Source organism: Polypterus senegalus, chromosome 7 (assembly GCF_016835505.1).
Source record: "Polypterus senegalus isolate Bchr_013 chromosome 7, ASM1683550v1, whole genome shotgun sequence".
NCBI classification, from domain to species: Eukaryota; Metazoa; Chordata; class Cladistia; order Polypteriformes; family Polypteridae; genus Polypterus; species Polypterus senegalus.
Window position 1 is genome coordinate 134,847,344 of NC_053160.1, and position 288,358 is coordinate 135,135,701.

The following is a 288,358-nucleotide window of genomic DNA, read 5'->3' on the forward strand; positions in this document are numbered from 1 at the left end:
TTACAAATTTTGGTCCAGAATGATGTTAATTTGGTGCAGTGCCAAAACATGTGACCCAATGAGGCTGGGGCTCATGCCCTGGAAACATTTTGGAGAGATTTGTTGAGACAGATGTGCTCGATATATAATTTTAAGTTGTATAATTGTATGCTTTGCGCATATGGAGCTCGAGTGAACTCTCTGCATTGCTACTTTCCACTCCTTTTCTGATATATTAATTGAGAGATCTTTTCCCAGTGTCCTCTTGGATCTTTGAAAGGAGGGATTGTAAAATGATTTTATATATTGTAGAGATGGAATCTAAGTCCTTGAGATTGAGCAATATTTTTTCCAGTATGGATGAGGGTGCAAGATGAGGAAAATCTGGAAGGTTCTGTTTAAGAAAGTTCCTGATTTGAAGATAGTGAAAGAAATGTGTAGCAGGAATGTTAAATTTGGAATGTAATTGTTCATAGGATGCAAAGACGTTGTCTATATAAAGATCTCTAAGCAAGTTAATTCCAAATTTTTCCAGATATTAAAACTGCATATGTTTGTGAAGGTTGAAAGAGGTGGTTCTCTTGCAGAGGTGCCACAGATAGAAGCTTCTCCGTCTTAAAATGCTTTCTACATTGGTTCCAGATTCTAAGTGAGTGGAGCACAATTGGGTTATTTGTATATTGTCGATAACGTGTATTTATTGGAGCACAGAGCAAGGAATACAAAGAAGTACTGCAGGATTTTACTTCTATTGCAGTCCAAGCCTGTGTATGTTCTTCTATTTGTGTCCAGGTTCTTATCGCCTGTATATTTGCTGCCCAGTAATAAAACTGGAAGTTAGGTAGAGCCATGCCGCCTTCTGCCTTTTGTCTTTGTAGGGTCGCTCTTTTGATGCGTGGATGTTTTGAATTCCAAATAAATGAGGTTATTGTTGAATCTAATTGCTTAAAGAATGATTTATTAATGTATATTGGATGTTTTGAAATAAAAAGGAGCTTAGGAAGAATATTCATCTTAACAGTGTTAATTCTTCCAGCTAGTGTGAGATGAAGGGTTGACCATCTATGCAAGTCTTGTTTAATTTTTTCCATGCAGACGTGAAATTTTGTTGATAAAGAGCTTTATGTTTACTTGTGATGTTTACCTAGGTATTTAAACTGTTCTGCAATGATAAAAGGTAGGGTGTCTAATCTAATATTATATGCTTGAGAATTCACTGGAAAGAGTACACTTTTATTCAGATTAATTCTGAGACCAGAGATCTTTTGAAATTCTGTGAGTGCTGCTAAGACTGCAGGCACAGAATTTTCTGGGTCCGATATATACAGTACCATATCATCTGCATATAATGAGATTTTCTGTTCCAGTCCTTCTCTGCTAATCCCCTTTATCTGATCAGTATTTCGACAATGTATTGCCAGTGGTTCAATGGCAATGCAAACAGCAGCGTGACAAGGGCATCCTTGTCTAGTGCCACGTTCTAGTTTAAAGTAGTCTGAGCAAATGTTGTTGATGCAAACTGAAGCTTCTGGGTTAGTATACAGTAATTTAATCCATGCACAAATGTTGGGCCAAACCCAAACTTCTCCAATGTAGTAAAAGGTATTTCCATTCAATCATGTCGAATGCTTTTTCTGCATCCAATGATAATAATATTTCTGGGGTGTTTGATTTAGTTGGTGAGTATATTACATTAAACAGGCGTGAAGATTTGAAGATAAGTGTCGGCCCCTAATAAATCCAGTTTGGTCTTGTGATATTACGAGGGAGCACTTTCTCCATCCTTCTAGCTATGATTTTAGAGAGTATTTTAACGTCGTTATTCAGAAGTGAAATTGGTCTGTATGATGCACATTGTAATAAGTCCTTATTTTGTTTTGGAAAACAGTGATTAGTGCTTGGCGAAAGGTTTGTGGAAGAGATTGGTTATCTCTGGCTTCTGTAAATGTTGCTAATAGGAGGGAGCTAGCTGAGCGGAGAATTTCTTGTAAAATTCTGCAGGGTAGCCATCAGGGCCTGCTGCTTTCCACCTTGGAGTGACTTTATAGCATCTAGTAATTCTGATAATGCCAGAGGTTTATCAAGTTCCTCCACACTAAAAGCGTCTATTTGTGGTATCTGTAATGTATCCAGAAATGCATTAGATTGTGTATTGTCTTCTTTAAACTCAGTAGTATATAGGGATTTATAGTAGTCTCTGAAAGTGTGCATTATATTTTTGTGTTCGATGATTTTATCTCCGTTGTGTTAGTGATTACGAGATTGCGCTTGCACTTCTTGCTTGTGAATTTGTTGAGCTAAAAGCTTATTAGCTTTCTCTCCATGTTCATAATAATGATGTCTGGATTTGTAAATTAGTTGTTCAGTTTCTTTAGTTGTCAAGAGGTTTAATTCTGAATGTAGAGCCTGCCTCCTCCTATGTAGAGTCTCGCTTGGTAGTCTGGCATGTTCTTCATCTATTTTAGTAATTTCGCTTTTTATCTCTGCTACTTTCTTGGCTTCGGATTTATTTCTGTGGGAAAGATATGAGATAATCTGTCCTCTTAAGAAGGCCTTAAGAGTTTCCCAGAGTATTCCTGCAGAGATCTGGGGATGTATTTGTCTCTAGAAAGAATTTGATTTGTTTGGATATAAATTCAGTACAATTCTCGTCAGCTAATAGAAGCGGGTTGAGGCCATCTGGGGTGAGTGTATGGGGCTTAGTAATTTTAGCTCCAAGATCATAGGTGCATGGTCAGAAATAACAATAGCATCGTATTTGCAAGATTTAATCTTAGGCAAGAAGTTATTGTCTATAAAGAAGTAATCAATCCTTGAGTAGCAATGATGTACTGGTGAGTAGAAAGAATATGTTCTTGAATTTGGGTTTAAAAACCTCCAGGGATCTGATAAGTTGTGATCAGTTATAAACTTTGTAATTATCTTTGGGTGTTAGATGCGTTCCCCTGTGGAGGAAGTCCTATCTAAAAGTGGATTTAGAACACAATTAAAGTCCCCAGCCATTATAACTTTATGAGTGTTCAGATTGGGAATGGATGCAAATAAATTTTGTATAAATTCCTTATCATCAACATTAGGTGCATAAACATTTATCAAAATCATTTTACAGTTAGATAAGTCTCCCATGACCATTACATATCTCCCTTCAGGATCCAATACTACATCTGATGCTACAAATGGTACTGTTCTATGTATGAGAATTCCCACACCTCTAGTTTTCTTCGTAAAACTAGAATGGAATATTTGACCAGTCCAGTCTTTTGCAGCCGGAACTGATCCTTGCTTAGTAAATGGGTTTCCTGTAAAAATACTATTTTAGCATTTAGACCTGTTAGGTGAGAGAGTACTTTCTTTCTCTTTAATTCGTGATTCAGGCCTTTAACATTCCAGCTTACGAAGTTAACTGTCCCATCATGGAGACACTGATTCTGAGTTTTTGATGTCATTTTATAGTCTTAACTGGAAGTGAGACAGTTTGGTCTTAATTTCCTATTTCCCCTAGAGTTGTTGCCATGCAGCTTATTATTACGTTGGTAGTTATAATTATAAAGATTAATAGGATAGATTAGGTATAGATCAAGCCAGCTCTCTTTCTCTTCCCCCCTTAACCCCCCAAGTGAGGCTAAAACCCACTTCACACAGTCCCAGTCCTCTGACATACCCAGAGACAGAGCACATCCAAAGCAAAACAAGCCCCAATGCAGTGGCGCTTTAGGGTTAAAAGATAGAGATATCTGTTACCAATATAGTCTTTAAAAAGAAAAAAAAGAATTTTGCACTTAAAATATATATATTCTTCAGCAATTTTAGTGCATTAAGATGATACCCCCAGATAATAAACCCGGTGATGGTGTTAAAATGTGTCCAGAATAAGCATAACAAGTCTTAATGCAGTAATAGCAATAACAATAAACCAAGGGTATGATATTGAACAGTCTCTTTAGGGTAGAGATGAAATAATTAGAAAAAAAAAAAAAAGAAAGAAAAAGAAAAAAGAAAAACTAAACACAATAAAACAAACAGATAGCGCCCTAGTAATACTAAGTAATAATGAGAATATATGCTGATAAAACCCGTATTTTAAAAAATAGATCAGACAGTAGATTATTAATCCTTGCTTTATCATTAACCGCCATGACTCACTATTATGTATCAGAATAGTCCGGATCAGCTTTCTTAATTCCTTTTCTGCTTCTTCCTTGCTAGCGAAGACATAAAATTGACCCTGCCATTCCACTTTAAGTTTTGCTGGATACAAGAGGCTGTATTTGACGCTGGCTTGCCGTAACCGCTGTTTAATGTTGTAGAAGGCTGCGCTTAGTAGCTGTTGCTGGAGAGAAGTCAGGAAGATACGAATGTGGTTATTTTCATATATAATATCTTCCTTGTTTCTGAGGAGTGCCATCACCTCTAGCTTAAATGATAATCGTTCAAAACGAACTATAAAAGATCTGGGTCTGGGTCTAACGGTGTTTGATCCACGTACAGCGGTAAGCCGCTGCTATCTCAGATTCTGCTTTAAAGTCGTCCCCGATTATTTTAGAAAAAAGTTCAGCTGCGAATTTCACAGGATTTGAACTTTCTCGATTCTCAGGCAGACCTTCCATTCTGACCTTTTACCTTCTACTTCCATCTTCCAAAGCAGCCAGTCTGTCTCTGAGTTTTTGCATTCGAGCTGACATTTTCTGCTTTTTCTTCAGCACTGGTAGCTAAATGTTCGGCTAATTCAATCCTAGTCGTGAATGTCTCCTTGAGATCCTCCAATTGATCAGTAAGCGTTTCAATTTTACCCAGCACCTCTCGCATCTCCACTTGCATTTCTTGTTGCAGCCTTTCCATTGCCTGTTGCAGCATCAGCCGTTGTGTTTCGTTTGCTTGTTGCAACTCCTGCCACTGCATTTCATTTGCTTGTTGCCATTCCTGTTTCAATTCCTGTTTCAGTCTCGCATGTGCCTTTGCCCTTGCTTTCTCATTTGCCTTCTCGGTTTTCTTTATATCTTATATGAGCTCAGCAAGCATCACCTCCAGTTTAGACATTTCAATTGTGCTTTCTTGTACCGTAGGTGAAGCGTCAGGCTCTACTGTAGCCGGTGTCCCGCTATTCCCGGCTCGCGTGGAGTAATTGAGATCGCAGACTGTAAGGCCTTTTCCAGTTTCAGGTGTTCTTCTCTGATCAGCGAGCTATCGAGATCTGCACTCACGATTGTACATTCGCTCCCCTTTTCACTCTCAGCCGGCGACGATGTAGCGGACCTTGGTCCCGAAGAGTCTGTACTTTCACCCAGCTGATCCTGGTCACTCTCTGAAAGGCAGTATCTTGAGCTAGGGCTTGCTGATCTTAGCTTGGGTGCAGCTTTAGTTTTCGATTCTTTCGGACCCCCTTTCTTGCTGGCCATGTTTATATATGCTTACATATATACTGTAGCAGTCTCCATGGGTTGAATAGATACAGGATATCTCAGGATAATAAGCAAATAATATGAAAAATAACACCGCTGCTAGTGGAGCTCCACTTCAGACGTCCATCTCTCGCATCGGACGAGACCAAACCCATCCTTTTGTTTTTAATTTGCTTCTCCTCTAACATGATCTAACAGAATATATGGCCGGAAACTTTATACATTCTGTATCACCACTTGCAAAGCATTTGTCAGTTCCAGAGGAGAAAACACGTCAAAAGCAGTGAAACAAAATAAAAGTTAGGTTTGTAATCAATGATTGCATTTGATTCACCCATTTTGAAATCAAGAGTAATATGACAGCAAAATAAAAAAGAAGAAAAAAGTGTTTATTCCAGATCCCTGTCCTGGCACACCTTTAGATACATTATTCAAAAAGTCACCGATTTTTCTGCAGAGTTAATCTCATTGCTCTTTTTTCAGTGAAGACTAATGCTGTAATTAAGAATGAATCCACAATTGTGCTCTCAAACACTCAACTCCATGTTCAAGAGTCAGCTAGAGACTACTGTAAAACAAAAAAGGCAAACATAAACGAAACATTTGAGGTCTTAACCAGGCATTACCTGTTTGCTGGGTGCTGTAAAGCTTCTCTAAACTGTAAAAAAAAAGTTACATTTACAGTAACAACCAGCAGCTGTGGTTGCTAGAATTTTACTGTATAAAAGAAAGTGACAATATTTTTAGGTCTATGGTATAACTTTATAGTAAATAACTGTTTTTTCTTTAAAACACATTACAATAGAAGTCAAAGTTTAGCCATAACCTGAAATCCAAGCACTGTAATAAATATGGCAATCATTAAACCATTTGAAATTTTTGGCAGGATCAAATATCAGTACACAGTTTGCATCAGTAAAGTAAGAACAACCAATAGCAAACATGTTGTATTATTTAATTACATGCATTGAAAAGAACTCAGTGTATAAAGAAGTGGAGAACTAAATTTTGCCTTTGTGGTGTTTGGTGTCCTACACGTGTGCCAGCTTATCGAACACAACCCACTATAAATCAGCTTGTATACTGTAACCTCTAAAAATCTTAAGCATGCTGGGAAAAATAAGTCTGCTAACTTTGTTTAAGTTTTTTCTCCCTACTGTGCAAAGGTATGCGGTTCACCAGGAACAATCTGGTAAAAGGGGCGTGTCCTTATGCAAATATCGTAACTTCGATTTTACTGAAGCAGCACTTTACCGCTTTACATTTTACAGCTGTTTACCTTAACTATTTACTAGTTTTACACTGTAACATTAACAGCCATAATGTAGTGTAACCGTAATGTATCAGATAACAGTATGTAGCATATTTCGAAGGTAGGAAAATATTGATTTTATAGAACTTGGCTGTAAAAAAGAATGAAATGTATTGTTTAAGATATACGGGTACTTACAGTAGAATATAAAGTAACTTTCCTTTTTTTTCAGAAAAGGTGTTTTACTTTCACCATTCACAGTATTTTAACAGTTATATTTACTGATATGTTTTACAGTGTAGAAAAATGAAAGGGACAACAGGATATCGTCAGTATCCACTAAAGAGCTACTTAAGAGTTCCAAAGAAAGTGAAAGCTTGGTATTTTTCTGCTTTCTCTTCCTTCTTCTTGCATCTGTCCCAATACCACCCAGATCATTAGAATGACATCTTTAAAGCCTCTTTTCTAAATCAAAGCAATAACGTGCAGAGTGTGGAACTGGAAGGGAAAGGCAGTGGTTCAACTCCAGCTTTTTTTAGTTGCAATGTAACTCTTGGTAATATTTCTTTGTTTAAATATCTTCCTTTCACCACCTGTTCTTATATTAGCCATTTTCTACTTATCCTTTAAATGTATTGTAACATTCTTTTCACTAATTCTCTGATTTCTTGTCTATCCAAATGACTAACCATGACACAAGTATCACAACTACAGGTCTACATTTTAATGTAGTTAACAAATATTACTCAGAAACAAAGGAATTCAAGAATTTTAACCATTATGCCATGGACCCTATGCACAACTGTAGTTACATGTTAGACCTAACTATCTTGAGGAGTCTGAATATTTACATGACACACATTCTTAAAGTGTCTTGGATTGTTATTGTGTTTACTTTAATACGGCCACTCAATACACATGGCTAAAAATCAGGAGAATCAAGAGATTATTATTGTGTATCAATGTTTTCAGATATCTATTTTACAATCAAATAGAATTCATTAGTCCTGGTGATACTGCCAGCAATGCAACGAGATACCCAATTACAAGGTTAAGCTGAAGACTGCTGCTGATGCTGTAGCTCAAGTAAAAAGAGAGATCAACAAATACTTTTGTGATATGAGAAAGTTAAAATATATGTAATATTTTAAAGACCCTACCACAAAGCTAAATGTAAATGGCAAAAAACATACTTACAGTAAAGTTCTTTGGCATTCATAAAGATAATCTGAAAGACAATCCTACTTCAGAGTCATGCCAATGCAGGAAATCTCAGAATACTATATGCTTTAATTGATTTTCTCAGGTCTGTTTACATAGTAGATTGGAAAATTGGACATGTTTGAAGCATTTGCAATGTTTCTATACATAAAGTTGTTATTATATGATCTAAGGTGTAGTAGCTGAGTCTCCTTTTATTATGTATCATACTGATAGATAGATAGATAGATAGATAGATAGATAGATAGATAGATAGATAGATAGATAGATAGATAGATAGATAGATAGATAGATAGATAGATAGATAGATAGATACTTTATTAATCTCAAGGGGAAATTCACATAATCCAGCAGCAGTATACTGATACAAAGAAAATTAAATTAAAGAGTAATAAAAATGCATGTAAAAGCAGACAATAACTTTGAATAATGTTAGCATTTACTCCCCCGGGTGGAATTGAAGAGTCGCATAGTGTGGGAGAGGAACAATCTCCTCAGTCTGTCAGTGGAGCAGGACAGTGACAAAAGTCTGTCACTGAAGCTACTCCTCTGCCTGGAGATGACACTGTTAAGAGGATGGATTCTTCATGATTGACAGGAGTTTGCTTAGTGCCCGTCGCTCTGCAACAGATGTTAAACTGTCCAGCTTTATTCCTACAATAGAGCCTGTCTTCTTAACAAGTTTGTCCAGGCATGAGACGTCCTTCTTCTTTATGCTGCCTCCCCAGCACACCACCGCGTAGAAGAGGGCACTCGCCACAACCGTCTGGTAGAAGAACATCTGCAGCATCTTGTTGCAGATGTTGAAGGATGCCAACCTTCTAAGAAAGCATAGTCGGCTCTGACCTTTTTTACACAGAGCATCAGTATTGGCAGTCCAGTCCAATTTGTCATCCAGCTGCACTCCCAGGTATTTCTAGGTCTGTACACTCTGCACACAGTCTCCTCTGATGATCACGGGGTCCATGAGGGGTCTGGGCCTCCTAAAATCCATCACCAGTTCCTTGGTCTTGGTGGTGTTCAGGTGTAAGTGGTTTGAGTCACATCAGTTAACAAAGTCTTTGATTAGCTTCCTGTACTCTTCCTCCTGCCCACTCCTGATGCAGCCCACAATAGCAGTGTCATCAGCGAACTTTTGCACGTGGCAGGACTGCAAATCATATTGGAAGTCTGATGTATATAGGCTGAACATGACCGGAGAAAGTACAGTTCCCTGCGGTGCTCCTGTGTTGCTGACCACAATGTCAGACCTGCAGTTCCCAAGACGCACATACTGAGGTCTGTCTGTAAGATAGTCCACGATCCATTCCACCAGGTATGAGTTTACTCCCATCTCAGTCACCTTGTCCCTAAGGAGCAGAGGTTGGATGGTGTTGAAGGCGCTAGAGAAGTCCAAAAACATAATTCTTACAGCACCAGTGCCTCTGTCCAGGTGGGAGAGGGAACGGTGTAGCATATAGATGATGGCATCCTCCGCTCCCACCTTCTCCTGGTATGTGAACTGCAGAGTTATAGAGTTATTGACTTCATCAAAAATATAAATGAACTTGAACTTTGTAAAATAATTGCTTAAATAAAACTGTTCACCAGAACTCTTGATTCAGTTCTAATGAACTTTCTCATAATTTAACTGAATAATGCAAGATATAGTTAACTGTTCAGAAGAATGATTTGAAAACTACAGACGTTAAACCTTTTCTTAAGAAAAACAATTTTAGATGTGTTTCTAATCTAGCATTTTTTGGAAAAATTTGTTTTTAAACAGTTAAATGATGAAACTAGTCCATCAAAAATATATATTGGATATAATGAGCAGTAAAAATAAAATCATCAATGAACATTTGCTGAATTTCCAATAAAATTGGCTGTCAAAGTTTTCAGTAGTGGTCTCTCAACCCCATGACTAAATGTCTGTTTAGTATTACAGAGTGGATGAGCAGTAATTTTCTTAAACTTAACAAACATACATTTTACTGCATTTATGTTGTATAGTGAGACATGAAGATTCAAATAATTAAATAGTTGATATTAATTCATAGTGTTCTTGACATAGTAAGTTCATCATTAGTTATGGGGGTCTTCCCAGACTGTCTTAAGACTGCTGTTATTAAACCCCTGCTCAAGAAAAATAATATTGACTCCTGTATTTTTGAAAATTTTAGACCTATTTCTAGCCTGCCTTTCTTAAGTAAAATCCAAGAAAAAGCAGGTTCGAATGATCACTTGAATAAACATTCTGTTGTTGACAAGTTAAAGTCAGGTTTTACAACAAATCACAGTACAGAAGCTGCACTCATTAAAGTAGAAAATGACTTGTGGGTAAATGCAGACAGAGGCCATTTACCTGTTCTCATCCTCCTAGATCTGAGTGCGGCATTTGACGCTATTGATCACAATATTCTTATAAATCGCATTAGTCAGTGGGTGGGCCTCTCTGGTAATGTCTTAAATTGGTTTTAGTCTTACTTAACAGGTAGAAAATTGTTTGTTAGTTGTTGTAATTATACTTCAAAGACACATAATATTCTATATAGTGTTCCATGAGGATCTATCCTGGGTCTACTGCTCTTTTCGATCTACATGATTCCATTAGATCAGATTATCTCAAGGCATAATGTGAGCTACCCCAGCTATGCCGATGACACACAACTGTATTTATCAATAGCACCTGATGACCCTGACTCTCTTTCTGAATGGATGAATAGTAATTTTCACCAACTAAATAAGGAGAAAACAGAAATCTTAGTGATTGGCAAAAATGGATATAGTAAGGGTATTAGAAATAAACTTGATCAATTAAGCTTAAAAGTCAATACAAAGGTAAAGAATTTAGGGGTAACTAGTGACTCTGACCTAAATTTTAAATCATATATTAATCAGATTACTATGACAGAATTTTTCACCTAAGAAATATAGCAAAAATTAGACCCCTTATAAATTTGCAAGATGCTGTAAAATTAGTTCACATTTTTGTTTTCAGTCGGCTAGATTACTGTAACGCACTCATCTTAGGACTACCTAAAAAAGACTTCAATCAATTGTAACTAGTGCAGAATGCAGCTGCCAGAATCTTAACTAGGAAAAGAAAATCCAAGCACTACTCTCCAGTTTTGATGTCATTAAATTGGTAACCTGTGCCATTTAGAATTGACTGCTTATGGTTTACAAAGCCTTAAATAATCGCTCCAGCCTATATCTCGGAATGCCTTTCACCTTACACCCCAAATTGTAACCTTAGATCTTCAAATGAGTGTTTGCTTATAATTCCAAGAGCTAAACTTAAAAGAAGTGTTGAGGTGGCCTGTTATGCACCTAAAATATGGAATGGCTTACCAATAGAAATTCACCAGGCTAATATGGTAGAGCACTTTAAAAAAACGCTAAAACCCCATTATTTTAACATGATTTTCTCATAGCTTCATTTTAGTATAAACCTGATATTCTGCAATATGCATTTAATTATTGTTTTTATCATGGCTCCACAATCTGTACTAACCCCTACTTCCTCTGATGTTCTTTTTCTGGTTTTCTGTGGTGGCGATCTGTGCCACCACCACCTAATCAAGGCACCATGCAGTCCATACAGTGATGGATTGAAGACCACATGTCCACATGACCATCATCATCAAGTTCTTCCACATGAAGCCTGAAAACTATGTTAGGTAGAATGCCCAGTGGGGGCTGGGTGGTCTCGTGACCTCGGAACCCCTGCAGATTTTTTTTTTTTTCTCCAGCCTTATCGAGTTTTTTTTGTTTGTTTTTCTGTCCTTCTGGTCATTGGACCTTACTTATTCTTTGCTGCTTAGTATTGCCTAATCTTATTTTTATATTTTTTCTTCATCTTGTACAGCACTTTGAGCTACAACATTTGCATGGAAATGTGCTGTTTAAATAAATGTTGTTGTTGTTTGATATAATTGCTCCCACAATTATTGTGAGGAAATATCTCAAATCCCTTGTTACTTAGGTAATAAAGGCAGTGTTTTCTAAACACAAAGTACATTTCAGTGTATATAACACCTGTTTTAGTGTCATGTCCCTGGATATTAGAATATTTCAGCATTGATTTTAAATACTCCTAATTTCACACAATTTTCTTTAAAAATTTGTACCATCATACAGTATATTTTACAATGCTTTTTTATCAATATGCTCCATAATTATTGTCTCTAATTGTCAAGTGCTGGCCTTTTCAACATATTGTGTCTAGAATTAGTAAAAAAAAAATGGACAGGTTGCTTTTTAATGTTTTACCTTTAGAGATACTTACGCACTGCTGAATATTTCAGACAGCTGCTAAACGCTTCAGTTTTAGTCATGTTCATAAGTGTTATTACCTCTTCCTTAAATTCTGAACTCCAAAACATACTAAATTTATTTAAGCTTTAAGTTTGCTTAACATAGGTGATTTGGCTTTTTAAGATGTGCAATTTTGAGATAACTATTTAGATGTAATAAAAGCTGTGGCAGTTGGTATGGTTATCAATTATCAGTTACTAACCCCTTTTTAATTTTCTTTTCCTTTCTTGGTATCCTGCTGTAGCACCTTGCACGGCTGTACCATCGTCCAGATATTCCAGCAGTCTTACAGAATGGTCAATAGTTTAACAGTGACTCTGGCATAATTAGGCCTCCTAGATTTTATGACATAGTGACTTTGATAATATGCCATATCATAGAATACCTAGTGTGGTGGACGGTCAGGACCCTTATGAAAGGACCAGTTTCTCCCTCAGACTGACAGAGGGAAGCCCCTTGGCTTGGGCCATGGGTCACGAACATAGAAGCTCAACCATGTTGGGACATGTGGTCACTGTCGGTGGCCACACAAACATTTGTGAGGCCCTGTTTGCCAGCACTTCCGTCACACCTGGAAGTTCTGCCGGAAGAAGCTTGTTGGGCACCTGGAGTCTTTCCGGGTGCCCTATAAAAAGGGGCCAGTTACCAGCATCCAACGACCAGATTCGGGATGAAGAGGTGGCAAAGAGACTGTGCTGGTGCTTTGCTGTACTGTGTTGTGCTGTGGGGAGTAGAGAAAAGCGCTGTCCAACTATAAATAAACTGTGTGTTGTGTGGACTAAACCTGTGCCCTGCCTGTCTGTGTTGGGGATAGGGCGGCTGTACATGACGGTGCATCACACTAGATTCCTCTATATAGCCATGGCCCTTTTTCCATTGCATTAGAATGCATATTTACTAGGTTTAAGATTAGCCTTGTCTCATACTGTTTAAGGCCAACATTTCCTACAGTTACATTGTTATTTTTTTATTTTTCTACTGAGTCACTGCTTGTTACTGTAATACACAAGAACTAATTAGTGAGGAATGTGCACAGTCTTACAAAAACTAGTATTTGACAGCACTCTTTCATTACGATAACAGCAGGCTTCTTTAAATATATCTAAATTTCTGTTGTAAAAACATTTTCTTAACATTTTCTCCCTTTAGCTGTCTACTGCATTATAGTTTTTATAAATTTGTTTGCATGATTTGAGTCTTAGTCTGTATTTGTGGATGAGAAATTAAATTTTGTTTTTTTTTGACTGTCCTACAATTGGAATAAGAACCTAGAGATTTAGGAATATGTTTATTATGTCTCAGAGGCACATTAGAGTAACAGTTGTCTATAGTTTCCTTCATTATTTTTGTGTCTACTGTTTGTAGCATAGTAAAACCTTTTTTAATAAAACCTCACTTCCATCTCAAATAGGCAAACATAATGACTTCATGTGAAAGTATTGACATGAGAGTTCATTAGAAAATGTCTGAAAATGATGGCATGATAAAGTCAGGGAAAAAAATAATAATCATGCAAAATACACATGTAAATGAACCAAATATTGACTGAATCTGTAATCTATTGAAACTGAAACTTGACTGAAAGTAAATCTTGGGACAATAAAACCATGATTCATAACAGTATGGGTGAAGTTTAAATAGCCATTAGAACAAGAAAGTAAATTGTCTTGGCAAGGTCTGTATTTAATTATATCAGAATCATTAGGAAATTCAGAAAATGAAAAGGTCATATAAATGAAAGGCAACGAGATAGATTAAAGTGTAAAAGGACAAGGCAGAAACAATAAAAAAGAAGGAAACCAATTAATCAAACATCAATGTCAATGTGCAAACCAGGAACAGACAAAATAAAGTCACTAAAACTCCTTTTTCTTACTTGATTTTCTAGCCCCTAACTAAAGTGGAAAAATCAATTGATATATTGTATGTGATTGTTCATAGGTTGAAACCAGGACACTGTTAGCTGGGTTCCTCCATCTTACTAAACAAAAGAAGGTTTGACATCATGATATATCATTGGATCATGTGACTGGCAGCAGTCATAGCAACAGTAAAAAAATATCTGTGCCCGTGACCGATGATATTGTCAGCAAATAAGCAAAATGGATGACATGCTGACATTACTGTCACAACAATAAAAAAAATTCAAAACCATAAATAAGTACCTGATATGTTCAGTTTTACAGGGGGAAAAAAGTGAAAACTGAGATTCATAACAAATAATAAAGATTTTGAATGCAGGAAAAACAACATTTAAAAGTTATTAGTGCTTACACAAAAACAAGGGCACATCTCTTCCTTTGAATATAAGCAACGAATCAAATGAGGTGTTCCTCCAAAACAAGGTGAAACCCAGTAGCCTCACCACAGGGCATTGAAAAGTAATGACCAGTAAAAGAATTAATTAAGAACTAATTAAGTAGTGTAGATCCTCCCTGATTACTAGAATAGATCCAGTTCATGCATCTTGCACAGTAAAGATGGTCATTCAGCAGAAGGAAGCTTAAAAGTGGAACGTAGACATACTGATTCCCATATTATGTCAGCACTCTGGCTATTCTGCATGATCTCTCCTCCAAAGGAAACTACTGCTGTACCAGTCATGCATTGTGCTCAGTTAAACAAAATCACTTAACACAAAACAGAGTTGGTTATAGTTTAGGAATCAGCATAATCACACATGGACACAATATGCACAGTATGTTATCTATCATACTTAAGCATGTCCTGAAAACTGAATAACAACCAATTACAACATGTAGAACAAATGCTGACTCAACCTTGGATTAGATAGATAGATAGATATTTCAATGGGTGTGCTTAAATCTAACAACATAATAACTGTAGTGTTTTTTTCACCAAAAACCATCACAATCAGAATCAAATCTCTTTATTCATCAAATGTACCTATGGTACACAGAAATTTAACGTGACAGATCAGTGGAAGACTATACAAATACAGACCAACAAATTTGCAAAAGTACTGGTGGGACCTTGGATATTTTTAACATGGTCTTCTGTTGGTCTTTCTTTTTCCCTCCAGCTAAACGTTGAATTGACCAAGGTATAACTGGCTATATAACAACCTTCCTATAATCATACCCCAGCCATCTTAGGTGGTGCCTGGCAATTGTGGCCTCAATCCATCTGCAGATCATTCTATATACTAGTATTTCAGACAGAATGAGTCATATTCTGGATTTTCAGGATGCACTGATGGCAGCATATATGAAAGTGCTCCAGAAACCTGATGTGGAGGTTGTAGGTCACTCAGGCTTAGCAGCTGTAGAGGAGAGTATTGATATAGACTGCCTGGTAAATATTAAGCATAGTATGAAGATGGAGGTTTTTGTTTTAGAAGACCCGGTGACAGAGCCTTCCAAAGACAGCTGATGCTTGGATCTAATGGTCTATACTGTTGTCTTCAGATAAGATACTCTCTAGATACTTAAAAGATGGGACTATTGATATTTGTTTGCCAGCAACAGTGAAGGCAGGTGGTGGTGTAGGTGAGATATTGGTACTACAATAACAGACAGCTTCAGTTTTAATGGTGTTGCCAGTCAATTCCATCCTGATGTATGCCCTCACTGACACTGCAAGGACAGCCTGGAGGTCTTGTGGAATGGCGAGCCACTACAGCAGAGTAATCTGAATATTGTAGCTCCAGAACCCGCTGTCTATGTAGTTTAGTGGTTGCTTAGAACCTCCCAATGTTGGAAAGATTGCCATCCAACCTAAAGACTATTTTCACACCACTACTGTCCTGAATCTCCTTATGGAGAAGACGGGTGAAACATAGGAAGAAGATAAAGAGCACTGGTGCTAGCACACACCCTTGCCTTATATCTATCTGTACAGGACAAGAGGCAGACTCTTGTACACTTATGGCCACATGAACAGTCATTCTAGCATGGAACTGGAAGAAAGTGATTACAGAACTGTTGAGACAGCCAAACCTAAGGAGGACACCCACAAGAGTTGTCTCTGATCATTAAGAAAGGCTTAGAAGAGGTCAACCAAAGCTTTAAACAGGTCCTGATTTTGTTTCTGAAAAATTTCCAGATGCTACTGGGCTGTGAATATCATTTCAACCATGCTTCTATCCTTTCTAAACCTGCACTGTGATTCAGGCATCATAACCTAAGTGATGTTTTTGACTAGCCTCTGAAACATCACCTTTCCAGCAACTGCATGTTGAGATATACGTCTTCTGTTGCCACAGATGGCTTTCTCATGCTTATTCATATATATGGTCACAAATTTGGCATCTCTCCACCATTGTGAGACAGTTTCTTTATTCCAGGCCTTGGTGATGTACTGGTGCAGAGTTTTCATATAGTGGTACCCTTCTTCTGTGGGGATCTGGTCCAGGCCAGGGGACCTGCTATTTTCAGGAAATGGATAGCTGGTAAAACCTTCAAGAAGGTTGATGGCTGGTTGAGGTTATGAAACAGAGGAAGTCTGTATCAGAGTGTTGATTAAGTATGGCATCAGAATGTTCAACCCATCTCAGCAGAATTTTATTCTGGTTATTCAGGAATGTTGCACCACCTGCCGCTTTCAAGGGAGTGATCCAATGATTAGTTGGACTGTAGATAGTTTTGATAGCATCTATATGCTGCAGCCTGGTCTTTAAATAGGCAGAGGCTGAGTTTAACCAAATAGTTATTGGGGACTAAAGAATGTTCTCAGTTTTAGATATGTAGAAATGGGTCAGAACCAATATGGAAAGATTGTGTTTCCATAGCTTTCTTAAAAAGAACACTCTCTGTTGTGATGTTCCCTTTTGAGATCTTTAAAGATAATAAATATTGCAATGTAATTGACACAACAAATGTAAATACTGTTTCTATACCATGTCTGGTTTGAAACCCAGCCTGGAACTTCTCAAACAAATTATAATGAGTAAGACCGAAGCTTTGTGGGACGTACTTTTTCAAGAAAATGCTGCTACTACAAACAATGTATGTCATTTAAGAGTTAATAATTTTAGGACTATTGATTAAGTGCTGCTATTGTTTAGTTAACACTTCTTTTAAACATTGGGGTCTAAATTTTATACACACATTGTCAGGGATTTGCTGTTTAGGGAGACAAATATAATTATAAATATTAATAGCATATTAATCTTTTTGAATAAATACTTCATTATGTTACTTTGTACATTAATGGTTTGGAAGGTTCAGAAACATATCTTTCTTAATGAGAAAACTTGCACATTTCATGACTGATAATATTAATCACAGTTTCAAAAATGTAACCTGCTTTAATTAAACTGTGTATTTAGGAGTGTCTTCTAAGAGAGTAACACTGGCAATTTAAAAATATTAAGTATTAATAGTAAAAGCATTTCAAGATTATACAATTTTGGACATCTACATCTCTGTAGCCATAAAGAAGTCATTTTAATACATCTTTAAAAACTTTGCAAATATAATAATTAGTCATATAATACACTCCTAACAGGACTACAAAGAAAGACATGAATTGGTTGCATTTCGTGCAGAATACAGCAGCAAGAATTTTAACTGGAACAAGAAAATCTGTGTATATCTCATCAGTTTTACCATAATTACATTGGTTCATTTAAAATTGACTTTAAGATACTATTACTGGTATATAAAGCCTTAAATAATCGTGCCCCTTCCTATATTTTGGAGTGCATGTCCTCCTACACTCCCAAGTTGTAACCTTAGATCTACTAACGATGATTCTAACATTCTGAAATGCATTACCAAATAGATATATACCTTTCTCATGTTATGTGTAGGAAGCACAGGGAATGGACAGGCATCCCAGCAAGAAGTCAGGAAGATCCCTTACCTGGACAAGAGGCCCTGAGTAAACAGAAAGGCATCCCAGCCAATAGAGGGAAGAATATTGCAACCGGAAAAGGCTCCTCTATTGGATGGATGGACATCCCATCCAGAGGAGATGGTTACTTACCCGGATGGGAAGCCCCAAAAAAATGGACAGGCGTCCTGACCAAATATGTGCTTGATACCTTCCCTGGTCAGGATAAATGAGGACAGGAAAGGACTGTCTCTGAGGGGTGTTTATTCCTTCCAGGTGATAGATGGCAGCAGCCCTTCATATTGGCGTCCATTCGGGAACCAGCAGGGGATGCTGGTAGTTGTAGTCCAGAAGCCCAGCCCTGCTGCGGTTCGTGGGTGCCGCAATAGGGTGCTGCAGGGAAATGCACTACCTGCTATACTGGACCTCCATATGACCCAGAAGTACTTCCAACATGCAGCAGCCGTGGCATCAGAAGTACTCCTGGGTCCTTAATAAAATGGACTGTACTCCCTTGTTCAGACAAGTTGGAGCTGGGAGGACATACAGCAACACTTGCCTGGAGAAGGGCATTCCAGTGATGAGAGGGAAGGTGGTTGGAAGAGAGAGATCACTTGTGCTTGTTACTTTTAATGTATTTTGGATAATAAACATCCTGCATTTGTGTGATCATGTTTGTGGTTAGGGGCTCTCTGGTGCCTGGGTCCATCACATGTGGAACATTTTGAAAAACTGCTAAAAACCCACTTTTTAATGTGAATTTTTTTGTAGCTACATTTTAGTTGCATATTTATATACTGTAGGCATAGAATTATTATACTGTGCTTTTAGGGATTTACAATCTTTACTAATTTCTACCCTTCTCTGCTTTCTTTTCAGGTTCTTCTGTGGTATTGTTTTGTACTACCGCCACCTGACCAAGGCAACCACCTGTGATACTGGAATGAAGATGAGTACCCCAGCTGTCCATGAGACTAACTGCGTTACAGTCAAGTGCTCAAGTGCGTGCAGAAGGAACTCCGAGTCCAGCTCAGGGTGGCGAAGGAACAGTACAGGAGAAAGCTGGAGCTGAAGTTGCAGAATAACAGCATAAAGGAAGTGTGGGATGGGATGAAAATATATCACTGGCTGCAGCTCGAAGTGGGCTGCCACCATCGAGACAGATGTGGAGAGAGTAAACCAAATGAACAACTTCTTTAATAGGTTTGATCACAGTAACCCACTCTCACCCCGGAGTACTGCATCCTCCAACCATCCTTCTGCTGATACCAGCATAGTAGAGATATCCCCACCCACAATTACAGCAGCCCATGTGAGCAGAGAGCTGAGAAGACTTCATGCCACCAAAGCAGCGGGTCCAGATGGAGTATCACCACGACTGCTGAAGGCCTGTGCGTTGGAACTGGGGAGTCCTCTACAGCGCATCTTCAACCTGAGCCTGGAACAGGGAAGAGTCCCAAGGCTTTGGAAAACATCTTGTATCACCCCAGTCTTAAAGATATCACGTCATAGTGAGATGAATGAGTTCCGGCCTGTTGCTCTGACGTCACATCTGATGAAGACCATGGAGCGGCTGCTGCTTCACCACCTGAGGTCACGGGTCTACCACACCCTCGACTCTCTGCAGTTCGCATACCAGGAGAAGGTGGGAGCGGAGGATGCCATCATCTATATGCTACACCAATCCCTCTCCCACCTGGACAGAGGCAGTGGTGCTGTAAGAATTATGTTTTTGGACTTCTCTAGCGCCTTCAACACCATCCAACCTCTGCTCCTGACTGAGATGGGAGTAGACTCACACCTGGTGGCATGGATTGTGGACTATCTTACAGACAGACCTCAATATGTGCGTCTTGGGAACTGCATGTCTGATATTGTGGTCAGCCACACAGGGGCGCCGCAGGGGACTGTACTTTCTCCGGTCCTGTTCAGTCTATATGCATCAGACTTCCAATATGACTCGGAGTCCTGCCACGTGCAAAAGTTCGCTGATGACACTGCTATTGTGGGCTGCATCAGGAGTGGGCAGGAGGAGGAGTATAGGAAGCTAATCAAAGACTTTGTTAAATGGTGCGACTCAAACCACTTACACCTTAACACCAGCAAGACCAAGGAGCTGGTGGTGGATTTTAGGAGGCCCAGGCCCCTCATGGACCCTGTGATCATCAGAGGTGACTGTGTGCAGAGGGTGCAGACCTATAAATATCTGGGAGTGCAGCTAGATGACAAATTGGACTGGACTGCCAATACTGATGCTCTATGTAAGAAAGGTCAGAGCCGACTATACTTTCTTAGAAGGTTGGTGTCCTTCAACATCTGCAATAAGATGCTGCAGATGTTCTACCAGGCAGTTGTTGCAAGTGCCCTCTTCTACGCGATGGTGTGCTGGGGAGGCAGCATAAAGATGAAAGACGCCTCACGCCTGGACAAACTTGTTAAGAAGGCAGGCTCTATTGTAGGAGTAAAGTTGGACAGTTTAACATTTGTGGCAGAGCAACGGGCACTAAGCAAACTCCTGTCAATCATGAAGAATCCACTGCATCCACTGAACAATGTCATCTCCAGGCAGAGGAGTAGCTTCAGTGACAGACTTGTGTCACTGTCTTGCTCCACTGATAGACTGAGGAGGTCATTCCTCCCCCACACTATGCAACTCTTCAATTCCATCCGGGGGAGTAAATGCTAACATTACTCAAAGTTATTATCTGCTTTTACACGCATTTTTATTACTCTTTAATTTAATATTGTTTTTTGTATCAGTATACTGCTGCTGGATTATGTGAATTTCCCCTTGGGATTAATAAAGTATCTATCTATCTATCTATCTATCTATCTATCTATCTATCTATCTATCTATCTATCTATCTATCTATCTCTCAAGCGAAGCCTGGAAACAATGAGGAATAACTGGGCAGTCATTTGGCCTTGGAAAACCTTGCAGATTTTTTTTCTCCAGCTTAAATTGAGATGTTTTTTGTTTTAGGTTTTTGTTTTTTTCTGTCCTCCCAGCCATCTAACATTATCACCAGACTCATCTTTAGTGACTTACAATATAATATTGTACAGTATATGAGGACATTACCCTTCTCCTAATTATATATCTGTTTAATTTGATCATAAAGATGTATTCATTTTTATTTTTTTCTTAGTTACTAATTCATTATTATTCTTACCCAATCTTATTTTTTTTATTTTCTTCTAACTGTGCAAGAACAAAGTAGTTTGTACTATTGTATTGTGTTTATGAGGTGGCAATGATAGGTTGGCCTTCTGGCTCTGTGAAGAGGATTATGTTTGTTATGTTTTGTGCATTGTTTTTACTCCATTTTTTCACACCCTTTGCATTCCCAATCTGCATGGAAGGGGTTCTCTCTCTCTGTATTGCCTTTCCCAAGGTTTCTTCAATTTTTCTACCTATACGTTTTTTTTTTCTTGTTAGAGAGTCAAGGCTGGGGGCTGTCAAGCAACATTTCCCATTGAGGCATCCCTTGTGTGGGCCTATACAAGAAATAAATTGTATTTTTCTCTGTGACACCTTGTAAAGCACTTTGAGCTACATTCTTTGTATGAAAATGTGCTATATAAATAAATATTGATGCTGTTATCCTACAGGTTTTTCAGAGAAGAAACTTTGTAAGTAAACTTTCTTAATTCAGTGTTTAATGCTCTTTGACATAGTTTTTCGAAGTGTTTGAAACTGTACTGGAGTGATGTGATACCAAACTGTGAGAAATTTCCTTGATTTTATGTGGTGGTGACAGAAAATGCTATTTCCGATACAGTTTTAGAATCACCCTTAAATAATGAGATCTGATAACTGTGGTGGTCTTGCAACTGTGTGGATTGTTATGCTGTTCAAACCATTCATTGAATGCTTGTGCATTTAGATGAGGGAAATGCCATTTTGGAGGACTGTGTTGCCATCAAGATAAAAATACTACACTACTGGAACATACTTTAGGAGAATTATCAGTTTTCCCTAAACCATAACCGAGCCATCCAAACTCATTTTAAGAAATAATTATTCATCAAATAAATTTCTATTTATGTGCACCACTGTATGTTGACTAACAGACTTTCTCCACTGCTCAGAGGGGGACATCTTACATTCTTTGCATGAGAATAAAATTGCATTTAGGTGTAATTTAGAGTTTATACCCTGCTACTTTCACCCATAACATCTCACTGTACGAAGGTCTAGCTAGACTATTATTGCTTGAAGTTTCTCATCTTCATTTTTCTTTTATCTAAAATCAGTGAGCTGACATTATGGCCAAAAAGTCACCCTTAGCTAAAAATTTGTTTCCCACTGACTTCCTTATTTGTCAGTGCATTCTTTGCACTGGATTGAATGGGTATCTGTCCATGGAAATAACTGATTTTGTCCATATTTCTTTTCATATTACCATAGGGATTCACTTGAATAAGCTTTTTAGTCTGAGGAATCAAAAATCTTAACTGTTCAATCTGTTTATGCAAATTATGAAATGAATTATATATATAGATAAATAATACAATTATACTGCACTTATGATGCTCTCTTAGAATATATCAGGTATATGGAATGTTTTCTGTAGCTTGTTTCCCTGGTATATTATTGGTCTCGAAGTTTGTAGTACCCACTATTCTATGCCCCCTGATGTTCCCAATCAATTTGTATTATCAGCTATATGCCCCAGCACCTAGCTTAGCTTTGTACTTGATTGCACTTTTGTACTTGATTTGTACTGAGCTACGTCATTTGTATGAAAATATGCTATATAAATAAATGTTGTTGTTGTTATTGTTGATGCTGCCAGGATAGGCTCCAGTCACTATAACCTGAATTAAGTGAATTGAAAACAGAATGGATGGATGAATGAATATTCCATTTCCCTTCAGTTCAGGTGGTATGATTTTTTTGTGTTATTGTTTATTCTAACAATCAGGCAAAAACATTTTTTGGTTATACTCAATGATCCTTTAAAGTATTTGCCAGTCACAGTTGCTAATCATTTGTGTGTACTGATATATAAATATATGAACGTTTTTTCCAGAAAATAAAAGGGCACAGTACAGTAGGTCTGTATTAGAACTGTTGGCCACATTATAGCAAGAATACAAGAATATGAGTGCTCACTGCAAAAAGGAGAAACTGCTGACTTCTGACTTTTTAAAAATTCTGAAATATCCTTCCTTCATTAAGTGTGGCAATTCTGTGCTAAAATATGGAGAGTGAACGAGAGAAACACAATCTTCCATTCCCTTGCTTGAACTTTTGCAGCATCTCTACAAGAGAGAGCGGCTTGAGATGTGCATGTGGGTGTTTTGAGGAAGTGCTTTGTTGTGTCAGTTAAGTCTGTGGCATGAAAGTAAGAATCGGTAGCTTCAGGAAAGAGAACTTTCAGTTTAATGATAGTGAGGGCCTCTGGTAATTGCTGCCTAGCCTGGAAATACGATCTCCCTGTATGCCACAATTCTTTGATAGCGGGGTTGACAGGCAGATGTAATGAATGCTGTGTCTGTTCAAATCCTTCAGTTGGTGGTAAGGAAGCTTGACAAAACCATGACTCCATCCCTCATTGGTTGACTTCAAAATGAAGAGGGAAGGGGAGACAAGAGGGAGAACAAGGGGTCAGAGAAAATGATGAGTTTTGTCTTCACTAAGAAATAGTGTAATATCTGAACTATGTACAGATTGAATTCACAACACTCTGGAGAATGTTAGCCATGAAATTCGATTGGGAAACTCTGCCAGTTTTTCACAGGGGCAAAAGAAACAGTGTGCTTTTGAGCACAAGTGCAAATTGGAAGACAGTCCATTGACTTTAAAGAGCATGTTGCTCTATCAATCACTGGCAATGTCAAGTTTGTAGATAATTTAAAAAAAACACTCGCAACTTGTGTTCACGGAACAGGTTAGCAGACCTGCCGCACTTACATGGCATTCAGACACACACAAACATGTACAGCTTCTCCATTCATTTTATTTTTCATTGCTTACTATATCCCACAATAAATCAATTTGGGGCAAACAAATGAAAACAGGCAACACATGTTGTCAAATTCACTACGGCTGCCTGACTTTTATTTTACATAACATTCTCAAACCTGCTTTATCCAATTCAGGTTTATGGGAGACAATAGTTTAGTCAAAAGAACTGCTGTTGTACTCAGGAACTTACAAAACACAGTGTTGTTTTTTAATTCACAATTTGTAACAATAAAAGAATTACACACTACAGTGGATTCATAAAGTATTCAGACCCCTTCACCTTGAGGTTGGGAGCATACGCTGATTACAGTGCTTTGCTGCACCCACCACACAGCAAACCACCTGGATTGAGATCAGAGTGCAGCTATGCAACGGGTGACACCTCAGCACCACATTGAACAGTGTGAGGTTTTTAGCAGTGGATGGAGTGCCAATCCTGCCACCAACCCCCAGGTTTTCCCTGCAAGTTGGAGGACCTGCATGCAGGGCTGGATGCAGATTAACGTCATACCCAGGACAGAGCAATTGCAGGTTAAGGGCCTTCCTCAGGGGCCCAATGGAGTGGAATCACCTTCGGCATGCTTTATTGTGCTGTAGATTTAATTTTAAATGGTTTAACTGCTATTTATGCCCATCATTCTGACTCAATAACCCATAATAACAAAGTGAAAACGATGTTTTCAGAAAGGTTTGCAAGTTTATTAAAAATTAAAACTGACATCTCTCATTTATATAAGTAAACGGCTCAAAAAAGTAAAGGAACATTTTGAAAGTACATCAGATCTCAATGGGGAAAAAATTCCTGCTGGATATCTATACTGACATGGAAATGAAACGATTCGAAATGAACGAAAGGATGCCACATCGTTTGCTGGAAATGAAAATTATCGACATACAGAGGGGTGAATTCAAAGACACCGCAAAATCAAAGTGAAAAAATGATGCAGCAGACTAGTCAATTTTGCCGAAATTTCATTGCAGTAACTCAAAATCTTACTCAGTAGTTTGTATGGCCCCCATGTGCTTGTATGCATGCCTGACAATGTCGGAGCATGCTCCTAATGAGACAACGGATGGTGTCCTGGGGGGATCTCTTCCCAGACCTGGACCAGGGCATCACTGAGCTCTGGAACAGTCTGAGGTGCAACCTGGTGGCATCAGATGGACCGAAACATAATGTCCCAGAGGTGTTTTATTGGATTAAGGTCAGGCGAATGTGGGGGCCAGTCATTGGTATCAATTCCTTTATCCTCCAGGAACTGCCTACATACTCTCACCACATGAGGCCGGGCATTGTCGTGCACCAGGAGGAACCCAGGACTCACTGCACCAGCATAGGGTCTGACAAGGGGTCCAAGGATTTCACCTCAATACCTAATGGCAGTCAAGGTGCCATTGTCTAGCCTGCAGAGGTCTGTGTATCCCTCCCCAGATCATCTCTGACCCACCACCAAGCCGGTCATGCTGAACGATGTTACAGGCAGCATAACGTTCTCCACGGCTTCTCCAGGCCCTTTCATGTCTCTCATATGTGCTCAAGGTGAACCTACTCTCATCTGTGAAAAGCACAGGGTGCCAGTGGTGGCCCTGCCAATTCTGGTATTCTATGGCAAATGCCAATTGAGCTCCACGGTGCCAGGCAGTGAGCACAGGGGCCCACTAGAGGACACCCTCATGAAGTCTGTTTCTGATTGTTTGGTTAGAAACATTCACACCAGAGGCCTACTGGAGATCACTTTGTAGGGCTCTGGCAGTGCTCATCCTGTTCCTCCTTGCCCAAAGGAGCAGATGCCAATCCTGCTGATGGGTTAAGGACCTTCTACGGCCCTGTCCAGCTCTCTTAGAGTAACTGCCTGTCTCCTGGAATCTCCTCCATGTCTTTGAGACTGCAAACCGTCTGGCAATGGCATGTATTGATGTGCCATCCTGGAGAAGTTGGACTACCTGTGCAACCTCTGTAGGGTCCAGGTATCATCATCTCATGCTACCAGTAGTAACACTGACTGTAGCCAAATGCAAAACTAGTGAAAAAACAGTCAGAAAAGATGAGGAGGGAAAAATGTCAGTAACAGAGCTTCAGAAGTCCGCTCCTGAGATTAGGATAACCTATCACACTGCACTGATCAGGTGTTTATGGTAGAGTGAATAGCCCACTTTGAGCTTGCCAAGCAGCATTTAAAGGACTCTGAGAACATGATGAAAAAGATTTCCTGGTCTGATGAGGCAACAATTGAAGTACTTGGGCAGAACTTTAAACACTAGGTCTGGCGCGGCCAGGCACTTCTATCCACCTGTTTAATAACATCCCTACTGTGACATATGGTGGTGCCAGCATCATGCTATGAGGGCATTTCTCAACAGCAGGGGAAGGGAGACTGGTCAGAATGGAGGAAAGGACAAATGCAGTCAAATAAAGAGAAGTCTTTAAAGAAAACCTTCTCTAGAGTGCACACAACCTCAGACTGGGGCAATGTTTCACCTTTCAGCTCAACACGGACCCAAAACAGCCAAAACAACACTGGAGTATTGTAGATACACTATAGTAGTTGTTTCCAATTATTATTCTCCCTTTACACCTCAAAATGATCAACTGAGTAGTGAAAAGAATAAAAGTAAAATCAATATTTGTACGGGGTGACTAAATGATCTCCACACTTTCTACAGCCTTGTCTTATATTGGCAGATAACAACCTGATGGCATTAGATTCTTATGATCAAGAAAGTGTACAGACAGAAGTTGTGGAAAATCTCCAGATTTATGACTTAATTTTAATTGGATAAACTGCAACCTAATTCCATACCCGAAAAAAAATTTTAATAATAGGGCATTGAGACATAATAGGTTCAGGTATTTCGGGGATGAAATTGGACATATTAATATCTTCATTAAAAAAGTTTTTCCTAGAGCCACTTTCTGTTTTGCACAAATGCCTTTCACAGCAGAGTTTAATATAAATCAAGCTATAGTCTATTATCATGAAAGCATGCCAAAGAAGAGAAATGTATCTGTTTTATTGGCCCCAAGGTTTTTATTACAACAGATGAGAAATCATTGTCGTTATTTGACCCAGGATTCTGCCTCAGACTTGCTAGATAATTGGATGAAAACAATTTCATTATGACCGATCCCCTTCCCAAACCCTTATCTTAAGGTCAGTAAACAGGGACCTAATCTTAAAATTGCAGACAGGGCCTTGAAATCCATTTATATGTTTTTAACTCTGATTTTAATGAGGTTTTATATGTTCTTGCACAACCCCTAATCCTAATCTTAAAGTCAGTATTAACCAGCCCTAAACTTTAAAAGTTTACTTGGGCCCTGATGTTAAAAATTTGTTTTTAGGGCCATAAAATTTTAACCCATATAGTGTGTTTACCAGTTTTTAAATATTTTAAAGTACCTTATTTAATGACCTTATTTAATGATTTTTTTATGAACTTCTTACTCTACTTTTTACTCATTATAAGTCTTATTTTAGTGTTAATTAATATTGTGTATTTATTTGTATTTTAATGCAATTTTAAGTTTGGCCAGTAGGGGGTTCATTTGAATCCCTTGCTGTATCAGTATATTTCATTGCATAGATAACAAAGTAATTTTATACAACTTTTTTAGACATTATTTAAGGGCAGTGTAAAAGAAAAAAGATGGAGTTTTAGAAGTTTTGTTAGATATAATTATACAGGGGACATATGACTTTAAATAAGAGTTAATTTCCCCTACTCATAAACCGAACCCTACCCCTAACCATAACCCTAACCATTTTTAGAATAACAGTCATTGTTAATCTTTGAAAAATGACCTTTGGGACAATCTAAGTCCAAAAGGGCCTACTCCTGTCTGACAATGAGCACTTGACCAAGCTAGCATCTAAGAGTACAGTAGATTCAGAGTGGATTTTCCAGTTGCTCTCTCTGATCTATACTGGGTTTTGCTTGAATCCTTTGTCTCCGGGAGTCACATTCACACCTGTCAATCTCTTGTTAACATGACAACCCACCACATCATGCATATGTTTCTGGTATCTTTTAAAACTCAAGATATAAAAATACATTAATTTTTGCAATATATAGTATTTTGTGAACTTAATAAAATGCACAAGTTTCCTCCCGATCAGTTCACCACACTTCTATATATGGAGTCATCTTGAAAGCACACCAAATTAATTTGTACTTGGGTAACTGCTTTTGACTTAATAACTGACAGCTAAAACCACAAAATAGGTTAGTGGGATCACCTACTATCAAACATTCTTTGCACAGTTGCAAATAAAAAAAACTGATAAATACATTGTTTAGAAAGGTGCTGGAAGTTTTCCTTCTGTGCCATTTACAGTTTTGTCAATAACTGCTAACACCCATTCAATTCATTTGTGTATGGTGCTTATCACTGAGTGCAGTCTCAGAGCACTATGACATTTTCACAGGTAAAATAAAATTACAAACATTACAAATGAACATCTTACATAGTGCTGCTGTGTGGGTGATGATATGACCATCCCAAAGGACAGAAGATTTACTGGACCAGTAAATGAAAGGCACAAAAAGGGGTAAGGCAAATGAATAGTTGGAAGATATGGAAATGGTCTAAACCAGGAAAGTCAAAATATCAGTGTTACGGAAGTGGCAAAAAAATGGAAAAAAGCAATTGTTGTGTATACCAAAGACAAACAATTAACATCTGGCTAAAGATCATTTTCCTATTTAAAACAACCTAAAATGTTTATTTTGAAGTTTTTATCCATATACACTACTTGGACATTGCAAGATCCATGTGTTAATTCTCAGGTTTTATACATTTTCCTCTTAGCTTAAATTTTTTTTGTCTATAGTTTTAAATTACTACATCTTTTTTTTACCTGTTTTAATTTTTTAGTCTTGTTAATTTTATTATTCATTACATTATGATTTATACCTGTGTGTGCCACCATTGTGGTGAAGCATTGTCATAATGAAATATCTTGTTGCAAGCGGCTGTGTCCTTGAAGTTGTGTCACTTGACGGCACCAGCAAAACAATATAAAACCAAGTGGTTTAAGTAGCTAATTTTCTAAGTTTGTAGTGTGGGATAAGAACTGGCATCCTGGCCAGTTGGGAGGCCTGAGAGGAACGATGGCCAGCTGGGTGGAACGATAACTCTGTGGATGGATCAGCGGAAGCCAGAACTTGGGAGTGGTTCCATCTCCCATTTGCTAGGTGACAGTGATCGTTGTATGATAACCCAGTCAGGACACCTGCAGGGATGCTAGGGAAATGAAGTCTGGAAATGTAGCCCTGTAGGGGTCCCTTGGGATCAGTAGAGGGTGCTGTCAGGGAAGGGCTACCCTACTTTGTCTATGGCACCGCAAGTATTCCAGATTCCAGCATTACAGGAAGCCCATTGCCACACATGGACGAGTCAGAGTCTGGAGGTGGAGAAGGAGGAATGAAAAGAATTGTTGGTTTATCATGCTTTTTTATATTAGTTTGGCTTATTATTGAGTAAGGTCTGTGAAGAGGTGCCTGAAGAGAATAAAAATCATTTATTTTATTCAAATAGTGTGTGCTTATTACTGTGTTTTTGGATTGGGGCTCCCTGGTGCCCCCTTATGGTCACATTAGATACTCTTTGAAAGTCCTCTGCAAAGCATAGTGTAGGCCAGGGCTGTCAAACTCAGATCCAGGAGGACCACAGTAGTTGTGAGTATTTATTCAAGGCATTTTCTTAACTAATAATCAGGCATTGTTACTAATTTAACATTATTCTTTTGCCTTAATTTTATTTGACTTGTATAATTGTTTTTTTTTCCTGACCAAAAGCCAAATAATAATGAGATGCAAAGTGAGGCAACAGATGAGCAACTAACTCACAGGTCTCAAACAGTTCTCTAGGGCCAACCAGTCTCCTATCTAGCTGTTAATAAAGCTCAGTATTTAATTTTATTGCAAATTAGAGCTTTCATTCTACCACAACAGTCATTTCCAAAACTTATTTAATTTTATCTAAGATCACCATGCAAATGTTTTGTATATCAGAGCAAATCAAAATTTCACAAACCTTTGCTTGTTTTTTTTAAATTTTTTTTGAGACAGATATTGTGTGAAAGACACATGTGCAAATGAGAGCTAGGTTATTCTGGTCATCTTTTGGTTCAATGTGCATTTCATGACTGCTAGTTAAAGAAAAAAAAAAAAACAAGAAAAATGCAAGGCAATTACTATCAAGTTAACACATTATGTTTCATTCCAAAAAATGGGCTCAGACCCTAGTTTTCTGACATAAAAGTTTTCTTTAATGTTCTGGCATTGGTAAAAGATTGGCTGAGTTTTCTTATTTTGACCTCTGCTTTGTTTATGGGTTGTTTCATTTCCAGTTTCTTTTATTTTCCCTGCCTTTCTCCATGTTGCGGCAACAGACCGTGCAACACGTGGCCAGCAACAGCATTGTAACTATCAACAGTGCAGTTATAAACGCAGAATATGCCAAAATGGCACCAAGATGACCTCATCAAAAACACTCAAAATATCAACTACTAGCTGTATAAGCCTGTGCTGTAAAAAGCCCGGGGTCCTAGAAACTACTGAAATCGTCAGAAAAAAAATTGAAACGTAGAGATGTGAGGTAATTGAAAGGAACTCCTCTGGGCGTCTTTCTCCTAGGAGGTTTTGTTTTGCAGATGTGCTTTTCTCACTTGTGTATTAGCGGCTAAGCAAGTTTCTCTCTTTTCTTTGAGGTTTTACTTTGTTGACAGAGTCACTTTCTTCTTCTGACTCATTAACCTGGTAGCCTTGCTGTAGAGCCTCACAGACAGACACATACACACCGTGTAGACGTTTATATATAAGATATAAGAAAGCATTATTTTTTGAAATGAAATAACTATGTGAATATAACCCTTAAGGAATAAGTTTGGTATTTTTCAAATCAAAGTTATTTCTTCACAATCAACATTTAGGAGATGCCTATGTTTTGAATTATGTCAGCCTTTAAGAATAAATTCAAACTGCTGATCATTTATTTTACTTTTCCATGTTTGTGTTTCCTGTACTTTGTCAGCTAGATGAATATTATTCATTCATTTCCCTACCCAGTTCATCCAGTACAGGGTCACAGGGTAGCGATAATCTGTCCCAGCAATCATTGGGAGCAAGGTAGGCGCAATCCCTGGAGAGAGCATCAGCCCATTGCAGGGCAAATACACATCCATATCCACACACAGACTAGGGCCAAATTAGCAACACCAATTCATCTAACCTGCATGTCTTTGGACTGTGGGAGAAAACCAGAGCACCCAAGGGAGAACATGAAAACTTCATGCAGGGATGTGCATCTGGGATATGAGCTCTAATCTCCTTACTACAAGGCAGCAACCTTACCACTGCGGCACCCAGGATTGTTAGGGTTGTTGTAGTTGTGGTTGTTGTTGTCTCGCCAGTATTTAGGATGGGTCAGCACCCATGCACATCACATATCACATTGTATATATACTAATCATGCCAGTTTGGAAAATCTTGTTAATTTCTGGAATTTGTTTAAGGTGTCAGTCACGATATCTGTTAAAAACCTCTTAAGTTTGTACTCCACAAGTTTAGTTAAAAAGACAGCTTTAACTTGCAAGAGTTCGACATGGCCAAGGTATTTAGAGAAGCCTGCAGAGTGAGTGATACAATCAAGTTTAATTTTACATTTAGTTTTATTATATACATTTGTATTGTTCTTATGATTATTTTGTTTGTTTTCTTTTTCATGTAATCTTGTTTACTGTTACCAATTTTTTCCAGGAAACAATTATTTATTCACATTTTTATTCCGATGTGTAGAGAATGCACTACATTGTGAAGCCTGTATAGTAATATATATTGAATATAAATTAAGTGCATCATCTCATGCCTAGTAAGGATTATATAGTGGGGGTTCAGGGGGTAGGCATCAATAATGAACCTTGCCTCAGGCTGCATTATTAAATACATCGGCCATGATAGTGTACTACCCAGAGGGAAGGACACATAAAGAAAGACAAAAGAGAGTGTGAGAGAGAGGGGTTAAAGATGTAGGAGTCCTGATTAAGAGATTAAGACACAGATTAAGAGTGCTGTTACTAACTAGTTGATTCCATGCCTCTATCTCACTGAGTGACTACAGGCAAACCACTAAATTGTGGTCCAGCAATAAAAATATCTGTAAACAGCAGGAAAGTATTCTGACCAAGATATATAATATGTATTAAAACTACAGAAAATACACATTTTTAACTAGCTACCTTCAACAGAATAAGCAGAAAGTTGGGTGGAAGTACTATGCAAGGAAAAGTGAAGTCAGGCCTAACACAAAACATATATTTCACCTGCTTTTTTCTTATTGTGGGATCTACCATTCTATCAGAGCTGTCTGCTTGTATATTACTGGTAGAGAAAATTCCTGAACTTCCAATAATATTTTTTTGCAAACAGTAAAACAGACAATTAGTAAAATGTGGAAATGAATTGTATAACCTATGCAAGTGTATAATTTTAACATTTACTCTAAGATGTTTTTATTTTTATTGAGATATATATTTCAGCTAATTATATTTATTTTAGGTTAACTTAATTTTAACATTTATTGTGAGATGGTTTTATTTTTATTGAGATATATATTTCAGCAAATTGTATTTATTTTTGGTGTACCTTAAATGAAAACTCTCATTCCCATTGCTGAGTTGTTCATCCTTCGGCAAAAGAGCAAAATGCTTCCAAATGACAACCAGCCAATCATAAAGTTCCATTTATTTTCCCTCATCTGTTACTATGGCACACCTGCCTGTTTCTCGATTTGCATAAACATGAGTAATTTAGGAATTATAAATGGGACAAGCTGGTATTCACTGAGTGATATTAATTTGCATATCACCATGGCACAGCTGAATTATTTCCTGCTTGTGGTCTGCTATCATCAACAGCCTTGTCTCTCCCAGAGAAATGCAGAAAAACTAAAACCTCAGGTTAGTGCCTGTTTTTAAGATTTTCTGAAAATAAATCAATTTACAATAATAATTTCTTTCAACAAATCTGATTCTTCTCCTGTTAAGAGAGTACAAGGTATTGCCTTGTACTCAGTTCTGCTTTACTTCATATTTACATGCAACGATTAAGAACTGATTTATTAATTTATTCATTTTTCTGTGGATACTGGTCTTCATCATTATTATGTACTGGTAGATTTTATATTAAAAAAGCATACAAATATTTCATAATTTCTAAAAACAAATGAAAATGTCCAAAATTATTAAGCCATGTAAAGATTATTGCAAAATAACTTAATTGAGAGCTGGCAAAAATATTTCTACAATTCTGATATGTAGCAATTTACTTTAAAAAAATAATCAAGAGTATTTTTGATAATAGATGCAGTATGAATTATGTTTAGGAAGTTTCATCATTAAAAGCAAAAAACCTTTCTTAACAAACATTTAACACAATGAGTTTTGTGGTCCTCAGTAATTTGAAATTCACTTTTAGCAGCATCTGTTCATTTATTATTATATGTTTTTGAAAAGCACAGTACAAAACTCAATTATTTTACCTATTTTTCTAGGAAAATTGCTTGTAATTTTTTAATGTGTTTCCCCATTAAAATCATGCATGCTTTACTGTCATAAAATATGGTACTAATAATCATTTATAGTATACAAGATAATTAAATTTTCACTTGTTTTTGATTACGCTTTTAACTATATATAATAAATTGAGAAAATAAGCAAGCTATTCCAATTTTATAAGAAGAGAATATGCTATCTATCTATCTATCTATCTATCTATCTATCTATCTATCTATCTATCTATCTATCTATCTATCTATCTATCTATCTATCTATCTATCTATCTATCTACAAAATTAAGTTTATTTACATGCATTTATATTACAATGAAATGCTTAGAATATCAATTGTGATACAGTACCACCAAAAAGACACACATACACACATAAAAATAGCATACAGTGCAAAATATATACAATTAAACATAAAACATACTATATAAATAATAATATATGCATTATTATATATGCTGTGTTTGTGTTTGTTTATGTGTATATACAGTATACATATGTACATATGCACATACACAAGAACATACCATTTTTTATTATGGTTGGCTTCTCAGTAACCTTATGACCTGTGGGCTAAAACTGTCCCTGAATCTACTGGTGCAAGTGTGAATGGTCTAGTACCATTTGCCAGAAGGGAGGAGTGAGAAAAGGGACCATGTGGCTGAGGTCTTCAATAAAATTGTTTGCCTTTCTAAGGCAGTAAATGTTGTATATGTACTAAACTGAAGGCAGCTGAGTGTTAGCAATATCTATCTATCTATCTATCTATCTATCTATCTATCTATCTATCTATCTATCTAAATGCTTGCATATATAGGTATGTACATTTTAATGAAGGATTTAAATAATATAATTTTGTTTGTAAAATATGACAGTACAAATTAATAATTTCTTGAAATTATTAAAATAAATTTGGAATCTGAGTTTGTCAGAGTTAAACATTGTCAAATAATTGTACTACTTTATCTTTCTCCCAAAGTTTTGAGTGAGTGCTTTTGGGCTATGTTTTCCTAAGTGTTTTTTTATACAGTTCGCACATTCCCAGTCTGTGGTCTGTTGTGGGGTTTTTTTTGAAGGCAACACAAGAATCACAGTAAACTCATTTGGCAGTGTAAAATGATGACTTCGACAGATAATTACATTGTAACTAAAGTAGGAAAGCATTCTATAAAATTAAGCTGAACATACTTGATTGTGTGTGTGATGTTTAGGATACTTCTTCCATTTCTAAAATGCGATTTAATTAAATAATTCATAAAAGAAAATCACCCATACTTCTTTTTTATTTAACAGACATTCACATTCAGCTTCATCATGTATTTTTTTATTATAATGGTAAACTTTGATCAATGTAAGTTTTTCTTTTTACTATTCTGTCAGTACTTTTACATTATTTCATACATGAAAAAGTTTGCTGGTTATATTGATGTCTGTATTTATTTAATGATATGTAATGTTTAATGCTCTAATATTGCTACTGCTGGTAATATAGTGAATATAATGAATTTAGAAATTCCTATGTAATTTTTTTTTTACTGTGTATGTCATGTTTCCAATATGTTTATAACTTTATCCTTCACAGTAACACCTGGATTTTAATTTTCTGTATTTTGTTTAATCAAATTGCAGTTTGGCTGCTATTTGTGGTGGGCTGACATGTTAGTAGTTCACAGTAGACACTACAACACAAGCAGAGATGGTAGGAAGCAGAGGTAGGAAAGGTTTGAAGTCCCAGTGAGCTGAATGATTAAGAATGATGTCTTTGCATCCTGACAGAATGTATATTCGAAGGGATCAAGCACTTGAAAGACTAATGCCACCACACTGGCAGCAAAAACATAGATCTTATTTGCGACTCCCTAATCGAGTTACTTCTCTTTATTCAAGTTTTCCCCCCCTTCAATCTATACATTCACTGTGCTGAATTAGCATACCGGTGTCACAAGAGAGATGGCTTGACTTGATTTCTGTTTGATGTGTAATAAAACATTAGAAAGAGTACTGCAAAAAGACAGGCGGTCTGCTGTTTATGAACCAAATAAGACTTTTTTGTCTTATAAATTACCGCTTGCTTTGATTGTATCACAAACAGGGGGTCGCACTTTTTAAAAATGGACAGATCCTAAAAACAACGGTGTTCATTTTGCCTAGCAAAGAGACTTGTAGCAAATGGAAATTCTCTAGTAATCACTCATGCTTTATTAATTCCTTCGGGAAAAGAAACATATTAATATTGCATAAAAGTGATTACATTTATTCTAAATATTCTGAACATTCTCTCAAATCTGCTTTGGCAATCTGACATCTAGGTGAGGCAAAAGTAAAAAATGACAATCTTCACAAAGAGCAGAACAGACAGCGCTTCAAACAGGCCAGTAACTAAAAGATTGTGGCTTTGACAAGCTTAATGAGGGAAACTTTGCCAGTTACATCAATAAGTATATCAGCAGACCCTTGCCATTATTAGACAGTACGATGATACTAAAATAGAGAGATCATATTATCATCACATTGCTGATTTTTTTCTCTGTCATTCTTATGACATATTTTTCTGATGTGATCATAAACTCGTTGTCTGTATTTCCATCTGCAGGACAATCCACAACAACCCAGAGTGATTTTTCCCATATTGCTAAATTAGGCAAAAAGTACCGTAATAAAAAGCACTGTCACCAACTTGCTGAGTGCCTGACAGAACCAACCTTTCATAGTAGCTTTTTCAGAATGCTTTGTCCTCAGTTCTGTGCCGTACACAATTTGTTTGTTCATAACCAAGGAAAACTGGGGGAATCTATACGCATGCAACCTGATTATCTGTCGTTTTTCTGTCACCCTCTTTATAATTTAAATCTATGCATTATATTTTATTCAAGAAGGGCAGGCATATTCTTATTTGAAAATCTGCTGATGACAGACTCCTTTGATGTCAGGCAATGCGTGACAATATTTATTCATATATGTGATATCATAAAATATATTGCCTTCTGCGTTTTATCACACTAAATGAGGCCTCGTTAGAATTGTTTAAGGACATCTACAGAACGTTATACATTCAAAACATTAAATAAAACAAATAATAGTATTAGAGTCACTGGTTCATAAAGTAATGGCAACTAGTGAAACTTTACTGCAGTTTTAAAAATTTTGTACAAAAACAAAGAAACAATGCATCCAATGAAAAATGAAATACTGCTGTAATGTTACATGGTTTACAAAGGTCAATTATAAAATTAATTTTCAGAATAACTCCACGCAAGTCTTCCAAAGTGTAATAGTTAGGGTAAGATCTGGTCTTATCTAAAAATATAGCATCTTCATTTAGCAAATACTTCCCAATAGTATAAAGAGAAACAATGTCCAGATTTTTTTCTCAATTGGAAAATTTGTCAATATTCTGAACCTACTTATTCTGGAATAGTGGGGATCTGAAGCCTTTCACAGCACCATTTAAGTGCAAGCCATTAACCAACCCTTGATGGCCACACTCACTATCACACATGCAACGGCCCAATTTAGAGTTATTAATAATCTTAATCTGTATGTCTTTGTGATGTGTATGTGCAAACTGCATGTGGAAAATGATCAGGCTGAGAACCCCGAGCCCTGGAACTGTGAGAAGCACTTCCATACTCTTCATTAATTAATAGACATTCACACGTTATACTGTACAATACAATACTTAATACACTCATTTTACTCCAAATATAGCTATATATATTTACATAACTCATAAGTGTAAGAGATCTGTCAATTGGATAACACTTTAAAATAAATATTATTATGGAGGTGTACATAAAGTATAATGAAAAATAGAATAGAAATGTAAAATTCTTTTATTTTTGAAATACATTTTATAAATGTATTTATTGTATATAAATGTGTTAGCTTACTGACATTCAGACAGAGGCAGCTCGTTGATGTTCCAGAGTTCCAGAAAAGCGGAAATTTTAACTTTGTGGGAGATTGAAATTCTGATAAAAAATGCCCAGTCTGACAAAAAGTATATGTCCTTGAGATCACCAACACAAATAACAGAACATATTTGGGAGTGATTATGCAGTCACCAGGGCCTGCTTGTTTTACACAGTTGGATAACAGACATTATATCTGAATTTACAGTAGTTAATTATACCCTTCTCTTGATGAAGTTTTCTCTGTGATTAATGGTGTTATAGGATACTCATTTAGCTTTAGGGAGATGCTTGACCTGAAACTGCTAAAGTAATAATAATAATAATAGCCATCTGTAGGGTGTGTTAAAAGTATATGTTTTCTTGCCTTCTTACCAATATTACAAAGTGAAAATTTCATTTCCTTGCTTTAAGGAGATTTTTTTTTTCTTAATTACATAACATAACATTTTGAAACCAAATATGTCCACCTGAAGGGGCATCAAGCACAAGGCAGGAACCATCACTGGATTGGGTCAGAATCCTGCATAAAACCCCACTCACACTGAGAAAGGGACTGTTTAGATGAGGGGTGTCGAGCTCTGGACCTGGAGGGCCACAGTGGCTGCAGGTTTTCATTCTGACCCTTTTCCTGATCAGTGACAGGTTTCACTGCTAATTAACTCCTTTTCCCTTCAGTTAACAGCCCTGTTTTTAAGGATTCAGTCCTCTGAAAGTATTCCTTTCTTCATTAAATGACAGCCAAACAGAAATGAGATGTGAAATGAGCTGACAGATGACCAGCTAAATAGGGATTTCAAAACTCCAACCAATTTCACTCCAACCAATCTCTTAATGAGAAGCCGATTTGTTGCTGTTAATTAAACCTGTTATTTAATTCCACAGCTTTTTGCTGCTCTCATTCTGCTACAAAAGGCATTTCCAAAGCTGTTGATTTTTCTGTTTTTTCTAAGAACACCGTCAAGATGTTTTGGTGAGCTGAGAGATCCGACCTTACTGACAACCATTATTGTCTCATTATTGTTTGGCTGCCAATTAAGGTAAAAGAGACAACTAAGAATCAAGTTAATTAAAACTAAAGAAAAAGAAATTAATTAGCAACACACACTGGTCCCTAATGAAGAAGATGGTTAGAATGAAAACCTGCAGCCATGCAGCCCTCCAGGACCGGAGTTTGACACCTATGATTTAGAGGTTCTATTTAAACTAATGGTGTTTTTTATCCTTTGAAAGTAAAAATCCAGAATCCACTTGGTTTGAGTTTAGATGTCTAAATTATATCAAGTTTTATTGTTGGAATTTTCCAGCCACAAATGGAAGAGTTGTTTAAAAAAGTAGAAAACTCACAACATAAAGAGATAGCCACATACCGTGTATTTATCTTTCTAGATGAGACTTGCAATCCTTTTGTTTATTTTCAAGAACCTTGCATATCCAACATGTAACAAACTTTAAATGAACACTCTTAAAATTATAGAGACTCACTAGATTGATAAAAAGCAAATCCTTATTTTTGTAGAAGTGGGTCAGCTGCCAATGAAATTAGTTATATCCATGGAAAGCTATCATTTCTGTGGGACTATGGGACAGTAAGACATTTGCTCCATGTCCTTGTTATTCATTAGGTGATGTTAGGCACATGTTCCTCTGGTTCAGTTCTCAGTTTTAGTCATTAAAAAGGAAACCTTTGTTGCAACGAGCACTGCCTTCTTGCAGCTGTCTTGCTCCCGATCTTTAAAAGTCACTCAAGGGATACTGAACAAGCACTTCACAGAAGAGAAAAAAAATCAACAATCAGGAAAAAGATTCTGCTAACCGTACTGGCTAATTGTGATGTTAAAGTTATAAAATGCTATCATAAATCTGCTAGCTGTGGGTGAACTGCTATAAAAGATGTGCAGAGTGCAATAATGACATGAATTGTTGCTGTAGTTAAAAAATATATAAAAAGGAAAAAAAAAGCATGAAATGTTCATCCCTTGTGGCTGAATATGGATCCAAACAGTAGCAGTTCACAGAGGACTGTATTTTATTTCAGACTTCAGTAACAACCTCATCACTTCTTTGAGTCAGATCATGTCTCCCTAGTGTGCTTGCATGTCGTCAGAGACAGAGAACAAACAAAAATGTCCACACAGCTACTCATTCAGATCACAAAGCTTATGGCAGTCTACCCTTGTTTTAACCTACTTAATAAGCTTGAAATGACACAAGTAAGAGTTTGCTGCTGTTCACAAAAATAGCTGGACATACTTGTTTCAGATATATATATATGTATATATATACAGTATATGTATCGGGTTCTACTAAAAGTATTTGATATTGTTGTGCCTGGAGCAAGTCTTCCAACTTGTCATGATTCATTAATAAAGCAAAGGACCATGAAATCTACAAGCCAGAGGGTCTTTTTGACATGTAGGTTCGATCTGAGACTGTTTCCCCCAATAATATTCTATGCATAACCCTATTCCTTTTGGGTTCATGCAAGTTTATGTTCTATTTTAACAATCTGGCATCTGCCTGTTTCGGATGATTGCCCGACAAGCAATGCCTAATTAACAACACACAGGAATTTCAGAAATAATAAATACAGTATAATATAGACATTGTATGATGAGTCAGCATGGATAGCCAGAGCAGAATGAAGTCCAAAATGGCAAAAGGCAGGAATGTTTTTGGTGTTTGATGTAAAAAAATGTTCTCAATAGGAAAAGAATACTTGTTTTGAAAGCATGGAAAAGTACAGTCAGGAGGTGGTAAAGTAAGTTTCTGTAAGAGGTGCCCTACAAGAAAGTCCTACTGGCATCTAATAGAAGAGGTTATTCCATTTACAGTGATATAGTAGTGTCAGGTTTAAATAATTAAGCTGTTGAGGAAAATATCATACAACCTACAAATGTCCCAGAAGATAAACAGTATATTTCTGTCTGTTAAACTGTGTCATAAATATTGTACTGAAATTAACATTTCTGGAACCCTCAGAAATAATTGGTGCTTTTTCAAAGATGTAAAGAAGACAGCGGCCAATTTCAGACATTACTGGCAGGGGATAGAGTGAACCATATAGACAGACATTGGAGCAGATTCAGTATATATCATGAGAACCTACTGGATGTGTATAGGCAGGACAATTGGGTGGAGGACTTCTACTTCCCAGTAACACATCAAAAACTAGTATCAAATGAGGAGAGTGTTCTTCAATGTTTGCCATATTTGCTTTTTCAAGAGAGTGAGGATGAGAATGGTAAAGGTCTTCATATGACCCATTTAGCTGATTATGTCTCTCTCTCTGCTGTATTTTCAGTAGAAAACAATAGAGTAGAATATTGCAGATCATGGAATGTGAAGAGACATACTGTATAGTAACCTGCTTGTTGCTCTATTCCCAGAACCATATGACTCCCAGTTTGACCCAAGCCCTATAAAAAAAAAAAAAAAAGTTTAGTCTGAATCTGGCAAGGATGTCCATCAAACAGTTCTACACACCAAGTAAAGTGGTAAATTGGCAAACAATAATGACAGATTTTGAGGTTTTCTTGTCCAATAAATGTAATCAAGCTGCTGCTGTTGTGAAAAGGTGAGCTTTTTCAGTCCTCCACACCAAACTCTAATTCATTTGGATGAGGTTGAATGGCCTTGTTTATCTTGGACCTGGGAGAACTTCTTGCTAGGGCATAGCCCGGTGGAAGTAGTTCTGTGTCAATCTATAATCTCATAAAATAGGGAGCCTAACTTCCTGTAGCCCCCCCATGGCAGCACCCATGGAACCCAACAAGGCTGCCCTATGGGACTACAATACACAGTTTGCCGTGTGGATGTTTGAACAAGTAGCATCGACCAGAGAGTCTGCCACCTAGTGTACTGCGGGAGCATGTTGCCCTGACAGGTTGTCTCTCCCTGTCCTTGCGTCACACTGGCCATGTAAGGAACTGGTACCTATACCGAGTAAATGTGCGCCTTTCATCATAATAAACAGTAAAGCAACATAAAAATAAGGCAGAAAGGGAAAAAGGCAGCCCAAAGCTAAAATCAAAATCCCAAGAACAGAAGCAAAAATATCCAGCAAACCATAAAATTAGAATAACACTCACTAAAAAAAATGCAATCCACAAACTCCATCTCCAAGGCAGAGGGTGGTCCCTTTAAAGTGGCATCATTGTTGCCCCACTTCTTGGGCTTCCACTCACAGAACAAAAAGAACATATTCAAACAACGTAAGTACAAAATACCTGCATGATAAATCTCTCTCTATTAAAAATCCAGCAGCTGTATGTCTGTCTGTATGTCTTTTCATGATAGAGCTACTTAATGGATTTAGATCGGGTTTTTCTATAATTTGCTTGAACATTACGGTTAATGTTGCGACTTCTCTCATTGTGCTAAGAATTATAGTTCGCTTGCAGGAGTGATATATTCACATTAATCTGAGACAGAGGCTGTGGGCCGAGAGAAGGGGGAAGCGTGACATCAGGAGTGGAGAGCTGGGCAGGGCCCTCCTCACTGTTCTGTTTCACTACTACATGGGCAGAGCCATGGAGGACAGCTAGTAGTAAATAAACATAACAATACAGTGATCCCTCGCTATATCACTCTTCGACTTTTGCGGCTTCACTCCATTGCGGATTTTAAATGTAAGCATATCTAAATATATATCACGGATTTCTGCGGACAATGGGTCTTTTAATTTATGGTACATGCTTCCTCAGTTTGTTTGACCAGTTGATTTCATACAAGGGATGCTATTGGCGGATGGCTTAGAAGCTACCCAATCAGAGCATGTATTAAGTATTAAATAAAACTCCTCAATGATATATGATATGCTTCCCGCACGGTGTTTGATTGTTTGCTTTTCTCTGTCTCTCTCACTCTCTCTGCCTGACGGAGGGGGTGTGAGCAGAGGGGCTGTTTGCCTAGAGGATACGGACGCTCCTCTAAAAAATGCTGCTTTATCGCGGTTCTTCGGCATACTTAAAAGCCCAAAAGCACATATTGATTTTTTGATTGTTTGCTTTTCTCTCTTTCTCTCTCTCTCTGACGTCCTGTGCTCCTGACACACATTCTTTGAAGAGGAAGATATGTTTGCATTCTTTTAATTGTGAGAAAGAACTGTCATCTCTGTCTTGTCATGGAGCACAGTTTAAACTTTTGACTAAAGGGTGTTATTTAATATCTAGAGGGTTCTAATAATGTTAACAGTGTGGGAGAGTTTATAAGGGCTTAAAATATAGAAAAATAACCATACAAACATATGGTTTCTACTTTGCGGATTTTCATCTATCACGGGGGGTTCTGAAACGTAACCCCCCCCCGATCGAGAAGGGATTACTGTAGTACCAAAAATTACATAGAAACAAAAAACAAATTAAAATAATAATGTAAAAGCAACAAAATAACAAAAAGGAGAAAAATTAACATAAGCCAGAGAAAAACCCTAGTTGTAATGTTAAAACTTGATGCCCACCTGTTTCTGGACTACATATAAAGGTTATACTTGAGGGGCCCACATTAATGACAGGTTGGACTGGTCTTGGAACACAGAGGAACTATATAAGAAAGGGAAGAGTAGGCTCTTCTTGCTTAGGAGACTATATTCCTTTAATGTGGGAAGTGACATCCTACAAATCTTCTACAATAATATGATGGCCAGCCACTTTGGTGTCCTGGGTTGATAACATCACTTCAAGTGAGGCCCACTGAATCATAATGCTTATTAAAAGGGCATGTTTAGTAATGTGGCACACTCTGGATCCCCTCCTCTAGAGCTGGGGCTCCTTTATACCAACAGTAATACACCTACATAATGCCTCACTGTGACTGTGACTGGCAAGTCAGAATTTTTATTTCTTTATTTTTTAAACATTTCTTTCTTTTAAGTCATTCTGGTGTGTTCAGACTATAGTGTGTGTGTGTATATTTTGTCTATTCATTTATGGATTATTTATTTAAAGAACTTCTGCAAAAGTCCAAATTTGCCTTGAGGGACAAATAAATTTCTCTCAATCTAGCTTTGACATTGAATATTCTTTTTCTGTTGGTCAGTGTAAAAAAGTCAAATTAAATTCCACTGGTATTCAGTGTTGTTGAGCATATGGAAAGAGTTCTTTGAAAGGCTGATGAATGAAGAGAATGAGAGAGAAAGAAGGTCGGATGATGTGATGATAGTAACTCAGGAAGCACAACAGATTAGCAAGGAGGAAGTAAGGACAGCTATGAAGAAGATGAAGCATGGAAAGGATGTTGGTCAAGATGACATACCTGTGGAAGGTGTTTAGGAGAGATGGCTGTGGAGTTTTTAACCAGATTGTTTAATGAAATATTGGAAAGTGAGAGGATGCCTGAGGAATGGGGAAGAAGTGTACTGGTGCCGATATTTAAGAATAAGGGGGATGTGCAGAGCTGTAGGGGAAAAATTGATGAGTCACAACATGAAGTTATGGGAAAGAGTAGTAGAAGCTAAAGAGGTGCAGTGTTTGCTCTGTGGGTATTGATGGAGAAGTATAGAGAAAGTCAGAAGGAGTTGCACTGCATTTTAGTGGACCTGGAGAAAGCATATGACAGGGTGCCTCGAGAGGAGTTTTGGTATTGTATGAGGAAGTCGGGAGTGGCAGAGAAGTATGTAAGAGTTGTACAGGATATGCATGAGGGAAGTGTAACAGTAGTGAGGTAGGAGTGACAGTTGCATTGAATACGGAGGTTGGATTACATCAGGGATTGGCACTTAGCCCTTTCTTATTTGCAATGGTGATGGACAGGCTGACAGATGAGATTAAACAGGAGTCCCCATGGACTATGATGTTTGCTGATAACATTGTGATATGTAGCGATAGTAGGGAGCTGGTCATGGAGACTCTGGAAAGGTGGAGATATACTGTAGAGAGGAGAGGAATGAAGGTCAGTAGGAACAAGACAGAATACATGTGTGTAATTAGAGGAAGGTCAGTGGAATGTTGAGGATGCAGGGAGTAGAGTGGGTAAAGGTGAATGAGTTTAAATACTTGGGATCAACAGTACAGAGTAACGGGGATTGTAGAAGAGAGGTGAAAAAGAGAGTGCAGGCAGGATAGAATGGGTGGGGAAGAGTGTTAGGAGTAATTTGTGAGAGATTGGTATCAGCAAGAGTAAAAGGGAAAGTCTACAGGACAGTAGTAAAACCAGCTATCTTATATAGGTTGGAAGATTGTGGCACTGACCAAAAAACAGGAGAAAGAGCTACAGGTGGCATGGTTAAAGATGCTAAGATTTGCAATGGGTGTGATGAGGATGGACAGAATTAGGAACGAGTACATCAGAGGATTGGCCGAAGTTGGACAGTGGGGAGATATTGTGAAAGGGGTGAGATAGCATTGGTTTGGACATGTGCTGAAGAGTGATGCTGGATATATTGGGAAAAGGATACTAAGGATGTACCTGCTACGCTGGAGGAAAAGAGGAAGGCCTAAGAGAACGTTTATGGATGTAGTGAGAGAGGACATGCAGGGGTCAAGATTCAAGGTTTCTTTATTTAGTCATGTTTACACAAGAAAACATGAAATTTGCCATCTCAGTTGCATCTAATGACAAGACAGAAAGAAATGAAATAAAATAAATACAGACAAGACAGGTTAAGGTAAGGCAGTTTGATAATGCATATTTACACAAAAATGGTTACAGGATACATATCAAACCTTAACCATTTTCTCCGATATTCCTTATAAAAACTCATATGGCACAAGGAAGAAAGGAGTTTCTGGATCGAGTTGGGTGGGTTTTCAAATCGACTACACTTAATGATTTACTGGAATTGAGCTCTACATGTAATGGATGTCTGTCATCAGTTGAGATGATTTCCAGTTTCTTTAGCATTGTCCTCAGACACTCTCTTGTCACATCATCTACATCAGCCCCAATAACTTTAGCTGCATGCATAGTAATCTGCTTAAGCTTTTTAAAATTTTGGTTTGTTAGACCACTAAACCAGGCAATGAAACTGAAAGTGATAACAGACTGGATCATACTGTAATAAAAGGACAGCATGAGGTCCTTGTCTACAAGTTTATGGAGGAGAAATAAACGCTGATTGCATTTGGAGAAGATTTTTATTTGGATTTGCATTCCAGTTAAGATTGTTATGTAAGTTAGTTCCTAAGTATTTATATTCATTTATTATTTCTACCTCCTCCCCCAAAACCAACAATGGGTTAACATACATATTTCTGTCTCTTGAAATCAAATATCATTTCTGTGGTCTTTTTAACATTCAAAGTGTTTTTATTGCACCAGTTTACCATACAGTCCACTTGGAGAGTGGCTTTCATCCTTCCCAGATATGTATCCTATGAGCATGGTGTCATCCGCATATTTGATAATGGAACAGTGGTCATTGTTCTGTCTCAGCTCACTTGTGTACAGAGTAAATAGTAATGGAGATGACTTTTGAAAAAGTGTCCTGTACTTTGACTCTCTGTGAAAGATTTAAAAGAAAGTCCCGAATCCATAATGTGATAAATGGGTTTACATTTATACTAATCCATAAATAGTAACAGGCTGATCAAGAAAAGTATAGATTTAATGTAAGATAACAAGCAGAGCATCTTCAACACTTCTGGCCGCACAGGAAGCAAATTGGTGGTTATATTGAAAGACTTTGTCTCTGTCGTTAAAATGTTTTTCACCAAATGTTCGAAGCATTTCATTGGAATACAAAACCTTCTTTTGGTGTAACAGAGCAAGATGCACAGAACAGGAAGATATGGAAAAAAGATGCTCCGCTGTGGCAACCCCTAATGGTAGCAGCTGAAAGAAGATGAAGTAGATAACAATAAAATTTGAAAAATTCCAAGGGGTGAATAGCTTTTGTAAACACTGTATTTAGAATTAATGAATAACCCAACTTATATGTCTTTGATGCTGTGGGAGGACCACTAGGGTACTCAATGGAAAATACACACAGATGCATTTGGATTTGTGAGGTAGCAATGCTAACCACTGTCCCATGGTGCTGTCATATTCTTTTTTTGTTTACATTTTATTGAATTTATTAAAATCAAATAATATTCCATACAAGCAAGATAAGTTTTACAAAACTAGGTTTTAAATAAATCAACCCCCACCCATGAACTACATATATTCTACAGTGGGACCAAACAAAACAGCATGGTTTTCAGTTTCATGGTATAAACTTTAGTAATAGGTTTGAAGTATGGAACTGTAATCTGTGGAGTTTATCCCAAAGTTGAAACTAAACACACCCACTGACAGAGTGAAACTGTTCAGGAAGATGTACAGAAACATATGAAAGACAACACAGGACAGGCTATTTTAAAATACTGATGTTTGCTAATTCAATATATGGCCAGAGTGGCCAAAAGTTATTGTCTATTGAAGCCATGAGAACAGGGAAAGGTGTTATTAGGGCATAGTCCACAAATAACATAGACGGCTCTGTTGTAAGTTGCCCATACTTAGCAAATATTTAAATACAGGTAAATTTCCGTTACAACGAATAGCTTTAAAATGACATTTTCATTACAACAAAGTATTTTTATTGTCCCGACAGTTTTTCCCATATGACAGAGTCTATAGAAATCTTGTTACTACGAAATACATTCAGCAGCTACTTTCATTACAATGAAGTGCCCAAAAGACCTTGAAATGCCTGAATGAATCATTTACAGAGCAGCTAGTTCTGTGGTCACAGCTCAGTTGTGCACAATGATCTACAAACAGAAAAACTACATTTTTTTTCTTTCTTTGAACTTTCCTCCTACTGTTTTTTTGCTGTTTGATTTCTGTGGTTTTCAGTGATACATTTTGCTTATTGCTTGTCAACATTTGAAAAACATCCATTGGAATTTAACTCATTGTCACCATCCTATAGAAATAGCAGACATGAAAAAAATGACAACAGTTCACATTAGAAAAAAAAACTTGAAATTTTTGTTGCGCTCGATTCCAGCAAAAAGAAAAAAGACAATGCCAGTGAATTTGGAATTTTGCCATCGACAATGTCAACTTTCTTGAAAGACCGAGCAAAAAAAGAAAAATCTCGGGTTGCAAACCTTGGGTCTCAGCGCAAATGTATGCGAAGTGCTGCATTTGAAGATGTTGAAAAAGCAGTTTTTATGTGGTTCAGTGTGCTCATTCAAGAAACATTCCTATTAGTGTGCCACTCATTAAAGAAAAAACAAAGTCACTGTTGTGAGGTTTCTAAATTCTTTTGGGACCTCCCACAATGGGATGACACGCCAAAGAGCGTCCTAAAGTGCAATTACCACATCTGTGGAAGACTGTTTATCCGTTGCCGGGGCAACAGCAGGCTCACAGCGCTGCTGCATCTCGCTGCCGAAGCAAACAGAAAAGATCACAATGGGTGATGCAAGGAACATTGTAAATGCCGTTAGCAGTATTACTTAGCCACTAATCTACAATAAATAACAGTGCTGTTCCTGTTTCAAGCTGAATAAAGCTGGTTTTGCTAAAGTACTGAGACTCAGCCTTGTGTTTTTGGGTGCAAGACAAGGACTTATAGCGTGACCACGATCTTTTCAGATTTGCTTCCATGGTGCTCCGCTGCAGCGCTGTGAGCCTGCAGTTGCCCGCCAACAGACACGGCAATCGTGCTTCTGGATGCACTTCGGCGTGTCATCCCGTTGGGTGGGGGTGGGGTCCCAAAAGAGTTCAGAAACCTTACAATATGAAGAAGAAGAAAAGAATGATTCGAATTGTGATTGATAACTGTGCTGCACACAACATGCTTCCACATTGGATAATGTTTGTATTGAATTCCTCCCACTCAATTGCACAGCAGTGCTTCAGCCATTGGATTTGGGTATCATTCGCACCCTGAAAGTGTATTATCGCAAGGAAATGCTGAGAAAAATACTAGTCAGCATAATTTGTAGACAGGAGGAGATGAAAATTAACGTGAAAGAAGCTATTGAAATGATTGCAAATGCCTGAATGCAAGTTAAATAAAGCACTATAGCAACAAATACAGAATCTCATTACTACGAAATTTTCATTACAACAAAATATTTTTTAGGTCCCTGGCACCTGTAGTGGAATTTTACCTGCATGTGCATTTTTATAATGAAGAGGATCCATTACAAAGCCAGAAGCTGACCAAATACTGCTCCCCACCTTGCCGTACTAGTTTATATAGCTGTCATCATCCCCCATTGAAGACTGAATGGTGACTGTACATTACATTGGCTTCTATCTGGCCTGGATACATATGTATAAATGAATTATACATTGTTTTGGGACAGAAATTACATTGTAAAGCATGTTAAATACATATATCTCTTTTTGTACCATCTTTCTCTTTTATGATTATTTCTACCATAGCCACAAAACGGATTGGTATGGCTCCAATCTGTTCTGCATCAAGAAAGAACAGTGAGCAAGCTCACCCTGCTGTATACATAAACCCTTAAACAAGACAGTAAAAATTAGAATGTATTTTCTGTGATCATTTAAAAAAAAATAAAACTAAATGGTCCAAATATTTTTGAGTTGTTTCTAATGATTTGGAACTATGATGTTTGCTAAAATTAAATGGAACATTTCAAATTAAATTAGATGTTATAACCTCATGGTGTCATAATTAATTTCTTATAAATCAACATAAAAAAAGATAACAAAAGGTCTTCTTTATAATTTCTGGAAAGAGATAAAGGAGATGGTAAGGTGTGACAATGGGAGCTTGATCAACAAGATGGGGTAGGGGTTACAAAAGTGATCATATAAAGGTCCACATCCTGCATTAAATCTACTATGTTAGAATTTACATGCATTTTGATTGTCCATGACAGTACTGAATTGGCTGTTGCCGCCATGTCTTTCTGGGAATAACTATTTTATTTTTAATGCTATAAATCGAGTATTTTGTACAATGCCAGTTGCATCCATTTTTCTCTTACTATTTGAAATAAGCAGATTCTAAAAATGAATGCAGGTCAAGGTAAAAGGCTGAGATGCTAGTGTATCATTCAGGTTAAACTCCTGACTTGAACCCATATTTACTTCCATAGACTTCTGTGACTCTGAACTGCATTTGGGAAATTACGAAAAGGATAGTTGGAATACACAATATATTACATGAAAGACTCCTCTTGTTCATTCAACATGTTTGCTTTTCTGTTAATGTAATTGATTTCAAATAGGTAGTTGTAATGCCACAGATCAGCAGTAATGAGCATTGCCCTCAGTTCTGGGACATGAATAGTTAAGAAGAATGAGCGATGAGTGAACCATGTGGAGTTCACTTTGCTGTGAAATGCATTGAACTCACATGGGGAAGGAGGAGCTGAACTAGTTTTGAGTGGCTTATAATGGTGCACTAGGAAAGCATCTCCCAACTATGTTGGACTGATTATTATGGCCAAAAATGTGATCTGAGCTGTGAGGCAGCAATACCAACTGCTGCACCTCGGATAATAAAAGAGAGAGGGTTCAGATGGAATGAAACCAATGTGAGGTTTTTTTAATGGTGGCTGGAGTGCCAATTCTGCCACCAACTCCCTGGTTTTTCCATGCAGGCTGGAGGGCCTACTTGCAGGGCTGGATGCAGACTAACATCATACCCAGGAGGAAGCAATTGCAGATTAAGGGCCTTGCTCAGGGGCCCTATGGAGTAGAGTCACTTCGGGTGTTTACAGGATTCGAACTGGCAACCTTCCGATTACCAGTGCAGATCCCTACCTCAGAGCCACCACTGTGCCCATAATAATAAATAATAAAAGATGGAAACAAAATACAACAAACGGCAAAAAAACTAGCAATATGTAAAAAAGTACAGTATATATCAAGGTGCTCACAGACTTCAGATCTTGAAGAGCACATTAGCCATATAACAAGTGGAGGCTCGTTTCATTTTTTTGATGTCCCTCTACCGGGTGTCTCTCAATTGACTTTTTTGTTTCTGATCTCTTTACAAATGCTTTGCTCTTATAGAAATGCATTGCAAACAGTACTAAATCTGTCATTAATATTATTATTTCAACAGGGTTGCGTGTGTTTTCTTTTTAAGAGAGGGAAATGGCTCCTTTAAGGCTTGTTTTGAGATTGTAGCTGGGCACATGGCTAATTATTTATGCAAATTAGCCATGTGGCACTGGCCAGCACACAGGGATCAGTGTTAAACGGTCAGTGGCAGTACTCATAATATTCTCATTATGGTCAGCTAATGTACCCTTCAAAAAAAAATATGCAGATTTTATTTTTTTAAATGTATGCAGGGTGGAAGGCTGGAGTACTGATCAGGTGGAGACACCATCCATGCCTGAAGCAGTTCTGCAATGATCTTACAGTGTTCATGCTTGAAAGTTATGTGCATGGATGCTAAAGCTATGAGATGTCATACTCTCCTCACAAAGCATCATGGAAATGCAGGGGAAAAAGTTCAGCCCTAAGCTGGTTGCAGGGTAAATTTCCAGGAAAATACTCAGTGAAAAAGGTCACTGGTGAATACAGCATAATTACTGCAAAAACACTTTTGCAAATTTTGCTGATCAACACTAGTCATGAATTGAGAAAGGATCAGGGCAAGTGAGAAGACAGGCAGGGCTTTAAAATCAAAAGAATGGCAGTTTATTTAAAAAAGGAAAACAAAAAATGTAAAACAGTGCTGTAAATAAATCAGTCAATAAAACTGTGTCATAAAACCAACAGTGTCTTTGGGGCACAAATAAATAATCCAATAAATAAGTTCAAATTCCAAAGCGGGTTGGTACAACCGTTAGGTCGTTCCATGTTTTCCTTCTGTCCTCGTCAGGACAACTGGAAACTTCACTATTGCAGCCCAGATCCACCACACAAATCTGAACCATTACCACTAATGGTTGCCACAGTTTCCACAAATGCTAACACAACTTGGGCCTTCCTCACCTAGCCAGTTCCCAGCTCTCTCACTCCCCCTTGTCAGTTCCACAGCTTAGCTGACAAGAGTACAGCCACAGCATGATGTCTTCACATCATCATTATAAGATGGTCAAGGAACTGATGCTATCTGATGCTACCCATTTCTTTATCCTGCTACCTTTCACACAAGTGATTACCCTCCCACTCAGTTTCTTCTCTCAAAAAAACAAACACAACTTCTTTTAAGATAAACTGTTCCTTTTTTATATTCCATTTATTCTGCAGCCAATGCCTAATTACTATGCAGCAGCTCAACCAGCAATTATCTAATTAAACCAGTGTTTGCTTTCATGTACATGCATTGTACAAGCTAGAAACAATGAATTGCTCAAAATCAGTTATGATCATTAAATATTTTAACACAATAAAAACACTCCTGTACTTGGACCATGGTAGTTTTTTATATACAGTATTAAAATAGTTTTAAGCTGTATGGTGATAATTAACAGGAAATTGTATGAGATTCTTTCCTTCTTGAGAACTTTGTTTTTTCCTCACACACACTAAAACTAACATATGTTATCGGGTGACTTCGAATTTGTAAGTGTAAAAGACAGGGCCTAGTAATGATGCCTGTTAATTCTTTATGCTTACTAAATGTAGCCACATCTCTAAACTTCATTATCTTCTCTTTTGAAAGGCGTTTTTGTGTGTTTTAGTTTGTTCAAAACATTTAAAGTATACTTTTCAAGTTTAAAAGCCTGCTGTTGCGTTTGGAGTCAGGTTGCCTGGAGAAAGGCCTATCTTTAGGCAGACCAGTAAAGATCCTGGTCTGGTTATTGGGTCTTCTTGAAGATTTTTAACTTTTTTCGCCATGTATGGTTTTCATTGTTTGCCTGCACACTTTGTTATAAATTTGTGTTTTAAACAACTACTTCTGTATGAGTTTCATGTACGGGGTTACTGATAAATCATGACATTAGAGAGGAGGGACATCTGGTTCAGTCCAGTATGCCTTTAAACCATTCCTTTCTGGTGTTCCTGTCATTTTCCATCTTCATCACAGCTTTATCTGGGTCTTATAATTGACTGTGTTTGAACAGATGAAAAGGAAACCTGGTCAGGCTGAAGTAAAAGGATTCACAAAATTCAGGACTTTTACTGGCTTATTCAATACTTAGCCATCCTTCTCTGCCATTTTCTGCATGCAGTTATTTCACATGGAACAATTCAAACTTTCAATGGCACTTGCTTTGATATTCAAATTATACCTGTTATAATTGTGTATTGTTTTAATTGTGTCACATATTATTGAATAGTTTAGGTGTGGGCATGATTGGGGGGTATGCTGCAGACAGGTACTTTATAAATATTATTGTAAATTCATTTTTTTTGTACACTATATAATATATACATTATATCAACTTAAGTAGAGCTTAACTGTTGGATTTGTTCATGTGTGGGTTATAGTAGGAGAAGTGGTCAGTGGGGCCAAAATGTACAGTAAATAAGTGCCTGACTTATTGAGTTCAGTACATAAACTGTGGTGGGTCCTATAATTCTATAAAGAACCATTGTTTCTTGTTATAACTCTTGTGACACTCAGGGCACGTACAACCTCATCCACTGTAGGGGTAGCAGCTACTTGGCATCCTGTACTGATCATTACCAGAGCCGTTTCACTCTGCACCCCACTTTCTTGTGCGGTATGGGAGTCACTCTCCTGTACCACCAAGTCAAGTTGGCTGGAGAGTCCCGCACTGTGATGGCTTAGCCACTCATGCACTATCTTCAATGACACCTCGGAGGTCCTCTTCATCCTCTCGACCACCTGCCTCAGCAGGCCGATTGCCTGTAAAAAAGACTGTACGGGCTGGAGGATGAACTCCAAATTCCATACAACTGAAAGCAGGCAATCCACCTCAGCTGGCAGTGAACTCGAGCTTCCCTCACCTTGATCCGCTGGCTGGGAGCGATTGAGTGTGTGTGGCTTCTGCTCTGGCTGCCTTGGGAGTTCGCTGGAATGGATGTTCATCGACCCCACTTGCAGGCATGCATCTGTGGAGATCCGATACAAGTCGTCCATTCCCTTACCTGCTTTGTGGAGGGTGGTCCAGCCCTCCAACACCCCCTCCTCCCTCTGAGTAGTACCGATGGGGACGGGAAAGTCCAGGTGGTCGTCTGATGGTTGCCTCCCGGAGAACAGAGGGCTTGGGTTGTCATTGATCGACTCCTCCAAGGTTCCCCTGCCGTTGCTCCACAGATAAGCATGTTTCGGACATAGGAGGGGATCTACCTGTTCGCCTTCTATGAGGTAGGTATATAGGACCAACAAACAACCTTCCCAAGGCAATCCTTCACCAACAGGGTTGAGTGTCAATGCTCATGACCCATGGCCCTGCTGGAAACCAAGGGTACTGCCCTCTGTCAGTCCAGGGAAGAAATGGTCTTAGAAATACCCTCTCCCCCGGTCCTTCCATAATCAGGGCGTCCCAGCCAGGTAAGAGTCCTAGCCGTCCGCCAGATTAAAAGAAATATTGAATGATTTTTATATTTTCCTTGTATATTAAACATTATCACCTCCACCATCTTCTATGTCATGACCAAATTATACAATCAATTACTTTTGAAGCAGATACTGGGACATTAGCACCCATTGTCACTCTGTATATATACTCTCCTATAAACTTCTCAACCAGAGTACTGATAAATCTGAGCTAGAAGGAGGTAAACTGCATAAGACAACTCCCATCCTAGAATATTATTCTTCCTTTGATGATTCAGTTTAGTCTTAATATGCAGGTCTACATATTTTGGAGGTTTTCAATTTCTTTTTGAATTTTTGTTATTGCGGGAAGTGCCTCTAGCATATGTTCATGCTGCTTTCCTGTCTCATTCAATTTCAAGGTTCCATGCCACAGCTTCTGATACACTAGGGTCCCATGCAACATCTTGATGAAACTACATCAAGGTCTCTAACTTCTGGAATGAATGTGGATATGCACTATGGAGTATTCTGTGATGAGATCTTCAACTGTCTGCTGGTTAACCTGTCATGACAACATTATACTAGACAGCAAATAACCCATGCATCTTTCATAAACAAGGTCCTTACTAGTGCTAATTTAAAAGGAATCCAGATCTCTCTTCAAAACAATTGTTCTTTGAGCCCAGTTCACTCCACTTCTAAGCTATTTGTTTAGGAATGAAACATCTGTCTTCAACCTGAGAGCCTGTCACTTTGCTTGAAGTGCCTCAGATAGTCTGTTCAAGCTTCAGCCAATCTAGATGATTTTGGAACTCGTGAACTTTATAAGTAAACAATTGAGAGAAGCAATAATGATCACATGTGGTGTTGTTTTCTATTGTAGCAGAAATGTATCCAGCTATTATCTAAAATTAAGTCAAGTGTCATACAGTATGTGCATAGTACATACTGTAGTCTCTGGAGTCTTTCAAGGTGTGCTACAGAGCCTGCTCCTGCTTATCAGCCAGACTATATATAGCCACATAAGTAAAATATGCTGTGTAGTCCTGAAGATGTGAATTGTAGATTTATCTAATACTGTATCACCATAACTGAAAGAATCATTTACATTTTGTAAACATTTCCTTTAGTTGCTTGATCATATCAGTGAGAGAACTAGTCTATTTGATGGCCACCTTTGAACATTTCAAATGCACAGTCATGCCTGCTAGCGTCTCCCCTTTATCTGGACCAACAATGTCTATATGGACATACTGCCAATCCTGACATGGCTAATTCCATGAATATAATGCGAGAACTGTATAGTATTCCAGGCAGCTTTACAAGCTACACATACAGTATCTAAGCTTTCTCCTCTATTTCTTTCTTCAGCTCAACCACTAACAACAGTTAATTCAGGTACATGTTGCTAAAACAGACCCCCAGTGACTTTTACACTTTTGGGAGATAAAAGAACACTGTAAACTGTCCTCTTCATATATATAACAATAGCTCTAGAGGCTCTTGAGGTACATAAACAGAATTTAAGAACTTTGACTAGCTTATCCTTGTTTAAAACCATAGACAAGTACTGCATTAACTAAGGTTTCATTTTTGTGAAATTGTAATCAAATTCTTTATTTAAAAAAAGACCTGTAGAGTTTCATGTTTGTGTGTTTCCAAGAAACGTTCACAATACAGTTTTTTTCATTGTTAGTAGTTCATTATAAAATTGTTGAACATGCTTATAGGTTAACTAGATGCATTTGTTTCATTCCCCACGTTTCTACATAATCTCATTCAACTTTAATGGCCTTATGTTAGTGTGTATCCCCTTCTTGTATTAGACTGAATACTTCACTTGGATTGATTTCTTCCATTCATCAGTAACATGAACACACATTGAATACCCCAAGACATCAGTGATAATGTTCACATTTCCCTGGATACTAAGAGCCAGTCATGTAACTATAAACAGTGTGGGCATAGCAGTTGCATCAGAACTTATGGAGCAGGTGAGCCCACAATGACTGCATGGTTGTTGGTTTGCAAGGCTTTATTTATTATTAACATGCATGACTGCTTGACATTGGAGTGAAAAGATTAATGGTGTTATCATTCTCACAACTCAATAAAATTAATTATGATTATTGGTGTTTCATGTAACTTATGTGCTTGGCATATCCCAGTTAGAGTAGGTCTGCACCAGGGATCTTTATCCTTATCTAATTGATCTGGTTATGGATGTGTTGAGTCATGGTATAAAAGACCAATCCTCCTGGTGCACAAGAAAAGAAGACATGGAGAGTAAGCTGGGTAAAGAAGAAGTAACTTAATGAACAATCAGCCAGACAATGGGAACTTATTGGTTGTCCTAGTTTGTTGATTGATGCAATATTTTGTAGTGGTCCATTGCCACACAGATTCACATGGTTGATAGGACGGTGATTTATTTATTTTTTCAGTGGGGATTCCAGTAATACACCCAGCTTTGGCCCGACTTGCACACAGATACAGACAGAGACATGAAACAAACAAATGCATAAATAATATATTAAATGGAAAATCAAATACAAACAACAAAATTCAGACAGCCCTCCCCTTTCCCTTTGGCAATATAATTTTAACACAACAATCAACCACAACAATAAACACGACAATGTCCTTATACATTTCCAATGTGGCAGAAGCGGATGAAATGGTATGATGTATAGATTATGATGACAATCCTGGAAACAGCTTCTGTAATAAATTAATTAAACAGTCCTACCGGTAGTCTTGAGTGGCGAGGGGTGAGATTTGCTGGAGCGCTCCCTTTGAAGACACATGACTAATCCACCATGATTCACCCAACAGGCAAGTATGAGACAGTCCATTCATCCTAGTGGGAAATGATCCAGGGTACAAATGTCTTTACAGTGGTTACTTCAAACAGGACACACGGGTTACACAGAAACACAGATCTGCATTGCTGCTTCGCTGGTGCCCGTTTAAAACATCCAATGAGGGCAATCTCCTTTGGGGTGGCTGGGAAATGGAGTCCTTCCAGCGGTAGCACTGCTACAGTCTTTATATATAACTAGCCAACCCGCTGATTTTTAAGCACAGAGGAAAAAATAAACATTTGAAAAATCCGTAATTTAATAAACCACCAAGAAAAGTAACATTGCAACAATGCACGCTACGAACCAACATACAATTGTCCGTGACTGAAAACCGGAGGAGCACCGTCGCGCTTTCTCCTTCAAAAGCGAAGGACGGGGTTGAACGGCACTCGTTCAGTACGCACTGCCCGCTTATTTGCCCTGGTGGTGCCCTTCCGTCAATTCCTTTAAGTTTCAGCTTTGTAACCATACTCCCCCCTGAACCCAAAGACTTTGGTTACCTGGTTGGCTGCCTGGCCAGTTGCGAGGCCTGCATTGGTGAAGCAGGTGAGACGTTTTTAACCAATGCTCGGAACGAACCAACACACAATTGTCCGTGCGGCGCTCAGGGTGGAACGGGAGGAGAGGAGAAGGACATCCACTCCGCTCCCTTCGTCATGCTAGTCTGCTGATTTCTCGTTCAGTATACACTACCTGCTCATGTGCCCACCTCCAACTCGTCACTCGAGTCGTTGTCGTCTTTGTACAGTCCTGATGCACCTGTGACTCATGTAGACTTTTCATTGCTCTGTGAGGTTTTGGCTGCCTTTCTATATATAATCCACCAAGACACCCGACCACGGTGGGAGGGGGGTGTGTACAAAGTGCAGGAGTATCTAAGAAGACGTATGTTTGTCGTGGATGCGAATTGCTGTATGTAACGTGTAAAACAGTTTGCTATAGTGCACGTGGTCGTGCGTCGTAACCGAAAACTCGTTTTTTAGAGACTGCTCACTTCATTGTGTTTTAACTTCAGTTGTAAAGGAACGTTTTAAGGATCCCATGGGATACCCCTTGCAAACAGTTTTACACGCCGGATATGGCGATTCACCTCCGCGAGAAACATGCCTCTATTAACAGTCAACGTGGGTCGGAGCTGTATGTAACCTCTACGACAGACGAATATAAATGACGCCGGTTTTTCTGTGTTGTCGCGTCCGAGTTGGTGGGCGTGGCTCTGTGAGTTGTCGTCGTATCCAATGGTCTTGGAGTTGGTAGGCGTGGCTCCTTCCTGCGTGCGCCATAGGTGTCTCACTTGTCAGCGGCTTAGTGAATCCACACCCCTTCCGGCGTGCTTTCCATGGTTGTCTTCCCTTAGTGAATTATATATATATAGATACGCTACCATGGCTGTCCGTTTGTCTGTCCAGGATTTTAAATCATCTGTAGCTCGCAAACCGTTTGACCTATTGACCTGAAATTTGGTACACATATGCTATGTGATATCTACTATCCACTTTCAGGGTGATGATTGACCTCCAAGGTTATTCCTATTTTTATTTTTATTTTATTTTATTGTAGAATCAACTCTCGGCAGCAGGGTGGATGTGCATCCCATGCATACGGGCACTGTTCTCATCCACACCACCTCCACAGTCACTTCCCCTACTTCTTCATATCTTAAATCATTCTTGAGGTAGATTGAAGATTTAAGTGCCAGCTTAAGTGAAAAATTAAAGGAAAAATACTAAGTAATCGCAACACAAACACTGACTTAATCAGTTTTAACGTGAAAAAAGGACAACGAAAGAAGAGAAGAAGTGGGCCGCTGGGGTGGAGAAAAGAAGAGCTGCTCAGGAAGCAGCAAATGCCTCAACCTCTGAGCAAATGAATGCTAACATACCAAGCAAGAGTATCAATGCTCAAGTCAAGTGTATTCACTGCATGTTATCATGCAGTGCGCCATTACTGGTCATATAATGCAGTTGGCAAGACACAATACATTTATTGGATTTTTAAAAAAGAATTAGGAGATAGAGAGAAACAACTGCCAGGAAGAAGACAACTTGGTTAGATTTTGCTCTACAGACCAACGCTCCACTGCCAAGCATTTTACTTGGGTGAACAAAGCAAAAACTGCAACATCCGAAATTACAGTCACCTGATACAAAGCTTGCTGTGTGACCCTGATTAGAATTGTTAAGGATGCATGTTTTCATATCTAACATTTGCACTTGGTTTTTCCTTCAAATAAACATAAACAATGATATATAATTTGACTATTGTTTTGCAGAAGTTGTCCTGATGCTTACTGGTATTTAGCATGACCGTTGATTGTTTAAGAAACAAACTATGCCCATTTACGTTACATTGTTTTAGGGGTAGCAATTAGTTCTTACGTTCTGTTGGCCCTTTCAAAGGTAGCCATCAGGATACAAAACCCATCAGGAGTAGCTGTAGTGGTCCCTGGCTTTTGATTGGGTATTCTAAAGTGTAGTCTTTTAGGAGATGTGCCCAAGGGTATGTTTGCTTGGTCTGCTTCCCACCTTGGTCATATCACCCGATTTGGGTGTTTGAGATATGAGTGATGAGTAGATTTCATATATGTAAATAATGTGGGGTGTCCATGTAAATCAAGGCTTATAATTTAGTTATTTCCAGTTTTAACTTGTCAACTAATATAAAATAAACCTTAGAAATTAGAGAGCCTTTTGTGGACTCACTAAATATCATGAAACGTGATTTCCCAGAGAAAAGAAAAATGGACAGAAAGAGAATGTGTGTTCTCCTGGGGCCTCATGCATAAACGGTGCGTACACATAGAAATGTTGCGTAAGAACGTTTCCACGTTCAAATCGCGATGTATAAAACCTAAACTTGCCGTACGCAAGTTCTGCCCTTGGTTTTGCAGACTGGTGGCACCCAGTGTCAAAGCAGTGCTACTGTTCCTGTGTGGTTACCCTTTATTTCTTAGATCCACATTCCTGACGCAGCTTTATAAATACACTGAAATGAACCGCATATTGTTTATTAGTGTAAGGCATCTGATTGTAATTAACCTGTAACAATATAATGGTCCAAGGAATAACCATAGTTTTCCAAATACCATAACCTGTTACTTTCACTGCACCATCTTCTTCTTCTTCTTTTTCTTCTTTCAGCCGCTCCCTTTAAGGGTTGCCACAGCAGATCATCTTTTTCCATATTGCTCTCACTGCACCACTCGGAGTATTTATATTACTGTATCTGAGTCGGGAATCACAGCAGCAGCTGATCAGAAGGAAAAAGAATTCTTGGTATACAGTCTCAAGCACACGCTGCCTCAGCCACGGCAAAACATTTCAAAGCCTTTCCTGTACGAACCTCGCGGTTCAGAAACAGTTTCATCCCAAGAACTATAAACGCACTCAATCAATTGCTCCTTGTAGAACTGTTTGTACTTATAAGTACAATCACCTCACTGTAAACTTGCACTACAGTTATAATATTGCACAACCTGCGCCACTTTATAAATCGCGTATTTACATATGATGCTGATATCATTTTTAAGATGAAATGCAGCAAAATATGTTGATTATATTATACAGATAAAACTTTAACTTAATTTAAATAATCTTGTTAATAATTAAACATGTGAGTACATGGTGCCGCAGTGCTAGCAATTTCATGTATTGTTTCTGCCTCATGCTGTATATTTGCTGAGGCTGGCGCAACACTAGAAGGATAGAATAATTAAACACGTACTATGAAGATATTTCAGTGTTCCTTAAAAGTTTTGAAGAATCGTCGTTGTAAGCTTACAGATGGCTTAATGTCTGTTACAGAGCTGATTGTGTGGTGATTGGGTATTTGGGGAAAGAAAAGTAAGGACAGGAATTGGAGGTTAGTATGTTTGAAAGAGACAGTACTGCTACAGTAAATTATTTCATCAAAGGTAGCACACGGCGCAGCAGCATCATGTGTGAGACATGAACAATCACTGCATCATTGTGTTCCCATGTTTAATAACATGCTTTCATTCCAATCATCATGAAAATGATATCACATATACATCTCAGTATTTTAATTATTCAGAGAGCTGTAATATCACAAATGTAATGGATTATGTGTCCTGTCGGAGAAAGAGAAAGAACGGAAGCACGTAGTGATTCACACACATAGAGCACATAGAAGATCAAATACAAAACAAAGCATTTAACATGCTACTTTAGTTATGATGGGATTTGAGAAACTAGTAAATTAAATGATTTTAAGATGAAGTTTATGATGTTCTACTTTAATGACAAAATAAACTACGTGATTAAAGTAGAAATTTCGAGATTAAAGTTGACATTTCATGGTTTTTTCCTACTGTGTGCCTGTTTCTTTTTGTCTGTACCCTAATAAGCTTTCATACACTCAGATGGTGGCCTACAACTCGCCTTTCCACGGCGACTTTGATATGGGACTACTTTTTTATTTTGGCACTGTGCGACTTTGTGAAATTGAGCTTTCAAGTTTCTCCGACAACTACGTCACTCAATCATCTTCCTTTTGTTGATTATACCACTGTTTAAATCAACAAATAGTATATTTTTACTTTGCCTTCACTTGGTATTCACTGAAATTCTTATTTTATCCCCCTGTGCTTTTCCCTTTGTCTTTTTACAGAACGCTGAGCTTAAGGGCTATTTATATTGATTTGCATATTCAAAGAGGCATAATTCTGGGAGGAATTGGGCCAGAACAGCAGGCGCATGCATGTGCGTTACTTTTCATGCTGACCGGGATTTATGTAGCGGAATAATGTGGAAGTTGAAGTATGCTCAGATTCCTGCATCTGGATTTTTCAGTGCGCAAGCACATTTCGGCTTTTGTGCTTACGTCATATTATAGTGCGAATTCTACACACAGCGAGGAACCTCATCAGAACTGGCCGATGTTAAGAGTGGTGTTCCACAGGGGTCAGTGCTAGGGCCGCTGCTATATTTAATATATATAAATGATTTGGATAGGAATATAAGTAACAAGCTGGTTAAGTTTGCAGATGATACCAAGATAGGTGGATTAGCAGATAATTTGGAATCCGTTATATCATTACAGAAGGACATGGATAGCATCCAGGCTTGGGCAGATTTGTGGCAAATGAAATTTAATGTCAGTAAATGTAAAGTATTACACATAGGAAGTAAAAATATTAGGTTTGAATACACAATGGGCGGTCGGAAAATCGAGAGTACACCTTATGAGAAGGATTTAGGAGTCATAGTGAACTCCAAGCTATCAACTTCCCAACAGTGTTCAGAAGCCATTAAGAAGGCTAACAGAATGTTAGGTTATATAGCACGATCAGTGGAGTACAAGTCCAAGGAGGTTATGCTCAACCTTTATAACACACTGGTGAGGTCTCATCTTGAGTACTGTGTGCAGTTTTGGTCTCCAGGCTACAAAAAGGACATAGCAGCACTAGAAAAGGTCCAGAGAAGAGCGACTAGGCTGATTCTAGGTCTATAGGGGTTGAATTATGAGGAAAGATTAAAAGAGCTGAGCCTTTACAGTTTAAGCAAAAGAAGATTAAGAGGTGACATGATTGAAGTGTTTAAAATTATGAAGGGAATTAGTACAGTGGATCGAGACTTGTATTTTAAAATGAGTTCATCAAGAACACGGGGACACAGTTGGAAACTTGTTAAGGGTAAATTTCGCACAAACATTAGGAAGTTTTTCTTTACACAAAGAACGATAGACACTTGGAATAAGCTACCAAGTAGTGTGGTAGACAGTAAGACGTTAGGGACTTTCAAAACTCGACTTGATGTTTTCTTGGAGGATACAAGTGGATAGGACTGGCGAGCTTTGTTGGGCTGAATGGCCTGTTCTCGTCTAGATTGTTCTAATGTTCTAATGTTATGCATGAGGCCCCTGGCTGGGATTGTATTCCTGACTGCTAGATCTTTGAGGCAGCGGTGTCAACCACTGCACTACCATAATACCACCCTCCTCCAGCTGACACATTAATCATGAAAAATAAATGTAAAAATGTAGACTGTGTTCTTTATTTTTGTGTAGCCCTAGTGTCACAAGTCGTTATCAGTTTTATTAATTTTATGCAGATAAAAAATGAGTCCCCTTGCTGGTGGCAAACTCCTTTTGACCTGTTGTTGGACTTAATTCTTATTTTGTTTTCATTGAGAAGTTTTCAGTGTGCCAGAGGTGAAATACCGGAATGCAATGGTTAGCATTGCTGTCTCATGGATCCAGCAGTTTATGTTCTCTGGCACTAGCACACTGTATCTGTGGAGTTAGCATAGTCTTCCCATTTCTGTATTTTATATTTTTCCTCTCATATCCTGTAATACTAGAGTGTTATACCATGTTAGCCATTATGGATGTAATGAGAAGTTAAGCAAAGTGACACCTTATATTGGTTAACTAGAAAGATTACAATATGCAAGCTTTTGAGGCAACTCAGGCCCCTTCTTCAGGCAAGATGTAATCATCATCTTGCCTGAAGAAGGGGCCTGAGTTGCCTCGAAAGCTTGCATATTGTGATCTTTCTAGTTAACCAATAAAAGGTTTCATTTTGCTTAACTTCTCACTACATCGTCTCACATCCCAAAGACATGTCTGTTATGATAATCGGTGACTCTAAATTGGTCCTGTGTGGGTAGGTGTATTAGTAGGCCCATTGAAATAGTGCCAAAGGTGGGTTCCTGCCTTGGGCTTATAGTACGTATAATAGGACCCCTACAACCCTAAACTGAATTAGGTGGGTTTGAGACATTTATATGTTGCTAAGTATTAGGCTTCTATATCTAAACAAATTTTATAATTGAAGCAACATTCTTTGTTTTCATTTAAAAATCAGTTTTAGCACTATGAGCCAACACATCTAATAACATTAACCATTTTCCTACAATCAGTTACAAATCTTTTCAATTTTTTTTTAAATTACTGACAAAGAATTCTAAAAATAGCTTGTATAAACACTTCAGTGAAACTCTGACAGGGAACATTCAGGAGTTGCTTAGATGTCACTTATACCAGGCCCTTGGTTTCAGTGACAATTAAAGCACAGAACATACAATAAAGAGGCATTGTGAAATGGCAAACAGTGCAACCTGTACTAATGATACCACAAATCAACGAGAGACGAATTACAAAAGAATGCCTTTTTATCTGCATGTTTCAACTTAACAGGCTCCTGTTGCAATATATAAAGCCTTCCGCTAAGTCTCTCTGTAACAATCTTTAGGTGCCTTTTTGAGGACTGTTTTATAAGATGAGAGAAAGAAATTGCATTTGAGGATGCTGCTGGATGTTTTACACATAAAACAAGACAACAGCAAAGCAATCAAGACACAAAAATGGCTATAAATATCTCCCCCATTTGTAAATGTACCAGGATACGCTGATGCCACATTTAAACCTTTGACAGAACATCCAGCAAGTGTTATTTTGCTCATTTTCAAGTGTCAGCATAGGCTAATTTGTGACAAGAAATTGACGGCAGTTACCTTTCTGTATAATCATGCAAATTCCCCCCATGCCTACTAGTTGCCATGGTAACCTTTCCAAACCCTAGCTATGATGTTGAAAGCAAAATCAAGGAGAAGAGTAGTGGATTCAGTTTCTAGGCAAGAAACTGTGAGGACAAATACACAGTCTCTGGAGAATGGCATGGGAGATGGGGAAAGACAGCAGTCAAGCTCTTACAATGAGTGTTCCTGTTCCCCACCAGCATTGATTTTACAAACCTGAAAACCTTGGTGCTCTATATTGATGGTATCCAGCTTGCCTAAGTCTCTCCATCTGGTCACTTTTCGGCTATTGATTACAATTTACAATACAAGGGAAAACTGAGTAAGTGAAATAATATTGAGAGTGGAGAGGTGCCACATTCCACCCAGCTACTGGAAATGATAACTTGTGCAGCTCAGATTCATTTTTTCTTTATCTTTTTTCAGTGTTCGAAAAATTACAAAGCTCTAGAGATCCAATTACTCAAATATTCTAACATGTCTGTGAAGCATCTTTTTGATCCAGTTTGGTTTGCCAACTGAAATGACAGGTAGATATTTCCGTCAGAACTAATGGTTTTAACTTTTTCCGTTATTCTTTCAGAGATTTCTTCTTTCTTTCTTAATTGGTCAGATAGTTTACGTCTGTAACACTGCATGTGAGAATAATAAGGCTGCACATAAGGTACATGTGGTTAGTTAAAGGGGCACTGAAGTGACACATAGTTCTTTCTCCTCAGCTCTCCCTTCCTTTGCCAAGAGACAAATTGTGAGATGAGATTCAGTCAGTCCTGAATGAATTAAACAGTCATACACATGCAATCAAAGGATCCTTTGCAGTATACAGAAAATTAAAGTAAAAACAAGAATCCATTTTATGAGATAGGCTTAATGTACATGACAGCTTCACAGATGAAATGGATTTTACATTCTCTAACAAAAAGTAGTAAGGAGAAAGCAGAAAGAGTTTTTACTTTTCTTGTTTTATCATACCTCAGGGAATGTTCATTTGTGGAAAGATACCACTCCATTTACCACAAGAGAAATCCAAATCTATGTGCTCTGTTTTTATCATGCAGTTGATTGACCTTTTCAGTCCCTTGGTGGTCTTCATAACTTCTGGTTACTGAAATTTAATGGAAAATTACTTTTTCCTACAATCTCCAAAAATAAGATGTATTTTTTTCCAGTTTAATATCACTGTAGCTAAAGCAGTTAGTGTTGCTGCTTCACATCATTAAGGAATGGGATTTGATTTCCAGCCTGATCACTGTCTGTGGACAGTTTAAATAATATGGTTTTCTTGGGGTACTTTTATTTTTTCACACATCTCAGTAGTATGTTTTTTAAGTTAAATTCTGAAAAAATGGCTACTATATGGTGCTGTGAGTGTTGGTGAGTGTGCCCAGGGGTGGACTGGTGTCCCTTTCAGGTTTCGGTTACCACCTGCCACATGTGATTCATTCATGAAAAATGTTTGAATAAAATGGATGCTTATTTTTCCTTTAGTGATCTTCTTCTAAAAATTCTTCTTTGCAAACTTAAGTTTCAATTGAATTTTTAATTTATTTATATAAAATCCATTGCCATTTACAAGCCCCCAGCATGATACACACTATTGCAAACATAACATAAGTAAATAAAATGATACAGCAAATTGCATGCAAAAAAAAATAAATAAAACCAACTTAATATAATGTGCTACAGTTGAACAAAACTTCAAGTAAACAGCTTGCATAATTATGCTGAAAATTATTGCACAACTTGCTTTTTTGGTCTCATTGAAAGGAAGATATAAATTGAAAATCTCTCAGTCATCTAGCCATTATCAGAATCCTCTCAGACCCAATCAGGGGACAAGCCTGCCTAAGCCTATCCCAGCACTGCTCAGTTCAAACCAAGAGAGAGTGTTAATCCATTAACAGGGCACAATCATCACAATCACACCCACCCACACTCACTCATACCTGGGGTCAGACGTATGAAATTGCAAAGGTACAAATAGAGGACTTCACATGCAAAACCTGGGATTCATAAAAGAAAATTTGGCAGAAAAACTTGCTTATATATTTATGGCTACTTTGACCCATCCACACACAACATTTTGGAGAAAACAGGAAATGATGACACCCTTGATGAAGTAGGGAAATGTAGCCAAACCAGCTAAATGACAGCTCACATGTATAATAATTCATATCACTGAGCCATTATTATAATGTGCGTTGACGTGACAAACATCATGAACATAATGTAGAGGCTGCATTTTAATTCCCTTTCAAGAGGGCTCGTGCTGTAATTTTGCACTGAAGAATGTTTTTTGCCTGTTGTGACTTCTCAGGATTAGAAGCCAATGCAATCTCTTGTTGTCTATAATTGCATTAAGTAAAAACATAGGTGTGATTCACTCTCTGTGTACACAAAGCTATAAATCTCATGCCCTAGAGCCCATACTTGGCATGACCCAACATGGTTTGTTTGGCATTACTTGAAGACTATGTAAATGGTCAAATATGAACAGAAGGAATATTTTTTTGCCCATGATGGTGACTGGCTTATGAGGTATTGTGGGCTCTCAAGAGCCATTCTCTTGGAACTACGAGTTGGGACTGACATTAGAAAGACAGACTGCCAAAAACAGGGCTATACTTGTTCATATATAGGTTTTAAGAACAGTTGGCTTTCTGGCAAAAGGCACCTCCCAGAGAGAACTGGCGGACAGGCAAGGAATTTCTCAGCCAAGCTTCAACCCCATTATGTTTGCTGTGCTGGAAGCCAAAAATGACTGATGAGGCATTCACTTTTCACATGGTGTTGGTGTACAGTCAACATAAAAAGGCCATTTGCAGCAGAGTTCAGTTTTCCTAATATAACTGGGGCAATTGACTGCACTGATATTGCAATAAGGGTGAGAACGAAGCTTCCATTAACTCCTTACGTAAAGTAAGCTCCTTATGTAAGCAGTTATATTCCATTAGTGCACAAGTCATCTGTGATACCACAATAAGACTGACAAACTTTACGGTTCGGTGGCCTCAGTCAACTCATGATTTATTTATTTTGAAACATAATAGCTGGAAGATTATGGTGCTGATGGTGCTGTATATGGTGGCTGGCTTGTTCATAAGATAACTGGGTGAACCCTCAGTGTTTCATATGGCCTATACTATTCATTGTAATAGCAGTCATGTCACTACAAGTGCCAGGTGATACTGACTACCCACCCATGGTGCCTTATGCCATTTCCTAACACCCAGAACACAGAAAAGAAACTACAAAGCTGTGCATGATCTATAAATGAGAATAATGATCACTTTTGGGGTTGTCATTTAAACTATCTTTGAGATATAGGAATAAAAACGGATTGCTTGTGGAAACAAATACCACCCAGATACAGGAAGGACATGAATCTAGCCTCTATGAAATGTGAAGCAGAGGTGCTAACTACTGTCCCACCATATCACCTATTTATTAAACAGTCCTACAAAAGTATATTTCAACATTTCCTATGAGATATTATTATTTCTAACATTCTGAGGTTTTTACAAAAGCAATTAGCCAAATTATACATTTAAAAATAATTCCAAAGTTGCTAATAGATGAATACAAAAAGTAATTTTTAAAATGTATATCTTAATAAAAAAAATTGTTATCAAATAAGTATAAATAATTTCATTCAGCAAACCTACTTAATCCAACTGTTAGACTATTGAGACCATATTCCGGGAGCATCAAGTAAAAGGCATGGCATATGGTGCCATAACATTATAGGCTAGTTAGGAGGGTGGCTAGCTATTCCCACCACAAGGAGAAAATCCCTACACAGGCATGGACACATTTTATTAATGCCACATACTGTAAATAATGACAGGGCTGGGAAACTCTGGAGCTGTGATGCAGCAGTGGCAACCACTGTGTCACCTGTCAGTTTGTCCAACAATATTTATTAACCTAGTAGAACTATTAAAAGACTATCAGTGTTATTTGCTTTACATGTATACATATAAAAATATTTTTAATTAATTTGGGCTATCATTTTTTAAATAGCACAAAATGGAAGGTCAGTACTAATAATCATCATCAAATCACAAATGGTGGCAGTCTAGTAGTTACCAATTCAAGTCAAGTCAAGTTGGGGAGCATGCACTGGTACAGTGTGTTGCCGCACCTACTACACGATCAAACAACTCAAGATCCTGGTTGGCAAACCATAAATATAAATATAAATATATATAAATATACCATTATATTTAAAAAAATGTTTATTGGGCTGTTAAACATTTGGCAGCAGTGGTCCACTCCTAGCATCAGTCTAATGAAATCTGACAATCATAAGTGTTTCCTGCACAAAATATGTATTATCAAAGAGAGCAAAGACTTGGAAAAAAGTCTTGTACATTGTACATGTGCCAGTATTGAACATATGAAACTATGAGCCCATTTTCTTTTCTTCTTAATTAAGAGAAAGTGTAATAAGAGAAGCAGAAATTGTAAATAAATAAATAAATAAAATTACTGTGTATGTCTCCAGTGAGACAATTGTTTATCATGTGAAAAAAAGACACGTTGTTTTGGACCTCATTTTGTTACAATATCGAAGGATGTGCATAGTAATGCATTATTGACATCCTACATAATAAAAAGCATTATAAATGAACCTCCACTTAGCTTTAAATGGCTTTTACAATGAATAAACAATAGACAGATATTCAAAAACAGACCCTTTCTTACCATCACAGCCTAGGCACAATTGCTTTATAATGGATGCAGCAGAATACTTAACATCCAGTTAGTCGGAGAACATATGAATGTGAATAAATATTTCAGAAAATATTTCCTATGCAATTCCCAGTTGGATTAACCAACGTGTTAATTTGTTGCTTTGAAACTCTGCCTAGACTTCTAATTCCCTCTTTGTGTGTTTGGAAGTATATGCTATAAATCTATAGTTTTGTTTCCTCACCTGTCTTAAGAAGAATAGATGAAGAAAACATGACTCTTATTATCTTTGAATCTCGGCTCATAAAAGCCGTCTCTCCAACTTTGATGTGTTACACACTGGAGTGTGTGAGGAAGAAACACCTTGGGATAAGACTGTAAACAGTGCACTCCAATGGGAAACTGGTGTTTATAAAGATAACAAAATTTGTGGAAAATGACATGTGCTAAAGACATCATCTGGTGTCAGAGAGAATGGGACTGTTGACTTGTTTGTCTAGTTTAATTAAATCATACCTGCACAGCATAGCTAAAGGAAATCTAAATCGGATCAATACTTCATTATGGAGGGAGGAAAGGCAACATCTGTAAGACTTCTTATTTTAATGTTTAACTCTCACAATATATTTGCCTCTGTTTCTATCTATCTATCTATCTATCTATCTATCTATCTATCTATCTATCTATCTATCTATCTATCTAATTGTAGGAAAGGATGCATTTTTATTACATTATGCAGAAATGGCTGTTTATAGTACAATCAAATAGAATATGTAATACTAGATATAAAAATGGAGACCATGTCTCTAGATTCATATCTGTTTTATTTATTCGCTCCACTTAAATACAGAGTATTGATTGAACATATTTTACTTGTGTTTATTTAATGGATCAATTGTCTTTAAATATTTAATACTTACATTTAATACTCACTATGTACAGTAATGTAACTCAATCAGTTTGTTTTAGGCTTTTATCAGTACTATCAGTCACACACAGACAAGACAAAAAGGGAGGGAAATGATGAGCAAAGTAGAGGCTCTCACCTCCAGCTCTGCAGTTTGGTTTCCAGTCTGACATATACAGTATATCCACACAGCCACTCAGACTGTAGATTGGTATCATAAAACTAACGTCAGTCAGTCATTTTCTTACCTGCTTAGTCCTGAACAGGATCACAGGGGGTGTACACACACGTACACCCACACACACACACACACCCTAGGCCCAATGTAGTATTGCCAATCCACCTAACTGCATGTATTTGGACTGTGTGAGGAAACCGAAGCACCCAAAGAAAACCCATTCAGACATGAGGAGAACATACAAACTCTATGCAGGGAGGACCCAGGATGCAAATCCAAGTCTCCTTACTGTGAGGCAGCAGCAACAACAAAAATAACCTTTATTTATATAGCACATTTTCAAACAAATAATGTAGCTCAAAATGCTATACATGATGACGAAAGAGAAAAATACTGAATAAATAATTAAAATTAGGAAACACTAATTAACATAGAATAAAAGTAAGGTCCAATGGCCAGGGAGGACAGAAAAAACAAAAAGAAAAAAGAAAATCTGCAGGGGTTCCTAGGCCATGAGACCACCCAGCCCCCTCTGAGCATTCTACCTAACATAAATGATCAGTCCTCATTGCATTCAGGGTTCTCATGGAAGGACTTCATTATGACAGTCACATGGACTTCTGGCCTTTAATCCATCAATGTAGGGACATCATGGTGCTTTGATTAGGTGGTGGTGGCGCAGATCGGCACCACAGAAAACTGGAAAAAGAAACAGAAGAGAGAGTAGGGTTAGTACGGATTTTGGAGCCACCATGAATAGTAATGATAATTAATTGAATATACAGAGCATCAGGATTAAACTAAAATGAAGTTATGAGAAAGTCATGTTAAATGTGTTTTTAGCAGCTTTTTAAAGTGCTCCACTGTATCAGCCTGGCGAATTCCTATTAGCAGGCTATTCCAGATTTTAGGTTGTCACACACGTGCAAGTAGGGGGACGTTGTGTGGACCAAGTAAAGGTAATTCCACTCCAGGCCAGGGGAGGGCGGGGTGCACTAAACTTTCTCCTGTTATTTCTACAGATCAGCTGTGGGAAAACCTATCTGAATCAAGAATGTTGCTTCCAGTTCCGGCACCCAGAAGAACATCACTTCCAGTTCCGGCACCCAGGGAAACATCACTTCCAGTTCTGGCGCCCAGGCTGATGCCAGAAAAACATCACTTCTGGTCACCCAACATCCCTTCCGGCGACCCTACATCACTTCCTGTCTGACCACTTAAAACCGCCATCTTTTCCAACCTTCATCAGTTCTGTCTTGGACTCTATGCAATCAACAACTCTGTTGAAATTCAAAGAAATCTTTGCAGCTAGGAATATTATACGGGTAGCTGCCCCAAACCTTTTTTACGTGTGTCAAGTCTGTTCCTTTTATAAGGTGCATAACAGCAGAAGGCCGCCTCACCACTTCTGTTAAGTTTAGCTCTACCACTGCAACTCCATGCCACCCATGTTAAAGAGAATGAATGACTCTCATTTAGTTGCCATGAAAAAGAATGGCTCTCATTTAGTAGACTTAGTACAGGATTAGATAGATAGATAGATAGATAGATAGATAGATAGATAGATAGATAGATAGATAGATAGATAGATAGACAGATAGATACTTTATTAATCCCAAGGGGAAATTAACATAATCCAGCAGCAGTATACTGATACAAAGAAACAATATTAAATTAAATAGTAATAAAAATGAAAAGAAGTAAAATAAAATTAATGTTCGCATTTACTCCCCCGGGTGGAATTGAAGAGTTGCATAGTGTGGGGGAGGAACGATCTCCTCAGTCTGTCAGTGGAGCAGGACAGTGACAAAAGTCTGTCACTGAAGCTACTCCTCTGCCTGGAGATGACCCTGTTAAGTGGATGCAGTGGATTATTTATGATTGACAGGAGTTTGCTTAGTGCCCGTCGCTCTGCCACAGATGTTAAACTGTCCAACTTTAATCCTACAATGGAGCCTGCCTTCTTAACAAGTTTGTCCAGGCGTGAGGCGTCTTTCATCTTTATGCTGCCACCCCAGCACACCACCGCGTAGAAGAGGGCACTCGCCACAACCATCTGGTAGAACATCTGCAGCATCTTACTGCAGATGTTGAAGGATGCCAACCTTCTCAGAAAGTATAGTCTGCTCTGACCTTTCTTACATAGAGCATCAGTATTGGCAGTCCAGTCCAATTTGTCATCCAGCTGCACTCCCAGATATTTAAAGGTCTGCACCCTCTGCACACAGTCACCTCTGATGATCACAGGGTCCATGAGGGGCCTAGGCCTCCTAAAATCCACCACCAGCTCCTTGGTCTTGTTGGTGTTAAGGTGTAAGTGGTTTGAGTCGCACCATTTAACAAAGTCTTTGATTAAATTTCTGTACTCCTCCTCCTGCGCACTCCTGATGCAGCCCACAATAGCAGTGTCATCAGCGAACTTTTGCACGTGGCAGGACTCCGAGTCATATTGGAAGTGTGATGTATATAGACTGAACAGGACCGGAGAAAGTACAGTCCCCTGCGGCGCCCCTGTATTGCTGCACACAATGTCAGACCTGCAGTTCCCAAGACGCACATATTGAGGTCTGTCTGTAAGATAGTCCACAATCCATGCCACAAGGTGTGAATCTACTCCCATCTCAGTCAGCTTATCCCTAAGGAGCAGAGGTTGGATGGCGTTGAAGGCGCTTGAGAAGTCCAAAAACATAATTCTTACAGCACCCCTGCCTCTGTTCAGGTGGGAGAGGGATCGATGAAGCATATAGATGATGGCATCCTCCGCTCCCACCTTCTCCTGGTATGCGAACTGCAGAGGGTCGAGGGCGTGACGGACCTGTGGCCTCAGGTGGTGAAGCAGCAGCCGCTCCATGGTCTTCATCAGATGTGACGTCAGAGCAACAGGCCGGAAGTCATTCAGCTCACTAGGACGTGATAGTGATACCTTTGGGACAGGAGTGATACAAGATGTTTTCCAAAGCCTTGGGATTAAAAAAATTTACATATTTTAAAAGGCAGCGCAGAATCATAATGTGTAGTACCATATGAATTGTTCACATTCTTCCCATATTTGTTTGGGTTTTCCTCCAGGTATACCAGATTTCCTTCCATAACCTAAGGACAGGCAAATTAACTTATGACTCAAAACTATAAATATATATATTATTATATATATTGCATTTATAGGTTCCTGTCTTGCACACATTACTGCTAGGATTAGTTCTGTCTTCTGTGATCCATGATCTGAATTGAATGAGTTGCAACATGGACAGTTTTTAATAACTCAATTGACTTTGCTGTTTTTTTTATAAGACTGTATGTTACCACAAAAACATTTGACTCCAAGGACCTGGACCTCAGTATGATACCTGCTTAGCACGCTTTCTGTATTTTGCACTTCAAAGGATGGGCAAGTAAATATGCACTGTCTTTGAATATTTTATATTGGATTATACCTTAGACCTTATTGGATAGGGTCCAATTACATTACACTCTACTACGGGGGTTGGGGTCAGATCCTGGTGGGCCACAATGACTATAGGTTTTTATTCCAGCCACTTTATAAACTAGTAACGAATTGCTGCTGCTAATTGAATATACTGTATGTCTTCTCCCTTGATTTTAACTGCTTTGCTTTTATGATTCTCTAACCAACAGGCAAACAATAATGAGACACAAAGCAGGCCAACAGATGATTACTTAACATAACTCTATTCGTACCTATGCCCTACATATAATATCTATTTCAATAAAATATTTGAAAAGAAAAACAGAAAATCTGACAAATATTCATCAGCTCTCACCAATAAAACATTTGGATGATGCACACAGAAAAAAGGAAAATCATCAGTTTTGAAAGCTGTGACAGAATAAATAAGTATATAGCAGGTTGGATAATGGATGGATGAATGGATGGATAAGGAACTCTAGAGCTAAATATCATATTTAATTAGTAATGAAGATTGCAAACTGCTTGCCCTCCAGGTACACTAAGGCCCCTGAGTTAGCGTGTTATCTTGTGGCCCCCTTTGCATGTCATTAATGTTGGGTTCCTGGTAAAGAAAAAAGAAACAATTATGGGTTGTGAATAAGTAAGAAGGTTACAATTAGGCAAAAAAATAACTGCTATTAGCAGTAGGCATTGATTACTGATTAACCACAATGCAGCTACTGTGGCCTTACTGGATCTGAGTTTGACACTGCTCTACTAGGATAGTTCAGTAACAATACGGATGGATTTTCTGTCATGCTAAATTATATATATTAATACATGCTGCATACGTCCCTTACATAGTTTCCTAGCTCTTTGGCAGTGGGTGACATTTGTGTTTTAAGTTTGTATCTAAGAATAAAGATATTATAGCTACAAAGTGCCAAAAGAATAACTATGAAAGGCTATAATTTTGCAGTCTGAAATGTATATTGGCGTGGCACGGTGGCGCAGTAGTAGCGCTGCTGCCTCGCAGTTAGGAGACCCGGGTTCGCTTCCCGGGTCCTCCCTGCGTGGAGTTTGCATGTTCTCCCCATGTCTGCGTGGGTTTCCTCCGGGCGCTCCGGTTTCCTCCCACAGTCCAAAGACATGCCGGTTAGGTGGATTGACAGTTCTAAATTGGCCCTAGTGTGTGGGTGTGTTTGTGTGTGTCTTGCGGTGGGTTGGCACCCTGCCCAGGATTGGTTCCTGCCTTGAGCCCTGTGTTGGCTGGGATTGGCTCCAGCAGACCCCCGTGACCCTGTATTCGGATTCAGCGGGTTAGAAAATGGATGGATGGATGGATGAAATGTATATTTCTGAGAAAAGAATTAATAACACAATATGATTCTCTCATCAGATTAGACGGGTATACAGACTTCACTATAGGAAACCCAGCACTGGGTACGCGGCCAGTTGGCAGAGTTCTGCAGGACTGTGACTTTAGTTTTGACTTTCTCTTTTATAATATTAATCCCCACTATTGTCAAATGGCCATAGTTCATCAAGTAATTAATGGACATGGTTTCTATTTATGTTTTATTAGTGTTTACCTTGTTCTCTTTATGCTTTAACAAATCTGCATTTCTATGTATATCAGTTCTGTGTTTAGTAATTAGTATAATCTATAATTGTATTTAAACTGAAAACTGTTTGTTCTGTTCCAGCACTCAGTTAAGAGCGAACAAAGAGAAAACAATTTGCAAATTGTATATGATATTTGCATAATTCAAGGTATAAAACCTTTCTTAATGTATCAAAGGGTGGGAAGGTAAAGAAATGTGTTATGATAGTACATGCTAAATAAAATATGTAGTGATTGCATGTTTTTATCTACAATGTACAAAGAATAATTTGGATAGAGTATGTGGCAGATGGCCAGGGCCCTTACCCGGCTGGGATGCCTCCATAGTGAAAGGACCACGGAAGAGGATATACACAGAGCATTATCTTCCCTTGAGAACTAGATGGCAGCCCCCCTGAATTGTCACGGTGCCTTGAATTCCCAAAGGCCTTCATGGGAGTGAAAGCTCAGCATAGCCCTGTTAGGTTCCATAAGTGCTACTGGGGGGGCTACAGTATCTGCGGAGCCCTATTTTGTCTGGTTTCCTCCTCACTGAGAAGACCTCCTGGCCCATGCTAATGGGCCACTAAAAGTACTGTCAGATGCAGGATAAAAGTAGTCTGCTGCCACTGCTCCAGAGCCAGAGTCAGGAGACAGAGGGATTAAGCTTATTGAATAAAGCCTGTGTTGTGCTTAAGAACTTATGTCTGCGCCTATCTGTGTTGGGTTTGGGGAGATGGTGTGCCCCCTGCAGGCCACAAGTGGCAATTATATTCTTGTGGTAAGCCTGAAACAGCAGCATGAGCACACACATATGATCAGCAGAGCAGCACACACAGAAGAAGACAACATGAGCCCAAAGGCAGTGGGCGGCCTGATGCATGCTGTTGTGGCTGGAGAGCAGATTGGCATGCAGGGAAGACAGAACAGACAGAAGGAAGGAGCTTCAGGAGACAGGGTTTGCAAAGAGGTAGGTGCAGGGCCCAGAGACGATTTGGTCTGGGAATTTTTACTGTCCTGTGTGCCTAACTCCTAAATGGAGAATGCCTGGATCCGCATCTGTGGCTGAAGCATGTCGATCCATGGGACTATGGTGGGGCAAGCTTGTCAAAGACAAGCAAAGATGAGCCTGGGTCCACTGCTCACTGAAAGACAAAGGCTGGAGGATGTTTGCCTAAAGCCTTGTCAAGGTCACACAAATGGACAAGAGGGCAGTGGAGCACTGAGTTGCCCTCCCCAAAGCAGGTAAGGGGTTAGAAGGTGTGTGCTGGAATCCCACTGGTAAAGTAGTGGAGACAGGGCTGGCGAATGACCACCCCATCCCAAAGAACACCTGACTGAGCCGGCACAGGAGAAGCGCAAACGTAACTCCAACTGCATTGTCCCCAGATGTGATGTCTGAAGGGAGATGAGTAACCGAAAGTTCGACAGTGGAAGTGGGAGTGATGACTGACAACTCAGTGGTGAGGGGGAAAGACAGAGAACTGGATGAAACAGAGTAGCTTATTAGTGACAGTGTACGGGCTCCCCAACCCCCTGCCAAGCCAGCTTCAGTTGCACACGAGTCTGAAGGGGTGCAGGTAGCACATGGTACCTCTTAATGCCATAGAGAGACACAGACTGTCACTGCACCCTAGTGAAGGTAGAAGGCACGTACAAAAAAGATTGCATCTCGAAACATTCCTGCACATGAGGCCTTGCATTCATGTGCGTTGGAGGGCGTTTCTTCGTAGGCATGGACAGATGAGCCAACCTTGTCTGGGAGTGAGGTGAAGCAGCAGTTCCTGTCCTTCTTCCAGTCCCACAAGTTGCAGGCACGAGTGTGGAGCTGTGCTATGAATGACGCTGGCAAGGTCATAGCTGGAGACATTGCCCGAGTGGAGTAAAGGTAGATGCCAGAAATTAGCATCGGCACAGTGTCTTCCTGTCACTCACTTGTTTGTGTATTACACACATTAATGGCTTCTCCTGGAGAAAGACAACCCTTTTAGGGAGGGGCAGTGTGATTGATGACAAGGACCCTTACCTGGCCAGGATGCCTCCATAGTGGAAGCCCTACTTTGTCGGGCTTCTGCCTCACCTGGAAGTGCTTCCAGACCTGCTAACAGACCACCGTAACTACTCCTGGGTGTAGGATAAAAGGAGCCCACTGCCACTGCTCCATAGCCAGAGTCCGGAGGAAGAGGAACGAAGCTTGCAGGAAGAGTAGTGGAAGGAGAAAGACAGAGAAAAGAGAAGAAAACAAAGTGCTGTTGTTATGTACTGCTTTATCATTGTGCTTGGCTGTACTGTGCACTTGCAGGTGGAACATGAGTTCAGGCGTCTCCCACAGCTGAATAAAGCTTGTGTTGTGTTTATTAACTTCTGTCTGCGTCAGTCTTTCTCAGGTTTGGGGAATTGGTGTGCACCTTGCAGGCCACAAGTGACACTTGGTCTGTGTTGTAAGACTTTTTCCGCTTGAAGAAAACTTGGGTGCTTTTTTGCATTCCTGCTCCAAAATTATATTTTCATGGAAGGTATTTCCAGACAACAAAATAATGAATAAAATAATTTCTTGATTAATTTCAGTCAGTCTTTGCAAAATGTTTTAATTGAACATCCATTGTGTATCCATCCATCCATTATCCAACCCGCTATATCCTAACGACAGGGTCATGGGAGCCAATCCCAGCCAACACAGGGCGCAAGGCAGAAAACAAACCCCGGGCAGGGCGCCAGCCCACCACAGGGCACACACACCCACACACCAAGCACACACTAGGGACAATTTAGAATCGCCAATGCACCTAACCTGAATGTCTTTGGACTGTGTGAGGAAACCGGAGTACCCAGAAGAAACCCACGCAGACATGGGGAGAACATGCAAACTCCACGTAGGGAGGACCTGGGAAGCAAACCGGGTCTCCTTACTGCAAGGCAGCAGAGCTACCACTGCACCACCGTGCCACCCTCTACTGTGTATATAACCACAAATTCATATTTATGTGTGTAGTTTATGAATCCCTAAGGCGTAAGTATAAAAATCTATGATGATTTCTAAAATGACATCCACTGAAATTTTTGTCCACATAGAAAGCAAAAATGTCTAATAGATCATGCATCTTGAGCAAACATGAATAATTATATTACATAATTAAAACATGCACAAAACCGTTGCAATGCTCACTAATAGTATGGTATTTGCTGTGGTGTATGACTGAGTTGTAATCTGTTATATTGCTTAGTTTCAAAATAAAAGGAATTAATTTAAAAATATGCACAACGCAAAACAGAGAAGTCATTTTAATTATTTTCAGTGCTCTTATATAAATATAATCTGAGCAATACTTTTGTGATCTATTATGGATTTATCCTAAAGAAGATTAAGTATGCTTTAAAAAAACGCTTACACAACCTTATGTTACTGCTAGGGGGTGCTCTGAAACCAAGACGGAAGTCTATTACATTTATTTTTAAATCTAAGCATACTGCTGTTTTATCAAAGTGGCTCTTACATGTACAATGTTCCTGAAGTGCAGGAAGCAGAAAATTAAAAGAGATGGCGTGTTCAAAACACAAGGAGTTGTAGCATTAAGAGACGATGTGTGTAAAATCTGAGGTTTTCTTTTATTAAGTTACAACAAAAGTATCAGAGTTGAAACCAGATTTTGAAATGGTAGTTTCCTACATTAACACATGCTGAAATAAAAATCAAAACAATTTATTTAAAATATAATAATCTGTTTATGTTTGCCACATACATTTTCAAATATAGTAGCATAAATTATCACATAATTATAAATGTATCCACTCATATATAATCAATAATATTCGTCACATTAACTTTTTCAGTCTTTGGATGTGACTACCATCAACAGACAGGAAGGTTTGACAGTTCTAAACACCAGTTTTAGACACTTCCAGAACACCATTAGGCTTAAACTTGTATCCAGAGCTTTCAAAACAGATAGTGATACTGATTGAAGTGGATGGAAGAATGCGGACAACACATTGTATTTACAATACTCTACAGTGTAGTTCTTGGGTTGGTGGCATCTAATTAAATGACCTCTATATGCTTTTTTGAAAAAGTTTCCCAGACAACAGACCTAGCATTTAGAAAATGATGACAAGATTTTACAGAAATTATTAGAGTGCTATTATCTTGAATTTTATGAATGTACTAGAAATGATGTGAAAAAAAGAATGAGCATTCAGAACCAATAGGGTCCTTTCTTCCTTGGTACAATGGGGTCACAAAAAACTCACAAAAATCTTTAAAACAAACATTACACCTCCAAAAGATGTGTGCTATCTGTCAAGATCAGACTAAATTCAGATTTTTTATAAAATCTACTTGACCTCTAATAAATTATTTAGGCCCTATTTTAGGAGGCCAGGGAATCTCATGGTGACGTCTATTTTGGTGTTTGATTAATTTTTAATGATGATAAAAATAAGTGACATGCCATTTGTTTTGTCATGGTTGCCACCATTTTGAGGAGTATTTCTGGATGGTTGCTATGTCATAGCTAGACACAATCAAATGGTGTGGCACTAGTTATTTCAGGGTCAAGAGTATAAAGGTTACATTGTGTGCTTTCTTATTGTCCTTAGTTGATTCAACCCAAACTTTAAACTGTAATTCTTTTGTTGTTTTCTTATTGAAGAACTGTGACATAACTGCTGGCATCTGCTCTGCAGTCTGTTATTGCACTTATCAAAAATTTTAGATGTTCTTTATAGATTTCTGGGTGCTGAATCCAAACCTCACAACAGTATTGATTGATCACATCCAGTTTTTAAGCAATGAAAGTTTACTAGATTAGAAAAAAAATGTAATATACAGTGGTACCTCAGTATACGTCCACTTTGGAATAAGTCCAACTTGGTATACGTCCTGTTTGGACAGAAAAAACTTTGCTTGGTATACGACCTTTGTTTGGAATATGACTCACGTGCTAGAACACCACACGCTACCCTTGTCTACCTCTCTCGAGACAAAGCCATGACTGCCCACGAGTGTCAGTAAGCCAGTACCTAGCGTTCAGTGAACAACCTGCACTAAGACTCTATGTAAATTTTCCCGTGATTTCGTGTTTTTTCGCATAAATTTGAATTGATTATTGAAAAGTATGACGGTGGCATGCATATCTGGGACATGGCTGTACAACTGTATCTATAATTGTGAAAAACAAAGATGTTATTAAAAAGTAAAGTGAGGTTAAATTTTCATTTATTCCATCTAATTGCATTTGTAATTATGTATGTATCTATGTATTTTACATTTTACTTATGTATTTTAGTGTTAAGCAGGGTTTAAATTATTTTTTACAACCCCAACAATGTATAATATGCCAATAACAATTCAAACAGCACATTGAAAACCTAATTCATTAAAAAAGTGATTGATTCAGCCATTTTTTTGACAACTAGAAATGCAACATTTGATTTCAAGGAGTCAGAGACATGTTGTTGTTCAGCTTTGTGAATTTATAAGTATATGTAGAGCTGTTGGCTTATTAATGAAAGTGTCTATAGAAAAATCTGATTAAATAATACAGATTAAAAATAAGTGATGGAAGCAAGCTGTCACGCACGAGTGTTTGAGGAACAGCGGATCGACCCGGTTTGCTTCGGAACTCGTCCCGCGAGGGGTCGACGGCAGTGTATTAACCTGTCTTTCCTTCCTTCCTTAGAAAGACCGAAATGCCGCAGCCGTAAACAACTCCCAGACGGCAATAGGAAGCACACACTTCTGGGTCTATTCTATCCCTCTGTTGACCTTTGATGACGTCACACTCCCAGAATCCATCACGACTATCCCAGCATTCCTCACATCAATGTCCGGTCCGCCTCCATAAAATGTCTGTCTTTTCTCCCTTCAGTGTCTTTGAGTTTTTGTATGAAACGCTTGACGAACCTTTTTGTTGCAGTATATGGGGCTAAAACCCCAAACCTTGATCGATATTTGTGTCTTTATTACAGTGGCGTAGTCGGCAGGATTGACAAGGGTTCGAATAATGACGGACGGACCTGAATGCAATCCTCAACACGTTGGTTGCGGAGCTCCAGGCCATCAAGGCAGAACAGGCCTCCTCCAAGGCGGAGCTCGCGGAGACTGCGGAAACGGTAAGGCCGTAGCCCCCTAAGCCGTTACCCCCTCCGATGCTAGCTCTCACTGGGGAGGATGACATAGAGTCGTACCTCTCCATATTTGAGAGAACGGCAACCCGACACCAGTGGCCGCGGGCGGAGTGGGCGTCCATTTTGGCCCCGTACCTAAAGGGGCCTGTGCAACGGGCGTATCATGACCTCCCTGAGGAGGAATCCGCCCAATACAACCTCCTGAAGACTGAGATCTATCAGCGATATGGGGTGACCTCCAGTCAACAGTCACGCGTCTGGCGTCACTGGCACTAGAGCCCAGGCCTTTGAGTACTGGGGCAAGCTCGGGCGCAGGTTACGGCCAGATAAAAACCAGGCTCGCCAGGTGGTGGAGCAAGTGGTGTGCGAGGGTTTGATTCACGCGATGCCAGACTATCTCGTCCAACAGGTCCGGAGGCACCCGTTTACTGATATGAACGGCCTTCTGGAGGTTCTGGAGAGACAACCAACTCGGGGGGGCTGAGGGCTCGGCATGCGGGTCTTTGCAGGGTTGGGTCATTGTCTCCGAGCCCACTTGCCGTGCCGCGGAGGCTCAGGTCAAGCCGAAAGAAAGGAGGCTCGTGTTGGGACATCTGCTGCCAGCCTGCCCTCTCAACCAGGAGCCTATGGACAGCAGCTGGGTTACGGAGGAAAGGTACTGTACACCGCCTAGTCCCCTCACGCTCACCAATACGGGAGTGGTATTGTTAAACGGACACTCCGTGGTGGCAATGTTTGATTCCGGGAGTAACATAACCATTGTTGCTCGCCGTTACGTCCTACCACGACAGTGGCTCGTTCAATATATGGGCGTGAGATGTGTGCACGGGAAGACCAGATCTTACAGGTTTGCGAGGCGCTTTATCGCTTGAGAAGGGGCTCTGAAACAGCTGGTGGTCGCTGTGATGCTGGAACCCCCCTTCCCAGTCATCTTGGGATGAGACTGGTCAGACAGTAAAAGCGGTGGGACTGTCGCCACTCCTGTTCCCAGGCTAGGTCTGGTGGTAAAGGGTTAGGGGCCCCTCCCCGCTGTTCCCACGCCGTGCACATCAGCAATTGTTGATAACGTAAGGGGGTCGGGGGAGCCCTCAGCAGTGCCAGACTTCGACCCGGAAGCCCTGCCGGCCGCGGCTCCAGAGCTGGCGGGCGCTCACGCGGCCGCACTTGCGGATGTACTCGCCAGGTTGGACAAACAGTACCAATCCACGCCGGCATCCTTTAAGCGTGAACAGTGGAACGATGATTCCCTGAAGTTTGCCAGGAATGCTATCGTCTCCAGTGACGACATATCGTCTATGGCTTCCACACCATACGGGCCCTACTTTGTGTTTGAAAATGATCTACTTTATCGGGTTGCTGAGCACGAAGGTGTGGTGCGGAAGTTGTTGTTAGTGCCGCGAACCTACCGGCGGGAGCTCATGGCCATCTCCTAGGTGCCCATTTGGGAACCGAAAAAACGTTACAGAGAATAAAGCTCCGGTTTTATTGGCTCGGGATCAACGAGGAGGTCCGCCATTTCTGTCAGTCCTGCCCGGTCTGTCAGCTATGTCAGATTCCCCGGAGGGACCATGCTCCTCTGATCCCGATTCCCCTGATAGATGTCCCTATTGAGCGGATTGGTGTTGATCTGGTTGGCCCCCTAGAGCCTTCCGTGCGTGGCCACTAATATATTTTGGTGATGGTTGACTACGCAACCCGATACCCTGAAGCAATTCCCCTGCGAACTGCTAATACTAAAAACATTGCACGGGAATTAGTAGCCCTATTTTCCCGAGTGGGCATACCCAAAGAAGTCCTTACAGACCAGGGTACGCCCCTTACCTCAGATACGTTCAGGGAAGTTGCCAAACTACTCTTGATTAGCATCTCAAGGCATCCGTCTATCATCCCCAGACGGATGGACTAGTTGAACGCTTCAACCAAACACTGAAGCAGATGCTCCGCAAGGTGGTCAGCGCGGACGGTAGGAACTGGGACCAGCTTTTACCCCTCGTGCTTTTCGCTTATAGGGAAGTGCCACAAGCCTCCACAGGATTCTCCCCTTTTGAGTTGTTATATGGACGACAACCCCGGGGCTTAATGGATGTGCTCAAAGAAGGATGGGAAGGGGAGACACTTCTCTCCACCAACCTCCTAGAATATATCACGCACTTACACGATAGATTGGCTAAAATCCGACCCCTACTTAAGGATCAATGTCCAAGGCTCAAGCAGCGCAGGTCCGGAATTACAACAGAAACATCTCTCTGCGCGAGTTCCACCCTGGGGACCGTGTGATGGTGCTCGTGCCCACCTCCCACTCGAAACTTGGCTCATTGGCTAGGCCCATATAAAGTGAAAGAAAGAAAAGGACTCGTCGACTCTTTGGTGAGTCAACCAAATTGTCGACCGAGTGAGAGAGTATACCACATTAACCTCCTGAAGCCGTGGAGAGACAGGGAGAATGCTCCGCCTCCCGGCCCCACTCTCTCCCTTTACTCAGAAAAAACCCAGCTTAACTTCGGTCCTGATTTGTCACCCCACCAGCGATAGGAGCTCGAAAGATCAATCCTGTCTGTCCCGGAGGTGGTCAGCGAAGCACCCGGCTGGACCTCGCTGATTAAGCATGACATTGTGACCGACCCGGGGGTGGTTGTCCGGGGACGACCCTATCGCCTCCCTGAGGTGAAACACACTGAGGTGGAGCTAGAGGTCCAAAGGATGCTCGACTTAGGCATCATTGAGGAGAGCCATAGCCCTTGGTCTAGTCCTGTCGTCCTTGTATCCAAACCAGATGGGTTGTGGAGGTTCTGCAATGACTTCAGATGTCTTAATCATGTCTCGAAGTTCGACGCATACCCCATGCCCCGGGTGGATGAGCTCTTAAAGAGACTAGGGACGGCCCGCTACCTGACCACTCTTGACATGACAAAGGGGTATTGGCAAATTCCCCTAACGGCATCCGCCAGAGAAAAAACTGCCTTTAGCACCCCTAGTGGTCACTGGCACTACAAGGTACTCCCATTCGGGCTGCACGGGGCACCGGCAACCTTCCAACGTCTGGTAGATAAAATGCTACGGCCCCATCAGTTCTACTGTGCTGCCTACCTGGATGACGTTGTCATCTATTCCAGCATTTGGGAGGAACATGTCGTGCAGGTTTATATGGTTCTCCTGACACTAGCGAAGGCCGGACTTCGCAACAATCCCCATAAGTGTTACTTTGGGATGAGCGAAACCCGTTATTTAGGCTACCTAGTGGATGGAGGGCTGGTAAGGCCACCGTGTACCAAAGTAAAAGACATCCTTGAATGGCCCCGTCCGATGGTCAAGAAGCAGGTGCAAGCCTTTCTGGGGTTAGCAGGCTACTACCGCCGGTATGTGCCTCGCTTCTCCGAGAGAGTAGCACCCTTGACGAACTTGACAAAGCAAAGGGCCCCTTTACATGTGGTGTGGACCGATGACACGGAGCGGGCATTCAGTGACTTGAAACGGGCCCTTACTTCGGCACCGGTGTTAAGGACGCCTAATTTCTCACTTCCTTTTATTCTCCAGACCGATGCTTTGGACACAGGTCTGGATGTCGTGCTGAGCCAAAGCATTGATGGTGTTGAACATCCCGTGATATACCTGAGCCAAAAACTGCTGGACTGGGAGATAAGGTATGCAGCGGTGGAGCGGGAGGCCCTGGCCATCAAGTAAGCGGTGACACACCTGTGGTACTACCTGCTGGGCCAGGAATTTACCCTGGTGACGGACCACGCCACCCTCCAGTGGATGGCTCTTCATCGGGATTCGAATCCTCGGGTCACCAGGTGGTTTTTGGACCTGCAGCCATTCAAGTTCACCGTCATTTATCGCCGGGGCACCCTGCAGGCCAACGCTGATGCACTCTCTCGCGTGCACGACCTCTAGGTTCGGGTAGCCCGACCCGATGGGTCTGGGCTAACGGGGGGGTCCTGTCAGGCACGAGTGTTTGGGGAACAGCGGATCGACCCGGTTTGCTTCGGAACACATCCCGTGAGGGGTCGACGGCGGTGTACTAACCTGTCTTTCCTTCCTTCCTTAGAAAGACCGAAACACCGCAGCCGTAAACAACTCCCAGACGGCAATAGGAAGCACACACTTCTGGGTCCTTTTTGTTGAAGTATATGAGGCTAAAACCCCAAACCTTGATCGATATTTGTGTCTTTATTACAAAGCAAAAAAGGCAATGAAGACTTGCAAGTTAAAGTCTGAAAACCTGGGCAATGCTGAATAAAGGAAACTATAAAATAACTATGCAGTTTTTTACTTAAGTGTAGGCTCTCAAGGTCATTTTGAATCTCGTTATTCAGAGTTTCGTCCCAGTTCCTCTGCTTTAAATTACTTTATAAAATTCTGAAGGCTATTCTTGTCGTGTACAGATAAATCCTTTATCTGAATTATTTTATGTCATATTACTTTATTTAAAAAAGTCATCCTTCCATTCATATGGCCCACTTCCTGTGTAAAATGTCTTAAATTAGACCAAAAGCCTACAGCTTGATGTAATTGAGTATCACAGCCTGAAACTACAGACGGATCTTCAAAGTGCTTCTGAATGTGAAACCTGCTCATTTCTGCCATTGTCTATTGTATCCTGACCATATCTGGGACATATAGAACAGCATACATCTAAGCTCTCATTTTTTGGCCTCCTTCTTCTCCTCCTGATATCATGTATTCCCATTTTATCCCATAATTAGGCTAAGTAACCATCACATTATTAATCCACATAAAAAATGATGGTCTGCAAATTCAAATTAAATATACAATTTGTCCACTTAGCCAACTCTGTGGATCTATAATGTTAAACTGACAAGTATACAGTGCATCCAGGAAGTATTCACGGCGCATCACTTTTTCCACATTTTGTTATGTTACAGCCTTATTCCAAAATGGATTACAATCATTTTTTTCCTCAGAATTCTACACACAACACCCCATAATGACAATGTGAAAAAAGTTTACTTGAGGTTTTTGCAAATTTATTAAAAATAGAAAAATCACATGTACATAAATAAGTATTCACAGCCTTTGCTCAATACTTTGTCGATGCACCTTTGGCAGCAATTACAGCCTCAAGTCTTTTTGAATATGATGTCACAAGCTTGGCACACCTATCATTGGCCAGTTTCACCCATTCTTCTTTGCAGCACCTCTAAAGCTCCATCAAGTTGGATAGGAAGCGTCAGTGCACAGCCATTTTAAGATCTCTCCAGAGATGTTCAATCGGATGTAATTCTGGGCTCTGGCTGAGCCACTCAAGGACATTCACAAAGTTGTCCTGAAGCCACTCCTTTGATATCTTGGCTGTGTGCTTAGGGTCGTTGTCCTACTGAAAGATGAACCGTCGCCCCAGTCTGAGGTCAAGAGCGCTCTGGAGCAGGTTTTCATCCAGGATGTCTCTGTACATTGCTGCAGTCATCTTTCCATTCATCCTGACTAGTCTCCCAGTTCCTGCTGCTGAAAAACATCCCAACAGCATGATGCTGCCACCATCATGCTTCACTGTAGGGATGGTATTGGCCTGGTGACTCCTGGCATTCACACCAAAGAGTTCAATCTTTGTCTCATCAGACCAGAGAATTGTGTTTCTCATGGTCTGAGAGTCCTTCAGGTGCCTTTTGGCAAACTCCTGTCGGGCTGCCATGTGCCTTTTACTTAGGAGTGGCTTTTATCTGGCCACTCTACCATACAGGCCTGATTGGTGGATTGCTGCAGAGATGGTTGTCCTTCTGGAAGGTTCTCCTCTTTCCACAGAGGAGATCTGGAGCTCTGACAGAGTGACCATCGGGTTCTTGGTCACCTCTCTGACTATGGCCCTTCTCCCCCGATTGCTCAGTTTAGATGGCCGGCCAGCTCTAGGAAGAGTCCTGGGGCCTCATGTATAAACTGTGCGTACGCACAGAAATGTTGCGTAAGAACTTTTCCACGTTCAAATCGCGATTTATAAAACCTGCACTTGGCGTAAAGCCATGCGTACCTCATACCTTGTCGTATGCAAGTTCTCCGCTCGGTTTTGCAGACTGGCGGCACCCAGCGTCAAAGCAATGTTACTGTTCCTGTGTGGTTACATCTTATTTTCCTAACGCGGCTTTATAAATACACTGAAACTAACCGCATATTGTTTATTAGTGTAACGCATCTGATTGTAATTAACTTGTAACAATATAATGGTCCAGGGAATAGCCATAGTATTCCAAATAACATAACTGCTTTAGCGTTGTTACTCTCACTGCACCTTCTTCTTCTTCTTCTTCTTTCAGCTCCTCCCGTTAGGAGTTGCCACAGAGGATAATCTTTTTCCATATTACTCACACTGCACCACTCGGAGTATTTATATCACTGTATCTGAGTGTGAATCACAGCAGCTGATCGGAAAGAGAATTATCGGGATACAGCTTCAAGCACACGCTGCCTCAGCCATGGTAAAACGTTTCAAAGCCTTTCCTGTACGGATGAGTATTTACATATGATGATGATATCATTTTTAAGGTGAAATGCAGCAAAATATGTTTATAATATTATACAGATAAAACTTTAACTTCATTTAAATAATCTATATTCTTCACTGGGAGTGTCGTGAAGGATAGAATAATTAAACATGTACTACGAAGATATTTCAATGTTCCTTAAACGTTTTGATGACTCGGTGCTCTAAGCTTACAGATGGCTTAACTTCTATTACAGAGCTGATTGTGTGGTGATTGGGTATTTGGGGAAAGAAAAGCAAGGACTGCAGTGTCGGCTACGCCAATATATATTGAATATAAAACAGAAAGAGAAAATAACAACACAGCTAAAAACGCAGAGACAAATTTCGGCAAAAGTTAAATGCTTGTGTCATGAGCACGAGGCGGCTATGCAATGTCTGCAACGGACGTGGCCATCCACTGTGCATAAGCTACCTTACTGACATTGGTGGGCGAAGGAGCCACCGATTCTTCCTCTGCCCAGGGCCACCACAAGCCTAGAGCTGCCCCTGAGTACTGCTGCAGTAAATTATTTCATCGAAGGTCGCACGCAATCACTGCGCCGTGAAAGCCATGTTTAATAACGTGCTTTAACTCCTATCATCATAAAAATGATATCACGTATACATCTCAGTACTGTATTTTAGTTATTCAGATAGCTGTAATATCACGAATGTAATGGATTCTGTGTCCTTTTGGAGGAAGAGAGCCGGTTTAAGAAGCAAGTAGTAATTCACACACATAGAGCACATAGAAGATCAAATACAAAAAGCATTTAACGTGCTACTTTAACTACGATGTGATTTGAGAAACTGGTTAATTGAATGATTTTAAGATGAAGTTGATGATGTTCTACTTTAATGACAAAATAAACTACGTGATTAAAGTGGAAATGTCGAGAGTGAAGTTGACATTTTGTGCTTTTTCCCCACTGTGTGCCTTTTTTTCTCTGTACCCTAATAAGCTTTCATATGACACTCAGACAGTGGGCTACAACTCGCCTTTTCATGGCGACTTTGATATGTGACTTCTTTTTTATTTCTGGCACTGTGCGATTTTGTGAACATGAGCTTGCAAGTTTCTCCAACACGCTATGTCACTCAATCAACTTCCTTTTGTTGATTATACCACGGTTTATTTGAACAAATAGTATGTTTTTCCTTTGCCTCCACTTGGTATTCGCTGAAATTCTTATATTTTCCCCTGTGCTTTTCCCATTGTCTTTTCACAGAAGGCTGAGCTTAAGGGAGATTTATATTGATTTGCATATTCAAAGAGGCGTAATTCTGGGAGGAGTTGGGGCGTTACATAAAGCGCGTGCACGAGCATTACTTTTCACGCTGATCGGGATTTATGTAGCGGAAGAACGTGGAAGTTAGATGCGCACAGATTCCTGCATCTGGATTTTTCTGTGTGTAAGCACATTTCGGCTTTTGTGCTTACACCATGTTATAGAGCGAGTTCTATGCACGGCGTTATACATGAGGCCCCTGGTGGTTTCGAACTTCTTCCACTTACGGATGATGGAGACCACTGTGCTCATTGGGACCTTCATGGCAGCAGAAATTTTTCTGTAACCTTCCCCAGATTTGTGCCTCGAGACAATCCTGTCTCGGAGGTCTACAGACAATTCCTTTGACGTCATGCTTGGTTTGTGCTCTGACAAGAACTGTCAACTGTGGGACCTTATACAGACAGGTGTGTGCCTTTCCAAATCATGTCCAATCAACTGAATTTACCACAGGTGGACTCCAATTAAGCTGCAGAATCATCTCAAGGATGATCAGGGGAAACAGGATTTACCTGAGCTCAATTTTGAGCTTCATTGCAAAGGCTGTGAATACTTATGTACATGTGCTTTCTCAATTTTTTTATTTTTAATAAATTTGCAAAAACCTCAAGTAAACTTTTTTCACGTTTTCATTATGGGGTGTTGTGTGTAGAATTCTGAGGAAAAAAATGAATTTAATCCATTTTGGAATAAGGCTGTAACATAACAAAATGTGGAAAAAGTGATGCGTTGTGAATACTTTCCGGATGCACTGTATTTGAATTTATAGATATATCACATTATTAATGTTGTAATGTTTATGATCCTACTGCTTTTTTTACCACCCACTTAAGTATTCGATATATTTATGTATTTAAAGTTCATCAATCAGGAAGCAGAGAACTAAGTGCTCCTTGCTTTAGTTGTTGAAAATGACTCCCAGATTGGGTGATGAGGTGATTGGTGACATCTGTGTTGGGTGACCTGGAAGACAAATTTAGCTTTAATGTAATGACCTTGTACCTTGTACCTTGTGACTTGTACTGAAGTTGCTGGAATAACCTCCAGTCCCCTTGGCCCTGAAATAGAGTATGCAAGGATGATAACTGATAAGTGGATGGCAATGATGTGGTAATAGCTTAGCATATTGCTGGTATTCAGTTTTTGTATTATACATACACCAATAACCAGTTGTGCAGCATGCATGGATGTCAGTAGCTAACAGAATGTTATTTGTTCAGTTTCTGTTAATGGTTGTTTGAAACATCAGGAATAAAAATATTTGTAATCTCTACCTTGACTCTCAATGTACCATGCATATATCTTTCCTCTACATTATTTGATAACTGCTTTAAAAACTTAATATCCATCTGTAAAACATGGAGTTAAATATTTTTGATTCAATTCCTTTTCCATCATGTAGATGCAACTGCTATTATCTATCAATAATCTTCTAAAAATCGTCAAACCAAGGGCAGTCTTAGCTGTTTGGTTTCATTTTCTCAAAAAGAACTAGTTACCCTCCTAATTAAGGAAACATTTTTCAGAGTATACCAAAAAAGTTGATACTACTAATTGTTCTGAAATCAAACATAAAAGCACGTTAGTTAACTCTGCTTATCTGTTATACTGTAATCATGAAATTGCACCCATAATCTCCAGACAGTGGAGTTTTAAATCATCATTTCAATTATCTCAATGGAAATCTGATATATAAAGTTCATAGAAGTGCAAACACATTTTAAGACAAATTCTTTTTTTTGAGGCTCTTTTGATATCATTTTTAAGTCTTCTGTATACATTCACAAAGGTATAATAGGAAAAGAATGGTGAGCGCCACTCAAGCAAAATGGGTTAAAATTATTCTCATCAGAGAGGATATAAGGTTACTTTCATCAGAAATTTAGTAATCTCCACAGCCGTGGCTTAGTTTGTGCCACAATGGTACATTGGTTAGTCATATTGCCCCATTGCTGCACTGTGTCAAAGTCCTGGTATGCTACAGTATCATAGAGAAAAGGCAGTTTAATTTGAGAGGGATTAGAAGATGAGACACAATCTTCGGCAACACTAAGCTTCTATACCAAGAATCAATCCTGTCCTTCATCAAAACCAAAAACTGAAACCAGAGCAGGCAACATTTCAAAGGAGAACCAAAAAAGAAAATACACTTCCTGGTTATCCAAGTATTTCTGTGTTAGCTTCCTAGCAAAGGTTTATTGTTCTTTCTCCTTTACACAAGTTTAGTGCTTTGGCTTAGTTATTTGGAGCATTTGAGTTTTTGGTTTTTAGTCTTTAGTCTGGTATCAGTATAAATCCAACCTGCCTTGTGGACAGTGAATCCAGCATACCTATAATGTCATGAGTTCAGAAAAGAAATGAGAGGATGAATGGGTTTGGGTGGCTAAAACTCCCTTTTACTACTGGAAAATGTCATATTTATTATACTTGATGTTTCAGAATGCTGACTCTAACCAATCTTATTGGATTCTCCATATGCTATAAATTGTAAAGACAAGCCAAATTTTTAAGGCATGTCAACCCCTTTACTGGAATAATTAATATGTTTTTTTTCAAACATCCTCTGAAAATCTTCGGTCTTCTACACATCTTTACCACAACACACAAATTTCATTCTTTTCTACTTCTCCTTATAAGCAATACAGCTGAAAAGCCTACATTAATGTAAGTTAAGTATTCGAAAATGAAAAGTTGTTCTAGGTTATAGTTTCTTCTCAAGGTGGTTACATTTGAATTCATCAGTTTTATCATGAACCTAAAACGTCAGGCATATGCTCTATACATTTTCTCTTAGTGTCAATATCCCTATACATCTACCCTATATACTGTATATATAAAATCCTAAGCCTAAAAGTGCAACAATTTTATGTGATGTTTTTATGCCACGTTTTTTGTTATGCTTTAAATCAAGCTTATTTTAAAACCTACATATATATGTTTGGTATCATCCTTTTCAAAATTTATCGAAATTTAATGTGATGTTGTTAGATTTTCAGATTCTTATTCTGTTTTTAAATTATAAACTAAAAAATATCGAGAACTCACATCCTGCGAGATGAGACTTTGTGTCAAGAGATTTAACCATGCCTGGGGCCAGAAATAAAAGACAAAGAGTAGGACAGCTGCTGTACAGGCTTTTAAATGATCGAAGCATTGCGTGAGATGCAGATCATGCGGCACGGCAGCAGCAGCAAGCCAGCAGATGATCAAGCAATTTCCCATTGTATCACCATTTAAGAGGGGGTTTTGGAGGAGTGACAGTGTCTCCTTGGGGTGTGTTCAGCCCCCCTCTTCACAACGCGAGCGGCAGAGACATGAAGTTAGTGGTGCATAGCGCAGGCCAGGGGCGTTGGTGAGTGAAGCAAGCAGGGTGCGAACCCCCAATAAATAATAATTTTTCTTTTGAACATTTACAGATTTTAATAATATTCTGGCCACAACTGGGGGTTGGGTGCCGAAGGCGGCAGGGGGGCTTGCCCCCCAGTTCTATAATTAAAAATAAAATGTTCATATATAAATGAATCACATATGCTGACGTTTATAAAAACAGGTAGGAGCTTTACAATTAGTAGTAGTGAAATGTCTTTATCTGTGTCAATGTCAATATCTGTATCTGTGAAGACATTTCTGCAATTTCAGTTATATGGGGTTACCAGGGTGGTACCCCAAATCTTTATCATGGTCTTGTCTTTCTCTTACAATAAGCAGTTTGAATTTATCATTTCTAATATTAAAATCTATGTTTAAAGCAAAATAGTTGGTTCATATGTGTGGACCTGTGCATCTAAGTAGGTCAGCAGTCAGGGCATACAAAATTCTTGTTTTCTCTGCTTTTGGAAAGGCAGAGTCACAAATTTACATTGGCTTTAGAAGGAATGGCCAGCTGGAAAAAGCTACAGCTTGGTACCAAAAACATCTACAAACCTACAAAAAGCTTGGAGGATAAAGCGCTGCTACAACTGTTTCATTTTAAGCTTGGTTTAATGAAGCAGTTTGCCAAAGCACTATGAAAAGAACGAAAAGAATGAGCCTGTCTTAGGTACTTGTGCTGAACGTTTCCGGGTTTGTCTGAGGCTAAATGGAAACAGGGCATGATGACTGGTACTGATATAATAAAACTGATTTCTAATACAGAATTTGATGAGGTGATGAATGACCTAGAACAAAATGCTTAGGTATTATTCAGAGAAGTAATTTCTTATTTTTAGGTAATACTCTCTCTCTCTCTCTCTCTCTCTCTCTCTCTCTCTCTATATATATATATATATATATATATATATATATGTATTTTATATATACTGCTCAAAAGAATTAAAGGAACACTTTTTAATCAGAGTATAGCATAAAGTCAATGAAACTTATGGGATATTAATCTGGTCAGTTAAGTAGCAGAGGGGTTGTTAATCAGTTTCAGCTGCTGTGGTGTTAATGAAATTAACAACAGATGCACTAGAGGGGCAACAATGAGATGACCCCCAAAACAGGAATGGTTTAAAAGGTGGAGGCCACTGACATTTTTCCCTCCTCATCTTTTCTGACTGTTTCTTTGGCTACAGTCAGTGTCACTACTGGTAGCACGAGGTGATACCTGGACCCTACAGAGGTTGCACAGGTAGTCCAGCTTCTCCAGGATGGCACATCAATACGTGTCATTGCCAGAAGGTTTGCTGTGTCTCCCTGCACAGTCTCAAGGGCATGGAGGAGATTCTAGGAGACAAGCAGTTACTCTAGGAGAGCTGGAGAGGGCCATAGAAGGTCCATAACCCATCAGCAGGACCAGTATCTGCTCCTTTGGGCAAGGAGGAACAGGATGAGCACTGCCAGAGCCTTACAAAATGACCTCCAGCAGGCCACTGGTGTGAATGTCTCTGACCAAACAATCAGAAACAGACTTCATGAGGGTTGCCTGAGGGCCCAAATGTCTACTGAACCTTGTGCTCACTGCCCAGCACCGGGGAGCTCAATTGGCATTTGCCATAGAATACCAGAATTGGCAGGTCCACCACTGGCGTCCTGTGCTTTTTACAGATGAGAGCAGGTTCACCCTTAGTATATGTGAAAGACATGAAAGGGTCAGGAGAAGCCGTGGAGAATATTATGCTGCCTGTAACATCGTTTAGCATGACTGGTTTGGTGGTGGGTCAGTGATGATCTTGGAGGCATATCCATGGAGCGACTCACAGACCTCTACAGGCTAGACAATGACATCTTGACTGCCATTAGGTATCAGGATGAAATCCTTGAACCCATTGTCAGACCCTACGCTGATGCAGTAGGTCCTGGTTTCCTCCTAATGCACGACAATGCCCGGCCTCATGTGGCAAGAGTATGCAGGCAGTACCTGGAGGATGAAGGAATTGAAACAATTGAATGGCCTTCACGATTTCCTGACTTAAACCCAATAGAACATCTGTGGGACATTATGTTTCGGTCCATTAGGCGCCGCCAGGTTGCTCCTCAGACTGTACAACAGCTCAGGGATGCCCACATACAGATTTGGCAGGAAATGCCACAAGACACCATCCGTTGTCTCATTAGGAGCATGCCCCGACGTTGTCAAGCATGCATACAAGCTCTTGGGGGCCACAAAAGATACTGAAAAGCATTTTGAGTAGCAGAAATTAAGTTTTTGAAAAAATGGACTAGCCTGCCACATCTTCATTTCACTCTGATTTTAGGGTGTCTACACAATTGAGCCCTCTGTAGGCAGAAAACTTTTATTTCCATTAAAAGACTTGGCATCCTTTTGTTCCTAAGACATTGCCCTGTCGTTATTTGTATAGATATCCAACTTCATATTGAGATCTGATGTATCTAATGTGTTTCTTTAAAGTGTTCCTTTAATTTTTGTGAGCAGTGTATATATATATGTAGATGGCACTACCGAGCCCCAATCCCTGGACACGACCAAACAAATAGCCTCTAGTTCAAAATACAGTTTTTTTATTATAAAAAATACCTCACAAAGGTTTCTTCGGCAATAGCACAATTAAATTACAATTTTTTCTTCCTTCCTTTTCTTCTCTCTTTGTCCACCTCCCTCTAGTGAGTGTTGCTTTCCTTCGGGGAGTCAAAGACAGTAAGTCTGGATGACTTCTTTTTATGTCAGATGCAGGAGTACGTCCAGTGCCAGGGCAGAGCTCGATGGAAACACTTCTGGGTCAAGTGGAGATCCCAAAAAACAGGGATAATGAATCCCCCTGGAGACACTCTCTGGAGGCAACCATGTGACCCAGCAGGGCTAATTCATGGCTCTACAACTCCCATCATGCCCTGTAGGTGTCCACATGGTTGCCAAAGGCCTGGGATGCTGCCATCTAACAGATTGGAGATAAGCATTTACCGAAAAAGGAGTCTTCCCCCATTGTTCCTTTTATTTCTACTCCCATCCGGGTAAGTGTCCTGTACCCATCCCAGATGGGATGCTAGTCCATCACTGTCCTTTCATATCAGTAGGATGCCAGATAATTCTGCCTGGCACTAACAACATATGCACCTTAATAAAAGGACAAGAGTCTGTGTCCATGTACCAATCAGGTTGCTATGTCTCTTGTGAAAGCCAGTCTTAGAAAGTTATTGTTAATTTTAAATTTAGCTGTCTGCTAATTTCAATAGAATACCAATTTCATATACTTACTTAGATTATGGTGTCATTTTTACTGTAAGTTAGTATGTAATAGCACTTTCTTAGCCATTCCTATAAAAAACAGAGTATTAATTAAGCCAGTTAGGAAATTGTTTCTCTACATGGACTATTAGATTAGCTTACAAATAGAATATTGTCATACAGTGTTCTGATCATTATATAAATGTTATATGGACAAAAGAAACTATGACTGTATGACCAAATATAGAGAAAAATGAAACAAGATAAGTAAGCTTTAAACAGAACTTTCTTTAAACAAGACATTTTCTTTTCTTTGAAATATTAATTTTTCTCTATTTTTGTTTGCACTGTTTTGTTTTGAATTTTACTAAAAGTTTTAAAATGCAGATACTTGGACTGTGCAATTATTTGAACACATGTCACACTATTGCCTGAATTGTTCTATGAAGTAAGCTAAAGCTGCAGAAATTGGGAAATTTTGGACAAACACAGCTACACCTCTGTTAAATGCCATTTGGTATGGGATTTGTAAAAGCAGTGCTACTTTGTGATGCGCCATCTGTTGGAAGGATAATGCAATGTAATTACAAAGCATCTGTTGGAACGACAAGTTCAATGCATTTCATTACTACATGTGTTACAAAATATATTCCAATAAATGGTGCACTGCAGACGTTAACACTGAGGTCAACATTGATTACTTAGATTTCAACCCATCTTAACACAGTTAGCAAAGCTAGCACAGTACCACATATATGCACTACTGACTTGATTTCTTATTTAATTACTTTTTGGTGATTTACAAAAAATTTAGATTTTCTGTCTTCTATTGCAAAATGTAATAAAGTAAAATGGACAGGCCATAGAAAATCCATTTATCCATTCATTCATTTTCTACCTTGTTTACCCAGTTTAAGATTGTGGTGTTTGGAGCGAGCAATCTTTCCACTTGTCTCTGTGCGTTTTTCTCTGGGTACTCAATTACATTACAAAAAGATGTGCATGTTAGGTTTTTCGGCAGGCCTAAAATGGCATGGTGGAAGTTCATGTTTCTTAATTTTAAGAATTTATTCGTGAAATATATAACAATACAATAGCATACTACTACTTAAAACAAATAATGGATATAACCATTTACTTTGAATGAAAAACAATAAAAGCAAACAAAAGTCAGAAAACTCAAAAAAAAGAACAAAGCAAAGTGAGATTGATCCCTACCTAAGGTGTATGTCCGTGTTAATGTTTGCAAGAGTGCAGCATGCAATGGACAGGCTCACTGCCAAGGCTGGTTGTCACCCAGCACCCACTGCTGCTGCCCGAAAAAAAATATTTTACTATCACTTATGTTAAAGTACTTTGTTCTGAAATGTCTTTTGAAAACACTTGCGGTTTAGAAATGATTACTCTTATTAAAATAATTATTCTTGATTGTTTTGCCTAATTTTAAAATATTTTCACAAACAAAACAGTTAAGTCTTTACACTATGGAAGAATCACAGAAGTATATTCTGTTTGTCCTGGTCTTACTTTTTGACTGACAAGAACTTTTCCTGAAAATGTATAGACTGATGTCTAAATTGCATGTTGTTGTTTTGCATTGCTTTTATTCATGATGTTAAAAAAAAGTCAGCTTTTATTCTCTTTTCAGACAAAGAAATCCTAGGGTTGTGAAATGAGACTGTTGTCAGCTAATTGTCAGAAGCTGCAGATGTTCTTTGGCTCAGCCTGCTGAGATGATGCTGCCTTTGGTCCTACAAATTGACAGTTTCAGCCTTGGTGGTGACAATAGGCAGGGAAGCAAAACATCTTAGATAGTGAGGGAGAAATTAATTTGGGGGGGGGGTGCTAGAAGCAAGCAAAGGACCAGTCTTAAATAAAAATCAGTTTCTTATTTTTTTCTAGTTAGAAGACTGAGTATACTAAATTATGTTTGTATACTTTAGGTCAAACAGTACATAGAAACTGTTTCTTTTAAATTATTTGTGAACCAAATGAATTCAGTATAAGATAAATCAAACCAGATGTAGAAGATTCTCTGAAAATTACAGTACAAGGAATTGATATTTATACCAAAGTTATATTTATAAGCCGATTGCAGCTAATAACTATTCTGCATTCACTGATGTATGACACAAAAAAATGTTGAAACTTCAATGACTGGCAGAGGGTTGTATGGTTGGATGAATCCTTCCACTGTGTTTCAGATGGATGTGTCTTTATGGGAAGAAACGCCCGCAAAGCTTTCCAATCTGGATTGTCTGCATCCAGCTGTCAAGTTTATATTGACTTTGCAATAAAGTATTAACCGACATTTGAGGTCCACATATTAATTGCAAAGTGCTTCAGAATGCATTGTCTGCCAGAGTCAAATTAAATCTAGAAAATAATGCTTTCAAAAAAGAGGATTGCCACATGAGGAAATCTCACCTTATGGAATTAAATTCAACATCGAGTGACTCATTTTGTGGCTGCAGAATATACTCCTTAATCCTGGTAAAAGAAGTGAAGTGGATCAAAATCTTCCAGGAATAGGTTATGGACCATTTACTCTAAAAAAAGTTAATAGATAAACCTTCTAATGCTGGTGCTATTATCTGAGAATTTTAAGAGAGGACTGAGGCAAGAGACATGGGGATGGTGTAGGCTGGTGCTAATACCACATTTAGATGAAATACCTGCAATACAAATGATGGGACTGTAGCATGAATTCAAGGTACAGATTATTTAGACCAGTGAACATCATGGCTCAGAAAGAATACACATTTTCCTCGTTAAATTGATATTTGTATTTTTATCCGCTAACCGATGAGACTTTTTCCATATCATAATCTGCAGATGACATTTTCCTACCCTGCTGATTTTTCACATTAAGTCATTGAATTCAAGCTGCCTCACCAGGTATAGACATCATCATACCCAGCAAGGTGAAATGAGAGATTTATTTCCACATTTCATCAATTCATTTGAAAAATACCTTTAGCATTTACTCAGCACTTTTCATGTGATTTACATTAAGAAGACTACTTGGAGATGTCAGGGCGGTGCAGTGCTAAGCACTTCTCACTCACAGCTTATAGACCTGGCGATGATTCTTAACTACAATCATTATCTGTTGGCGATTTGCAGACTGTCAGATGTCTGAGAGTTTTTTCCTTTAAGTACCAAAGAATGAAATCTTAGCTTAATTGCTACTTTTTAACTAGATATTGTGCAATTGATTGTTGTTACATAAATTGTTGGTTCTTACCCTAAACCCAATTCTCTTAATGTTCCACTAATGGGACATATTAGTTTAAAAATTGATGGATTGGAGCCTCCTGGCTTTGGTATACTTTACTTTAATAAATATGGAATGATAACAATATTTCAACTCAAGCACATAATAACATAAGAAACACCCTGGCCAGCTCAGAGCTAATGTACCTCTTTGAAGGGTTTTTCAGGATAACAACAACTTAAAAGACTTTTTCTTTATAATTACATCTAGGATGTTCCTTTCCATGATTTCAAGACCTTCAGGAGGCCGAGGAGCTGTCTGAGGCTGAACTCATTATGCTTTTCTTGCTTTGCAATCATTTGACTTACTGCCTAAAATTAAAACCTAATTTTGAAGTGTCATAAAGGTAAGAAATCTATGCAATTTGACATGGCTGTACTTAAGATTTTTAAAATAAAAGCAACTGCTCCAAATTATAAATTCCTTACAAAATTGCTGTTATTGTGTTACAGAACAAAAATTAATTCTAGACTTTATACTAGCTCACACTGTATATTCAATTTATTTTTATGTGGTAGCTATGATGGACTGGTGGATTTTGCAAGGTTGGATAGACAAAAGTTTGGTGCAAGCAGAACACGAAGTGCTGGACCATGAATGGAGTTCATTTTTGAAAACAGCGTCCAATTTGTCATGGCACAACTCTCCAGCTGTCTCATTAATGAAAATAAATAAAGTTTCTTTAATATTCTCTGATTGTGGTTTTGGCATGTAAACCAAATGTGTGGGTCAGTTTTCCTTTGGATTGGATCTCCAGTTGTCCTCTAACATACCCAAAGACTTATGGATTAGGTTAATTGGATTTCATTATGCAGGTTAAATGTATATTATTTTATACCTCTATTATTAACAAAAAAATAATAACTTTCTGACATTAATAAACCAGAAAAACAAAATTTTGACTGAATGGAAATGAAACAATTAAAGGCTAGATCAGTGCCCTTTCAGAAATAGCTACATTTCATGTAGATTCAGTGAAAATGTGTTTAGATTCTGTCATGCACTGTGTCTATCTGCTAAAACAGGTCATTTACATGTATAAGGACAATTCATTTTCACTCATGCACTGTTTCACCTCACTAAAGAAGCTGAGGAGAGAATCTGAGACCAATATGTTCTCATGGACCAAAACACAAAGGATGAGCATCAGGAATCCACAATGAAGATCTCTAGGCCAGAAACACCAAGCAAAGCAGTGCATAAAGCAAAAACACCAAGGGCAGTGTAAAATAACCTTCTAGCAGAGAAAATACCCAGTGGAGAATAAAAGATAAACTACAGAAGCATATGTAAGGGAACAATAAAGTGCTATAGAAAGGATATGTGATCCAGAAGTGGTGGATAGGTATTATTAGGACACATCACAGAATGCTTGTTGGACTAAGGGAATGGTGGCACAATTAACAGAAAGTTGAAAATCAGGTAAGGTCAAAGTCCTTTGATGAATATTTCTTGGTGTTGCAGTGGTAGCAGTGCTGCCTCTCAGTTAGGAGACCCGGGTTTGCTTCCCAGGTCCTCCCTGCGTGGAGTTTGGATATTCTCCCTGTGTCTGTGTGGGTTTCCTCCCACAGTCCAAAGACATGCAGGTTAGGTGCATTGGCGATTCAAAATTGTGCTTGGTGTGTGTGTGTGTATGTGCCCTGCAGAGGGCTGGCGCCCTGCCTGGGGTTTGTTTCCTGCTTTGCGCTGTGTTGGCTGTGACCCTGTAGTTAGGATATAGCGGGTTGGATAATGGATGGATGGATGAAATGTAAAGGCCATAAAAAGTATAATGAGGTGTTCTTCCTAAGGAAGATAAGAGGAAAGGAGCACTTTGCTGTTAAGTCAAAATTTACATCTCATAATTTCTCATAAAGTAGAAAAAGGAGGAGGGTAGGCAACTTGAAAAAGATGAGATGGGAAAACTGGGGATGAAGAGGAGGTGAAAATAAGTAAAGAAGGACTAGGAAGAGGCAGAGACCACTTTGAAAAAGTCATCATTCAAATAATCAACATGCATATCAGGTTATCTCTGGGAAAAACTTACATTCATTATAATTTATAATCATTCTGGGTAGTGTGGAATGTACAGTGCATCTGGAAAGTATTCACAGCGCATCACTTTTTCCACATTTTGTTATGTTACAGCCTTATTCCAAAATGGATTAAATTCATTTTTTTCCTCAGAATTCTACACACAACACCCCATAATGACAACATGAAAAACGTTTACTTGAGGTTTTTGCAAATTTATGCAAATCACATGTACATAAGTATTCACAGCCTTTGCTCAATACTTTGTCGATGCACCTTTGGCAGCAATTACAGCCTCAAGTCTTTTTGAATATGATGCCACAAGCTTGGCACACTTATCCTTGGCCAGTTTTGTCCATTCCTCTTTGCAGCACTTCTCAAGCTCCATCAGGTTGGATGGGAAGTGTCGGTGCACAGCCATTTTAAGATCTCTCCAGAGATGTTCAATCAGATTCAAGTCTGGGCTCTGGCTGGGCCACTCAAGGACATTCACAGAGTTGTCCTGAAGCCACTCCTTTGATATCTTGGCTGTGTGCTTAGGGTCGTTGTCCTGCCTAAAGATGAACCGTCGCCCCAGTCTGAGGTCAAGAGCGCTCTGGAGCAGGTTTTCATCCAGGATGTCTCTGTACATTGCTGCAGTCATCTTTCCCTTTATCCTGACTAGTCTTCCAGTTCCTGCTGCTGAAAAACATCCCCACAGCATGATGCTGCCACCACCATGCTTCACTGTAGGGATTGTACTGGCCTGGTGATGAGTGGTGCCTGGTTTCCTCCAAATGTGACGCCTGGCATTCACACCAAAGAGTTCAATCTTTGTCTCATCAGAACAGAGAATTTTGTTTCTCATGGTATGAGAGTCCTTCAGGTGCCTTTTGGCAAACTCCAGGCGGGTTGCTATGTGCCTTTTACTAACGAGTGGCTTCCGTCTGGCCACTCTACCATACAGGCCTGATTGGTGGATTGCTGCAGAGATGGTTGTCCTTCTGGAAGGTTCTCCTTTCTCCACAGAGGACCTCTGGAGCTCTGACAGAGTGACCATCGGGTTCTTGGTCACCTCCCTGACTAAGGCCCTTCTCCCCCGATCACTCATTTTAGATGGCCGGCCAGCTCTAGGAAGAGTCCTGGTGGTTTTGAACTTCTTCCACTTACGGATGATGGAGGCCACTGTGTTCATTGGGACCTTCAAAGCAGCAGAAATTTTTCTGTAACCTTCCCCAGATTTGTGCCTCGAGACAATCCTGTCTCGGAGGTCTACAGACAATTCCTTTGACTTCATGCTTGGTTTGTGCTCTGACATGAACTGTCAACTGTGGGTCCTTATATAGACAGGTGTGTGCCTTTCCAAATCATGTCCAATCAACTGAATTTACCACAGGTGGACTCCAATTAAGCTGCAGAAACATCTCAAGGATGATCAGGGGAAACAGGATGCACCTGAGCTCAATTTTGAGCTTCATGGCAAAGGCTGTGAATACTGATGTACATGTGATTTCTCAATTTTTTTATTTTTAATAAATTTGCAAAAATCTCAAGTAAACTTTTTTCATGTTGTCATTATGGGGTGTTGTGTGTAGAATTCTGAGGAAAAAAATGAATTTAATCCATTTTGGAATAAGGCTGTAACATTACAAAATGTGGAAAAAGTAATGCGCTGTGAATACTTTCCGGATGCACTGTAAGTGCATCAGTTCACAAGATGAGAATGAGGACATGCTAATCCAACGGAATACTAACCGACTCTCTTTCAAGGTAAACTTTAAGATATCCCCTTTGTATAAATGTTTTATATTTCCCCCTAGCAGTTTAGTATTAGGAAATTATTGATGTCCTTATTTTGAGTTACTTTTTGTTAGAGACATGAAAAGTATGTCCCAATGCCAGCGCTGAGGGTGCGCAATTCCAGTTCTTGGGGTGAAATCCTGTTATATTTCATCATGGTTTCTCATTAGGATTGTGGCTGGAATATCCTAGAGCTCACCCAGTTTAAACATCCAGATTTAGAACCTTTTATTATATAATGATTTCAGTTCTCCACTTGCTTACACTGCCATATCTTAAAGGTCTTTGCAATGCATATAATATGTACATCCTCCATCACCTGATTTAGATTCTGAGCCTTTAAACTGATAATATAAATGATCTTACTTAACATCAGTTAATGAACAATTTGTGCGCATTACAAATGTGCATAAACTCTTATTTCTTACAACTCTGTCAGTTTGCTTTACCAGCTATATTAGATATATGAAATTCTTTGAAAAAGCTACCTTGCAAGTGCACAGAAACCATACCAAACAAACAAATACACAATCTTTAAATATATATATATATATATATATATATTGTGGAAAACGTACCCCCAAACACAGACAGACAGACACCAGGATGTCCAAAACACTCTCCTTTATTTTTATTTTGAGCACCACAATGCCTTCTCTCACCAACTCTCTTCCTTTCTTCCTCTTTCCCTTCTTCTTCTCTTTCTTTCTTTCTCTCTTTCTCTTTGACCTCATTCCTCCTCCTCACAAGCTTCGTCTCCTTCCTCCCAACTCTGGCTCGTCTACTAGAAGGAGGCGGCCCCTTTTATCATGACCCGGATGAGCCCCAGGTACTCCCCTTGATGTCACTTCCTGGTGTGGCGGAAGTCTCAGGAAAGCACCTGGAGGCACTCCGGGTCTTCTTGGAATTATTTCCGGCAGCACTTCCTGCTGTGGCGGAAGTGCTGCCATCCAGGCTTCTCCGACTGTCCGGGTGCCCCCTGGCGGTGGCCAAGTCTTCTCATAAAGAGTGTCCCAGCTCCGTCCCTGTGGCCCCCAAATAGCCCCGGGCGGCTGCCCTCTCGTTGCCGAGGAGTAACAATGTCCAAGTCGGGGACTATCCAGGCGTCCCGGCCGGGCAGTGTCCCCGGACATCTGTGACAATATATACATAGAAATTATCTTTGACAAATTCATACAAGGAATGTACTTTCTCTTGACATACAAATTTCACATTTAGCAAAGAACATTTCATGTCATAAATTTTCTCGAGTTTTTTAGTCACCCTGTTTAATAATACAATTGTGCCTATGTTACATTATTGACTGGGTTTTGTATGTAAACTTTTTAATTAATTAAATTTGTTTCAAAGACACAAAGAGACAAAGAGGAAGCTAAGATAATCTTTTAAATTTATTTTCCCCAAGTATAAAACAAATTACAATCTTAATGCAGTAACAAATCTCTGCCTCTATTACATGGAACACAATTTAGGTCATAAGATATATGAATAACATCAATCCCCAAATTAACACTGCAAAATTATAAACAACTTATGAAAGGGTAGTGCAGAAAAGTAAGGCAGTGGATAGTACTACCACCTTACAGCTCCCAGAGAAGAATATGCAAACCTTGGTGCTCGAGGCACTTGCTTATGTGTGATAGTGAATGAATAGTGGGGCACAAATTCATGTCAGGTCATAAAAATGACCCTCACCCCCCCGCCCCCATCCTAATGTTAGGGCAATGCTACAGAAATGTTGTGATAGTTAAAATGAATTGAAAACCCTATATCAGTTGCATTAGAGTTCATATGTTGCTATAAGGTAGTAAAACTGCTGTGAAAAAATCACAAACACAAAGATAATAATTTGGGGTAGCCACCCCTTATACTTGGAAAATAGTAAGCAAAAAATGAATATATAATGTCTTTTCAGATGGAGCTAAACACAGAACTGATTATAATGAGGCAAGATGGCAGTTATATGCAGTCTAGATGGGAAGTGACCTCAGAAGAGCTGGGACAGGAAGTTCCAGAACCAGAAGTGAGGCCAAGGTGGGATTTCCTTCTGTACATCTGCAGTGAAGGAAAGAGAGAAACTGTTAGGTGACAGGATCGACCCCTGGTCTAGTGGAGAATTACAATTATGCTTCCATGTGCACTTTTGTGTCACTACATCCAAACTACAGGTAAATTTGCCTCAATTTTGATTTTTGGTTCATATCCTATTTTTTTACTTGACTGTTCAAAGTAATTTTGCAGGCTATTCAAATCCAATATGATTGTGCACTGATATCTCTTCCAAATATGCAGAATTATTAAAAACTGATTTATTCAGACACATGCAACCTAATAGTCAACCAACAATTATTAGTCTATACTAGGCTCACTCGCCTTTTAAGGCGACCGACTTTTAAGCTGACCACTTCTTAAGGCAATTCAATATGTAGATCAATTTGATATTTTATACAAAAAGTATCTATCTATCTATCTATCTATCTATCTATCTATCTATCTATCTATCTATCTATCTATCTATCTATCTATCTATCTATCTATCTATCTATCTATCTATCTAATTTGGTTATATTGCCTTTGAGCGGTATTACTTTAATACTCGTAGTTTCTGTTATTTTTGTGATGAAATTTAAACTTTTTTTCTATTTTGAGGTTGCCCTTTTGAACCCCCCTGATATTTACTACGCGGTGAGGCATTTGTACTCCATTAACATTAATTATTTCCAGAGACATAATTTTGTCTATTTTTCCAGCGCATCGCGCACAAAAGCAAGGGAACAATGGGAGCACCAGAACTCTGCTCACATCATGTCGCTTCGTACCGAAAGCTGCAAGTAGTAAGTCTGTGATAAGTGGAATACCGCTACGCTTTCCACTCATGGGATGGAAGGACAATCCCGACCGTTTTTATTTAGTAAGAAAGAAGAAGAAGATATCGTACAGTCTGGAGTAGAAAATCATCTTTTACCTGGAAAAACAAAACTACAAATCCCATCGTGCATTGCAAAATGGACGGGGCGTGTGTGAAACTCCGCACCTGTGTAGCACTCACAGGACGGAAGGACACCCGACCGCTTTTATATAGAAGGATATAGACTGCAAATTATTTACAGTGCAGGACATATGAGCAGTTTTCAGCTAATGGAAAAGGAACAGGGATGTTTTAAATGGAATCATCACTGCCAAATTGACACAAAGAAACCATTGGGTGTGAAAGAGTAGTCTCTGGGCAAGACTGTCTCAGAAAATATGTAGCATTTCGGCTGTATTGGCAGATTTTCTTTAATTTTTGAATTTCGCAAATACTGAATTTCTGTCACATGAGTGAATATAAAATTACTATTTAACATCACTATAAGCACGTAGGGTAGTTTTGTATTTAACCTGCCAGCCAAACAGGCTTACAGTGATGGTGACAACATAGTCATAATTTTACTTACCCCTTAAAGCTGAGTTTCTTAAAACCTTTTTTTTGCAGCCTAGTCTTAGTGTCTTCAAGACCAATTTATTGTTAAATACCCTGATGATCAAATAAAATGGGAGATAGATCTCCATTGTGTAATCATGGACAATCATCAAAATGGGGGCCTTGGAGAGCCACAGACAATTGTCATAATGGGGGGGCTCCCTTGAAATATCACTGCTGATCGTCAAAATGGAGGGGAGAATTGAGGACAATCGTCAGAGCAATGTCGATTGCTTAATCATCCCACTAAGACCCACTTCGCAAGCCATCTGTGATCCATTCCCATTAAATAAAGCAGTGACTCGTGATCCAATAGCGGGGAAATCAGTCTAGGACTCTGAAATAAAATGACTAGCCAAAGAATAATGGTTATCTTTAAACATTTTCCCATAACTACTGTAATGTTGTCTATGTATGCAAAGAATGCCATATCACCATCCAATCAATGCACACTTTTTCCAGCTGGAGACCAACTATGATAACTTTTTCAACATGCCAAGAGTAAATGTGAACAGTTTCAAAGCGAGTTTTAATGTTAGTCCATGTGAGAGATGTTTATACTTTGTAATTAAATCAGCCTTTAGCAAATGCAGTCAAAGCCTAAAGTTGCAGTTCTGTTGGCATGTTGATTATTTAATTTTATTGTTGCGCTTGCATTCTGTATCCCGCACTTAACACTCAGCAGTGAACACTGCTGCTGTTCTTCTTTTTCTTCCTATGATCAGTCTCTATAATAGGCTCCACGCTAAGCAGATGTCATCACTCTGCATTTCCTTTGTTCCATGTTACCCTGTCCAGTCTTTAGCCGTAAGAAATACCTGAACCACACTTAATTCACAGAGGTTGGCACTCTCCCAATATTTTCCTCACCAGCATGTGTCACTTAATGAACATACAATTAAGAACAAGATCAAGGTTCTAGCCCCAGTGGTTTATGAGTAATCATGTGACTGATGATATTATGTTTATTATTATTTTTGTATTATTATTGCACTATTAGTAATGTTATAGCCTATAATTTTTACACCTGTTCCTCTTGTTTATGACAAATAGGAACACATGGTGACATCAACCTGAACTCATTTATTAGTAGTACAAAAAGTAGCGAAAAACTAAAAAATAAATTGATCAGTAAATAAAATGCTATGTTAGTTAATATAACTGCTATCAGTTGCATTTGTAAATACATAATGTCAGCTTTCTAGTTATTATATTAGTAAGGCAATTGTTTAAGTCTGTGAATTCATAAAATAAGTACAGGTACTATTTCAATGTTATAGGGATGTGGCCTCAAATTCTGGTCCAGGCAAAACCTAGTTAAAGTTCTCAATTGACTGTGTTATCTTTAGATGCTATAGTTATCTTCTGCATCCGTAACTCATAGGGGTGGATGTGTGTTAGTATGCCTTGCACTTGATGTGGCCATAATATGGCCTTTTCCCTGGCAACCATTAGTCTGAATAAACATGCAGTATCAGTAAGGTAAGCGACTGAATAATTTTTGTGGAGCATTGTCCTAAAATAACTAATGTTTGAATGAGGCAAAGAAACTAAACAAAGAACCAAAATATAGATAAGCATAAACTTAACATTCCTATTGCATTAAGTTTTAAAGTTGTTGTCTGTTGTGAAGATTTCAATGAAAGTTGTTTTCTCAAGCCAAACATAGAAACTATGAAAAGAGTTAACTTTAACTTGTTGATTCTGGATTCTGTTTCTATAAAATTAATTATATGTACATATATATATTGTAGACACTAGAGGTGCTGTTGCCCCGTGAAACCTCACAGACAGATGTCCAGGACACACGTGTAAAAGCACCAAGAAGAATCTTTAATATTTTCTTCAATAAAGTGCACAAAGCACCACCCAAAGTACTTCCGGGTCATAGTAACTGTAGGAGTCCCCGGGTTCTTTGTGAGCAACCCCTGGCGACACCCACGGCACCCAACTGGTCTGAACAAATGGACTCCATGTCCCAGGATGCCCTGAGGGAATCCGGGGAACCATTGTCTTCCAGGGGAGCTGCCACCTAGAGCACCGGGGGAGGCATTGTCCCGAAAAGGTTGCTCTTCTCCCTTTTTCCTGTTCTGGGGTGTCCTGACCGGACTGAACCTCCAGCCGTCCATCACAATATATAGTAATATCAATAATATCATATATATATAATATTTATATATATTATATATTTATATATACAAATATAAAGTACACTGTATAAGAGTTTCAGGATATATGTATTAATATCCATTGTTTTAACTCCAGCTACACCATCACAATCTGGTGCAACATTATTAACACTGGTGTCACTACACTGATTTGTTAGTCAATCTAAGGATCACCTTATTAATATGTCCATGAATGTACATGAACTCCTCCACATAGTGCAGGTGCTTAGGCCACGAAGATAATATATCATCTGCAAACATCAGAGATGCAATCCTGAGGTCTAAAAAGTGATATACTTCAAACCTTGGCCATGCCTTGATATCATGTCATTAAAAATCATGAACAGATGAAAACACAAGACATTTGTTTGGTGGAAACTATCACTTGAAGTAAAGTATCTCATATTAACACCAAGTACAACTTAAATATCCTTTTTTATTCTATCATCTTTCTATTTTTGAATATTTAGTCAATTTTGTTATTGACTATATTTCTTTTTGTTTGTATTATTGAAATTGATTTTGTTTGTTAATAGCCCTATTCTCTGAGTGCAGGCACAGAGTGCTCTGAAGAAAATATCAGGGAAAAATACAAGTAAAGATTATACTAAATAATAAACATATAATTAGCACATATGAAGATATAGATTGGTTACACACAGAAAACAAAGTTGAAACTGATTAAGATAAAAGAAAAACAACATTTGTCCATTAATTAATGTATTAACTATGGCCAGTTGACAAAGAAGGAGATTAAAATTGTAAAAGAGAAAGTCAGAGAAGGACAAAGTCAGAGAGGATCACAGACCTGGAGAACTCAGCCATCTAGCTGCCCCCTCCTGGGCATTCTACAGTGGGGTCTGTGCTAGATCATCTAATCTAATGAGAGAATCTTTACATCCAATGATTCCAATGCTTGTTTATCTGAGATGACTTTTCACAGTTAGGAAATCTGATTTATGCCAGATTCCACATCAAGATACTGAGAAGCGAAACAGAATAGAGGAGGGTTAGTAGCAGTTCATATACACTGTATTACTTACAATTGATTTCAAAAGCCTACTTTTAACATATAAAGCCTCAAATGGCCAAGGCCTTTTTTACTCATTTGAACTTGTCATTACTTACAAATCAGCACACTTATTATCGGAAGGATAAATAAAATAACACTGGAAGGTTGAGCTTTTAGTTACAGGGCCCCTGAAGCTGTGGAATGATGTGCATGTTAATATAAGAGATGCCCCTTGTCTCTCAGCTTTTAAATCCAGAAAAAGACTTACTACTTTAGTCTAACATACCCTGACTAGAAATATTGTTGTGCTTACTGCATCTCTGTTTCTTAGTCAATTATACAGAAATATGTGTAATATATATTGAATATACTAAACCAAGACTCAAGAGATGAATCTATATTCAAAAACCTCACCTGTTCATATTTTTTTGCAGACTAGATGTCCCAATGACGAGGTGGTCTTCTTGTCATCCAGTCATCTTGGCCTGGAGGTGGTATTCTAGTCTCTTTGTCATCCTACCCAAACAATGATCACTTCATTTAATCTTCTTCTCCATGTAGTGGTCTTCTTGCCTCGTCATCCAGGCAAAATGATGGTTTTATCACTTCTACATTTGTCTCATTTGGATAGTGGTCTCTTTGTCTTATTACCGCTGCCAGTTAAAAGATTATTGTGGAATGCTTTTGGTGTTAAATGTTTGGTGAACATTTAGGTCTGGGCCTTGGAGACTAGCCTCATCATGAGAAGAATCAAGAATGTTGTGGTTTGAGAAGAAACAGTTAAGGTAGTTTGGGCATGTGGTTTGGGATGCTCCCTTAACACTCTTATGTGGTATACAAGGCACAGCCCACTAGGAAATGACCAATTGCCAGAATCAAGGTGAAGGGATTATGTCTCTTGACTGACCTTGGATCATCTAGGTATGGCCAGGAAGGGATGAAAGGAGTTGTTGGGGATAACAAAGCCTGTTCAGCAAACCTCAATGTGTTGCTACCATGACCTTTACTAGGACAAGCAAAATGAACAAATTTATTATCACCAATACACACTAAAGCTTGCAGTACCTGTAGAAAACCAATATGTACAAGGAAGAGACCATGCAAAACGGGTCATCTGGCACATACTGTGATGAGACTAGAATATTAACCCAGGAGCTGAGAGACAGTCATGCTGACCAGCATGCCACCATACAACCACACATCATATACAAAAAAATCTAAATCTTTCCCAATAATTTCCCAATAATTTGGGAAAATTATGTTAGAGCAGTATGCAAAAATATGAAGATTTAATTCTTTTAGGGGGTAGGCATTGTATAACCTAAGCCACCACTCAACAAAGCATTCATTTACATGTTTATTACAACAAACCATTGTTTGTGTTTTGTAGAAACAAAGTTTATCAGAAATGAGCATTTACTATCTTCTCACAGCAAATGAATAAACATTTAAAAATCTTTATCTAGACTGTTTTTTAATTTAAGAGCATAATACATATTCCATTCATTCTAAAGGTCAGTGTTGTTAAGCTACATGACCTTTATCCTTTCCATTTCTGCCTAGCGAATTATAGGAAATACATTAAAAAAAAAAAAAAACAGGACCAACGATCTGCTGTTCAAATAAAGGGAGACTCATTCTGCGGATAAGAGGATGTGAAAGTGTAGGCATTCAAGTGAAAATTCAATACTTCACAGTACAGAGCCTCTGCAAAGTCTTTTAAATGACCCCTTATATCAATGTGCCATGTGTATACCCCTTTGAAAAAAGAAAGATGCCTGTTCAAAAATAGATGTATGTATACAAGTATTTGAGTAATGTGTTTCTGGTAGCTGCTTTATTCTTTCTGCATGTTAACCTTGTGTCGTGGAAAGAGAAGTGCATATTATGCTGTGATGAACTCCAGTGTGGGGGCAGTAATGTTCCAAATTAGAAAATACAAATTCTCATGGGATTTGCTTGCCTGTTAAGCGATTCAAAATAAGTTAACTTATACTTAGATAAGACAAACGAGTGTCTTTTTTAACTGCAATAAATGATTACCGTTAACACATTTTCCCAAAGCTTCTTATAGAATTAAGACATATGATAGTTGTTCAGATGTTATAAAATGACAGGGCACATCTATAGTGTTTTCACACCTATAACGTTTCCAAGACAGACACAAATATCACAGATGTTTTTATTATTACAAATGCAACACACAATTGACAGAAAAATATGAAAAGCTCAAGCTACAAATAGTCGCAAAAGAATATTGCCTCTCTAAGCACATGTGCAAGATCTGACTTTTAGATGAGGGTGCTTGCCCACTTTCCTGGGCCCCATGTATGACACAAAAGTAATTCCTTCTCTACTGTCTTTCTTTCTTTAACAATCATGGCCTCTTTTTACTGCCAGTAAGCAATCATCTTACCTCTTCTCCTGACACTGGACTTAATTTTTCCTCTGAGTTGAGATTACTTTACAAACCTCTCACGGTCACTTAAAGCTGCTATTGTACATGCATTCTTGATCCTTTGGTTAATGTACATGTTCCCAGATGCTCATTTTTTAACTAGCAACATGCTCAAGTTGTGTGTGCTACCTATTAGTGGATGAATGGAAAATTCATGCCTCCTTCTAATCCTTTCTAATATCATCTTTAAATATATTTCCTGTTTCCAGCTTTTACAGGTATGTACCCTGAGGTGTAAATCTTGTTCTGGCCTCTTATCTTTCTTCATTGGGATTTTAATTTTATTATCACTTAAGCATAAAATACAAAAATAGCTCAAGCAACACAAAGTTTTTTGAGAAGGATTAAAACAAGCAAAAATGTGAACACTTAATGCATCCACCCTCCCATCCCCAAAACAACCCAGCCTGGCAAGGAAGTACGAGGAATGTTAAAAAAGTTCCTGCACTTTTATATTTTTGTTGTAAACGGTGAAGGCTGGAGGAGTAGTAATTGGCCATGTCTAGCCAATCCCGCATCATCACACCTCCTATGTAATTGAGTGCCTGCCCATATAAGGTAAATATTCGTGGGTGAAGGACTGTGCTTATGCAAACGAAGATGAGATGGTCTAGTGTTTGGCACAAACTCAGCGAAAATGAGAGAGAAACTTTTAAGTGCCGGCTCTTAGCTAACATTAAATAAAGCCATGGAGATCGCAAGATCACAGAAGAGAGTGGCTCACGTGAACTGACTGTGAACGCAGTACGTAGAGAACAAGAAAGAGCTCCAAAGAGTGCTGAACAAAAACGCATTACACAATTGAGAAGGCAGCAAAAGAATATGAAGCGAGTGACGCATACAAGCATATTCATAAGTGCAGCTACTGCGGAAACAAAGCACGGTGTAAACCGTAAGTTTAAATTAAGTTTATAGACACGCTGCCGCTGGCGTTTGTCATGCCTACGACGAATACGATATTCGCGAGATACAAGTTTAATGAGAAGACACGAGGTATAAACGAGACTTTGGATCACTTTGTAACAGAGTTAAAATTGCTGTAGCGAGAAACTTTTAAGTGCCAGGTCTTAGCTAACATTAAATAAAGCCGTAGACATCGCAAGATCACACAAGAGAGCGGCTCACGTGAACTGACTGTGAACGCAGTACGTAGAGAACAAGAAAGAGCTCCAAAGAGCGCTAAACAAAAAACGCATTACACAATTGAGAAGGCAGAAAAAGAATATGAAGCGAGTGACGCATACAAGCATATTCATAAGTGCAGCTACTGCGGAAACAAAGCACGGTGTAAACTGTAAGTTTAAATTAAGTTTATAGACACGCTGCCGCTGGCGTTTGTTATGCCTATGAAGAATACGATATTCGTGAGATACAAGTTTAATGAGAAGACACAAGGTATAAACGAGACTTTGGATCACTTTGTAACGGAGTTAAAATAGGAAAGCAAGGTGTAAAGCTTAACTTTAAATTAAGTTCATAGACATGCTGCTGCTGGTGTTTGTCATGCCTAAGACAAATACGATATTCGCGAGATACAAGTTTAATGTGAGGACGCGGGGCATAAACGAGACTTTTGATCACTTTGTAACTAAGTTAAAATTGCTGGTGAAGGACTGTGCTTATGCAAATGAAAATGAGATGGTCAGGGACAGAATAGTGTTTGGTACAAACTCAGCAAAAGTGCGACAGAAACTTTTAAGTGCCGGGTCTGAGCTAACATTAAATAATTGCTGGTGAAGGACTGTGCTTATGCAAACGGATAGAAAGCAAATGTTAGGTTATTTTTAAAATGTTTCCGTTTCTTTTTCATAACTTCTTTAACACACTTCTTCTCTGCTGCAAAGAGCGGGTATTTTGCTAGTTCTTAATAAATAGAGTAAAAAAAAAGTGTGGAAACTTTTTGAGCGTCCCTCATATATTAAAATGGATTGATATTAACTGAGAGAGAGACACCACCCACAATCAGGCGTCTTAGGGAATAAAGTGAAGGAATTATTTGAAAAAGGTAAAATCAGACATTAAGAGCAAGGTTAATGCACTGAATACCCACCAGTTGATCCTGAACCAGCTTCACCACTGATCTCCATCATTCAATACTGGGGCGAGATGACCCATTAATCCATGATGTGGAATGTTGGAGCAAAAGTAAATTATACAAGAAGGGTAAAACATAGAAAGTCAGAAGATTTCCATAGAAAGATTTTTTTTGTAGCCAAAAAGAATACCCAAAGAGATACTGCTTGATAACAGTAAGAGGAAGAGAAAATAGACGTATCAGATGGAGTACTTGAGCCACTAGGTGAAAATTAGTACAATATTAGTACAAAAAATGCTAGAAAGAAAGCTGGAAATAGCCAACCAGAAAGCATGGTGGGCGGCATGGTGGTGCAGTGGTAGCGCTGCTGCCTTGCAGTAAGGAGACCTGGGTTCTCTTCCCGGATCCTCCCTGCATGGAGTTTGCATGTTCTCTCTTCATGTCCGTGAGTTTCCTCCAGTTTCCAACCACAGTCCAAAGACATGCAGGTTAGGTGCATTGGCGATTCTGAATTGTCCCTATTGTATGCTTGGTTTGTGTGTGCCCTGCCCAGGGTTTGTTTCCTGTGTTGGCTGGGATTGCCTCCAGCATACCCCCGTGACTTTGTAGTTAGAATATAGCGGGTTGGATAATGGATAGATGGATGGAAAACATGGTATCCTACACCTACTCCCAAGCAAGAAGCCACTTTTGAGAATGAATGACATCATGATTTTAACTGACACTAATGATGACATTTTATAGGTTTCTGATACTAACACTCACCACAAAGATAATAATAATAATCATTTTCATTTCATTTCACTAAAATTTCATCTTGGCTGAAATCACATGGCTTCTCCATGTAGATATATCAATCACATAACATGAAAGATATTTTATGAATATTATTCCAACACTATCAAAGCAATATCCTTTTTTGAGTTTTCAAAACATTCCAACTTTCCAGGGATGTGTGTGCTGATCTCCGCCTGAACATCATGTTCTGAGAACTCCTAGCAAGTTAGGACAGCTCATGAGCTCTACTAAATCATAGTGAAGACAGGAGTATTTTCTCTCTATTATAAAAAAATACTGGAAAGGAAAAGCAGGGCAACGATACGTGATCTTCTCGGAAGACACTTAAAAGACCGCCGAGATGCAAACAATATCAAATAACACTCAGTCGTGTAAAGGCACGCACAGATCCTGTGCTCTCAGCACATATAAAGCGTATAAGGACAATGCGGTCTAGATGAAATGTCAATGAAAGAAGAAGAAAGAGCAGCGCGTAGAAAAGAGACCCAAAAGTGTGTGAGAGAAAAAAAGGCAGATAAAAGATTACGAAAGCAGTGGAATTCAAAAGGCTAAAACAAACGATGACATAATACACATGCAGAGAAAGGTAAAGAATATGAAAGCAGTAAAATTCGAAAGTATTGTAGCGTCCCAGCCAGGTTGAAGCCTTTTTTGTTTTAAGTGACTGTTAGGTCTGATTGAGGGAGGTGGAATACAGCACGTAAGACTGATAGCAGCACGACGGCACCTCCTTATCATGCGTTCAGCCACCCTCCCCCCTTGACAATGCGAGCAGCATTATGTGTCCTGAGAAAGAGATTTAACCACGCCCAGGGCTGGAAATAAAGGACAAGTATTGTGTTTACAACGTCACGCGAGACAAGACAGTGAGACACCATTGGACCATGGACAGCTAACCTAGCAGTTGTTAGATTGCTGTTGGCGGACACGCTTCATGTACTCCCAGCTCTTAAAACAATGACAAGAGACAAGCAAAACACGCAGCTCGCCAGCAGCAAAAAGCCTCCCGATGATCAGAATGCTTCTCCTTAGCGTGCATTCAGCTAAACTAACCCTCGCCCCCCGACCCCACCCCCTTCACAATGCGAGCGACAGAGATGCGAAGTGGCAAAAGGACAGCTGCTGCACAGGCTTTGAAATGATCGGGCAGTGAGACAAGCAGAACAGGCAGCTCGCCAGCAGCAGAAAGACAGCAGATGATCCGACGGAATCTCCTTAGTGTGCATTCAGCTGCACCCCCTTCACAACACGAGCAGCGTTATACATCCTGTGAGAAAGAGATGTAACCATGCTGGGGCCGGAAATAAAGTATTGTTTTTACAAAAGTAGTAGTGAAACAGGACATACTTCAAAAATCAATAAACAAATAGGTATCGCTAGCTAAGCAGAAGCAAGGTCTGCTGCAAAACATGGCAAGAGGTAGAGCAATTTGATCAGAGGCTGACGCGTGAGAGAGGAAGACACTACCCGGCTCCCCACTCCTGATGTCACGCCTCCCCCTCCCCTTGCTCCACAGCTTCTGTCTTGCATTAGTGTGAATAAATTGCTCCTGCAAGCGAACTATGGTACTTAGTGCGATGAGATAAGTCACAAAATCAACTGGAATGTTTAAGCAAATTCCAGAAAAAAACCTGATGTAAAAAAACCCGATCCATTAAGTAGTTCTCTCGTAAAAAGCAGAGAGTCATATAAATAGGCAGACATTGGATTTTGTATATATAAAGATATAGACAGTGAATGAAAAATAATCAGTTCCACTTGGTATGTTTCACATTTTGTTATATAATAATATGTATTTTTTTACACAATATGTACAAAACTAAAAAAAATCAGTCTTTTTAAAGCTTATGAAAACACTGCTCCATTTTTGATTTACTTTTTATTTTTGGCCATAATTTCTCCAATGCCATATTCTTGCAATTTTGTATGTATATTAACTCATAGGTGCTACGTGTCCTGCTAAAGAATAGCTGAAAGTGTAAGTCAAATAAAAATCAGAATACATGGTAAGATGAAAAACACAAAATCAGATCGATCTTTCATCAAACCAAAACACAATCCAATTTCATAGTCAAAGAAAGACAGAAAAAGTTAAAATGCTGGGAAAATAATAACTAAAGCAAATGCAAATTCTTAAAGAAGCACTCTCTCAAATTTGGATAGTGAGGAAGTGTCCATCATGAACTTCATACCAGCAGTTTTCAACTTTTTTGACATGAGGACTGGCAAAAAAATGAAAATTTTTGTGGATTAGGGTGGTGAAAAATTTAATTAACCTATTTACTTTGTATAATTTGTGCTGTTACTCTCTTTTTAAATCGGATTTCTTAATACACCTGAGATTTTACTGTCCAGATTTACATTGAATTGGAGAGTGGGGTTCCCTCTGAGAGTTTTGAATGTCCTAATTTAGTAACATTAGATCGTATGTGCGAGTCCATTTTGGAGTTTCGAGTGATCAGATAGAACATGATGTAATTTTTTTGTTTGAAATGTTATATGAAAAAGGTTTACATTGACTTAAAAACAGGACCTGGAAATTAACTGATTATGAAAGTTAAAAATATTACAGACCAGGGAAAATATTTTACAGACCGATAACAATCCACGGACCAGTGGTTGGGAAACACTGCTTTATACCATTGACCTGAATATGTCATATACTTCTGATTAATTTCCATAGTAACATGAAGATAATGCTGGTAATCAAAATAAGCAAAAAATAGCCAACATATTAAATGGAAAAAAGACAAAAAAATAATGTCAGGGATGGATTCAGGATGCCAACTCACTCCAAAAATTGCAACAAATTATAATGCTTATTCATGACACTGCCAATTTGTTTATTTATTATGGATGCTGTAATTTTTTATTTTAAATTATTTTGTGCTCTTTCATGGTTGCTGTGCCCCCATTTTGTAATTTTGACTTATGGTCACTATCATTTTGTGTGCATGTTCACTATGGTGCTACTTGATTGCTATCATGAATCCAATTTTTAATGCCTAAGAAATTTAATTTTTCAGTTGTAGTGCAATTTTTTTAAGAGTTTTTATATTTTAACTTTTTATTGATGATGTTATCTAGATACCAAACAGGCTTTTTGCTGCATAATGAAAGGCATAAAGCAATAAATAATGAAGACTATATTTGCACAGGAATGGTGCTATATAAATAAAATGTATTATTATAATTGTTATCATTATCTTGAATTATATTTTGCCTTATTCTGTGTTTTATTACGTATTTTTATTTGTTTTTTTATTTTAAGACAATACAAGAATGTCTATTATTTAGAAGAAAATTATGCATTGTTGTAGATTACTGTATCTATGAGACAATAGTTCAAAAAAAGCACACATAATGTATATATAAATACCTGTTAAGGACAGAATAATGAATAAGTTAAAGAAAATTAGAATCAGTGGCAGCTTGTAATGTGGGTGCTGGAAAGCACAACTGCCAAATATCTAAATATTTTAAAAACTCTACTTAATTAGGTAATGCAAAATAATCATTAAATAAATTTGTTTATTTGCACAACGTGCCTGGTGTCAGTACTTGTCAACATCCATTAAAAATTGGTTCCGACTTCCACTTGTTTAATTTCTGTGCGAATACCCATACTTCCTGAATGCAGGGCGCCGGCCAAATGAGAGTCTATGTAAGTCTTTGCTCCTTTGGCAAACAGGTGACCTGAGGCTGCCCTTTAATTGGTTGCTTTCAGATTTTTCTGGAGACACAGCTCTCTGTGCCCCGGACATTTATTGGCAGCGAATTAGTATTATTTTAGGTTTTTGAACCTAAAACCTGTGATTGGACAATCATTGACGCACTATTGCAAGTTCATGTAAATGGTTCACAGTTCACATCCACCATTAATTTAACTACAGATGAGCGAGTGCAACTTTAGGAAGATGGCAACTTCAAGTGGAATTTAAGGAGTCCAATAAAATGTGGCTATTTCTTTAATGAAACACCTCATACATTGTTCACTTGAAGAAAAAAAGAAGATAAAGGAGCTTGGACTGGACCGACCTAACTTAAGAATTCAGCAACAGGCAAGTGATTTTTTGCTTTCCCTGTTTGATGTTTCAAAGTGTTGAAGCATTGTGGACGAGACCTAAAATATCTTTCTGAAAAATGCAGTCTCCCTGCTTTGCTGTTTTTGAACATTTGTTCCTGCTGTTGGTTCTCTCTTTCTCTCTGGCCAGGGTTGAATTCTGGTTTGTTAAGTTTGACTTGATTGTATGAATGTTGTTTTCTTCAAATAAAATCAATTAAAAACCTTTAAAGCAACTGTATATTGTGTCTCCTTACCTTGATGTTTTCTGCTGTGAAACACATAATGTTCAGTCACTATATTCCATTTTGATTCTAAATGTTCCTTTAGCACAGTGCTTAGCTGTTCTAAACTCATTTCTTTTGTGGTTCATGGCACTATGACATCTTTCAGTACTGCAAAGTTCTTTGTTCCAGTTACACTCTGCAACACTGCTTTTTTCCTTTCCTCTGAAATATCATTTGCCACAAACAAATTTTCAAGCCTGTCTTCAAAGTTAGAAAACCCTCTTCTGACTCCTCAAACTCCATTGCTGCAGTAACCACATTAGCCATTTTCACACTGCCCCACAATCCCAATCCTTGTCATCAGTCTTTTGTGTCTCATGAGTCCTTAGACAAGTCCAGCTGAAAACTGCTTTATTTCAGATATGATCTTCAATATATTATAAGAACAATCTGATGCAATAAAAACAGTCTGATGTAATCTAATTAACATTGAATAGATGTATTATGGGTGGCATGGTGGTGCAGTGGTAGCGCTGCTGCCTCGCAGTTAGGAGACCTGGGTTCACTTCCAACATATAGTTTTCATGTTCTCCCCGTGTCTGCGTGGGTTTCCTCCCACAGTCCAAAGACATGCAGGTTAGGTGGATTGGCAATTCTAAATTAGCCCTAGTTTGTGTGTGTCCTGCGGTGGGTTGGCGCCCTGCCCAGGATTGGTTCCTGCCCTGTGTTGGCTGGGATTGGCTCCAGCAGACCCCAGTGTTTGGATTCAGCGGGTTGAAAAATGGATGGATAGATGTATTACCTTTATATGGATATACTTCTACACCAAGGTGTGGTATGGAGTGGAATGAAAAGGCCTTTTGTTGCCAAAATAAAAGTCCCTTTTAAAAAAGGCAAAGACAACAAAGAAGTCCTATCTAACATATAGTCTGTAGCTTTTCAATTTCCTTTTCTGCTACTACATTGTTCAGTGTTCAATATTGGGTTATAAAATTTTGGATTATATAGTTTAACATGATTTCTAAGCATGTAATTCTACACACCTATTATTGATATACAGCAGTATCTGTAATGCTTTTGTTGTAAAACTACTATGACATTTTGTCTTTTTCATATTGTAAGATTAGTATCTGGGTCTATAATTCAATATGCATTATGTCTTGTTTTTGTATCCTTTGTATTGGTCTTTTGACATTTGCTTGCTTTAAGTTACATACAGTATTCCAAATGCTTCTGTTTTGTGAATTCTGCCTAGGTTTGTTGATACTACCATAGCTCTCTGTAGTTTATCTGCTAATCACTCCATTTAGCCAATAATACAGACTTGCCTAACCTACTAAATGCCACATACAGTATAATCTATACCATTTACCTGCATTTACAAAAACGGTTAACTTTGACAAAGTGTCCTGGCAATATAAGCCTTTGTTTTCATACTGTAAAATAATCCTGCACCCAGATGAATAGCATATCTTGAAACAAATTTTATGAAATTGTTGCTATAGGAGTGCCTTATAAAACAGATTTGTGAGTTAAAATGATCAAACTCTTAGTTTTATTGATTTCATATTAAAGTGTAAATACATGTCACTTAAGTCACTTTACTATATTTCGGAATGATCCCATATTTCAGTTTACATTTTATACAAGTTAACCTAAATGATACTAAGTTTTTATATCAGTAAATCACTGTATAAGATTTTAATTATTTATTGCTGTATGACTTGAATTGTCTTTGTAGCTACAGAATATTTCTGTCATGAAACCTTCAGTGAAATGTATATTGTGTAATTCCAATTTTATTATCATTATATGATGTCTACCCCATACTGATCTCATTGCACTTTATTTTTACCTCAATCAGTCTCTTACAGATAATATGAAATTTAAGGTCAAAGTCAAATTTAAATGTATGATCCTACAATTGGAACTTAATTTAATCATAAGCATTATAATCAGATAGTAAAAATATGAGACCTTAAGAAAGTCCTGTATACCACATACTGTATATAGAAAAGTGCTAATTTATATACAGCATGAAAGGAATCCATTTTACTTCTCATTGAGCTTCTCTTCATGATTAGAAAGCCTAGCTGCTGAAAGCACATATGATCTCCTCTATCACAATGTTTTCAATCTACATTACTGGATTCTATAACTGTTTAAACTGCTAAAATCAAATGAACAGTGATAGGGTTGAACACAATAATTAAGGAATTGATCATGGTTTTTAGGACAGCTTTGCATATATATTAAATCAGCATGCAACGTTAATCACATTTTGTAGTTTACTTCCATCTGAAATAGTAAAAAGACATTTGGAGGTCACAAAATGGAGGTTGAAGTGAACTTTTGCTTAAGTAGATCAAAGGCTTTCAGAACCTCCTGGGTCCACTGGAAAGTCTTTGTGGTTAGAAAGGTAATGGGGCAATAATTGAACTAAAAGTTTTAATAATACTGCAATTATAATTGTAAAATTCTATAAATTGTCTGGAGCTTTTCTTTTGATAGAGCCCTGCCTCTATTAAAATCGAGTTATACGTTTTATAATTAGCTTTATTCCATTTACATGCCTATCTTTAAAACTTACATTTCTAATTAACAAACAAACTACACCAACATTAGGGGACAGGAGGAGATCTAGCACACAGTGGCTCATTCATTTTGTTTAAAATATGTATTTTGATGTGAGGATTGTCTTAATAGGTAAGGCCAATCTTTTCTTGATTGTTAGGTTTGATAAATTAAATATCTTAAAATTCTTCTATAGTAATAGTGGCAGAAATTGGTGGGATTTTGTGTAAGACTCCTGATAGCAAAATAATTTTGTTTTCAAATGGCATGAAGTAACTGAAGAAGTAATGTGTTTGAGAGTGCAGTCAAGTCATTTAAAATTATTTCAATTGTACATAAGTGCTCTATCCCACATTATAGCTTAAGTATCCAAGAAGAGATTTGCATAATTCTATTTGATGTATCACAAACATCTAAGGTACCATTGAGCACTATGAAGCTATGATACATCAACAACTGGCTTATGGGGGAACGATACAAAGGTAGGACACATGACTGGGGTAGGAGTACCCCATGAAGTAACCAGTGCCACAAAGCACCATCTCTCAATTGACTATCAGGGAATTGCAGGCTTTGGGAAAGGGGGGTGGGGCAAATGAAGTGTAATACATACTACACCACAGTTTCAATATGCTGCACATGGGAGTGCAACAATAACCTGTGTGTGGCAGTTCAAAGTGCTGCTTGTCACTCATAAAAAAGACACCACACCTGGCATCAGATTTATAAAACTGAACGTTTTGTGGAAAGTCATATGTACGCATTTTGGTTCTTTAGCGCAAATACGCAGTATTGGCCCTCTTAAAAGAAAACTAAAATAGAGTGTATACATCAGAATCATTACTTCTGAGGTTTTAATATGTTTGTCATTTCAGCGCACATTATAATAATGGCTTAATGATATGAGTTTTACACACATGAGTCATCATTGAGCTTGTTTGGCTGCATTTGCCTACTTGATTAAGGCTGCCCCCAAGATATCCCATTATATATATATATATAAAAAAAAATCCAAAATAGATAGATAGATAGATAGATAGATAGATAGATAGATAGATAGATAGATAGATAGATAGATAGATAGATAGATAGATAGATAGATATGACATACATCTGGTCCTGGGCATTTTGGATTAAGGACACTCAACCTGTACTATGTCATTTCTAGTGCTTTATTTATCACTAATGATCTTCAAAAGAACAGTCTTTCCATTTGAACCATCAAGAAACAAATATTTCAAATATTTCGTAGAAGACAGTGTCAGAGACCTAAAACAATAGCCAGGGCTTGAAGTGGGAGTACCGCCACTTTTCAATTTCTTGCAACTGCGTACAGTCTTTAGTGTGTGATGCTAGTGTTTTCAAACAAACCAGCTTATAAACAAGCATATCCAAATCCCCCAATTAATTGCCAGAACTGGGCTCAAAACTTCAAGAGGGACATGCCATGATCTGTACTTAGACTGACACTAAGATCTGCCTTTCTGACTATTAAATGTAAAATGTCATTTTGGTGTTGTCCACATTTTTTAGCATTAAATTAACTTTTTAGTATAGTTTGATTTTTCGGTCCCTCAAGGCCACATTATAATAATGGTTTAATGATATGAGTTTTACACACATGAGTCATCATTGAGCTTGTTTGGCTGCATTTGCCTACTTGATTAAGGCTGCCCCCAAGATATCCCATTATATATATATGGCATTGATTCTTAGGCTACCTGCAAATAGTGAAACATTTCTTGTCAGTCAGGAGCATGTGGGTGTGTCAGGTTAATCTTAGCAATCTGATTGGTCAATTTGGCTTTGGTTTGATTGGTCAGGTTAGTATTGGTGATGTGATAGAAAAAGGATTTGCAAGTGTGAGGCACACAAGTAGGAGTAAAGGCTTAGGGTCATGCTGAGAGTTGCCTTCAAAGACAAAAAATATAAATTTGGGCAAAATGGTGAGGAAGCCGCCTCTAAATGACAGAGTCTGAGAAGCAAGCTTTATGGGAATGCACTCAACAGAGAAAGTGCCGGTCAAGAGAGATTCAGAAACGTGCAAATACTGAGGAGAGGCACTGAAGGTACTCATAGAGCAAGAGATATCAAATATTTTTAAATATATTTATTGCCTGTCTTCAACAATTAATGTGGCTAGTAGATTGATAACATATAGCAGTTAACATTGAAATCATTTTACTCAAGCAAAAATAGTCTTTGTTGAATGTAAAAGCACATTTAGAAAGTTTCAAATAATTTTTATACAGAATTCCCAAATTATTTGAAGTAAGTGACTTGTGCAAATGTTTTAATTTTTAATTTTTTTGTGTGGGAGGGACTATGGGCTTTTTTCCTCTTAAGGTTAAAATGACATTAGTAAGTGTAGTCCATTTTTTGCTCATTTATCAATTGAGACTTTCTTTATTAGTTGGTCACATGTATAAAGGATGGCTGATATGTATGTGGCCAAAGATTAATTCCTGTTTACGAAAATGTTTTGAATTAAAGGTTTCTACCATTTGTGGTTTGTAGGGTATATATTCCTTGTTTCAAGTGACCAGGTAGATGCTGTAAAACAAAATCAAATAAAGTGTTATGATTGAATGTCTAATACTAAATGCTGAATATTAAAGAAGAATAATGCCTTTAAAAATTCATTTTTGAGTGATCAACCAGGACCAGTCAGCTTTACATACTACAATCAATGATAGCACAACCATAATGTTAACTTATGTCTACTTTTTTATAACATGTCCATTTCCTTTTAGTAAAATTAAAGTTCTTTATTTATATTTTTATTGATTTTTTCATCATTAGTTATTTTGTTCCTCCTTTTAGAATAAAATGCTTGCATAATTTATCAACATGTTTTAAAATGTATCAAATCATCTTTCAACTATTTTCTTAAGACTATTTTCCTACAGGTCTATTAAATCAGCCCAAAGTTTGCCTTTCTGAGGTTGTTTTTTTATAGCACAAGTTTTCTGATTGACATTGCCACACATCTGTGAAACTAATAACATTAAGGTCACTAACTCCCAGTGGTTCACCAATCTCTGTAGTCGAAATGTTCTTTTATTTTATTGAATTACAAGTCAAAAAAGGGTTTCACTGTTAGTGACATTCTGATATTTATTAGATTTATAAATTCCTTTTCATGAAGGGCTGCCTTTTTGGCAAGACATTGTTAGAGAAAAGAGTAGACCATGATGAAGCAGGGTAGGAAGATGGTATCTGATCTTTGCAGTGGGCAAACAATGAGAAAACTCTAGAAGTGCCAAAATGTCTTGCCATTACAGAGCACTTCTCCAGTTAAGGACAGCTGAAGGCTTAGGGGTGAAGGGACACCAGGAGTTGGTAAAAGGAGTTATAGCTATGAATGAATTCTGGGGTGTTGGTTAGAAATAGCTGTCTGTTGGGGTTTAAGGCTGCCAATGAACCTCTAAATTCAGAGTCGTGTGGAGACTGGGACAGATGATGAGAGGCAGAGAGGTCAGGAACAGAGGACAAAGCAAGAGAGAAAAGACCGAAGATGAAGGGACCGCTTCTGCTCAACTTTGTTGAGGACAAGACAAAACAATCGGTGTCTTTAAATGGCGTAATATTCCATGTGTTTTGTGGGTGGAGACTTAAGAGACTGAGCTCCTGTCACATCACCACTGCTGGGTCCTCCCTTGGCTTTTTTGTTTTATTAGGAGTAGGCCGAGGAGTGCTCAGAACTGGATCATTTTGTTTAGAGTACTGCAATTTACTTTGTCTTTTTCTGATTAATCTGATTAAGATAAGGATTGAGTTTTGGAACTTGTTTGCTGTAGGTTTCTCTTAGAGCAATACCTTCATGCCTTATCTTTGCTCTTTTTCTTGTATTTTGTAATTTGTTATTAAATCTTTTTCAAATATATTAATTTCAAGCCCAGTGATTTTGGTTATTCCTCTACTTGTGGGGTTTTGCTGAGTTTAGACATTTTAAGTACACAGGCTTGGGTTTTTACTGATGTTTCATCTTCTAATCATACTTTAAAATTTTTGTGATGTGTCCAATCAGAGATCAGAAGCTTTATTACAAATCAACCAATCTGATTTTCACCATCGCTCACCAGTATCTGTCCCTAAAATGATACTGGCTAGCTTGGACAATTCAGACAGCATCTCTCAAATGTATCAAAAAACTTTAAGGAACTTATACTTTAATCAACTTAGTTAATGATACAAAAAGGTTCTCTCAGTTAAAATTTCAGAGAAGGAATGGAATTCAGAAATGTACTGTAATTCAATATGTGCCATACATGTCATAATTCAACTACAAATCAAATCTGTCTTGTTTAAAATTGTCCTAAAAAGTAACTAACTTGGGCAGGATTTAACCTGTGAGCAATGTCATCAAGTGCCTCCAGGTTTTTGGGAATGATATACACAAACAATTTTAGGCAAAAATATTTGTATATCTCTCGGATAGCCTTGGATTTAAAATCATTCCTAATGCATTAGCAGTGCTATTTGGAGTAATAGCAAGATAGGATGAAAGTGTGCCATGAAAATCAATTATACTTTCCAATACCACATTACTTGCATGCCGACTTATTTTGCAGAACTACAAGAATCCCAAACCATCCTGTATAACTGGGATTAAACTGAGTAACTCATTGGGATATAATGTATTCTCTTCACAAGGATCTGTTCAAAATTTTTCCAAACCTGAGAAAAACTCGCTCATGTAACTCTAAAGCAAACATACATGGCTTGTGCTCAACTTTTTTTTTTCCTGGCTGTTTAATCCATTTTCAATTCATTTGGCTCTGTTTTTGTGTGGCGGTTGAGTCCTGTGTTTCAAGGACTGTCTTTGGAGCATACAGTTGTGCTTACTATCCATTCATCCATTATCCAACCCGCTATATCCTAACTACAGGATTACGGGGGTCTGATGGAGGCAATCCCAGCCAACACAGGGTACACGGAAGGAAACAAACCCCGGGCAGGGCGCCAGCCCACCGCAGGGCACGTGCACACACACACACATCCACACACCAAGTACACACTAGGGACAATTTTAGAATCGCCAAACCTAACCTGCATGTTTTTGGACTCTGGGTGGAAACCGGAGTACCCGGAGAAAACCCACGCAGACATGGGGAGAACATGCAAACTCCACGCAGGGAAGACCCAGGGTTGTACTTACTATTTTATTTTTTATTAGTTTGATTTAGTTGTGTTAGATAGATAGATAGATAGATAGATAGATAGATAGATAGATAGATAGATAGACAGATAGATAGATAGATAGATAGATAGATAGATAGATAGATAGATAGATAGATACTTTATTAATCCCAAATGGGAAATTCACATACTCCAGCAGCAGCATACTGATAAAGAACAATATTAAATTAAAGAGCGATAACAATGATGGTATAACAGACAGACAATAATTTTGTATAATATTAACGTTTACCCCCCAGAGTGGAATTGAAGAGTCACATAGTGTGGGGGAGGAACGATCTCCTCAGTCTGTCAGTGGAGCAGGATGGTGACAGCAGTCTGTCGCTGAAGCTGCTCCTCTGTCTGGAGATGATCCTGTTCAGTGGATGCAGTGGATTTTCCGTTATTGACAGGAGCCTGCTCAGCGCCCGTCGCTCTGCCACTGATGTCAAACTGTCCAGCTCCGTGCCTACAATATAGCCTGCCTTCCTCACCAGTGGTGAGGTGTCCCTCTTCTTTATGCTACCTCCCCAGCACACCACCGCATAGAAGAGGGCGCTTGCCACAACTGTCTGCTAGAAATTATTTATGTTATTATGTTAGATTTCCTCAAGAAAGGATGTAAAGGAAAATAAAGTAGCTTAAAGAAATAAAATGACATTTTCAAAAAAAAAGAAAGCTTGTAAATCTTTATTACTGTGAGGCAACCTAGTTTGGAAATAATAGACTCCCTTCTTGCACTGATGTCTCCTTGTATTATTCAGTTCTGGGGGTGGCGTGCACAGTTGCAGGTTTTGAAAGTTAGTACTTATTCATGAAGCTGTGGCTGAGTGCAGGAATGACAGGTCAACAAAAGGAAAAAAACTCTATGCTGAGTTTATAGGAAACAATTCGATATATAATTACTAGGATATACAGTACACTATTTTTTCCTCATTTGGATGCATCCAGTCCTTTCTTTTCCTCTTATCCCTATAGTGTTACTGGGTGGTGCACAAAAAAGTAACTTGCTGATCAAAGAATATTCCTTGGCCTGACCTTTATGACTTGCCTGTCTGCTGTGAAATCCCCACATCAGCTTATGAGAATATCTATCTGTCTATCTAAAAGGAAAAGTTCACTGACTCACTTATATACTCACTCAACGCTCAGCAATATTTCTTGTTTACTTAAAAATCTGAAATTTGGCATGATTGTACATCTATATCTGCAAAGAAAGGACATTTTGATGTATCAATATTTAATCCCCCCACAACAGAAAAACTACCCCAAAATCTCAAAAATGCTTTGATGGATTTGTTTAAAATTTGGTGACATTATAGAAAAATGAAAATTAGTCGAGCTGTGAAGTGAATGGAAAGAGGAAAGTTCTGGTACAAAACTGTTGTTTCCATATACACTGCCTGTTTCCAGTTGTACATTGGGTTTGGTCAATTTTAATGAAATTTCTTTTGATTAATAACGTACCAATTCCACACCTTACTATATGTGTAAAGGTAAATGGAAATTTCTTTTTTTTACTTTTATTGGATTTATTTAAAGCATGTAACAATCTATACAATCAAGTCAAACTTAACAAAACTAAATTGTTTTATTGTCTATCATTGTGTGAATACTGCATGGATGCATTGGATTTGGAAATTTGCTATCAGATTGTCTAATTTGTAGTGAGACAGTGCGAGCGATATCAAGTTTTCTTATATTTTATATATCGTATATGAATAATATGCAAAATCCCTCAACTCATGCTACCACTTGTGAATTTAGTTACATCAAAAAATTGTTATAAGTTTATTTGAATTGTACAGAATTGGTGTATCATTTGCTTAATTTGGGGTAAACAATCAAACATTTAATAGACTGAGCTTCACAAGAGGCCATTTTGATGTTTATGAAACTATTACTATTACTATTGGTCTTGCTTAACTCAAAATTAGTTACATCAAATGTCACAATCAAGTACTTTCTCTCGCTTACTTGATGTAAATTAAAACTATGTCAAAATCAAATCAGATGGTAAAGCAAAAGCACAGTACTATATACAGATAATATCAGACAAAATGAATTGAAAAAAAATCTGTGAATAATATGGTCAAAACAATCCTGAAATTAACAGAGTTGCATTTGCTAAATATCCACAAAAAAATCCCAAAGTGAACAAATTTGCGGTTCCCACATAAGAATGAAAAAATCTCAAAGTTACCAGACTTAAGGTTGTGAAATGCATGCATTAACATCCAGAAACTCACAGGGGTGCTATTACTAAGTATACCTCAAAACATATTGATATTAACAAAATAATGTATGTTCAACATGCAGATAAAAAAAATATTTACCTTGGCTCAAAAATTGCAATGAAGGGTCTCAAACTCAAGTCCTGGGGCCTCATGTATAACGCCGTGCGTAGAACTCGCACTATAACATGGCGTAAGCACAAAAGCCGAATTGTGCTTACGCACAGAAAATTCCAGATGCAGGAATCTGTGCGTACTCCAACTTCCACGTTCTTCCGCTATATAAATCCCAATCAGCGTGAAAAGTAACGCTCATGCATGCGCTTTATGTAACGCCCCAACTCCTCCCAGAATTACGCATCTTTGAATATGCAAATCAATATAAATCGCCCTTAAGCTCAGCATTCTGTGAAAAAACATTGGGAAAATCATAACTAAAGTAGCACGTTAAATGCTTTCTTTGTTTTGTATTTGATCTTTTGCTCTATGTGTGTGAATCACTACGTGCTTCCGCTTTCTCTTTCTTCAACTGGACACAGAATCCATTACATTTGTGATATTACAGCTCTCTGAATAATTAAAATACTGAGATGTATATGTTATATCTTTTTCATGATGATAGGAGTTTTTAAAACATGTTATTAAACAGGGGAACACGGTGCATGATTGTGTGTGACCTTCGATGAAATTATTGTAGCAGTGCTGTCTCTTTCAAATGTACTAATCTCCAATATTCCTGTCCTTACTTTTCTTTCTCCAAATACCCAATCGCCACACAATCAGCTCTGTAATAGATTTTAAGCCATCTGTAAGCTTACAACGACAATTCTTCAAAACTTTTAAGGAACATTGAAATATCTTTGTAGTACATGTTTAACTATTCTATCCATCTATCCTTCCAGTGTCGCGTCAGCCCCAGAAAGAATACAGCACAAGGTAGGATCAATCTGTGAACTAGCTAGCGCTGCGAAACCGTGTCTTCACATGTTTAATTATTAACAATACAGATTATTTAAATGAAGTTAAAGTTTTATCTATATAATCAACATATTTTGCTGCATTTCATCTTAAAAATGATATCGTCATCATATGTAAATACGCGCTTAATAAAGTGGGGCAGGTTGTGCAATATTATAACTGTAGTGCAAGTTTACAGTGCGGTGATTGTACTTATAAGTACAAAGCGTTCTACAAGGAGCACTTGATGGACTGATTGATTGTTTAAAGTTCTTGGGATGAAACTGTCTCTGACCCGCGAGGCCCGTATAGGAAAGTCTCTGAAGTGTTTTGCCGTGGCTGAAGCAGCGTGTGCTTGATGCTGTATACCGATAGTTCTCTTTCCGATCAGCTGCTGCTGTGATTCCCCACTCAGATACAGTGATATAAATACTCCGAGTGGTGCAGTGAGAGTAATATGGAAAAAGATGATCCACTGTGGCAACACCTAACAGGAACAGATGCTTTACACTAATAAACAATATGCGGTTAGTTTCAGTGTATTTAGAAAGCCGCGTCAGGAAAGGAAAGGATAACCACACAGGAACAGTAGCACTGCTTTGATGCTGGGTGCCGCCAGTCTGCAAAACCGAGTGGAGAACTTGCGTGCGACAGGGTATGAGGTACCGTGGAAATGTGCATGTAGGTTTTATACATCGCGATTTGACCATGGAAACGTTCTTACGCAACATTTCTGTGTGTACGCACCGTTTATGCATGAGTCCCCAGGACTGGAGTTGGAGACCCCTGATTTACACAATGCCTATAAACTGTGGTAGAAATTAACATATTAATTAAAAAAAATTATCCTCTGCTAGGACAAAATTGACAAAACCTGTTTGAGTCAGAAACCAGGCAGGAAAAAAATCCATTTTAAGGCTGCTAAGGTCAAAGGTTAATAGTAAACAGCTACAGCTAACAAGGATCAAACATCCATCCATTATCCAACCCACTATATCCTAACACAGGGTCACAGGGGTCTACTGGAGCCAATCTCAGCCAACACAGGGCGCAAGGCAAGAACAAATCCCAGGCAGGGCATCAGCCCACCACAGGACACACACACCAAGCACAACTTAGGATCGGCAATGCATCTAACCTGCATGTCTTTGGACTGTGGGAGGAAACTGGAGCACCCGGAGGAAACCCACGCAGACATGGGGAGAACATGCAAACTCCATGCAGGGAGGACCCGGGAAGCAAACCCGGGTCTCCTAACTGCGAGGCAGCAGTGCTACCACCGTGCCACCCAGGATCAAACAGTGAAAATCAAACAGTGAAAATCACATTTAACAGTAAAAATCAACTCTCGTGTTTCACAAATCCCTCACATGTCAGCCTATACGATCATACAGATCCACAATATGCTATTTCAGTGAATACAATATGTTGATAACTGAATTAATAAAATAAAGCAAAGCATTCATGGGTACCTGTAATTTCATCATAGTATTTTTGTTGCTGCTAACTATGCGCAGGGCTACGTTTTGTGCTATACCCTGCATATATGAAAGACGCAATCAGATAAAAAGAAAAAATAAACTGACTCAATAAAGATATGTTTCTCATACAGGATTGAATGCAGCGCTCTCTTTTCAGCTTGACTGTTCAACTGAGAACTGCAAAACAGCCACATACTGGTGTTTGTGCTTCTTGCCTTACACCCAGCAATGCTGGGATAATAATAATGTTATTTTTTTTTTTCTTCAATAAAGCATGTATTGCATTAGGTTACTTATTACTTTTAAAATGATCAGACCATGCAACGCATGTTATGATCATCCGTTCATTTGCCTCGGGAAATGTATCTTGTGGTCGCTTCTTCCTGTGACTGTTGAAAACATGTGGTTTCAGGTAAGCATAGTGCAATGGGCATGAGCAGACTACAGAATCCTTAACTGTAACCCAGTTAAAGGTTTACATGGCCAAAAAAAAAACCAAGTTACTCATGGAGAAATCTAGGTGTGTTAAACTGGTTTCTCTAATCAGAATAAAGGTTGACACATTTTAGAAACTAGATTTCTTTTTAAATATCTGGGATATTAAAATTCATGTAAACACACTGATATTTTCTCATCACCATGGCATTTCTATATTTTTTTTTTGTATTAAAGAAATGCATCTTCCTCTACTGAACGGTAGTGAATTGCAATCTATCTATGCCACTTTTACACTTGACCTTCCATTAAGATTCTTGACAAGCACTATAAAATATGAAAAAAGGCAGAAATAGTACAGATGTCTGAATGTTTAGATTTATCTGCCAATTTTCTGAGATATTTTTTTCCTTTATGATGGATAGTGATAAAAATGAGAGAAGAATAAGGAAATGAGGCTGAGCTGCTCAAATTATAACACTTTCAATTCATATTTCCTAATAAATACAAAGCAGGTGTAGGTGTCCACTTGTGGCCCCAATTCACTCCTCTGATTTAGAAATTCACCTTATGTAGGTTTTTTTGGCCCATACTGTGTTTGAAAGAATCTAAAACATTTAATGTTGCAAGGCTGACTTTAAAAAAGTTTACAAGTGGAAGTAAAAACTTGCTTTTTTCATGAGCAATTCAAAATAAAAGCATGGAATGCCTTCACATAAAGAGTATTGTGTTCTCTTCCAAAACAATTTAAATTAAGCTCAAGACAGTCAGTCTAATCCACAATTAGGTTGCTGGCCAAACTTAGTCACATTTTCAGTTTCCATGATTTTTAAAGAAAATATGAGAACAGGTTTTATAAATCTGAGTATGTGTCAAAGCCATAATGCTGCCATAGATCTTTATAATACTTGGACAGGAGTGTAAGAATTGTTTGATCTGAGAATGCGTTATTGCAAATTTTAAGGAGCCCAGTCAACTCTGACATTAGAAATTTGAAATAATGCAGAACTGCTCAAGATTCTATCAAACGTTCTAGAACTATTTCTACATGAAGAATGACTTTTGTCAAGAACAGGGGTCCTCAATCACAGTCCTGGAGGGCCACAGTGGCTGCAGGTTTTTCTTCTAACCCAGTTGCTTAATTAGAAAGCAATTCTTGCCAATAATTTAATTTCATGGCTCTGCTATGTCAGGTAATTCTCTTATCCTAGATTTTCTTCCCCTTTCTAAGGATATCATCCAAATGATTTGAAGGCTAAAATGGAGAAGTAATTCTCAGTCCTTCACTTTTTTCTCTTCACTTTCCTTCCAAGTATTTAATTTAAACCCAAATGTACATGATAGATACCCACAGGTGTAAATGGAAACAAGCTAAATGGAGAAATGCTGGTCTCTTTTGTCATTTGCATGTTATTGATATTTGGGAGCAATTAAAACCCAAGAATACAGCTGTTTAAGATTAAAATAAGCAATTGGTGTTCAAAATCATAATGAGCGAGACAACTAAAGTGAAGCAGAAGTGTCACTTGAGCAATAAGGGCTTCTTATTAAGAAATTGGGTTGGAACAAAAACCTGCAGCTACTGCAGCCCTCCAGGACCGTGACTGAGGACCCCTGGTCAAGAAGGAAACAAATATCTAATCACCAACCTCATACTGTAAAGTTATGTTTCAAGGCTAAGATAGAAAAGCCTGTCTGGAGTGTTACAGCATCTGTAAAACTTCATAGATGAAGAGTTTATTAAGAAAGTGACAGATGGAAGGTGCTGCTGAGAAAAGCCTGAATATTGGCACACCTAAAATTTGCATCAATATACTGTACACAGGACACTTTAAGATTATATGGAGAAAGATTCTAGAGTCTAAAATATAACTTATTGGCTTTAATTTAAAGTGTAATTCTTATTAGAAACTAAACACAGCTCTCCACACATAAACATTACCCATATAATAAAATACTGAGACAGCAACAGTATGCCATGAGGATGCTTTCCAGTGGTAAAGACTGGAAAAAAGTATGAAGCCAAATACTGTTAAAGACACTCTGACAGTCTTTTTCAGTCTGCAAAAGACTTAAGACTAGGGCAAAGGTTCACCTTTAGATATGCCAGCTACCCATAAATAAAACCAGAGTAACAGTGATTCATCTCAAGAATAAGATGATGAATATCCTTTAGTGTTCGGTTCAAAGCTCATTGGATCTTCATCAATACTACACATCGTTAAACTGTATTGTACAGCATAATTCATTCTGAATTGTACTAATTGATTACTTATGTTCCAAAATATTTTATTATATACAGTGCATTTTGAAAGTAAGTGCAAAAGCCCCTTTTTAATTGACATCCTTGCAAATGCAACACCCATTTACCAAACTATAAAATAATTATAGAGCTTGGACTTGTGTTTTCACAGAATGACTTTGTTTCTTATATTGCAGACTCATTGACACCACAGCAGCTTAAAAAACCCATTAGTGCTATGCACAGTAGTTCCCTTCTCAAATATTTTCAAAACTTTATTAAACCAGAATTAAGCTGTGGTTTGTAGTTGGAATGAACAAACTCCCCAGATATCATTTAAAATCCAGAGTTAGATTTCTGATTATGTTCAAAACCGCAATTCTCTTTTTAAAGCATTGTGAAACAAAACAGTATTCTGGTGCTTTTTACCATTCATATCACTCATTACATCCCCAGTTTCCTTCATTTTTCTTTCCTTGGATGGAATGAGTTCAGCCTTTTGCATTTATGGCACCTAAATAGAAATAAATAAATTCTGTAAGTACACAAATACAAATGGAGTACAACTATGAACATATATAATCAAGATGTCTGACTCAGACATTATTAGTTAACAAGGAGAAGGAATTACAACAACCGTTCTTCCTTAAGCCGCACATCAAATAGCAATATAACCACAAGTTTTAAGGCTATGCATGTTTCCCAGAATGATGTTCATATCCATTGAATGAAACACTATGTATTAGAGTACATTCCCATACTCAAAAGGTAATCATGATACTTTTCCACATATAAGAACTAAACATTATTGGGAGTTAGAGTATTAACAATAAATGTAAATGTACACTAAGCATGTCAATTAATACGAGAGACAGAAAATTTACATTGTCACACAATGCACACAACACACAATTAGAAAATCTGGAAGAAGACATTTAACAGAAAGTACAATCATGGAGAGTCTTTGAGTACATTTTACACATGTGTTACACAATATGATACAGGAGAAGGGTAAAAAAATAACCCCCCAGGATACCCAACTATGCCACCTGGTGTAGAAATGGCACCAGGACCAAACTCTACCCAAGTCCAATTTCTATCTGAATGTGCTGGTATGGTGAAGTCCCAAAAACACAGGTCAAAATTACAAATACACACTAATGTGTTTTATTAAGCACCATATACAAACTTATTTAGCAAAGATGTCACAAGAAAATAAAAACTAACTAAGAATCTCACACAGGAATGGCCATGGAGCGCTGGACACTTCTACTATGGTTGCAGACTGCTGGGTGTTGCCACCTCCAACACTCTTCATGTAATATTGGCAGTGCATATGTGGGCAGTTGGACATACAAAACAAGCAGATAAATACTATCCCTTTAAAACATGAACATTACAATTAAAATACCAAACTTTAGTGATACTTTATAGTGATTTCTATATAGTTAAACCTATACAAGCATTTCCTGCTCAACTCTTCACTACAAACAAAAAAAAGAAGGACACAGCAATCAATACATAAAACCAAAAATGAAGGAGAAAAGAAAACAAAGAAAAATCAATAAACATAACAAATCAATCACATGTCAACACAAAATACAGGAGACAGCTCTACAGTGGTTTTAACTTTCTTCAAGTACAGTTTGGTCCAAAAATATTTGGATAGAGACAACTTTTTTCTAATTTTGGTTCTGGACATTACCACGTTGAATTTTAAATGAAACAACTCAGATGCAGTTGAAGTGCAGACTTTCAGCTTTAATTCAGTGGGGTGAACAAAACGATTGGATTAAAATGTGAGGCAACTACAGCATTTTTTTAACACAATCCCTTTATTTCAGGGGCTTAAAAGTAATTGGACAATTGTGGGCAAGTCCGTCGTTATGTCATTACCAATTAAGCAGATAAAAGGCCTGGAGTTGATTTGAGGTGTGGTGCCTGCATGTGGAAGATTTTGCTGTGAACAAACAACATGTGGTCAAAGGAGCTCTCCATGCAGGTGAAAGAAGTCATTCTTAAGCTGCAAAAACAGAACAAACCCATTCGAGAAATTGCTACAATATTACAAGTGGCAAAATCTGCAGTTTGGTACATCCTGAGAAAGAAAGCAAGCACTGCTGAACTCAGAAACGCAAAAAGACCTGGACGTCCACGGAAGACAACAGTGGTGGATGATCGCAGAATCATCTCCATGGTGAAGAGAAACCCCTTCACAACAGCCAACCAAGTGAACAACACACTCCAGGGGGTAGGCGTATCGATATCCAAATCTACCATAAAGAGAAGACTGCATGAAAGTAAATACAGAGGGTGCACTGCAAGGTGCAAGCCACTCATAAGCCTCAAGAATAGAAAGTCCAGATTGGACTTTGCTAAAGAACATCTAAGAAAGCCAGCACAGTTCTGCACACTCTGAATTTTTCCTGGAATGACAGAAAAAAATGGATGTTACTGTAAAGAGCTAAATACATTTTTAGAGTTTACTACCTGTGCTGGCTTTTTTAGATGTTCTTTAGCAAAGTCGAGAGGAGTTACATGAGAGTGAGGGATTGCAAAAAAAAAACTTAGGAATTATCGGTACAAGCGCAACAAAAGGCAGAGACAGAAGAACAAGTTACATCTCAGGAAGCAAAAATCCTGCTGCTTTTACAAGGCAAATAAGCTTTCTTTATTAAACTTTTATCCATCTATGGAACTGGTTTATAAACAAAAATCAACCGATTTGTTGTTGCTTTATGATGAATCAGTCATTTGTTCATCTGTAGCATTAAATTGTAGCATTGCTCATTTGAATGAGAGAGTTGAACTATAGCCATAATATTCACCTTTTAATACACCATCAAACACAGCTCTGATAAATGAATGGATGCATGAGTGTAATTAATATAGCCACAGTTGTGTGTCCAACCACCCATCCATTTTACCAACTAATCCTGGTCAGATTGACATATAATGTCTTAATGGACGCACAAAAACCTGAGGACACGCAGTGAGCAGGGCTTCTAATAAAGTATACTTGGCTGCTGAAATCAAATCAGCAAACACCACATTTGCTGTGTTTGTGTTGTTTTGAAATCAAACTAACGTTCATCACGATCATATCTAAAATATGCCAAACGTGGTGAAAGCACATATGAAAGATATCTGGATGATATGGGAGTGAATTGGATGCAGCTTCTAGTTATAAGTAAGTTTTGTCTTATTCAGTGGCAAATACTGAGTAAGTACACAGGCATAAGTGATAGCAAAATCTGATCAGTTATGTGTGGCAGCTTGAAAACAACAGAAAAATGGCTTTTTACAGTGTCTGACATGGGCACTTAGACCTTCAGGGCACTGACAAAGGTAAGTAGTTCCACTCCACACCAAGAGGGAAATAGCTACTAACTCCTTCTCCCTTTTCCTCTGTGTTCTCAAAGATCGTCAGGTAGCCGACTGAAATGACTTTGTCTACATTTAGCAAAGCTCTGCTCCTTCCAGTATGTCCAGTATATAACATGACCAAAAATTTGGCGTAGCAGTTCATTTTTGGACCCACAACCGAGGAAGGTGGACTTCCTGCTCCAAGAGCTATTACTGATACTTTCTGATTGAACCTGTGGCCACTTTTGACTTGAGTTACACTTTTTTATTTCCTTTTTGTTTTTCACTTTTAAACGGGGTTTCACCAAGGAGGTGCCACAACTCTTTATCTTTGTCCTTTTTGTATTCCTACAACAGGAAATCTGAAAGAATAATTATCTTAAATTTATAAGTTGAATTTTATATTAACAGTATATTTTTCTGACAAAGGTAGCCATAATGTTAAGACAAATCTAAAAATAGAGGACATTTAAAGTATTATGAGTTTGTGACATTTGAAATTTGAGTTAATTTGATGTGTCCATCAAATATTATTCTTATTAACCAACTAATGTCTCCTCCATACACAGTCTCAACACAGTAAATGTCATGAATCTGACAAAGTGATTTTTCTGACAAACCTGATTTGAGAAGTGTGTTATCAAAGCAGCTATACAGAATTTGTGTTAATAAAAATAAAACAAATTATTTTGGTATTCACTAATTCACATGGCAATGACTTAATAATGTTTACATATTTTAGTTTTTGTTTAAGCTATTTTTTTAAATACAAAGTATACAGAAACTGGTAAATTTACTATTGGCTACCTGGCAATAGGAGGGAAACCCCCTTCTCTGCCCCAAGCTCTGAATTGCATATTTTTGTAAATTGCATGTATGTGAATTTTAGGCTTTGTAATTTTTTATTCCATATCAAACTGTTATTCATAACATTACATAAATAATACTCAAAGATACATATGTGGAAAGACACTTTATAATGCCTTGTTTAAACCCCCAATACTGAGGGGAGGAGTAGGGAAAGAAATATCTTTATTTTTACTTAATAACATTTCAGTACTTGAAAATTTACTTTGATGCAATTTGATACTTTGAAATTTTTGAATTCTGGGGGGTGGTATGACAAGAAAAAAAAGCTTGACATCCCCTGTTTTACTTTTTTCTGATCATAGTATTCATAATCTTAAAACCTTTTAGAATGTATTCCTTTTTTACTGGATAAGTGTTCATTTTTTTGGTGGCAATTCTTTTCTTAGTTTGTGCTTTAACTTATTTGATTGTGTTATGAGAATGGCCATTCAGCTGCTGTTATGGAATCTAAAATAAAGGAAGACAGATTGTAATAATAGAAATCTAATTTTTCTGTCCTTTTTTCTGCAGAGTACAAGTCCACAAGCTAGAAGAGGATACCAGACTCAAAACATGGCTGTACCCACCTGTACACCCATAAATAGTACCCTACATGAATCCTACAACTAAGACAAAGGAGGATTATGCTTTGGAAAAACACCAACAAGGGCGATGGAAATAGCCACAGTGACTACCAGCTGCGCACTTCTGTGTTTGCCAATCTGACTCTTAAGAAATAAACACACAGACTCGGTTTGGTTTCTTAAGCCTTCTGCTTTGTCACATATACTACAGTTTTAATTATTCCTTTGTGTTTGTACTTTTTTGCTCTTTTTAATTTTTTCTTTATTATTTCTTTTTAATAATGAATTTATTTATCAATATAGGCATTTTCTTTATTTTGGAATATATTGACTAGACCAGTGGTTCTCAGACTCAGTCCTGGGGACCCACTGTGATTGCAGGTTTTTGTTCCATCCAACTTCTGTTTTTAATTGGATTCCTGGGCGAATTAAGTGAACCGTTATTTCCCAGATTCTGTGTTTTGGGAAAAACATAGAAATTAGAAAACTATGTTTGATTAAAAAAATATATACAGTATATTACAATGTACTAAGTATTTATATGGGAAGACTGTATATATTTTCCCTTTTTAACAATATTGATCTTGATTTTCATTCTACTTTTTCAGGTGTTCTAATTGTTTAATTAATCCATTATTTACTACAGGGTGGTCCAGATCTAATTATGCACATCCAGATCATCTGAATGACTTTGATTTATGCGGGGATGATTCCTATTCGGTGTAAAGACGATTCTTCATGTCGTCAGTTCGCACGCTTCTCGATGGTCTGGGATTTTTCGGGTGATTTTCTATGTAATAAACTTAAGTTATAGTGTAATGAACATTGCATAATTAGATCTGGACCACCCTATACTTAGGGGATCTGATGCTAAAGTAGTTGCAGACTTTGATGATTCAGTGTTGTTTGCCTGGGTGTCTGCCCTGTTCATTTTTAATTGTCAATATTAAGATACAATGAAGGGGGCAAACTGCACAGAGAAGAGCAAAATATAATGAAATCAACGAAACAGAGTTAAGCATTTAAATGTATAGCAAAAGAGAAATATTTCTAAATGTCTTATAAATGTAAAAAATCATGCTGCTGTGTTTTTCCGAATGTGGAATAAGAGAGTAGAAAAAATATTAGCTAAACGAACAAGATCAGTGTTATCTGTTGTTGCCACTGATTACAAATCTGATTTGAACAAAAACATGAAACCACAATGGGACAGCAGGACAGAGTTTGAGAACTCCTGGACTAGACTCAGGATCATGGTTTTCTACAAATTACTTTTATTTAAAAAAATTTTTTTTTCAGTGTTCTGCATGTTAAGGCGTTTACCTTTGAAGTGAGTTTTCAAATTTTCAGACACTTTCAGAGTCAGTGAGTGATGCAGTGGGTAGCACTGCTGCCTCATGGATCCATTGTCCTGCATTCAAATCCTGTCCAATTTAGGTCTGTGTTAAGCTTGTGGGGTGTTCCTCAGGGTGTTCTTGACTTCCTTCCACAGCACCAGATATCTACATGAAAGGTTAACTGACAGCTCTAAATTGGTTCTCTGTGAGTGATGGCGTGTACATAAGTGTGGGCTTTGTCACATACAGTATACACAACAGCCAGTGTGAAATAGCTTGTTAGCCTAAGCAGCATGCCTTTTCTTCTGTTGGAGGAAAACCCATGAAGACAAGAATAGAACATGCAGACTCAACACAAGCAATGTAATAGCACAATATCTATATAATGTGGGTCTGTACAAAATTTTTGTAATTCGTTAAAGAATCTAAAACTTACAAGATATAAAATGTTTAATATGGCAGAAGAAGGAGTCTTGCACATATAATAACATTCTTAAAACATATTGGGAGTTGTCTTAAAAAATAAGTTACTCAATGTAATAATGAAGTCATAATAATCTCTTGTGCTGCAATGTATACTATCTGGAATCTTAATTATTTTAATAGTATAAAATACAGTATATCTTGGTGTGTTTTTACATTTAATGTCAGATATTAACAAAATATGTCTGATTTGTAGGGCAGTCAGAATGTAAAATATCTATAGGGACAACCACAGTAATGGTGTAAATTAGATGATAAAATATGGAAATTGGGTCACCTTCACTAGAATGTGTTAACAAGCCTTCTGTTAGGGGAATGAAGAAATTTTAATGAAAGCTCATTGAAAGGAGTGGATGTGTTTGATGATCATCTAGAGACTTGACATAGATATGGCCAGCAATGCAGGTGTAAAATTAAAATAGAATTTTAAAACATGAAGAACATATCTAAATGTTCAAAAAAAAAAAAAAGATTCTTTTCTGTCACTCTTTTCATTCATCGTATTGCTGCTCTTAGCTGGCTATTGTCTTCTCACCTTATTTTCATGGTTCCTTTGAATAAGTTGCTAATTAAGGAATAATCACAAGAAACTGCATTTATATTGGGAACTAATTTTTCATATAAAGCATTGTGGTAGCAATTGTAAAATATAAATGGAAGGATCGGTTAGGTGTACATACATATATAATATTAAAATAAAGGACTTAATTAAGAACATTTTAAATGGATAAATCATACAAATATAAGGGAGTTAATGGTAAAGCCTGACAAACATGACCACTTTTTGACTAGAATTGCACTCAATTTATATGTGGTTTTCATAAAGAAATGTGATGAAATGCTTTACAGCTTCAAACACAGAATCATAATAGGGAATGTTAGTTTTTAGCAAAACATTCCAGCAATGAGTGCCAAGGAAATGTTGCACATTGTTTCCAACAACTGCCTAATAACTGTAGGGTCTTGGATTTGATTTTTGGTCTTGTCTTTGGCTGCCTAAAGTTTTCACCTAATCTTTAAAAAGTCTTGGATTTTCTGTTATTTCTGCTTACATCCCAAATACATGAACACTAGACTGAGAGGCAGCTCACCCAGAATGAGTGAACATGGGTGTGCATCTTGTAGTAGGCTGCTGTTTTGTCCAGGGTTAATTTTCCTTTTGCAGCACTTTTGTACAGAAAGTAAAAAGAAGCCGGCCTTAAAATAAAATACAAAATAAGCAGATTAGAGAGTCTTTGCCTTTCAGTTAATTAGCCCAATGTATAAAACATAGATCACTCAATTCCATACTTGTATCAATCTGAGACTTGTATTTCTTCAAGTAAAATCAAATGACTCTTTAGTGCTTAATTTCTTATGAATTTTTGCAGCATGTAAGGACAAGTTGTGATTTAATGTCTGAAATATACAAAATGAGCGCCTGGAGTTAATTTGCAAAGTTAAATATAAAGTGACCAGGATGATAATGAAACCAAAGTCTTCAACCATTGTCATGTTATTAAAATTAAGAAAGAAAGAAAGAAAAACTTATTAATCATAGCTTAGGTTTGTAAATATGGTTTATAATTTTAATATTCCATTGCATATGTTTATTTAAAAGACACATTTATCAAAAATACATTGCTTTAAAGCACAGGACAAGACTGACAAGGATTGCTGTGAATGGATCAGGCAAAAATCCACAAGAGGCCATTGCAGTTTTATCGGCCTGTGTTCCCGAGTTCCAGTAACATTTCCTGTATAGGCGTATGGAGGAGTACAGACACATCCAATAAATGAAAAAATGAAGTGAAACAAGGAATATTTATTGAAAGGGTAAAGGTTAAAAATTTGGATCCTCTTAACCAGAATACTGATGCAAGATGACAGTGCTAGAACATGTGCATAAAAGTGCCTTTAACTTTCAACAGGCAAAAGTGACAGTAGGGATTCCAACTCTGGTTCTACAGGGAGAAGGGAGTGTGAATAAGGCGCTATATAGCGCCTGACCCGGCACAGATTCACACTGAGGCACGTGGGCAAATAACAAGGCTTTTTATTTTTCTTCACCTGTGAGGCACATCTTCCCCATGAACTCCACAGGCAATACACAGTCCCAAACACTTCAACACAGCCCAAACACTCTTCCCCTGTGGGGCACATATTCCCCGTGAACCCCACAGGTATATAACAGTCCCAAAGCACCTCAATAACAACACAACAATCCTTCCACTGGCACCACCACTCCTCTTCAGGCAACCTCGTCCTCTTCCTCCCGATTCTGGTTCTGAGTGGTAGTTGCTGGTTCCTTTTATGGCCCTCCCGGAAGTGCTCCCGGTGCTTGCTCACCTGTTGCCAATTACACTACCCGGATGGGGCCGAAGATTAGACCAGCTGGGCTCAGTGATTCATCCACCCCAGATCCCCACAGGGTTGTGGAGAACTCCATCTCCCATGGAACCCTGGAAACTGAGGCACCATCCTCAACCAGGGAGGCTGCCACCAAGCATCCCGGGGGAGGTACTGAGGAGCGCATGGCTGCTCTCCCGGAACATAAGTAGAAGGGGCGTCCCGGCTGGGCATGGGACCCGGCCGCCTGCCACAGGAGTTAACATTATACTATTTTAAGTATATTGATAATCCAGGATTTATAGAGATCAAGATAACATTTTTTAGAGACTGCAGTCCACAAAAAAGATGGAACCACTGGAGGAGCTGAACAGCACTTTGCTGTTATAAACATGGAATTGAATGATGCTTCACAGCGTAATCTCTTAGCTGGGGATTAAGAATTGTAAAAAGTCAAAAAATGGGTGAGAGAAGAGAGTTATAGGCATCAGACATATCGTAAGAACTGACCAAAGCTATAAATAGAAGATGAAAGTGTAAGGGAAAATAGGAAAAGTAGACTTCAAAGACTGAAATGTCCACAGGCCCACTTCCTCAGAAATATTCCCAAGATATGCTTCATGCTTCAACTTGCCCAGAGATGGAAAGAAATTGGATTACCACTGATAAATAAGACTTCGTTCAGAAAAACTTTAGGTTCTTCACAAAAATATTTGTCTTGGGTTATTTTGTGTATTCTGGATTAGTATGTCAATAGAAAATAACATATTTTAGAGTTACAGACATTCTTTTTGTATAATTGAAAATCTTTAAAGAAAAAAAACTAATACAGCAATAGACCACTTTGCAGTTAAAAATATGAGATCACTGTAGGCATACAGCCCAGGCCTTGCTTAAGCAAATATAAAATGAGAAGCTAATGATCAATAACATAATGTGTGAGTTTAATGAAAGTGATTAGCTGAAGCAGAAAGAACTGTGTATAGGGAATAAAAATTTGTAAGGGATGCCCATACAAAAAAGGGGACGTTGTAGTAGATGTCTGGTTTACCTTGCTAATTTTACACCATGACAATAGTGAGCATGGCAACAAGAAGCAAGGTCATCCAACATTATCAAGGCCTCTCGCAAGAAGAAATATTGCAGCAGACATGCCTTTCATGCCGGACAGGCTGTCCAAGCTCTTCTGCAAAGACACAAACATACGGACAAGGCTGAGGACCAGAAATGTCACAGTTTATGACCATAAATGCAGAAATTGGAAAATCTTCAGCGTCACTATTACCTAAGAAATGGCAGAAACCACTAGAACCCTGGTACATTCCATCTTCAGTATAGAGAAGTTTTATTAGAAGTGGTCTTAATAAAAGAGTTGTGACCAAACTTGCCTTTCTTCTGAGGTGCAAATAAAGCCAAAATGACAAATCAATACAAGGGCTGGTATACAAAAAATAGCAGCAGCTGCTCTGGACTAATGAGTCAGTATTTGAACATCAGAAATTTCTACTTAGAACAGAAGACAATTTGTCCACCAAAGAGCTAAGAACAGTACATGGATGAATGTCTGCAAGTATTAGTGAAGCACAATGGAGGTTCCTTGCAGGTCTGGGACTGTATTTCTGCAAGACCAGTTGATGCATTCATCAAAATTGATGGCCTTCTGAATTCTAAGAAGTATAGGCAGATTCTTATCCATCATGTAGTGCCATCAGGAAGACATCTGATTGGTCTGAATTTCATTCTGCAGCATAACAATGACATCAAAACGGAGCCAAAATCATAAATAAACTATTTGTAGTGAAAAGAGGAACATGGAATCTGCAATAGATGGTACAGCCTGCACAGAGCCCTGATCTCAACATTAGTCTGGGATTACTTTGAGACAGAAGCAAATAAGGCAGCCAGAATCTGTAATGGAACTGTGGGAACTTCTCTAATAGGCCTGAATAAACAACCTCAAGAATACCTTCAGAAAGTGCATTGAAGTGTACCAAAAAGATTGAATTAATTTCATTTTTATTTTTTTGTTATTGTGTTTAATGCCCATTCTAGGAGTTTTGTTAATTGATAAGTGCTATTTTTGGCATTACTTTTTATATAATATTCCGACTTACATCGTTTTTTTCACAATTGTCGAGGACAGTGCTGTAACATCATATCTACTTGGCCAAAAAGCTTTTCAATCAGTCTAACATTAAGTACTTATGATATATAAATCCTGAGAACAGAATGATGCATTGTAACAAAATGAAGTTGGTACGGTTGAATTTTCAACAGTTTAAAAAATCAGACTGAAACTAACAAAAAATTAAGGCCGCAAACAGCTACCAAGTCTTACCCTTATTGTTACACATATCCTAAACAATGATTTTGTCTACAAGAAGCTGAAGTGTTTGCCTTCTTTTTCACAACAACCATACAGTATGAGGTGTGTAAGTGCACCACATCAGTTTTCTTGGCTTACCATAACACCCACAACAGGTCACAATAACAATTTACTACAAATAAAGGGAAAACAGTAACAATTTTAAAAAATTAAATAGATCTAATGAGGGCATTCTCAAATGTTACTGTGATGAGTAGCAACAACAAAAAAAATAACTGTAGTAAGAGTACACAAAGAAACTAAGTACTGTGATCTTAGGCCTGTACTAATGGAATCCATATATGAGCATGCATCATGAACAGAGGCAAAAACAAACATATATTAATTTAAATAAGACAATTGGTCTCAATACAAGCCCATGGAGTCCAATGGCCAAGATGGAAACAAGTGCGAGTATGAATATCTCTAATCCTAGACAAATTCAAGAGTGCTACAAACCTATTGGATGGTAACTACAGTGGGTGGAAACTACTGTTAATCAAAAAGAATATAAATACATTTCTCTCATTTGCCAGGAATTATCTGGATGGTCTTTGCACCTTCTGGGAGTATGTTCAATGAACAAACGAGGCAATAGTAGACCTTTTAGATTGACTCTCCCTGCAACCCTACTCTAGATAGGTGGGTTTGAAAGATGGATGGATGAATGAATGAAGCAAACACAGCATTACTTAGTAAGAACATCATGCCAATCAGGCCAGTCATCAGATATGTTGGTAGTGGTGATGTGATAGTTTGCAGATGCATTACTGAATCTGAACCTGAACAATCTGCCAGAATTTAGATACCACAATTGTTGTTCTTTATCAGAAAACCTTTAAGGAGAATATCTGATCATTGGTGCTTAATCTGAAGATAAAGCATATATAGGTCATGGAGCAAGACAATGATCTAAAACACAAAAGCAAATCCATATCACAGTGGTTCGAAAAGTCAAAATTAAAGTTTTCAACTGGCCTTGTGAAAGGTCAGATTTAAATCCTATAGCAGCCCTATGACAGAACCTGAAGCAAGCACTTCATGTATGAAATCCTACTAGTGTACCTGATGGATGAAGTGGAATTAAAGAACCGGCAGTACAAAGCATTGTTCTGGCTGATGACTAATTATATCATTTCACAAAGCATTTTGGCATGGCACCCCTGGAAGGGCTGCAAATTATCCTGATATAGAAACTATACCAAGGAGAGGGACGGGGTTTTGGAGGTCAGATAGTGTAATGATATACAGAATCTATAATGAGTAGCTGGGGGAGGGATTGCTTTAGAGGTCTGATTGAGAAATCAGAAGCTTGGTGATGATACAAATTGTTGAGTTAAACACGGGTTGGTTATGGGGCATTCAATAAATGCCTGTAGGCATAATGGCTAAATGGGAAAGAGTGTGCCTAAATTAAAGCAACTCTGCAACTAAAGAGTAGACAACATTTCCTCCACAGCAGCATTACAGGTAAATATTAATTAAAGGAAGTGTTTGGTTGCAGTCATTACAGCTAAAAGTGGCACAGACAATAATTAAGTGTATGAGGGATTTTTTTCATGTTTCATGTTTCAATGTTAGTTGGTGTAAAATAACCTTTGAATCTTTGTCCATTCAACAAGCTACATAAGTAAAAATATGTGTTATTTGTTCAATCATGTGCCTTTTATGAAATTTTAGATTTTGGTTGAAGACCTGAAATATTTTCAATGATAGAAGAAATCAGGATGAGGCAAATACTCTTTCATTGCTCTTTGTACTGCAGTAAAAGTTATCCTGTGCAGCATCAGTCACTATGACTATTCCCCAATGTAGAATCAACATAATTGGCTACAATAAGGAACGTTTTACTTTATTTAAGACAGGGAACTACTGGCACAAACATTTCCATACCAAAAAACAATCTGGAGATAAAAAAGTAGAATTTAAACTTAATTTTTGTGTTGTTTTACAAGCAATCTGAAGTTTACAGTCACATTAATATTTGTGTTACTCTCTTTTATTTAATTTTTGTACCATTTGAATTATTTTATCCATCCATCCATTTTCCAACCCACTGAATCCGAACACAGGGTCATGGGAGTCTGCTGAAGCCAATCCCAGCCAACACAGGGCACAAGGCAGAAACCAATCCCAGGCAGGGTGCCAACCCACCGCAGGACACACACAAACACCAAGCACACACTAGGGCCAATTTAGAATCGCCAATCCACCTAACCTGGATGTCTTTGGACTGTGGGAGGACACCGGAGCGCCCGGAGGAAATCCACGCAGACACGGAGAGAACATGCAAACTCCACGCAGGGAGGACCTGGGAAGCAAACCCAGGTCTCCTAACTGCGCTACCACTGCGCCACCGTGCCGTCCAGAATTATTTTAATTGTTCATAATTTTTTGTGATCAAATCTTATTGATAAAATGAAAAAGGAGTATGTTAAAAGTAGTCCAATAATAAATAATCTATGGGTATATAAGAACCAAAAACAAAAACACCAGGGGCACCCACTGACCCCATCCCACCTGATACAATTAACCATGAAGGACATCAAGCAAACATCCACAGGAAAACCAACACACACACACACCCTGCATAAGACAACATGTGGCAAAATGAGGACCAAAATTTATTAAAAGAGAAACGTCCTCACAGAGCAACCCCCAACCAGCTCTTCACTAACTGAACAGCATGAAGCCAATTTTGGATGGGAGAAATGGAAGAGTTGTTGCAGAAAGCTCAAGATTGTGAGATTATAATATGAAAACTTCCAGACTACAAGAGAGACAAGGCCAGAATGTTTCCAGCAGTAGGTTAAAATCAACTTAGCTGCAATAGGAGCAATCATTAAAAGTCTCCACTGTGAGAGAGAAAGAGAAAATGAGGAAAGAAAGGAAAGGTTCAGGAGGAGGAGGCCTTGAAGGGACAGAAGAATTGAGAAAGAAAGAATCATGGAGAGGGAACCAGAGAGCTGCATCCAGAAGACATTCCTAGAACATGTGGAGGAAGGTTCCAATGACTTTAAGAGGGCATATACAGTATGATATTTCTAATCCCATAAGATGTTGTGTTCTATGGGTAGGACACAGTTTATGAACATATTTAAATTTAAATTCTGTGTGATGGCGATCAGAAATTTTAGAACAAAATGGGGTATATCAGTACAATACAGAGGATGGGGAAAGGTCTGTTAGCCAATTAGATAAACAGTTAAAAATAGAGCCAACTAGAGTTAAGTAGAAAAATATTAAGTGGAAGGAAGCCAGTTATAAATATGATGAAATTTTTTTTGACCATTTTCTTTAATTGGCACCACCATATTGTATTTAGGTTTACAGGGATGCTGCAATATTTTTTACTAGCCAACCCGTGGCGTACCATACGCCGCATAATCAGGCCGGTTTTTTAATGATTTTTAAGCACAGGGAGAAAATTAATATTTGAAAAATCAGTAATGTAATAAATCAGCAAGAAAAGCAACATTGTAACAATGCACGGAACGAACCAACACACAATCGTCTGTGACTGAAAACTGGTGGATCACCATCACACCTTCTCCTGCCAGACGGGGCAGGGATGGGGTTGCACGGAGCTCAGTCGCGGAGTGTGGAATGGGAGGAGAGGAGAAGGATGTCCATTCAGCTCCCTCCGTCATGCTAGTCTGCTGATTTCTCGCTCAGTATGCACTGCCTGCTCATGTGCCCACCTCCAACTTGTCACTTGAGTCGTTGTCGTCTTTACAAAGTCCAGATGCACCTGTGACTCACGTAGACGTTTCATTGCTCTGTGCGGTTTTGGCTGCTTTTCTATATATAATCCACCAAGACACCTAACCACGGTAGTAGCGAGGTGGGAGGGGGGTGTGTACAAAGGGTAGGGACATAACCAGTGGGAGCGTATGAGTTGCACTTAGTGGGAATTCCACGGTTTGCAGCCCGAATGGGGTTCAACGGCTTACCCACGTCTCTCTGCGCTGGGTAGACACACGCTCAATCTCATGCATAATTATTTATTGAATGCTAAACACTTCTGGAAAGACACGGTTGTCTAAAATGGGTTGGTGGGAGAATACAACAGTAAGTGAATGAAAAGATGGAACTCTGGAGGGAGCAAAATACAACACAATAGTGAACCTGCGGCATAACAAATGCCGCATAATTATTTATTGATGGTTGAACACTTCTGGAAAGACACAGTTGTTTAAAAAGGGAGGGTTTGAGGATACAACAGAAAGTGAATGAAAAGATGGAACTCTGGAGAGAGCAACATATAATTATCCGTGAGTGCGAATTGCTGTATGTAGCGTGTAAAACAGTTTGCTATGGTGCACAAGGTTGTGTGTCGTAACCGAAAACTCGGTTTTTAAAGACTGCTTACTTCATTGTGTTTTAACCTCAGTTGTAAAGGATTGTTTTAAGGATCCTATGGGATACCCCTCGCAAACCGTTTTACACGCTGCATATGGCGACTCGCCTCCGCGAGAAACATGCCTCTATGAACAATCAAGGTGGCTCGGAGGTACAGTACATGAGGCCTCTACGACAGACGAATATAAATGACACCGTTCTTTCTGTGTCGTTGCGTCCGAATTGGTGGGCGTGGCTCTGCGAGTTGTCGTCGTATCCAATTGGTGGGCGTGGCTCCTCCCTGCGTGCGCCATAGGTGTCTTACTTGTTGGCGGCTTAGTGAATCCACGCCCCTTCCGGCGTGTTTTCCATGGGTGTCTTGCCTTAGTGAATTATATATATAGATAGTAATGGCACCCAATGCTAGTCACATGACATGGAATACATGATGTCATCAGGCTATAAAATTGTTATGGCTACCTCCCTGGCTTTTGTTTCTAATGACTGCTTATTTTGTTGTTTTCTTAATTATTTTGTGGGTTGTGTTACCAAATATGATTTTGTTGCATTTAGTTCAGTATTGTATTGTTTTTTATTCAGTAGTTTCATGTTTACTAATCATTTTTTTGTTAGATCTCTTATTTTCTATATATTAAATCCAAGGAGAAGGGACCCTCTGGACAATGCAGCAGAGGGACCACCCTCAACCCTATAAAGTGACAGTGAGATTTCAGCATTTTCACTAAAGCATTAGCTAGCTTACCACCTCATTTTTTCATCACAGTCTTCTTGGATTCCTTTTAGGTGCTTGTTCTTTGAAGTTCTTGATTTTGGTCATCTGGTATTTTATTTCTCTTATTTGGAACTAGGATTTGATTTTGGTTTTCGGAGTTCGGATTTGTTCATCTTCAGATTGTCTTTTCAAGTCAACATTTGTCATCTTGTCTCTAACTTTTAAAAATTTTCTTCTTATTGATTTTTTTGAATATTTATTTAAATAAGTGGTTGATGTGGAAAAAAAGAAGAGGTGGTACTCAAGGTGTTTCAGTTTCTTCAGCTAAGTGAGTTCGTACACATATTAGCTAGGAGACTGAGATTTTAGGGTCCTCTTCAGTACAATTCTGGTTAACATATGTAACACGTGTAGCATATAATATCGAGAGGTTGTGAGAAATACTGCAGATACTGGTGGTACTCAGGAAGAACTCAAGTATCACCAAACAGTAAAATACGGTGTCGGTAGACAGTACTAGTGAGTATTGGCCCACTTCAAGCACTGATTATTATTATTATTATTATTATTATTATTATTATTATTATTATTATAAGGTCAGTTTGCTCTTTAGACCAGGGGTTACCACAGCCAATCCCACTCTCTCCCCATAATTTGTGAGCTTGGTTTTGTTTTTGTACGTGTGTGTGTGATAGCCATAAGCCTGCTTTTTGCTTTTTGGGGCTAGGCCTACTTTTTGTTATGAGGCCTTCTCAGAGTTTTCGAGGCCTAGGAGATAAAGCTTTTTTCTGGAGTCCTGCATCATAAAAAATATGCACACCCATGACAGTATCTAAGCTTCAACTTAATTTTAAGGAAAAGACCGAGTGTAGTAGACGTTATAAGAAATTCTATAACAAAACATTTCTCGTGAAATTGCTGCCTTATTATCCTTGCTTAGATTGCTTTCCAACAACTGTGTTTACTGTTTCTTTTTATAATAAAACTTTCATTTCCTGGTCAAAGATCATGTGTTTCCTCCCAAGACCCATTTGAAATTCCATTTTTTCCAAACATTCTCCTGACAACATAATGTTTAACAAAAACAGAAATAAAAATGATCAAACTCATTCTCTGGGGAGTTTGTGGCAACAAATGTTTCAGCAGAGTATTTTCCTTTCTTGTTGTTAACCTCTGAAGTACTGAACTGTATATTGTTTATCTCACAGACACAGTAATAATAATACATTGCAAGCATGCACTATAACATGCTGCATTTCAGTGCTTTATTTCTAGAATGGTGATCTCAGCTTCAATAATTTTAATTAACAAATATTTTTATATTCAGAAAAATGGTTTAATGCTGATATTTGAGTGACCATTGTTCAAATTGTCATGCACTGGCTTACAAATAGGCAGAACACATAATTATACAAGTAATTAAATGCAGATGAGGGAGATGAGATTGGCAGTGCATAGCAGTACAGAAAATGCAAAGAGTATTTCAAAAGCACAACATTTTTAAACCTCCTTAATCTAACTCAAGGCTGTGAGGCTATAGTGCTTGCAACATCACACAAAAGGCCGGAACCAAGCCTCATGGAGGCACCACTTAATAACAACACTGACTCTCACACACACGCATTTTAAATCATCAGTTAAACAAACATACACATCTTAGAGATGTAGGAGGAAAACCACAGTGCTTGATTTAAAAACAGATACACGTGGTGCCAACCTGACCTCAGCATTATCGTGTTTATTGGTTGCCTTTAATGATCTACAACTGGTCCTTCTAATTTCAGTACCAGTTAAGTGTTTTATTAAAACTTTTTCTTCCTTAAAATTTGATCCCCTTCCAGTTTCAAACCATTAGGTCTATCAATGAGCAAGTGATGTGGAAGATGCTCTGTTAGAAATGCTGAATGACACTTCTGAACTACTCAACCAAGATTAAAATCTACAATAGAAGTAATGATATAGATTTGGTCAGTGTTTTAAAATACTCCTCAACCATAATTCCTGACTGACAAATAATTTTAGAGTTAATTCTGACCCTATCATGTGATTGTACAATTTTCTTGTGACTCGTATTCACCAAGTAAGAGTCATTTTAAGCAATCTAACTCAAATCTCTTCACCTATGTTTCATTTAATTGACAGTTTTACCTTTTTTCAGTGACTTCATCCCAAAATCATGGGATTCCTTTGTTGTTAATTTGTAACATGCATGACCAAATAAATTCCTAACCTTAATTTTTTGTTTGTTTATAAGGACATTTGTAACTAATTACATTGAACCTAGGTCAAATACCAAGAAAGTATCAAGATTTGCTGCTGTATTTTCTCTACAGTCTGTAAATATTATCTGCCTGATCCTGATCATGAGACTGTATTTGCTGTTCCTTTAACCTGACATTGTTAAAAAATATATTTATCTCACCAGAAAGACTTTGAAACAGAAACCAACAAATCATTACAGTTCATTCTGCTTTTGATTAAACCATTTTCATGTTTACTTTGGACTATTTCAATTTAAATCAACCAGGTAAACTTCCCTATTTATTCTTCCTGAGCAGTGAGAATGTATTATGTCAAGAACTGGTTTGAAATTTACAATAAATCAGGCTATGAGTATTTCAGTAGAGATCAAAGATGTTCAATAGAATGTTTATTTTTTCTTATGCAACAAACACTTTGTGGGTATTTGAGACTAAATATGAAGGTATGGTTTTGCATTCATGAACAATATGGGATAATAGAGGAAAATACAATATGTCTGCTGCTCTTACTTAGCTTTGAGGCTGAACAAAACAGACCAATGAAATAGCCTGATGTTTAGAAGTATATATTATATTTCTTAAAGTTACAGAGCTCAGAAATAGGCACTCTGCTAGCTTTTTCAACAATGTGGCCTACATGAAAAATATCTATCTATCTATCTATCTATCTATCTATCTATCTATCTATCTATCTATCTATCTAAGCTAACTTGACAGATATCTATCTATCTATCTATCTATCTATCTATCTATCTATCTATCTATCTATCTATCTATCTATCTATCTATCTATCTATCTATCTATCTAAGCTAACTTGACAGATATCACTCTATCTATCTATCTATCTATCTATCTATCTATCTATCTATCTATCTATCTAAGCTAACTTGACAGATATCACTCTATCTATCTATCTATCTATCTATCTATCTATCTATCTATCTATCTATCTATCTATCTATCTATCTATCTAAGCTAACTTGACAGATATATATCAGATATATATCTAGTGTATTCTTACTGTATATGCCCTCATTTCTTCTAATATTTTAATCACTGATCCTCAGATCATATTTATTAAAATATATCTTTGTGTGTGACTTGTTTATTAGATGATAGCTTCTTTCTCAGCAGGCACAAAAATAAAGGACACAGCAGCCATAATACAATATATACAACTTATTTTTTTCTTAGCATGCATTACTTTAAACAAATGTCACTTTATATTTTTTATGTATCATAAAAATAACAGCTATTTGAATCTTGAAAGACTGCTGTTAAATCAATTGGTTATGAACATTGCAGAAGTCAGCCTTCATGAAACCGTATTGATTTTTAATTATTGAACATTAAAGACAGTACTTTTTCAAATCAGACCTTGAAATTCTTCAGATGCAATCTTTAGGGAACTGGTCAAAAAATACATTAATGGGAGCCACCATGAAAAAAGAAAATAAATCACAAATTCAAATCTCTTCTTTACTAAAGTATTATGTTGAAATGTCAATTTTGCATCGAGTTAACAGAAATGAAAATAACTCGTTTTCTTGTCTTTTTTATTTTGAAGTAATTATCAATCAATCAATTTCTTCCATCTATTTACCGAAATAAATGTCAAATCTTCTTCAGATTAACAAAAAAGTGTTTATTTTTTTACCTTTATGCCTAATTATTTCCTGCAGAGACAATAACAAGTAGAAAAATGTTTCTTATTCATCCTCGAACGTAATGCTGCACAAATATAAAAGGTGTTTTCCCTTTAAAGTGGGTTATTATTAAAAAAAACAACAACTCAAAACCAGGTAATGCTCTAAGTCTAACCGTAGTAACCCTTGTTATGTGGGGCATCATCAACGCGTGTTAAAAGGCAATGAATGAAAACATCCACTAAGAGAGAATGCAGTCCCGGTTGATATTATTTTCTTAGGATCAGAAATTCAGCCCGACACAGCTTTGGGAGTGAAGTTTTGAAATTTTTTTTGACAAACAAGTAACCTTACTACTGAGACATTTTAATATTAGTTTATTAATAAAACGTATGAGTGGAGCATCAAATAAAATGGTCTTCATCTTAATTATGTTTTTTTAAAATAATCAGCTCGATAAACAGAATTTTTCTGTCCAAAACTTGTTTTTTAAATATGGAGAATGATTTTTTTCAAATTATATTCTACACGATACTTTCTGGAAAGTTGTAGTAAATCTTTAAAAAAAAAACTTTATCTAATATTTAATTTTGCACTATACCGTCGATTAACAATACAATACAAACAATACAAAACCGCTATCTATCTATCTATCTATCTATCTATCTATCTATCTATCTATCTATCTATCTATCTATCTATCTATCTATCTATCTTTGAACACACACACACACTTTTCGGTAACTTCTCTCAGTTCTTTTAGGAGATAAAACAGGAGCTCCGCTAAAGCCAACGCCCGTTCATTTAAATCCGTTCAGTCGGCGCATATTTTGGCATCGTTAAAGCTGTGATTTCAGAAGATCATCATATCGTCTTGCTTTATAAGTAAAAAACAGCATTTAATCTCTTTTTTAATTCTACATTTTAGCATATTAAAAATAAAAATAAACTACCAAAAATTACTCCTGGTTCATTTGCTATTGTGTAGGAGACATATCCTTTTAAATTATCCGTATTCGGGAAAAGTAATATCTACAATTCGGGAGAAAATATGGTTTACCTTTATATGAGATCAAACAGCTTGTAGAAGTGTTGTGTTAGATGTCAGTCTACTCTGTTCTATTTTTTTCCACTAATTTTGTAATTCTCCTTCTTAAGTTAATGCAGCGTGCGATCTAAGCAAAAACTAAAAGCACGATCATTTCTCAAATATGTTCAAATTTCTTAATATAAAATTCTAAATAGAAAACTTTTTTCCTTTGCGAGTGAAAATGTTACGAAAAATATATAGGAGTTTTTGGAAAAACTTTTCGACTACTTTCAACACCTAGATAATAATTACAGCCTCAACTTCACACACACTGCTTCACCCGCATTTCTGTCCAGCTATTTATGGAACTGAAGCATCTTACGCAAATTCAAATTGCTTAATATGAATGCATTTCATGTCATGTAGTCTGACAGGTCATCTCTCAAGCACTCTCTGTGAATAAAGGAAAGAAGGAAAAAAATCTCACATCTTAAAAACGAAAGGAATTAATTAAAAGATTCACACAGCATCATTTAACAGATGCTAAACAGATGATCAGTTCAATAATATGCAATTTGCCAAAACGAGACCTTTTGCATAATTGTTAAACATCCCATAAATTAAACATAAAATAAGAAAATAATTCAAAATAATCCTGGGCCAGTCGCTATATTTCAGTCATTTTATACTGTGATATATCAAGGTGTTAGTTAAAGAGCTGTATAGTTTGATTTTGTACATGCTCTGGTCTACATGTACAAATAAGGACCTCATATAAAATAAAATTAATAACATAGTAGGTTCCCTGTCTTATTACCACTAGGTGGCTCTGCAGCATTGGAATGGAATTTGTCTCTGGTTTAGCTGTCTTTCTCTCAACTGATGGATGGCTTTTTCTCAGAAAAATAGGAGTTTTGGTGAGCAGAGTGAGAGGAGCAAAGTAACAGAGCAAAAGGAGATTTATTAAAGAAAAATGTATGAATGTATTTAAAACAGAAGTAGTATACTAAAACAATAATATGTGTATAAAAAGAAAAGGGAAATTGAGTGTCCATAATCTTTGCAAATGTCCAAATGTTTCTAGTTAAACTAAGAAGGGGCCTGAGTTGCCTCGAAAGCTTGAATATTGTAAACTTTTAAGTTAGCCAATAAAATGTAATTTTGCTTGACTTTCTTTAGTTAGATTTAAAAATCGTAATAGGAATGACAGAAAACAATAAACATATAGCTAGTAGCTAGTTAGGAGCATGCACTGATACAGTGCATTGCTGCCCCACCACAAACCAACTCAGGATCCAGATTAGCACCCGAGTGCAACGGGTGACACCTCAGCACCACACTAGTTCAGATGGAGTGGAACCGGTGTGAGGTTTTTTATGGTGGTTGGAGTGCCAGTTCTGCCACCAACTCCCATGTTTTTCCCTGCAGGTTGTAGGGCTGACAATCTGGATGCAAATTAACGTCTTATCCAAGACAGAGCAATTGCAGGTTAAGGGTCTTGCTCAAGGGCCCAACAGAGCGAGAGTACCTTTTGGCATTTACGGGATTCGAACCAGCAACCTTCCGATTGCCAGTGGAAATCCCTAGCCTCAGATCCACCACTCCGCCCATAATAAACATATAATAATAAAAAAATTGCTTGACTCTTGTGATTCGGAATACAGAACATCTAAGAGCCATGGAGAGAATGTCACATACATCTGAACTTTAGTAGTGTACTGTATGTTTTTAAAACTTCATTCATCCGATTTAACCTGTTGCATTATGTTACTGGGTATTCAAAGATCAATGTAGTACTCATGCATGCATTATGAAAAAAGTAAAGATCTTTTACTCGCAATGGGAGTATAACAAATGCATTTTTATTCACCTCGTTTTTAAAACGTATGCTGGTATGACGTCTGCTGAACACTAGGGGGCAGTACTGCTGTTAAGAGGTGACCCTTGCAGAAGGCCCCACTTTCAAAATATCAGGGTAGGACAGATTTCAATTATTTCCCAAGGCTCTTCCATCTTTCACACTTTTGTGTTCATTTTTCCTTTTGCATCATTTTTCATTGTATATATTTAAAATAGATTAAAGGTAAATTTAATGTTTGCAAGGGTGTAACTAGGAATTAATTCAAGGAGGATGAATCACGAGTCATGTACCCTATATTTCCTTCTACACTCTTAGAAATAATGGCACTATATGGTGTTTTGCTGGGTTGTGTGGATCTTCACAGAGCCATTTCTTGTCAAAGAATCATTCCATTCTGGTAAGAGTTCTTTGTGCTTTGAAAAACTTCCTAATATGTAGAAAAATTACCAAAATCTTTCAGGTATGGCAGGCTACCTGGCAGTACACTAACAGATTAAGAAAATCTGAACTAGACCTGTGTTACTGTATGTATGCAGTAAGAGTCCTTTTAGCATCATAAGCATCATGGCTATTTACACCATAGAGCATGTTACGGATTTAAATAAATAAAGGTTCTTTCTGGTACCTTCATATGGAGGAGTCTTTTGGGAATCAAAAATGTTTCTCATATGACATTCCTCTGAAGAACCACTCTGGCGAGTTTATTTTGTAAGGGTGATGATCACTCAGCTGGAACTGTCATAAAATATATTACAGGGAGTTGAAACCTTGAAATCCACCGCCTGGCTACACCTTTGTGTGGTGTAGTAAAACTGATCGAAATATCTTACTGTGGAAAGTTCAGACACTTAAACACAATATATGATAAGTTAAAACGGGTATGCCTTGAATTCACTTCTGACTTGTGGCGGGGCTAGTGGTTCTAAGGTGTATACATGCGTTTCTTTTGTAGATTTTATATTTTGCTCCACCAGTCTAAACATTTTGTGGTAAATTCAATTTTCACTATGGAAGACAGTGTTGCTATTCATGTCTTGTGTGATGAAGATGATAGGATGATAAAATCCAGACAAGGTGAATCAACATGAGCAACACTGAGCAATGTAAAAGTCTGACTTGATTATTTTCTATTTTAATTATTTGTGGTGTATCTATTTGAACATGTCAATGCTATAGATATCATTTTCAGTGTGTCCAACTTTATAAACACATAACAGTAAAGCTCTCAAAGCATAATATCTTAAAGATATGTACAAAGTTTAAATTACCATGCATATGTGCAGATACATATTTTTATATAAATAGTATATATTTTTAGAGCTTTATAAATATATTAAGAATTCACCGAGAATTATTTCAGTTATTTAATTTAGTTTTCTTTGCATGCAACTTTATACAATATGCAGAATAAGAAAATGAATGCTAGACTAAAAGGTTTCTGAACTGTTTTGTTTGTTGACGGCGTAGAGCATTTGCTCGTACTTGAGTTTTAAGTGTAATCCTGGAAGAGAAGTAGTAGAATTAAACTCCCAATGGCCAAATACTTATTCTTCACCACACATTTGCTGTTCCTTCCCAAAATGAGTAACCACAGTAACTCCTTTGGACAAGTAAGTGTACTTTGTAAAACATGACAAATTAAGTTGTTTAGCTTATTAAATGAGATAAAAAAGAATAAATTTATGCATATTTTTCTTTTTCTTTACTTTAGAGTGAACCTGAAAGAAAAACTTGACTGAAAGGCTGGATCCCATTACCTCACTGCCTGAGATGCATTCACACTTAGATGTTTCAGGTTAACTACCCAGATGAATTGCCTGTGAAGGGAGATTTAATTGTCTTACAACTACCTCTGTGAGATATAATAGGGATTACAAGTACCCATTGATTATACCATTGGGCTGCATAAGGGACTCTTATCCCTGTATTGCTTATTCATTTTGCTTTTCCTTTCTCCATGAAAGAGACCAAATGGACCCCAGCAGGTGAAAGTAAAGAAACCTGAAGGCTCCCCCACCACCCTTTGACAAAACGACAATACCCCAGCCCCCTTATTTTTTCAGATTAAAAACCTTATTCAATCTCTTCCTGTAAGTATTGATTGAGAGGGTGCAAAACTAAAACTAACAATGGCAACAAGAATCAGAAGGGCAGCCTTTTCATGTGTGAGCTTCAAATGCAGAGTGAGTTTTCTTCTAGATGCATTTGTGTGTGACGCTTAACTTTGTATGTATGACTATTCCTTAATGTATTTAATTTATAAGCAGCAGAAGCTGACAATGCATAGGAATTCTGAGGCCTCTTGTATGTAGAAGCTGTCTTATCACTAAAAATGTAATTAAAGTCTATTCTTACAATTTATCTAATAAAATAACAGTTCATACATATGTACATACTTCAAAAAGTTCATAGTTTTGAGCACCCATTTATTCCATCATTTGTGCAAACATTTAGTATCGGTTTCACTTTGCATAATGCTTCCATCAATCGGATGAGATTTCTGCTAAGTTTGTTATGAATGTAGCTAACGTTCACATATGACCAGGGTAACCAACCATTTTGAATACTCCAAGATTATTGGCACATAATTCGATCAAGCTAAATAAAGGAAAAAAAAGAGTATAAGCTTGTGAAGGATATACATATATCATTTACAGAAAACCCTGAATTCAAGTAAACTGTTTTGAGAGTGGATGGCTTGAGAATTGTACTTTTGATTAAACAAATAGCAGAGTCATAATTGCAGCAAATACAATGTTCGAGACTATAGCTGTCATTTCACATCTGAACATTTCTCAGGGTTCAACAGCCTTTTCTTTTCAAAGTACCCTCTTCCACGCTCCATACACTTCAAAAATTTATAGACGTGCAGCAGCAAATTTTTTGACACCGTCTTCAAGGCAGCAGCTCTAACCTTTTTCACCTCTCCAGCAGATGAAAGTTTCTTTCTTTTCTGTCTTTGAAACAGCTTCAACTACATGTATACACTCTTAAATATAAAGGTGCCAACTCTTCAGAGTGATGCCATATGGGAACCATTTTTGGTTCCCAAAAGAGTCATTCACATAAATATTCTAGAAAGAAATCCATCATCCAACCTGCTATATCCTAACTACAGGGTCAAGGGGGTCTGCTGGAGCCAATCCCAGGGCACAAGGCAGGAATCAAACCCCAGGCAGGGTGCCATCCCACTGCAGGGCACACACACGGGACAATTTAGAATCACCAATGCATCTAACCTGCATGTCTTTGGACTGTGGGAGGAAACTCACGCAGACATGGGGAGAACATGCAAACTTCACGCAGGGAGGACCCAGGAAGCGAACCCAGGTCTCCTTACTGCAAGGCAGCAGTGCTACCCACTGCGCCACCTTGCCGTCCAGAAAGAAATCTTTTTTATGTAAATTTTTAGCATTTTCAATAAAAACTGTATGCTGCATAGATGATCATAAATTTATGAAATACCAATGAGGATGATAATGATTTTAAAAGGGTTCTTGCCTCATAAAATACCACAGTCAAAGTTCAGGTTTTTTTGATCTGTTAGTATGGTACTAGATCATCTACATTAAAGATGTCTGCTTTGTCCACTTATCAGGAACCTTTTCAAAGTTTAAATAACCAATTTCATATGCAAAAAAACCTTTGCCAGAATGAAATGTTTTTTTGTCATGCAATGGTTCTATAATGAACCACAAAACCCAGTAAAGTGCCATTTTATAACCATTATTTTTAAGAGTGTACCTGTGTATTTTCTCATTTTTCCATATGTTTAGTTCAACATTTTTTAAAGGTCCCTTGACCACCTATTCTGAGTTATACAAAATAATAAATGTTGGATATGTTTATATGGCTTTACAGTTATATAAGCACTACCCACAGCTGCCATTTCAAATTACTGGTTAAATTATTGTGTGTAACAACTCACACTTGTGCCCATGGGCAAGGCCTTCACCTTGACCTCTCCACTGCCATACATAAGATGCTTGTAGTACAGTTGGTCTCAAAACTTTTTCATTAATCTTAAAACTCAATTCACAAAAAAATTAATAAGTACTATTTTTTTGAAGCAACTTAATGCTAATCAAAGTGTTGCCTTTGGTAGAAGCTAGCATAAATGGCCCATCCAGTAGCATTTTGTTGATTTATTTTGAACTTGTTAAAATGCCCTTTCCCAAATGCCAGATGCAAGGAAGTAAAAAGAGAAATCCTAAGATCCTTAAGTATTGCAGGAAAACAAGAAATTGAAATGTTATGTGGACTCTTAAAATTAAAGGTTCTAAAATGGCTCTTTACTGGGTTGTGTGGTTCATTGTTAAACCATTGCTTGACAAAGAGCCATTTCTTTCTGGAAAAGATTCTTTACACATGAAATTGGTTCTTTCAGCTTTAAAAAGGTTCCTTAAACAGACATTGTTAATGCATACACTCTTAAAAATAATGCTTCTTTAATGGCATTTTATTGTTCTTCATTGGGTTGCACCATTTCTTGTAGAACTATTGCTTGACAAATCATTTAATTCTGGGAAGGGTTCTTTGCATATTAAGTTGGTTCTTTGCACTTTGGAAACTTTCCTAATATTTACAATAAATAAATAAGATATCTAATGTATAGTAGGCACCTAGCAGGACAATAACAGATTAAGAGAACCTGGACCTGGCCTATATGAGTGTATGCCACAAGAGTCTTTTTAAGATCAGGAACCTGCTGTTTTTTTTACAAATCTGTTATTTATTCATGTTTATTTAGTGCATTGTCCCTGATTTAAATAAATAAAGGTAATTTCTGGAAGTTTTTTATGAGCCAAAAATGGGTTTCTTATGGCATTGCTCTGAAGAACCATTCTGGAAACTATCTAGCAGGATACTGACAGAACAAGAAAACATGAACTTAGTCTGTGTTGTTGTATGTAGCAAGAGACCTTCAAACCTCATGAATATATTGGTATTTCACAAGTCTGTTATCATCTGTTCGTGCTTATTTATGGAACCTGTTCCCTAGATCCAAGTAAATAAAAGGGTTTTCTAAAACTTTCATAAGGATGGTTCTTTTGGGAACCAAAAACAGTTTTCCTCTTATTGTTATGGCATCACTCTGAAGAACCACTTTGGCACTTTTATTTTTAAGAGTGGTGGGTTGACTTAGTAAGATTTACTAAAGTTTACAATACCAATCAAATAATCAAAATATTTCTTACATGACAGGGAAAACATTCATTCAAGTTGTGCTGAACTACTTAAAGCTGTTATGCAGGAAGATTATACTTGTGTCATTCGGCAGTAGGTTTAGTATGTGAGCTGTAGTTTATGTATTAAACTGGCATTCCAGTAGCATAAAGCACACAAAAATATCAGTTAAATAATGTTACTTTTACAGATGAATATCTTGAAAATGCTAGTGTAACAAACAGGATCCTGGGGTTTCATGAAAGTCACGGGGTCTCTTGCCTAAATATAGAAGCAGCTGACCTACCCAGAAATGACATCTGCCCTTGTATAGATGGAGACATCCTTTCCCTAAACAATGAAAAAGTGAATATAACAGCCATTGCTCAAATGAATTATTTCTACTTGATGGTGTAACCTAAAGAAGTCAGGTTATTTAGACATAAAAGGTTTTGTTGGTTTAATCCAATTTACTTATTTTCATTCAGAGAGTAATTTCTCATTCCCGTGCAATCATGTGACTAATGAGGTAATCACACTTCCATCAAGTTTGGATTCCCCTCCATCATATTCTATCACATTGAAGACAGAGTGGGAGGCACCAGGCTCAGCTAAACCTGGTAACAAATATGAAAACACTCTTGATTTATTTTGTTCATATTAAATCATCATGACCATCTGAAATGTATAACAAAACTTAATATTTTAATCCAACCCACAATATTGTGGTAAGTTAGCCGGCCTGACACATTTGTTAACAACCTGTTGCATTTAAATAAGAACAAAGAGTCTTGTGAGAAATTGTCAAATATTGTGGCAAGTAAATTTTATGATCTAAAGTCATTTAAAATACTTAATGTGTTACAAGAAATTAAAGCAGAGAGCTAGTAAGACAATGTAAATCTTCAAAGGCATAAAATGACAGCTTAATATAGTGAGAGTAATGGTTGTCTAAACCATCACAACACATTAATGGTCTGTTTATTCAATAAATTAGTATATAATACAGCAATCTAGACAAAATAAGGAGATTCTATTTATTTTTTTCTTTTCATTTTTAGCAAATCTGAATTTCCAGAATGGTGTTTTGAAATAAAGAGTCCATGTTGGGTACCATTACTGTTACTTCTTATTTTTTTGTCAGGTGAAACCAATCAAAAGCTTACTAAAATTTTTAGCTGTAGAGGAGCATCATTTATTTTTACAATATATTTATTAAAAAAAGATCCATTATCTGTGAATTTAGTAAAATTAAAAGAAAGTGATGTGTTTCCTGCATTTATATGATTTACAGTATATAACTATATTGCTCAGTGGCATACCTTGGCAAACTAATAATAGCGCTTCAAAAGATTTGTGTTGTGACAAGAGAAAACTGTCCCATTTCAGTTAAAGGATTGTCCTTAAATGATTTTTACTTTATCAATTTATATGGAAGATAATTGATATACAGCAGCAAACAGGCATAATTGACTGCAAGAGAGATGAGCTTCCTCAGACAATGCAGTAACACAAATTTAACATTCCTTCTTCTCCGCTATTTACCATGTAAGCACTTCATTTTAAACTTGCACCTCAGTAGGCAGTTTACAAGTATTCTTTCACTGGTTTTGTTTGAGGTAAGAATTAAGTCTCAAAGAAGCAGTATTCAAGAATGTCATTAGATTTTGATTGCGCTAAAAGGAGGAATTAGGGTGAGGTTCTAATTATATAGAATTGTATAATTTTGAGCATGTAAATAAGCATGCAGCATGCACATAAAATATCCTCCTATGCACAGTGAGCCAACTCATAAAAATACAGCCATATCATCACAAGAAACTCAGTAATAAAACTATTCATTTCTATGGTAAGAAGGCACCATAATGATCCATAAAGATAAGTTGTTATGAATAAGCAGTCAAACTCCTGTCGTGCTGACAAAGAAATGGTGAATATGACATTTTCCCTTAAAATAAAATAATGTTCTGCTGGAAACATGTGTTTGAATCTTTTTTAAGAATCATTCCATTTCATTTATGGCATTTCTAAAGAAGAAATGTGAAATGATGATCATAAATTGTTCTTCTATCATGCATTTAAGGGGTTAGTGTAGTAAAAGGGAATGAAAACAATGAAATCAAAAAGCATAAACTTTGCTTACACTGACAATGCTGTTACAATGCGAAAGGAGAGTTGTACACAGTGCACATACACTTACTAAAACCGGCTTCTTCACAAAGGTACATTCAAGCTGCTTCCTTACTCAACATAAACTGCTTCATTTTTCTCTTCTCCTCATTATATTAATGTTTCCCATCTATCCTAGGTTCCAGGTGAATTTTGCAACTGTATACTGTGATATTTTTTCTGTTTCGATCCTTACAACTCTCTACTCCTCAAGTCTTCAGTCCTGAGCCTTTTCTCCCAGCCCAGTATTGAGCTCATTGTATATGTTTGCCTGGACCAGTATAAGATTGTTACCATTTGAATGATTCTTTGCAGTCAAAGGTGTTTGTTAATATACTGACCTAAAACATATCTCATCCGCAGTAGTAGTTTCACAGTGACAAAGAGGCTGTGCTTAAAATGTCTTTAGCTTCTTGGGCATTACGCTGAGCATTGGAAAGCAATATGATAAGAAGTGAAAAAACTTTCAAGGAGATACACTGTTTTATATTGAGATTTCTTTTTAATAATTCATTGTTTAAAATGTTAACTATATTAACAAATGTTTATTTTTATGGACTTAAATATGTAAGGGGATTGTGATTGAATATACTTCTTGATCTCTCATTTGCATATATTTAAGTTACACACATGACTGTAAAAACCGATAATGGGATCGCTCAAATTAGAACTGTGTTCACACTCACTTTTTGCTAGCAACTTTCCTTTTGCTTGTTCTTTCTCTTTTCCTTAATTAAAGATCTTTGTCTACATCTTGCTAAACAAAGAGTGAAGGCTGTATTTTTCACAATATCCACCCTCACAATTTGAAATACATTATATGGAAGGTATTGTATAATAATGGGGATGTCAAATTCTATTTCACTTTTAATGAGAAGGCGTTTTGTATTTCTGTGGCATAGATGCAAAAATATACATATTTATTGAAATAAAACCTATCTTGATTTCAGTAATATCCACATCTGGTTGATTAGTGGGTACTTCTTAATTCTGCATAAATAATTGTGAAAAATCTTGTACTTTACAAAGAGCAGAGACTGGCTCCAGTGTTGATATATTAAAGCCTTTTGGTTTTAGTCAAACCTCATTTGTTTTTTAAAAGAAGTATATAAGACTAAATAAGGTAGCTTTCTTCTTTTAAATTTCTTGAAGAAACAAATGCAATTCTGTGTGGTGAAGTTATATAAGCAGATGACATCATGTCTGCGTACCTTGGATAGCAAAGTTATTCAGCAATCAGGATGCCCTGTTTTTAAATCTAGTTTATTAAAAGAGTCATAAACATGTTGATTTTGGCAAGGACTTATTTTAAGTACTGAGCAGTTTTGATTTAAATGTTACATGTATGTTGAATAAAACTAAGTTGCACATTAAAGTGTAAATTTCAATAAAACATAGATCAGGATTCATACAGGAAATAAGAGTGACACCAACATCAGGATGACTTTGTCTCTTGTATCATTTTCTTTAGCATAATGTTTTGCTGCTAACATTTCTGATTAACTGTGCAAAACTTAAAGGCACAAATTAGACAAATACATTATGAATGTTCATATATTGTCAGCAGGGGGTGCTGTGACACCAACACAGATGTCTTTAAAGACCTACTTTATTCTAGAATGCACTGCATAAAGTTAGCATATGGCTATTATACTGTACCATATTTAATATTCTTCAGTCAATGCAATGGCTTAGAATCTATCAGATAATTGTGTTCAACTAATTTTTAAAAGAAAATTTTCTTTTTCCTTTTAATCAAATAATAAAACAATATAAATACAGTATAATGATGAACATTTTCACAAGCAGATAGATAGATAGATAGATAGATAGATAGATAGAAAACTATTTAGTATTATTTATTATTAATGCAGTAGCTTATACACAATTTTCAAATAAAGCAAATTTAACATGATTTTCTGAAATATATTTTGTAGCTGGCCAAAATCTGCAGAAGTCACAAGTCACTGGCTGAATGGAAATAATATGAGGAAAAGGTATCTTCTGACATCTTTTTCACATCTTTTTCAACTCACAAGCCTGGCAATCTGCTAGACCTTATTCTCTCACACAAATGCACTCCCACAACTGTAACTGTCACTCTCATACAATAATAATGGAAATAATTAGGGTATTAGAAATAAACTTGATCCCTTAACATTAAAAGTCAAGGTGGAAGTAAAGAATTTAGGTTTAATCATCGACTCTGACCTAAACTTTAATCGCACATTTACCAGATTACTAGGACTGCGTTTTTTCACTTAAGGAACGTTGAAAAAGTAAGACCTTTTATAACATGGCAATATATTGAAAAATTAGTTAACGCTTTTGTTTTTAGTTGGCTAAATTACTGTAATGCATTCTACCTAAAAAAGACATTAATTGGTTGCAATTAGTGCAGAATGCAACAGCAAGACTCTTAACCAGAAAAAAGAAAGTCTGACCACAATTTTAGTATATTGTTGCATTGGTTACCCGTGTCCTTCATATTTGCCTTTAAAATGCTGCTAATGGTGCATAAAGACTTCAATGATCTTGCTCCTTCCTATATGTTGGAATGCCTGTCCCTCTTCATTCCAAATCGTAACCTTAGATCTTCTAATAGTGATCGCCTTATAATTCCAAGTGCTAAGCATAAAAGAAGTGGTTAGATGGCTTTTTGCTGTTATGCACGAAAAATATGGAATACTTTACCAATAAAGGTTCTCCAGGCTAATACAGTACTGTGGAACATTTTAAATAATGGTAAAAACCCACTTTTTTATTTGACTTTTTCATAGCTACATTTTAGTTGTACTCTTAATAGAATGTGTCTGCATAGAATGATCATATTCTTCAGGGATTTGCAATCTTTACTAATTTCTACTTTTTTGTTTCTTCTGTGGTGGCATTTTGCTCCACCACCACCTGACCAAGGCACTATGCAACCACCTTTGTTGCTCAAATTAAAGTGGGTGTCCCAGGTATCCACAAGACCCACTCTATCAAATCGTTTGAGACAAAGCTAAGAAATAATAACAAATTGCTTAAGTACATGTACATTAGGTAGAATGCCCAGCGAGGGCTGGGCAGTCTTTTGGCCTTCAGCTTCACTGGAAGTTTTTTTTTCTGTTCTCCCAGCCATCGACATTATTATCATACTCATCTGTACAGACTTACAATATGATATTGTATATAAGGACACTACTTTGCTACTAATTATATATCTATGTTATGTAAGCTGAAATGGATTTATTTTTTGTTACTTATTCATTATTATTCTTACCTAATTTAAATTGTTTTTCTTTTTTTTGTAACTACCTCTTTGACATCGTGAAAAGCACTTTGAGCTATGTTCTCTGTATGAAAACGTGAGATAGAAATAAATGTTGTTGTTGTTACACACATCTGACCACTTTTTCATTCAGTTCTCTCTGGTTCCTCCATCTTTACACTCTTCTACTCCCCCCACACTACCCTTTTGCTGCCACTTCTGCTCCCACTCTCCCATCAGTTCCTCTTCCCTAGACTCCCCTGCTCTCCCTCCTCCTGACCACTTCTCCTATCTCAATACAAATGTTGCCACAGACATCCAATGCTCAAATTTGTCCTCCTGTCTTGATGATGTCTGTATTCTCTCTTCCAGGCCTGCACATTAACGTTTCTCCTGGCCCTGGCTTTCTGAAGCACTCTCACAGTTAACACACTGAGCTTAGGACAGCTGAAAAGAAATGGAGGAGGTCAAAAGCTTAGGCACACTTGGTTATGTATCAGTATCTTCTTTTATCTTTCTCTTCTGCCACCACCAAGACCAGGATTAACAGCACTACTGACATGCAACCCTCTGCTTTTCACTTTTACTTTGCTTTCTTAATGCTCCTCCACCTCCTTCTCCAGCCTCCTTAACTTCTGATGAATTTGCTATCTTTTTCCAGGTAAGGGTGGCTGTTATCAACAGTCATTTGTCATCATCACTGTCAGTCATTATGACTACTCTCAAGCATCAGTCAACATTCTCCATGTTCTCTCCACTCTCTGCCACTGATGTTTAAAACCTCCCTGTCCCCTCACATCTCCTTCAGGCCATTTCTTCCTCACTCATTTCTGCAATTACACACATCATTAACATGTCACGTAGCTCAAGTACCTTTCCTAACATGTTCAAACATGTTCTGATAACCCCACTCCTTTCAAAAACATCACTTGATCAATCCCAGATTAGTAATTGCAGGCTTTCTCTCACACTTTTCCTTTCTTTCTAAAACACATGTTGTTATGTCTAACCAAGCCTACTTTGTCCTTGTATAGAACGGATTGCTCGATCCCAACCAGTCCGTCTTCAAAGGAGCCACTCTACTACGACAGATCTACTGACTGTGGTCAACCAATTACAGTTAAGTAGACATAACAACATGTCATTAGTCATGATCTTTCTAGATCATTCCTCTCCCTTTGACACATTCAACTATGAGATCCTTCTCTGATCTTGGCATCATCAGGACTGCTCTCAGATTGTTTGAGTTCTTCATCTTGATCCAACTGTGTCTCCTGCTGAAGACAGATGTTACAGGTACATCAGACTTGCAGTGGGGTGCCCCAAGGATTGGTGCTAGGTCCTCTACTCTTTTCTCTCTACACAACCTCACTGAGTCCCATTATCCAATCCCATTGTTTCTCATATTAGTGTCATTCTGAGCTCTATGTGAGACTGGATTCGACTTCTCTCGACAACCCTTTCCTCCTGCTTGGATGAGACTGAGGCCTAGATGTCCAAGAACTTCCTCAAGATGAACAGCACTAAAACTGAAACTCTTTTATTTGGCACCCCCCATCGACTTCATTCCTCTGTAAATTGTATTTCCTTTTCTGACCATACTATTAAGCTCTCTCCTTCTGTTACAAATCCGGGTGTCAAGTTAGACTCCCATGTGACATTTGAGGCACATGTCCATCACCTTTGTAAAATTGCATTCTTTCATCTCTGAAACATAGCCAAACTCCGTCCCTACCTCTCCCTTCGTGAAAAACTGGTTCGTGCCTTTGTTTCATCCAGGCTGGATTATTGTAATGCACTCCTCATCGAGATCCCCAGCAAAAGCCTTCAAAAGCTCCAACAAATTCAAAATAGTGTTGCAAGAATCCTGATGAGGGTGCGGAAATATGAGCACATTTCACCAATCCTTCGGTCACTTCATTGGCTTCCTATCCACCTCCGTATCGAATACAAACTCTGTCTGCTCATTCACCAGTGCATCCATGGAAATGCTCCACAATATCTGAAGGAACTCCTAATACTACAATCCACTGCAAGAAACCTCTGTTTTGCAAATACCCACCGCCTTCGCCCCCTTGTGACCAAACTTCATAAATTGGGTGACCGAGCCTTTGCAGCCGCTGCTCCATGGCTCTCAAATGGTCTACCAGACAGCCTAAGAACACAGCAGACTGTGAGGCTGTTTTAAAAAACAGCTAAATACTTTTCTATTTAGGAAAGCATATTAACAAAAATGCTAAAATTATTGTTGTTTTATCTCTGTTTTTATCTTGCTTTGTCTTTGTTTAAACTTTTTATGTAGCACTTTGAGATTTATTGCTAATGTAAAGTGCCCTATAAATAAAATGTATTATTATTATTATTATTATAATTATTATTATTATTATTATTACCTGTTGTTCACTCCTGAAGATGACATTGTATTAGCTACAGTCTGCAAGTTTTACTGACATTTCAACCTAGTTGAAAGAGTAATATTTCAGCCTGAATGAGGGCCCACCATCTACAGTCATTAACCATCTATATCTATTGTCAACCTGGAAAGATGGAACTTCTCGTTATTCCAACCAGCCCGTCTATTTAACTAGTTCCCCTCTCTGTACAGCTTAACTCATTGCCACTAACACCTGCCAAGTCAGTACACAACCTTGGGGTGGTGATTGATGAGATTGATGATTGATATCTTTCTGTGACATTTCAACTGTCACTCGTTTATGCAGATTCAGTCTCTATAACATCTGACAAATCAAACCTTATCTGAGTGAGTATGCAGCACAATTTCTGGTCTAGGCCTTAGTCTTGTCACATATGGATTATTACAACTGATTACTAGCAGGAAAACCCTGCATGTGCTATCAAGCCACTGCAGATGGTTCAAAATTCAGTGGCCCATCATGTATTCAACCAGGCAAGATAGGCACATGTCACTTCTCTATTCAGGTTCCTACAGTAGTTCTCTGTAGCAGCATGCATTAATGCTTGATATACAGACTAGTCAGTGGATCAGCACCTATGTAATGTATATGGAGACAGTGGTGAGGTGCTATGCTCCTTCTTGCCCACCCAGATTTGCCAGTTAACAGCGTCTGATGATGCCACCTCTGTGCATTACCAAATCTCAGTCCAGACTCTTTTTACATGTAGCTCCTAGTTGGTGGAATGAGTAGCCCAATTCCATCTGAACTGCTGACTCCCTCAGTATGTTGAAGAAGTGATTGAAAACTCTTCTGTATTGTGAATATCTGTCAAATTATTATTGAATGGTTTATTGCTCAGGCAACATGGTGGCGCAGTGGGTAGCGCTGCTGCCTCACAGTTAGGAGACCCGGGTTTGCTTCCTGGGTCCTCCCTCTGTGGAGTTTGCATGTTCTCCCTGTGTCTGCGTGGGTTTCCTCCCACAGTTCAATGATATGCAAATTAGGTGCATTGGCGATTCTAAATTGTCCCTAGTGTGTGCTTGATGTGTGTTTGTGCCCTGCCCGGGGTTTGTTTCCTGCCTTGCACCCTGGGATTAGCTCCAGCAGAACCCGGAAATTTGGATGATGGATGGATGTTTATTGCTCTGTGGATATCTGCCATACTGTTAATTGACCAATTTTTGTCAATTTCTCTTTTTTTATAGCTTTTTTGCAGTTATGAACTTTTGTAATCTGTCCTGCTACACTTGTTCAAAGCAGTCCCTGGACTGATGTTACTTGATTCTGTTGATCGCCTTCGAAAGTCACTTTGGACACAAGCATCTGCTAAGCAAATAAATGTAAATGTACATCTATATATTTAATTTATTACCTTTTTATATCTTCTTTAAATTATATCCTTGTTATAAAATAATATTAAGTGAATTTAAAAATCATGGAGGATTTTCTTTGCTTTGTAATGTATTTATTCATCCATTTCTGAAACTGCTTTTCCTGTTACATGGTCATTGAGTGCCAGGAGCTGTCCAGGCAGCACTGAGTGCAAGGCAGAAACCAACCCTGAATGTAAAGCCATAGTCAGTCAGAAAAATACTCACACACCTATCTATCCATCCACTCATCCAAATGTCATTTCTTCTATTTTTTGAACCTACCTTTTTAGATTGAAAGAAACTGTCCAGTATGCACAACGTAGGGCTCATCTCTGAATGAGATGGCAATCCATTTCAGAGTATCCATCTATCCATTTCTATTTCTGAATGTTCTTTTTACATTATAAGCATATCTTCGACAAGTGGAAGAAAAGCACAATACATGATGGAAATCAAGTCACTGGGGCTCCTGGTAATTTTTGATTACACATTTTATTTATATAAAAGAAGGCAAATTAAGAAATTGAAAGGCTGGATATACAGTTTTAATATTGACTACAGTTACAATGCATGCGGATGTTACAATATTTTTTTAAAAAAGTTAATAAGCTTGCTGTGTTTACAGATGTATATTTTTGAAAGTATGGATATTTTATGAAATATTTTTGGAAAATCACTTTTCATCTTATTACTATAATTTTAAAAAAAGAAAGCTTACAAGTGAATGGTGAAAAGCTAATAAATGTATTTTAATCCAAATGAATTCAATATATTTTTAATTATAAGTTTAGTTAGTCAATATTGTCACCTGTACAGTGAATTAATAACAACAACAACATTTATTCATATAGCACACTTTCGTACAATTGATGCCGCTCAAAGTGCTTTACAAGATGAAGAAAGAAAAAAGAAAAAATATAAAAATAAAATTAGGCAATACTAATTAACAAAGAATAAAGTAAGTTCCGATGGCAGAGGAGGACAGAAAAAACAAAAAAAAACCTCTAGACAGCGGGAGAAAAAAACAAAATCTGCAGGGGTTCCGATGCCACAAGACCGTCCAGCCTCTTCTTGGCATTCTACCTAACATAAATGATCTAAATCAGTCGTCATGGTTTTCACACGGTTATACTGTCCTTTCACTTTTAAAATTACAAAAAAGCATACAATAAAAACACACAATATAAAGACATATATATTGTGATTGGAATGCATTTTCATGTTTATATTGTCTGGTCAATAATATGAGTGAGACAGTGAAGTTTCAGATGAATTCCATTCTGTGGTCCTTTTAAAGAAATTCTGACTGTTATTATTATTCTGCAAAGTTAAAACTTCTCCAGTATGTGAGAATGTGCCCTGTGTTGAGCTGATGTTCTGTTGGGGGTTCACTCAGATCATGTTTTCTTAGCTGGAGATTATCGCAGGGTTTTTCCAAACTTAAGTAATTTGTCCATCTTTCTCTACACATTGAATTTCTCTTATATTTGCTTCAAGATCAGATATTGTTTTATTCTCTGAAATGTCAAAATACTCTTCCAAGATTTGGTTTATTGTTTATCCATCCATTTTCCAACCCACTATATCCTAACAACAGGGTCACGGGGGTCTTTCGGAGCCAATCCCAGCCAACACTGGGCGCAAGGCAGGAAACAAACCCCGGGCAGAGTGCCATTGTTTATATTACATTTAATTAATAAAATGTGTAGGTGTGGTCTGTTTACAATGGTCTGTTTTGAGTAGTCAGATTTAATTAATCAGATTTAATGAGATATGTTGTAGCAGTAATCATAACATGAATATGTTGCAGTTCAAGATTGATGCTGCTCTCACCATAAAATAATAATTCAGAAAATGAATGGATGACCAGGCACACACAGCAGAAGTTTCCTTAATTTAAAACCACAGTATAAACTAAAACAGCTTACATTACTCTACTGAATTTTCAATTATAGTACTTGAAATCAGCTTGCATTATGGGTTTTAGATACAATTTTGAATATGTTAATTTCAGTCAGTCTGCACACAGAAGAGTGTAAAGTATGATTCAAACATGAGGTCCACTTCCTCAAACTTCATTATTGAGCATATCCTAAATTGTGTGTGCAGCTGTAACTTCTATAAATATACGAAATCAAGGGAAAAGACAAGCTGGAGATCTCATACATTTGTAGACTACAAGGTTTACAAATATTTACAAAGACCAAAAATGCTGAGTCCAACAATTATTTCAATACAAGACCTTCATGCAGAATGTGAGATCAAAACTGCATGCTTTCAGAAAATCATTTTTTCCCTATTACACTGATTTCTGAGCCATACTGTTCAGTGAAAGATAACACACATACCTTAATCAGTCATAAAACTGGTATATAGCGTAGCCAGTGTTCCTCATGAAGTTTTTTTTTCTCTTTTGCAACTGTTCAGGTTTTTTTTTACCAAATTTTTGCTCAGAGTCTCAAGGGTGACTTTAGTTTATGATCCCAAAGTTATTAAATGATGGATTTTTTTGCATTAACTGTTAAAAAAGCAGTACACCAATAGGGATCCACAGTTATATCCCAAAATGACACTTCACTGGCAATAGATGAGTCACTTAAAAGCTGTTGGTAGGTACCATGTTGCAGTGTCTTTGTGGTAGATTGATGTAAAGACTTCCTTCTGTCACCACTTTCTTTTGGGTTGTCAGACTATCAACAGCAGGGGTCCTCAACTCCAGTCTTGTAGGGCACCAGTGGCTGCAAGGTTTTCATTCTAACCCTTTTCTTAATTAGTGCACTCTTTTTGCTGCTAATTAACTTCTTTTGAATTAATTTTAATTGACATGTTTTTTAAAGATTTGTTCCTCTGAATTTCTTCATCGTTCCTGTGAATTGCTTCATTTCTTTCCTTGCATGACACCCAAACAGAAATGAAATGTGAAATGAGTGATCCAACAGAAGACCAACTAAGTCAGGGCCTCAAACTCCAACCAGTTGCTTAATTAGGTGCTGATTCTTAATGTAAATTAAACCTGTTCTTTAATTCCAATGGCTTCTTGTTCTCATTATGCAATGGTATACATTTCTGTTAAAATGTTTTGGGGACCTGAGCAGATCAACATTCCTGAGACCTCCATCTTTCTTTAATTTTAGATATTGTGTGATGGATACAGTTTGCTGGTCATGTTTTTGGCTCATTTTGTATCTCGTTAGTGTTTGGCTGCTAATTAAGGAAAAAGAAACAATTAAGGAGTCTGAGTCTTCAAGAGCAAGTCAAATAAAATGAATTCAAAAGAAGTTAATTAGCAGCAAAAACAGGCCACTACTTAAGAAAAGGGTTAGAATGAAAACTTGCAGCCACTGGGCCCCTCCAGGACCAAAGATGGGGAAACCTGATCTACAGCCTGGGAAGGGCAGCTTTTAAAGATTAACTTGGTTGAAGATGTGCAGCTATTAGACAGTGACGTGTGGTGAGGTTCAAGGTTGGGGAGGCACGAGTCAGATTTACAAATATATGAACCCAAAAGAGTAGCATATTCACTATTCAATTAGCAGCATGCACATTGACTACTGGTTATGTTTCACATCTTATCAGCATTCTTTACACACACATCTATAAGGCACATATTTGGCTAAGAAAGAACGATACATTTATAGCGGCGAGAGAGAGCAGAGAGAGCACATTTGCTCTGCACCCTCCATGTGTTCTAATTTTGCCGTTGCAATTCCACAATTCATACTCATTCAATACAAATGAAAGTATTGAGTGATATACAAAAAACAGATTTCAATTTGAGTTGAAATACTTAGGTTTTTTTTTTTTAAGTTTTTTATTCTGATGCTTTAAGCAATTTTAATAGAGCCTGTTGAACAAAAGGATAGCAAGAAAAACAAAATAATACACTATTTAAGGACAAAATTTAGCTTTTAAATTTTGGATTGTTTTTTTTTTTCTTAGTCTGATCACATTTTTGTGTAAAATTGAAAACTGTTTATGGTCTTACCTTTTTTGTAAATGAAGTCCATACACCTATCCTTCTCCATGAAAATCTCACTTTCTTCTAAAAGTCCCTCTTTATATTTCTTTAGTTTAAAAATCTTTACCTTCTATTTTAGCAGTCAGTCGGAACAAAAAATTTAAAATAAATGGACCGCTGCAGTGCACTTGACGTTCTGATATCGCTAACTTATACAGTTTCTGCATAGAAGAACAGCAGCAACAAGCACCTGTTGGGCTCACATCCACCCCCACTTCAGTGCGACATAGTACTGTCTGCCTCACCTTGTGCCTTTTCACTGCGTTTTTATGTCCGATCAGCAAGACTAAATATGTCACACACATTCATTAAAGATATTAGCCAGACTGTGGAAAGTCAGGGTGTATAATAAACATGTCTGCAAACATTTTATTGGCGACATGCAGGGAGACAGCAACAGGCACACGCCAATTACATGCATCAACCCATTGTGTGAGGGACAGCACTGTCCAAGGTGAGGTGAGGTTTGTCGCTCCCGCACCTCATGTTTCTCTCCTCTATTTGAACAGGAAATGCACAAATTCCGCGATTGTGACTATAGAAATGATTACAATTATTTAAATCGTAAGAAAACAAATTTACACCACGGACCAGTGGACAAATTTATTTTATGTTATCATTATCAGTTTTTTTACTTTTCATGAAAGCCTCAACTGCCTACGTCCCTGCTATTAGATTAGATTAGATAAATTTTATTAATCCCATGGAGAAATTCAAATGCATATAGCAGCAGAAACATTAAGAAACAAGGATACAGACTCACAGGACAAATTATTACAGCCAATCAATAAATCAATCAATCAATCAATCACTCAATCAATTAGTCAATCAATCAATCAATCAATAAAACTTAACAAGTACATCGGGTGAAAGCATTGCATTGCCTGATATTGCCTGGACAGAAAAAACATCAGATTTGCTTCTTAGCGCACTGTGGTGGAATGAGCCTGTGGCTAAAATTGCTGCAAGAGAGAGTGCCTCCTGTAGGGAATGGAAGGAATTTTTCATGATAGCATCCAATTTTGCCACCATCCTCTTTTCCACAACAGCTGCCAGAGTTGCCATGTGATGGTACAGGCTTTCCTGATAAGTTTGTTCAGCCATTGTGTTTCTTTTGTGCTCAGGTTGCTCTCCTGGAGACTGTAGTGTAGGACACTACACTGGCTTCTATGGACTTTTAGAACATTATTTGTCTCATTATTATTTATTCATTATTTATGTCACAAAAGATCATATTACGGAGTTTGCATGTTCTCCCCGTGTCTGCGTGGGTTTCCTCTGAGCGCTCCGGTTTCCTCCCACAATCCAAAGACATGCCGGTTAGGTGGATTGGCAATTCTAACTTGGCCCTAGTGTGTGCTTGGTGTGTGGGTGTGTTTGTGTGTGTCCTGCGGTGGGTTGGCACCCTGCCCAGGATTGGTTCCTGCCTTGTGCCCTGTGTTGTCTGGGATTGGCTCCAGCAGGCCCCCGTGACCCTGTATTCGGATTCAGCGGGTTAGAAAATGGATGGATGGAAGATCCTATTACTACACCGAGTGCAGAAATTGTTTACATAACAGGTTTTAGATTTCTCCTAGGAATCTTTCTTTGTAAATTTGAGCCTTAGACTACACACGTGACACTTGTCATAGTTAACTTTTGAAAATAGTGCATGAAAAAAGTGAAAATAACTACAGAATCAACCATGACTTTACCTTACATGCATGAAATATAATGACTCCAAAATTAGAGTCAAAATAGACTGGATGTAGGGTGACTGATTCAATGTTTTAAAGAAAATTAATTAGTTATTTAAGTTGTGTTACAAATTTCAGCACAAACAATTCGGTTGGCCCGAAGTTCTAATGAACAAACTTACAATTAATTAACATTTTTGTATAAACCACAACTGATTGCCTTTCATGAAAATTAAAGCTAAACTCCAATGAACAGAATTGTGTAGAACTGAGGTATATGAAACAGAGAGAATGACACAGAAAATATTCAGAAGGTTGGTGAATAACACTTTTCCACACTTTTATATTTTCATTGGAAACGGTGAAGGCGGGAGGCGTAGTAATTGGGCATTAAAAAGTTGGCATGACACTGGGAAAATTGCATTGCAAATGAAGGTGACTATGTAGAAAGTGATGTAATTTGTTTTTGAAATTCTTAATAAATAGAGTTAAAAAAAGGTGCAGAAACGTTTTGAACGTCCCTCGTATATTATAGATAGCATCGTGCGTTGGACAGCACTGCTGTCTCATGGATTCATCTTCCTGGTTTTGCATTGCATACTTAGTCATGGTATGTGTGGTTATTATGCTATCTGTCTGTGTGCATTGATCATTCCATGGCCATTCCAGTTTTCTTCTCACAGCCCCAAGATACCTTTGTTAGGTTAATCACTGATTTTGAATTAATCAAAAGTGGAGGGGCTCTGTCCATCGCTGGTTCCCAGCTTAGGTTCTGGCCTCCTACAACCCATTTGGATTAAATAAGTTTGAGAATGTTATGTATGTGTATTTTAATGTAATATTAGAAGGTGGCACTGAATTACTATTATTGTTATTATTATGCACATTTAGACATTTCAGTTATATGAAATTAATACATGCATACTTCTATTTTTATTAGGCATATTTTATTTTTTAAGAAATATTGACTCACAGCATGTTACATTTGATATCTCTAGAAAACATAATATCTATTTTGGTGGAGATTTTCATTGTCAAAAGAATACCAAAGCTTTTTACACTGCTTATTATTAACAACTGCTGTAGTTACTTCTATTATGATTCTGGCTTTCAAATCACATTAGAAGAGTAGAAAACAGAAAGCAAGGTCAGTTGGTGAGTGAAGTGATGAGATTGGGTTTAAATATGGAAGTACTCTAGTCTTAAAATCCACGGTTAACTCCCATAATTCTGTTTATCCATCTCAATTTGCTTGACCCAGCATTATAAATATTACAGAAACTCCTAAGGTGCTCTTTTAAAAAACCCAAGTTTTCATTTCTTTATATGTTTTTTGCAAGAGTAGGGTCACAGGTTATTCATTAAACTATAAATGAAGAGGGATAGCCACATGAAGCAAACATTTCATTTCCCCTTAAAAGGTAACAACGAGAGAATGTCTCGTGCATTACTGCAAAATTAAAAGCAGCATGACTAGAGTTAATTTAATAAAAAGAAAGCTCTCATCAGCACAGCTAGATACAAGTAAACTAAAAGCCACTCTAAATTCTAAATATGAAATATGAATTCATTTACTGGGTACTGCAACGACAATATAGTCACAACCAGTAGCTGGAGCATAAAAAGCTCTGAATAAATGGCTACTCTACACCATTATTTACCACGTCCTGCTCTTAGAATGGTTAGAATAGGATTGCCTGTATTTGCTGCTTTAAGTGCAGATGAAGAGGACACCTATGTTGAATCTTGAAATCCAGCATTGAGTACAGAGAAATCATGGACAGCTCACTATGCTGGCATTTTGCTTCTCTTTTACAGATACATTTAGGAATTCCCTGAGATTCATTGCAAAAATTAGCAAGGAATAGAATTACAGGCAGGTACACCTTTAGCTTGCTTTCATATGTCATTTTATATAAAATGCATATTTCTGTAGTTCATACATCTTCAAGGACTTCAAAGTATCTTATTCCCAAACTCTACTTACTTAGTGATCATCTTTTGCTTAGGTGACTCACTCTTTAGCTCTACAGAATAATTACTATTATTTGATAAAATGCTTTGTCTGAATAGTATCACCCTTAATGTTTGAGAAAAGTTAAAGTTTGCATCAGTTAGAACTCATCATTAATGAAAAAAATAAGCAGTACACAGTACAGAAAATAAAGAACAAAAAAGTCAAAGTTTAGAAAACACTCCCAAAGAGAAACTGACATTTTAACATTTCAGAGAGACAATCTACTAGCAGAAGGTAGTATTTAGGATTTGGCAACATGGGAAGGAAAATCTTTTGAATTTGTTTTTAAAATTGCACATATCCATCTTTGTAGTGATCTAAGTCATGTTTTCACTTGTTAAATGTTATTATTAACTCAGAACCACTAAATTATAGTTTTATGGGGGCTGTACAAAAATAGCACAGGGTACAATATGAGAGAATTACTCTCTGCACACTATTCTGAAACAAAAGGGCTGCTAGGGACCATAAGTCCAAGAAATTCTGTGGGTGACCTAAAAAGAGAATCAGAGAAATGAGAGAGTAAGGCCATAGAGGGCTGACAATACACCCATTTAAAAATCCTCCAGGATGGCAGGGGACAATGGAAATACTCCATTTGGAAAAGTGGAACAATTCTCGTACTCTTTGACATAACCATTTTGATCTTACCTTTGTGGTGAAAAGGTTAAAGGAACCAGGATGAATTAGAGGTATTTGAAGGCAGAAACAAAAAAAAAAGAGTTGCCAGGACAAAGATAACCTTAAAACACATAGGAGGGCAAAAAGGAATGTACAGGACAAGTCATGACAAATGCCTCAAACTTCAAGTAGGATTTTTAATTTGGAGGGTCCGAGATACACTACGTTGATGGGATAATCTTTTAGAAACGTCAAACATGCAGGGGGCGGTTACAAAAGTCAGGAATCCCAAGATGCCAAAACCAATCAGAAATCAAACTCTAATAGAGGCAAATTTCAAGGTTCCTTAGTTATTCTTTATGCAAGTAGATTCTTTTTTCTTCAAGTAATGGACATCCCATTAGACACTCTTCCATCTAGTATAGCAGCAAAGTGATAGATAGATAGATAGATAGATAGATAGATAGATAGATAGATAGATAGATAGATAGATAGATAGATAGATAGATAGATAGATAGATAGATAGATAGTTTTTCATCATTACCTAATGCTAACAATTGTAAAAAATAAACCAATATAAGAAGATCAAAACACTAAGATCTCAGTTTATATGCAGACAGTGATGTTACTCACTACTCAAAATTCTAGAATACCAGGTGACCTAGTAACCAAGTATAAATGTAGATTCAGAGAGCCATCATGTTCTGAGAACTGATACCAGGATTTAGCCCAGAAGAAAACACAGGATAAGGTTTGCCTGCTTTTCCTCATCAATGTAAAAATTAATCAGTAGAACGATGAGAGAAGGCTGATTAGCAGAGAGGTAGAGTCCTTGGGTGAAACGAGAGGTGACAAATGATAAACAGGGAGAATAATCAGTGTTTTGTTGATCTTGTTTTCATTGTCATATTTTTTGTTCTCTTTTTTCATCTCTCCACGTATATTGTTTCCAAAATAAGTGTGTAAGTTTGGTATTTTTACATTTCACATGATTGAATGAGTGAAAATGCCAAGGGGCATTCACCAGTTACAATAATTAATCCTTCTTTTTGCTCTGGACTAGACACTGTGTCACAGACACAACCTTCTCACCTTGAATCCCTCTTTTTTAATATATGCACACGAATAAACTTGTGTGGTACATTTTTGCAGTGAGGAGAATCTCAAAGTCTATTACGCACACTCAAAAATTTAGAAAGCTGTTTATTCATTTCTACTTTTGTTATATAGTAAATAGTCATTTTTATTTATTTTATTACTTTTTGTGTTTGTTTTGCTTGAAAAAAACTTTTTCTTATTGCTCATACTGACACCATTTTTTGATCACATTTACATTCATGTTTAAACAAGATAGAAAATTCTTCTTTTCTACAGCATCCCAATTTAGAATGTATATTATAGAGAAGAAACTAAAGTTAAATTACCAAGCAGAACAAATCGTTATTCTCTGATATTGCTCTGACAGAAAAGCATAATTTTAAAACGGCGTATCCACAGCAACTGGTGGCCTTGAAAGTGTAGCTGATATTTAAAATATTAGCATGTAATTGCTTTGAATTCAAATACATTCAGTTTACTTTTCATGTGAGATGCTACATTTCTGTATTTCTGTGTGATGGGCCTGACTCTTTGACTTTTAGGTACAGCTACTGCAAGATGCCAGCTGTAGAGTGGTGGTGATTTGACTTGTGACATTTAATATATTATGTAAAATAAATGAATATATGATTTTCTCAGAAATGGGCTGAGTTTTCCAGTAGAGTGTGTTATGCCTAAGGGGACAAGGTCCAGTTCTGTATGAATTAAATAAAGCAATTATTATTAAATTAAATGAATTGAAATCGAATGGAATATAACCATCTGTTTATTTCTTGACTTTTTATTTGCAATTATGAAAATATGAAAATAGTGGAATTCTTACCTTAAAAGAATTGCAAATATAATTTGATTTCTTTTAAAAAAAAATGTGGTCAGTGGTTTGGTATTTGAGGTGACTGTGGTTCAGCTACTACAGTGGATCATTAATGTCAGGTGGTGTGAAGGTCCTTGACGACTCAGAAATGGACACAAAGCAATGCTCCATCCATTAATGAAAACCACTTACCCAATTCAGGGTAAGAGGGAATCAGTACATATACTGGTAGCAGTGAATGCAATAGAACAACCTAATGATGGACCGTCATCTCCATTGCCTGATAAACTCCCCACTCTCACATACATCCACAGCTTACTGACACTACTGTAGATGTGGAAGAAACACATGGTACCTACAGAAAGCCCTTGAAGGTAAAATGAATGCAGCAAAATACAGAGACATCCTGGAGGAAAACCTGATGCAGTCTGCAAGAAACCTGTGCCTTGGGACAAGATATGTTTTCAAGCAAGACAACAATCCAAACCGTAAAGCCAAAGCTTGTGATGATATGTGTTAGGCTTCAATTGACAGTGTACTGGTTTTTAGTTTAAATATAGTATGCTCAGGCTCAGGGAGGTGTGGGTGCGTGCATTAGCATAGCCAAGTAGTGATGAAGAAATTGGCTGATCAGGAATTCACGTGCTTACGCAATCAGTTGAGTCGGTTCCTTCTCGAGCGCTCTGAGGATCGTAATTAAGGAACCTACACTCACTCAAGTATTAAGGAGTATGAATAGGAAGCAGAAAGAGAAGAGAATGAAAAGGAGAAGTAAACAGGAAAGAAAGTCCAGAGGTTAAAAGGAATAGTGGCAGAGCTGGTGCTGCTGAGAGAAGGTGGCACAGTGGTGCTCCACAGGTAGGGCTGCTCCTGTTGAGTGCCAAGGGAGCAGAAGCAAAAAAAATCCAAGAGATGCCATGGATGCTGAGGGACAGCGGTGGAAGAAGGCAGCAGGAATTGTGGGGACACTGCAGATGCCAAAGTATGGTAACAGAGACATTATTTTTTACTTTTATACATTTCTGGTGCAATGCTAACATTTCAAAAATTATTTTAAATCAAATATAAAAACACAACACCTATTAGTAAAGTTGGAAGTTCCACATAACTTTTAAATGTTTGTTATGCAGTATGAGAAAACATCAATAGCTTATTGCAAGTACTTTGAAAATGGAGCTCTGAATACCACTAGAGATAATAAAAATTGTATTTCCAATTTTTGTAATTAGCTTCCATAACACTTTAGTTTAGGTACAGCAAAAATGCACTAATTACTCATTTTCTCTTATGTAACGAGACCTTAACAAAGTCTTCGTTGAGTCTTCTTAACACTTTTAAAGCATCAGTACTGCAGATAGGCTATTCATATTTGTGCAGTGTGGCATATTGACAAAACTTCACTTTGGAGTGGTCTGAGGTGGCTTAAATGGGATATATTTCCCTTGATATTACCTATTTAGTATAAGACCCATGAATTTAACAAGTAATTTTACCATCATGTCAATTTGCCACACTGCACAGAGATGAATAACCTATCTATCGATGCTTTGTAAGTGTTATGAAGACCCAAAGAAGCCTTTGTTAAGGTCTTGTTTAATAAGAGTAAATCAATAATGGATGCCTTTTTGCAGTACCTAAACTAACTTGTTTCCTTAGTTTCCACCTACTGATGCTATTAATATTACTAATTCTGATCAATCGCCCAGAATATGTTAGGTTGGTTTGAATAAATCCGTAAAATCTGTTTCTTGAAACTCTTTTATTAATTTACAGAATATCATGGGTCCATCTAACTCACCAGAATTTGATGCTGGGCAAGAATGTGGCACCAGTCTGTCACAGGGCATGGTTTGGGTACAGTTAATTTAAAATCTCTTCCATTGTATTATGTTTCAAGCTATTGCACAGTTGGAGATGGATAACTATATTGATGCCTGTAGCAGGTACACATCAAATTTATTTTCAAAATTACAGTAGAAGGCAATTCTGAGATCAATTTAATTAAAGCCTATGTTGACACTCTCAGTGAATGTATGTGTGGTGCAGTAGCCTGGAATGCAAACCTTTTGATACTTGAAACTGACAGGTCTTCCCTCTTTACAACTTTCTTTTACAGATTTTTTTAAAATAATTTCAATTCTGGTGTCAATTAAGGAAAAGGTTTTTGTGATTACATGCTAGCTTTGAAGCAGTTAGGTTTTTGGCACATCCAAAGATCAATTTAATTAACATTCCATTAAGACAGGAGCATAAAACCTCAAATTAACTTGTTCTGCTCATAAGTTCTAGGCTGAAACTTTCTGTAATACTGATATGATTTGTAAAACACCATGGAATAGTGCATGATGTTTGTAGCTTTATATGTAAAAAATATTAGATATCGATTTCTTAAAATGAGTTAGGAAAGGAATGTACTGTACTATGAATGCTTTCTTCAATTTTTATCTTTTAGCTATTTTGCTATATTTTATTTCATGATTTGTACAACATATAAAACATGATTTCAGTAGGAGGCACATTAGGGCACAAGCTTTTCTTTTTATTTAGTGCTTAAATCAGAGTTCATTTTAAAGAATGTTGCATGATGAAGAACAGAACCTCCTAGAAGGAAGTAAGCACAGGCTTAATATTGTACAGTTGTTGACAAGCTGCATCAGCCAGGGATGAGTTACCCATAATATGAGCTGACATTCTATCACCAGCAAACAGAATTCCATCAAGTCTGGAAATAGTAGGCAGTCCTTTTAAGGGTAGTATGCCACCTAAAAAAAACATGTAAAGAGCAAATTATCCATTCTGGAACCTGGCACTGACACTGCAATATGCATAATGCGTTAGAATGGTATATCTATCTATGATGTTCATAGCAGGTATGGAAGATCATTCATGAGCATTCTTTTAAATACATCCATAACATTCCACATGCATTAAGTGAACACACAATGGCCTTGAGGCAAAATCAATATTAGTATCATTACACTATCACAAGGTGGGAACTAAACCTTTACTACAGCAACAAACAGTCCAATGTCTCAGACCTCACTCTACTTGTCTTTTGAGACTGGTTGGTGTTCTCCAACTGAAAAAACTGCAGGTATCTGCCACTGAAACTAACACATTACATCATACCAACATCCTTCCATTTTATTTAAAAAAGATTCTAAGAAATATGTAGTGTTCATCTAAATATTGTTAATCTATAAGGTTTCTCTCTCTAGACAGCACAAACCTCACCTAGCTGTGGACATAATGAATGACAGGCTCAAGTGGCCATGTAGTGAGAATCCTTCCTGGGCAGGAGTCAAATCTGTGAAGACTCAATGGCCTCATGGTGCTGATGGCTGCAAGAAAAAGAACTCCATCTTTGCCGTTATACTTTATCGCGTCATCTTATGCTAACAGCTATTTAGATTATATCAGTTTTTCACAGACTATGCAGAGAAAGGTCTATCAAATGTATTTTTGCTAAAAACAGAGACTAACAATAAATAAACTGTGATGGCCCATGCAACATTTTCAATAATAATAATAATAATAAATGTTACTTATATTTATATTTTTTCCTTAAATCCCCAAAGTAGCAACTGAATATATACACAAATTGCTAATGTGTAGTTTTCCAAGGGTTCTGCAAACAATTTCCAAAACACTAAAATGTACAAATATTCTAAAACTACATAAAAATGGACACCTTGGTGATTCTGATAATTTTACACCAGGTAACTTATTTTGCCTCACAAGTAAAGTAATGGAAACAGGAATAATAATGAAGACAGAGAAGCAGCTGTAAGTTTTGACAGATATGCTCTTAAAGTTTAACTTCTGATTTGTGCCACTGTCCCTTTCAGTGTATCCTTTCTGTAACGTTGTCTTTATTTGCATCTGTATTTGTTTAAGTTTTACTGTTTACTTACTATAGTGAGAAGTTAAGCAAAATGACACCTTTTATTGCCTAACTAGAAAGATTACAATATACAAGCTTTCGATGCAATTCAGGCCCTTCACTTCTCACTACATCCATAATGGCTAACACGGTACAACACCCTACCACTGTTTACTTTTTAGAAATTTAAATGCTGTGATTGCAGGCTTGGAAGAGAAGAATACTCCAGTCATAAACTATGTCATAAAAATGAGTCCAAGACATTATAAAGGTTTGAGGCAGCCATCCGTATATTGTTTTTCCCAGCTGCAAAAGGGTTTTCTTGATCAAACAAACGATGTGCATATCACAGAGTCCAAAACAGAACTGGCTATAGTAGCCTAAGATGGAGACTTTAAAGGTCTTGAGAGGAACTCAAAGGGGCCGGAACCAGAAGTGACGTCATCAAAGGGGCCGGCTTCGGAAGTGACATCTTCAGAGGCGCCGGAACCTTGCAGGATTTTCTGGGAAAGGTCTGTAGGGAACTGAGAAAGACAGTCAGCGCACTCCGCCGCCCCCTGATCGGATGTTTTATTACAATTACTTGAGCCCTTTAGCTGCCTCCTACTCACACGTGTGTGACAACTAATAAATGCAGGAAGAGGTGGTTCCTTTTCTGGAAGTTTTAAAATGGAGCAGAAAGTAAAAGTAAAAAAAGGAACCGTTACAATAAAAAAGTAATGAGTCAATGTTATAAACAGTCCTTTATTATACCAGGCTGGTGGAGTCCCTCCAAATGAACAGCTGAATGCCATATTGGAAGACTAATCTATTTTAACAGAATAGCTTGTTTTACCAGCTAGGTTCATTTACATAACATAGACAAGGAAGCAGTTTAATTACAACAGAGAACATCTTTAAATATACTATACTTTATCTAAAGAACCCAAAATAGTTCACCATTTTAAAAGTCCATTCATCCATCCATTCATACATTATCCAGCTCGTTATATCCTAACCACAGGGTCACAGGGGTCTGCCGGAGCCAATCCCAGCCAACACAGGGTGCAAGGCAGGAAATAAACCCCGGGCAGGGTGCCAGCTCACCGCAGGGCACACAAACACCCACACACCAAGCACACATGAGGGACAATTTAGGATCGCCAATGCACCTAACCTTCATGTCTTTGGACAGTGGGAGGAAACGCACGCAGACACGGGGAGAACATGTTCACTTCACGCTGGGAGGACCCAGGAAGTGAACCCGGGTCATTTTAAAAGTCTTGAGAAAATATTTGCTTTATAGAATAAGACTTCTTACAGAATAAGTACATAATTATCAGAGTCCTCCTTGCGCATGCCAATGATGCATGTTTCTGGTTATTTGACAATTCTAAATTTTATGTGTGAGTGGGTTCTGTGACAGACTGGTACCCCATGAAGGGTCAGGTAAAGCCTTACACTTGATCCTGCTGGTATTGTTTCTAGCCCTACCATGACCATGAACTGAAATAAGAACATTTAAGGATTCTGCATTGTTTACACAAGATGAATTGCTCTATATAATCATTTTTTCTGCATTAAAGAATATAATGTTATCTTTGCAAGCATCTTTGTTCTGACAGAAAGTTTAGTCACTGCATAGGCTGAATTGCGTATGAATGAGAAATAATACATTTTAAAACAAATAGTATTATCTTGTAAGTTTTATGACGCTATTAGAATATTTCAATAAATGTTGCAAATGGATGTATGTCTTTTTTATTGAGACGGGAATAAAAAGAGTAAATAATGTTAATTTGCATCGAAATAAACATGTATCCTTGATTTAAATGTGTCATAATACAAACAATGAATTTTCCCAAAACTTTATGTTATAACGCAATATATGCAGTGATCACATTTTGTACAAATATCAAAATAAACATTTGAAAGTCTGATTTTCATTTACTGAATAAAATAATGAGAAATGTTTTAGTCCATCAAGATGACTTGATTGTAATATACTGTACACATACTGTATATACAGTATATAGGAGTGTATAAATATACATTTCCGATTTTGGAATCTGGATTTTTTCCATTAAAAATAATTTCACATGGCTGCCTTATTAATTTTGATAGAATTCAGGTCTGATGAAACTTAACTTTTGTCACCATTTTGTTACTGGAAAGTTGAATGGCAGATCATTGATAGCAAGTTGTGTTCATCATCAGAGACGGAGTAATCTGACATCTCCAGAAGAAAACAGAGAAACACCAAATAGCAGTTATTTCAAAACTCATGACAGGAGCTTGTCACTGTCAGTCTAAATCAACTTTAGTCAGTTATGGGAATTCAGAGCTGTCAGCAAAGTCAGTTCTCATCATGGAATCTCTTCATATATTTCTATTAACAAAAAAAGAATTGCATGAAATAGGTGTATGATTTCATTCATTTCCTATAAATGTTTAGGCAGTATAGTTTGGTAAGTGGTATTGTTGTCTCTCTGAGTTTGGACCTCAGTTCAACTCCCAGGTGGTGTGCCTGTTTGTGCAGGGTCTTCATGTTCGGCCCTAATCGATTCATATTTTTCTTTAAAGATTCTAGGTTCCTTCTAAATCCTTGACTTTCATCAACAGCAACAACAACAACATTTATTTATATAGCACATTTTCATACAAATAAAGTAGCTAAAAATGCTTTACATGATGAAGAAAGAGAAAAAAAGACAAATAAATAAGAATTAAAATTAGGGAACACTAATTAACATAGAATAAAAGTAAGGTTCACTGGACAGGGAGGACAGAAATAACAAAAAAAAAAACTCCAGACGCTGGAGAAAAAAAAAATCTGCAGGGGTTCTTAGGCCACGAGACCGCTCAGCCCCCTCTGGGCATTCTACCTAACATAAATGACCTCAATCAGCCCTCATGGTATTCTGGATTCTCATAGAAGAACATGATGATGACGGTCATGTGGACTTCTGGCCTTTAATCCATCAATGCAGGGACATCACAGTGCTTTGATTAGGAGGTGGTGGTGGTGGTGCAGGTCGCCACCCCAGAAAACCGGAAAATCAATAGAAGAGAAAGTAGGGGTTAGTACAGATTTTGGAGCCACCATGAATAATAATGATAATTAAATTAATATACAGAGCATCAGGATTAAACTAAGATGAAGCTATGAGAAGGCCATATTAAAGTAATATTTTTTCAGCTGTGTTTTAAAGTGTTCCAGGCTGCCTCATCACTTCTTTTAAGTTTAGCTGTTGGAATTCTAAATAGACATTCATTTGAAGATCTAAGGTTACGATTTGGAGCGTAAGGTGAAAGACATTCCGAAATAGAAGATGGAGCAATTTCAGTCGATTAGATACTGTAACATAACATTGTATTACTGATTCAAGTAGTATGAAAGTATGCCTGTGCTGTGCTGGCTTTTTCAGGGCTAATTTGCTACTTTCCTGTCCATGATCCTAATAATGGAAAATGTGAAAGCAGAAATTAGAGTTATAGACAATATATATTTACTAGTTGTGTTTCCCAGTCTTGCACGGGCTTTACTTAAATATTTTAGTGTGAAATTTACTTTACACTTGTCGTATCATGCAACATACCATTACCCATAAGAGAAATAGATTAACTAGATATATCTTGCTGTAAAACATAAATCCAATTCAGTTCAATTCAACTCAGAGGAAAACTTTGTTTACTCAGATTTAACAGTGAGACCATGACGTAACATTAAAAACACATCACAAAGAGAACAGCCATCAAACATAAACTCTGAAAAATAAAATAAATAAATAAATAAATCGCTAGAAATGTCAGCCATTTTAAAATTGAAGGGGAAAATTTTAAAATGTATGAAAGGACTCAGTTGTATAAATACAAGTTAAAAATGTAGCTAGCTTCTACCCCTGAATGACATCAGCTGGACTGTCATTTCTCCTTCAGTCTCTGACATCATAAAGGAGGACACTCTCAATGGATTTATTAAGCACTCCCCACCAATGCTTTGAGATGCCATATAGCCTATATTTTAATGTTGGACTATCCTTTAGTTATCCTCCAATTTTCATAAAAATATGTACAGCAATACTGGAACAAACATACAAACTGACTCAAAGTAAACTTTATTTGTGTAAAGTAGACATAGCTACTGGAAATTATTTCAAAAATTCACTATAAATTTAAAGAAGGAAAAATGAGTATATCTAGAAGAAATATAATTGTGATCACATATTGTTATAAGATAAGACTTGAAGTATTTCTTCAAATATATATGACAGAGAGTTTGTGTCAGGCAGGTTGTAAAACTGATGTACTGGTCAGGATGTTCCAGATTCTTCCTTGAAAGACAAGCATTGCAAACCATTTCACTACTGTTTCAAACTACATGGTGCTGCTGTTCCTCTGTTGCTAAATTACAATATTTCATACCACTTATTTCTCTGAGGCTGCAATTCTGTTTCCCAGCTTTGCCTGGTTATTATTTACAAAAACTTTGTTTTGAATTTAAGGTGGGAAACAATGCTGTGTGTAGGCTAAGTATGATAGGCAGAGTTTAAGAAGGGGCTGGTGGTGGAGGAATGGGTGCATCAATAGATGGACTAAGTTGCTAAAATAAATCTCAAATAAAGAGCTGGTTTTTTTTTCCTCAAAGGTTTACTTTTTATTGTTTGTAGCAGTAGAGTGTTGTACCGTGTTAGCCATAGATTGATACAGGAGAAAGTAGGGTGAAATTACACCTTTTATTGGCTAACTAAATAGATTACAAATGCAAGTTTTCGAGGCAGCTAAGGCTCTTTCATCAGGCAAAAATTGTACACAGCCAATGTAACTATGATGATAATCAACAAAAACAATAATTAAGTTCATTCTACATAAGCAAGTGCCAAACCGATCAACATTCTAAACCACATAAATTACTCATCACTGTTTTAATTTCACCCTGAGAGAGGTCACTTATATTATGTATTTTGTATTCAGAATTTTCCTCTTTTATACATCACATAGCTACTACAATCAGCAAACAGGAACTCAAGCAGCGATTTACAGTAAATGACTACAAAGTTGCGCACCCGTCTGTGTGCCTTTGTCTTATGGCTGAATGTGCTGTTCTCTGCAAACAGTGTTCTGGCAGTCTGAAAAAACCATTGTGACAAAATCTTTAAATATAATACGCTACCATGGCTGTTTGTCTGTCCAAGATTTTAAATCACCTATAACTCACAAATCGTTTGATGTATTTACCTGAAATTTGGTACACATATACTATGTGACGTCTACTATCTGCTTTTGGGGTGATGATTGACCTCCAAGGTTATTCCTCTTTTTTATTTTTATTTTATTTTATTGTAGAATCAACTCTTGGCAGCGGTCACTTCCCCTACCTCTTCATATCTTAAATCATTCTTGAGGCAGATTGAAGACTTAAGTGCCGGCTTAAGTGAAAAATGAAAGAAAATGTATTAAGTAATTGCAACACAAACACTGACTTAATCAATTTTAACCCGAAAAGATGCCGATGAAAGAACAGAAAAAGTGGGCCGCTAGGGTGGAGAAAAGAAAAGCCGCTCAGGAAGCAGAAAATGCATCAACCTCTGAGCAAACGAATGCTAAACGTACAGAGAAAGAGTGAAAACTAGGAATACTCAAGTCAAGTGTATTCACTGCACGTTATCGTGCAGTGCACCATTACTGGTATTTAATAAACAAAAATGTCTCTTTGAAGAAGCAAATAAAAAATTTAAAGTGTTTCAACTTTCCATCAATCCACCCATTTTCTTCCCTGGAAAGCAGAGAAGCTCATCTGGTGCAAGGTATACGAACAAAACACACACACACACACATTAATGGCCAACTCACCTAAAGAGCATGTTTTTAGCATGTGATAAAAAAAAAGTTTTCTGTCATTTCAATGTCATTGTCAGAACTGTATCAGAATTTCAAAGTTATAAACATTTAGGTGAGATTTAGATTATATTGTTGCTTCAAATTGCAAACAATTTGTGATATGTGACCTGTGATATGATGTAAATATGTAGCATTATGGTCATGGCTCCAAAAGATGCAAGTTCGCCTAACCCCAGGGCCTAAATGACAAACTACGACAATGCCTCTCATTCCGACCTTGACAGCCTTTCCCTGTGGGGTGCGGCACAGGCAGAAGTTCTATGTGGAAAAAATAATTTATGCAGCTTCAGATACAAGGAAAAATAGCACTGGACAGATTGTGATGGTGGTGTTATGGTGAGGATTATGCTTGTAATCAACATTCCCCAACTCCAGTCCTGGAAGGCCCCAGTGGCTGCAGGTTTTCATTCTGACCCTCTTCTTACTTAGTGACCTGTTTTTCTTGCAAGTTGACTTCTTTTGAATTAATTTTAATTGACTTGCCCTTGAGGAATCAGACCCCTGAATCGGTTATTTTTCCTTAATTACCACCCAAACAATAATGAGATACAAAATGAACCAAAACATGACCAGCAAACTGTGTTGATCATACGATATCTGAAAATAAAGAAAGATAAAGGTCTCAGCATTTCACTAGTGCTCAGAAAAGAGAAAATCAACAATGTTGGAAATGTGTGCTATTGCACAATGATAGTAGCAACAAGCCATGATTGGTTAAAGAAGGAGTTTAATGAACAACAAGAATTTGAGCCTAACCTGCAGCAACTGGGGCCCTCCAGGACCAGAGTTGGGGACTCCTGCTTTAAGGAGGTGAGCCTAAAATACTTAGTGTGTATGTGCTTTTAGAATTTAAATCTGGTTTACTTTTACAAGTTAAAGACATCTAAAGAGATGAACTTACATTGTCCTGGTCTCAGCATGTGCACTCTTTTTCAAGCTGTCTTTGATCAAAATATCAAATTCAACATTGTATACAGAATAAAATTCACATTGAGCATCAGATTTAAAGTTTTCAGGAAAGGTTTTACAAGCCTCTTATTTTTTTCTGGTTGAATGTTGTCTTGTATTTGTCTTACACTTGCAGTATATTTCAAACCAAATCCTACTGATTAATGGCAGTTTTTGTACGATGTGGACTTCTACACATTTTATAATTCCACACTAAAAATATTGTGTCTTCAGCTCTATTCCATCACATCTTGTATATTACCCCCTGAAAGAATCATCTGGATCACTGACTGTGCTTTCCTCTTGTCGTCTCCATAACTCCATACTGATTATTATCTGTCCATGTACCCAAATATAGTCCCACCAAAGCCATTGTCAGCTAAGCATGTACAGTTTGACTAGTGATTGAGTCTTTTATACTTCTTATAATTAAGTAGAAACAAAACTGTAAAATTAAGATTCTACAAAATGTTCATAATTGCATATCTTCTTCATGAACAGTATATTACGTGAAAAAATAACACACCATAGAATATTATACAATCTCAAATTTAAAAATTGAACACAAGTTTAAAGCATATTAAAGAAAACATTTTACTTAAAATCCCTTTCAATGGTATTGAAAAGGAAAGTTTTTCAAGCAACATTATACAGAATCTAATTTTATTAAAATACTAATGATTTCAAATCTCAGTTTTTCATAAACTCCTCTCAGTTTACATTGATAATTTAATGGATAGCATATTTTCTCAATGACACAAAAGAGAAATATAATTTAACATGGATATAATTGAAGGTATAAATCTTTAGTTTCAGTAAAATAAAATGTTACATGATATTACAAAATATTGCATGACACTACTTAAATAAAAGAGAAATGAAATAATGATTACAAATGAATAGAACATGTGCAGTATATCTATGAAAATAAACAAAAGAAAATATTTCACAGTTCTTTGAATCCATAAGGCTCTTATCCCATGTGCTGGAAAAAACGTGTGCAAAGTACATCTGTATCATCCAGTGACTGATGATCCGTTTTAATCTGATTTAACAATGCACAGCTGAGTTTCTATTTCATCTGTAAAATTTGCAGTGTGGAAAATGTTTCCAATAAGGCTTCAGATCAGAAACATGATTGACTGGAAATTTAGAATAAAAAAATATATTGCTAACCTGATCGTCTTCTGCTTAGCTTTATCAAAAACAAAATGCTTTTGGTATTTCAGAAATAAAAAGATTATGAGTAATAATAATATGTTAACATTTTAAGTAAAATTGTATGAATTGGAGTTTGCAAATCATATATTTTGCAGTAATTATTTCATCCATTTTGTAAACCCTATCTAATCCCATTTGCTTACTGTATATTCTACAATGTGATTAACAGATTTGTTCAACTAAATGTTAATTACATAAACATAAGTATTACTTTCATGCTATGGGATAATGTTATATTAACTTATTGTTTTCTTTTAATCTCTTTGCATTTCTCAAAGAATAAAGAACATGTGGTAATGTTTGTGTATGCAATGTAATTAATTTTACTACAATTCTTCTTGTTATGATTATTTTAATTTGGAGAAAAGAGTACATATAAGGGTGGCGCAGTGGTAGCGTTGCTGCCTCGCAGTTAGGAGTCCTGGGTTCACTTCCCCTGTCCTCCCTGCGTGGAGTTTGCATGTTCTCCCCGTGTCTGCGTGGGATTCCTCCGGGCACTCCGGTTTCCTCCCACAGTCCAAAGACATGCAGGTTAGGTGGATTGCCGATTCTAAATTGGCCCGTTTGTGTGTGTCCTGTGGTGGGTTGGCACCCTGCCTGGGATTGGTTCCTGCCTTGTGCCCTGTGTTGGCTGGGATTGGCTCCAGCAGACCCCCGTGACCCTGTGTTCAGATTCAGCGGGCTGGAAAATGGATGGACGGATGGAGTACATAAAATCCGGGTAGTGTTGTAACCATACAGGGCTAAGATTACAGACTTAAATCTGTTCTGATCAGTGGAGAATTTTTACACTCACATCATGAGTTTGCTCTCGAGGTGTTGATTTCTATGATAAAATTATGTGTACTTTTCATGACATATCTACATTAACTGTGAACTGTTCACAATAAGTTCACTTTTGGTTTACTTTCACTCAGCAGTGAATGGTGAGGCAAAAAAAAATATTTTTTTATATTTCTCTGCATATGAGATCAATTTTAGCTCATACTGCTTTAAGTACTAGCACTGCTATCTGTCAAAGACAGATAATAGAATAAACTTAACAATATTAGATATCTCTTGCACTGTGTGAACCTTCAACACCTTCTCTTGGTGTTCTTGTGTGTGTGAACTTCTGTTGAACAGTGCTTCTTTTATTGAGTGTGTTCCCATAAAGTCTTTTTCTTGGACTCTGTCTTTTCGAGGTGTCCTGCTCACCTTCTGTCCACTTTTATTCTTCCTACCTTTGAAGGGAACTCTTTGTGAGCCTCATATGTCTTGTCTCTTCCTAGTGTCTCTCACACTCACACTTTCTCTCTTGATTGCATCACCAAAGGCAATTTGACCAATCACACCTAAGCCAAAATGACCAATTAGAATGCTAGGAGGAATTGGACACATGCACAGACATATAATTATTATAATAATATATATATATAATAATTTATAGTTATGTTTGAGTTTTTCTGGAAATTAATATTAAAAATGGTAAACTGAACTGGGTAAACTAATAAAAAGTCATGATACAGAACCATTTGTGTTTAGAATAAATATTTACTTAATCATACTCCCAAAGAGGTGCATGTCTGGCCTAAGAAGGAATATGACTAGCACTGTCCAGGTTTGGTTTTTGCCTAAGGATTGATTCTGTTGCATTTTCTACAACTCTAAAACAGGATATGGTGGGATCAGTAAATGGATGGGGGGACATTTTGGAGGAAAGGAGAAGACTCAATTCAGCCCAGTCTGGTCTAGAAATATGGTCTTTTTTATAAATCAACAGCATGCTCTTTTCATATTTACTTGCAACATATATCATCCTGTAAAGTGCACAAACTGTATAGAATTAAAATTTGAATAGCATTAGACAATTTCCTACACACAATAGACAGCCACAAGTCAAGTTGGGGAGCATGCACTGGTACAGTGCGTTTCCGCACCCACTACACAATGAAACAACTCGGGATCCCGGTTAGCAACCCCCCAGACAGACATGCAGTCCAGTCCCACCCTCCGGAAATGACCCTCTATCTGCTGCAGCCAGGTGTTACATGGGTGCCCCCTTGGCCTGATCCAGCCACTCGGGTCCCCAACAATGAGGATCTTGCGAGCCGGATCACCCTCGGGGAAATGCACCATATGGCTGTAGTGCTATAACTGATGCTTCCTCACAATGCAGGTAATGTGCCTCATTCGGGACTCCATGAGCAACCGCTCAATCAACACAAAGTCAAACCAAAGGTACCCTAGGATATTCCGGAGAGACACAGTACCAAAGGAGTCCAGTCTTCGTCTCAGGTCACTGGATAGCGTCCATGTCTTGCAACCATATAGCAAGACAAGAAGCACCCGGATTCTAAAGACTTGGACCTTCGTCCTTTTGCATAGATATCGGGAGCGCCACACACCCCTTTCCAGCAACCTCATGAACCCCCATGCTCTCCCAATCCATCTACTGACTTCATAGGACAAGTCACCAGAGACATGAATGTCATTGCCAAGGTAATTAAGCCTCTCTACAAGGATGGCATTCTCTCCGCAAACAGACACACTGCTGATGGCTGTGCCCAAGAGTTCATTAAAGGCCTGGGCCTTGGTTTTTATCCAGGACACTCGCAAGCCCAGACACTCAGACTCCTCGCTCAGTCTCCTCAGTGCTCCGATCAGAGCCTCCATTGACTCTGCGAAGATCACAGCATCGTCAGCAATGTCAAGATCCATGAACCTTTCTTCACCAACAGATGCCCCACAGCCACTGGACCCCACAACTTTGCTCAACACCCAGTCCATACAAGCATTGAACAGAGTAGGAGCAAGAACACACCCCTGACAAACCCCAGAATCAACTGGGAAAAACACAGAGGTCCTGCCTCCACTCTGCACAGCATTTACAGTACCAGTGTACAGGCCAGCCATGATATCCAGCAACCTCGAGGTGATCCCGCAAATCCTCAGGATGTCCCACAGGGCAGCTCGATCAACTGAGTCGAACACTTTGCGAAAATCGACAAAGGCTGCAAAGAAACTCTGCTGATATTCGCGTTTGCACTCCATGAGAACCCTCATTGCCAGGATGTGGTCGATGGTAGACTTCTTAGGCATAAAACCAGATTGTTCCGGTCGCTAGTAGGTGAGCAAGTAGGTGGATCCTATTGAGGACGACCCTAGCAAGGACCTTACCCGGCATTGAGAGCAGTGTTATCCCCCTGTAGTTCCAGCAATCCTGGCGATCACCCTTCCCTCTCCAGATAGGGATGACAAGTCCTGTTTTCCAGTCAGTTGGGATGATACCAGTCTCCCAAATGGAAGCAAAGATTGCTTGCAATGCCAGGAGGACAGCCTTACCACCAGCCTGGAGAAGTTCACCCCAGCTACCACAGATCCCTGCAGCCTCCACCCCTAGCTGGTTCCCTACCCCCAGCTGGTTCACCACCGGTGCAAACTCAGTGAGATTGGGTGGTTCACAGCTAATCGGAGGATCAGCCTTAAGAACTGTGGACCTAGAGATATCCAACGTCCAACCATAGGATCAGCTTTGAACAACTGCACAAAGTAGCCAGCCCAGCGGGTCACAACTGCAGTGTCATCCGTAAGGACCGTTCCATCAACTGCCCTGACTGCGACTCTCCGAGGAACAGATTCAGATGTGCTTAATGCTTTGATTCCTCTGTAAGCAGGACGTGGGTCACTAAACCACAGATGGTGCTCACAGATTCCTCTAACAAACGCATCTTTATAACCCCCATAGTAGATAAAAAGTCTTATTTAGTACTTCTTCATCATTCTGCTATGTGATTTCTTTATTTGAATATTCATACAAACCATAATGTGGAGTTACTGTAGCTACAGTTTGTGCTACTCAAAAAAGCCTTACCAATCTGAGAACTCTAAAATCCTGTGACACTTTAAAACATTTTCTTAAATTAGGTGGCACATCCAGAAAGGGTAAATAGCAAATAAACATATTATTGTTAATTCATAAAATATTACCGTTACATATTATGGTTCTAAATATTCACTATTTATATACTACTAGTTTTTTGGACACAGTGAAAAGGCAGCTTTGAATTAGTGATGATTTGGATATATGACGACCAACCATTTCTTGAATTTTTCACCATATTTGAACACTCTTACAAAACGTGAGGTTGTACACAGGCTTATGCATTTCCCAACCACTCCATGTCAGGTAATATTAAAGTAAGCTTCTTTCATGCAAATTGCTGGTTTTCCTAGCATTGTTGGGTCATTGCCTCAAGTATGGAAGAGTATGCATATGTTAATCAAAATATCAAAACAGAGGTTGTCATGGGTGCAAACTTCATTGTAATAGCCATCATATTATTCTGACGACAGGTGGGATTGTATGGGTGATTGACAGTGAAACATCACACAGGTACACTGAGCTCCACATTTTCTGGAACATTTGCGCTACAGTTTACAATCCCGGGAAGGTTAAGAAGGCAAGTGCAGACTTCCAGGGCATTAGATAAATACAGCCTCACAGAAGATAACAGGATCAATTCTGGGAGATGATCAGAGGCACTGAAAGAGTGAAGCGACTTAACTAACAGTGCAGGAATAGCCGTAGCTAGTTTCAGTAACTGTTCCTTTATGATGCATTTCCTGTGTCCCGTGGCTATAACAGCAGGAAAGTACAGCTATGGATCATTCATTATTAAATAAACATATCTGTTATGAGGCTTTACTTACATTTATTGTGTGTGTCTAGGTGTTTCCATTTTGGTGCTTGTTACAGTATTATTCCTAATGTTGTTGCAAACTGGTCCGGTTTAAAGCATACTGTAACTCTAAAGTACTTTATGAGTACATATACCTATTCAAATCACTATTTGCTAACTGAACACGTATCTAAGACCGAATGGTCTTGTATGATGTGTTCTTTTGATCTAAAATAAATATGACACTTGACATAACATGTCTTTTAAGGACACCATTAAAGATTCATAATTCATAAATTAGGGTTAAGTTAACCAAACCAGAAGAGATAACAAGACACGACATGTGAAAAACAGTAATGAAAGATTAGGCGTTGGCCATTTTTCACAAATCATAACTGACATGTAGTCCTTTCTACAATTGTTCTTGGAGTGTGTTAAGAAGGCATGTTCCTCTGTAAAATGATTTTCCCATTATATATCCATCCATTAATTCATTCACCTTTTTCCCACCTAATGAAATTTAGGCAGATGGTAGCTGACTACTATTCTGACAGCATCATGCACAAAGCAGGAACCAACCCTGAAGGTGTCACCAGTCCCTCATAGGGCATACCGATACTCACTCACACTTGGGTAATTTAGACTGGTCAGTTTAACTTCCTATTAAAAGACGCCACAATGGAGGATACCATTTTAATGCTCCATATAGTCACACTTGAATCACCAGTTTTCAGTTGCATATCTCCTTGTCTACGCAAGATAGTGTCAATATTGTGAATCTTAGAATTTACTAGGAAATGCTATCTGCAGTTATCATTGTCAAATGATAATGTAGAAAACAACAGTTTTTGTAGAATACTTTCATTTTAAAAGAACCGATTTATTTCACAACTATGGTACCCCGGCCTAATGCATCCAAAGCTATGATTTAGTTAATCTTAATTTTAACAACACTATTAATAACAAGTTACATCACAAGACAATTTAAAGAACAAATCACAATTCAGTCATCATGAACAGAATAAACTGTGCATAGTATTAGCTCTTCCCTGCGTGGAGTTTGCTTGTTCTCCCCGTGTCTGCATGGGTTTCCTCTGAGCGCTCCGGTTTCCTCCCACAGTCCAAAGACATGCCGGTTAGGTGGATTGGCGATTCTAAATTGGCCCTAGTGTGTGCTTGGTGTGTGGGTGTGTTTGTGTGTGTCCTGCGGTGGGTTGGCACCCTGCCCAGGATTGGTTCCTGCCTTGTGCCCTGTGTTGGCTGGGATTCGCTCCAGCAGACCCCCGTGACCCTGTGTTCGGATTCAGCGGGTTGGAAAATGGATGGATGGATGGATTGTCCATAATTCTTTTAAAGTTGTCCTTGTTTTGATCTTTATTAAAATATTCAAATTCAGATCATATTTACAATTTATCTTTTATTTTGAAAGTTTTAGAGAAAATTGTAACCATACAGTTTGAATACGACGTATTATCTTCAAAAATCTTTAAACATGAATTTTTATGTGAAATGTCAGTCTTGCTTTAGCTCCGGTCACAATACAGAAATTGCCTTAGCTCATGTTATAAATAGTACTTTAATGTCTTCCTTGGCAGAATATGCTGCTATTATTTTGCTTTCAAATTTCGACCCTTTTTTTGATACTGTTGTTTCATGGAATTATACTATGTAAGTTTGAGAATTTAGTTGGTCAGTAAGTTACCATTCTTACTTCATGCTTATGAAAACCTTTTCAATAAGTACGAACATCTGAAGATAGTATTCACTCATTCTTTTCCATGGTTTGGACATGTTGTCTCTCAGGGTTCTTCGTGGAAACCAATTTTGTTTTCTCTGAATATGCTACATCTCGATGTAATTCAGAAATAAGCTATTCATTTTCATTTATGTATATGCTGATGACACTCGGCTTTATTTGTCACTAGCAGAATACCCGTGCTTCGCAGCGGAGAAGTAGTGTGTTAAAGAAGGAAAGAGAAACAAAAGGAAACATTTAGAAAATAACGTAACATGATTGTCAATGTAATTGTTTTGTCACTGTTATGAGTGTCGCTGTGATATATATATATACTAGCAGAATACCCGAGCTAAGCAGAGGAGAAGTAGTGTGTTAAAGAAGTTATGAAAAAGAAAAGCAAACATTTTAAAAATAACGTAAGATGATTGTTAATGTAATTGTTTTGTTATTGATATGAGTGTTGTTGTCATATCTATCTATTTATATATATATATATTTATCTGTATATATATATATATATATATATATATATATATATATATATAGCAAAATACCTGCGATTGGCAGCGAGAAGTAAAAAGAAAAGGAAACATTTTAATAATAACGTAACATGATTGACAATGTAATTGTTTTGTCATTGTCATTAGTGTTGCTGGCATATATATATATATATTGTGAACGGTACCCGGGCACAGACAGGCGGACATGTTGTTTTGACACCACCACACGTTTATTTACAGAATATTTACACAATTATTTGGTCACAAAGACCCCAAACAATGGTCACAAAGACCCAGTCACGTGCACCAATACCCCAAACACTCAAACACAAAGTCCTGGCCACAATGCCTTTCTTCGGGCCGCCTCCACTCTCCACTGCTTCGTCCTCCTTCCACCCGACTCCAGCCCTGAATGACGGGAGACGGCCCCTTTTATGGAGGACCCGGATGAGCCCCAGGTGTTCCCGGCAATCTTCTGCCACGCCCCAGCGTGGCGGAAGTGTCGGCTGTCCTCCCGGCTGCTCCCCGGGCACCGTCCAAAGTCTTCCCCCCAGCACTTCCTGGTGTGGCAGGAGTGCTGGGGAAACAAATCCCCAAGGCATTGGGGCGCCTCCTGGCGGTGGCCACGGGCCCCTACAGGGAAGAGCTTCCAAGCCCTTGACCCGTGGCTCCCAAAGCAACCCGGAAGGCGAACCCCACGTGGTCCAGGCCGGGCTCTGACCCTCTTCCGTCCCTCCTGGCGCCCCGCCCGGGTGCATGGCCCCTGGCATCCCTGACAGTGCCCCACAGCCAGCGAAGACCACTCGTGGGTAAGAGCGACCCGTCCCGCGAGGGCAGCAGAGCCCCGAAACGGGTCCCACTCGAGGATAGCCGGGTCCGGCCCCGCACTCCTAGCAGGGACAGGGGCGGAGACACAATCCAAGCACCAACCCATGGTGCATCCCTGTGCCTCGCACAGGTTGTGCTCCCCCCTTTTACCGGCACCCCGGGGCCTCCTCGGTAGGCCCCCCCTCCGGGACCTCCACGCCCCTTTGTTCTGAGCCACTCGTTCCCCCGTTGGCTCCTCCAGCTGTGAGCGCACCTGCGCACCGACAGAGAGATCATTCTGCAGACGGCCCGACATCAGAGGGCTGTTCCGCCACGAAGGGGCTCCTTCAACTCGCCCGGGGTCCGTCCCTACAAAAGAGAACACAGGGGCAGAACCGCTGCCAAAGCACCCAGCTCGTGCACGCACGGGCAGCGTTCCCCTCCAACCGGCACCCGGCACTTGCCTGATCGGCACCCTCTCCGCGCTTCCGTGTCCTCTCGACGATGGAGTCGTCGGCACCGCCGCTCTCTCTCCGCCGGCCTCAGGGATTCCCTCTGCTCTCCCAGAGGGCAGCCAGCCACACGCGTGCACCCAGCAACGCGTCTCACCTTATTGGAGGAATCGGCACCCAGCCCTTTATTCCTCCCTTCACTTTCGGACGCCTTGACGATATGCGGCTCCGTATTAATCAACACGAGCCCCTTTCCCGTCTGCGTCCGTAACATATCGGAGGAATCGGCACCCAGCCTCTTATTCCTCCCTTCACTCTGGGACGCCATGACGGTTTGAGACTCCTTATGGAATAAAAGGCGCCTCTGTCCCGTCTGCGTCCCTATAGTGCATATATAACAAGACACGACATGTGAAAAACAGTAATGAAAGATTAGGCGTTGGCCATTTTTCACAAATCATAACTGACATGTAGTCCTTTCTACAATTGTTCTTGGAGTGTGTTAAGAAGGCATGTTCCTCTGTAAAATGATTTTCCCATTATATATCCATTAATTCATTCACCTTTTTCCCACCTAATGAAATTTAGGCAGATGGTAGCTGACTACTATTCTGACAGCATCATGCACAAAGCAGGAACCAACCCTGAAGGTGTCACCAGTCCCTCATAGGGCATACCGATACTCACTCACACTTGGGTAATTTAGACTGGTCAGTTTAACTTCCTATTAAAAGACGCATACAATGGAGGATACCATTTTAATGCTCCATATAGTCACACTTGAATCACCAGTTTTCAGTTGCATATCTCCTTGTCTACGCAAGATAGTGTCAATATTGTGAATCTTAGAATTTACTAGGAAATGCTATCTGCAGTTATCATTGTCAAATGATAATGTAGAAAACAACAGTTTTTGTAGAATACTTTCATTTTAAAAGAACCGATTTATTTCACAACTATGGTACCCCGGCCTAATGCATCCAAAGCTATGATTTAGTTAATCTTAATTTTAACAACACTATTAATAACAAGTTACATCACAAGACAATTTAAAGAACAAATCACAATTCAGTCATCATGAACAGAATAAACTGTGCATAGTATTAGCTCTTCCCTGCGTGGAGTTTGCTTGTTCTCCCCGTGTCTGCATGGGTTTCCTCTGAGCGCTCCGGTTTCCTCCCACAGTCCAAAGACATGCCGGTTAGGTGGATTGGCGATTCTAAATTGGCCCTAGTGTGTGCTTGGTGTGTGGGTGTGTTTGTGTGTGTCCTGCGGTGGGTTGGCACCCTGCCCAGGATTGGTTCCTGCCTTGTGCCCTGTGTTGGCTGGGATTCGCTCCAGCAGACCCCCGTGACCCTGTGTTCGGATTCAGCGGGTTGGAAAATGGATGGATGGATGGATTGTCCATAATTCTTTTAAAGTTGTCCTTGTTTTGATCTTTATTAAAATATTCAAATTCAGATCATATTTACAATTTATCTTTTATTTTGAAAGTTTTAGAGAAAATTGTAACCATACAGTTTGAATCTGACGTATTATCTTCAAAAATCTTTAAACATGAATTTTTATGTGAAATGTCAGTCTTGCTTTAGCTCGGTCACAATACAGAAATTGCCTTAGCTCATGTTATAAATAGTACTTTAATGTCTTCCTTGGCAGAATATGCTGCTATTATTTTGCTTTCAAATTTCGACCCTTTTTTTGATACTGTTGTTTCATGGAATTATACTATGTAAGTTTGAGAATTTAGTTGGTCAGTAAGTTACCATTCTTACTTCATGCTTATGAAAACCTTTTCAATAAGTACGAACATCTGAAGATAGTATTCACTCATTCTTTTCCATGGTTTGGACATGTTGTCTCTCAGGGTTCTTCGTGGAAACCAATTTTGTTTTCTCTGAATATGCTACATCTCGATGTAATTCAGAAATAAGCTATTCATTTTCATTTATGTATATGCTGATGACACTCGGCTTTATTTGTCACTAGCAGAATACCCGTGCCTGAGGAGAAGTAGTGTGTTAAAGAAGGAAAGAGAAACAAAAGGAAACATTTAGAAAATAACGTAACATGATTGTCAATGTAATTGTTTTGTCACTGTTATGAGTGTCGCTGTGATATATATATATACTAGCAGAATACCCGCGCTTCGCAGCGGAGAAGTAGTGTGTTAAAGAAGTTATGAAAAAGAAAAGCAAACATTTTAAAAATAACGTAAGATGATTGTTAATGTAATTGTTTTGTTATTGATATGAGTGTTGTTGTCATATCTATCTATTTATATATATATATATTTATATATATCTGTATATATATATATATATATATATATATATATATATATATATAGCAAAATACCCGATTGGCAGCGAGAAGTAAAAAGAAAAGGAAACATTTTAATAATAGCGTAACATGATTGACAATGTAATTGTTTTGTCATTGTCATTAGTGTTGCTGGCATATATATATATATATTGTGAACGGTACCCGGGCACAGACAGGCGGACATGTTGTTTTGACACCACCACACGTTTATTTACAGAATATTTACACAATTATTTGGTCACAAAGACCCCAAACAATGGTCACAAAGACCCAGTCACGTGCACCAATACCCCAAACACTCAAACACAAAGTCCTGGCCACAATGCCTTTCTTCGGCCGCCTCCACTCTCCACTGCTTCGTCCTCCTTCCACCCGACTCCAGCCCTGAATGACCGGAGACGGCCCCTTTTATGGAGGACCCGGATGAGCCCCAGGTGTTCCCGGCAATCTTCTGGCCACGCCCCAGCGTGGCGGAAGTGTCGGCTGTCCTCCCGGCTGCTCCCCGGGCACCGTCCAAAGTCTTCCCCCCAGCACTTCCTGGTGTGGCAGGAGGGCTGGGGGAACAAATCCCCAAGGCATTGGGGCGCCTCCTGGCGGTGGCCACGGGCCCCTACAGGGAAGAGCTTCCAAGCCCTTGACCCGTGGCTCCCAAAGCAACCCGAAGGCGAACCCCACGTGGTCCAGGCGGGCTCTGACCCTCTTCCGTCCCTCCTGGCGCCCCGGCCGGGTCATGGCCCCTGGCATCCCTGACAGTGCCCCACAGCCAGCGAAGACCACTCGTGGGTAAGAGCGACCCGTCCCGCGAGGGCAGCAGAGCCCCGAAACGGGTCCCACTCGAGGATAGCCGGGTCCGGCCCCGCACTCCTAGCAGGGACAGGGCGGAGACACAATCCAAGCACCAACCCATGGTGCATCCCTGTGCCTCGCACAGGTTGTGCTCCCCCCTTTTACCGGCACCCCGGGGCCTCCTCGGTAGGCACCCCCTCCGGGACCTCCACGCCCCTTTGTTCTGAGCCACTCGTTCCCCCGTTGGCTCCTCCAGCTGTGAGCGCACCTGCGCACCGACAGAGAGATCATTCTGCAGACGGCCCGACATCAGAGGGCTGTTCCGCCACGAAGGGGTTCCTTCAACTCGCCCGGGGTCCGTCCCTACAAAAGAGAACACAGGGGCAGAACCGCTGCCAAAGCACCCAGCTCGTGCCACGCACGGGCAGCGTTCCCCCCTCCAACCGGCACCCCGGCACTTGCCTGATCGGCACCCTCTCCGCGGCTTCCGTGTCCCTCTCGACGATGGAGTCGTCGGCACCGCCCGCTCTCTCTCCGCCGGCCTCAGGGATTCCCTCTGCTCTCCCAGAGGGCAGCCAGCCACACGCGTGCACCCAGCAACGCGTCTCACCTTATTGGAGGAATCGGCACCCAGCCCTTTATTCCTCCCTTCACTTTCGGACGCCTTGACGATATGCGGCTCCGTATTAATCAACACGAGCCCCTTTCCCGTCTGCGTCCGTAACATATCGGAGGAATCGGCACCCAGCCTCTTATTCCTCCCTTCACTCTGGGACGCCATGACGGTTTGAGACTCCTTATGGAATAAAAGGCGCCTCTGTCCCGTCTGCGTCCCTATAGTGCATATATAACAAGACACGACATGTGAAAAACAGTAATGAAAGATTAGGCGTTGGCCATTTTTCACAAATCATAACTGACATGTAGTCCTTTCTACAATTGTTCTTGGAGTGTGTTAAGAAGGCATGTTCCTCTGTAAAATGATTTTCCCATTATATATCCATTAATTCATTCACCTTTTTCCCACCTAATGAAATTTAGGCAGATGGTAGCTGACTACTATTCTGACAGCATCATGCACAAAGCAGGAACCAACCCTGAAGGTGTCACCAGTCCCTCATAGGGCATACCGATACTCACTCACACTTGGGTAATTTAGACTGGTCAGTTTAACTTCCTATTAAAAGACGCCACAATGGAGGATACCATTTTAATGCTCCATATAGTCACACTTGAATCACCAGTTTTCAGTTGCATATCTCCTTGTCTACGCAAGATAGTGTCAATATTGTGAATCTTAGAATTTACTAGGAAATGCTATCTGCAGTTATCATTGTCAAATGATAATGTAGAAAACAACAGTTTTTGTAGAATACTTTCATTTTAAAAGAACCGATTTATTTCACAACTATGGTACCCCGGCCTAATGCATCCAAAGCTATGATTTAGTTAATCTTAATTTTAACAACACTATTAATAACAAGTTACATCACAAGACAATTTAAAGAACAAATCACAATTCAGTCATCATGAACAGAATAAACTGTGCATAGTATTAGCTCTTCCCTGCGTGGAGTTTGCTTGTTCTCCCCGTGTCTGCATGGGTTTCCTCTGAGCGCTCCGGTTTCCTCCCACAGTCCAAAGACATGCCGGTTAGGTGGATTGGCGATTCTAAATTGGCCCTAGTGTGTGCTTGGTGTGTGGGTGTGTTTGTGTGTGTCCTGCGGTGGGTTGGCACCCTGCCCAGGATTGGTTCCTGCCTTGTGCCCTGTGTTGGCTGGGATTCGCTCCAGCAGACCCCCGTGACCCTGTGTTCGGATTCAGCGGGTTGGAAAATGGATGGATGGATGGATTGTCCATAATTCTTTTAAAGTTGTCCTTGTTTTGATCTTTATTAAAATATTCAAATTCAGATCATATTTACAATTTATCTTTTATTTTGAAAGTTTTAGAGAAAATTGTAACCATACAGTTTGAATACGACGTATTATCTTCAAAAATCTTTAAACATGAATTTTTATGTGAAATGTCAGTCTTGCTTTAGCTCCGGTCACAATACAGAAATTGCCTTAGCTCATGTTATAAATAGTACTTTAATGTCTTCCTTGGCAGAATATGCTGCTATTATTTTGCTTTCAAATTTCGACCCTTTTTTTGATACTGTTGTTTCATGGAATTATACTATGTAAGTTTGAGAATTTAGTTGGTCAGTAAGTTACCATTCTTACTTCATGCTTATGAAAACCTTTTCAATAAGTACGAACATCTGAAGATAGTATTCACTCATTCTTTTCCATGGTTTGGACATGTTGTCTCTCAGGGTTCTTCGTGGAAACCAATTTTGTTTTCTCTGAATATGCTACATCTCGATGTAATTCAGAAATAAGCTATTCATTTTCATTTATGTATATGCTGATGACACTCGGCTTTATTTGTCACTAGCAGAATACCCGTGCTTCGCAGCGGAGAAGTAGTGTGTTAAAGAAGGAAAGAGAAACAAAAGGAAACATTTAGAAAATAACGTAACATGATTGTCAATGTAATTGTTTTGTCACTGTTATGAGTGTCGCTGTGATATATATATATACTAGCAGAATACCAGCCGCTGGAGAAGTAGTGTGTTAAAGAAGTTATGAAAAGAAAAGCAAACATTTTAAAAATAACGTAAGATGATTGTTAATGTAATTGTTTTGTTATTGATATGAGTGTTGTTGTCATATCTATCTATTTATATATATATATATTTATATATATCTGTATATATATATATATATATATATATATATATATATATATATATATATATATATAACAAAATACCTGCGATTGGCAGCGGAGAAGTAAAAAGAAAAGGAAACATTTTAATAATAACGTAACATGATTGACAATGTAATTGTTTTGTCATTGTCATTAGTGTTGCTGGCATATATATATATATATTGTGAACGGTACCCGGGCACAGACAGGCGGACATGTTGTTTTGACACCACCACACGTTTATTTACAGAATATTTACACAATTATTTGGTCACAAAGACCCCAAACAATGGTCACAAAGACCCAGTCACGTGCACCAATACCCCAAACACTCAAACACAAAGTCCTGGCCACAATGCCTTTCTTCGGGCCGCCTCCACTCTCCACTGCTTCGTCCTCCTTCCACCCGACTCCAGCCCTGAATGACGGGAGACGGCCCCTTTTATGGAGGACCCGGATGAGCCCCAGGTGTTCCCGGCAATCTTCTGGCCACGCCCCAGCGTGGCGGAAGTGTCGGCTGTCCTCCCGGCTGCTCCCCGGGCACCGTCCAAAGTCTTCCCCCCAGCACTTCCTGGTGTGGCAGGAGTGCTGGGGAAACAAATCCCAAGGCATTGGGCCTCCTGGCGGTGGCCACGGGCCCCTACAGGGAAGAGCTTCCAAGCCCTTGACCCGTGGCTCCCAAAGCAACCCGAAGGCGAACCCCCGTGGTCCAGGCGGGCTCTGACCCTCTTCCGGTCCCTCCTGGCGTCCGGCGGGTCATGGCCCCTGGCATCCCTGACAGTGCCCACAGCCAGCGAAGACCACTCGTGGGTAGGCGACCCGTCCGCGAGGGCAGCAGAGCCCAAGCGGGTCCCACTCGAGGATAGCCGGGTCCGGCCCGCACTCCTAGCAGGGACAGGGCGGAGACACAATCCAAGCACCAACCCATGGTGCATCCCTGTGCCTCGCACAGGTTGTGCTCCCCCCTTTTACCGGCACCCCGGGGCCTCCTCGGTAGGCCCCCCCTCCGGGACCTCCACGCCCCTTTGTTCTGAGCCACTCGTTCCCCCGTTGGCTCCTCCAGCTTTGAGTGCACCTGCGCACCGACAGAGAGATCATTCTGCAGACGGCCCGACATCAGAGGGCTGTTCCGCCACGAAGGGGCTCCTTCAACTCGCCCGGGGTCCGTCCCTACAAAAGAGAACACAGGGGCAGAACCGCTGCCAAAGCACCCAGCTCGGCCACGCACGGGCAGCGTTCCCCTCCAACCGGCACCCGGCACTTGCCTGATCGGCACCCTCTCCGCGCTTCCGTGTCCCTCTCGACGATGGAGTCGCCGGCACCGCCCGCTCTCTCCGCCCGGCCTCAGGGATTCCCTCTGCTCTCCCAGAGGGCAGCCAGCCACAGCGTGCACCCAGCAACGCGTCTCACCTTATTGGAGGAATCGGCACCCAGCCCTTTATTCCTCCCTTCACTTTCGGACGCCTTGGCGATATGCGGCTCCGTATTAATCAACACGAGCCCCTTTCCCGTCTGCGTCCGTAACATATCGGAGGAATCGGCACCCAGCCTCTTATTCCTCCCTTCACTCTGGGACGCCATGACGGTTTGAGACTCCTTATGGAATAAAAGGCGCTCTGTCCCGTCTGCGTCCCTATAGTGCGGCGCAAGACCGCACCGACTCGGGCGAGGGCGCTAGGACCCGGGGCACTTAGCAGCCCGTGTCCCTTCAGCGTCCTCACGGACTCCCCCCTCGCCGCACATACAGTCCGCGGCGCCGCCTCCTGTCGGAGGGCTGCTTACTCGGAACTGATCATTGTCTTCACAGCCTTTTTCAGCAGACCCTCCCATATGCTTTACGGAGTCGGCTGTACTCACCGTCTCCGCCGTACCTCTCCGGCTGGAGATTCCAGCGTCGCGCCGTCCCGTTGTCGATCGAAACGTTCTCAGCGCCGCGAGCGCCTTCCTCTCCAGTACCAGCACCTCAGCCCGGAGGGCACGTAGCACCTGTAACACACGCTGCCCGGCGGGCTGAAGGGACGCCTCCAGCTCCGCCAAAGCAGCCGGCAAAGACAGGAAGTTAACCGACGCGGAGCCTACCTGACTGTCGGCCTCCGACGCCGGCCACTTCCTGTGGGCCTTCTCCTCCGGCCCAATCGGGTCTCCCCCCTGCCCGTGATGGACATTCCCTGGTCCCGCCTCTCTACAGTCATCGGCGGGCACGCAAGACACACCGTCCAATCGCGTGCCTGTCAGGGGGAGGGACTTCGGTCGCGCCATCTTGGCTCCCTTGCTGCGGCGGCGCCGTGTTTGCCCGGCAGCCTCGCTGTTGCCAGCGCCTCTCGAGCTGCAGCGTCTCCTCCTTCGCAGCCCTCGCGGCTGCCCTGTGCTGCGGAGCCCGCAAACCAGCATCGCCCGCCACTGACGCGGATCCGGAGGTCCCTGCCTGAAAAACAAAACACACGCCCGGCCCCCAAGGGCCGGCTGCCGATAGGCAGGGAACTCACCTCCCAGGTCCCGTCAAACCGAGGAAACGTCCTCGGCGTGGCCTCTCTGGACGCCATGCCGTCCCGGGCGCCTCCAGTAACGGCGCGCTCGTTGGAGAACGCTGCACTCTTCCAATGCACGCCGCCCGCCCGCTTCAGGGAATAACGGCCCTCCTGCGGACCCCTGGCGGTCCGTGGGGTTCCTTTACCCCGCGGGGCTGTGTGCACGCAGCACCCGCGTATGCGTGGTGGGTCCCCTGCTGCACCGGGCCGTCCACAACAATATTTTTATGAACAGGTCTCCGCCTTGAAACAGGCGGAGCATCCTGCCGACTCGCCAGATGTGAGCGGCACCGGGCACAGACAGGCGGACATGTTGTTATCACACCACCACACGTTTATTTACAAAATATTTACAATTATTATGGTCACCAAGACCCCAGTCCATTGGTCACAAAGACCCCAGTTCACTGGTCACAATGCCTTTCTTCGGGCCGCCTCCACTCTCCACTGCTTCGTCCTCCTTCCACCCGACTCCAGCCCTGAATGACGGGAGACGGCCCCTTTTATGGAGGACCGGATGAGCCCCAGGTGTTCCCGGCAATCTTCTGGCCACGCCCCAGCGTGGCGGAAGTGTCGGCTGTCCTCCCGGCTGCTCCCCGGGCACCGTCCAAAGTCTTCCCCCCAGCACTTCCTGGTGTGGCAGGAGTGCTGGGGAAACAAATCCCCAAGGCATTGGGGCCTCCTGGCGGTGGCCACGGGCCCCTACAGGGAAGAGCTTCCAAGCCCTTGACCCGTGGCTCCCAAAGCAACCCGGAAGGCGAACCCCACGTGGTCCAGGCCGGGCTCTGACCCTCTTCCGGTCCCTCCTGGCGTCCCGGCCGGGTCATGGCCCCTGGCATCCCTGACAATATATATATATATACACATCTATACACATAAATATACAGTTATATATATATATACATATACACACATACATATATACATATACATATATACACATACTGTATATATACACACACATATATACATACTGTATATACACATATACATATCTACATATATACTGTATATACACATATATATATACAAATCTACATATATATATCACATATATATATATTAGGTGGGACTCGATTAAAAAATTAATCCAATTAATTAGAGGCTGTGTAAGAATTAATCTTGATTAATCGTATGTAATCGCACGTAAATTTGCCCCAAATCGCAAATGTTTTTTTTTAATTTAAAAGTGTTTTAGTGGGCGACAGAATCAAATAATAGACATGGACATGAATATTGTAAACTGAAGCTGTTTTAATTTCTGAAAAAAAAAAGCCTTTAAACTGCATTTGAATTCAAAACAGAAACAAAAATATCATCCCTGGTTAAAATTGGGCAGACTTAAAAATAAAGTGGTAGTTTAAGTACTTTAAGTAGATTTTCAGAATAGTATTGTCTTTAAATAATAATAACCAAAATTTCAACATAAAGTGCAGTTTTCTTCTTAAAAAAATAAGTCAGAAACATAAAAGGTAATTTGACCAACTTAATCTTTAAACTCTGAGTAACATTAGCCAAAATTATTTTGTACATTAGGCTAAAACAGTGTGATCATTGAACATTTTGTAATTAGATGTAATTAGAATTACTAACGGTCACGGAAGTCCAATGATCCCCAGTAAGAGCCACAAAGTCCGCTTTCTGTAATGCATCTAATTTTGCTTGCTTTTCAGTGTGCACAAAACCATGCTTTTATCAAGGCTTCTCGGGAAGTCGAAATGATCAGTCGTAGGAACGCGCTTTATTCCGACTCTAACATTTTTGTAGCTGTGATGTGTGCATCAGTGTAATGGATGTACCAGGAAATCATGCATTGACAAAAGTTCCCGTTTGCTTGGAATTGAAAGTGTGATTAAATGCGTTATTTTTAACGCGTTATGGAGTACATGCATCGAAGCTTCTCAGCTGTGCTTGTGCTAATAAAGGGAAACATTTTAAAAATAACGTAACATGATTCTGCGTTAACCTAATATTTTTCATACGTCCCAAACCAAGGAGATGCGAAGGTAAAATGAATCGGGTAGCGCGCGTACATACTCAGTGCATCCCCTCTCGGGAATCGAACCTCGAATGTCGGCATTAGAGGGAAGACTCTACAATTAGCCACAGCGTGTGGCTTGTCTATGCGAGTATGTATTGTAGATCGGGTATATATATACATTTATATATATACCCGTATCGCAGTGGAGAAGTAGAAGTTATGAAAAGAAAAGGGAACATTTTAAAAATAACGTAACATGATTGTCAATATACAGTAATTGTTTTGTGAGTGTTATTGAATGTTGCTGTCATCAAGGATTTGATTATCATTATTTCTTTCAATCAGGGTCGTATTTGTAGGATGTGTTGTGTTCAAGTTACATTCCGTGTTTGTCAATCGTTGTAAAGATAAGAGGTTTCATTCATCGATTAGTTTCTTACTGCATCAATAAACAGCTCGTCTTCCTCTTTATCTGAGATGTGACAAACTGCATGCACGGGTTTTTTTACACTGTCTTCCTTTAGCGGGACATTCACTTTTTCCACCGTGTGCTTTGTTTCGCAGTAGCTGCACTTATGAATATGATTCTATGTATCAGGCGCTTCATATTTTTTGCTGCCTTCTCAATTGTGTAATTCGGTTTTGTTCAGCACTCTTTGGAACTGTTGCTTTTTGTCTGTGCACTGCGTCAGTTCACGTGAGCCGCTTGGTGTTCTTGCATCGAAGGTTCCCAGCTGTGCTGGTGCCATCTCGTGTAATGTCAGCTAAGACCCGACACTTAAAAGTTTCTCTCGCAGGTTCAATGAGTTTGTGCCAAACACCACCCTGACCATCTCATCTTCCTCTGCATAAGCACAGTCCTTCACACGTGAATATTTACCGGCAGTGTTTGTATTGGATTGCCGCTGATGGACGGCCTTATATGGGCAGGCACTAAATTACAAACGCTAGTGGCAGCCTGTCTATGAACTTAATTTAATATAAACTTACGGTTCACGCCGTGCTTTGTTTCCGCAGTAGCTGTACTTATGAATATGCTTGTATGCATCATTTGCTTCATAATGTTTTTCTGCCTTCTCAATTGTGAAATGGCGTTTTGTGCTCATCGCTGTTTGGAGTTCTTCCTTGTTGTCTACGTACTTACGTAGGAGGCGTGATGATGTCACACGAAACTCCGCCCCCACGCCATCTCAACTCAACTCCATTACATTATATGGAGAAAAATAGGTTCCAGTTATGACCCTTACGCGTAGAATTTCGAAATGAAACCTGCCCAACTTTTGTAAGTAAGCTGTAAGGAATAAGCCTGCCAAATTTCAGCCTTCTACCTACACGGGAAGTTGGAGAATTAGTGATGAGTCAGTGAGTGAGTCAGTGAGTGAGTCAGTGAGTGAGTGAGTGAGGGCTTTGCCTTTTATTAGTATAGATATAGCAAAATACCCGCACTTCGCAGCGATGTCGTGTGTTAAAGAAGTTAAGAAAAAGAAAAGGAAACATTTGAAAAATAATGTAACATGATTGTAAAAGTAATTGTTTTGTGTATTTGGCGGCAGCGTCACGAAGTTGTTTTCATCTAGCTGCATTAGAAAATGTACCACGACGTCTGACACGCCTCCTTTTTACTGTTTTCTCACAGCTTGGATTGCTGCTGTTTGAGTCTATATATATATATATATATATATATATATATATATATATATATATATTTACACATACATATCTTCATATCTATATACATATGTATATACAGTAGATATCTACATATACACATATATATATATACATATCTATCTACATCATATACACACACACATACATACATACACACACACAAATGTGTGTGTGTGTATGTATGTATGTATGTGTGTGTGTATAGCTTTGGTCACTGAGTGCAAGGGAAAAATAATAAAATATAGTCTATAAGTTATTAAACAGTAAAACATTAACGTTTTAAGAAGTACAGGTACATTGAGCACTACTCGAGTGGTTACGGGTAAACTACATTTTAAAAGACGGTGTAACAGAACAGGTAAGTAGTACTAACAACAGCTAAAATGTATATGGATCATCTCTCAGTAGTAGATCCATTTTGAAAGGCGCTACACGACGGCTGTGGTATAGAAATTACTTTTCTATGTGAACGTTCAAATTTCTGCCTCTGGTAATGTGCCTTACCGGTATTACCAGAAATTAAAGAAAATTTGTTTTGCGTCCTCTGCAGTGTTAAGAGAGAAAGACTTTGGTTTGGGATAAACGGCAAAAAGGTGCCATTTATATGTTATTTTCACATGGATTTAATCTTTAGTTGTCACATTTCTGCATTTTCTAAAACCTGCTTTCTTCACCTTTGAAATACTTTGAAACTAGCCGAGTTACCTAAAGCTGTCCAGTTGAGAAAGTAGAAAGATGGAAAAATAAAACTTAATCAGAAATTATATATTACTAACTTTTATTACCCTTAAGCTTGTTGCATTTACTGCATAACTATTGTTAGTATTGAAATCATCTTTGCAAATAATATTATTGTTTTTTCCTTCTGGTGCAAATATCCGTAAATTTGAGACAACATTCTCTCCCCAAGGTGGCTTGGCTCCATGACAAAATTAGTTAGACAAAATACTTGATTAAATTAAAAGCTAAATGCAATGGGCAGGAAACCCAGATTTCTTTGTTGAAAAGCAAATGTTCCAACCACCAATCTATCATTGTATCTTGCAAGGCACTGTTTCTCTGTCGATAGATCAATAATTCTTGCCTCTAATGCTGACACTGAGCTGCCCCAGCTGTAGTTTAAAAGTTACTTATCAAATATCTGACTTATGGAGAGAATTACTTCTGTTATAGATTTCATATCTGTACTGACTTGGAAAAACTAAGCAGTGCGTAAAGAACAAACAAACAGAGATGATGTTTTACAGATATTGAGATTATGCTCGCTTCTTAAGCTGCATGATCTTGAAAAACTAGAATGTTTAATTCATCTCAAACAGAATTGACTATTGTAATGCTTTACAATCTGTTTAAATTGTTCAGTAGTACTTTACTGGTAATTCAAAACACAACAAGAACAATCATAACTACCACCACACCTATGACCACACAAGGCAAGTTCTTAAATCACTTCACTGGCTTCCATTTAAATTTATTGGTAATTTTAAAATCTTTAAACACACATATAGAGTCGAACATGATTTAATGTCCTGTTATCTTACAAGGCATCATAATGCTAAGAGCATTGTAAACTCTATCTTAAGATTGATAATTAATGTACAAGTGTTTCTCAAAACCCATCTAAACTAAAGTTGCTCACTAAATCTTTTGTAACCTATGTGCCCCCCGATCCAGTCAATCATCGATAGGTGCTTCTTAAACTTATAAATGCATTTATAAGTTAATATTTTACACCTATGTTAATTGAAATTGTTTAAACAATGAACAATTACAAATTTGTAAGATAACAGTACTACCTTCTTTAAATATTTTGAAGAATCTGTGTACTAAGGTTGCAGTTTTCTTTACTTTGTCAGAGACATTTTTGGAATCGAAGATGGTTTTGGGAAGAGACCAGAGAGAAAAGAGAAGGACACGAAACCCAAACAATTTGGGTTTGGTATATTTGGGTAGCTATAGTATGGCTGCCATAAAGAAAACCCATCCAGAAGAATGTCAGACAAACTTTGTGACAAAGTCTCTGATCACCAGCCCACAAACCTAACAATTGCACATTATTTAAAATATTATTAAATATATATATACAATGTGACAAATAATGCCAAAAGACATTATAAAGGTTTGGGGCAGCCACCTGTATATTGTATCCTGGCTGCTAAAACTGCAATAATTGAGCAGAGATGTTCACACGACTGAGTCCAAACCGGAACTGATCACAGACAGTAACGTCATCTCTATGACCGGACCCAGAAGTGATGTTGACGGGACAGGAAATGACGTTATCTCTGGGACTGGAACCAGAAGTGACGTTGTTGGGACCGGAACTGAAGTCATCTCTGTGCCCAGACCCGGAAGTGACGTCATTGAGGGTTCCGGAACCTGGTGGGATTTCCTGGGAATGGTAATGTGTGTCAGTTGTTCCTGTAATGGGCAAGCACTTATTACTTACCTTCAATCAATCAATCAACATTTATTTATATAGCACATATTCATACAAAAAAATGTAGCTCAAAGTGCTTTACAAAATGAATAGAGAAATAGAAGACACAATAAAAGATAAACATAAGTCAACATTAATTAACATAGAATAAGAGTAAGGTCCGATGGCCAGGGTGGACAGAAAAAACAAAAAAAAAACTCCAAAGGCTGGAGAAAAAAATAAAATCTGTAGGGGTTCCAGACCAAGAGACCGCCCAGTCCCCTCTGGGCAATCTACCTAACATAAATCAAACAGTCCTCTTTGTATTTAGGGTTTTCATGGAAGGACCTGATGATGATGGTCACGTAGACTTCTGGCTTTCAGTCTATCAATGTTGGTGCATCATGATGCTTTGAGTAGGTGGTGGTGGCGCAGGCCGCCACCACAAAGAAACCGGAAAAAGAAACAGAAGAGAGAGTAGGGGTCAGTACCTTGCACGCAGTGCCACAGATGTAGAGACAATCGGTGAGATAAGGTGTAAATCTGAATCTCTAAAATAGTTGGTTTACTTTTTTAAATTCCTTTCTAAAGTGACATAGATATAATGTTTTACGATATTTGTGCAATCTACAGATGCAGATTATTATCCATTAACATTCTTGGCTTGAACAATGTACATTTTGGTAAGTATAAGTCTTTTTTTCATGATTGTACTCATGTTTTACCATTCACCCATGCACAATCCCATTCACACCAATATGGAATCACCATTTAAATTATCATTATTGCTTTATATATGTTGTGGACCACCAGGCTGGCACCGCCACCTCAATCCAACACAGACAGGCATGGGACACAAGTTCAAGGTACACACAATTTTTATTTTTTTATTTTTTACCTCTTGGTAAACGCCTTCCCCCATTTCCCCCAAATACAGCACAGTTCCAGCAGAACACAAAACAATACTCTTCCTTTTCTCCTTTTTTTTCTCCTCCACTACTCTGGCCAAGCTTTGTCTTCCTCCTCACGACTCTGGCTCTCCGAGTAGTGGTTGCTGGCTCCTTTTATACGGCACCCGGAAGTGCTCCAGGTGCTTGATGACCTAGTTTCCGGCAACACTTCTGGATGTGGTGGAAGCACAGCCCAAAAGGACTCCGCAGATCCTGAGGCAGCACTCCCTGGCGGTGCCTGTGGATTCTAGCATGGCTGCACGAAACTCCAACACCCATGGAACCCTGCGGGAGTCAGAGGAACCACAGCAACACAGGGGGGCTACCATCTAGCTTCACGGAGGAACACTCTGGACACGCTTGCTCCTCCAGTTCTCCCAGCATGGAGGTGTCCTGGTCAGGCAAAGGCCCCGGCTGCACACTGCAATGTGTTAAAGAAATCAGTATGTTAACTCTGGGAAATGTGCAAACTGCACACAGACAACGATTGGGCACATGATTCATGCCCATGACGTTAGATCAGGAAGCAACAACAATAATGATTGCTCTACCTTGTCACCCTACATAAGAGCTACTCATCTACACGGTATTAAGTTTGCTAGTAAGCAACATTTACTTTGTTAATATCATATGGCTCTATATTTCAGCCCACTTCAGGTGAAATGACTCATCTTAAATATGTTTGGAATTGCAGTTGGCTTCAATAATGAGCGATCAGGAGCACAGCTTTTTCCTCTCAGTTTTAAGTAGTGGTCCATAGAGAAATGAACACTACAGACTTACAGGTCCAGTTCAGGAGGTCTTCCATTCAGATATTTACATCAAACCTAAGTGGTATAAGCCATAAATTTAAGGTACCGTGATTATCACTAGGAAGTCAATAGAAACTACAAGCACTTCCTTTTTTAAGTTTGTGTTCACATCCTGGCAATGCACAACTTCAAACCTATTTTCTCAAAAGACAAAATTGCTCTAAACAGCTTCAGACACATGTTTGATTTTGTACTAATCAACTTTCTGATTTACGTCTAAACTCCATCCTAGTGGCTATGAGCAGAAAGGTATACAGGAAATGTATTTCCCTTGGCCATATTATTCCTAGCTATGGACTGGGCTATCATTTTTATGCAGATGATACTCAACTCTACTTCAATTTTAAAAGTGGAACTTCATCAGAGCTTTCTCAGCTCTCAACCTGCCTTAGTGAAATTAAAACCTGGATGGAGCAGAACTCTTTAAAATTAAACTGCAACAAAACTGAACTCCTGCAAATTGGGACCAAAATGCAACTTAATAAAATGAGCTCCTTCCCAGTCAATCTTGGCAGTGATCTCATCAGACCTGCCTCTACTGGAAAGAATCTTGGTGTCATTTTTGATTTCTTCCTTTCTTACTCCGCCCACATAAATCACATTAAGAAACTTACTTTCACCTCCGTAACATATCCCGTGTTCATTCCTTCCTCTCCTTTTCTAATGCTGAGAAACTTGTCCATGCTTTTATCACATCCCGCATAGATTATTGTACCTCGCTGTTGGCAGGTGCCCCTTCTAATCTTATATCACAGCTCCAACTTATTCAAAACTTGGCTGCAAGAGTCCTTACTTGAACCAGCAGCAGCGAGCACATCACATCCATCCTGATCCATCTTCACTGGCTCCCTGTGTCTTACAGAACCTAATATAAAATCCTACTAATAACCTACAAAGCCTTAAATAACCTCAGTGACCTTCTCCATCACTAAGTGCCTGCCCACCCATTAAGGTCCTCCGATTCTGGCAATCTTGTTGTGCCCCACACTAATCTACACTCCATGGGTGACATGGCCTTCCACTGTATAGCGCCCAGACTCTGGAATGAGCTACCGAAATTAATCAAGTCAACTGACTCCATGAATTCTTTTAAAAAACAACTCAAAACGCATCTGTTCAGGAAGGCTTTTAGCTCTACTTGACTTCATTCCCCTTCTCTCAGTTTACCTCTCTGTCAAGATGCTCATGTAACCTGTGTGTGTGTGTACGAGACCATCAATTATGTTGTATGTTAGGCTTTCTCTGAATTTACTGTCTTAATCTTCTTTATTTATTTATTTGGTTTGTACAATGCTATACACTGTATACCCTGCCGTTCTTTCTTATATTCTGTAAGTGCCTTGAGCATGGGAAAGGCACTATACTGTATAAATAAAGTGTATTATTATTATTATTATTATTATTATTATTATTATTATTACTGAAGAAAAATAATTCAGAGAAGCTGTGTTTGAATAATTATTTTTAGATTTCCTTTTGTTATTGGAAGGGTGCCTAATAAATGCAGAGGGCATGTTTTCTTAAATCAACACCTTTGCTAGTTCAAAGTGGACGCATCTGGTAAGTTTTAAGGTCTTCATAAGTGAGGAAGCAGATAACCTCCCAACAGTAAATGGGACTACTAAGGAGGGTCTGAGTGATTTAAAATTGTAGATGGAAAAGTACTGCTCAGATTAAATAAGCTGAAATCAAACAAATCACCAGATAATATTTACCCTTGAGTTCTTAAAGAGGATAGCAAGTACATATATAAACCCTTGACACATATTTTTGGAAAGTCACTGCACACTGGAGAGATTCCTAAGGACTGTAAAATGGCAAATATTATCTCGTTATATAAAAAAGGTGACTGGGCAGATCCAAACAACGATAGTCCAATAAGCTTGACATGCATCACAGGAAAATTAATTGAAGGGATTGTTAAGGATAAGATTAAGCAGCACATGGGAAGTACAGGAGTTTTTCTGAATACTCAGCATGGGATCAGAAGAAGGAGGTCATGTTTTACCAACATGCTGGAATTCTATGATCAATTCAAATAATTCTATGGTCAAAATGGAGCATGTGATATTATTTATCTTGACTTTCAGAAAGCAATTTATAAGGTCGCACATTAGGGGTTGGGCATCAAACTAAAAGAACTGGGAGTTCAGGGTGATGTTTTTTAGGTGGGTGCAGAATTGGCTCAGACACAGGAAGCAAAGGGTGATGGTGCAAGGAACCTCATCAGAATTGGCCGATATTAAGAGTGTTGTTCCACAGGGGTCAGTGCTAGGGCAGCTGCTATTTTAAATATATACAGTATATAAATGATTTAGATAGGAATATAAGTAGCAAGCTGGTTCAGTTAGCAGATGTACCAAGATAGGTAAATTTACAGCTAATTTTGTAATCTGTTAAATCATTACAGAAGGACTTGGACAGCATACAGGCTTGGGCAGAGTTGTAGCAGATGAAATTTAATGTCAGTAAATGTAAAGTATTACACATAGATAGTAAAAATGTTAGGTTTGAATACACAATGGGAAGTCTGAAAATCGAGAGTACACCTTATGCGAAGGATTTAGGAGATGTAGTGGACTCCACACTATCGACTTCCAGGCAGTATTCAGAAACCATTAAGAAGGCAAACAAAACGTTAGGTTATATAACACGATGTGTGAAGCAGTGAGGTTCTGCTCAAGCTTTATAATGCACTGGTGAGACCTCATCTGAAATACTGTGTGCAGTTTTGGTATACACTGTTGTTTTTTCCTCCATGTATAGATCTAAACCTGGCCTGTCCTAAACTTCTCTAGTGTAAGCAATCCTCGACTAGCCTGATCATTGGCCTATCTGTTCATCAGGTCCCATCTGTTCAAAATGGAGTCCAAATGCCCCATAAACCTATACCCTTCTACCCTGCACCAAGATTTGAGCCACACGTTAAGCCTTCTAATCTCCTCAGACTTACCTGGACTAATGCGTGGCACAGGCAGAACTTCAGAGAAGACTACTTTGTCAAGTTCCGCTCCTCAGCTTGGCACCTAACTCTTTAAATTTGGATAGCAGAACTGACAGACTACCCTTACGTATGTCATTTGTTCCAACATGGACAATGACAACTGGAACTGCCCCTCCCTGGCCAAGAGCCTATCTACCCTTCCAGTGAGGTCTCCCACCTGTCCTCCCGGAAGGCAACATACCATGCCAGACTCTCTGTCTCTAGAGCAAACTTGAGCTTCAATCCCCATTAATGATTGAGTCCCCAACTATCAATATCTCTCTTTCTGGGAGCTAGTTTTGAGATGACCTTTGGGGCTCCTCATCCCTGCCTACCATCTCAGAATCATCAGAGACACCGTCCAGCTCCTCAAGGAACTGAAAACGGTTTGACACTTCTAATTCTGGGGTTGACGCCCCCGGACAGTGAGCATCCTTTACCAGCCAACTCCTTTTCTAGTTCAGCGACCCTGAGCTTGAGGTGCTAGATCAGCTGGCATTTCCTGCAGGTGTAGCCCTCATAGACAGCTGGCTTGTCCAAGCCATCATCTAAAAAGCCCAACATCCAACAGGACGTGCATTGCATTGGCCTCATTATTAAAATTTGATTTAGGAGTACTAAAACTGCCTTAAGTTGTTTTTTTTTTTATTAAAAGATTTAATTTAAATGGTAAAACTAAAAAAATTAAGCAAAAGAAATCTGATTTCAGAGCTGCTATAGCTATTTTACACACTCTGGCCCCTTAAGGTCCTGTAATATTCTCCCAATCAACTGCTGGCTGTTTGTCCTTCTATGAGGTTAACTTTACTTTTCTCTGTTCTCCTAACTTTGCGTTCCTCTTATTCCTTAGTTAAAATCTCTCTACTTGCATTGTTTGTATTCCCTTATATTAATGAACCCTTACATTGTCACCCTCTTAACTGCTCTACCTCTGGACCACTAAGTACTATTTAATCTAAAATAAATAAGCAAATAAAATTGTATTAGTAAATATCTGCTACTGGTTAATTGATTACTGTTTTATCTGCTTCTACTGGTCTTTGTGCCTGTTCCAGCATTTTAACGCTGGCTGCTTACCTATGCGCCACAAAGCCTTCCCTTTATTGCTTTGAAGACAGCCATGGCCTCTTTTTTAAGGGAAGGATTTGCCATTTCTGTTATTTATTTACCATTTATTGCTACAGCCCAATATTAGTCACTGCTGCTTTCTGCCCTGCCTCTTCAATGTTAGTTCAAATACAAATAACAAGAACAAGCACGTGTAATAAGTAACTTCTCCAAGTACACACCCAAACACCCAGCTGCTTTTGCTCCTGTACGGACAAAAAAATGCAAAAAAACAATCTATAGGGAAAAGAAGTTTTAAAAATTCCCACATGGTTCCTTAACAGCAACCAAAACTCAAGTTTATAGGAGCAAAATGTATTTTTTAAATAACTCTAACACCACAGAAAACACAAAAACTCTCAGCAACTCTCAGCTGCCTCTCTCGTTTGCAAAGTTGACTTCAGCATGTCTCTCGACATAGGAGAATGCCACAAAATACATAGAAACTAAAAAATAAATTAAAAGAACAATATTAACAAAATGTACATAATTAATTAAAACACATAAAAATAATCAAAAATAACAAACAATAAAATGATAAAAATAACAAATTGACAAAAGAAATGAAGCTAGGGATTTCACAATGGCTCAAACTTAACAGCAATGTGCGTGAACGTTCTGAAGAAGACACACAGGGAGAGGTTGGAATTGTACAGTGGATGAGCCAGTAGTCAAATCTCAAGTCAGGAGAACCGTAAGACAGCAGTAGCGTTAACCATTTTGCCTCCTTCATTGTTAAAATTTAAATCTTTATTCAGCAAAATGGAGAAAAGTTTACTAGTAAAATATTTCACTTTTTAAAACATATTGTTTTTATTTTACATGTTGAAAATTATTCTCTTAAAATAATTTTTTCATTCTTTACAAAGAGTATAAGTACTTTTTTACTATCCATAGACATATCATGAAGTAGTTTTTCTAAAGAGAGTGTGAACATGTGAATGAAATGAAAAAAGGGGGCCTCTCCTAAGGCTTTTTTTTTTTTTTTAATGAGAAATCAGCCGCCAGTATGTGTTTTGCACGACCTAAACAAAGTTGTCCTACTGGGGTGTAAGAATACAGAGAAAGAGAAAGAGAGGGAGACAGAGAGAGAGAGAGAGAGAGAGATTAGCCCTTACAAAAGAGTTTTTGTGTGTGTAAATGCGTCAACGGTTGATGGTGTGTTGATGTGTATGCCTGAGCGTGTGTGTGTGAGAAAAAAAGAGTGAGGAGCCAGGCAAGAGAGCGCACAGTCTTCCACCTGCACAAACCACAGTTGCTAAAAGGGGGAAAATAACTTCTGAGTGTGGAGGCTGTCAGTCAGTCTCACAGCTGGGGACAGTGACATGGCAATCCTAAGCAACAAGATCAGTTAATCCATGAGCTAATAAGTTCATAGCAGCACCATATGGTTTTGGGCCATTCCACAAGGGGAGTGTGGACCATGCTGTTTACACTGGCCTGCTGTTTTCTCAGGTACACCCCCACTGGTAAGACCCTTTGTTCTGGCGGATCAACTTACTCCACATGGTGAATGGACTGAATTGATTAGTCCAGAGCGTATAATTGTTGGCTAATCCTGTAGAATCATTTCCCACCCATTTGGAAGGGACAAAGACTTTCTTGCCAGTAGATTGGTCCTTTGTGCCTCCATTCCTCACATCCAAAATACCCTCTTAGGCTGTCTCCTACTGACAAGCTGGCTATTGATAAAAGCTGCCTGCAGGTGGAGATGTAATCCCTGCTGTTTCTGTAGGTCATCAGATAAGAGTGCTGCCTTAGCATGTACCTGTTCTCTGTGGTTTGGGAGTCAAGCCGACTGCCTTCTGCAGAAGGTGGATGACGAAGACCTCTTAACATCACATCTGTTAAGTAACGGCTTTTAACAATGGTTAAGCATTATTTTTTAGCTTATTCTCTCACATATAAATTTGAAGGACATAGGATATGTTATTAATATGAAATGTAAAAAAAATAGGCATTTAATAAGTGAACATAAATATATAAATAATAGCCTGATTCTGTTTCAGAGAAATCTAAAGAGTTTTATAAAAGGGAAAGTCTGTCTAAACAAAGGCAACATGAGATTTCTTAACACTTCTTCAGGCTCATCCATTTTTTTTATTTGGACAAAATTCAAATGTAGTCTTTCTTCTCACTGTAAAAATAATGTTTTTAAATGTTTTGATAGAGGGGTATTTAAAAAAAATTAAATATGAATTGTCTGCGGTGTCCACAGAGGCCATAAATGAGTGAGTGCAAACATAACCACTGGTTCTCTTTGAAACAGAATTTTTTAAAAAGTTTAATACAATAACAAACATGTGTTGGTGCAATGCCTTCTGCTTCAAACCCAGCCATATCCCTCTTTGTGGAGACTTTGCTCGTTCTCCTTGTATCCCTGCCAGTTTTATTTAGGTACCCTAATCTTTTCCACATACTAAATAACTGCAGTTACATTAATTGGTGTGTACAGTATACAGTATATTTCACCAGACCAGTGTGACTTGTGAGATACACTAAAGTATGGAAAATTTAATAGATGTGTAAATGCGTGAAGGGAAACGTGTTTTGAAAAAGGGATCTTTCAGTTATATATTTTCACGCCTCACTTAATGCAACTAAAGCTTGAACAAGCAGTCCATCAAAGGGCACACTCACACACAATTATATTTGGCCAGGTCAAAGTTGCACAGCTCCAGACTTCAAAATATGGCTCCAGACTTTCTGAAAGTCAGAATCCTGTCGACATTCTATTTCCTGATTTACATTCATAGTTTGCTACTTAAAATTCAAAATGATAGTTATTCCTTTTCACAAAAAAAAAAAAAAAACTTTTGAGAATATGGAGATAAACAAAAGATTACTCTCTTCCACAGACTCCCTTTAAAAAATATTGTATAGGACATGCTTACATTTGGAAATGTACATTTTATACTAACATTTTGATGTTGGCATTGTAGTGACTCCAGACAACATCATTTATTTATATAGCACATTTTCATACAAAAAAATGTAGCTCAAAGTGCTTACAACAGGACAGAAATAGTGAACAGAAAATCTTCTTTTATTGTGTTTCAATGATGTGTAGTCACATTCCAGTTTTCTTGGCCAAAAGTTCTGAGAATGACACAAGTATTGGTTTTCACAAAATTTGCTGCTTCAGTGTTTTTAGATCTTATTGGCAGATGTTTCTGTGGTATATTGAAGTATAATTACAAGTAATTCATAAGCTTCAAAGGCTTTTATTGACAATTAAATTAAGTTTATGCAATGAGTCAATATTTGCAGTGTTGTCCCTTCTTTTTCAAGACCTCGGCAATTCGCCCTGGCATGCTGTCAATCAACTTCTGGGCCAAATCCTGACTGATGGCAGCCCATTCTTGCACAATCAATGCTTGGAGGTTATCAGAATTTGTGGGTTTTTGTTTGTCCACCCACCCATTGAGGACTGACCACAAGTTCTCAATGGGATTAAGGTCTTGAGAGTTTGGTGTTTACAGTCAGATTTGAAATTTAAGGAAAATGTTCAGTAAAGTTCAAGGAAGATGCAAAGGTCATTGGTTAGCAAGTGCGCTATAAAGCTACAGTGTGAGTGCCAGCTGCCACGGTGGTGAGCTTTGATATTGCTTTGCTAGAGTGAGAGAAGAAAAGGTGGAAGTGATGTCCTCAGATCCAGCACAAGCTGGGATTGACAGAGTAGGATTTTACAAAGTGGGCCCCCGACAAGTTACTTCCTTGTAATACATATTTGCATCTACAGACTTTGAAAGGGGATACCCACCTCACCTTTCTAAATTGTTTAAATGCATAACTTCATGCTGCTCTCCAAAAATCTCTACATATACTTTCCCATCTGTGAACTTTACTGATAATAATATAAACAAACGTTTCACATTATTTCTACCAATTATGTTTCAATTTAAAAGTTTCCTGTAAAACTGTATATCACAATGACCGTCAATAAAACCCAAGTCACTAGGAAAAGCAGAAATTGGTCTACTGTAGGAATGTTTTACTCATGCTCAATTGTGTATAGCATGTTCAAGAGTAAGCAGCCCAGTGACCTAATGATATTATTAGTATTTCTTATTTGGCTGACACCTTTACCCAAGGCCATTTACAACATTTGAGACCAATTGCTTACATGTGATTTGTTTTTCAAATTGGAGCAAGCTCGTGATCATACAATGTCAATAGCAGGATTTGAACTCCTCAGGGTTTGAAGTCCTAGGTTCAAAGCTTTAACCACTACAGCACACTGCCCGCTGACAATATTAGCCCCTGGTAAACAAAAATACAAGAAAAATAACAAATATTGTATACAGAAAAATAAATAATTACATAATACTTCTGATACATCTGAAAAACTGAAAGCATTATAAGGGAGGCCCATTATCTAATGAAATTTCAAAACAGCACATCCATGTTGTTTTGGGAAGGAAAACAATGAAAAAAAAGATGGATGAGATTCAGCCATTTTAAGAAGAGATCAGCTATGCACTTTGTTGCTCTGTCTTTCTCCATTACACTCTTTAGGGCAAGGGGCATGGTTTTACCTGAAAGAGTCGTCTCCAAGCACTGTTATTAATATTGCTTAATGTTAATGTCCAGATATGAACTGCTATCTCTGTTCTGTAAAGAACTAGACAATAACCACTCAGAAAAGTCACACTTTCTTCACTAACAGTCTTTTGCTATACAGAAGCTTATTCCAACCAGTTAAAAAAATGTATTGAGTTATTTTGCAAACATTGCATACTGCTGCCACTATCATCATGCACGCTCATATTTCGGTAGTCTAGAGACAGAAAGGTTTAACATGCACATAGTGATAGGCCAGTGGCATAGCTAGCTTGCTGAAGGCCCATGTGCAGAGCACTGAGGTGGCCCCCTCCTGTTTAGCGTAACTGTTAGTAATTTATTCACAACTAGGTCCTAGGGGCTGGCTGGGCAGTGGCATCCGTGACCGCGTCACTATCAGATCACACGCTGGTGACAAACAAACCAGCCTTCTAAATTGAATTTGTAATAACTTTGCTGTAAGTTAGCAAAATAATCTAAATTGTGGGAATGGAATGTACAAGGTGTTGGTAGTAGTAGTAGTACATAAATATGTGTAAAATGCAGACTCGCTTACTTTTCCAAAACAACTTTGTGTAACGTAAAATGTAATGTAAGCTAGAAAGTAAAAACTGATCTGTGCTATAAAATGAAGCAATTTCAATTTGTAACAAATTAAAACAACAACACCGGCTGACAGAAAACTACTCCACAATCGACCTGTTTTACACAAGTTCTGGAAAAATGGACATCATAAAGTGGTGATGCTCACAAATCCTCACAGTAGTGACAATAATGCACAGTAAGCCATACTAAGGTAGACAGTAAAACAGATTACAGATACAGTATGTTAAACTGTAAAAGCTTGCAGAAATGGCACTGACTTACAAGTCACAAATCATAATACTTATAATATCACTAGTACCTTAAAATACTTGCTTGCATGCCTTCTGTTGCACAATAGTCTCAACAATGTTTGTCCCGTCAAGTTGTCTAGCATGCTCGCTTTTGATTGAGAGTACTGACAAGCCACTAAGTCTATCTTGCAACCTGGTGCTTCTGAGGAAATTCTTGATGAGTGTTAATTTGGAGAACGATCGTTTAAACGCAGCAACATGTAAGCCATGCAAACGTCACTGAAAGTAGACGACAGTGCACAGTGATCTATCAGTAACAGTTCAGTTACTTTGAAAACAGTCGGCATGAAATGGCAACAATTGAGTGGAAAACGCTGGTGAAATGTCGGTACTGTAGCGTTCAACGAGAAGATCAGCAGCAGCATACAATTCATCGTAAGCCAGTTGATTCGAGGTTGTGAAACCTGTTATAGTTAAGTTATTAAAACATTTTTTTAAAAATGTATACGGCCCGGATTGGGCCCCCAAGCTCGTAAGCCCTTGTGCTTTGCACAATCTGCACAATCCATTGCTACACCATAGTGATAGGCATACATTTAGTTTTAATCAGGTTGGAGTTTAGTAAGTTTAGTACTGATGCTTTAACCTGGGCAAAGTGGTCACGAAAACCAATCATTCCTGCCTCACAGTGTGCACAGAGTTTGCACATTCTGCCTTTGCGTTTATGGATTGATTTTCTGGTGCCTCAGTCTATTTCATCATGGTTTGACTCTAGTGTACACTATACCTTTTTCATTTTCTCATTTATTTTCTTGATTATGTGTATACACAAACCACCAATACAGGAAAAAATGTTGATTGTTGGTTGGCCCTGTGGACTTATCCTGAGGTGGTATTGAGGTTCACGTGCCATGACTGGTTTGAAAATCTGAGACTTTTATAAAAAATGTAATTCAGTGTCAACAGTTCACTTCAAATGGATGTGTACAAAGTACAACAAAACTGTTGTGTGCTCTCTTCATTACCACATGTCCATTTTGCATGACTCTCACTTCGTAGACTAAGTCAAATAAAAACAGAGAATGTAATAGGTGAAATATGACTTGAGGGAGCAGTTGTTTGTTGTTACAAGCCAGGGCAGAATATGAACATTAAACAAACAGAATTACAAAGACACAACTAACTTAATACGCAGCCTGACCTTATCAAACTGCCTTATCTTAACCTTTCTTGTTTCTAGTTGTCTGTTTTATTTTATTCTGTCTGTTATTAGATGCAACTGAGAGGGCAAATTTCTTGTTTTCTTGTGTAAACATGACTAAATAAAGAAAACTTAAACCTTCCTAAATATGGTGAACTTTCCCTACTATGCCTGGTGCGAGCAGACAAGTGAACAAGAAATATCTCTTTATTCCAAGATAATATGATACAATTTATTAATTCATTATTTCCAGTTTACGTTTGTTGTCACAAGCATAACTCAAAAGAGGGGAAGGCACATTGTCTTAAATTGAATTCAAGTTTAAAGGCTTTTTTTTCCATGTTGGACCCCAGTGCTCTTTGCCTCCATTATAAAGCACAAACTCAAATTATTTTATAAAATTTATAAAAAATGCTTCATTTTATAACCCAGTTTCAGGCAAATAATTCTATATACTATGATTGTGAAAAAAGAACTTCATTTTGAAAAGTGCCAAAATTATTCTTTAAGTTGCACATTTTAAATCCACTTTTTCTAGCTTGATTTAATGTGGAGGAAGTATAAAGTGACAAATTAATTATGTGTCTATTAATTTACATTTTCAATATCTGTGCACAATCAAAAAAAAAATTTGTTTGTAAACAAAACAAATGCAATGCCAACAGAACAGCATAAATCCAGCTTCAAATGTACCAGTTTGTGAGTCACCAGTGATTAAATGTTAGGAGTCAATTGTTAAATATGGCCATTTTAGTTTAGCCCTGTCGTGAAAGAAAGATCCAGTTTGCAACCAATAGATGCTATTACACTGATTTAAAAATACCCAGCATACCATATTTAGGAAAGAAATCTGCAGTTCCTTTGGTAAAGTTGCATGAATTCCAAGGGACTCCACTGCAGCAACAAACTCTGGATAGCCTGCAATTCATCTGAAGCATTTAACCAACTTCTGAACAATTTGCTCTAAGTGTAAGTATCTGAAGTATGTGCCATAGCAGCTGAATGGATCCCTTCTACCTCAGAGGTACACATTCTACCAAGCTTGTTTTTGAGAATTGGCACAGAATTTCACTAAATATTTTACAAGACTATCTCTAATAATTCTTACCATTACAAGACTGTAAGCCGAGTTTCATTTTATTTAAATTTATAGCTGGACAGATCTCTCTCTCAGCAAACTAAAACAAAACCAAATTTACATTCTTATAAAGATTTAAGTAGAAAAGGGATTTTTCATGAAGCATTCATCAGCAGAATTGGCAAAACTGAAGAACTTTCACAACAGAATATATTCTAAAATAATATGCATGAGATTTGTAAGACAATAAATAATGATACAGAAATTAGAGATTTGTAGGCTCTCCTGTCTTTTGGAGAGAAGTATAACAAGGCAAAACAATATGTTGGTAGTGAAGTGCAACAATCATTCAACAACAATTTATTTCTTATTTAGCCCAAATCACACAAGGAATGCCTCAATGGGCTTTAACAGGCCCTGTTTTATGACACCCCACCCCTTACCCAAGCCTTGACTCTCTAAGAAGACAAGAATAAACTCCCAAGAAAACAATTTTGGGGAAAAAGAAATGGAATAAATTTTGAGAAAGGCAATTCAGAGAGAGAACCCCTTCCAGGCAGATTGGGGTGCAATGGGTGTCAAATGGCTAAATACAACATACAACATCATTCAATAGCTTTACTAATGTTATAGCTAAAATGTGCTTTAGGTGTGCTTTGAATTACATAGCACAATAATAACACTGTGCAAATATAAGAAAGATGTTTGACCTTGTTAGCAAATACCTTAATCTTTCATGTAATACATTTAACTATTGTATGTAAAGACGATTTACACCAGACATATAGAAAAGGGTTGGGGTCTCAAAGAGAAGATAAGGTTTGGAGGTGGCAAATGCAGAAACTGTTGGGTGCAATAGCACACTGCTAATGATGACGACAACACCAAATCAAAATTTCCTTTTCTTAACGATGTTGGCAGTACTTTTAAACTGGAGTCCCTGTAGATAAAAGTGAAGACAAAGCCAAAGTCAGTCAGAGTTAGAGATCTTTATACTGGCCATTGATATACTCTAAGAGCTATGGAGGAAGTACACAGACATGTGATTCCCTCCAGCGAACCCTTTGTATTAGTTCTTGATAGTAACAGCACATAATTCAGAATTAACCCATAAGTAATACATAGGCTACACTAACAATAAGTGGTGTCCACAGTGAACACCTCATTTCAGTTTTTAGCATTCTTTTAATAGCATTAACTGAATTTGAGGAGATTTTGAAAATATAAAATCTCTTCTATATACTAGGAAACTTTTTTCTTGAGAAAAAGATATTTTAGAATGGAACATTTTAAAATATAAGTAATACAATAGAAGGTCAACTTGATCAAAATCCTTAAACCGCATCACATCATTAACAGTCATTAACAGTCACATTACATACCTATCTGTCATGTGGTGTGACATCCTCAACGACTCTATCCTCTGTGACTAGCCAGAATTTTGTCACAGAATCAAAGGAAAAGCTTTCTGTGTTTGCAAGAGCTGATAACCAGTGAGGGCTCAGCTGGAAGTACAATGCATACAGTGCTCACAATCAGGGAACAGCCCAATTAAATCTTTAACAAAAAGAAGAAGAAAAGAGAAGAGCAATGGCAGCCTAAAGGAACAAATGAAACCGGGTGTTCTGGACTACACAAAAAAGGGAAAAGGCTTGCGAAACTTTGAAGCCAGCACAAATATCTATTTGATGTCTTGTGTTTTTCATACAATGACAGAATGGAGGAATAAAAAAGATGCTCCAATAGGCTGCCTGCCAAAGTATGTCCACCTCACCATACCCATGTGACACAATAGGAAATATAAAACTAGACTGAGAAGTCACAAGAAAAGCTTGTAATACATTATCTCCTGCCAATTCTTATCCTGTGGTTTGAAATGGTCAAGGCAACTGCAGTTGTTAAATGTGACAAGATCTCTGACCCAAAGTCATGTAGTGTGACAACCACCTTGATTGTTCTATTACAATTGTGTATGTGTGGAATGCATTGGCGTCTCTTTCAGGGTTGGTTCCTTCCTTGCGCCTGATGCTGCTAAAATATGGGCCAGCATCTACAAGACACAATAAGCCAAAGAGTGAGAATGAGTAAACCGGCTAAATAGTGCATGTCTGCACATCAATGAGGGCTCTTCCAATTCTCCCATCAACACCCCAGAGCCACTCGTCAGTGCTACAGCATGCACTTTCACCCATCTGGAGCCTGACCATACTGTTTTTAAAAGCAAAGACACACTGCCACAGACCTCAAAATGCACTTTACCACAAGCATTTATTTTGGTATAGACAGTATCCTAGATTTTGTGATATTTGGATTTAGCAGTCAAACAAGTAGATGACCTTTCTTTCTTCTGTAGTTGTGTTACCATGCCACATTATGATGCCACCAGCCAAATTACTTCCATCTCTGAAAGAATTTACAAAAATGTTACATGTAATTTGATGCTAGAAATAGTAACACTAACTGACAGTATTGAGAGCGATTTAAAATGTGAAAAGGAAAAACATTTCATCAGACTAAAACTCATAGAAAAACATGCAACCACTGTGCTGTTTTGCTAACAGGGGATTTCACAAAGCAATCATACTAAGAATGAGAGAAGACTTCCATTTACAGAGCACTTTCACTTCTGGAAGTGGAGTTAAGCCATTATTATCGAGTAAATGTTACAGGTCAAGCATGAAAGCTCACATTTTGTTATCAATTTCAGGAACCTTGTAGATGCAGTTGTAAAACCTTATATTTCGAATATGTTTCATCCTTAGATTGGTCCATCAGCCCATAAATATAATCCAAGGAATGTTAATCTTTTTATAAACTACTAGCATAGTATATTAAAGTTATGATACATACGGTTAATAAATGCATTACCATTATAATGACGTGTACATTAAATGTACAGTAATTGAATGCAAAGCAGACCATTTCATATGCATTAATCTCACATATTACCATGTATTATTGAGGTAAATACACAGCCTGCTACATTAATTTATGTGTTTCCAACAATCATTTAATCTGTACCTCCTGGTAACAGTATATGTATTTTAAATACTATCTCACACTGAAAGGGTGCTAGTCCAAAACAGGGCATACAGACGACCAGAGCCACACTCATTCACCGTGTTGAGTGTGGGTGTGTGCATGTGTGTGTCTTTTTATGGGCTGATTTCCTGTCCTATGGTATGTTCTGCCTGTTGCAGGAATTGGATCAGCTTCCTGCGACCCTGAAATGGTTTGTGCAGGTTTGTATGCAGTTTACGTTTACATTATTTCCAAGTTTCATTTCAATGGTAATGTAAAATGCATTATTTTACTACAAGACATTACATTTTCTTGAATAGATTGCCATGTAATAAATGGAAAACCAAATACATATCAATATTTTCTTTACAGTTTTATCAACTCTTGTTACAAATGGGGAGCAGTAAGAAAACAACGTAATACATTTACTTTATGAGGATTGTGTGTTTGAAAATCTTTCACCCTCGTGGTTTTCCTCACATTATCTTTAAAGAACAATTCATATCCACTTACTGCTTTGCAATCTTATCACATTGGGGAATAGAATACTAATCACATGTAAACTAGAGCATTCAGTTGCTTGTGTTCAATTTAATTAAATGAATCCCAGGATTTTCTCAAAACAGGCAGATGGAAAAGAAATCTAAATCCAAAGCTGAACATGGATTAAAACCCAAGAGGATCTCAAAGCTTTTGCTCCTTAACTCTATCCAATAGTCTTGACTTATTATGTTTGATTCCTATATTAAAAAGGTTTTGTTTGAGTTTACAAAATCTAGACATTGACGACTGTTATTGCAATTCTTTGTCAAAGAATGAACAGAACAGGATATTTTTTCTGAAAACAAAGTACCTGTCAAATTTTATTTATTTATTTCCATTATCAATACTTTGATATGTGCCTTCTAGTTTTGGAAAAGTACTGTACACTCGTATCCCCATATTTGTTCGTAATTCAAGCAGATTCACAATTAATTCCAAAGTAAAAGGTCTGAGTGACCTTCAGTTTCACTATACATTCTGGATGTACTCAATACATTATATTCTTGTGATATGCAATTTAATATTGTATTTAATGTTTTTACTGATTTGTAAAAGAATAAGCAAACGTACACTGTATACTGCATGTAAAATACTAGGTTTTTGGTAAAGAATGTAATGCAGTGAAGCATCTCTCATAGATTCACAAGGAATCAACGGATACTCCAAGTTGTTCAAAAGAAAATAACTCACCATTAAGGGTTTATATTAACAAAAAGTGCATCTAATTGAGTTGCCTTCACCACAAAATCAAATGTTCTTCAGCTGGTTCTTCCCTAGGGAAATATTTGACATTAATAATATTACATTTTGGGCAAATGATTTTCTGGTATTCACAAGCAGTACAGTATTTCAAATATAAAATACATTGTCCAATTAATTCACATACAAGTTAAGTTAGGGGTACAGCAAAACCCTACATTTTACCAAATTAGGCTCACTTAAATATAAATGCATTGAGAGAAAAAGGTGCATATTTACTTAAAAAAGAAAAAGATCACATTCTTTTCCTGTGAATTAAATTAACATTGGTTTCTGTGCTTAACACATTTATCTGATATCAGTGATGAAAGATGTGTTGTGAAAACAATATCAATATTTTTCTTTGTTGAATCATCTCCTTGAACGCAAATTAAATATATATTTTCACCTTTGAAGAATTGCATAGATTCTAGAACAATCTGGTGCAGAAATATAATATTGCATGAAGTATAAGGAGCTGAGATTTTGTAAAAGAGTGGCTGAAGAGTTTTTAAAAATCTGAAACGGCAAAAAGACTTTAGATCTCCATTTGCAATGCAAAAAAACTACATTCTTTTTTGAATTCTACTCTAAAGATGTTAAAATATCACTTTGTAATATATTCTTACTGTAAATAATCTAAATCTGTGGTTACTCCTTTGCTTTGGAATGTGCTGAATTAATAAGTTTATAATAATGTTCACAGCACTAATGAGAATGTTATCAAAATGTATGGTGCCTGGAAAACTTTGATTAAAGAATGATATGGTAGTCAGAGCAATCTTGCATCCTTTCGAAATTAACTTAGGAGTGGCAAAGAAGAAATTGTTTTAGGGATATTTAAAAGAATTATCATTAAGCAAGCAGAAGTCATGCACACATTTCTCTGAATGCATTTCACCACTAAAACCAAAATGTTATGCAAAATTCCCAATGAGAAGTGGAATAAAAGTTGCAACTAAACTGTAGCCCTTATTTCTTTGATTTATTTGTAAATGCTGGCTATAGTGAATTGAATTGGATTTTGTTGTTGCACATCTTTATCTTTTATAGCATAAGTGCAAAAATGTCACGTATCATGTTTCAATGGGCTCACATGGCTAGCAACAGACATCATTGGTATCAATGAAATGGCAGCACCCATGAAAATAACATAAAAATTGCATCATCCCTCTAAAAGTCCTGAACCAAAATGGTTCCATCATAATGTCCCAAAACTAATAACATAAACTAGTAACAGTAGAATCTGCATCGTGACTTACTCCAAATAGATCCTATTAATATGTAATTAGCAGTGTTGGAATGTCTTCTAAAATATAAAATGGAATGCGTGTTTGTTTGTCTTATAATGCCATTACTTATTTTTCTATTGGAAATAGATATTTTTAACTTTCCACTAGCCATTTGAGGTTTTGTACCGTTGAGATTATATTTTCTGTGTTAAGTTTTCATTTGTACTGTTACTGCAGACATTTGTAATTTATTGTATTGTTTCATTGTTTTTCATGAGTACCACCATTTGTTCATTTATTGTTCCAGTAACAAACCAAAAATTCTGTGGTGTGTGATGTCATTGGGGATACAGGATATAAGGTCATTTTGGATGACATTTCCTGATGTGAGTTTGTGGATAACAAAAATCTCCTTATGCTTTTCAAACTACTCTGTATCTTATTTTTGCTCTCCTGTTTAAGAAATCCTTTAAACTTTGATTTTCACCTCATTAATACTTTTGATACACTCATTTTAAACTTCCCAGTTACAATCTTTCCCTGTCTCTTGAGTGCAATTTTTTACCAGATCCCTTTGTCTCTTGTTACTAGTTTTCCTAGTTTTCTCCTAGCTCAACAGTTTGCTTGTCCAGGATGAAAATCCACACTTTTCAACCCGTCTCTGCCAAATTTTGCAGAACCCCACAGACAATAATTATAATAATAATACATTTTATTTATTTGTAAGCGCCTTTCTAAACACTCAAGGACACCGAACAATGGACAAAACACAGATTATAAATAAAAGTAAAATACAAAAGTTAAAATCAGGCAGAGCCATTGTAATCAAAGAGAAAAAGCAGTCTTAAACAAATGAGTTTTAAGTTTAGATTTGAAAAGTGAAAATGATTCAATATTTCTAAGCTCAGGTGGTTGTGAGTTTCAACTGAATGCTCTGCTCCCCATAGTGGTAAGATGGATGAAGGGGACAGTCAAGTGGATGGAGAAAGAGGATCTAAGGGTACGGGAGGGAATGGCAACATAGAGGAGGTCAGACTGATATGGAGGGGCATGGCTGTGGATAGCCTTAGAAGTTAGTAGGAGAATTTTGAATTGAAATCGGAACTGAACTGGAAGCCAATGAAGCTGCTGCAAAATTGGAATGATATGGTGAATAGAGACACTAAATTTCTTTTTTAAAGTTTGATTACACCAGCACTTTATTATGGAAGTGCCCCCAGGAGGCATTTTTGGGACTTGGTGCATTGGGTTTAGTCAGTGAAAGTTTAGTTTACGGCCACAATTCTTAACCTTGGGTAGTTAATTTATAGACTGAACCTGTATTTTATTACAATTATGTCAGTGCCAGGTTTGTGTGCTTGTTAATTATAACAGCCATTTTAATAGGACTACATGCATTAATTATTAATATGATTCCTGAACTTAATACTCCTTAAATTACTAAGTATACAACAGGGGTAAATAATAACAGCTATAGTGATCAAAACATTGCGTAACAACAGACTGTCTGAAGGACACAACTCTATTAATGTTCACTATTGGTGTTTAAAGTTGCATTTTTCTTTGATTACATCTCTTGGTCTTACTTGTTAGACACCAAGCATCATTAAAGTATTCTGAAGATTTTTCAAGTTATGGCATTGAGTAGGCATCAAAGTGGAAATATTGATAGAGTTTCCAAAAGTTACAATAAAATCAGATGTAATGTGGTTACTTTTCACAATAACTGCTAGCATTAACAATATCTCTGCTTTATTTTACTCCAGGCATCGAAATTTTAAAACTCAGTTCATATAGCATGCTAAACCAGTTTTCTGAAACCGGATTGTTTTCCCTCTTATTATATAGAAATAAAAATGTAAGTGTCAGTTTTAGTTTGAAGTTTCAAATAAAATTCCCATGGAAAGTAAAATCCCTCTGGATTTCTCACCTTGCAGTTTCCATGATACGGTTGCGCCTTCGTTTTTTTTTTTGTGTGTGTTGTGGCTAGCTGACGCATTAGTGTGTGTATGTGATCTTTCTTTGCTTACTGTCAATATGACCTTGATAGTGTGACTGTAATTCACATATGGGAGCTAACAATATCTCATGGCTCCAACTAGAATTTATGTAGTGTTTTGCAAGTGATTTCTAGCCTTTCCATTACTTTTTCTAATTTGTAAGTAGGATGGGATTTCTCAAAACGTTTCATTAGAAGAGTTACATTAGACTCTAAACTTTTGCAATGTGCAAGGTCCCTCTTATCTGTCTCCCATACAGCAGACAGAAGCATTTAAGCAATTTACAGCTTTGCAGTATTCCACAATATGCAATTTGATAAGAGGAAGAATTTTGTTGTACAGTCTTTTCTATCTATTGCCACTAGTTTGTAACAAATCGATGTATTTTATTGAATCTCCAATAAAACCAAACAGTCCAGTTATATATGATAAATGGGAGTGTATCATGAATGTCTTTATGGTTGGTTGTCTTTTGAAATATTTATGATACGCTCATAGGAGAAATTGCAAGTAAGACACAACAGCATTGTGGGATATGTTCAAGGTAGGACAATGCAATCTACCATTACCTGAGCATACCTGGAGACTTGTGGTGATGTTTGAAGTAAAGCTCTGTAATATTGTCAGTGAAGTTTACAAATGATGCATCTCTCATAGACTCACAATAAGGGTGGTAGCAAACACCAAATTAGCTGGAAGTTGGACATCGGGTGCAACATATTTATTTAATTGTTTGCTTTTTATATTCCTAACCAAAAGAAACAAAATCATGCCTACACTAGTGGCCAAAAGTTTTGGCAGTGACACAAAGGTTGTGTTTTGCAAAAGCTGCAGGTTCAGTTTTGTGGTGGCAATTCACATTGTTAATATATTACTGTGCAGAGTGATCAGATGCATATTAATTCATTGCAAAGAGCTTTGTTAGCATAAAAAGTTAACTTTATCAAAAAAAACAAAAAACATTTTCACTAATTTGGCCCTGGCACAAAATAATCAACTAGAAGTGTCCAGCACGTGCCAGGACCATCTCCTTCTGCGGAATCAGCTACAGAATCGTGTTGTCCCCAGTGCAGAGCTTGCTCAGTATTGGCAGAAGATAGGTGTGCTTGAGGAGGCGAAGTTGTTTGGACAATAGCTTTGTGTCAAGAGGGGGAACCAAAGAGGCAGCTTCTTTCCAAGAAGAACATCAAGGACAGACTAAAATTATACAGGATGTACAAGGATTGGACAGCAGAAGACTGGTGAAAAGCTAATTCTCCTTCCGTCTGTTTGGGACATCTGGAAAATTGGTTGTCTGGAGAAAGAAAAGGTTAAGGCTACTTTGAATCCTGTGTCATGTCAACAGTGAAGCATCCTGAGACAATCCATGTGTGGAGTTGCTTCTCATCCAAGGGAGTGTGCCCACTCATAATTCTGCCCAAGAAAACTACCATAAATAAAGAATGGCATCAAAATATTCTACAAGAGCAACTTCTCCCAACAATTCAGGCACAATTTGGTGATGATCGGTGTATTTTCCAGCACAATGGAGCACTAAGTCACAAATGATAACGAAGTGGCTCGGAGATCATAACATTGAAAGTTTGGACCTGTGGCCAGGAAACTCTCTAGATCTTAATCTCATTGAAATCCTGTGGTCAGTTCTCAAAAAGCAGGTGGACAAGCAGAAGCCCACACATTGTGATCAACTCCAAGCAATAAAAAGGCAAGAAAGGATCATCATCAGTCCAGATTTGGCCCAGAAGTTGATATCCAGCCTGTCAGAGCAAATTGCAGAAGTTATGAAGAACTGTTACACTGTCAACACTGTTACATAAATTTGATGTATTTGCCAATAAAAGCCTTTGAAAAGTATGAAATGTTAATAATCGTTTTTCAGTGTACCTTAGAAATGTAAAAAAATCTGAAAATGCTGTAGCAGCAAAGTTTTCAAAACACAGCATTTGTGTCACTGCCAAAACTTTTGGCCACTACTGACTGTGTTTAGCCACTGCGAAGATGTATTTTTCATGGACTTGTTAGTGTTTGAGGGGTACAACTAGATTACTTTGTTTATTTTTCAATTTGTTTGGGTTGCCTCATATTTTTATTATTGACAAAATGAGGAAATAGAACTTCCTCTCAATATATTTTTCCTTTCAGTTCACCTTCCCAATTGTTATTCTTATTTGCATTGATGAGCATTCAGATGCCTCTAATCTAAACACACAGGTTAAGGGTCACCTATAGGTTTGGACCTGTAACGTCTACCCCTTATTGCATCTTTTAGCTCATAAATGAATACAAATATATTTTCTCTGTACATTTCCTAGTACAGACCTTTCAGATCTGCATTTTAGCTTTTGCTAGGAATGGCTGTTGTAAAATATTTCACATACATTTCATCCACAAAGAAAACATTTGTCACATTTTTTTAGTTAATCTTCTGCCATCTTGTATATACTTTATAGGGATTTGCACACATACACACACACATACTGTATATATATATATATATATATATATATATATATATATATATATATACATACAATATATATATATATATATGTATGGCTATTACCTTTTTTATTTATTTTTCACTTCGGTGCTTGCTGTCCTGTCTGTTTTATAAATATTTACCAATATTATATATTTGCACTGTATGTATACTGTAAGTTATAACTTGTAATGCAATCTCTTGTCCCTGGAGTAACAATAAAGGAATCTGTCAATTAAGTAACACTTTCTTATAAGTGTACACATGTAACATGCCATGTAAATCCTCAGATTTAAGAAATAATTCATAGGATTGTTCTGTATTGCATCATGCATACTGCACTGTTGCCAGTTTCAATACTCGGGTGAACCAAGCAAGATTTGTATTCTACTTCCATTCTACATCTTTGATTGTTTCATTTCTTATTGTTTTATCATTTCCAGTATTGCTCAGAATACATAATGGAACAATCAAGGCTGCAGCACTTAACTTCCAAAGAAACTTTTAAAAAATTACATTTAGTACACACTACTGACCACATGTTTAACGTGCAGTTTGTGAAACTGAAAGGCTGGTGCTTTATTATGGCTCAGTAAATTCTGAGAAATCAGAAACTATTTTCATAATTACTTTGTTTTTGTCAGCATCACAAGTAATTTGGAAGTGATTCAGGATATGTTAAATTTGCAATATTATATGATTTTTTTTTAAATATTGCAGAATATATAACAGCAATATATATTTAATCTATTGTGATCATGGATTTTACGTCATCTGAAATAAAGTGGGAGAAGAGCAACCAATAACTATGTAGTGCCATATTTAACTCTGGCGCCTTTTGACAGCAAAAAGCAGTTACATAAGAATACATAACTTTAATATTTCCTTTACTTGTCAGTACCTCAGAATTCTAGCCTTTTAACGCCATGCAAAATGTAACATATACAAAACAAAAGTACTTTATGCTGAATGTGTTTTAAAGTGCAGCTGCAAGTGCAAACATCCAGGCCTTTTTCAATTAGGGCTAAAGCCCTTGTGGCTTTAGTTGTTTAACCCTTGACCCCCTGCTGTATCTGGGCAGCTGTCTGGCTGGAGGAATGCAATAAACCGCTTGTAATCCAAAGAGCCTGAATGAAACAACATCGAAACCAGCTGTCGAGCCATTAGTTAGTGGTAGTCAACAACTTGCTGACTAAATTAAAAAGATTTTGTTGCTTTTATTTTTCAAGTAATAGTGTGAAGAAGCAAATGGAGAAGAATGAAGGGTTCAGTATTACCCCCTAGGGCTGATAAACAAAACTACAGATACAGCATATTACATTTCATTTTAATTTGAAAAAAGTTCCTGTCCCAAAAAAAATCTCATTTTTTTATTTCATGAAAATTCGATATGTTGAATTTGAAGAATTACTTTGTATAGATTAATAAATTAAAAAATGTAATGTAAAACAAATATAACTAGTTATAATGCCTGTAAGAATAAAATGTACTGTACATTAAATTTTAGTAGTGTTGTAAGTGCTCTCGTGTACAATTCAAGTATCTAGTTTCCTAGTTTTATTGGCATTTGACTTTTTTTTTTTCCTCTCTCCCATGACAACATTTTGTCCGGGTCATTAGTCAATAATGTCTCATTGACTTGCTGCAAGCCGTAGCCTTTTCAGAGACCTTTACATGGCCTGGAGAAGAGGTCACTGCCCTCAATATCATGGCATGTGCTGACGACCAGATTAGAGTACAGATAGCCCACAAGGTCTTGAACAAACAGCTACGCCATTGTCCAACTGGACCTTGTTAATTGCTAAATAATGATGCTTGGTTACAATGCTTTTACCTTCACTGGAAAGCATGGTCTGAGGTTAAATAACATGGCATCCTGTATGTGTGCATTTGTGAAAGAAGCTGTTTACATTTAAATAACATGTTGAAAATTTAAAATTTTTTTTTTTGTGTGCAAAGTAAGCAAAACAGCGGGACGCATGCATAATTGAAAAAATTAATATTATTAATAATACCATAAGACATTGTTGATCAATATAATACATTGATCCTCGTTTTTTTTTTTGCTTTAATTGAATTATTGATAGAAGTAAATATTTATAATTAGTACTAGACTTACTCATCATCATAATATATATAGAAAGTAAAATCTGGCAATCATATATTGCTCTTACGACAAGATACAAGCCTGCATGTATTGACATTGTGGCTCATTGTGCAGGTAGGGCATGTTAACTGTTGGCAAGTAAAAATCATTAAAAGCAGAGCGGCTGCTGTCATCTGATACGCTTTTGAGCACAAGTTAGTCTTATGCTAGTTATGTAGAGGCTGCACTATGACTAATTCTTACTTCTGCTTGGTGAGGGTTAATAAATCATGACATCAGTTTTTTGTATCACATATTTTCCACATTTAAGCACAAAGACTCAAAATAATGATAAAAAATAAATGCATGTTAAAAGGTGCATTAATAATGCTTGCTGTTAATATAATTAGATAGTTTCTTTAAAACACACACACACACACACACACACACACACATATATATATGTATATATATATATATATATATATATATATATATATATATATATATATATATATATATATATATATATATATATATATATATATATCCATGTTTTCACAAGCAAATCCAGAAGTTTGAAGTTGCTGCAAAGGTCTCAATGCTCAGCTCCTTTAGAAACAATTACACAATTGATTTAGGGAGGAAAGGCAGACATTTGCGTACTTTTTGAATAAAAAAGTGCATTGATTGAAAGTATTATAGAACTTCAACCATATAACCAAAAAATAATGAAAATATTTACAAAATAATTGAATGGCTCAGTGATTCTTAGTTTTTGATGATGCAATAATCATTTTTAATAGCTTGACCAGCACCTTTCTTGTGCTGTTTGTAACACAGAAGCCGTTAAACAGGTGTTATTATAAAATAAAATAAAAATTTATTTGGTCAACTTTAACATTAAGAATCTTTACAAAACAAAATATTTTTCAAACATGAATTTAAAAGTACAGTTGTACAAAATATTTTCTTAAACGCAGGATGAGTGACATTAATTACATTATTTTATGCCCAGAGTAATCAAAACACTACTGAACATCCCTGTTATGAATTACCAAAAATGTTTTCCAAAATCATCCCTAAACACAGATTAGCTGCCTTTACAAAATTATGTTTAAATTCCTTAACCAAATTTTAAAACCTACACATGAAACTGCACTGGGAAGATACTTAGCCATTTATTTGTAGTTCTTTTCCTTTTTGTAATATAAAAATGCATTAGTTTAATTTCATGTTTTGCATTCTTGAATGCTACAATTATTTTAAGGAAAGGATATTAAAGAAAATGACAGGAACAATCTCACTTAATTCTTCATGTATGAAACCAAATATTAGTCTAAACAACAATTATTGGAAAAATTAATTGTAAAATAATCACTTGAAACCAATTAGATAATTACTTTTCTTTTCTTTGTCCAAATAAAAAATATTATTTTATTCCTCTTTCAAACAAATTAGCCTTCTTTTTCAGACTAATTGGATTTTTCATATTAAATACACTTTTCTGAAAAAATGTGACACTTGGAAATTTGCAGTTAGATACTTTTTATGAGTGCATGGATGTTATTTTTTTCCTACAATTCCATTGTTGTAGATTAGAGTTTGCTTATCTATTAGATTTTCTTTTCCAGTGTTAAATGATAGCTTTTAAAGTTCCTATTTAGATTTTTTTAAAATGTCATGTCTTTTAATAGCAAAAAACCAAACTGTACGCATCATATGATTTATTATAACATTCTTCATCAAACACTTGATTTGAAGGAGGAATACAATTCGCAATTATAAAGCAAACCATGGAAATTATTTTTTAAAATAAAAATGTCTTTCAAATAATTTTTATGAGAAAGCAAAGAAAAAGTAAGTAAAATTTGAATGATTCTTTAAGTGAACAGTGCATTGGCTACTTTCAAGCAAACAACAGTGCACTACGTTAGAGTTCTATTTCCTTATATTAGCTGTAATAGCTCCAGACCTTTGCACCATATGTATAAAATGGCTGAGAACCAAATCATTATCAGTTTTAAATAAAATTAGTTTAACTGTGCAATATCAAAAAACAAATACTGAATTATTCAACTGTTTTAATATTTTATCTAACAAATACTATTTTGCTTTAACTACTTCCAAGAACGTGCTCAGTTTTTAAAAGACTGGATTTGATGCACCATGGGACTTTATATTAGATGTTGGGTGGTCCAATAGCAATTACTGAAGACCCTGACTGCTAGTGATTATTGTACAGATGCCAAATTATATAATATTGGGTTATTGCTATATAAAATGAAAGGAAAGTATTTGCCTAGTAAAACTACAAAAATATAACCATTTGTGTTTTATTGAAAATCTTTTACTTTTATTGCAAAGCATGATTTTTTTATTAGCTATTACAAGCATATAAATTTCACTTTACTTCATTTTATAATATTAACTGTATTATCTTTTTTTTTAAAAATAAACAAAATTCCAATTCTTTCCTTATTTCATTAAACAATACACAAGTATTTGCAGTTGAATGGATATTTTTATTGAAGTATTTTACAAAAGAAATCAAGGATAAATGGAAACATTTTAAAAATGTTATTTAAAGCCTATTTGAATCAGACTGCTCCTTGGCTTTGTCTTTTAGGTAATGAATATAGTTATACAGGCCAAGCTTTGTTTTTCTAACTTCTGTTTACATAAAACCCTTGAAAAAGTCTGGCCCAGGCAGTTCAAAAGGTCCTCTGCCAGTGTCAGGAGGCTGTCTGACAATTTTTTCCCACGTACCCCATCCCCATTGTCCGCCGCGAAGAGTCCCCATTAACGTTTGGCCCTTTAAGTTACTATGGTCTGAGTCTCAGTGGCAGGACGTCTGCATGGTATGTAAAATAACTCAATGAATGGGTCCCTTGGAAACAGCAATAACAAGAACCTGGCTGAGCTAACTGTGACAGCATGTGGTAATTTTCCAGACTGCTGGTTTTGTAAAGAGTGGACGAGCACAAACATCAGACTTAAGGGAAAGTGGTGTAGGCATGCCTTGTGTGTATTGTGTATTTCTGTGCAAAAGACGGCTTGGGGAAATGCTATTTGAAGTGCACTATTTGAATATTTACTCTTAATCAAATATACTCGAATATGTACAGAAAAAAAGCTTACTCAATTACATTTAGTAAAATGTCATAAGTAAAATTATATGGATTTATTCTTTAACAACATAATAATAATAATAATAATAATGAATTGCATTCTATATGCAGAACTAATCCCTAAATATGTTGTCTATTTAAATTAAATTAACTTTAAAGACAGAGAATAATAAAATGGACAGTTTAGTATATTTTGCTGTTTTTTTCAATGGATATACTGTATTTAAGCCAAGAATTAAACGTTTGTATTGGAAGAGATGTTGGGTGCTAAAAAATATAAAATAACACAAGGAAAGCAATAATTAATCAGTACAATACAAAAAAATAAACACATACAGCAGAAAATATATCCTCTACTGAATGACCTGTCATCTAAATCAGTAATATTTTCACATTTTTAAAATGTATTTTTGTCTTCATGTTTATCAATCTTTAGCCATTAAATGTATGCAAGCTCTTTTTTTCTTACAATTAACATTTCTTAATTCCATTTTTTTACAGCCACCAGATATTTGAAAATCTCTTTCTAATACTCTTATAATACTTTATTAATTCTATTAATTTTTTTCTTTGACTTCGGGGTGGTCTGCAGTGCTGCCTCACACCTCCACAAGATCATGATTGAAATTTCAGTCGCTACCTCTGTGGAGTTTGTATGTTCTCTCCATATCTTTGTGGGCTCTTCTTCTATAAGATGTGTGTGTGTGTGTTAGGTAAACTAGTGACTCTAAACTGGCCTGGAATAGGAGAGGGTGGGAGTCTACATAAGTGACACCTAAGATGAGATGGAAACCCATCCAGGGTTGTCTCCTAGCTTGTGCAAGATGCTGACAAGACCACCTCCCTACAACCCCACATTGAACTTAATGGATTTAATAGCAGATGTACAGATGATTCCCTTTAGGCCTTTTTTGTGCCTGAGTTTTGTGATGTTAACACTAATAATTAAAGAGATGGAGATTTTTTGTTTCCATGTCGCCCATCCTCAGTGTTTTTATTATTAAGAATGAAGTACAAAATTGCATAGCTACAATTTATAAAAAATTGGTTGAATTTGTCTATAAAAGGTTATTTTCAAATTAAACCTTAACTTGAGTGGGACAGTGATGCATTGTGTACTGACGCTGCCTCACGGATCCTAGGCTTGAATGCTATTTCTGGTCATTGTCTGTTGGGATGATAATGTAATATCTAGCAAAAGTCCATACGTGACTTGTATAAAAACTCACATTAACAAAGTGATGGAGCCTGGAATTAAATCCTGGTGCCTGGAGCTGTGAATCAATTCAGTTTATCTTTGTATAGCGCTCTTCTCTGAGTGTGTGTGCAGAGCACTGTGACAAGAACTCAGGTAAAATTCATTTATTGTCCAACCTGTTTAGTCCTAAATTGGCTAGACAGGATGGCGATTTAACATCAACCAATCCACCAAACTGCTTGTCTTTGGACTGTGGGAGGAAACCGGAGCACCTGGAGGAAACCCACACAGACATGGGCAGAACATGCAAAATCCACACAGGGAGGCCCAGGGACACAAACCTTGGTCTCCTTACTGCGAGTAACAATGCAAGTACAAATTTTACAAGTTATTAAATAAAGATAAAGACATAGATTTGTTTAAACACACTGGGAAACAAAGTAGTATGAAACTGACTAAAATAGATAGAAACCAAACAATTTGTTTTTTAATTGAACTATAACCAGTTGACATATTAAATCAGTAACGTTAACTCTGTGAAAACATAATAATAATATAATATAATATACTTCTATTAAACAATATTCACTTTAACTGAAATGTGCAATTAAAAATCCAAAAGGGAGTGTTGGACTTTTTCATCCTAAGGTGTTATACAGAAATAACCAAGGAAAGAAATCTGAAAGTTTTTCATCTAGAAATAAGTTGATAATTGCACAGAAGGAGTAACCAAACAGCCATTCTATTAGACTTGCTTCAAGGTTAAAATGCTAAAAGAATTCATAGATTTAAACAATTAAAGTCCAAAAAAACAATTACTATCTAAAAGATTTAATAAAATGTAAACAAAAAATTGACGCATGATATGTAATATGCAATTTTACAAACTGCTTAAAATAAATTAGATATGTATTGTGAAACCTCGACAGCAGAAACTATCCTTATTACAATATTAGTTCTACAAACCTGTTATGAAATTACCAAATAAGTCTAGCAGTGCCATGACTCTGACCTGCCCACCAAAAATTATACTACAGTTGGATAAAAGGATGGCTCACCTCTTCTGCTTACTGCCTTTTGGAAACCCTCTGTGATCTTTTTTACTTTTCTTTTTTGAAATTCTAGAGTTCTTTTGTGTGTTTTCATTCTTGTCTTTGCTTTGCATTCTAGCACTTTAAAGTGCTGCTGCCTATGAGGTAGACTACCTCCCTGTTTCTGTATATGCTTCTGCTTTGTAGGAAAAAAATATATATATATATTTATATATTATTATATTATTTATATCCATATATATATATATATATATATATATATATATATATATATATATATATATATATATATATGGTTTTAGGTTCTTACAATTATCTGTGTGTTATAGCTTCCTATACACTATTGCCTCACAAAAAAAATCTTTTAACATGCAAGATTTGCAGCCAGTGTTGTTTTGATCTCTGGCCATAGGGCTTAACATATATATCTCCAGTCTTGTGTTCTGATAAATATTTTGTATATTGCATGCTATAAATTAACAAGGTGATAAGGTAACTGTAGCTCCTATCTCTCCAGTCTATTATTAAATTGTATTGTAGCCACAAAAATGAATATACTATGAAACATAAACCTGTAGGATGTTGTGTACTTGACCAGTTTCATAACCATGAATATTAGTAATACTTTAATGCTATATTACAATTAATAGTATTTATTGATTTTTTTCTAATTATTGACTTGAAGCATCCATCCATCCATTTTCTAACAAAGTAATCCAGTTCAGGGTTATGGGTGTAGGTGTATATCCCTGCAGCAATGGATGCAAGGCAAGACAAAGCCATGACCACAGCACCAGTCCATCACAAAATACACTCATTCATATTGTTCTGATTTTTAGTCACCAATTTATCTAATACAAATGTAATAGGAGGAAAGTCAGAATATGCAGTGGAAAAACCCACAGATATACTGTACATGGAAAACTCCACAGAGCTTGGATGTTGAACTTTGAAGCTATGAGGCAGCATCACTAACCACTCTACCACCATTCCACCATTTAATGTTTTTAACATTCTCATGTTATCTATTACTGTGTCTGGGTCTTTGTGTATCTTATCTGACTAGTAATTTCTATGTTTTTGCTTATATATTGCTACAGTATTGTTAGGGTGTAATATCTCAAAAAGAATTCAATGATAATAACTACTATAAATATTTACTAAATTTCTGATGCACACTTTGTATTGTTTACAAAGTCTGTGTTTCTTTATTGATTGTGTTTTTTTATTATTGCTTTTAAATTTAATTATTTTCTTTGATTTTCATATCTGCCACAATATCCCCCATACACAGTTAATTTCATAAAGTGGGTTCTTGGGGTTATAATTATTTCATTTGATGGCTTGTGGCATTTGTTTTCCATTATGTGTGGAAATAATTGATGATTTCAAAGAATTTGACTTGGCAAATAAAGAACACAAACAATTTCCTTATACAGTAACCATCCATCCATCCATTTCCTAACCCACTGAATCCAAATACAGAGTCACGGGGGTCTGCTGGAGCCAATCCCAGCCAACAAGGCAGGAACCAATCCTGGGCAGGGTGCCAACCCACCACAGGACACACACAAAGCACACACTAGGGCCAATTGAGAATTGCCAATCCACCTAACCTGCATGTCTTTGGATTGTGGGAGGAAACCGGAGCCGGGAAACCCACGCAGACACGGGGAGAACACGCAAACTCCACGCAGGGAGGACCCGGGAAGCGAACCCGGGTCCCCTAACTGCGAGGCAGCAGCGCTACCACAGTGCCACCGTGCCGCCCTATACAGTAACCTTATGGTTTAATGCAGGACCTGTAATGGATTATATAAAGCCTGAGATTCACTGTTAATCCTTTATTCAAGGAGTGCTGAAGCAGTGAGTGGTGCCGTCTCGCTGATCCACCATCCTGGGGTTTATATCTCATACCCAACTGCTGTCTGTGTGTAGTTTGTACGTTCTTCTGGTGTCGGTGTAGTTTTTTTTTTTTCCGGCACATCCTAAAGACTTGGAGGAAAGGTTAATCCGGTCTTCTAAATGTTGATAGATCTCAGCCACCATGACCTATAAACAGAAAAAAAAAACATGTTTGTGAATGTTAGGTGTATATTTTAGAATGTTATACTAAAATTATAGTTTTGATCTTTCACTTTTCAGTCTTTTATTTTCTCATTACGGAATTATTATTATTTGACTGGACAGATAAACGTAATTCATCTTTCTTTAACTGGCAGTTCTGTAGGCAACAAATCTAAAGTACTTTATAGAAAGCCTCCAAAAAACATTTCCTCAGGTGAAATAATGATGAGTCGATGAGATTTTATTCTGTAGCTACACAAAATTCTACTCACTTTGTCAGAGTATCTTCTGAATAGTGACAAACAGGATATTTTGAAACATATCTACTTCGCATTGTGCTAATTCATCGCATAACAGTGATAAGAGGCTGATGTTAGATGTAAAATATATGTAGATTTGGTACTTACTGCCACCCTCGGCATCTAAATTGTAGATCTCAGTTAGATCCCAGCATGTGTGGGTTGGCTATGTCATCTCCTCCACAAATCACAGGTTAGTGACCTGAGGTCCCTGATGGTAATCCAAAGATACGGAGCTAGTAATGCAGAAAAGTGTGTAGAAAAAACTCAAATATACCATTACTTCATTCATACCTGAAAGATGACTATGTATTTTGGCTTGCTGTTACCCATTGTTTTGTGTCATCTGCCTTGTAACCAAGTAACTTTACATTGTCATAGAGAAATATATTGTTTAAACTTTTAAAAGTAATATTAACTTACTTTCCTAACTTACTTTCTGTAGCATTTGTAGACGACCTTAACAGTTTTGTTGTTTTCTGGGTATCATTAAGATAAATCACCAATAACACACATTCAAAGCTCAGCACTCGACGAGACTTCATGTCGTTCACAAAGGACTTATATCTTTTGATATATACGAATGATATACAACTTTGCAAACTTTAGTTCATGTGACAAAATTGCATACAAGTCCATTATTTTTGGAATAAAAATGGCTGGAATTTCGAAACAACAATGTTGCTGGAATAGGCCAGTCAATTTTTTTGGTTAGTTTATGATTCAAAATTGATTCAGCTTTGCTTTGTCTTTTTCTCAATTAATTAATTTTGTGAGTCTCTGTTTCATTTAAATTGTATAAGTTTGATATATCTTCATCATCATCCATCTTTTTTGTAACTGAGGACTTAAACTACCATTTCTCTTTGTTTTATTTTTACTTGTCCTTCTTTTATGGTCATGTGCTTAATTTCTGCATATGTTTCTTTCTTTTTATATAGTGACTAAAGTCACCTTCATTTTTCTCATGCTCATCATTGCCACATCTATAATTTTTTTTAGTTACTACAATATTTTCTTTTGATATCATAATCGCTACCTCTCCTTTTAATATTCTGGAGTCTTGCTCAATTCATGGCCACTGTGCTTTGTCAAAGGGAGTCACTTAGCATTCTTATTTGCAGCTTAGATAGCCAGAGACAATGCTAATGCTTTTTCAAAGTAAGAGTTCAGTTTCAGATAGCAATCTGAGCTGAGCACAATATTCTTTGATTCTGAAAACCATTTTATCACCTAACATTATTTTAAGCTTATCTCTGAAGCTGCAGCCATACTAACTTACTCAGTACCGTCACATACAGGTATTTCTTTATTTTTCCAATGCTTTTTCAACAATGAAATGAATTGCCCATATGTTTTATATCCAAAGTTTTTAGGGCTAACCAAGCTGTATGTTTGTCTTCACTCCAAATTCTTAAAATCTTCCACTGTTCTTCCCATCCAGAATGCCATTAGTGATGAAAATGTGGTTCATGATTTTTACCAGGAAAATTTGCTTAATGTTTTGTTTTTCCATTCATCCATCATCCAACCCACTATATCCTAACTACAGGGTCACGGGGGTCTGCTGGAGCCAATCCCAGCCAACAAAGGGCGCAAGGCTGGAAACAAACCCCGGGCAGGGTGCCAGCCCACTGCAGATGTTTTGTTTTTGCATTGCTTTAGTTGCAAAGTTTCTTTTTATGCTGTTTTAACTATTCTAAAGTCCATAGACCAGAGACCATGATAAAGTTAGAGTGTTATACGGGTGCAGAGCCATCCAAGTTGACCATAAAATGAGGCCGTGCAGAGTATGGGCAGAAGGGGAAACACTCTTCTCTGCAAATATCCATTGTCAAGAAAACAAGCCACATTGGCTCAGCAGTAAAAGCTTGGGGTAAGGGGAACCGAATCAGGCAAGATATAAGGGTTAGGGAGGACCCTATAATAAAAATTGAAATAGTCAGGTCATGATATAATTATTATGTTGAAAAATCTGAAAATTAAGCGATGAGCTGAGCATGAAAGTAAGAGTGTCATTTATAACCCAGAAAAACCTGTTGAACTTTTGAACTGTTATGCTTTGAAATGATTAACTATTTACTGTGAATTATTAACTTATTTGGCTGATGCCTTTATCCAAGCCGGCTTACAACATTTGAGGTACACTTGGTTAGGTTTCTTTAGTTTTTCCAGGTGGAGCACAGGCAGGTGAAGTGACTTACTTGTGGTCACACAGTTTTCAGTAGCGGATCTAAAGTTCTTGACCCTGGCACCTTAGGCCACTTAGTCATCCTGACTTCATACTGATAATGTGTTTACATAATATTAAGTATGAAGCTTAGGACAAATTGAAGTGAAAATAGAACTAAGGAAATATTACTTTTACAAAAAGCATGTATCTTAATAATAGGTATCAAGGATTCTTAGACATAAAAAGAAACTGTTTAAGTCAAAAGAAGCTTTACATCACCTCAGCAAGGAAAGTTCTGGGTGGGCCAAAAGCTAAGCAAAAAGTAGAAGTTTCTGAATACTTTGGAGCAAAAATGTAGATAAAATCTCAGTGAGGTTTGAAAAGAAATACAGATCATCTTGAAGATAAAGAGGAAGGTCTAAATCTGTGTCATTTTTGCTGAACTGTTGTAAAACATTATTCTCTTCATATTTTTCATATCTTTTATTTTGTATAATATTTGTGTGCTTTAATAAATAAACTATGATATATATACAGGTAGTCCCCAAGTTACGGACATCCGACCTATGACTTACGAACGGGGCTGCAGCTGCACCTTCATCTGTAAGGGGGACGTGACGCGGTGCCTCATTAACTGCCACTCCATCATGGCCTGGGGACGCTGCAAGTGGTGGCTGGACAGAGGCTGGAGAGGGTGATTTTGCTGCTAGTGCAGTGCAGTGTCCCTCGGGCGACTCCCGGCAGCAAGCGGTGACCCATGGTCCATAGTCACCAGAGCCACAGCTATCGCTCGTGTGCAGAATGGAGGCTTGACGGGGCGGTTCGCCACCCGGCCACCACGCTGACGCAGCTACTGCTCCTGACTGGGGGTGTTTTACTGCCCACCCACCACACATGGCTGCCCCGTTCATTCTCGGTGTGTGGCTGGTAATGCTGCAAGTGGTGACCCAGTTGTGGCTGAATGGAGGCCATTGAAGGTAAACAGGGCGGCGGGGGGTAGCATTGTATTGTGCCTTGTGTGACTGCCTGTTGAATGGGGGCAGTGCTGGGAAATTCACTACCCACCTTTGGCTGCATCGTATTCATTCTCGGTGGGTGGACACTGCAGGCAGCATACTGTAGTGGAGGTGACTGTGTTGTGGGTGAATGGTGAATCGCCGCTCGTCGCCCCCATTCATTCTCAATAGCAAGCCTGCTTGTACTGTTAAGCACATAGCAGGAACTTGTCTCTTGTCAGTACATCAGACATGCTGATAACGGGTGCCTTCCTGCTGTGATAGCATGTACAGTGCTGTGCAGATGAGCTCATCTTAACCTTTTGTCTTCACCCTTCAAGAATGTCTCTGAAACACAAATCTGATGCAAGTGCTGGTGATACAGTAAAGAAGAGAAAAACCATCACCATTGAAAATAAAGTAGAAATAATAAAAAGGTCAGAGAGGGGTGAAACTTCATCATTCATTGGCAGAGCACTTGGTTACAGTCGGTCAATAATAACATTTATTAAAATAATGTACCTGTTCCGACTTACATACAAATTCAACTCAAGAACAAACCTGCAGTCCCTATCTCGTACGTAACCCGGACACTGCCTGTATATATATATATATATATATATATATATATATATATATATATATATATATATATATATATATATATATATATATATATATACTAGCAAAATATCCGCGCTTCACAGCGGAGTAGTGTGTTAAAGAAGTTGTGAAAAAGAAAAGGAAATATTTTAAAAATAACGTAACATGATTGTCAATGTAATTGTTTTGTGACTGTTGTGAGTGTTGCTGTCATCAAGGATTTGAATATCATTATTTCTTTCAATCAGGTTCGTATTTGGAGGATGTGTTGTATTGAAGTTATATTCCGTGTTTGTCAACCGTTGTAAAGATAACAGGTTTCATTCATCGAAGTGTTCACTACCCAAATTGGTACTCGTGAATCTAAGATGTTTAACAGGCATTCCCGGTATTAAGTTGTGGATTTGCCTGCGAATATTTAGCTGCAGTGTGTCTATGTACGTAATTTAAACTTAAGCTTTACACCTTGCTTTCCTATTGATAGGTCTACAAAGGCTTGTACAGCTTCAGAGTGTTGTTCCTTTCTTACTGCATCAATTAACAGCTCGTCTTCTTCTTTATCTAAGACATCACACACTGCATGCACGGGTTTACCTTTCCCAGTCCTGCAAACTTTAGCAAAGTGGTTCAATTTACCACATTTTTTAAACTGTCTTCCTTTAGCTGGACATTGACTTTTTCCACCATGTGCATTGTTTCCGAAGTAGCTGCACTTATGAATATGCTTGTATGCTCTTTGGAGCTCTTGCTTGTTGTCTGCATACTGCGTTCACAGTCAGTTCACGTGAGCCGCTCGGAGTACATGCATCGAAGGTTCTCAGCTGTGATTATGCTATTCCGTGCAATCTTGCAATGTCCACGGCTTTATTTAATGTTAGCTCAGACCCTGCACTTAAAAGTTTCTGTCGCACTTTCACTGAGTTTGTGCCAAACACTATTCTATCCCTGACCATCTCATCTTTGTTTGCATAAGCACATTCCTTCACCAGCAATTTTAACTCCATTACAAAGTGATCAAAAGTTTCGTTTATACCCTGTGTCTTCTCATTAAACTTGTATCTCGCGAATATTGTATTCGTCTTAGGCATGACAAACGCCTCAAAACGGTCATAATAAGTTTTCAGTACCTTGGCTTCCTCCTGGGTGGGAGTCCATGTGTTAAAATGTGTTTTCCTTTTTCTCCAGTCCACAGGAGCAGGTAGCTGCCTTTCTCACTCTCATCTTTGCTTTTTAGCGGGCCAGAAAACATCAGCTCCACGTGCTGTTGGAACTTTTTTCATTCTCCCGGCAGGTTAAGAGAATCCCAGTCAATTCGTGGCGAGGGAACCAACAAAATCCATGAATCTCCTCTATTCTGACACCATGTCTTGTTTTCACAAATTGTAAAAAACTAAATGATGGCGAGACTTTCTTTTAAAGTATGCAGGGGAACTTTATTTATTACCGCTCCTTCATTCACGGCATCCTTGCACTAAATTAACTTCCATAATAGTAACCTAGAGGTCCTTTTTTTTTGGTGCCTTCCTGATGACATAGATGCCTAAACCATGCCTGATAATAATACATTTCAATGATATATAAATATTACTGTGATCACCTCGATAGACATCTCACCACCCAAATCGCTACTCGTGAATCTAAGATGTTTAACAGGCATTCCCGGTATTAACTTTTTGATTTGGCTGCGAATATTTAGCAGCAGCGTGTCTATTGGATTGCTGCTGACAGACAGCCTTATATGGGTAGGCACTCAATTACGTGGGAGGCGTGGGTATGGGGAACGCAATATAGGCAGGCAACCAACTACTTGGGAGGCGTAGTGATGGGGGACGCAACTCCGCCTCACACGGTGACCGAGCTGCAGGCTATGGCCGTATATATGTATGTAAGTAGGATTCAGTTATGACCGTTACATGTAGAATTTCAAAATGAAACCTGCTTAACTTTTGCAAGTAAGCTATAAGGAATGAGCCTGCCAAATTTCAGCCTTCTACCTACACGGGAAGTTGTAGAATTAGTGATGAGTGAGTGAGTGAGTGAGTCAGTCAGTCAGTCAGAGAGTCAGTGAGGGCTTTGCCTTTTATTAGTATAGATATATTGTAGCTTCATTCCTTTGCCTTAGATATTTATATATTATATATTTTTTGCTTTTTTAATAATACATTTTGTCCTAAAAGAAGCAAAAATATAGTTACACATTCTGCATCAACCTATGCTTAAGTTTATTTGGTCACTGTAAAAAAATATTCACTTCTCCTTTGGGATATTTTATCATTGATTAACATGAAAGACTCTCTAAGATCAAAGTAAAAAACATTCTACATACCACTTGGCTATTCGATTCATATACAAAGTGATTATGGACAGCTAGAGGTCCTTTAATCCTCAGGATAGATAACAGAAATTATCCTCAGTAGTACAACACGCTGCTACATGAAGGGGCTGGTGTATCTGTGGTGTTCCAACATCTCCTCAAAATCTAATTTGCCATGACTCACAGTTTTGGTTTTTCAGATGTCTTCAACGGGTCCTTTTTTATTAGGTACAAAGCATCCATTTTGTTTATGTATTTATTATATAAGCATTGTGTGCTATTTTATAAGTTTTTCAGCTTTAAGGTAACATCTTATTCTAGCTACAGGAGAACCAATGTCAGACTTGATGACAGTATTTGTGGATTCCACCTGCACTTGAGAACAGGCAATCCACCTGAAGCTAAACAGGTTTGGGCCTAGCCAGCACTTGGATGGGAACCTGCAGGAAAACCTTAGGTTTGCTGCTGGAAGAGGTGGTGGTGGTGGAAGCAGCAGGGGGCGTTTACCATGTGGCTTTTGTGTGGATCCTAATACCCCAGTACAGTGACGGTAACACTGTGCTGTAAAAAGTGATGCTTTCTTTCTGAGGAGACATTAAACAGAGCTCCTGAATATATGTGATCATAAAAGATTCCTGAAAATCTTCCAAAAATAGTATGGTGTTTCCCAGTGTCCTGGATAAATTTCCCACCATGGTGACATCCTAACCATCCTCCATCCATTACCACCTAATATCTTATGTATGATGAGAGTACTGATGCAGTAATGACTGCCAGAGAATCATCATGGTGGATGCTACACATCAGTGTTGGTTGAAGCGACTCTGCTCTGTCTAGGTATAGCAAATTGAGTAGGTTAGAACTGGAAACCTTCTAAGGGCATCATGGACAGGGTTGAGGACCCTCAATGGGTGACTCGGAGCTGTAGAGAAAGAGAAGATAACATTAGCAACAGCACCCAATCTTGTCCCAGGGTGGCAATGCTTACCTCAGTCAACCCCAGGAGAGGATCACACATGACTAACACAGGATACAACAGTATCTGCCATTATAAGATATAATTTAACAGATTTTAGAAAATGATTATAAAGCTGGATGTTAGTTGAGGATGGCATTAACAAGAGACTGATATATGATAAAAGTTTTTTACATTTTCTTACATTTTTCTTTGCAAGCTTAATTTTCTCTCTAATTTTTATAGTTTCATAGGGTCAGTATTTTCATATTAATTAACATAGTGAGACAGCGTGCACAATTATTTGGTGTGAGTCTATTTTTCTAATTTAGAACTAGATGTTTTCTTTTTGTTACATATGATGTCTGAGATTTGGATTTATGGTAATCTGTGTTCCAGAAATATATAACCAATTAAAAAAATTCATGGCAAAACCATGAATAGAGTTACAGTATACATAAATAAAATATAGTGCTAAAACTATTAAATGCTAGAGATGCTAGAGGACACTCTATGAGAGCTGAAAGATACAGCTACTAAAAATACAGAATGTTTGCTGATAACATCAGTAGAAGAGTAGTAAATCTGGACATACAATATGTATTTATTAAACCTCAAAAGTAACACAGTCAGTTTGTCAATCAACTTATGTACAGTACATCAAAACAAATACATATTCCAAGGGTCTATTTTGTTATTATCTTTACTACTAAAATTCAGTTACTGGTAGTGAAGCTATTTAAGAAATCTAGGCATGTCTAAAAAATAGACATTGAATGACTGTTAAATTTCTCATTTAATACAAATTAATGGCTTCATGCTCTAATAGGGACACAATAGAACACAGATAGTGTCCAAAGGAAAAGGAAGGTCATTGGGAGGTTGACAGGATTGATGTCTGACCTGACTATGAACTTCACTTAAACTCTTGGACTTCTCCTCAAACAGCAAGCTCTGGTCTGCTTGCAGCATGTAAAATATTTTTCCTTTTTAGGCTGATGTCCTCAGCTAAGAAAGCCATACAATTCAAGATTTATTTTTGTTAACTAGATGTTTTCATTCTATTGCATATGATGTCTACTATATTTGCAGTGAGACAGGATCCAATTGCAAAATTGCTATGACTCTACTTATACCTTCCACAAAAGATATATTACAATAGAAACAGAACTTTTGCATGCAGTGAAGCTTTTTGTGACTAATTTCTAGTAATGAAATTAAGATGACCCTGGATAGACATTTATCATTCCAGTAAATATTTTTGTTTTAATGAGCAATCCCAATGAGTGATTATTAAACATCCTATCTTCAAGTCACTGTTCTGGAAATAGTGCAGCTGTGTAGCACTATGATTTTAAATATATTTTGGAATATTGAGAAGTGTAATAATAGGGGTGGCTTGGTAGTTAGCCCTGCTCACAGACAGTGTGGAGTGTGAATGTTATTCCCAAGACTGCATGGAGCTTTGATCCCACCTTACAAAGATATGCTGGCAGCTAAGTTAATATTAATTAACTTTAGTTAATATTATTAACTTTAAACAAGCCCAGTGTGGATGTGGATGTGTGAGTGTGTCCTGTGATGGACTTGCATTTAATCCAGGAGTGGTCTCGAACTTGTAGCCAATTTTACCTGAGAATACTGTATGTTATTTATTTAATTAATTTATTTATTTATAAAGCACTTTAAAAACAACATCAAGGCTGACCAAAGTGCTGTACAATAAAAACCCAACATATCAGACACACAAAATCAAAGGGTAAATGAAACAGAAACACATAAACACATAAGAACTGAGGAAGAACTGGTGTATATATATATACACACACAGATAGTCAACATATCATACTGGGTTAAAAGGCAGAGAGTAAAAATGTGTTTTTAAAAAAAAAAAGGATTTAAAGGCAGCTAGTGAAGGAGCTTGCCTAACATGCAACGGCAAATTGTTCCAGAGTTCTGGAGCTGCAACTGAAAAATCTTGATCACCTCAGAGTTTGCATCGTGTCTTGGGAACACGTAAAAGCATCTGGTCTGCTGACCTGAGAGAGCAAGACAGCACGTAAGGGTGCAGCAGTTCCGACAAATAAAGAGGGGCACAACCATTAAAGGATTTAAAAACAAATACTGTACAAGGATCTTAAAATGAATTTGAAAACGAATTGGAAGCCAGTAAAGGGAAGTCAAAATCAGGGTAACGTACTCATGCTTTCTTGTGCCAGTTAAAAACCGAGCAGCAGCGTTTTGTACCAGCTGTAGGCGAGAAATGGAGGCCTGGCTAATTCCAAAAAGAAGTGGATTGCAGTAATCTAGATGAGATGTTATAAAAGCATGTATCACTCTTTCAAGGTTGCGCTTAGACAAGATAAGTTTGATTTTTGACAGCCACCTCAACTGGAAAAAGCATGATTTTACCACTGTGTTCACATGGCTATCAAGTTTTAAGTGGGATCCATTTTCACACCTAAATTTGTGATCATGGATTTCTCAAATTGAGCCACAGAGGAAAAGTCAATGCAGGGGGTTCCACTGGTGCTATTGGGTCTAAATAGCATGACTTCTGTTTTGTTCTCATTAAAATTTAGAAAATTTAATGCCATCCTACTCCTTATGTCAATATGGCAATCAAGCAGGCGCTGGATAGAACATAGACCTTGGAGCTTCAGAGGGAAATAGACCTGCCAATCATCTGCATAAAAATGAAAGTAAATGCTGTGTTTCCAAAAAATAGCACCGAGTGGCAGCAGGTATAAGGAGAATAGAAGAGGACCCAGGATGGATTTCTGTGGTACCCCCCAGGGGAGGGCAACAGAGGTGGAAGTAACATAATCAATACTGACACAAAACTTCTATCTGAGAGATAGGACGTAAACCTTTGGAGAGCTAAACCTGTGATGCCTACCCACTGCTCCAGCCTGGAGATGAGAATCTCATGGTCTATCATGTCAAAGGCAGCTGTTAAATCAGTACACAGTCACCAGAGTCCACTGTTAAAAGAATATCATTAAAAACTCTTAACAGAGAGAGGACTCCGTTCTGTGGTGAGTTTTAAACCCAGACTGGAACACTTCCAGAATTGCATGTTTGTCCAGAAAGGACTTCAGTTGGGTATAGATGACTTTTTCCAAGAGTTTGGACAAAAAAGGTAGTTTGGAAATAGGCCTAAAATTAGACATAACAGAGTGGTCCAGACCCGTTTTTTTTCAGCAGTAGTTGCACAATAGCATGTTTAAATTTTTTAGGCACCACACTAGAGGTTAAACTACTATTAATAATTGTAAGAATAGAAGGACCCAAGGTAGAAAAGACCTCCTTAAGACGTCGAGGAGGGACAACATCAAGGGGGGAGCCAGACAGCTTCATACTGGAAACTAGCTGCTGTAAAAAGGGGGGAGTGATAGGCTCGAAGTGATCAAACACAGCCAAACAGGGTATTAAAATGGATGGATCATGAGAAGGTGGTGAAATGATGGCCCTAGTGCTTACAACCTTCTCCAAAAAAAGTGAAGAAATTTGTCGCAAGTTCCCCCAGAGGCTTCCAGAAAGAACTCAATGTGTTAAAAAGTACACGGGGGTTGTGAGAGTTGGAGCCAATAACTTCAGAAAGAAATTTTGATCTTGTAGCTTTCAAAACTTTCTGATAACACAACCAACTTTCTCTCAATATTTCAAAAGAAACCTGCAACCTGTCCTTTTTCCACCTCCACTCAGCTCTCCTGCACTCCCGTCTATATGCACGGGTATTAGCATTTAACCACGGCTCGGAGCAGGGCTTTAGTTTCTTGTATGTTGGCTCTCATGTCCCAAAATGTGATAGTTGGGTTAGACAATGGGTGAAATGAGTGTTACACCTATGTTTTGGACACATTACTATTCATTTTAGTTATCACGCCCAAGAGTTCCCCCAAACAATACTCGGAAAAAAATGCATATATGGAAGTAGTGCAAATATATAAAAGAGCAGAGAAAAGAAAATACAGATATACAGTACTGTATTTAAACAGGTATTAAACAAGTATAAAAACAAATAAAACACAGTCCAAATGAACATCTGTTGTCATTCTTCAAGTTCTATGAAACTTGCTAGTTTCATAAAAACTTAATTTAATTTAAACTTAGTTTAGTTTAGTTGAGTTATAAAGCACATTTAAAGCAACCAATGTTGGCAAAGAGCTGTACAAGAAAATAAACAAGGTAAGTAGAACTACATTCTAGGACAGGATAAAGTTAAACAAAAGATTTAAAACACACTAAAAGTATTAAAGGAACCAACTCAAATTAACAACAAACGAGAAAAGTTTCATTTTCAACCTGATTTAAAAATAGCTACAGTTGTTGCAGACCTGGCATAATATCTGACATCTTTCCAAACTTTTACACCCTTACATTCCATCTCACCAACTTAGGTCCTCTGATCAGATACTCTTAGTGACACCAAGGGCTCTACTAAAGATTAAAGGTGAGTGCGCTTTTGCAACAGTCACTTTTAAGGTCTTGGTTTCAAAACCTAAGAGCAAGTACTGCAAAAGCAGAGTCAGCTTTAAGCTTCAGTTCTTCATGAAAACATGAGGTTAGAAACTCTTCTTGGCCATCACTACAAAACACAGTGGGTAAGTAGCTTGTAAAAAACATAATGTTTGGGTGGAGTAGTCCTTTAAAGAATAAAATAGTCAAAACACTTATAAAACCATTATGATTATCATCATTTTTGTTCCACTTTCCCTTGTAAGCATTGCAGTATACCTAGTCTGAGCTGGAATAAGTAAGTCTCCCTGTCACCAGCAATTTCATTCAGGATTTCTTGAGGGATACCCATTTCCTTTTAGAACAACAGAGGAAGAGAGAGAGAGATAATTCCTTCAAAGGGCCCTGGGATTCCCAATGGGTTGTGACTTATGCACCTCCAGATGGTGGCATCTAGGTGTCTTCACAACTATATTGGACAACTACCTTAACTGAGTCTTCCAGATGTGGAGAAGCAGAGTTTCATCTCTATGATCATCTCATGGTGCTGAGCTTCATATCTTGTCAAAAAAGAGTGAGCCCTGTAACTTTACACATTAACCTCATTTTTGCCTCTTCTACTTGTGATCTCACTTTTTCAGTCACTATTCAGGGTTCATGTTCATTGGTGAGGAATAGAACAGCTCTTTGTGCAGAATTAGCTCCTATGGTCCAATACATACAGTTCATAGAACTACTACTGCTATACACTGGTCACTCTTATTATCACCACTATCCTCACTTGTGAATAAGATAAGGAGGAACTTGAACTCCTCCACTTCTAATAGCTGCTTACCACTTTCCTGCAGGAAATAAGACACCCTTTTTCCAGAAGAGTTCAATCATCACAGAAATCACATTCTGATGAGGCCTAGGTTTCTCATACTGAATGACCTCCAAATAAACACAGCTTCAGTCACTGCTTCTGCAGCCAGTTCTTCCAACAGGTTTTTAGGACAGGCACCAGCTCTCTTTACATATTAGCTAATTGAAGCACTTTCCAGTACTGAGATCTTCAGCACAGTTCACTTGGACTCAGTGTCTCCCGATATGCAGGAGAAACTCTTCCGAAGGTTGGAGTTAATCTGATTCTTAACAGAGGCATCCATTGGTAATTCCCAGCACACCCTCATTATTTAGCTGGTACTTCTAGGAATGTCCAGTGGAATCTCCATCATTCAGAGCGAACTTGCCACCAAATATTGATCAATTGACAGCTTGTCTCTCTTTATCACTCTTTTAGTCAGATATGTGTATAGTAAGTTGATCTTTGACTTCAGTCTAAGGTACTCTAGTACTAGATGTACCTATGAGCAAAGTTTATTTCGAATACGGTGCTTGTTATGAACGTTCTACCACCAACTCAGAAAGCCAGTAACTATTCTCAACTTCGATTAAGACTAGGAGATTGTTCCTCCCAATTATGCCCTTTCAGGTTTCTTTATTATTCAGCACACCACAATGTCTCCAAGTAGGACTACATAGTTAGTAAATGGTACCTTGAATCCAATGTCTCGAAAAAGGCCATATAGTCTGAGTAGTCAATTTTTGCAAACATGCAAACTACCACAAAAATTTCTAGTCTACCTTGAAGAAACATTGCAGTGACTCACTTTGTACAGAACCCAGTCGGTAGCCTTTGAGTATTCCCATACCCTCTGGGAACTCCTTTAAGGAAATCCCACAGTAGGAGAGAGAATAAGCGAGAGAGAGAGAGAGAAAGAGCACTTAATAAAGAAGTTTGCTATTAGACCCAAAACTGTACAGTGAGTTAAACTATACAGTAATCCCTCCTCGATCGCGGTGGTTGCGTTCCAGAACCCCCCGCGATAGATGAAAATCCGCGAAGTAGAAACCATATATAGTTATAGTATATAGTATAGTTATTTTTATATATTTTAAGCCCTTATAAACTCTCCCACACTGTTAACATTATTAGAGCCCTCTAGACATGAAATAACACCCTTTAGTCAAAAGTTTAAACTGTGATCCATGACAAGACAGAGATGAAAGTTCTTTCTCACAATTAAAAGAATGCAAACATATCTTCTTCTCTTCAGGAGCAGAGAATTTCAGAGAGAGAGAGAGCGCTCGCAAAGAAAAGCAAACAATCAAAAAATCAATATGTGTGCTTTTAAGTTTGCCGCGGCATTTTTTAGAGGAGCGTCAGTATCTTCTAAGCAAACAGCCTCTGTGCAAACAGCCCATCTGCTCACATCTCCTCCGTCAAGCGCAGAGAACGTCAGAGAGAGAGAGACCGAGATTAAAGCAAACAATCAAAAAATCAATAAGTGTGCTTTTGGAAGCACCGCGATAAAGCAGCATTTCTTAGAGGTGCGTCCGTATTCATTAGGCAAACAGCTTCTGTGCAAACAGCACCTCTGCTCACATCCCCTCCGTCAGGCGCAGAGAATGTCAGAGAGGGTGAGATAGAGGCAGAGACAAGCAAACAATCAAGCACCGCACGACAAACATATCTTATAGCATTGAGGAGTTTTAGTTAATATGTAATACATGCTCTGATTGGGTAGCTTCTAAGCCATCTGCCAATAGCGTCCCTTGTATGAAATCAACTGGGCAAACAAACTGAGGAAGCATGTACCATAAATTAAAAGACCCATTGTCCACAGAAATCCGCGAACCAGCGAAAAATCCGTGATATATATTTAGATATGCTTACATTTAAAATCCACGATAGAGTGAAGCCGCGAAAGTCGAAGCGAGATATAGCGAGGGATTACTGTACTTTAAAGGCGTAATAAACAACTCAAGGAACTGTTTCCATTGATATGGTCTAAATACCTGGGTCTTACTCTTACTTGTCACCAGAAAGTTTTTACCTAAACCTTATTCTTCATTTAAATGGTGCTGAGACCACATGTCATTTCCATGCACATTTTATAGCCTGCAACCTGACCCCAGCTGCTCATCATTGAAGAACACTCCTAGGCCCTGGTAAATAGGGAAACCTGGATCATGTCCTAGTTTTCCTGTTTCAGGTAAGGTTCTCTTTGATCTAGTTAGAATGTTTATGAGGATGAATTATAGATTGCTTTTTGTCTGGACCCTCTCCTTATGTATCAAATAGCCATGGGTAACCCTATATAAAGCACATAGTTCCAGACAACATGGCTGTAAGGTTTACTGAGGCACACAAGATCAGTTAAGATCAGTTATAATATTTATTTTGCTGAGAATAAATGATATGTATTTCTTTAAGAGGATAAAGAGACATGTTCAAAAAGTACAACAAATTCAAAAAATAAAAACAGTTTGATATAGTTCAAAATTAGCACACTTGTTCCATCAAGTAAAATAAGGCAAGTTTCTTTCAATGAAATATTTAGTTTTTGGTACACTGTATCTTGGGAAATTGTCTTTTAATTAGTTAACTAAGATGTTAATTAGTTTCAGAACATCCGGATCCTCTGTAGTTTGCATATGAGGAACATATACAGTAGACGTGGAGGATACTCTCATCTACATGCCCCAAAAGGCCTATGGCTACTTGGATAAAACCAGGATTAAGGTTATTTGACTTTTTCTTGCTTTTAACACAATTCTGCTTCATCAACCAGGAAAAAACTAAAGGCTTTGAATCTTGATTCTCCATCAGTGACCTGGATCATGGACTATTTGACCAACAGACAACAGTTTTGTGAGATTGAGGGACTGTGTGTCAGAAATAGTGGTGCTGTGTAATACAGCAGCATCTTAGGAAACTGTCCTGTCTCCCTTCATGGTTACCCTCCACACAACAGAGTAGATGCACTATACCAGTGTTTGGCATCTACAGAAATTTTCAGATGATTTGTCCATCATAGGCTACATTAATAATGGAGATGAGTCAGAGTTAAGGAACGTTATTGAGGAATTTGCTTTGTGGTGCATGGGCAACAACTTGCAAGTTAACATCAGCAAGACAAAAGAACTGGTGGTGGACTTCCAACATTCTGAGAAGCCTCTGAGACCAATCACCACAAGTACCTGGGGGTCCACACAAACAACATACTGGACTGGGCTGACCACAGTTGTGTTTACAAGAATGGCCAGAGCAGACTGTATTTGCTAAGGAGACTCAGGTCTTTTGATGTGTGCAGCAAGCTGCTGGAAATATTCTACCAGTTCATACTAGTCAGTGTGGTGTTGTACCCTGCATTCTCCTGGGGAAGCAACGACAGCTCCAAAGAAGCACAATGCTTGAACAGACTTATAAGGAAAGCCTGCTCCATCAGAGGGCAAACCCTGGACATACTGGAAGCTGTTGTGGAAAAGAGGATGATGACAAAATAAAATCCCTTGGAGCATTTTTATCCACAGAGTCATTCCACCATGATATGCTAAGAAGCGCTTATGGGAGACTTTTCTGCCCACTGCTATCAGGCAATTCAATACTTCAATGCGATGTAGTCATTAAGTTTATTTATTTATTCATTTATTGATTGATTGGTTTATTTGCAGTATTATCAGTTCTGTGAGTCTGTATTATTTTGTATTGTGATGTTTATTTTTCAACTGTTGTATGCATTTGAATTTCCCCATTAGATTAATAAAATTTAATCTAATCAATCTCATCTAATAATCTAATCTAATATCATTTCATTTTTGAAACTCCTTGCCTGTCTCCTCAGAACAGGGTGTGATACAATACCACCAAAAAACATGCAAAAAAGGCATACATAGAATGCAACACAAAGTATGTATACAATTAGATACAGTATACACAGTAAAAGCTGAGGAGGTGCTATAGCAGGATTGTATGCAGCAAGTATGGATAGATTCCACTCTGCACAGAAGCTGTTGAAAACACATGGGGAAATCAGAGCTTTCTTCATACTGTGGTGAAGCAGGTCCACAGCTCACATCAAAGAGGCCACTTTTTAAATAAATAATCACCACACTCGCAGCTTAGAGAGGGGGCATGGTTGTGTGGCCGAAGTGGTTCGTGATGTGGGCAGTCCTCGCTTAAGTGCACAGGTGAGGAGTCATCCACATTCGTAATTGTTGCCGGGAGCTGCTGATTGCTACACCTGATCCATGTCCCCATAATAAATAGAAGCGTGAGGCGGCTAGACAGAAAAAAGAAAGAGGAAAAAGAAAGAAACGGAGGTTAAGGAGGAAGGTGGCAGGAAGCAGCGAGGAGAAAGCCGGTGCATGAGAGCGAGCGAGAGAGAGCAGGTGAGCCCATGCAGAGAGGAGTGTTTAGCTGACCCATTTACTCATTTTTTCAAGTCACCAACTCTAGGAGAAGTCCTGGATAGTTCCAAACTTCTTCCATTTTGCTATTATTGATGTTACTGTGCTCCTGGGAACCCTCAAATCCCTAGAAATGGTTTTATACCTTTTTTTCTGATCAATGCCAATTTTATTGGTTTACACAGAATTCCTTTGACATCATGCATTATTTTTTTGTCCTGACATGCACTGTGAATTGTGGGACCTTATATACACAGATGTGTGCCTTTATAAATGATGTCCAGTCAATTCAGTTAGCCACACATGTACCGTAAATTGTAGACAAAACTCAAGGAAACATGGTGCACCTGACCACAGTTTGGAGTGCCACAGGAAACAATATAAGTACATATGTAAATGAGAGATTTTGGTTTTTAAAGTTTTAGTAAATTTATAGATATTTCTGAAAACATGTTTTCACTTTTGTCATTATTGGTAATTGAGCGTAAACTGATGGGCAAAAGAGGCTAAAGTGTCCATCTAAAATGAAATCTATAACACAACAAAAGTTGCAGAATGTGAAGTGAAAAAGAGAGTACAGACAGCGTAGAATTGGTGGAGAAGAGTGTCAGGAGGATTTGTGACAGATGGGTATCAGCAAGAGTGATAGGGAAGGTCTACAGGATGGTAGTGTGACCAGCTGTGTTATATGGGCTGGAGACGATGGCACTGACCAGAAAGCAGGAGACAGAGGTCGAGGTGGTAGAGTTAAAAGATGCTAAGATTTGCACTGGGTGTGACGAGGATGGATAGGATTAGAAATAAGTACATTAGAGGGTCAGTTCAGGTTGGACGGTTGGGAGAAAAAGTCAGAGGGGCGAGATTGTGTTTGTTTGGATGTGTGGAGAGGAGAGATGCTGAGTATATTGGGAGAAGGATTCGGATAGAGCTGCCAGGGAAGAGGAAAAGAGGAAGGCCTAAGAGAAGGTTTATGGATGTGGTGAGAGAGGACATGCAGGTGAGGGGTGTAACAGAACAAGATGCAGAGGACAGACAGATATGGAACAAGATGATCCACTGTGGCAACCCCTAACAGGAGCAGCCAAAAGAAGAAGAAGAAGGGAGCTGGAATAATTCATGAATTCACTAATGTATACCCTTAACAACAAGAATTTAGTCATCTTTAAGACTGTGGATTCAGAGATCACAATAATCTACTGAATGTATAGTTCAACTGGAATAATATGGACAATATTCACAAGGGTATTTATGGAGCAATCATGTCCTAACATAGGGCTGCTAATAAGCATATCTGGTATAAGGCAACACCTTTGGTCAAACGTCACTGGTGCACTTTGAAAGCATGTCACCTGACTAAAGGCCATATGTACTGGACACTCAGGTAAAGAGTGGTATTTAGCTGCTGAAATTACTACATTGGTTTAGATTATTGAGGCATTGCTTGGATAACTGAGGGAGACCCAAAATGTTTTATGGGTTTCTTGAGAAATCTTTGCACAGACCTTAATTTGGTATGAATTCACCTATGAAAAACAGGAGCTTGGTGTTGCAAAGAACCCTTTTCAATTTTTGTTACTGCAGCAACCTTAGGTTCCTATGGTTGACCACAACAATAACGGAAACTGCCAAGTTAAGCAAGGAGTCATTCCATGCAAAAGTTACCACATTTAACTGAAAGATACTGGAAGTGAGGGAAGTTGTACAATCTGGAGCAAAGGCCCACATGTGGGAGGAGTTAATGAGGCAACAGAGGATACACTTGTGTGTACTCAAAGATGCTCTGGCAAGTCACTTGATAACTAAAAAAGAAAAGCAGTCCGAAACCCTAGCTGTTCTCAGACGTTTCACCTCAACTAGGGAAGTCGCTAAAAGAGGAATGAAGCTCTTTAAGAAACTTAAGTTTACTTCTTAAGGTGGACACATCATTCTTAGAAGAGACTGCCAGAAGCATTAGGTAGGATAAGGGTATGTTTTGTGTAACAGAAATCATCAAAATGGTTGACAATCCAAGATATAGTTGCAGGAAATATAAATAGAAATACTAAAACTAGAGCAAAACGTAGAGTTTGTTGATTAGTATGCCTCTTAAATATTGTGTGAAAGACATTGATAGACTGGAGAATAGGTCCCCATTTTTAAGAAGGGGAATAAGAAGCAGGTTTCCAGTTTCTAAATGATCAAGTGTTCTGGATATTAGGCAATTACGTCACCCTCTGCTAAGTGATAATCATCATATTGTATTTCTATTTTGAATGTTGTGAAACAAGGTACAGAATGAGCCCGATTCATTTAAGTGTTACCTTGCTGTATGTTTACTCTGGCAGAAAAGCCTGGATTGGATAAGTAGTTTAGAAAATGAATGGATATTTCATTACTAAATTTCTTTCATTATCCCTTTTACAATGCTAGTATTAAATAAAGAAATTAGCATTTATAAGAAAATCAACAATAAAGAAATGACATACAGTAAGTAAACATAGTTTCCACCCATTAATTTTTGTAATCATTTTATTCAGTTCTGGATTACTGGAAGACAGAGCCTATCCTAACACCATTGAGTAGAAGGCCTCAACCTGAACAGAACACCAATAAATATTGAAACACTTTTTCAAGAGCACATTAAAGGCATTCAAGTGAAAATAAGTAAAATATTACTTGTAAAATAACTTTCCTTTTGATAAAATATTTACAATGTTACAGAAATCAATAGTTTAAAGGCAGGTTAAAAATAAGACTTTTCCCTGCATGTAGTGCAACAACTCGTAATTTGCAATTCCGTTTTTTTTCCAATTGCAGTGTTATGAAATGCTCTGTTCTTAGCATAATGTACATTCCCAGAGGGAAAGATACAATTCTGGTTTCTTTGTTGTCTTGCCTAGTTTTGCCCAGATCTGTGACACATTCCAAAGATTGTAATATTTTATAGATTATGCCCATCTGTGTTGAACAGCCTGGCTAATCCTAGAGCTTCTTAGATGATCAATGAAGCGACTACATAAATAGCTTTTTGTTTCCCAAAAGTACAGTTGGTTAAACTTTTTTCTAAATCAAAATAAACATTTTTTCTGTAAACACAATGCTTAAGAGAGAATATATATTACTCTCTGGAGAAGAGATACCAGCTAGAAATAAAAAAACATTTTCAAAATTGGGTAAGGTAGAAAAATGAGAATAAACATCTTGGGATAAACCTAGACAAAGAGGTGAAACAATTCTTTGAATAGTAATATATTAATGAAGATTTTAAGGCAAAAATCAAGATTATGAATATCATCTAAAAAAATCCTGAAAGTAATTTTCATAAGAAAGTTTATAAAATAAAATAGAACTACATGCTCTAACAGTGGCAAAAAGCTATGCTACTGAAATAAGAACCACATTGCTGATCATAGTATTAATAAACAGGGTTTGTTTATAAAAGGAAAAAAAGTGAAAGGAGGAACAGTGTGAAATTTCTTTATGATGCACTTTAATGAGTGGCATCAGGGGTGGCTCACTATGTAATTATTGAAGATTATGCTCCAGGGCCCCAAACTCCAGAGGGGCCCCAGTAGTGCCTTTAGTCCACATTGATTCAAATTTTGGGTGTCTACTGTATGAGAAGGGGTTTTAAAAAGCAATAATATGAATAATATAGTATAATGCAATACAAAATAATAGTTAAAATAAAAATTAAAATGATATTAAAGTATCAAAAAATAAATAAAAAATAAAATTTGTGGTGATTTGTCATGGAACAACAAATGGTTACCCAGACCATTGCTGATCGTGAAGGGGCCCCCAAAACAGTTCAAACTTCAAGGCCCCAAAAATGACGGCCCCCCACTGAGTGGCATGGTAGCGCAGTGGTTGGTGCTGCCTCATAGTGTCCTTGGTTCAAATCCCACACCCATGTCTGCTTGGGTTTTTCTCTGGGTACTCTTGTTTCCTTGACCCATGGCCTGTAGATATGCATGTTAGGGTAATTAATTTGCTCTTACATGTATTCGTGAATAGACCCTGCGATGAACTGGTGCTGCTCTGTCCAGGGTTAATTCCTGCCTTGCTGCCATGACTCTGAAGTGGATATTTGGGTTTAAAAATGCTATGCATTTGAGTGGCATTTATCTTAAAAAAGAAATTAAGAGTGCAATAGAAATTACGGGAGAAAATGATTTAATATGGGAAGAATGTTATTGACCTTCTGGCTTGCAAACCAGTATTAGCAAACAACTGGGTAATAAATATAAATAAGATAGTGTGATAGTAAATAGTCATTTAAATTACCCACATGCACAAAGAAGTGTGTTCTGAATAATGTGATTATGCATTTGTAGTTGGCATAAATTATAGACTTTTTACTCAGTTTGTTAGGGTACTCACTATTAAGAATGAATTAACTTGATATGCTAATAATAGAAAACAGAATTACAATTATTTATATTAATAAAAGCAGGGAAGTCTGCAACATATGTAGCTAGATATTGAGAATTTATTTATTTTGACATTGTGTTCTTGACCATAGTTTACAGTGGTATAGTGGGCCCGTGGCTCAGAAAAAAGTGGCTGGTTTTTAAATAAATAAATAAATATTTGAACGGTCAGCTTGATATCCATGGTTATTTGTGTGCATGCAGTTGTGTTTAGGTTCGTGGATTAACTGGGGCATGATGCACCTGCAAATAAGATGCTGCGCCCAAGCACTTTTATGCACCTACCCCGTGCTCTGTGTGAGTGTCCTCATCTGCTGGCGTATCCCTCAGGTACATTATCGGTAGTAGCGGGTTCAAGAGGCTCCCTAGATCAGCTGGGAGTGTGGAGTCGACCCACACCATCACAGTTACCCAAGAATAGTTTCTGATCTAATGCAGAATTTTTTCAATAAATACAAAAACTGGCTAGTGAATATGCATATAGCAAATTACAATATGCTAAAGCCCAGATAGCAACAGAAGAAGAATTTAAAATAATTCAGTGAGGTGTAAAATGAAAAAATAAAAAAATTAAGATAGTACAGAACAAGAACTCAGTAGAAGAATCCTAAATTGGTCTTTGTGAACAGTAAAATTTCCAGAGATGCTTTTGAATCTGGAAAAAATGTTTTGTATCAGTTGATTTCTGTTGTCTTTTAGGTTCATATGAAGTATTTACAATACAAAGTGTAACATGAACAGGTTAACAGAACAAGTAGGGTAAGAAGGGAAATGCAGGGTACATGTAAGTCAGTATGTGTGAAATGTGGCCATCAGGTAATGTAGTATACCAACATCTACAATAATTGCTGGAAAACGCAATTTGTTGCATAAATGCTAGTTTCAGTGAAAATCTTTCTCTGTGTGTAACCCGAAAGTACTGGTATGTTTAACCCGAGTTTCGATGTGACTCTAGAAAATGTAGTGTACAAACGACCATGGGTGAAAACATGGCCTGGCAAATAAACTCGACTTTATTAAATGTTTGTCGTTGTGACTTGGTGATAGTCACACAATTTGCTACATGAACAGGGAATTGCCTACGCCATAATATAAAGGGAATATCTTGTTTTGAGTTGTCAGTATTATGGAATCCCTGCAGTTTTTCGGTCGTAATGTTTTTGTTGTCTGGCAGTTTGCTGCTCCTCTTCAGAAAGGTTGTGTGTGTAGTTCATTTTTCATTCACTTCTAGGTGCAAGACTTGCTGCCACTGATCTTCGGATAATGTCACTCTGTGGTTTGTCATATGTTATTTTTGTTGTTAGATAGATAGATAGATAGATAGATAGATAGATAGATAGATAGATAGATAGATAGATAGATAGATAGATAGATAGATAGATAGATAGATAGATACTTTATTAATCCCACGGGGAAATTCACATACTCCAGCAGCAGCATACTGATAAAAAAATAATATTAAATTAGAGTGATAAAAATGCAGGTAAAAACAGACAATAATTTTGTATAACGTTAACGTTTACCCCCGGGTGGAATTGAAGAGTCGCATAGTGTGGGGGAGGAAAGATCTCCTCAGTCTGTCAGTGGAGCATGACGGTGACAACAGTCTGTCACTTAAGCTGCTCCTCTGTCTGGAGATGATACTGTTCAGTGGATGCAGTGGATTCTCCATGATTGACAGGAGCCTGCTCAGTGTCCGTCGCTTTGCCACGGATGTCAAACTGTCCAGCTCCATGCCTACAATAGAGCCTGCTTTCCTCACCAGTTTGTCCTTCTTCTTTATGCTGCTTCCCCAGCACACCACCACGTAGAAGAGGGCTCGACACAACAGTCTGATAGAACATCTGCAGTATCTTATTGCAGATGTTGAAGGACACCAGTCTTCTAATTAAGTATAGTGGACTCTGTTCTTTCTTGCACAGAGCATTAGTATTGGCAGTCCAGTCCAATTTATCATCCAGCTGCACTCCCAGGTATTTATAGGTCTGCACCCTCTGCACATAGTCGCCTCTGATAATCACGGGGTCTAGGAGGGGCCTGGGTCTCCTAAAATCCACAACCAGCTCCTTGGTTTTGCTGGTGTTCAGGTGTAAGTGGTTTGAGTGGCACCATTTAACAAAGTCCTTGATTAGGTTCCTATAATCCTCCTCCTGCCCACTCCTGATGCAGCCCACGATAGCAGTGTCGTCAGCAAACTTTTGCACATGGCAGGACTCCGAGTTGTATTGGAAGTCCGATGTATATAGGCTGAACAGGACCGGAGAAAGTACAGTCCCCTGCGGCGGTCCTGTGTTGCTGACCACAATGTCAGACTTGCAGTTCCTGAGTCGCACGGTTTTAAGGTATCTTGCCTCTCTGGCGTGATGTAGATGTTTCTGCTTCTGTGCATTGGTGTGACTATGTAGGCCAGTGAGACTGTTTCTGTTGGTCGCAGCTATCCTGTATGTGCCTTTTCATTTTAACGGGAGGCTTACCTTGAAGTGAAGGAAAGAGGAGGTGTAAAATGGTAGTGTCATAATGCAGGAAACAGATATAAGAAAATACCCAAGTCACTGAATATCTCTTGGGAGTCCAGTTAAATCATGCATTGCAAAATGAAAAGAGTACGGCACAGCTGTAAATCTGCACAGAGTAGGATGTCCAGAAAAATTCAGTGACCATGCATGAAAAAGAGGCCTATGAGAACTCTAAAGGGTTTCAGTGTTCAGTGATTAAGAACTGGAGAGACTGTGCAGAAGATAACTGTTGGCTGGGTGCTTGATTTGTCACAGCCTTATGGGAGAGTGGCAAAGAGAAGGCCACTGGGCATGTGTCATCTTGACTAGAGTTTGCTAGAAGACACATGGGAGACTCTAATGTCAGCTGGAAGATGCTTTCATTGTCTAATAAGACCCAAATGGACGTATTTGGCCATTAGACTAAACACTGCACATTATCAAAAACACACCATCTCCACTATGTAGCATGGTGGTAGCAGCATAATGCTTTTGAGGATACTTCTCTGCAGTAGGCCCAGGAAAGGCATTTGAAAGCAGATTGTAAAATGAATGCAGCAAAGTATAGTAAAACCCAGAAGGAAAACCTGAATGTAACCTGTGCCTTGGAAGATGATTAATTTTCCATTAAGACAACAATTCCAAGCATAAAGCCAAAGCTTCACAGAAATGGCTTAAACACAACAATGTTAAAGTCCTGGAGTGGCTGAGTCAGAGTCCAGATCTCAATTCAATTGACATGTTGTGGCTGGACATGAAAAAGAATGCTCACTCACAATCTCCATGAAACATGATAGAGCTTGAGCAGTTTGTGAAGACAAATGAAGAAAAAGTGCCTTGTCCAGATGCGCAAGGTTGACAAATGGAGACCTGTGTACATCGACTAAAGGCTGTCAGAATTGAAAATGGTGCATCTACTAAATGCTGACTTGAATAAAGTAAATACTTATAAGATCAATCATTTTGTTTTATATGTGTACTGTAATTAATTTAGATCGCTTTGCAGAGATCTGTTTTCACTTTGATATTAATTAATATTTTTCTGCCAGATTAAATCCACTGTGATACAATGATGTATAATAATAAAATGTAAAAACTTCCAAAGGATTAGTATCTTTAATTGGCCCTGTAACATCGGTATATTCTTGTCGAAGGTTCATCTGTTAATGGTTAACAAAAGTGGTCTGCATCTGCTTGTAACATGACGTTTGTGCATCCAATGGAAGCATGTATATGCTGAAAAATAGCCAATGAAAGCAGACAAAGAAGCCTGAAAAGAAGGGCTATAGTGTGGCGGAATGTCAGTTGATGTACTTTCCACTCATTTTATATAAAACTCAGTTCAGGATTGTGAGGGGCTAGTGAAAAGGCAGAAACCAGCCAGGGAGTGGAGCCACTTAAAATGTCCGTAGCTCAGTTACTTAGTCTAAATACTGTCTAAATACTGCTTATTGTTTAATCCATATTGCATATTTATATCTAACATATATTAAATTTTAATTTAATTTTTAGTTTATTTATATTTATTGTGTTTTAAATTGTCATCACTTTGTTTACTATATTCTGTCTGCTGTTGTACAATGCACTATTTATCCATCCATCCATTATCCAACCTGCTATATCCTAACTACAGGGTAATGGGGGGTCTGCTGGAGCCAATCCCAGACAGCACAGGGCGCAAGGCAGGAAACAAACCCTGGGCAGGGTGCCAGCCCACCACAGATATGGAAACATTGAGCAAGATAATATTTGCATAAAAGCTGAGAGGACACAATGTGTTTGAGGTGTTTTGATGCAATTGATTCGAAAAATAATGATATGAAAGAGAGATCCCATGGGTCAAATATTAAAAATCTATTTAGTATGAGAATACATGTATCACTTAAAATCTTGGAAAAGAGATACCATAAAGGAAACAGTGAGCAGACAGTATGCCTGGAATAAAACAACAATAACAATAGCATTTATTTCTATAGCACATTTTCATACAAATGATGTAGCCCAAAGTGCTTTACAAGATTTAAAAAGCATTTAAATCAGGTAAGAAACACAATGCATAAAAAGTACACAATATAATTAATACACACTTACATAAGACAGACATATACTTAAGAGAAACAGAGTCCTTAAATACAGAGGATTTTAAGCCTCTAAATGGTGGTCTGATGATATGGTCAGTTGGCAGGGAGAACCTAAAAAATAAAAAAGAAAAAGAAAGTTGTTGATATGAGACAGTGGTGAGCAGGCAGTAAAAAGGAGAAAGGAACACTGTGAAGATTGGGTAGACTTAAAAGAAGTGAAGCAGTGGAATAAAAGAGTGGGAGCTATTGATTATACAATAAAGGGGAGGCATGAGCTGTGTCACTGGGCAGAACCCACAGCAGTCATGAAAAGACGTTTAGTGGTGGAGAAGAATGTGATGATCTCATACAGTACTGACAGGTACAATGCAGAAGAATAATACAATAAAAAAGAAAATGCAATTCTGCCTGCTATCTACTGATTTGTTGATGCATGTCACATGATTTATTTTTTTATCTGCTATTTTTGATGTTTTTGTATCTCATCTCATTTAATGTGGTCTCTTGTTATACTTGTATAATTAAATAAATCTGCAAAGTTGTTTTGTAATAAGTATGCTTAACATTCTCATTATACTTATTCATACACACTCTGTTTCTGTGTGTATTCATTTATGAAATCACATATTTATTAGCTTTTTAAACTGGAACATGTATTTTATACATTTTTACTTGTTTTAAGTTATTCGTTTAATGGAATGGTTTTATACTTTGACTAGGTTACCTTTTGGTTCTCTAAGGGCTGAGTGTGACTGAGAAATTATGCCTTGTGTCCCATCTGTTATTGTATTCTGCTCTGCTCTCTAGAAAACAGAATTAGAAAGATGCAGCTTCAGTAGATGAATTAATGGAATAATATCAGTATTGCAGGTTATTATTTATCAGATTAAAAACACAGTGAATGAAGTATACTGTACATACATAGCATATTGTTGTCTCATAGCTTTATGTGTTGGGCTTCAGTTCCTGCTCCTGGACCCTCCGTGTAGAGTATATGTGTTCCACTTGTACTAAAATACTCTGGTTGTCTCCAACATAGAAAACAAGTATCTGTTAAGTTAAAGGGTCTCTAAACCAGCCTGTTGCAAGCAAATGGGGTTGTGCATTAGTGTTTCCTATTAAATGGGCATCTTACATATAAGTTAAGTCCTGGATTGTACCCAATGATTTTCGAATAGCCTCTGGTTCCCTGCCACCCTATTTTAGACTAAGAATGCTACAGAAATGGATAGTTATACACAGAGCATTAGGACTACTCTGTGATTTAAAAATGTTACCCTGTGTTTTTGAAGGAATCACACTATATAGCTTCAACAATACATATAATCAGGCACAAGCTAACTGTGCAATATATATAAAAATGAAAGATCTTAGCTCTTTAAAATAAAATCGGCAGCCTACAATCCTCCCACAGGAGCATTCACATCTCTCTGGCTACACACTTATTCTTTCTGTTGCTCTAAACACACAATACAGTAGATAGCATGTCTCATGTATTTCCTAACAGACCTGCAATGGCTAGTAGCCCAACATTGAAATAATCTTACATGAAAACCTAGACCTACACTCACCTAAAGGATTATTAGGAACACCATACTAATACGGTGTTTGACCCCCTTTCGCCTTCAGAACTGCCTTAATTCTATGTGGCATTGATTCAACAAGGTGCTGAAAGCATTCTTTAGAAATGTTGGCCCATATTGATAGGATAGCATCTTGCAGTTGATGGAGATTTGTGGGATGCACATCCAGGGCACGAAGCTCCCGTTCCACCACATCCCAAAGATGCTCTTTTGGGTTGAGACCTGGTGACTGTGGGGGCCATTTTAGTACAGTGAACTCATTGTCATGTTCAAGAAATCAATTTGAAATGATTCGAGCTTTGTGACATGGTGCATTATCCTGCTGGAAGTAGCCATCAGAGGATGGGTACATGGTGGTCATGAAGGGATGGACATGGTCAGAAACAATGCTCAGGTAGCCCGTGGCATTTAAACGATGCCCAATTGGCACTAAGGGGCCTAAAGTGTGCCAAGAAAACATCCCCCACACCATTACACCACCACCACCACCCTGCACAGCGGTAACAAGGCATGATGGATCCATGTTCTCATTCTGTTTATGGCAAATTCTGACTCTACCATTTAAATGTCTCAACAGAAATCGAGACTCATCAGACCAGGCAACATTTTTCCAGTCTTCAACTGTCCAATTTTGGTGAGCTCTTGCAAATTGTAACCTCTTTTTCCTATTTGTAGTGGAAATGAGTGATACCCGGTGGGGTCTTCTGCTGTTGTAGCCCATCCGCCTCAAGGTTGTGCGTGTTGTGGCTTCACAAATGCTTTGCTGCATACCTCGGTTGTAACGAGTGGTTATTTCAGTCAAAGTTGCTCTTCTATCAGCTTGAATCAGTCGGCCCATTCTCCTCTGACCTCTAGCATCAACAAGGCATTTTCGGCCACAGGACTGCCGCATACTGGATGTTTTTCCCTTTTCACACCATTCATTGTAAACCCTAGAAATGGTTGTGCGTGAAAATCCCAGTAACTGAGCAGATTGTGAAATACTCAGACCTGCCCGTCTGGCACCAACAACCATGCCATGCTCCAAATTGCTTAAATCACCTTTCTTTCCCATTCTGACATTCAGTTTGGAGTTCAGGAGATTGTCTTGACCAGGACCACACCCCTAAATGCATTGAAGCAACTGCCATGTGATTGGTTGATTAGATAATTGCATTAATGAGAAATTGAACAGGTGTTCCTAATAATCCTTTAGGTGAGTGTACATACAACACAGGGCATAGATGTTGCTACTCTATAACATCCCCTCAGTAAAGAGGTCAAAAAATAAACAAGAAAGAGCAATACTATGTTAATCTGTCTCGAAGGGGAAGGGGGATTTTACCTGTTTTTTGAGAACTCAGCTTACTATAATATTAAACAGGCAATTGTTAGTTCTCCAAATTATTATATTAATGATTTGTTTCTGTAAAAAACTTTATAAGGCTTAAGGTACCTATCTTAGTATAAATAGAAATACATTCAACATCAAAAGGGATTCTATATGCCACGTAAAAACGAGTGTGGTTTTTGCCAATGTTAATTTTTGAGTTTACAACATTACTCAGAATTCACACGGTTTTGTTTAGTACCCACAATGTAATGGACTAGTGGAAAGGTCAAATTAGATGTTCAAGAAACTAGCAGAGGAACATCAATACGATTGGCACAAAATGTACCTATACTATATTTGATTTTTGCGCTTTGAGGGTCAGCACAACGGGTTTCTCACCTTTTGAGTTACTTTATGGAAGAAGGAACAGATATACCTTGCTCATCTGCTTTACCTCTACAGAGGAAGTTTTAACATTTTTGGCTACTGCATTTTATGAAGACACATAATACATCTCAATTTTGTTACATCTTTCAATATGAAAATAACGAATTACTGAAACATTTGAAAATGGTTGGGTATTTGAGAAATGATAACACACACAATCTAAACATTTAAAATCTAGTTTGGCTTAGGAAGACAGCATCTCATTTCTCAGGGGCAAAATCAATTTAAGTACAATTGGAAGTCAAAAGTTTTAGACATAAGAGTCATCAAAGTGAAACATAGCCTATAGTTAAGTCCTTGTAGCCCACATTTTTAAAATTGTCAAAGCCACTGACAGAGTTGTTTCAACAAAATATAAATCGGACAATTCAGACATGATTAAAGTACATATTGAAGACTTTATTTTAAGGGTATTTGCATTTACGGTCACAGCATGTACAAATTACAACACCCCCATTTCGGGGCACCATAATGTTTGGACACAGCAATGACAGGTCATAATTAGTACTTTGTTGCATATCCCTTACATGCAGTGACTGCCTGAATTCTGCAATTCATAGACAGGTGCTGAATATCTTCTCTGGTGATGCTCTGCCAAGCCTCTAATGTAGCCCACTTCAGATCTTACTTGTTTCAGGGGCTTGTCCCCTTACATTTTCTCTTCAGCATATGGCAGGCATACTCAACTGGATTTAAATTAGGCTTGGCCATTAAAAATTTTTCCATTTTTTAGCTTTGAAAAACTCCTGCGTTGCCTTAGCAGTATGTTTGAGATCATTATGAGATCATTATCCTGTTTTAGGATAAAGTACCTTCTAATGTGTTTGGAGGCATTTACTGGAACTTGAGCAGATAAGATGTTTCTATACAACTCAGAATTCATTATGCAGCTGTGGTCAGCAGTTCCATCATCAATGAAGATTAAAGTGTGCCAGTGCCTGTGGCAACCTTACAGAACATGCCCAAGCCATAACACTCCCACCACCATGTTTAACAGATGAGGTTGTATACTTTAGATTTTGGGCAGTTCCTTTTCATTTCCACACTTTGCTCTTGCCATCACTCTGATAAAGGTTCATCTTTGTCTCATCTGTCCACAAGTCCTTTTTCTAGAATTCTGCAGGATCTTTTAAGTACTTTTTCGTAAACTGTAACCTGGCCATCCTGCTTTTATGGCTAACTAGTGGTTTGCTTCTTGCAGTGTGGCCTCTGTATTTCTGTTAATGAAGTCGGCCTCCTAAAGACTGTTTCTGATCTGTCTGAAAGACATTTGGGTTTTTTTTCTTTGCCATAGTGAGGATTCTTCTGTTATCAGCAGTGGAGGTCTTCCTTGGTCTACCTGTCCCTTTGCAATTACTGAGCACACCCATGTGTGTTCTTTCTTCTGAATGATATTTCAGACAATTGATTTAGGTAATCCTAAGATTTTACCAACCTCTCGAATAAAAAGTGTTGTCATTTCTACATAGTTTGATAGAAATTTATAAAAATACCTTTAAATTAAAGTCTGCAATGTGGAGTTAAATCGTTTCTGAAATGCATGATTTGTAATTCTAAATTATGGAGCAGAGGAGTAAATCATGGAAAGAAATGTGCCTTTCTTCCAAACATTATAGAAGGACTGTAAATCTACTGGTTCAGCGAATGACTCTTGAAGATTCTGTAATGACTTCACAAAAGTCAAACAGGTTTCAGAATTTGATGCCTAACGTATGCCAAGGATTAACAGTCTAATTGAGAGACTTAGAGTGCCCACTTCCTAACAACTACTGATGTATCAAGAGGATATTGGCAGACTCTGTTCACTAATGAAGATAACGAGAATCCAACAGTAGCATTCCTAGTAGGCATTGTCAGTATTTTAAATTCATTTTTTAATTATTTAATTTAATGTAAAAATGCCTGTTGATAGTTATATGAGTGTGATGCCAACTTAACTGTGTTTTCATCTCCTGGAATTTACTGAGAATTATTATAGCAGTCTTAGGCTATGTCTAAACTAATACATTTTCAATTAAAACATTTTTTAAACCAAATCTAACTCCATCTATACTGATATTTTTACATTGTTTATGACAGTTACTCGAGACTACATAATGCTACTATGAGGGATGTTCAAAATGTTTCTGTACTTTTTTAAACTCTATTTATGAAAAATTTCAAAAACAAATTACATCACTTTTCTACACAGTCACTTTCACTTGCCATGCAATTTTCTCAGCGTCATACCAATGTTTTAATGCCCAATTAGTACTCCTCCCACCTTCCCCGTTTCCAACGAAAATATAAAAGTACGGAAACTTTTTGACCGTCCCTTGTAAATTTTAATTTTAATTTAAAAGCAGCATTTTTTAAACAAAATGATATTAAACCATCCTTTTTTTAACATCATTTATTAAAGTACCTTTATCCACATTAAAATAACTAAAAATGCATATGACATAGATGTTTACCTATACAGGGCATGTGCACAGAATGGCAGAAAAATCCTTGTGGTGGTGGTAATCTAACCAGCCACAGAATTAATCACAAAACTGTAATAAATGGTAAATTACTTGCCTTTTACACATGTGTGCAGCATTCAAACTGTACAAAACGCAATTTAAATGCATACAGGTAAGCAACACAACAAGCACTATTGAAAGCAACTCTTCTATGTCCATTGTGTGGAATAATAATAATAGTTTCCTTTTGTGAAGGTGATGTTGCATTGAGCAGGATCCAATCTGGGGAGAGCTATGTAGTAAGCACAAACAAATCAGAATGCAATCCAATGCGTTTTTGACATACTGCATTTCCACTTGTTCACATTACTTTGCTGGCGCTACGTTTTCAGAAATAAATGGCTCTGGGGACTGTTTTCAAAAGGCTTCAGTTACCATGGATGAAAATGTTGGAGTGGTGTGGACAAAATATATAAATGGAGAATAATGTCTGTGTTTTTAAACAAAAATGTAGTAGTGTGGATGGGGACTTAGACTCGGCAGTTTATACCCTGGATGAAGTAACCAGCACAGTATCCTAAAATTGGGTTGCAAAGGGCTCCATTAATATTTCAACATCTGGCAGAAAGAATACTAACATCCTGCTAAGCCCACTGTGTGGAGGTTTTGAATGACATTGACATTTGTACACATGTTTTTCAGTGAACACCTCTTCCCTAAACCTGTTCAAAGTGCCAACCTCCACAACAACACAAAAATGCTATTTTGATTCAAAAAATATTTAAGATTTTGGGTTTGCGGAAGGAAATGAAACCACACATTTCCATGCCACTGTAGAGAGAAACCAACAATGACATTACAAGGAACCCAAGATGCTTCCTGGATTTGTAATTGTTCAAAGGGAACTCCCTTTAAGAATACTACGAGTACCACATTACTCTGCAGTCCAGCAAATCCATAAGATATGGTAAGAGCAGTGCTTTGGCTGCCACTGGGTGTATTCCTACCCCAATCCCAATTGATATTTTAATTTGAAATTTTGACTGTAAAGAGAAATTGAAGCAGAGAAATTGGAAATAAAAGCAACATAAAACATTAGTTCATTTATTTTACCAGTTTTGTTTTAATAAGTGCAATTAAAAGAAAAACAAATTATTACAACAAAGACATTCAGCAGATAATTTATTTGGCACTGTCCTCTGCAGCATGACACATATGGCATCCAGTTTCAATAGCATTTGGCTTACTTATCTGAGATATTAATCCTTAATACGCCTTCAAGTCTTTCGTCTGTTACCTTGCCTCTGGCGATTTGAGGAGCATATTTTAGTTGGTTTAAAAAATATTTAGCTGCATTCTCAAAAGATAATTATTATATAAATGACTGCAATAATGCAGACAGAACAAAAAACAAAAAAAAAATTATTGGTAATAATATACATTTTACAGTTTATTTGGCAAAATCCAACTAACTCTAAAAACGAAGTTTTAAAAACAAAGATTGCAGTGACATTGTATGATGGACAGTGATCCAGTAACAATGGGATCCAAGCAAAATGACAATGTTTTTAAACAGAAAAAGAAAACCTATACTTACAGTATAGTTTTTTGTGTTTGAATTTATGAATTTGTTTTAAAAAAATAAAGTTGGAAATATTTCTTATTGATTTCCAACTCACTTCTTATAAGTTGGAAAGCCAAAGCCAATCTCTGCAACATTGTGTTAAAGGTATGAGCACCAGTCCCAGGGACAAATTATAATTTGCCTAATAATTTCTAAATAAGTATTTGACACATTTTATAACAGTTGCATAAGATATTTTAATTTTCTAAAAATGAAATTTTTATTGTCCACTTTTCATGATAGTGTATTCTACATAAAAGCAATAATAAGTGCAAAAATAAAAATTTGATTTTAGACTTTTGAAAAAAAATTGTGGATAAATAATTATATTTTTTTACTTACTAAGATATTCTTTACATAATGAGGATAAACTTTATACAATAACAACAGATACTGTATTTGTCAGATTTTGTGGGTATCCCATATATTATAATTATCATTATGTTGGATGAAAAGCAAGAAGATATAATAAATAAAACTGATCATTTCTAAATTCATCTCAAAAGTAAAACATTTAAAATTTCAGTAATTTCTCTGTACTTTTAAAAATGTCGAATCTTAATCTAAAATGAAAGTATTTTTGGTCATGTAAAGTAAATATCTTTCAAATAGTAGGATGAGAATATTTTTTTTTATTCATTATATACCTGAAAGTATGTTTTAATAATATTTTCTAACACTCAAGGTCAGTATCTAAAGAAAAAAAAAAGCACAGCCTCCTAATCCAGTAAGTTTACCCATTATGCTCCACTGCTCCCAGTAGTCTTTACTAAAAGGCCGGTGTGAACATTGTTTTGGGAGGTGGCAGGTGGCAGAGTATGGGTGCTGCCATTCCCTCCTCCAGGGAAAGAGATTCTCATAAACAACAGATGGGAAGTACAATGGAGGAAGGCCTGCTACTGAGACAATACCATAATCAGGTTTTGCAGAGCGCATGTGATAGGTTAATCAAGTCATTCAAAACTAGGTCGCACAATCAGATTTTAACAGCATGTCATTCAGTCTGACAGTCATGGCAAGTGGAAACTACACATAGACAGCATTAATATACTGTAAAGATACTGGATTCACAGAGTTTTTAACTTATGGAGTCAAGTAATTTGGTCATTTCATATGTTTATTTTTCCACTGCTGGCCTTTAAGTTTAGAAAGTTTGTACTCACAGTACAAAAGGTAAAAAACAGATCAAGTGCATGCAATTGCAATACAGCAGAACTCAGAATAACAGCATTCACCCACTTTGGCAAATACTGTTAATTCTGTTTTCCCTGCCATGTAAGGTGAATCTCCTTTGCATAAAGGCTTGCTAGGACATCAAGAACGTTTTGCATGATAGCTGCAGGCTTTTGTCATGAGATTACTGCAACTGTCTGTGCTTTTATTTGAAACATACTGCTTGGGGTAATGGTACTGCATGAGTTCAGTTAGAAACAGGGACTCTTGCAGAGTAATTAATTCCTTTACCAAACAATAATCACATTTCCTCACATCACATCACATCTAGAAAGTTAACAAAAATCATCGCCCTCACTCAGAGATGCCAAATAACACACTTTTTCCCTTGTAAATGTCATTGCAGTCACCAACCTCTTGGGAATTCCCCAGATGAATGAAGTGCAATGGTGAAAGTATACTCTTGGTGAATCAAGCATTGGGACCCACTCACGACCCACTAGCATTACAAACAATAGCAAGCTGCAACCCACTGGCACCAGTCTGTGGCCCACTTTTGGTTGAGAAACACTGCTTTAGATGGTAGGCCTGCTTCTTTTACTCTTTCATTCTCTTAAAATGGAGACTGTATCCTTCATCAAACAAAATTAGACAGCTGGCGCATGTTTGCCAATAAACCATACCATTCAAATAACAATATTTCAAAGGTATTGTGGGCATTTTAAGCACATCTTCAATCAATTACAGTATTTAATGATATAAAATACTTACAGTTTGTAGCTGTTATATGTTTAACAATAATGACATTTGACACTTAATCTGTAGCAAAAATAGTGCATGCATATTATGCTTTAATTTCATTTTAATATCGAGATTAATTAGATTTTTTCATGTTGTTCCTAGAATCATATCAAAGTTGTTACAACACCTTACCATTGTTAGCATTACGGGATATGGAAGCACATCCAGCAGTAACAACCATAAAACATGATCCAGAAATTAGACTGTATTTAATCTGATTTTAGCTTTGACTGAAAACATATCAAAGTTTTCATTTCAGGGCAATCATTTACTTTCAACAAATAATTTATAAATTTAGCCTCTGACATCATAAAACTGAAAGCAAAAATCAGTAGTCTCAAACTCAGGTCCTGGAGGGCCACAGTAGCTGCAGGTTTTCATCCTAACCTTTTTCTTAATTACTGACCTGTTTTTGCTGCTAATTAACTTCTTTTGAATTAATTTTAATTGATTTCCTCTTGAAGACTCAAACCCCTCAATTGTTTCTTCTTCCTTAATTAGCAGTCAAACAATAATGAGATATAAAATGAGCCAAAAGCATGACCAGCAAACTGTGTCCACCACACATTATCTGAAAATAAAAAAAAGATAAAGGTCTCAGGACTGTTGATCTGCTCACGTCCACAAAACATTTTAACAGAGCTTTTAAAAAAGAGAAAATCAATAATTTTGGAAATGTATGCCATCACACAATGAGAGCAGCAACGAGTCATGGAATTAAATAACGTGTTTAAGTAACGACAAGAATCGAGACCACTGGTTGGAGTGAAATTGGTTGGAGTTTGAGGCCCTGACTTAGTTGGTCTTCTGTTGGCTCACTCACTTCACATTTCATTTCTGTTTGGGTGCCATTTAAAGAACGAAATGAAGCAATGCAGAGGAGTGATGAAGAAATTCAGGGGAACAAATCTTAAAAAACAAGTCAATTAAAATGAAAGGAAAAGGGTTAGAATGAAAACGTGCAGCCACTGCGGCCCTCCAGGACTGGAGTTTGAGATCACTACCTTAAACACTCTTTCATAAAATCACATGAAAGAAGAAATCGGTCATTTTAGAAAAATTATTTAAAGGTGTGCCTTATTATGACTGAGGGTAACTGTGAAGCTGGGGTGCATTTCCCAGAAATGATCAGTCTTGGTGAATAATGATCAAGACAGCAAGTGACGTAGGTGAAGAACAAATTCATGTCAGAAAAGCACAGACTGTCAATAACAGGAACATTGTTACCAGACATTTCAATGGTCATATATACAATATATTGTCAGACTAGACATGTGATAATATATAATAAATATAATAGATAATTAAGTAATGAAAAATAAAACATGCGAAAGCACACTAAATAAAAAAGAAATGTATTCAATATTTTAGTCGAAAATCTACAAATGGGCTCAAAATGTGACATGGCTTCCTTGCAAAAAAGAAAAATGTTGAACAGTAATAGGAAAAAAAAACAACTGTTCAGAAGAGAAGAGTTAAAACAACATATGTAGGGGGTGGCAAAAAATAGAGACATGTTTTTTTCCAAGACTTGTTGAAACCCCCAAGGACTTCTGCAGGCACTGGAATTGCATCTTTCACATGCCCAGAACGTACTCTACAACAATGTGTGTGTTTTGATGTATTCAAAGTTATATCTCTCTGCAACCACGGTTTGGGGATTTAGCACTGGAGTTAGCAGATATTCAAGCAGAGTATACCCAATGTCTCTCAGTAACCAGCCATCAGCAAATGCACCATCCTTTGCCATCAGACACACTCCATTATTGAACCAGATATACTGTAGGCATTATGTGTACTCACCAGTCAGTTGGTTACAGTGTTTGTGAAAAGTCCCTGATGGTTGCATATCACCTGGACATTTACTGCCAAGAACCCTTTTGACAAGTGTAGATGGGATTAAAAAGACTGGGAATATGAATAGGGATGACCATTTCATCCACTGCTCCTAAAATGACTGGTATAAATACAATGTCATGAAAACAATTCCCTGCTGTTGGAAATCACATATATTTGCATGCATGGTGCAATAGTAATCTAGTCAATACATGCACAGATTTGGTCACAGCAGCCTTGCTGACACCATGTGCATCATTGATGGTCTGAAGGAATCCACAAGTGGAGTTGAAACTGAGAGCTGGCAGAAGCTGTACAGGGAGACTGAGGACAAATTTCCAATGTAATTCCTTTTCCAATTTCTCCAGCACCAGACCAAGAAGTGTCAATATTTCACCCTGGACCGCCAGTATAATTAAATTAGTGATAAGATCAAAAAGGTTCATGTCCTCCAGAAAAATGGCATGTTCTCTAAACCAATGACATGACTTCTTGGAGGGCACTGTCTTAAATGTTGCCTCTGCTTGTGTTGCACAATACTTTGGAAAGCTGCCATTGTTGTTACTGGTACTAAGGGTTGAATCACTTTAAAGGATGTGACTAATTACATAGTGTGACAGTAGAGGTCGCTGTCACTCCTCCAAACCCGCAGACAACACATCCAGACACCAGGTAAAAGTACAAGAAATAATTCTAATTTCTCCAATAATGTGCACAAAGCACCTCCACCTCCACAATGCACAATAAATCTCCAATAATCAATACAATTAATTCTCTTCATCTCCCAGCAGCTCTGTCACACTTCCTCCCAACTCCGGCTCAGCTTGCTGGGTTTCCCACAGTCCTTTTATAACGATGCGGGTTCGACTCCATGCCTCCATCGCTGTGAAATTTGTGAAATCCCATCCGAGCCCTTGAACCCAACACCGTCGATAGTTATAACCGAGATGAGCTACACAGTTGAGGCAATAACAACTGAGCAAGGGGATGGTTCAAAAAGTGCAAAGTGCTTTTATTAAAATAGTCAAACAAAAGCAGTGTTCAATAAAGTGCAGTGATTCAAAGTTCAATAAATAATCCAATAAAAGAAAACGTGGAGGTTTAAAAACAAAAAACAATCCTTTTAAAACGAGGTTGAAACATTTCATGAGAAGTAGTTTTTAAAACAATGTCCAGCTCGGTGCTTCTTTTCGGTTAGCGTCTCACCTGCTTATCCCGCTTGGGCTTAGCAGCAGACAAGACGCTCTCTGCAGCTGCCCTTTTCTACTCAAACACAGGTCTGGAGACCTCCCGATCCTGGCTTCGGTCTGGCACTCATCCCAGGCCTGAGACTTGGACTCCTTAGTCTCCAGGACGCTCACACCAAGGACTACAACACCAAGTCTCACGACTCCCGCTGCCTTTCCGATCTTCTACTGCCAGTCGCCTATCCCTGGTCACTCCCACTACCTGATCGCTCAGCAGGAGTGACTTCAACTCCAACTCCTGGCTGTCGGCCTAACACCCAGCTTCCTCGCAGCTGCCCACGAGCACTCGTTCGCTCGCTCGCCCACATGGTCCGTGTGTCTCTCTCTCTCTCTCTTTTGCACCGACTTGCTCCCTCACTCCCTGTAACCTCCGTCCTCTCTTTTCCATAGCATTTGCAGCACATTAGCCACAGGAACAATCACGGATGTGGGCAGTCCGTCACCTGTGCACTAGGTGAGAAACGCCCACACCGCAGATCGCCCTGTGGCTTGCTATGGCCACCACGAACCCTTACTAAGCCGCCGCGAGTGCGGTGATTATTTATTTAAATAAATGGCCTTTGCTGAGCGAGCTGTGGACACATAACACCACACCTTTAAATAGTCCTCAACCCGGAAGTGCTTCTGTCCTTCAGTCCATGTGATTCC

The 288,358-nt window shown here is 38.0% G+C and overlaps 1 long non-coding RNA gene across 2 annotated transcripts; it reads left to right on the forward strand.

The window, feature by feature from the left end:
• The first annotated feature begins 32,810 nt into the window (after positions 1 to 32,810).
• Positions 32,811 to 138,741, forward strand: LOC120532866. 2 transcript variants are annotated; one of them, XR_005634392.1, is made up of 4 exons: positions 32,811 to 32,880; positions 98,869 to 99,004; positions 104,366 to 104,618; positions 138,525 to 138,741. It is a non-coding gene; the product is annotated as an uncharacterized LOC120532866 (long non-coding RNA). The 2 variants fall into 2 exon arrangements; XR_005634391.1 differs by lacking the exon at positions 32,811 to 32,880 and having other exon boundaries at positions 97,273 to 99,004.
• Positions 138,742 to 288,358: the final 149,617 nt, after the last annotated feature.